This window comes from Typopeltis vanoorti, chromosome 18, assembly GCF_054136105.1.
Source record: "Typopeltis vanoorti isolate ZY-2024b chromosome 18, IOZ_Tvanoo_1.0, whole genome shotgun sequence".
NCBI lineage: Eukaryota > Metazoa > Arthropoda > Arachnida > Uropygi > Thelyphonidae > Typopeltis > Typopeltis vanoorti.
The window spans coordinates 28,895,507-29,105,864 of record NC_143566.1 but is presented as its reverse complement, the minus strand read 5'-3'; the positions used below and the strand labels follow the sequence as shown (position 1 = coordinate 29,105,864).

The 210,358-nt window shown below is 35.6% G+C and overlaps 1 protein-coding gene across 1 annotated transcript; it reads right to left on the bottom strand.

The window, feature by feature from the left end:
- Positions 1 to 14,956: 14,956 nt before the first annotated feature.
- On the bottom strand, positions 14,957 to 145,337 carry LOC150096575 (gamma-soluble NSF attachment protein-like). Its single transcript, XM_090407841.1, has 10 exons — positions 145,279 to 145,337; positions 113,731 to 113,798; positions 90,774 to 90,858; positions 84,067 to 84,084; positions 80,389 to 80,529; positions 75,267 to 75,333; positions 57,623 to 57,693; positions 42,617 to 42,775; positions 25,665 to 25,785; positions 14,957 to 15,684 (listed from the first exon to the last, which is right to left on the bottom strand). The coding sequence occupies exons 1-10, from the start codon at positions 145,335 to 145,337 to the stop codon at positions 15,487 to 15,489; spliced, it is 987 nt and encodes a 328-aa protein (XP_090263967.1). The 3' UTR covers positions 14,957 to 15,486.
- Positions 145,338 to 210,358: the final 65,021 nt, after the last annotated feature.

Here is a 210,358-nt window from a genome sequence, read left to right as displayed (position 1 = left end):
CTTTATCCAAGTGTGAGCAAACAAAGTTTGCACCTGAAAGTATCTTCAGGACTGGGGTAAGGTGGTACAACACCAGGCCAACTCGTTGCAAAGGTGGAGCAAGATACCAACACTCCTATCTCAGTATCTCCTATAATGCAAAACAGATCTCCTTGCAGATATGTCTAATGTTATGCATTAGGAGTGTTGGTATCTTGCTCCACCTTTGCAATGAGTTGCCCTAGTGTTGTACCACCCAGTCCTGAAGATACTTTCAGGCGCAAACTTTGTTTGCTCACACTTGGATAAAGGATTAAACTAAATTTATTATACTCTAACCAAGTGAAAAATAAACTTTCAACATCTTCATCAAAATTTAGCAAGGTGTCTATGATGATGTCACCTCCTTTGCATATCAGTTGCATTGTAACACCATCAATTCCCGGTGATTTTTCTATTTTTGAGGAGCTAGTTTAGAGGCAAATTTTCATTTGCCTTAGTCCCATAATGCAAAGAACACATCCTTTCATATAATTCAATGCATTATGGAAAGAGCCACTACCCAGACCAGTTTTGACCTTTGAGTTCTCATCACTGGAAGCCTGACCCAAAATAGATACCAAGGTCGAAGTAACCAGTTGAAATAACCAAGTGAAAAAACTTTCAACATCTGGCCCTAATCCAGAGTATTTTAATAATCGTGCGATACCTTTTGACTACTTGTATGTGGGTAATATATTACTTCTGCATTACTTCAACCTTGGTATCTCTTCTGGGTCTGGCTAATGCTGATGAGACCTCAAAGGTTGAAACCAGTCTAGGTAGTAACCATTTCCATTGCATTAAACACATCTGAAAGGATATGTACTTTGTATTATGTACTGAGGCAATTATGTGAAGTCATTAGCCTCTATATCAAGTAGCTCAGTCGTGAAGATATTTCACACGTAAACATCGTTTGCTTACTCTTGGATAAAGGATTAAATCAAGAATATAATTTCTTGGCATCTTTAATTTATACTATAACCAAGTGAAAAAACTTTCAACAAAACATGCTTGCAGAGTGGTGAATGAGTGGAATAAGCTGCCAGAGTCTGCTGTGGGTACCATGATTGTGAATGAGTTCAAAGCAAAGTATGATAGGACTCCTTGGAGTTGCCCGTAATAATAATACAAAGCAGAGTAGAATCTGGTTAATTTAGGTAGCCAGTAGTTGTGGTCTGGTGGAGATGACCCGAGTACCAAAATGTACGGTTGCACATTTGATGCAACAGCAAGATAAACTGTGAGCATGGACATGCCATGGAAACACGGAACATTCCAAAACTGGAAGCTTGAAGGTAAGGATCCCAATGTTGAAGATGTCCTAAATTAGTGGTTCTCCATCATATCTGGATGAAGTGTGCTTTATTGGTCTAATGTATAAGTCAGAGAAATTAGCTAAGAAACTAGGTCATGATGATTTTACAGCAACAGATGGTTGTCTTGATGGAAATGAAAAACATTATATTAAATTCAAGAAAACACATGGCGAAAAAGATAGCGCTGATGTTGCAGGTGCAATGGAAATCCAAGAAAGTATCTGAATTTCTTCAGAAATTTTGTGCAGATATTTACAATGCTAATGAAACAAGCTTGTTTAATTGTGCCATGCCAGATGGCTCTCTCTCTGCTACAATCATGTAAAATTCTCAGGTTCTAAGAAAGCAATGGATTGCACAACTGTGTTATGGCTGGTCAAACATGTTTGGTTTGTAATAAATTTAGTTTAATCCTTTATCCAAGTGAGAGCAAACAAAGTTTGCACCTGAAAATATCTTCAGGACTGAATGTGGTGTTGTACTATCTTACCTGGGTAAGTAGTACAACACCAGGCAACTCATAGCAAAGGTGGAGCAAGCTACCAACACTCCTATCCCAGTATCTCCCATAATGCAAAACACATCTCCTTGTGGATATGTATAATGTTATGCATTAAGGGATTGGCCACTACCCAGACTAGTTTCGACCTTTATTGAGGTCTCTTCAGTGGGAGCTAGGCCCAGAGTTGGAGATTTTCAGGCGCAAACTTTGTTTGCTCTCACTTGGATAAAGGATTAAACTAAATTTATTATATTCTAACCAAGTGAAAAATAAACTTTCAACATCTTTCTCTAAATCCAGAGTAATTTAATCAAAAAAAGGTGGCAAACCTTTTGGCAACTCTTATAAGTAAAGATGACCTTGCTATTGCTTCTGCCTGGTATCTCCAACTCTGGGCCTGGCTCCCACTGAAGAGACCTCAATAAAGGTTGAAACTAGTCTGGGTAGTGGCTAATCCCTTAATACATAACATTATACATATCCACAAGATGTGTTTTGCATTATGGGAGATACTGGGATAGGAGTGTTTGTAGCTTGCTCCACCTTTACTACGAGTTGCCTGGTGTTGTACTACTTACCAGGTAAGATAGTACAACACCATATTCAGTCCTGAAGATAATTCAGGTGCAAACTTTGTTTGCTCTCACTTGGATAAAGGATTAAACTAAATTTATTATAGTCTAACCAAGTGAAAAATAAACTTTCAACATGTTTGGTTTGGTTTAGTTTATAGTTTATTTGGCACAAAAACTACAAAGATCATACTGTGCCATACTAAAGGTTACAACATTAGCATTTACAGAAAATTGTAAACAATGTCTGTACAAGAATCTAGTTTCACAAAGCAGCATCTCTAGGTAAACAGAACTGCTGCAGAGGGCACAGCAACACACAAGGTCAGAGGTTATTACAGTAGTGTGAAAATAGTTAACAATATAAGTTAATACATAATATAAGAAACACTAAGCCAGGGAATGCAGTATATCTAAATATATGTAAAATTATAATAGATGCCTTTATAGCAGTACAAAAATAGGCAAAAAGGGATTATTATACAATATGCAGGATGAAAATTAAATTTAACAATGCAGTATAAAGAGAATTTAGCAATACATATAAACAGAATTACTAGAAAGTACACAAGTAGGTAAGATGTCCTACAGCACTACATGATTATTCGAAAAATAAAGTAGTAAATAAGATGCATACACAAAATGTATGTTAAGTGATGCAGTATCTACATATAAACAAAATTACTGCAGAGATTTCAGCAATACATAAATAGATAACTATAGGTTGACATATGTGTATACAAAACAAGTCAAGGAAAGCAGTGTCTACATCTAGTAAGGTTACAACAAACATTATTATACTAATATTTAAAGAGTCAGAAAGGAATTATTATACAGTATTGATGCATAAAATTTAAGTTTAGCATTATGGATTTACATATTAATAAAATTACAGCAGGGTGATAAAAATATATATACAAGATTAAGGCCCATGGTAATACATAATTGGTCAGATTTAACCTAATGAATAATATGTATGTATAAAAGTTAAGTTAAGCAAAAAAGTATTTACATATATAAACAAATTTATGGTCAAATGTGTTTGTGCAAATTAATTCTTATTAAAAAATTAAAAACATCATGCAATTTGCCTGAGTCTGCTAGCATTTCCCTGAATATATATGGCTTGGTTAGATAGGTGAAAATTTCATTCCTCTCTCGTGTAAATTTTTGACAATCTACCAGAATATGATGAATGTGTGTTGTATTTTTCACATATGGGAGGGTCATCAGCTCTCAGTAAACGAGAATGCAAAAAGTGACTGTGACCTATGTGGAGCCTAGCAAGGACAACCTCCTCCCTTCTCTTTGTACATTGACTAGAATGCCAGTGTTTAATTTCAGGTTTAATGTTATAATATTTGTTTGTTGATGCTTCTTGCCATGTTAACTCCCACTGAGCAATTAGCTTTGATCTTATAAGTTGTCTGTAGTCTGTATATGGAACTGTCAAACAGTATGTGGAGAAGGTATGAGCTGATTTAGCAGCTGCATCTGCAGCCTCATTTCCTTTGATTCCGATGTGGCTGGGAATCCAGCAGAACTGAACTTCGAAATTAAGGATTTTCATTTTGTGAAGCAGGTGTAGCACTTCATAAAGTACTGGATGTGGATTATACATAGGAGAGGAGATTGCCTGTAAAGAGCTCAATGAATCTGTATAAATTATACGCTTTTGGTAGCAGTTTTCTTTTATATGCACAAGTACAAGCTGAATGGCCTGTAACCCTGCTGTATAATTACTGCAGTATCTGATTTGAGATAATAATGTTAGGAAACACAGCAGCATAGCCAACAGAGGTGTTAGTTCTTGAACCATCAGTATAGGTGGGTAAGAAATCGGCATGTGCTGCTCTGTGTGCATTGAACAATTGCAGGTAAATGGATGATGGGGTATAAGGTTTCTGTAGCTGACAAAGTGACAGATTGCAGGATGGTGTGCAAACCTGCCATGGAGGAATGCTGTTATGTTTAGTGTAGCTGATGTTTTATTATTATTATTATTATTATTTAATACCTCCAGGGAGTCCAAAGACTCATCAAGGGAGAGTATGCCAACAGCATCGAACGATTGGTCCCCTTCCAACTACGAACTGCGCTCAAACTTACTTACCTGAGCCATTAGTAGCAGAGGCTCTACCAATCGACCAACCTTTGCCGGCTTAACAGCTTGCACAGTTTCTTTAATACGCATACCAAAAGGATGCATAGCTGTTTGATGTGTGTGATATTGAGCTTCCCAATGCAGAGGGAAGATACTATTCTATGTATGGTGATCTGGGAGAGATTTTATTTTTAGGGCATAATTAAGAGACAACTGTTTCCGTTGAAGTGATAGAGCCGGTTAATCTGCTTCAACATAGAGACTTTGAGTGGGTGAGGTGCGTATACCCAGTAGCTATCTGTATACCCTGATGATGGATGGAATCCAACCATCATAGGTTACTCTGTCTGGCCAAACTTGGGACATAATCCAGCTTCGAACGTATAAGTGCATGATAAAGATGGAGCAATGAAGCTCGATCAGCACCCCACTCAGTAGAGGATAGAGTGTGAAGGAGGTTCAAAGTTCTTTTGCACTTTTCTCTTAGTTGACGTATGTGTGCTAGAAATGTGAGTTTTCTGTCAACAGTATGTCCCATTCTTAGTTCAGGATCTGGGTGATGAGTGCATTTTCGACAGAAGTGTACACAGACACTTTTTTTTTTCTGTTGAAAACCTAAATCGATTGTTAAGAGCCCACAGAGAGACATGATCAATTGCTTGCTGAAGTTGCCTTTCAGTTACCCTCATGTTACGTGAGTGACAGTAAATTGTGAAGTCATCAACATATAGAGCATTGTCTACAGTGGGAAGAAGCTGTTCAATAATGGAGCTAATTTTAATAGCAAAAAGGGTTACACTTAAGACAGAGCCTTGGGTAACACCTTGTTCTTGATGATATGGTTGAGATAGTGTACTTCCCACTCTGACTTGGAAAGTTCGTGTGAACAGAAAGTTTTTAATAAATATAGGGAAGTGTCCTTTGAGACCTAGGTTACATCTTTTAATATGCCATATCTCCAGGTTGTGTTATAAGCTCTTTCGATGTCAAAAAACACGGAGACAAGATGTTCTCGCTTCAGAAATGCATCTCGTATACAAGTTTCTAACCAAACTAAATGGTCTAAAGTTGATTGTTGTCTACGGAAACCACGCTGTGTATTGAAGAGAAGGCTGTTGCCTTCTAAATACCAGAGAAGTCTGGCATTAACCATTTTCTCTAGTATCTTACAAAGACAGCTGGTCAGAGCAATGGATCGATAATTATTTGCTTGTGTTGGATCTTTTATTGATTTTGGGATAGCAATGACAATTGACTTATGCCAAGAATTTGGAAAATACCTCTGCAAATATTCTATTATATAATAACAGAAGGAGATCCACAGAAGATGATGGTAGATGTTTTATCATTTCATAATGGATGTCATCAGGTCCTACTGCACTAGGGTGAGATTGTAGGAGAGCTCTTTTCAGTTCCTCCTTGACAAATGGCTGAAGAATGTTGGTACAAAAATTAAGCCTTTGTTTCTCTTGTTGCTCTTTCAGTATTAAAAATTCCAGAGAATATGAAGCTGTAGCTGAGATTTTAGCAAACGTTTCTCCCAAAGTATCTGCAATAGCTTTGGGATTAGCAAGAACACCTCCATTATAGTCTTAAGGTGGACAAATAATGTGTACTATATCTGCCTTTCATTTTCCGGATTTTATCCCATACAATTTTTGGACTGGTCATTTGATTGATGTAATAAATTGGATCTATGATTGTTTTTGACTCTGACATCTTACATAACGTGCTTTGACTCGAGCATGCTTGAAAGTTATTAAATTTGATGTGGTGGGCTATCTATAAAATATGCTCCATGCTCTGTGTTGATCTTTTTTGGCTGCCTGACATTCTGGGTTCCACCAAGGCTTTGGATAGACTGGGAAGATTCCCATCCCAAAAACATTGAGATGATGTTTTTGGGATGGAGGCTGCCTGGACAATGCATTCTGTTATATATTTTACAGCTTCATTGATAGGTGTTTGACTGACGACATCGGCATTAAATTTTGCAAGATGAGAGAAAGTGTTCCAGTCAGCCTGGTCCATTTTCCATATAGGTATCCGTGTGGGTGAACATGGTTCCTGTGAAGACGTTGTACAAAGGACAGGCAAGTGATCACTTCCATATATGTTCTCTTCAATGTCCCACACAAGCAGTGGAAGAATGGAAGGGAAACAGATTGTAAGATCAATTGCAGAATATGAGCGGGTAAGCATATGGAAGAAAGTATTGAGTTTATTATTTAGAAAGGAAGGAAAGGTTATTATTATCAAGAATTTTTTCCATGATTCGACCTCGTCTATTAGTGTTGGCACTACCCCATAGAGTATTGTGACCATTAAAGTCACCCATCAAAAGTATGGATTCAGGTAGTTGCAAGATAAGGTTATCAATTTCATTTAGATCAGCATTTGGTGGTAAATAAATTGAACATACTGTAATAAGAAATCCCACAGAGAAGCAAATCACTAGTGCTTCCAGAGAAGTATTAATTTGGACCTGATGGAAAGGAATATGACTGCCCACTAGGATAGCTACTCATCCATGAGCAGGACCATCACCAGTTCTATCCTTACGTAGAACACTGAAATTCCTAAAGGCATGGTCCTCATTGGGTCTTAAGTAAGTTTCCTGTAGACAGAAACAGAAAGGTTTGTGTTTCTGCAACAACATCTTGATATCGTCAATATTCTGGCAGATCCCACAACAGTTCCATTGTAAAAATTTTCCTATTGTTTTGATTTTATTGACTTGTCTAGTTTTTGAGAGGTTGAAGGCTTGCCTTTGTCAGATTTATATTTATCCACTATTTTAGGGAAGTATGGACAGCCAGTGTCCATCTCTTCCTCTGGTAGAGTGTTCAAAACATCAAATGTGTTAGAGTCAGTTGGTATGTTTAGTTTGCTTTCAGTGGGTATCAAGGTATCCATTTTTTCTGTGTGAGTGTCTGGTGATTTATCTTTGGGTGAAGTCTCCATAATTTTTACGACATGTGAGTTTTCATCCAATGGGACCATTTTTGAAGTTTTATCTGGAGTAAGGCCATAGGTCTTGTGATTAATGCGCTCAACAGAGAAGCACTTGCAATCGTAAAGTTCAGGTATGGTGAAATTATCTAATGGCGGAATAGACATGTTTGAGTTGCTGTTGGCACTTTTTTAATTGTTAATTTTTCGGCATAAGAGGATCGTGGAACAGGTGTAATGGTGGCCAGCTTTCTTTTTGCATCCTGATAAGTTATGTTTTGTTCTGTTTTAATTTTTTGTATCTCTTTTTCATCTTTCCATTTCTGACATGCACGAGAGTATGCTGGATGATCTCCCTGACAGTTGTCACATTTAGCTTTTTTTTCAAAGCAATTTATTATCATGTTCTTTACTACCACATTGGGCACAGGTAGTAGAACCACAACAGGCAGTTTGGGCATGTCCATATCTTTGACATTTAAAACATCTCAGCAGGTTAGGAATGTACATTCTAACAGGACAGCTGAGATACCCTGCTTTTACAGATGTTGGATGCCTAGGTGTATCAAAAGATTGCTCTACCCAACTTTGCTGATGATGCAAAGTTGGGTAGAGCAATTGTGAGTGCACAGGATGATTTGGATAGTTTGGAGGACTGGGCTAAGGAAAATGGATGTCAATTTAATGTGGCAAAGTGTAAGGTTATGCATTTTGAAGTGAAAAGATTAGCAGCAGTATATCACATTGGTGGAACAGTACTCCAGGAGATTGATGAGGCCAGGGATTTGGGAGTGTTGGCAGATAGGGAATTGAAGTTTAGGGGGCACATTGCAAAAGTGGCTAAAACAGCTCATCAAATCACTTGGTTACTGAAAAATACTTTAACGAGCAGAGAGTTCTCGATATAGAGGAACATTGTTCCTCTATATCGAGCCCTGATAAGACCCCATCTGGACTACTGTGCCCAGATATGGGCGCCAGGGTTTCTTCTTGATGGGGAGGAGGTGGAGAGGATCCAGAGACGAGTGACCAAGATGGTGGCAGGTTTGTGGAATGAACCTTATGAGAGCAGATTGAAGATTTGTGGGTTGCAAAAATTGGTTGATAGGCGGAAAAGGGGTGATATGATTGAGACATTCGAATTACTGAAGGGTTTCTATAAGATTAATCCAGAAGATATTTTTGAGAATAGGGCTGGTGGTGGGAGGATTAGGGGCCATACATGGAAGCTGGGCAAAAATGTGATTAACAGGGGTGTTAGAGCTAGGTTCTTTACTTGGAGAGTGGTAAATGAGTGGAATAAGCTGCCAGTCTGATGTGGGTGCTATGACCGTGAATGAGTTTAAGGCGAGGTATGTTAGATACTGTGTGAATGTCGAATAGTTGTTCTTGACATGATGTTAGCGCCTCCCTTGATGAGTCTGTCGACTCCTTGGAGTTTCCCGTAATAATAATAATAAACAAAGTAAGGATGATGTTCTTGGTTGAGACCCGGTGAGCATCCCTGTGTATCATGATGCACCTCACACCCGTCACTCCTTGATCTTTAAGCTCTGAACATATCTCCTCATCAGGAACAAGGAGATCCCATTCTGATATCACTCCTCTACTGGAATTGAGTGTTCTGTGGTGTTACTGCAATTTGTATTCCACCAATTGTCGTTGCTCTCAGTAGTTTCTCAGAATGTTGTCTGCACATTGTTTCCACAAGGATATCACCAGATCACAATTTCTTGACAATTTTGGGAGGTCCTGCCAGTCCTAAACTTTTTTGGATAAAGAAGACTGAAATTTTTCCAATTGGTTTTTCACCTGTTGCATGAATGATTAAAAAGGTTGGTACATTTATGTTAGTATTTGATATCTTTTGTTTCTTACTTCTGTTTCCATATGCTGTGTCCATATTATCAGTACTTGGTTGGGACTTTGTTAGGGTCCCTGAAACATTTGAGAAGAATTCATATTTAAGGAATTTTTAGTTTGGTGCCAGAGCTCTCTACCCACCACGGAGCCACACATGGATGCCCACTACCTGGCAAGCAAAGACTGCGCTCAGGAGTGGAACATCAGGGCTACCCTGGACGCTATATCGGCACTGCAGCAGGTCTAGGATCCCGACCCCGGACCATGGGGTGAGAGACTTACTGCAACACCGTTGACCCTTGCAGGCAAGCCCACTAGCTTATTGATCCTGGCTGGGCCATCCAGGATCACCCGTTTTGCCAAAGCAGTTTAAGACTAACAGGATTCCCTTTTCCGGATGTCCACAGGTTGCACTGCACGGCGGCAGGGTGTTGGATCCCAGTGATGGTGGTCTGGAAAAAGGATAGTGAAAAAGACTCAGGAGAAGTAGAGCAAAGAATATGGAAAGAAAAGAAAAAGAGGAAGAACGAAAAGGGCCAGTACCATCAGTGAGGTCCTCTCCACCACGAACAGGTGCCCCACATGGACGAGCTCAAACATGTAAGATTGATGAAAAGAAGCTGTTGGTTATTAGGAAATGTGCTAAGTCTCATGCTTTAAGGAGCTAAGAATAGTTTACCTGTCATTGGATAGTTTACCTGTCAAGTAGTGTGCAATGAGAATGTAAGGATGACTCCTAAAAATTTTTAAGAAATGGTTAATGAGGTAGAATGCGAAGTTACATCAGAAATCAAGAAAAGTTCTGATTTTTGAATTGTGCAGCACATCCTCACTGTTCAGAGCGTGACAAACATCCAGCTGGAATTTCTGGCTGCCAAACACAACATCCTTGGTGCAGGCAATGGTTATAGTAATCATGCAATATTTGAGGATGTTGTACTGTACAAGGTTTGTTAAATATAGTTACATGATCTTCCACAGCCAAGGAAGTGATTTCAGAAGTTATTATTCTCCAGCATTAGTTTGTTGCTGATAGTTGGCGAGAAATGAGCAGCAAGACACAATTCAGAACTGTTTTTCTGACTGCAGTTTGAAACATTCAAACTTGAAGATGCCTGAAACAGCCAAAAGTGAAGATGAAGCCATTTCATAAGTGCAAAAAGTTAGGAACTATGAAGAATTTGATGGTATTAACAATTATGTTAGATGTTACAATAAAAATGAAGATTGCGAGAATGAAATTATTGAAAACATTCTATCAAAACAACAAAACGAGGAATTAGAAGACGAAGAAAATGATGAAGATAACAAATCTGAATTTGAACAAGTGTCTACACAGGATGCTAGGAAATTTATCGAATGGTTATGACAATACTTCACACAGGAAGGTAATGAAGGCAGTCCATTGTCTGTGTCGATTTTGTGCACTTACAGTCAATCAAAAGAACATGGCAAGGTACTCTGAATAAATTCTTCCAACAATAAGTATTAAGAACTAAAAGTATGTGCATATTTATTATATAAATTAAATGTTTAAATATCAAATATTTTCTAATGTATTGTGTATTTTGTTTTAATATGATCATTGTCTCTGTTGATAGTGACAATGAGGGAAGTATATGTTCATCACATATTCCACTTGGATAAGTGATTTGTTGCTGAGTGCAATGTCAGTTGAAACTTTGCATAACTGGGGCAACTGCTTAATTCAACCAAAATGTTCTAGCAACAATGTGTCCCAAATAAACACTACTCTGTTGCTAATTTTTTTTTCTTTTATATGATTCAACTTCTTTATCCGTCTATCATACAGTTTCCAAGATTTTTCTTATCTTAAGAAATTTACTACCCCCCCCCCTACCCTTTGACTTGCTCTTTATTTCAAGAATCTTTCATTTGAATAGTTTTTTCCAAAGAAATGTTAGTGCATTTCATTATTGCTTAATCAATTACTCTGTAGATTCAAGACAAAGCAAATTACAGACTAGTAATTTTTTATTTTTAAATTTTAATATTTTTTAAGTAGTAGTTTTGATTTTATAATTCATTCACCTCTTATTATAAAGTGACAGCTGAGATGGATGTGGTTATACAACAATGCGAGACTTCAGAAAAGCAGAACACAAAGAGTTATTATATATATATTGAAGTATATCAAAAAAGATATAACTAGATAAGACAGCAGTTGACAGATAAAACTCTATATTTCATAGAACTCCTATGTAAGAAAATTTCTAAGTTGAGATGGTGTATATACGAAATGCAATCAAAAGTATGGTATGATTCTTTATTGTTTATCCTTTGTCTTTCACAGGACAATGAGGTACTAGAAAGCATATGGAAAGGAGAGGTGAAAGGGATATAAAAAAAAAAGCATGAAAGTAAGGAAATAATAAGCTGGTGACATGGTGGATAGATAACCAGAGTAGCATATGGTGAGGTTGAATCAATTAGAAGATAACTGAAGAGTCCCATTATGATTTGATTATAATAACTGTGGTCTAAACAACTATAGCTATGGCAGTATATTATATTAATTGAAACCATTCCTGATGTGAATGGATCTGCAATATGAAAATTCTGAGTTTGAGAGAAAACAAGAGTTAACTGAAACTCACGTCCTAGGTAAGATTTGAGCCCAGGACTCTTCAACCAACAAAAAAGACAAATCTGTCTTCCTCAAATAAGAAAGCTTTATGTACATAAGAAGTTAAAGAAACTCATAAGATTTTGGAATACAGAAATGAATATATCAGGACAGTGAACAATATGTGCTGAATGCTACTGAAAGATTAGAAGCAGAAAAAAAGAGCAAAAAGAAATTTAAGAAAAAATTAAGTTAAAAAAAAAGAAGCTAATGCCTTTTTTCCTGATAGGGAATAAGCAAAGCCAATTTTAGCCCTAACTTTTGGACACTCAGTGGGCAATTTAATCTCCACCAGTAGCCAATCAGAGCTGGTTTAAGACTAGTGCTAATTCTAAGCAGCATCTGATGAAGACATGGCTGACACGTGCCACCATCTCATGGTACCTAATCCTAATGCAATATGTTATTATATGAAACAGTGTGGGTTCTATAGTTGATTTTCTAGTTTATGGGACAAAAACCCAGTTACTGGGGGGGGGGAACTCGCTTGCCTGTGCCAGAGAATGACTAATTCAGGAAGCAGTCAGAGAAAGGCTTAAAAAAAGTTTGTCTAGTCAATGACTAGACTAGAACTTAAGTCTTTCTTTGGGCAGTCTAGCTCAGAGTATGCAAAATCCCACTACGCTAAAGTACATAAACATATAAAGATGACTTACATTAAAAAAAATTATTAAATAAGGTAAATAGTAATAGAACAGTGGTGAGAAATGGGTCAAATCAGGTATGCAATACTGTAACAGAAAGAAAGAAAGAAAAAAAAAATGCTATCAGAAACCTAAATATGGAAAGGTAACTGGAGGATGATATCTGATGTGAAATGCTGAAACATGGAGATGATTGGAGTAGCACTCATTATTAACAATCTATAAATGTTTCTAGATTGTACCCTCCTCTTTTTCTGTTATCAGACAGAAAGCTGAATCTGTATATGAATATCCTTTTCTAGAAGTATTATTCTGTTCTTCCAGAATAAAGTTTTCAGAACATTCTTTTATATATATATATACAAGGTGGTATCAAAAAGTTTCGAGACTAGGTTTGTAACATGCCAACAGATGCACGCACAGTCACAGGGAGCACCTACCTTCATAAGTCAGTGTGCCAAAAGACATCATCCTGTGTACATCGGGAGCTGTGCAACTGATGCTATTCTGACCACCTCCGTTACCACATATGCGATTACGGACAGCAAGTTAGAACAAAGAACAAATGTGAAATTCTGCATGAAACTGGGCAAATCTGCCACGGAGACTTTTGACATGATTCGGCAAGTTTACAGCGATGCTGCAATGATTCATTTGAGGTGTTTTGAGTGGCAAGCGTGCTTCGAGAGCTTTAGAATATCACTGGAAGACGATAAGAAATCAGGAAGACCTTCAACTAGCTCATTCCCCAAAAATGTCAAAACCATTCGGCAACTTGTGCATGAGGATCGTCGGAGAACACTCCACAACATTGCTGCCATTGTCGGTGTGCCATACGGAACAGTCCAGGCAATTCTCACGTGTGATTTGAACATGTGCTGTGTTGCTGCCAAGTTTGTCCCCAGGCTGCTGACCCAGGAGCAGAAGGAACACCGCGTCGAAGTCTGCCAAGAACTCCGTCAGCATGCCGTGGATGACCCATCCTTCATGTCGAGGATCATTACTGGTGACGAAACTTAGGTTTATGGGTACGACCCTGAGATGAAGCAACAGTCTTCACAGTGGAAGAGCCCATCATCTCCATGACCGAAAAATGCGAGGCAGGTCCGCAACACGACCAAGTGCGTGCTCATCATCTTTTTCGACATTCGCGGCATTGTGCATCGAGAATTCATCCTCAGGGGCCAGACTGTCAATAGCAAGTTCTACTGCCAGGTTTTAAGGCGTCTGAGGGAGGACATTCGGCAAAAGTGACCAGATCTGTGGTGTGCGAAAAACTGGATGCTCCACGACGACAATGCACCCTGTCACCAAGCTCTCCTCAAACGTGAGTTTCTTGCCAGAAACACATGATCTCACTTCTGCACCCACCCTACTCGCCAGATTTGGCTCCTGCAGACTTCACCCTCTTCCCGAAGATGAAGATCCAGCTCAAAGGTCACCTTTTGATACCATTGTGGAGATCCAGCACGAATCGCAGAAGGTGCTTGACATGCTCCAAAAAGAAGACTTCCAGGACAATTCCAAAAGTGGCAAGAAAGGTGGGAGCGCTGTATTGATATGCAAGGGGACTATTTTAAAAGTGATAGTGTGTAAACGTAGATAAAGTAATTTCTCGTAAACAGAGCTAGTCTCGAAACGTTTTGAGACTAGCTCTCGTATGTATGTGTGTGAGTGTGTGTGTGTGTGTGTGTGTGTGTGTGTGTGTGTGTGTGTGTGTGTATACACACACACATACAAAAAAAAAAAAATATATATATATATATATATATTTTTTTTTTTTTCTCCTATATATTTTGTAACAAGAATTATATTGCTCGTTTATTCTTTGGTTGGGTTTCCTACTGAATAAAGCTTATTTGAGTTCTCAAATCATGATCTTAAATTATAACATGGATGCTATAAGAATGTACCAAAATTTGTTAGTAAATATTACATTCAAAACAGCAAATGCTACATGTTATTTTAATGATGTCTTAAACTTCATATAATTTATCAGTGTCAAAACATTTTAACCACATTCAGATGAGTGTGATTAAAATTTATAAACAGTGATGTGCACTAATTTTGTTAAAGAAACTGCATTTTAAGTAATGTGCACAACTTGCGAATTATGATTTTAAATTCCCACTTCTATATTCTCATGCAAATGGAAATTTTAAGTTAAATATCTATTTAATTTAAATGGCACTTGTGAATAAATATCAGACATAAATGAACCAGATGATATGTACAGTAATGCAAAATTATGTGAATGAGGTTATTGGGACATTGCTTTGCATCTTAACGTTCCAAGAAGAAGCAATTATTAAAATGAATGGACAACAAACTATTATCTAAGTTATTAATTTATTTTTTTTCATATCTACAAAGATCACATAATTCAGATCACAAACAATTTCATAAAATCGGTTTTTAAAACAATAACTCTCAACAATATTGATAATATAATTTAGAACCTGGAATTAAAAAAAAAAAAATGCAGTGATTGAATAACATTACACTTTAACAGAAATTAAACTGATATACACAGTTTCAATATTCCAAGAACTTTCTAGGAAATCATCTAAAATAACATGGAATGACTTTTGTAATCTTCATCCCCCCCCCTCTCTCTACACTAGTGCACACACATACGTATATATACATATACACACATACACGTAGAAGGTACAGTCAGGTAGTGCAAAAGATGAATACCAGACTTTAACAGATGCGTTCAGATTCTGGAACAGCCTTAAAGATGGAGTTAAGATTTAAATGATAATTCCTATACAATTTTACAAGTATGTAATTTTAGCTTATATATACATACATACATATGTTAGTCTAACATTTGGATTCACTATGAAAGAACAGTGTTTATAAAAGTCCACCTGCATATTCACTATCTGATTCTCCACCATGCTGTTCTGCAGATGCAGGCTGGGACACATTGTCTTTTGATGAACTTGACTCATTAGCTCTAGTGGATGCTTTGGAAGCTGAAGTCTGTGAGTATGTTTCTAGTCCAGTACCAGTGATATAATTATTCTGCAGACTGCGAGCTAATTTAGCATACTAAAAAATCAAAAAAAGCATCAGTGAAATTATATTAGTGAAATCATAAAATGTATACACTATATTATTATTATTGCACGGGCACATCGATGTAGTCCTAAGACTCATCATGGGACCAAAAACATCAACAATATCCATTATACCTCTCCTTGAAAAATTAACAAAGCACTCACAACTGACTCAGGAATCCCATTCCATTCATTCATCACTCTTCAAGTGAAAAATCTAGTCCTCATACCCATGCTAACTACACCCAACTTCCACACGGATGACCTCTGGTTCTGTCTGTTCTAGCCAAGTACTGAAAAATTTTCCCCTACATGAATCTTATAAAATTCTTTAAGTAATTTTAATGTTTCTATCATATTCCCCCCTTTTTTGCCTATTAACCAACTTCTGCAATCCACAAACCCTCAAGTCTATCCTCATACGGAGCATTCTATGGAGAGCACTCACCTCTGGATCCTCTCCAACACTTCCTCATCCCCAAGAAACCCAGGTGACCCTGGCGCATCGTAATCCAGATGTGGTCATATCAAGGCTTTATAAAGAGGAATGATAACTCCCTTATCTCTGCTTGTTAGCATATTCTTCAATAACCAGGGAACTCTGTGAGTTACCATGGCAACTTCAACAACACGCTCTCTAAACTTCAGCTATCTACTACCCCCCCCCCCCCCCGGCTTCAACAATTTCCTGGAGTACAGTTCCCCTCAGTGTGGCATAGCATGTAATTTTTGCATCCAAAAATGTATAACTTTACACTTTTCTACACTAAATTGACATCCATTATGTTTCGCCATTATGTACTGCCTTTCAATGCAGGAAAAGCAGAATGCATACTCTGTGCTCTTTATCCAGTGATACAGAGAAAAACCACAAACTATACATCAGTCAATTCAAAAGTGAAACAATATTTTTGAAAATGAATGCATTATAAGAACACTCCTAATCTGAAAGGATTTGGCTTCAAGAAACTGTTTCTAAGAGGTTGCTTGTCAAAACTGATCACCTCTGCTCGTCATTCTACTTCCTTACTTATTTCTTTGGATTTATGGATCACATCATGATTGCTCTACCTCAGGAATGACTCAGTAACTGCAAATGATTACTCTTAACCCTTACTTTATTAAAATGTACTGTGCTATGATAATCCATAATACAAAGTTATTTCTCTGCTAGTATACAATAATTCAGAGCACAACCTACCAATGTATCAAACTGTTTACAACATTATCAGCTACAAGATTCCCTACAGAGGCCAAAGAAATTCATACAACACTGGCCATTCAATTAGATTTCTTAGAATTACTAGTGAGTGTGTGTGTGTTCCCTGATTATGGAAACCTGATAAGAGGAGAGACAATGTGTGGATGAAATTCACGGAAGTGAGAGCTGTAGATGAATATCAATGCATTCAGAATCTGAAGAAAATGATGAAAATGAAATGATGCTTATATTTAGTGAAGATATATCACCAGATGGCAAAACCAAAATCCAAATTGATCATACTACAATCAAGAGTAATTTTAGGAGTTTGCTCTTAGATGTTAAAGTAAGACAAGGAGCTGATGCCAGATCTGATCACTGCTTAGTAACAGCCAAACTTAAAGCTGCATAGGAGTAAAAAAAAAAATTAAAAATTAAAATGGAAGGATATGTCTAAATTAAAAATAAAAAAAAAACTATTATGATAAAAAATCAATTTCAAATTCTGGAAAATGACAAGCTAGGAAATGAGGAAAAGACCAGAAAACATGATTGAAAAGCAGTGGAAAAAATTGTAAATGTTGTATAATGAGGTGGCAAGAGTGTCTGTCTGTCTGGGTGCTAAGAAGAGAAAAAAGAACAAAGACTGGTTCATTAGCAGACAAGACCCGAAAACTCACAGAAGAAACGTACAAAATTAAAATGTTTGAAAATGCATTTGGGCCATTATACAGAGAAAGACAAGTTGGTTAAAAAATCTGCAAGATCTAAAAGGAATTATGTGGACAGTTTGGAAGATGTATAAAAAGGCTGCAACTAATATTTGGACACATTGGAAAACTGTGCGAGGTGACAAGAAAATATACTCCGAAGAAAAGAAACAAGTAAATGCTATATGCCAGGGGTCAGCAACCTTTTCAGACTCGCAGGCCACATTCAACTTTTATTTTTAATAATCGGGCCGCAAGCATTTAATTAAGAAAAAATAGTAAGTGAAAAAAATATTTGAGTTATCGATTTTTATTATGAAAAATTATCACGTAAAAACAATGTAATATATATTATGCATCACAATACATCTCTCCCTGCTTTTTTGGCAAGCATTGATAAAATTTTTGGATATTCATCATCATCATCAAATTCCTGCCATGTACCCTCAAGGGGTATACAGAATATGATAGTACTACATGAAAAAAATTACATCATTATTAACTTCCTATCTACAATTTTCCTCCAAATCAATCTGTTACTTGTCAAGACTCCAACATTATCAGATCTTATATTTCTATTGTCTAAGGCACTTTGTACCGGATATTTTGGATATTTTCTAATGAAAATGCGTTCTTTAATGTGCGCCAAAATCTTGGTTGTCATCGGATGAAGTCGCCTTTGTTATCCTCACTCATGATGACTCACAAGGTTAACTCGCACCAAGTTGCATGGCGATATCAAGAAGTATAGCTATAAAATTATTTTTAATTTATTATTCATATTATAAAATGTATTATTTAAATAATTTAATATACGGGACACATGCCATGTAAGTATGGTCAACCTTTTATAGGCCGCATGTGGCTCGCCGGTTGCCGACCCCTGCTATAAGCAATAAAAATAGTCTGCTGCTAACTGAATAGGATAAGATTGTTAGAAGATGAAAAGAACACTGATGAAATTTTAAATGTAGAAAACGATATATGACATGATTAGAAGTTCAATAATGGAAGAACCTCCTATAAGCATAATTTAAATATTATACTAGAACCAATACCTAAAATGAAATAACAAATGTCACAGAGAAGATGAAAAGTGGAAAGGCATGTGGTGGCATAATATATCGATAATATAGCAAAAAGAAATACTTGAGACAACTAAGGAAACTACTACTGCTGATAAATTGCAACTGATCTTAAACTATGTACTAGAAACTGAAAAGATATTGCCAAAACAGTGGAAAGAAGCAATAATAACTGCTATAATCCCAAAGAAAGGAGATCTCACTAGATGAGAAAACTGAAAGAGAATTAAGTCTACTGTCAGTACTTGTAAACTTTTTTTTTTTGTAAAATATGATAAATAGGATTAAAAGTGAAATAGGAAAGATATTAAGGCATGAACAAGTGGCAGTAATGTGTCTCACATTTTACCTTAAGAAATACCACTAAACAAATTCAATTACTAAACAAAAAAAACCCACTAAACTTAGCTCATTATACCTAAATTTTATAAATTTTGACAAAGCATTTGAAAGTATTGCTAGAGAAAAAAAAAAAAAAAGGTAATTATTAGAAGCTATGGAATTCCTGACAAATATGTGAGAATAATCAAGGAAATATATCAAGGAAGTGAAAGTTGCATTATTGCACAGCAAATGACATCAGAAGGATTTGAGATAAGGACTGGTGTCAGACAAGATTGTGTAATGCTTAGTTTACCATTTAAAATAGTCACTGATTAGATTATGAGAAAAGTTACAGGTATAGGAAGAGGAATTAAATGGAATCCTATGTCACAGTTGATAGATTATGCAGATAAGTCTTGATATCATCAAAATACACTGATATATACCAGCAAAATTGGAAGCCTAATATATAACAGCCAAAGAAGGTTGGTCTTAAATATGACTAAAACAAAAGTTATTAAACAGCAAATGCCACAAAGAAATTAAAATCAATTGACATGCAGTAGAAGAATTTTACATACTTGGGAACAAGTGTAGATAAATACTAAAGGTGGAACTGACAGGGATATAAGGCAGATTGACAACAGCATATACTACTGCAGCAATATACTACTTTCGTGCTCAAGGGCTCACTTTAGTGAGTATGGGAGTGGTGAACCCCAGGTACCTGATACTGGACCATGCCTTATTTCATGTAATATACATCTGTTATATTATCTGTAGACTGGTCCCCACTCTTCTTTCTTTCTTGCTCCCCCTCCACCCACCAATCTTTCCTATTTTACTTCTTTTCATCTTTGGAATTTATTTAGCCTTACCTATTAGGCTAAACAAACACAAAAGAAGGCAATGGCAAACCACTTCTTATTTTGCCAAGAAAATCTTATGAAAGAGGTCTAAGTTCACAGGAATCACCAAGAGTCGAAAACGACTGGATCAAACATAACAACAACATACTACTTTCTGAAAATTAAATATATGGAAATTATCCAATATCATATAACCAAAATAAAGATCTTCAAAGCAATGTTAAGGGTATATTATATATACCCTTAACATATATAATTATATGGATCTGAGACATGGAAACTAAATCAAGTTCTCAAATAAAACGTCTCCATAAAATATTGAAAATAGTTTGGTGCTCCCCAATGTATAACAAATGATAGCATATAAACTGACTGAGCACAAAATGTCTTGCTGCAGACCTCTGCAATCAGCTAGCTAACCTTATGTTAAAGAGGCCTAGAAATCATTTCCCATATTCTTAGCAAGATTTGAATTCAGGTCTTTCCAATCAAACAGCACATCATTCCTCAATGTAACAAGAAGGTACTGATATATGTTGCTAGTGGTTTATATGGCAGTACTTATAAAGGAACAATGTATGTATGAGCAACAAAACAATATGATAGCAACATTCAGAACAAATCAAAAAATTCAGCAAAGCAAATTAATTTTATACAGTTTTAATTAGATCTTGAACTTTAACAGTGTGTTGTTCATATACACATTATTTGTAAAATCAGGTAATTATAAAATAAAGTCAGCTCTTACTACAGCAAACTCACAATTTGTTCTAATGAAAGCACTACTTGAGTGATTTTTTTTTTTTTGAATAGCATCAATACTATAAGGTTTAGGCCATATCCTTTTTGCAGTCAGTTATAGTGAAAGTTGATTATAAATAAATTTTCTAGTATTTACATACTAGAATGTAATTCCACATATGGCTTTCACATTTGGATGTCCTTAGCACAGCAATATTTAGAGGATCCCCTACTGGTAATGAGTTACAGTATTAAATGATGGATGCAAATGTTGTTATCTGACACTGATAAGAATTAAAATCAGTTAGAAATAATAAACAACTTAAAAAGCAGGCCATCCTAGCAAAGAATATCTGATTATTAAAAACTATATGTCAGAATGGCCAGTATAACATTAGAACATCCAGGAAATACCACCCAAATTGCTTTCTGCTATATTAGAAGTCTTTAGGAATGTCTCATAGAAAAACTATGGAATTAACATCAATGGAAAAAATCTTGATCATTTATCTTTTGCAGTTGGCATTGTTCTGTTAGCAAAAATAAAGCACCAGTTTAGGAGATGCTAAATGACTTAGACAAACAAAGCAGGAAAAAGGTTTAAAAATTAACCTAACTAAAACAAAACTGATGACAAATTCAGATCAAACTGAACTAAAATTAGCAGATAACCTAACTAAAACAAAACTGATGACAAATTCAGATCAAACTGAACTAAAATTAGCAGATAATTCTATTGAAATTGAATGATTGTTTACGTCAGACAGTTAGTTTTAAGGAAACACAAAATAAAGAAATAAACAGAAAAAAAATTGCACAATGAAACAAAGAATTTTAGCTGTATACAGATTATCAGCTGCTAGGAGATGGCATATAAACTGACAAATATATATATATTTGTGCAAATATTCCAGCGTTTACCTATGGAAGTGAGACATGGTTTTGTGTAGCCCAAAGACCCTTGAAGAGAGGAATGCTCCACATCACAAAAAGGGATAGAATTAGGAAGTTGATTGAGGATAATGAAGTACTATAAAGTAAGTAAATAGAAACAGGCTGGCCATATTAGCAGATAGGCAAAATCAAACCGAGTGGATACCAAGAGAATAAAAGGTTTGGTTAAAGAACAAGATGGAGAGATTATCTACAAAGGTTTGACATAAGATGGTGGATGCCAGCTAAAGAAGAAAAAACTGGAAAGGGAAGGCCCAGAATTACCGTCTACTTACTGTTACCTTCTCCTTAATTCTGAAACTATTTGATGCTTAAATCAACATGTTCATGCCAGGCACAACACAAATTATGTCATTTGGTATTCACACATGGGGCACGATGTAACTGCTACATGTGCTTTCTAGATAAACCAAAGTTATGTTAAAAGGAAAAAGACTTTTTGCTTTCCATTTGTTTAATTTGGCAATAATTAAGAGAAATTACATTAATGGTTGTATTTTTAAATTCTAAAAGCATAGGTACACCACAATGACAGTTCACAAATATCAGTTTTATATAAAAATTCTACTGAAAAAACTTGAAATTGGTGTGTCATATATATTGCCAAATATGTCTGCCTACATGAAAAGGACATATTACAAAATCAAACAAGCTACTGCTCAACATGCACAAAACATAACCTGGCTTGAAATGAAAAAATAACGAAGTGGGAGTTTGAGAGTGCTCAGCGAAGAGTTGTACATTTTTAGTTTCATGGAGTTAAGTTATTTTTTATTAAAATAAAATTTATGTTTAGAGTATTAGTCAAATTTAGTTTGAGTGCTTTAAATGCAAGCATAGATGAATGTATTTTTATATACTTTTTTTTATATTTCGTTATTGAAATAGTATGTGAAATGACATGACATTTCACACACTATTTCACATCACAATGGAGGGAGTTAGCCTTCTGTTTAAATATGAGTAGTTTTGTACAGTGCAGCAGCATGTATGATGTGGTAGAGTGTGAACTGGAAGAAGTAGAATACAAAGAGAGAGGAATGAGAGAAATCACACATCTTTATTTCTGTCATCTTTCTGCATAATACAAAATCGTACAAGCCACTTATTAAACATCAGAAAGGATACCCAATATGAGGACAAAAAAGGAAAATGTGAAAAAAACATTTATTCCATAATTTTTTTTTTCATTCATTTCAGCAAAATCACTAACGTCATAATCAAGATTTTCACATAATCTGCTATCTATTAAAATTAAAAGGCAAGATAAATTTAATTTATGAATTCAAATAATAGATGTGCCTACGTATTTCTAATGTGTAGAGCAGCCTAGGACTACTTAGGTCCATCATGACTCACATGAATGCATAGCTAGAAGAATTAGGTGCAGTCATACATTCTAGCTTTCATTCCTACATTCCATAATATGAGGTTATATTAACTTGGTTGCACATGACATTCTTAACAATTATTTTATGTGATTTGATTCCAAATTTCATTTTTTTGCTTTTTTATTTAATGAATTTATTTTTTGTGTTTGTGCTTTGCAGTCTGGAACAGGAACCTCTCTTGCCCAGGTCTAAGAACAGCACACCAAACAGAAAAAACTAATGCTACAGACCATTCAGTATCCCAATTGGATAAGGGGTATGAACATACAATACTTTTGGAGTTTGTCAAGGCACTGACAAATTCCACATCCAAGACTGCTCAACAAATTCAAAAGGATGAGTATGCAAAATAGGCTTGGCACATAGATAAGAGAGTGGCTGTTAAGTAGAATAATGTATGGAGGTGCCGAGTCTAAGAGCAAGAGGGCACGGTACCACAGGATTCTGTAATTGGACCATTGTTGTTTAACTTGTATATTAATTAATTAATAAAGAAACGTAAAAACCACAGTTGTATCTTTAATTAGTAAAAGGACAAATATTTCGTACTAAAATTAATAGTACATCTTCAATGCCTGTTACAGTAACAGGAATGGAATACAAGCAAAACGTTAGGTGGATCACCTATTAAAATACAACTGTTACTGCGTGCTAGGAAATAATAGAAAAATAACAAATTTAATCTATTAAGATAAATGGTTTTTTACATAAGATAAAAGTCTCCCAGATCTTGTAGAGAGATAGACAGTCATTTCTATTTAAATTCGGTCGGTATAAGATAGTTTCACAACTTTCTTTGAATAAGCGTTCATATTTGAATCTGCATCAATGGAGGAGAACAGCTTTATCCCACTGGACACTATGAGTAGAGTCAATACTGTGCTGTGCCAGACCAGACTTCAGAGGTTTGTTATAATCAATATAATATCGATGTTCTTTTATTCTTTTTTCCAAAGAACGGCCAATTTGTCTAAAATAAGAGACATCGCATTCGCAAGGTATTTGGTAAACGCCAGCCAAAGATAGAGAAAACAGTTTATCCTTTGTAGAAGGTAATAAAGAAGAAATTTTGTTGATAGGAATATATGTTGGAATCAATTGATACTTTTTTAGAATTCTACCTATAGGTTCTGAGATTCCTGGAATGTACGGAATAGGAACTCTGCGGACTGGTGAAGAAGCTGTAAGTATTGGAACATAAAAGTCAAGTATCTGTTGGATTTGATTGGAGTTGTAATCATTTGATTCCATTAACTTTTTAATGATGGAAAGTTCTTGTTGTAAGATTATCAGGGAAGAGCAAACTTTATGTGCTCTACGAATTAGAGATTTAAGAAAGATTTATTCTTTTAAGAATAAAAGAACATCAATATTATATTGATTATAACAAACCTCTGAAGTCTGGTCTGGCGCAGCATAGCATTGACTCTTACTCATAGTGTCCAGTGGGATAAAGCTGTTCTCTTCCACAGATGCAGATTCAAATATGAAAGCTTATTCAAAGAAAGTTGTGAAACTATCTTACACTGACCGAATTTAAATAGAAATGATTGTCTGTCTCTCTCCAAGATCTGGGAGACTTTTATCTTATGTAAAAAACCATTTATCTTAATAGATTAAATTTGTTATTTTTCTATTATTTCCTAGCATGCGATAACAATTGTATTTTAATCCACTGAACGTTTTGCTTGTATTCCATTCCTATTACTGTAACAGACACTGAATGTACTATTAATTTTAGTACGAAATATTTGTCCTTTTACTAATTAAAGATATTACTGTGGTTTTTACGTGTTTCTTAATTAATTTACCATGTCACAGGTTCCTCTTAAAATTGTATATTAATGATATTAGAATTAGTTTGATAATAATACCTGATGATGCAATGTAAATTATAAGAAGCATTTCCAATACAGAATACTGGCAGACAAATCTGAACATGAGCAAATGGCAATGAATGTCATTTCAATAATGATAAGTGCATTTTGGACTGATGATACTGTGATAATTTGCTGCAAGTGGTTAACGCAGCTAGAAACCTAGGAGTAATGTGGTCAGTGCTAAGGTGATTAAAGTCATCACATTTGACAACTGCAATGTTGAAGACAATGCTAATTTACATTAATAAGAAAGTTATCCTTCTTCCATTGTACACAATTTTAATAAGTCACATCATGAATAATGTGTTTGGGTTTGGTCACCTGAGTTCAAAGGAAATGAGAAGACTAGCGAGAAGTTCCAGCACAGGGTAACAAAGATGATATCTGGTCAATGGACTTGTGCATATGTGGAATGATTGCTAGAATTTGCTGTTCATAATTTCAGTAATAGACAGAAGAGAGCAAATATAACAAACACATAAGTTTGTAAGGGAATCTGTGAGATTTTATGGCTCACAGGAAGGTGTTATGTGGGGAAAAGAACTTGAATAGATGCTTTTCATGGTATGTGATACATGGAGTGGACTATCAATGGATGCCCTCCCTCAATGAGTCCTTAACTCCTTGTAGGAGCCTCAATAATAAGAATAATTATTCAAGGACTGACTGAAAAAAAAAATTGAAATAAAAGAATATTTAGTAAACAACTGGTTTTAATTTGATAATGCCTAACTTATAATTTATAATTACTGTAACAGAACAGAAGAAATATTCAAAATAGTTCAGATATTCTGAATATAAGAATCTAATACATTACCTCCACATCCATATGTTTGATGAATGGATGGTTGAGAGCTGTTACTATTAATTCTGCATCACCTTGATCATAGCCTTCAAGAATATTTATTAAAGTACCTGCTTCCTCTCTTTCAACATAACTGCAATAATTAAAATATGTTCTATTCATGCTCAGCTGTTGATTATTCTCTTTCCAAAAGTATTAAAACAGAAAACAATTACATAAATGACTACAACCATTTATACTATAGCAGGGGTGTTCAACCCGTCGATCGCGGAGAGATTTTTGGTCGATCTCTTGTGTATTCCTCCTTACAAATTTAATTAAAACTGAAAACATAATATTTTATTTATCATTATCTTGTATTATTTTTAATTCGCTTTAAGCGTATTGCTATTGTTTATTTATTTTTCATTAAAATTGTCAAATCAGTAATTTTCTTATAAGTCCAGCTAAATGAATTAATTTGGATCAGTGGAAGTCAAACAGCAAGCCGAGTGAATACAATTATAAGCAAAGTGCAAAAACTCAATTGTAGCTTAAATATTAAATATTCCAAAGCACATTACATCGATTTTTTACTTAGGTTAAGTCCCATGTAAATATTGTAAAAAAATAAACTTTGTTTGTCTCAGTATAGTTTGTATTAGATGTTTTTGTAAATAACTCTTTTGAAGCTTACTGTATATACTGCTTTAATAAGAATGTGCTAGTGTTAAAAAAAAAAAGGCAATGTTTTTGTGGCCAAAGCTGTACATGGCAGCATTAGAAAGATTTCTATTGAAACTTGTATGAGAAACACTTGCAGGCTCTAAGTATAAACATCTCTGAAGTCAGTCAGAAAGAGTTCAAACAACTTTCCGATGGCCGGCAACTTAAAATCAAAAGAAAGCGGAGGAGAACAAAAGGCGTGCCGAACTTGAAACTTAAGATGAAAGACTCATACCGATTCTTTGGGGGTTGCCAAACTTCATGCGGTCTCAGAGGAGGCCTAATAAAAAGGGACTAAAGCAAGCAGAAGGGGTCCCGGTTCCAGAATGGCTGTCAGAGAGGAGGCCACCCGGTCTAGAGGCGTCGTCAGAGAGACTGCTCGGATCAATGTTGCTTGAGAGAGGAGTTTCCCACTTCCAGAAAGGAGCTTCTCAGTTCAAGACTACTTCTAGGCCGCAGACAAGATTTCAAATTGCCAAAAGGAAGAGTTCCAATTGTCGGAGAAAAGTTTCCAGGCCAGGTTAATGTCAGACATTCACCAGGGTGTTGCATTTTCATTACAATTTGATGAATCAAACGACTTCACTGGCATTGCTCAGTTAATGGTATTTATTTGCATGGTATTTCAAGATTGTTCAAGTAAAGAAGAACTTATACCATTATTGGGAAGGACTAGGGGAAGACATTTTTTCGGCATTTGATGAATTTGTGAAACAACACAAACTTTCACTTTATAAACTTATGTTTATTACTACTGATGGCGCTCCTGCAATGATAGGTAATAAATCAGGCTTCATTTCATTATGTAAAAACGATGACAAATATCCAGATTTTTTAACGTACCACTGTATTATTCACCAACAAGTACTGTGTAGTAAAAGATTAAACACAAAAGATGTTTTGAATATTACATTTAAAATTATAAATTCTGTTTGAGGAAAAGCCCTGCAATGGCAGTTATTTAAATTACAGACAGATGATGATAGGGAACTTCTGTTGTACAATGATGTTCGCTGGCTCAGCAGAAGTCAATTTTTAGAAAGATTTCTTGTATTAATTAACGATATAAAAAATTTTCTTGAAGAAAAATTTATCCCCAATTGAGTGATAAAAGATGGTTGTTACACTTATCATTTTTAGTAGATTTCTGCACGAAATTAAGCAATTTTAATTTAGAGTTACAAGGTAGAGATAAAAATTTAATTGATATGTTAAGTTCAATAAAAACTTTCCAACAATACCTACTTTTATTAAAGAAAAATATAAATGATCGCAAATTTAGACATCTCCCATATTTATTAAAATTTTTTGAATAAAATAAAGAAATGCTTCGCTATGATTTAAAAGAATTTATTCGTGAAATAGAATTAGTTAAGGAAGAAATAAATTCAAGATTTAAAGATTTTAATAAAACTGAAATGACTATCTTTTATCAATAATCCATTTCAAGAAAACTTGAACATCACAGAAATTTCAAATAAAATTAGTGGGCTGTTTGATATAAACCAAGCTGAAGTAGAACTTGAGATAATAAACATTCAGAATAGTTTACATTTAAAATCAATAAACAATGAAGTCATCTGGAAGTATGCACATGAAAAATTCCCAATATTAACTGATATTGCACGAAAAATTCTGTCGTGTTTCTGATCTGTGCGTAATCAGATATCAGGTTGGGGGGAACGTGATCTATATAAGAGAGTAGATCGCCGAATAACTTTTTACAGAAAAGTAGCTCGCGTAGTAAAAAAGGTTGAACACCACTGTACTATAGTATTTAGCCTGCCTACATGATATTTTATATTTGTTACCATGTGGCTCAGAAGAAATAATCTACCAATCCACATGCAGAATATTCTTTAATGCAAAGATGGCTGCAATAGATGTAATATATTCTTCCACTCTTCTCAAAAATGTCCATGATAAAAGAGGGGGACTCTGGGCCAGGTGATTCTTATATTGTCTTCAAATTCATTATACACATAACTGAATTTGTTGTTACAAGGCAAGGGAGAAACTTCATCCTGCTGGAATGTGCAAAGCACTTTATAAAATTGCATAATGGCAAAATATCATAGTATGAAAGGCATCCCATATTAAATACATTTCCACAACTGTATTTCCATATTGTTCTAAGCATCCATAAGGTTGGTGCCAAATGCAGATTCTTCTATCAGATGTAAACAATACACAAGAGTCACTGCTCTATGGAATGCCTCTGAACTCCATCACAGTCCAGTTCCTGCAATGCTCTGCAAACAGTACGCACGACTATTCTTCTGTTCTGCATCCATCTAAATTGTAGGTGGCCAACAGCAGGCCCGCGGGCCGCATGCGGCTCGCAATGTGATTTTGTGTGGCCCGTGGCAGGATAAAAACTATATATTGAATTATATGTATTATCAATTTAGCTGTTAGTTTCGACCGCAGATTTTCTGATTGATATACTAGTTATATTCATTATTTCTGATGACAGAAATAATTTATATTCTCAACATGGAATCAAAATTGCTTTATAAAGGTTACACAATTTATAAAATCTATTGCTTCTCTGTGCGAGTTGTAGTAGTGGGAGTGGTAGATTTTTATGTGCCCAGGAGTAACGCAACACTGAAAGTCGCTTGAAAGAGTTGATGGAGGAGAGCCATGACACTGTCCTCAAGTTTTCGGTGCCAATGTTAGACCAACTTTTGGAGCAATTCAGTAAGCGATTTTCTGACTTCAGTGACATGCAGCCACAACTGACATTATTTAACAATCCAATGAAATGAGACATTTCAGAGCAGCATACCACTATCAATTGGAATTGTGTGACCTTCAAGTGACCCCTTTTTCCAGTCAAGGGTGGAGATGGGCACTGAATTTTGGAAACTGGTACTAAGAGAAAAATATCCAGGCGTGACCAACTTCATTCTATACGAGGGCCAATATATGATGAGTGGTAGCGTCACAGGCAGCACACTTTTAGACAGAACTTAAATAAAATTAAACTCTGCATATTTTCAAGGGAATATTATATGTGTTGAATTACTATATTTGTTAAATCATTTTACTATTGAGAGAACAATATAAAATAATTGATTTATTTAAATACAAGTTCATCATCATCAAATTCCTGCCATGTACCCTCAAAGGGTGTACAGGATATGATAGTACTACATGAAAAATTTACATCATTACTAACTTCCTATCTACAATTTTCCTCCAAATCAGTCTGTTACTTGTCAAGACTCCAACATTATCAGATATTATATTTCTATCATCTAAGGCACTTTGTGCCGTATCAATCCATCTATATCTTGGTCTTCCTCTGGGTCGTTTTGCTGCCAACCTGGCAGAGAACACTTGTTTTGCTAATCTTTCTTCGCCCATTCTGTTTAAGTGACCATACCACCTGAGACTAGCTCTGCTAATGCATTCCTGGATGCTGACAATGTCAAGTTCTTTCCTAATATCCTCGTTTTTAATATGATGATGCCATTGATGCCATCTGTTCACGCCTAAAATCTTTCTCAGGACTCTCATATCTATGGTCTCTAGTCTTAGAACAAGTGTTTTACTTCTGCCCCAGCTCTCAGATCCATAAGTTAAAACCGGTTTGAACACTGTCTTGTATACAGCTAATTTAGTGTTCCGACTAATTTCTCTCTTATTCCATATGAATTTATTCAATTGACTTCCCACCATACCAGCTTTGCTGATTCTGTTGTCTATTTCTATATTTAATTTACCAACTAAACTAAAAATCGTGCCTAAGTAGCTGAAATGTTTTACTTGTTCCACAGGTTCTCCATTCACAACACAGATGACATTTTCAACGATTCTGCCTATTTTCATTGTCTTTGTCTTTTTATTGCTGACCTTCATACCATATCTATTACAACAGCTATTAAGCCAGAGAATCTTGCAGACTTGTAGCGGATTTATTTAGAACTATAACATCATCCACATAAAACAAAAAGCTGACATTAACATCTCCAATTTTGATATCATGTTTAATACCACTTTCCTTCATAATGTGATCCATATAGATAATGAATAACAGAGAGGATAATGTACATCACTGTCTCACACCAGATTTAACATTAAATCATCTTCCTGTATTCCTTCAATTCTAACTGCTGACTTACAACTCAAATAAAGACTAAGTATTGCTTGATATAATTGATGAAATTGACACCATATAACTGTAGCGTATTGAATAGCCTCTCTCTCTTGGCACCTTGTCATATGCTTTTTCCAAATCGACAAAACTTAAATACAGATCTCTGTTATATTCCCATGCTTTCTCGACTATTTGTCGTAAAGTGAAGATCTGATCCTGACAGCCCCTATTTGGCCTCAATCCAGCTTGTTCTTCACCAAGCTTTTCTTCCACAATTCTTCTCAAAAATTTCTCAAGTATACTTGCATAGATCTTCCCAGGAACACTCAGTAGGGAAATACCTCTAATTCTCACATTCAGTTTTATTTCTCTTTTTATATATAGGTACTATGAGAGCTCTACTCCAATCATCAGGAATTCGTCCCTCTGTCCAGGCTTCTGAACTATGCAGTGCAGCCACTGTAAGATTCTTATACCACCATACTTCAGCATTTCTGGTCGAATATCATCTACTCCTGCTGCCTTTCCACATTTCAAGCCTTTGATGGCTTTTTCTACTTCAAGTACGGATATGTATTCCTGACATGCCTGGTCAGTGTTTTTTACCACAGTGCTGTCATCACTGCTTGTTTCTTTTAGCAGTTTTTCAAAGTAATTACTCCATACTTCAAGGATATCTTTTTTTCCCATTTTCATGTCACCTTTATCATCTCTAACTCCTTTTACAGCATTCTTTCCCCCATTCCTAAGCTTCTTCAACAACCTTCAGAATATTTTGCCACCTTCTTGATATTTATTTTCTATTCTTGCCAAAGTCCTCCCATGACTTTTGTTTAGCTAGTTGTACACAGTGTTTCGCATTCTTGCATTTGTCTCTGTATTCTCTAAGAGCACAAGCTGACTTATTTGACAGGAACTTTTGATATGCTTTCTTCTTTTCCTTCACTGCCTCTTTAACTTCCTGTGTCCACCAGGAAGTTCTGATTTTTTTATCCTTGCAGACAACCTCACCACATGCCTCTCTAGCAGAATCAATCAATGTTTTCTTCAGAGTTTGCCACTGAATCTCCAAGGTTTGATTCCTGTTCCCAAACTCTTTGATTTTTTCTTCAATAATCTTTGTGTATTTTAGTCTACAGTTCACATCTGAGAGCTGCTCAACTTTTATTCGCTTTAAAACTTCTTACATGTTTTTCTTTTCAATATGAAATTCAATTTTATCCTGCTCAAGACTAAATAGTGATCACTTCCAATTTCAAATCCTCTGTACACTCTTGGTCTCCTGCACCAGACAGAAAACATCACTATCAACAATAACATAGTCAGTCAATGAGACTTTTCTTATTCCTAGCCTCTTCTCTCCATGTGAATTTGTGCACATTTTTATGTTGCAACATGGTGTTAGTAATAACCAGTCCATGTCCTGAGCAGAAATCCAACAGGTATTTGCCATTATGATTAGCTTTGCTCTTTTCTCCAAATTTTCCCAAAATATTTTTGTATGTCTCACAATCATTTCCTACTCTGCTATTTAGATCCCCAACAAGGACCAACTTTTCCTTTTTCATTGTGTCAGTTGCTTTTTCTAAAGCCTCCAAAAATTCCTCCACTTCTACCTTAGTAGAACCATAGGCACAAATAAGTCTCATTGTCCAGTTCCCCATTCTCATATTTGCTCACATTACTCTACTTGAGACTGACTGCCATCCAAGAAGATTAGCCTCGTATTTTGTGTTGAATACCATGGCTACTCCTTCTTTTCCTTGATTGTCATTGCCTGAATATAATATTTTGTATTTATTGCTCAGAAAGATCTCACCAGTTTTTGTCTTTTTTGTTTCAGTCACCCCTATTTTGTCGATCTGGTACTTATCTAATTCCTCAGCTAGATCCATTTCTTTGCCATTCAGGCTTCTTATGTTGATAGTACCGATCTTTAACTCTGGTGATGTTGAGTTGGGGTTTGTTTTCAGATTTGTTCCAGTAGCTGACTTTTCGCTGTTCGCCTTGGTTCCCTTGCGAAAACAACGGCGGTCTTGTTTAACCGGGCGACGCCTCAGCCAGCATGAAATTTTGTCATGTCGTACCATCATTTTTTATTTTGGTTTAACCAATAAGAATACAATTTGGTCGGCTAAATCCAAAATTGCCAGCCCATCCTCGTTCGTTCAGTATCCAAGTAGATACCCAACAGGGTGCACCACAAGAAAGTGAGGACTGGACATTAGGTCAGAAGCCCTGGTCGGTTCTCCGCATTCCTTTAAATGCTATGTGGAGGTCTCCTCTTAGTTATACAGCTTTAAGTTGTTAAATTAAATTTAATTACATATTTCTGGTTTTTTACATTCATGTGCAGAACAAGTTCATCAAAGTCAATTTTCAACGATGATGATGATATTTGTAACAATTTAACTGCCCTTATAGTTGAGAAATGTGCATTCAGCTTGAGAATTGCATGTATGTTTAGAAGCACATACATATCTGAATGCACATTTCTCAACTATGAGGGCAGTTAAATTGTCACAAAGAAGCAGACTGACTGACCACTTTCAGGATTTGTTACTTATATCGTCATCATCGTTGAAAATCGACTTCGATAAACTTGTTGCTGCACATGAATGTAAAAAACCAGAAATATGTAATTAAATTTAATTTAAGAACTTATATTTAAATAAATCAAGTATTTTATATTGTTCTCTCAGTAGTAAAATGATTTAACAAATATAGTAATTCAATACATATAACTATTGCTTTGAAAAAATGCAGAGTTTAATTTTATTTAAGTTCTGTCTAAAAGTGTGTTGCCTATGACGCTACCACTCATCATATATTGGCCCTCATGTAGAATGAAGTTGGCCACACCTGATCTAAAATGACTTCACTGTTACTATACGTGCAATTTTATTTTTGTCAATGTGTGCATGCACTCTTTTCCTGTACAAATATATGACATATGATTCTTGGCTTAGCAGGAGTATATACTATACTTCTGTTTCCATTTGTGTGATATCAAAGTAGGCTTTGGAAAGTTTAGTCTTGGAAATCTGTCACTCAGACCTGCAATGTAACATCCAATCACTGCTCCAAGTTCAAACTTAATGATGTTTTATGTACCATTTTGATGCAAATCAACACAGTACATTGTTAATACATCAATACTGAAGCACATATTTGTATCTTCAGACCACATATCTTTATGTCTATGTGTTCCAGTATTTTTTTTCAAACAGGAGCATGCAGTTCATATTCATGATAGTTTAACAGTGTTAAACCATCATGAATATAAACTACCATGAATCTTTTCAATGACTTTGATACATCAGGACATCAATCCTGCAGGGATCTGGAAACACTCCACAGGCATCCTATCCCAGGAAAAAAAAAAAGAATTCTTCCAGTTCCATTAGATTTGCCAGTGAAGAATTGTTTCTTGACTATCTCAATTTTATTGCATCCCAAAAATGCTCAATGGGATTCATATCTAGCAACCAGAGGAAGGGAGAGCTGAAATCCATTTAAGTCACTAGCATTCTTGTAGCCATTCCTGGATGGGACTTGTCCCTGAGAAGCACCATGTCATCCTGCTAGTCAACATGAATAAGCATACTTGGTTATCAATGATATTCAGGCAGACCACACTATTTCGTTTCTTGCTCTACTGGTATCTAGGAGGTAAGTGTCTTTTATTGCCCAGTGAAATACCACTGCTCTATTTTTTGGAGGTGTGAAGTGGTTACTACCATGTGTCATCTCCAGAATAGGGTCTTCGGCTTCTGTTCCCCCTCCTTTCTTTCCACTGGTGATGAGCATACTCAATACACTGTTATTGTTGAATTAGAGAGCCAGTATCTGTTCTATTTGAATGTATAGCAGTAAAGCAGATTTACTGCAAGCTGGCTGCTAGATAGTGAAAAAGGCCAAATATGGTTGGATTGAGAAGCTTCCAATAGGTGCAGGATTATTTGCCGGCCCAATCAGCCGGAAAATAATCCTGCTGCTGCTTACTCTGTCATGCCTGACAGAGTAGGCAGCATGTTGATAACCTACTCGCTCACTTTCAAAAGTGATGACGAAGGTTATCAACAATCAGCTTCTTCACTATCTGGAGATCCATCAATTAATTAGCAATCACCAATATGGATTCACACATTCTTGTTCTACAGCAGACCTTACTAATCTTACCCACCTTTGGACATAGGCCATGGAGTGATTTGGAGAAACCCATGTAGTCACCTGATATTTCAAAGGCATTTGTTCATGCCTGGCAACAAGGCCTCCTGAACAAGTTACCATCTTATAGTCTCCTACTTGCATTTTATGAATGGCTTGCCAGCTTCCTCACTGATATTTTGTTGCATGTAATGATGGATGGCCTCCTCTCATCAGATTTCTTTATCAATGCTAGACACCCCCACAGTTCTGTAGTTGTTCTTCCTCCTTAACATCAATGACCTTCTCTCTATCCTTATGAAGCTATGATTTCTCTGATTTTTGCCACATTTTCATGTGCTCTTTCAATAATCATTTCAAACATATTTATCTTCAACATTGTCATTCTACTTTTACGCTTTGCAAATTAACCAAATACTTGAGTTTTGCTCCTGGGTTTCTTATCAAAATTCGCTCTTTAACCATGCCATAAATCAGATATCAGGAGGATATTTTTTTTGTATTTGTGTGTGTGTCAAGTTTTATACAAAATTTGGGACATATAACATTGCTTTTTTATTTTTCTGTATGAAGCATACTAGATGCTTGAATGGCAGCTTACTAATTCTACCATGCTCTATATGTGGTAACTCCTGATCCCACCTTATAAAAAATCTCTCTCTCTCTCTCTCTCACTCTAAAACTTATGTTGTTGTCAAGTCCTTGGAAGAGCTTCTTAGATATGACCGTGGATCTGTAGATCTGCTTTAGCAATCTGTTCAACTTTGATGGAGTAGAGCTTTTCTCCACGGTTATTGTCAATTTTCTGTAGAGCAACAGCAAATGCTGGACAAGAATAGATATGGGCTGGTGTTAGTTCACCTCTTGGACAGTTCTTGCATGTTTCATAGCTCCTACTACAGTCTGGCTGTATTTTCATGCCTTTAAAATGTTCCGTCTTTAGTCTGGTGATGATTGTGGTTATTTTTTCTCTATTTTCATTAATTTCACTAATTTCATTCTTCTTGATAGTTTGTTTTACCAATCTTATTTTGGTAACAGAATTAGCATCAGTTAGTGATAATGGGTGTAATTTTTGAGGTAAGTATCTTGCTTCTTTGGCTAATCTGTCTGCTCTTTCACTGCCTTCAATATTTACAAGGGCTGGTATCCATTGCGGTGTACAGTTCTTATTTTTCAAATTTAAAGTTGTTAGTAGTTCATGAATTTCCTGTGAGAGTTATGTTTTTAAATTTTTTAATGCCTCAAGTGCAGATTTTGAGTCATTATACATAGTTATTCCTTCTAATGTTTATTAATGATTTGAGAGATAGAAATTGAGAGCTGTTTGTATGGCTGTTAATTCACAAGTGAAGTGTGAAGCTATTTTGCCAGCTGCGGTTTGTGTAGCATCAAGTCCTTTTCTTTCATTTTCTTGCTGTGAATCCTTTTTTGAACAAGGTTCTAGGAGATTTAAGTTTATCATTGTGTTTTTTGGTAGAATAGTAGAAGAGAATGGCTGTTTGCTTATTTCAATGGACAGGTGCTCTAAGTTGATCTGTTTTCTAATTTCAAGAAGAGCATCTGTTCTAAAACTTATTTGATTAATATATTTCCATACACTTGATTTAATTTTGTTGTTTAACCAAATCGACATCAATATGGACGAAATATATCACTTCTCATGCTTCGTATCCATCATCTATTTCAATGTAATAGCAATAGTATTACAATTTCAATATGCATTTTGCATTCATGACAATTCTGACATGTATATACACATCAGTGTCAGTTGGGCAATTAATTTTATGAATGAATATTATATTGCATATATTATTTAAATATTTACAATAAAATAGTTCATTACTATGGCATCAATGATGGTCCTCAGGTCAAATAATTCTGGGTTCAAATAATGTTCTTAAGGACTTTTCAACTGAAGATGACTTGCTAAATTACCTTTAATTGCAAAGATCATATATGGTCTCATACAAAAGTGGCAATATTCTCTAGTGGAAACAGGTTTTTTTTGCCCTACAAAACATGAACTGATCAGAGAACAAACACATGCAATCAACCAGTTAACAGTCATAATATACTGATATTAATGGACAATACACACTCACAAATTTAAGTCACTTTTACTTTTTTTTAATAATTAACACAGTCCTGAAGTCTGAAGTATGATGGATGGTTTATTTCATTTATTTCGTACAGCATATCATAACTAAGTTCATTTTCTTATTAAAAACTATCTACAGGAGCAGTTTGAAATTCCTTATTAGGAATTTCAAACATAAATGTTAAGAAATATTGTTTCTACAGATTTTCAAATTTTGTAAAAAAAAATTTGCTAAGCTTTTTTTTTAAGCATATCTCACCCTTCTCTTAATGTGCTAGGCTCAACAGTCTCTCACATAAAGTAACTTGGCATCATATAAATCCAATTAATTCGGAATATAAATAATAGGGCAGTTAATCTTGTCTACACTGTATTTGATAGTATAGTATGCTTACTGTATTTTTATTTTAGATGGCTCCCATCCAATAAAGTTTGTAAACCTTCTTCTGCAGCTTGTCCAACTTAAGTGGGATCGCTGTTAATGATGAGTCTCCTCTACATCCTCCTGTCTTGACTGTCACTACATCCAAGTTCATCCTCAAGTCCTCTTCTACCAGCTCCCTCAATCTCTTCTTTGGCTGCCCACGCTTCCTCCTTCCTTGCACATCATATGCATGACCTTTCTTCCCACATATTCGTCCTCCTTCCTCATCACATGACCAAACCATTTCAACCTTGCTTCCTGTATCTTCACTCCTAAGTTCATAACTTTCACTGTTCCCTTCACATAGTCATTTCTCAGATGATCCTTTCTGGTCACATCGCACATCCACCTAAGCATTCTCATCTCTGCTACCTCCATCCTGCTAATGTTATTTTTCCTCAAGGCCACAGTTTCCGTAGCATATGTCATAGCTGGCCTCACTTCTATCCTATAGATTTTGCCTTTCAGATTGATCGGCACCCTCTTATCGCATAGCACTCCAGCCATCTCTCTCCAGTTCCTCCAATCCGCTTGCATCCTGCATCCTACTTCCTTCTCAGCCCCTAAATCTTCTTCTACTGTTGAACCTAAGTATCTAAAGTCCCTCACCTTCCTGATGACATTTCCTTCCAGCTCCAGATCTGTCTCATGGCCGCCATCCACTTTGCAACACATACTCTGTCTTGCTTCTGCTCAGTCTCATACCTCTCTCTTCCATTACTTTTCTCCATCTTTCCAGTTTAGTTCCCACTTCTTCTCTTGAATCTGCACAAAACATTGTCCAAGGCGTGTCTTCTCTCACCTCCTCCGTCACCACCTCCATCACAATATTAAACAGAAATGGACATAATGCTGCAAGCCAACTGTTACTTGAAAACTTTCTGTCTGTCCCAGACAGGTTCGAACTCTTGTCTTCACATTTCTGTACATCTCATGCACCAACCTGACATATTTCTCTGATACCTTCTTCTGTCTCAGACACCTCCAGACTTCTTGCCTTGGCACTTTATCGTATGCTTTCTCCAGATCAATAAATACCAGATGGAGCTCTCGTTGTTTCTCTCAAACTTTTCCATCATCTGCTGTAACCCAAAGATAGCATATGTCGATCTACCAGGCATGAAGCCAAATTGTTCCTTTGCAATCTCCACCTCCTTCCTCAATCTTCCATCAAGAACCCTTTTTAGGATTTTCATTATGTGGGGCATCAACTTTATTTCTCTAATTCTTACAGTCTTGTGCATCCCCTTTACCCTTGTAGATGAGGACAAGAGTACTTTCCCTCCATTCCTAGGGTATATTTTCCTGTTGGCAAACTTCCATAAACAGGTCCCACAGTAGGTCAATTCCCTCTTCCCCCAAGTGCCTTTCATGCCTCCACTGGAATCCTGTCTGGGCCCACCGATTTTCCATTCTTCATCCTCTTCATGGCCTCCTTCACTTCCACTCTACTGATGTTCTGCACCATCCCCTCAGAAGGCCGCCCATCTTCTCTGTGAGCCCACGCATTTTCCTCATTCAAAAGTCCCTCAAAGTATATTCTCCATCTGTTTCTTATGTCCACATCCCTCCAAAATACTCTTCCATCAGCATCTTTGATCTGCCTCACATGTAAGATGTCCTTTGCTGCTTTATTTCTACATTTGGTTAGTTGGTAAATTTTTCTCTGTCCTTCCTTTGTTTCTAATTGATCATACAGATCTTGATATGCCATGGCCTTCACCACAACTCTCTTGGCTTCTTGCTTTCTCTCTCTCTCTGTCCTCTTCCACTCATCCCACTTCTTTGCCTTCCTCTTGGCTGTCACTGCTTCTTGTACATTATTATTCCACCATCAACTCTCCTTCTGCTCTCTAATCTTTCCAGATGTCTCACCAAACAACTCGATTGCGCACTTCAGGATTACTTTTGAATTATATTTCCACCAATCTTGTACACTTTCCGCTCCATCCGAAATCCTCTCTAACATCCTCTCCTTAAAACAATTCCTCACACTCTCTTCTTTTAAGCGAAACCACTTAATTGTCTTCATCCCATGGCTTCCAGAGGTACTTATCTTCGATCTTATTTTAAAGTCTGTGCACAGCAGTCAGTGTTGCTGTGCCACTTGATCTGTTGGAATTACCTTACAATTTGTCACAACCTTAAGATGTTTTCTTCTAATCAAAATGTAGTCAATTTGTGAACTGTTGTTACTACCTCTAAATGTTATAAAATGTTCTTCCCTCTTGTAGAAAAACAAGTTCACAATTAGCAGATCAAATGCTACTGCAAAGGTCACAATCCTCTCTCCTTCCTGGTTCACCATTCCCACTCCATGGCCACCATGCACCCTTTAACAGTCTGTATTCTGTCTCCCTATGTGTCCATTGAAGTCTCCTCTGACAATCACCATCTCATTTTTTCCAGTTCCCTCATTTCTTCATCTAACATGTTCCAGAACTCATCTTTCTCTTCTGCTGTACAGCCAACTTGCATGGCATACACACATAAGACGACCACTTGCTCTTCTCTAAGACCCAATTTCATTCGCATGATCCCGTCGTTCCTTCTACCCACTTCCAGTACTTTGCCCTTCATTCTGCCACACACCACAATTCAGACACCATTTCTTCCCTCTTTATTCGCTCCAGAATAGAACAATTTATATCCATCTCCCAGTTCCTTCGCCTTTCCCCTCTTCCACCTTGTCTCCTGCACACATAAAATGTCCAACTTTCTCTTCCTCATCATGTCTGTCACCTCTCTTCCCCTTCCAGTCATGCTTCCAACATTCAGTGTTCCCACTCGCAACATCCTCTCCACCTGCTGGGCTCGCTTCTTTAACCGCATCCGCCCTTGATGCAGTAGCCCTCGTCCACTTCTCGCAGCTGTAGGGCAATGCGGCTGCACATCGCTAAGGGGTACGCACTAGCCCTTATATCACTTTCTCTTTGACTCATTAGATCATAGCTAGAGCTGGCAGTGGAGTTTTATGACCGGATGCCCTTCCTGACGTCAACCCTCGCCATTTATCCGGGCTTGGGACCAGCACCTACTGAGGCTAGCTTGCCTCCTTCGGTGGCTGCATAAGATGAAATGACTTAGCAAGATAGGAAAGATTCACCCCTAGCCCTCGAATACTCTAATAGCATTGGGGGTAAGGAGCAAGAAGGGGGGGGACGAGTCTACAGAAAATATAACAGATGTATATTACATGACGGCATGGTCCAGCATCAGGAACCTCGAGTTTGTCATGCCCGTACCAAAGTGAGCCCTTGAGGAAAGTTTGTAAACCTATGATACATTAATACTTGGGTGGGCTATAGTAATTTTAATTACTTTTTCATGATTTTTTTACATATATATAATCTGTAAGCACTGCTTTTGAGACCAAATATGGAACCTTTTCAATACATCATGCCTCCAGTAAGCAAAGCAGCGATCTCATACTTGAATCCAGGTCTTTCTTAAAAAAGTGCATCATCAATACTGACTGAGCTATGGAGGCTCTGTTTATTTTTTATTTTTTTTTCTGGAATAAGATTTTGAAATAAACAAAAAAATTTGTTCAACACTAATTTTTTAATTATTTCAAAACCTTGACAAATATGCTCACACGAGGCAAGCATATTTTGCATGCTGGTGAGTAGCTACAGGCTGGACAAAATATAATATTTTTATTTAATAAAAAAGACTTTCTCAACAAATCTTTTAATTTTAAGAAAACACAAAAGAAAGTAATCATATAAAGAGCCATACCAGTAACAGAAATCAATGCAATACATTATATTTTAGATAAGATTACTGTTGTTTTTACTCTTCTTCCTATTCTTATTATTTATCGACTTTTCTTTCTTCAAATGCCTCTCACAACACTAATTACGAGAGTGGTCTGAAAAGTTCTCGGCCTCAACCATAGATGGCAAACTATCGACAAGTTTTTTTTTCTTTTCTGAGTTGGTACATCCATCATAAGCATCCATGTGAAATTGCAAGTCATTCTATCAAGTAGTTTGTTTTATACAGCTGTCCTGTCCGAAACAAAAGTGTTGTCTGTATCCCTTGAAATGGATAAAATTGGGTATCATGTCGTTATAAAATTCTCTGTAAAAGAAGGTTTAACCAAAAGAAATTCATTCAAAGTTGATAAAAGTTTATTGGCACTCTTCTCTTTCATTTTCAACAATTAAGAAATGGGCTGCTGAGTTTAAACATGGCCGTACCAGCCTTGAAAACGATCCATGTGAAGGACGTCCAAAAAGTGTAACAACACCAGAAATCATTGATCAGTGCACGATATGGTATTGGATGACTGGGAGGCAACGCATACGAAATTGCTGAGACTATAGGCATTTCAAAAGAACGAGTAGGATATATTTTGCATGAAGAATTGCAAATGAAAAAGCTTTGCGCAAGATGAGTGCCATGCTTGCTCAAAGCAGATCAAAAACGAACTTACATGAAAATCTCTGAACAGTGCTTGGAGAGAGAGAATAGAACTGATTTTGTGCGTCGATTTATTACTATGGATGAGACTTGGATTCACCATTACACACCAGAATCCAAACAGTGGACAGCAGCCAGTTGTTTAGTGCCAAAGAAGACAAAGTTGGTTCCATCAGCAGGAAAGGTCATGGCATCGGTGTTTTGGGATGATAAAGGCATTTTGTTTATTAATTATCTTGAAAAGGGTAAAACAATAACTGGGGAATATTATTATTCCGAACTTTTAACCTGACTAAAAATCTTTCATCAGGACAATGCACCTGCCAACAAAGGTGTTTTGGCAATGGGAAAATTAAGGGATCTGCACTATGAATTCTTGGAATATCCACCCTATCCCTCAGATTTGGCTCCCTCTGACATCTATTTTTTTATCAAAACTAAAACTCTTCCTCGCTGGTCAGCATTTTTCTTCGGATCAAGAGGTGGTTGCAGCTGTAGATGGGTATTTTGCAGATCTTAATGAGAATCACTATAGGGATGGGATAATGGTGCTGAAGCATCACTGGAATAAATGTATTAGTCTTAAAGGAGATTATGTTGAAAAATAAAAATAATTTTGAAATCATAAATTCGTTTTTTCATTGTTAGGCCGAGAACTTTACGGACCACCCTCGTACTTTATGAAAGCTTATTTGCTTACTGGGGCGAATCATTAAAAATTGCCCGTGCGTGTGTGGGGGTTATGAGAATATATTTTTTGCATGGCAAGTAAGGATTTGCATAATTTGTCAATTCCCTTATTTCAATTCTTTATTCATTAATTTATCATATCAAAAAGTAAGAAATGGATTAAAAGCCACCACAGCACAAGGATTATAAGCCAAAGCCACATAAAATGATCATCCCATCAAAATTGGGAAAGTATGAAAAATTTGGTAGTGGCAGATCCAATAGAAAACTGTATACTGGACAGACAAACAAATGTACATTTATCTAAGATTTATATTCAGAATTAAATAAACAATACTAACCCAGAGCCTTCTTTGTAAGCTTTTGATGCAGCTACATAATCTTCACGAGTTAAATGAACTAGCACTTGGGCTATTACTAGTCTACCTGCTGCTCTTGGGTTTTCACCCTGAAGATGATACTGTAATTCTCTTTTCAGCATGTCAGCAGCCTCATCATAACTATAAAATCAGTCAAAAACATTATTTAATAGACCAAAAAATATATATCAACATCAGTCATCTCTTAAATTTTCTAACAGAATGCAATTTCATCCACTCATGGTAAAATGTTAATTTTCAAACTAACTACTAGTAATATGTGTGAGATCAAGAATACAATGTCTTAGAATCATTCACCATCTTTTATTTTTTTCAAGTTCTCCTCATTTTCTATTTGTTAGTGAAAGTAATAAATGAAAATACCACTTACTTGTGCATGTTCAACAAAAATAAATAATCATGCTACAACGATAACATCTAGTACTTGCTTGCTTTTATTTCAGCATTTATAAAAAGCAATCAAATTGTGGATATTCTTCCTGAGGCATAAAAGCATGTGTGTGTGCAACACCTTACTTCCCATCATAAATAAGTAATGGTGCTGAATAAAAATGATAATCTAACTTAAAAACTGTTGTAAAAATTTAAAAATCTAAGAACTGTGTGCACGTGTTCTAGTATTATTATTATTATTAATTAGATGGATTATGTCAAAATCTTTAAGAAATGCATATATACGTATTAATCAATTATCCTGGGTAATAATGTTTTTCTTAAAAATTTATTGGAAATAAATAAGTCATGTCTGCTGAATACTAAATATGTTTAGTTTCAAATAAAAGAATATTGAAATCCATTAATCTTTCATAGCCAAATAGATAAAACTTTAAGGGTTTTGAAATTGAGCAAAGAACTTATGTGAATGCCTTTTAGCATTAGAACTGCTTTCGTATTTCACTACTTAATTGGTGCATTTGATTAAGGCTTCACTGGCCTGAAAGCTTTTCAAACTGTTGGTTCTCATCAGGCAGAAACCTTATGAGGTAAAGTCCTCTTCTCAATACCCGAGCAATCCCATGTCAGAAAGTTGTCAGTGCATAAATTGTAACTGTTGAAGAAGAGTGTGAAACTTAAGTTTTCAATCTGTAAAATTTCCCCAAAAATATAGAGAAAAACACGAAATATCCCCCACCTCTCCTCAAATCCCTAATACGTAAAACCACAACAAAACTGTTACTATATCATACATTCAGGACACATCTGAAAAGACATCCAGAGTACTTAAGAACTTAATTAATACCAGCTCCATGTGTAAATCTTATATTAACCAGACAACTGTCATCCATTCACCTATGGTCAAGCTCTCCTTTTTCACATCCAGGAGTATAGGAAATGTCCTGTACCTGTGAGCTGGCTTACTAAAGACAGATAGGGAGACCTGCTGACATCTACCTAGAAGATGTCAATACCATAAGAAATGCATTTAGCAACACTGTTAAGGCAAGTCAAAACTAGCAGACCATGCCTTAGACCAGGGTTTCTCAAACTGTGTTCCACGGAACACTGGTGTTCCTCGGAAGGTTAATAGGTGTTCCGCGAGAAGTTCTGGAATTTGTCATTTTAGTTTTCTAAGCATTTTTCATGAATAAATATTTTATAGTGGAAATATTCTGAGGATAATAATATTCGTGAATATGTCAAACAGCACAGCCCCAGAATGCCTAATAGCATCTGTTTATCTGTATATGTTAATTTTCATACATCGAAACCATTCAACATTTGGGAAAGGGAATACCACTGTTTATGAGGGGTCATAAAAATTGCCTGCAAGCCCATTACAACAATGGGTGGCATATTCTCTCTTTTCTAAACTAATTTCTATAATACAAATTATATTATAGAAATTATATATACAGCAATTTTTCTATCCTTGCAAAAAAAATTCACCTTGCTAACTCAATATTTTCTTTAGGTTTAAGAATTGGAGCACTACAGTTAGATTCTATTTTTCAAACTCTTTCACGTTTTTGCTAATAATATTTGTCTATCTGAATCAATATTGTCTATATTTGTATATTTTGAATCAAGCAACTTTAAGTTAACCTTTGAAACCAGCTTGACTTTGATTCTTTTTAAAATTTTCTTAGGTATTTCTTTTCAGTTAATTCACTTTTATCCTATTTGAAACAAAATGGTGATCATTTTCTATGTAAAATCCCTATATATACTCTAGATGTTACTAGACTATAAAGTGTTACTAGACTATAACTTTTCTTATTTATTGTTATTTCCATGAGAATTCATGTATATCTTTAGGTTGGAAAATGACTTAACAACTAATAGGAATCCAGTAGTAAGTTGCCATTATTTGTTTTTACTCTTTTACAAATTGTCTGAAAACATTTGTGTCCGAGATTCATGTCTCACTTTCATATCCATTAGTTCTCTAATGGTCCTCTCTAATAATTCAGAATTCCTCTACTTTTTTTATTAGAATCTTGTATTGAGACTGTACTGTAGTCACAATTAAGTCTCTTTGTCCAATTACCTATTTTGAAACTTTCTTACATTGCTCTACTTGATTTCCATTGAAGAAGTTTAATTTCATGCCTTATTGTTGAATATTATTGATGTTCCTTTCATTTTACTTATCACTATTGCTCGAATATGACATAGTGTTATTTAGAAGATGGTATGTGATTTTTCGTATCAATAATACCATCTATGTTGACATGGTATTTCCATGAATCCTTTGCTTGCTTCACCACTTTCTCTTTGATGCTTCTACTGTTGATGACACTTGTCTTTAGTTCCATTGAATTTGAGGTTGTTCCAGTAGCTGACTATTCACCATTTGTCCTCATTTAGCGATGAAAATAGCAAGCCTTATTTAACTGGGCAGCGTCCCAGCCAATGTGATATTTCATCATGTTGCACCATCATGTTTGTCTGTGGTTTAAGCCAGTGCAGAATAGAATTTGATCAGCTAAGTTTCATCAAGTTCATTCACTGTTCAGGTGGATGCTTAATAGCATAGTGCATTACAAGAAGGTGACATTGGATCAAAACCATGAAGAATTTCTTAATAATTCAATAAACGTTTGTCCTAAATTATGTGACTTCAAGAAGACCATTAACTCACTACGAAGTTCAAAAAGCCTCAATAATACTTTTCCTCTGGATGGCCATCTCACTTCAGTATGTAATAAAAGTGTGTTATGTGCACTACCCATTTCATCGCACAAAAGTTTAAATAATCTGGATTGAAGTGTCGAGATTTAACATAGTTGATCATTTTTACGGCTTAATCCAAAATAGTTTTTAAATATGTAGGAATTCTCTTTTGTTACCAGTGCTTGTCTATGCAAAACACAATGACTTTTGGTGACTCTTATAGCTACTTGCAGGATACGTGTTACAACTCCCTTCATCTTTCCTACCATTGCTTGAGCACCATCTGTACAAATATCAATACACTTCTTCCAACCGATTTCCTGCTTTGTAATATAATTATTAATACAGTTGAATATATCTTCTCCGGTAGTTTTTTTTTTTTTTTGTAGATATTAGCACGAGTAAATCTTCTTCAATACTTTTATCAAATATGTAACGAACAACACTAGTAATACAGCAAGTCGATTCATCCATTTGCATTGAATATTCATTGCAAAGTCTAAGTCGATGAATTAGCTCTTTCTCTATGTCAGCAGAAAGATCTTTGATGCAGCGTGAAACAGTATCATTTGATAATTGTACTGCATCTATTTTTTTTAGCAACCTGCTCATTTAACATGCATGATACAGTGTCTTTCACACAAGGCTTAATGAGCGTCTCACCAATTGTATGAGCTTCACCATTAAGTGCAATGTGGTAGCTCACGCGAAAATATGCCTCTGTTGCATTTTCAGTTGTAGCAATTATAGCCATTTGAAGTTTAGATTTTTCTAGCAAGTCACGTCATCTCTTAAACAAAATTTATATCTTTTCCTTTGTACTCAGTGTGTTTCGTTTCGAAGTGCCTACGAAGTTTAGCTGGAGTCAAAGAACTGTTTATTAGTATTTTATTACATAAAACACACATTGCATCAGGAGCATATGTATTGCCAATACACATAAATCCATAATTTAAATAACTTTCATGGTACTTCTGTTTTGGTCTGTTCTTAGATGACAATTGTTTTTTAATATTAGCTTTTGAAGAAACCACAGTTTGCAATTCCATATCTTCTCCAATCATACGAGTAGATGTGTTAGCAGAAGTACTTGCTCCTCCTTGTGTTAAAGTTCCCGTCTTTAAACAAGAATCCATGGGTATTTTTTCAATAATATTCAAATTCCAATATTTGTCAGAGCTATAATAAAAACAAATAGAATTGTGTTGTAAAGGTAACTTTAGTATGAAAAACAATAAGATTATAAATAAGAAATGTTGAATAATATAAAAGTAAATAAATAATGCAAAAATAGTAAAAACAAGACTGCAACACACGAAAGTAAATATGAATTGTAACAATACTTGTAAGAAAAGTACTAAACCATGTCAAATAATTTAAAAGCAATTATAATAAGAATGATTTGATAAAATATTCAGTAACAAAAATTAAACAGATCGAAATAAATCAGATATTAATTATAAAATTAGTTAAAAGATTAAGAATTCTTTTTTAAAAGCTGCCACGCCTACTCTCCATATATGGGAATAAAAAGGTGTTAGCTGATTTTTTTTTTTCGAGGGCCCGGTCCAACAAATTTACTTGTAAATACCTTTCCAAAATTTTTTAAAGTTCATACATTAACATAATTATTAATAATTAATTGTGGCATAATCATAAAGAGTATTAGTACACTTATGTATTCGGTGTGGCATGTTGACAAATATAAAATTATATTTAAATTAGTTATCAATCACCGGGACTAATGAAATCTTGTAGCATGTTGTAGCTTCCTCAGGCAAACATAATTAAATTAATTTGTGCTTATTTTCATTGACATCCCATTCTGATCACCAAATATATTTATAATATTATAAGTACTTAGGAGTGAATGCAGACTTTTTCTCCTGTGTGCTGGTAGTTTTCCCCTCCTTTTGTACATCCTGGAGATCTTTGTAGGCTTGAGGTGGATGACTCACTATCTGTTCCGTCACAAACATCTTCAATAGGAGATTTCTTAATACCAAAATTAAACAAACCCCTTGTCTCTTATTCATATTAGATTTTACATCTCTATTCCTATTACTTTTTAAAAAAATCACAGCACTCCGGTTTCAGAACAAGCACTTACACACTCCAATGCGAACTTGCAAAGAAAGTATTCAGTATTAATAGATTTGAGAACTAGATACAGAGACTACTTTGATCTTCAATTTCAGTGGAAAAATTTTGTTTACACTTCCTTGCTGATTGGTTACTGACATTTTCAACGCAGATGTTATTTCGTTCAGTTTTGAGAACAGGCTGCCCATTGTTGTAATCAGCTTGCAGGCAATTTTTATGATCGGTCATAAAGGGCAGTATTCTCTTTCCCAATTGTTGAAAGATTCCGATGTGTGAAAATTAACGATAATTAATGAATATTTCCATGTTTAAAAAAATGCTGCTTGGTCACTGACATTTGCTACACAGATGTCATTTCCTTCAGTTTAGAAAATTTGTAGAAATTATATAATATAATATATAATTTCAAAATATAATTTGCTACACAGATGTCATTTCTAAACTGAAGGAAATGACATCTGTGTAGCAAATGTCAGTGACCAAGCAGCATTTTTTAAAACATGCAAAGACGACCCAAAAACATCGTAGTTATTAAGAACTTAATTTGCACTATACATTTATATACCCTAGTTTATTTCACTATTTTTATGTGTTTTGTTTTTAATAATTAACATTTGACAATAAATGTTTGTTTTTTTCTTAACGTTTAGATTTACTCATTTATTTTATTTATTATTTATATTTACCTACCCTACAAAACTATCACACAGGAGAAAAAGCCTGCATTCACTCGTAAGTACTGTACTTATAATATAAATTTTTGGTGATCAGAATAGGATATGTCAATGAAAATCAGCACAAATTAATTTAATGATGGTTTAATTGATGTTTAGTTATTAATTAATAAAAAGTAGCTAAGTTACCAATTATTTATTAATTAATATATTACAAAATAATCAAGGTGTTCCGTGAAATTTTCAGGATTTGTGAAGTGTTCTGTTGTAGAAAAAGTTTGAGAAACCCTGCCTTAGACATTGTTTTACGCAGGATTAAAAAAAAAAAAAAAGGGGCTATACAGAAGTCATTACAAGTCGCAGAAATTGTTTTTGGAATCCATTGTTTTGAAGTTGATTAGAGATTCTTGATTACTGATAATGTAACAATTCTTTCCTGATAACTTTACTTTTAATATGATTCTGCCACTTAAATTGTTAAAACTGTTTTGAATACTGTCTAGTATACTGCTAATTTGATGTATTTTTTATTTATTACCATCAAATTCATTACTTGTGTGTGTGACGAGCATAAAACTATCATTTTATTCTCTTTATTTGGCCTATATCATAATACAACTACTTGAAAGTGAAAGCTAGAGAATTGGGAGGAGACCATCATATAAATAAGGATAGATACAAAAATAAATACAAGATAAATAACCAAGGCTTTTGATCCTATGTCAGTCTTCACCTTCTTGTAGTGCACTATGCTATTAAGCATCCACCTGAACAGTGAATGAACTTGATGAAACTTAGCTGATCAAATTCTATTCTGCACTGGCTTAAACCACAGACAAACATGATGGTGCAACATGATGAAATATCACATTGGTTGGGAGGCTGCCCATTTAAATAAGGCTTGCTATTTTCATCGCCAAATGAGGACAAATGGTGAATAGTCAGCTACTGGAACAACCTCAAATTCAATGGAACTAAAGACAAGTGTCATCAACAGTAGAAGCATCAAAGAGAAAGTGGTGAAGCAAGCAAAGGATTCATGGAAATACCATGTCAACATAGATGGTATTATTGATACGAAAAATCACGTACCATCTTCTAAATAACACTATGTCATATTCGGGCAATAGTGATAAGTAAAATGAAAGGAACATCAATAATATTCAACAGTAAGGCATGAAATTAAACTTCTTCAATGGAAATCAAGTAGAGCAATATAAGAACGTTTCAAAATAGGTAATTGGACAAAGAGACTTAATTGTGACTACAGTACAGTCTCAATACAAGATTCTAATAAAAAAGTAGAGGAATTCTGAATTATTAGAGAGGACCATTAGAGAACTAATGGATATGAAAGTGAGACATGAATCTCGGACACAAAGAAATGTTTTCAGACAATTTGTAAAAGAGTAAAAACAAATAATGGCAACTTACTACTGGATTCCTATTAGTTGTTAAGTCATTTTCCAACCTAAAGATATACATGAATTCTCATGGAAATAACAATAAATAAGAAAAGTTATAGTCTAGTAACACTTTATAGTCTAGTAACATCTAGATTATATATAGGGATTTTACATAGAAAATTATCACAATTTTGTTTCGAATAGGATAAAAGTGAATTAACTGAAAAGAAATATCTAAGAAAATTTTAAAATGAATCAAAGTCAAGCTGGTTTCAAAGGTTAACTTAAAGTTGCTTGATTCAAAATATACAAATATAGACAATATTGATTTGGATAGACAAATATTATTAGCAAAAAAAGTGAAAGAGTTTGAAAAAAAGAATCTAACTGTAGTGCTCCAATTGTAAAGCTAAAGAAAATATTGAGTCAGCAAAGTGAATTAGAAAAATTGCTGTGTGTGTGTGTGTGTATATATATATATATATATATATAGAGAGAGAGAGAGAGAGAATATACTTAAGTTTAACTCAGCAGTTAAAACTGAAGATATGGAAAGATTGATGTAAGTCATCTTTTGATAGCACCTGTAACACAAGTGCATGCTATCTCCATTCTTATGCATGATCTATATAGATCACATTACGAAAAAAATGACATGTAACTTGATATCAAAATCAGATTAACGCGTTGTTTACTTTATGCATATAACATTATACTCCTAAATAAATCCCAATCAAGTCTATAAGATTTCAAATTGAACTGAATAATAACTTCTTTAAAAACTCAGCAATAAAAAGGCAGAATTTTCTTTTGAAATGCCTATAGTCTCAGCAATTTCATGCACTTTGACTCACTGATCATCCAATACCATATCATGCACTGATCAATGATTTCTGGTGTTGTTACACTTTTTGGACGTCCTTCATGTGGATCATCTTCAAGGCTGGTACGGCCACATTTAAACTCAGCAGCCCATTTCTTAATTGTTGAAAACGAAGGAGTGTCCATAAGCTTTTATGAACTTCAAATGAATTTCTTTTGGCAATAAACCTTCTTTTACAAAGAATTTTATAACTGCACGATACGCAATTTTATCCGTTTCAAGGGATACAGACAACACTTTTGCTTCAGACAGCTGTATAAAACAAACTAATTGAGAGAATGACTTGCAATTTTATCTGTTTCAAGGGATACAGACAACACTTTTGCTTCAGACAGCTGTATAAAACAAACTAATTGAGAGAATGACTTGCAATTTTACATGGATGCTTATGACAGATGTACCAACTTAGAAAAAAAAAATCTTGCTGATAGTGTTGCCACCTATGATCAAGGCCGAGAACCTTTTAGACTATCCTCATATTTCCACCAGCTTCAAAACTTGATATTAAGTTATCTGGAAAAATATTGTCTAGAATATATCCAAATTCTTGTATGGAAACAAATTCCGACGATGAATATATCAAAGAGAGATAAAATAATAATCAAGGCAATGCTCTAAAAGAAGCCACGGAAAAATCAATTCGTAGGTTTCTTGAGGAACCTGAAGAAATAATATCAAATCCGAAGACACTGAAGGCCGAATTTTCAGTATTTGAGGCAACCAATAAAAGAACAAAGAATTTAGATTTATTATTTGATACCCTGAAAATGATAAAACCAAGTTCAGTAGTCAGTGAGAGAGAGTGTTCTATTTCAGACAATCTTGTATATAGAATAAGAACAAGATTAAGTAATAGTTCAGTGGGTGTTTTATGTTTTTTGAAATCATATTTCCTGAAAAAAAATACTAAATGAAATAAAAATTTATAATTTGTATGGATTTTAATTATTTTAGTTTTTTTTTATTTATTTGGTTTTGTATAGAGTATATTTTATTGTTATATTTTTATAGTTCCATAAATATTAAATAAACTGAAACATTTTAAAAGTATACATTTTTTTACTGTTTTAATTATAATTTTTAATGATATTTTAATTATAATTATATATATTTTTTTGTAAAAATTCGAAAACTGATTTTTTTCAAAAGTCCGTTTTTGTATAAACCCTACTTGACATGACTGGCATTCAAAAATTTGCAAAAAGTTAATCTAAAGGTGACGTGATCACTATGGGAAGGGATAACAAAACAGATATTTAATGCAAGGATTGCAGGAAAGAGATCCAGAGAAAAGACTAAGATCTATATGTCAATGCAGTCAGAGGAGGAGTTCATTAAACATTTCATTGTCATGAAATTCCTGATAACCTTGGCAGGTATAAAAGATGATAGTAATACATGAAAGTTTACATCATTACTAACTTTCTGTCAACCATTTTCCTGCAAATTAATTTGTCAGGAGTCCAATATTGTCAAATCTTATATTTCAATCTTCTAAGACACTTTTATCAATCCACGAAGAGTTAGTATTTCTCTGGATCATTTTCCTGCTATCCTGGCAAAGAAACACTCGTTTTGCTAACCTTTCTGTTTAAGTGAACATACCACTGCAGATTAGCTCTGCTCACACATTCCCCAATGCTAACAATGGCAAGTACCTTCCTAATATCTTCATTTCTAATGATGCTTCCCCTGATGCCGACTGTTCACTCCTCTAATAGTTTTCATGAATCCCACATCTTTGATCAAATATTTTATTTCTAGCACAACTCTCAAATCCATAAGCTACAACTGGTTTGAATGTAGCTAGTTTAGTGTTTGACTTCATTTCCTAATAATACCAGCTTTGCCAATTCTGTTGTTTATTTCCATATTTAATTTGCCACCTTCACTAAAAATTGTGCCTAAATAAGACATTAGTTGTTCCATAAGTTCTCCATTCAGGAGATGCAACAAATGTTTTCAATGTTTCTAGCTAATTTGGTTTACTGAGAAATAACTGTGCATTATTCATCATTCTGTACAAGTTACACATATACACAGTTGAAAAATTATTTAATTAAGATAAAGAATTTTTTACTTGTTTACGTGTAACTTATACAGAATCTGCCTATTTTCATCTTCTATGTCTTTTTATTGCTGATTCTTAGATCATATTTATTACAGACTTTATTCAGTTTAGTTACAGACTTATACTGGTTTATTTAACATAATAGCATCATGTGCATAAAGTAAAGAGCCGAGCTAAATATCTCCAATCAGGTTTAATACCACTTTCCTTCATAATGTGATTCATACAGATAATGAATAACAGTGGAGATAATGTACATCCTTGTCTCACACTTGTTTTAACATCAAATAATCTTCCTGTACTTCCTTTGATTCTAACTGTAACCTACAACTCAAATATAGACTATTTTGTTTGATGTAATGTCCTCCTTATACAACATAACTAATGTTTTGAATGGCTTGGCATCTTGTCATATGCTTTTTCCAACTCTACAAACCATAAGGATCAGTGACACATTTCCAGGATTTTTCAACCATAAGCTGCATAACTGAGAGGAGACCTCTACATAGCTTTTAAAGGAATGCAGAGAACAGACCAGGGCTTCTGACCTAATATCCAATTCTCGCCTTCTCGTGGTGCACCCTGTTGGGTATCTACCTGGATACCCAACGAACGAGGATGGGCTGGCAATTTGGGATTTAGCCGACCAAACTGTATTCTTATTGGCCAAAACCAATATACAAAATGATGGTACAGCATGACAAAATTTCATGCTGGCTGGGGTGTCGCCCAGGTCAACAAGGTCCCCCATTGTTTTTGCCACGAAAACAGGGTGAACAGTTAAAAGTCAGCTACTGGAACAAATCCTAAAACACACTCCAACTCAACATCCCAGAGATGAAGATCGGTACTATCAACATAAGCGTGAATGGCAAAGAAATGGAGCTAGCTGAAGAATTAGATAAGTACCAGATCGACATAATAGGGGTGACTGAAACAAACAAAAAAAAAAAAAAAAAACTGGTGAGATCTTTCTGAGCAATAAATACAAAATGTTATATTCAGACAATGACAATCAAGGAAAAGAAGGAGTAGCCACAGTATTCAACACAAAATGTGAGGCTAATCTTCTTGAATGGCAGTCAGTCTCAAGTAGAGTAATGTGGGCAAATATGAGAATGGGGAACTGGATAATGAGACTTATTTGTGCCTATGGATCTACTAAAGTAGAAGTGGAGGAATTTTTTGAGGCTTTAGAAAAAGCAACTGACACAATGAAAAAGGAAAATTTGGTCCTTGTTGGGGATCTAAATAGCAGAGTAGAAAATGATTGTCAGATATACAAAAATATTTTGGGAAAATTTGGAGAAAAGAGCAAAGCTAATAATAATGGCAAATATCTGTGAATTTCTGCTCAGGACATGGACTGGTTATTACTAACACCATGTTCCAACATAAAAATGTGCACAAATTCACATGGAGAGAAGATGCAAGGAATAAGAAAAGTCTAATTGACTATATTATTGCTGACAGTGGGGTTTTCTCCCTGGTGCAGGACACCAGAGTGTACAGAGGATTTGAAATTGAAAGTGATCACTATTTAGTCTTGAGCAGGATAAAATTGAATATCAGATTGAAAAGAATAACATTTAAAAAAAGTTTTAAAGCAAATAAAAGTTGAGCAGCTCTCAGATGTGAACTGTAGACTAAAATACACAAAGATTATTGAAAAAAAATCAAAGAGTTTGAGAACAGGAATCAAACTTTGGAGATTCAGTGGCAAACTCTGAAGAAAACATTGATTGATTCTGCCAGAGAGGAATGTGGTGAGGTTGTCTGCAAGGATAGAAAAATCAGAACTACATGGTAGACACAGAAAGTTAAAGAAGAAAGCATATCAAAAGTTCCTAGCAAGTAAGTCAGCTTGTGCTCTTAGAGAATACAGAGACAAATGTAAGAAAACTAAACACTGTGTAAAACTAGCTAAACAAAAGTCATGGGAGGACTTTGGCAAGAACATAGAAAATAAATATCAAGGTGGTAAAATATTCTGGAGGATGTTGAAGAAGCTTAGAAATGGAGGAAAGATATCCTTGAAATATGGAGTAATTACTTCGAAAAATTGCTAAATGAAACAGTGATAGCAATGGTAAACACTCAACAGTCAGGAATACATATCCATACTTGAAGTAGAAAAAGCCATCAAAGGCTTGAAATGTGGAAAGGCAGCAGGAGTAGATGAATATTCGACCAGAAATACTGCAGTATGGTGGTATAAGTCTTACAGTGGCTGCACTGCATAGCCCAGAAGGATAGACAGAGGGACGAATTCCTGATGATTAGAGTAGAGCTCTAATAGTACCCATATATAAAAAAGGGAAATAAAACTGAATGTGAGAATTACAGAGGCATTTCCCTGTGTGTTCCTGGCAAGATTTATGCAAGTATTCTTGAGAAACGGTTGAGAAGAATTGTGGAAGAAAAGCTTAGTGGAGAACAAGCTGGACAAATAGAGGGCAAATACAAAGATCTGTATTTAAGTTCTGGAAAAGACATATGACAAGGTGCCAAGAGAGAGGCTATTCAATACGCTACAGTTATATGTTGTCAATGGGGCATTATATCAAGCAATACTTAGTCTTTATTTGAGTTGTAAGTCAGCAGTTAGAATTGAAAGAAGTACTGGAAGATGGTTTAATCTGTTGTGAGACAAGGATGTACATTATCCCCCCCCCCCCCCCGTTATTCATTATATATATGGATCGCATTATGAAGGAAAGTGGTATTAAACATGATATCAGAATTGGAGATATTAATGTCAGCTCTTCTCTTTATGCAGATGATGTTATACTTCTAAATAAATTCACTACTACAAGTTTGCGAGATTCCGACTAAATTGAATAATTGTTGTAATAGATATGGTATGAAGGTCAGCAATAAAAAGACAAAGACAATGAAAATACGTAGAATTGTTGAAAATATCAACTGCATTTTGAACGGAGAACCTGTGAAACAAGTAAAACATTTCAGCTACTTAGGCACGATTTTTAGTGAAGATGGTAAATTAAATATGGAAATAGACAACAGAATCAATAAAGCTGGCATGGCAGGAAGTCAACTGAATAAATTCATATGGAATAAGAGAGAAATTAGTCGGGACACTAAATTAGCTGTATACAAGACAGTGTTCAAACCAATTTTAACTTATGGATCTGAGAGCTGGGTCAGAAGTAAAACACTTGACCAAAGACTAGAGACCACAGATATGAGAGTCCTGAGAATGATTAGAGGGGTGAACAGATAGCATCAATGGCAATGTCATATTAAAAATGAGGATATTAGGAAAGAACTTGACATTGTCAACATCCAGAAATGCGTTAGCAGAGCTAATCTCAGGTGGTATGGTCACTTAAATAGAATGGGAGAGGAAAGATTAGCAAAACAAGTGTTCTCTGCCAGGTTGGCAGGAAAACGACCCAGTGGAAGACCAAGATATAGGTGGATTGATACGGTACAAAGTGCCTTAGACGATAAAAATATAAGATCTGATAATGTTGGAGTCTTGACAAGTAACAGACTGATTTGGAGGAAAATTGTAGATAGGACGTTAGTAATGATGTAAATTTTTCATGTAGTACTATCATATCCTGTACACCCCTTGAGGATACATGTCAGGAATTTGATGATGATGATTGTTTTAAAGTGAAAATCTGATCCCGACCACCTCTATTTGGCCTAAACTCAGTTGCTCTTTACAAAGTCCAACCCCGTTACAAAATTTTTCTTGGTCTTTTCTCAAGTATGCTTGCACAAATCTTACCACAATCTGTTAGAAAATTCCTCTCTAATTCTCACATTGTTATATTTCCTTTTTTTTATAGATGGTACCACAAGAGCCAATCTGGAATTTGACATGCTGACCAGGCCTTCTGAATTATGCAGTGTAGCTGCTGTAATTTCTGTAAAAACTATTGTACTTCTGTATTTGAGCAGTTCTGCTGAAAAGTGATGTATTCCAGCTACCTATCAACATTTCAGATTTTTGACAGCCTCTTTCTACTTCAGGTATTGATATGTACCCATGAAAGCTTTTCTCATGAACATTGTCGTAGTGCCATGCTGTCATTGCTCGTTTCATTTAACAATCTTTCAAAGTAATTACTCCAAACATCCATAATATCCTTATATTCAGTTTTTACATCCCCTTTATCATCTGATTCCTTTTACAGTACTCTTTCCCCCATTTCTAAGCTTTTTCAAAAGACTCCATAACTTCATGATAATTATCTTCTCTGTTTTTACTAGTCTTTCCAAACTTTTGTTTAGCCACTTTTATACAGTGCTTCACTTTCTTATATTTTTCCCTCTATTCTCTGATATGTCAGAGAAGAGAGAGATACTTTTCAATCTGTTTTCTTTTTTTCCTTGACTTCCTCTCTAAATTCCTGAATCCACCATGCCATTCTGATTTTTCTATACTGCATCATGTGATTCTCTGGCTAAATCAGTCAATGTTTTCTTCAGGATCCGCCAATGAGGCTAGGGAGATCTTGGAGAGCTTCATCAGGACCCACATGCTATTGAAGTATGTGCAATTTAGGTTACTCTGATATACAGTGTGTTGCCTAATACTTATTTCAAGTGTATATATAAATAAGTGTATTCAGAAAACATTCTTCAATTTATACTTCTAAAAATAGGTGGATTCTGTTTATGTAAAAAAAAAAACAAAAAAAAAAAAACATTACATTAACAAGCAAATGTATACTGATTTACCGTTTTAATTTTACCATCAGTCTTGAAACTCTGCCCATATATTCAGCAGCTTGCTTTGGGCGATCTTCTATCTTAAGAAAGAAGAGCAATTATCACTACAGAATATTTGTGTATGAAGTACATTTATTAAATATGCATCTTGCTTCAATGGAATAGTTTTTCGAATTTCAATGTTTAATAAGTTAGTGAACTTTGAACTTAAAGCTAATGAGCAAGACAGCAATTTAAGAAAAACATTTACATCTTTGTTTTTATTACAGAGCACAATAACTCATCTAATTATGGTTGAAAAAAATTTGGTAGTTCAGTGTTCACATTTCTAATATGCTTTCTATTGAAAATATGTATGCATTATCTCTCCTCCTCATCCACCCACTCTCCAAAATTATCCAAATTTAATTGCTGCCTGGTTTGTGGACAATTTTCAAACTTATTTTTTTTTAGCTACCAGCAGTCTGGGAACATCACTGGCATGTTTTATTTATTCCATTTCTAAATGCAGGTCTTCTCACACCAGCTTATATCTTTTGTAAGAGGAATACGACTAATGCTGACTAACTTAGCTCTACATGAAAAATGTCTTATCCCTACTGCATTGTGAGATGAGATCTCTTTACATGGAGATGTAACAGAAACTGCTCAGCCAGAATTAAATCAAACACATATCTATGAAACTCATTTTATCATCAAAATTAATAGCATCAAGTAATTACTGAAAATATCACTGGACTTTTTTTGAACAAACAAAGAAAAAAAAATTGCAGAGCAAAGTAATCATATATGAAATTCAAACTTAAATTCTGTTATTACTCTGGTCTGGAATTTCATACCATAATATTTAATAATTAGTAACTTATTTTATAATATGCTGTATAGTGCAGTGATCAGCGATAGCTCTAATAACCATCTCTGCTTAGAGGTCTGAGCAGTCTCCTAAGATTGAACATTATATTTACAGAACAATTCTTGAATGCAAATCTCTCAGGGCAATCTCAAGCAGATGCAGCATCCACCCACTGAATTAGAAACTTTGCAGAAATCAGTCCAATCCTCTTCACAATTCTGTGAGATATGGGTCAGGAATAGCCTTTATTAAATGCTTTGGTCAATTGCTGCATACAGGAAGTTTTGTTTGTCCGTACAAGCCTTCTTAGATGATGGCTGATCTTGTTGCTGACAGACTGTCTTAGGAACCACAGCTACATCTCTTAAACAAACGACATGGGTCATTTTTCCAGATTAAACATCCGAGATATCTCACCTTTGGAGAAGCCAGTCGGCTCTGCTGTTTTAAAAATTGTGGCTCCAGCCAGATGGGCATTCACTCTGAAAAATCCTTTGTTTCTCCCATTGAGATCAACATTATTGATGATTACTGACCAGCAGCATTCTCAAGTAGTTGCCTAGAACATGTAGTGATGCATAGGTATGTTTAAGTATATCTGAATAAAGATTTCTAATTCAGTGGCCAGTATGTGTATATAATAATTTCAAACTCAAACCAGCTTCCAGGTCACTTCCAAAACAAGGTACTTTCATTTCATCATTCCTTTATATGTCAGGCTCAACAGACATTTAGGCCAAATAACCTAGTTTCTCATCATCATCATCAAATTCCTGACATGTACCCTCAAGGGGTGTACAGGATATGATAGTACTACATGAAAAATTTACATCATTACTAACCCTATCTACAATTTTTCTCCAAATCACTCTGTTACTTGTCAAGACTCCAACATCATCAGATCTTATATTTCTATCGTCTAAGCCACTTTGTACCGTATCGATCCACCTATATCTTGGCCTTCCTGTTGATTGTTTTCCTTCCAACCTGGCAGAGAACACTTGTTTTGCTAATCTTTCCTCACCCATTCTGTTTAAGTGATCATACCACCCGAGATTAGCTCTGCTAATGCATTCCTGGATGCTGACAATGTCAAGTTCTTTCCTAATATTCTCGTTTTTAATATGAGATTGCCATTGTTGCCATCTTTTAATGCCTCTAATCTTTCTCAGGACTCTCTCATATCTGCGGTCTCTAGTCTTTGGTCAAATGTTTTACTTCTGACCCAGCTCTCAGAACCATAAGTTAAAACTGGTTTAAACACTGTTTTGTATACAGCTAATTTAGTGTTCCCACTAATTTCTGTCTTATTCCATATTAATTTATTCAATTGACTGCCTACCATACCAGCTTTATTCATTCTGTTGTCTATTTCCATATTTAATTTACCATCTTCAGTAAAAATCGTGCCAAAGTAGCTGAAATGTTTTATTTGTTCTACAGGTTCCCCGTTCACAACACCGTTGACATTTTCAACAATTCTACCTATTTTCATTGCCTTTGTCTTTTTAATGCTGACCTTCATACCATATCTATTACAACAGTCATTCAATTTAGTCAGGGAATCTTGCAAACTTGTAGCGGATTTATTTAGAAGTATAACATCTTCCGCATAAAGCAAAGGGCTGACATTAATATCTCCAATTCTGATATCATGTTTAATACCACTTTCCTTCATAATGTGATCCATATAGATAATGAATAACAGAAGGGATAATGTACATCCTTGTCTCACACAAGATTTAACATTAAACCATCTTCCTGTACTTCCTTCAATTCTAACTGCTTACTAATAACTCAAATAAAGACTAAGTATTGCTTGATATAATGCCCCATTGATTTGTTACAGTTATATGAGCTATTCAATACGCTACATATAACTGTAGTGTATTGAATAGTTTCTCTTGGCACCTTGTCATATGCCTTTTCCAGATCAACAAAACTTAAATACATCTCTTTGTTATATCCCATGCTCTCTTAACTATTTGTCGTGAAGTGAAGATCTGATCCTGACAGCCTCTATTTGGCCTGAATCCAGCTTGTTCTTCACCAAGCTCTTCTGCCATAATTCTTCTCAACCATTTCTCAAGTATACTTGCATAGATCTTGCCAGGAACACTCAGTAGGGAAATACCTCTGTAATTCTCACATTCAGTTTTATTTCCCTTTTTATATATGGGTACTATTAGAGCTCTACTCCAATCATCAGGAATTCGTCCCTCTTGTCCAGGCTTTCTGAAAAGACTCTTATACCACCATACTTCAGCATTTCTGGTCGAATATCATCTACTCCTGCTTTCTTTCCACATTTCAAATCTTTGATGGCTTTTTCTACTTCAAGTATGAATATGTATTCCTGACTGTATGCCTGGTGAGTGTTTTTTACCACTGTGCTGTCATCACTGCTTGTTTCATTTAGCAATTTTTCGAAGTAATTACTTCATTCTTCAAGGATATCTTTTTCTCCTGTTTTCATTTTACCTTTATCATCTCTAACTCCTTTTACAGCACTCTTTCCTCCATTTCTAAGCTTCTTCAACGATCCCCAGAATATCTTTCTGACTTATTAGCCAGGAACTTTTGATTTGTTTTTCGTCTTTTCCTTCACTGTCTCTTTAACTTCCTGTGTTCTGATTTTTCTATCCTTGCAGACAACCTCATCACATGCCTCTCTGGCTGAATCAATCTGGGTTTTCTTCAAGGGTTGCCACTGTATCTCCAAGGTTTGGTTCCTTTTCTCAAACTCTTTCATTTTTTATTCATAATCTTTGTGTATTTTAGTCTACAGTTCACATCTGAGAGCTGCTCAACTTTTATTCGCTTTAAAACTTGCTTACATGTTTTTCTTTTCAATATGAAATTCAATTTTATCCTGCTCATTACTAAATAGTGATCACTTCCAATTTCAATGTACACTCTGGTGTCCTGCACCAAGGAGAAAACATCACTATCAATAATAACATAGTCAATGAGACTTTTCTCATTCCTTGCCTCTTCTCTCCATGTGAATTTGTGCACATTTTTATGCTGGAACATGGTGTTAGTAATAACCAGTACATGTCCTGAGCAGAAATCCAACAGGTATTTCCCATTATTATTAGTTTTGCTCTTTTCTCCAAATTTTCCCAAAATATTTTTGTATGTCTCACAATCATTTCCTACTCTGCTATTTAGATCCCCAACAAGGACCAACTTTTCCTTTTTCATTGTGTCAGTTGCCTTCTCTAAAGCATCAAAAAATTCCTCCACTTCTACCTTAGTAGAATCTTCTGTGTGACCATAGGCACAAATATGTCTCACTGTCCAATTCCCCATTCTGATATTTGCCCCCCACATCACTCTACTTGAGACTGCCTGCCATTCAAGAAGATTAGCTTCGTATTTTGTGTTGACTACTATGGCTATTCCTTCTTTTCCTTGATTGTCATTTCCTGAATATAACATTTTGTATTTATTGCTCAGAAAGATCTCACCGGTTTTTGTCTTTTTTTGTTTCAGTCACCCCTATTATGTCAATCTGGTACTTATCTAATTCATCAGTTAGCTCCATTTCTTTGCCATTCAGGCTTCTTATGTTGATAGTACCGATCTTTAACTCTGGTGATGTTGAGTTGGGGTTTGTTTCCAGATTTGTTCCAGTAGCTCACTTTTCGCTGTTAGCCCTGGTTCCTGTCGAAAACAACAGGGGCCTTGTTTAACCGGGCGACGCCCCAGCCGGCATGAAATTTTGTCATGTTGTACCATCATTTTCTATATTGGTTTAAGCCAATAAGAATACAATTTGGTCGGCTAAATCCAAAATTGCCAGCCCATCCTCGTTTGTTCAATATCCAGGTAGATACCCAACATGGTGCACCACGAGAAGGTGAGGAATGGACATTAGGTCAGAAGCTCTGGTCGGTTCTCCGCATTCCTTTATAGGCTATGTGGAGGTCTCCTCTCAGTTATACAGTTTGACCCTTAAACACCTCTAGAAACTTAATTTTCACTCATGCTTTTATAGAGTGGTTAATCCTATACAATTAGTGTACTATGTTTACATATTATGTCTGTAAACTGTGTATTCTCTGGCTGGCTTGTCTGCCTTATTGGATGAAAAAAACTGAGTTCCTAGGAGGAAATATCCTGCAACTGCCACATAAGACTTGCCAATTCCCTTCAGTTTTAAAACCATTAAAAAGGTTCTTGTGTCCTAGATAGGATTTTTCAAGATTCAGATTTTTTGAACCAAAGAGTACTGTTGGTACTAAATGAGATACAGAGGCTCTCATTCAGTATGTTTCAACCAGTTTACAAAAATAATTAAGTTCAAAAATAAAAATATATTAATTTCAAATTAATTTAAAAAGATGAACTTCATTCTGTGCTGCGTGTGTATATGTAAATACATACATACACACACACGCGCACACACACAGTGAGAGAGAGAGATATCAGTTTTGATAAAATTAAAGGTGTGTAATATACCTTCATAATATTGTTTGTATTGATTTATAGATTACATTGGTCAGAGTAAAGTCTAAAACATAATATGCATGCCACAAGTCAGACAAGATGACAAATTAAAGTTATATAGTTATATACAGGCAAAAGTACATATCACAAGATAAGCTAGTTAGTTAAAGTATATTTATTTATTTATTTGTTTATTGTATATTTTTTAGTGAAAGATTAGAGATAAATTGTTAATCCATATTCTGTCTGAATATAGGTTAACAAATTGGATTTGATCTTAAACATAACTAGTTTACACAAATTCATTCATACTTTTCCTCCCCATATCATTCTTAACGAATGAGTTGCTAAAAAGGATATGGAGAGGTATAAGTACAAGAAGAAAGCCATCATTTGGACTATTCTTTCTATAGTTTATGCTATAAAAAGGCAAAAGTACAAAACCCAATCAAATCCTGGTATGTGTGAGATACTTTGACACTGATAAAAAATTAAATGACACTGATAAAAAATTCATAACAACTTCATTAAAAGAATGTCCCAAAGCAGTGAAAGTTTTAATGCAATTAAAGAAGAGTTAAAAAGTGTTACAGTATTTCTGCAAATAATTTAAGTGCTGTAATTGCTGCTGATGCAAAAGTAATGAAAAGAGAAAGAAATAGTGTGCTAAGTTTGTTTAATAAAAACTGTCCCAATGAAATTTTTCACTTACATTGTATTGTTCATGAAGCTGTGCATTAACAAAACTGCAATCAAGTGTATGGATGATGCAGAATTGACAATTTGAACAGTTCTAAATGCAGTTAACAAACAGTAAGTTACTAAACAAATTTGGTGCATTATGTCAGAACGACAAAAAAGCATAATGTATTAATTATAGTGTCACATAAGCATGGTTAAGTTTTGATGCTAATGTCTAACATCTTTATGAACTATATGAAAATATTTTAAGTGGGTTGGAAACTAATCATAAAGATTTAGTGGGAAAATTGCAAAACAATGTTGTGCATGTGGCTCAGTATTATTTTTAAAAGCCTTTTTATGGTTGAGTTCCACAAATAAGCAACTGCAAGCAAGTAATTTGACAATTATCGATGCAACGTTTATATTTGATAAAATTAAAAATATCTCAAATGATCATATACACTGAGCTGAAAGAGTGATGATTTTTCCTTCTTTACATAGTTTTATAAATAGAATATCTAACAAAAGTTTGAAATTTTTGTCATGTTGTACCATCATTTTTTTTATTTTGGTTTAACCAATAAGAATACAATTTGGTCGGCTAAATCCCAAATTGCCAGCCCATCCTCGTTCGTTCAGTATCAAAGTATATACCCAACAGGGTGCACCACGAGAAGGTGAGGATTGGACATTAGGTCAGAAGCCCTGGTCGGTCTGAAATCTGAAAACAAACCCCAACTCAACATCACCAGAGTTAAAGATCGGTACTATCAACGTAAGAAGCCTGAATGGCAAAGAAATGGAGCTAGCTGAGGAATTAGATAAGTACCAGATCGACATAATAGGGGTGACTGAAACAAAAAAGACCAAAACTGGTGAGATCTTTCTGAGCAATAAATACAAAATGTTATATTCAGGCAATAACAATCAAGGAAAAGAAGGAGTAGCCATAGTATTCAACACAAAATATGAGGCTAATCTTCTTGAATGGCAGTCAGTCTCAAGTAGAGTAATGTGGGCAAATATGAGAATGGGGAACTGGACAATGAGACTTATTTGTGCCTATGGTCCCACAGAAGGTTCTACTAAGGTAGAAGTGGAGGAATTTTTTGAGGCTTTAGAAAAAGCAACTGACACAATGAAAAAGGAAAAGTTGGTCCTTGTTGGGGATCTAAATAGTAGAGTAGGAAATGATTGTGAGACATACAAAAATATTTTGGGAAAATTTGGAGAAAAGAGCAAAGCTAATAATAATGGCAAATATCTGTTGGATTTCTGCTCAGGACATGGACTGGTTATTACTAACACCATGTTCCAACATAAAAATGTGCACAAATTCACATGGAGAGAAGAGGCTAGGAATAAGAAAAGTCTCATTGACTATGTTATTGTTGATAGTGATGTTTTCTCCCTGGTGCAGGACACCAGAGTGTACAGAGGATTTGAAATTGGAAGTGATCACTATTTAGTCTTGAGCAGAATAAAATTGAATTTCATATTGAAAAGAATAACATGTAAGAAAGTTTTAAAGCGAATAAAAGTTGAGCAGCTCTCAGATGTAAACTGTAGACTAAAATACAGAAATATTATTGAAAAGAAAATGAAAGAGTTTGAGAACAGGAATCAAACCTTGGAGATTCAGTGGCAAACTCTGAAGGAAACATTGATTGATTCTGCCAGAGAGGCATGTGGTGAGGTTGTGTGCAAAGATAAAAAAAATCAGAACTCCCTGGTGGACACAGGAAGTTAAAGAGGCAGTGAAGGAAAAGAAGAAAGCATATCAAAAGTTCCTGGCAAATAAGTCAGCTTTTACTCTTACAGAATACAGAGACAAATGTAAGAAAGCTAAACAGTGTGTAAAACTAGCTAAACAAAAGTCCTGGGAGGACTTTGGCAAGAATATAGAAAATAAATATCAAGAAGGTGGCAAAATATTCTGGAGGTTGTTGAAGAAGCTTAGGAATGGAGGAAAGAGTACTGTAAAAGGAATTAGAGATGATAAAGGTGAAATGAAAACAGGAGAAAAAGATATCCTTGAAGTATGGAGTAATTACTTTGAAAAACTGCTAAATGAAACAAGCAGTGATGACAGCACAGTGATAAAAAACACTGACCAGGCATGCAATCAGGAATACATATCTATACTTGAAGTAGAAAAAGCCATCAAAGGCTTGAAATGTGGAAAGGCAGCAGGAGTAGATGATATTCGACCAGAAATGCTGAAGTATGGTGGTATAAGAGTCTTACAGTGGTTGCACTGCATAGTTCAGAAAGCCTGGACAGAGGGACGAATTCCCGATGATTGGAGTAGAGCTCTCATAGTACCCATATATAAAAAGGGAAATAAAACTGAATGTGAGAATTACAGAGGTATTTCCCTACTGAGTGTTCCTGGCAAGATCTATGCAAGTATACTTGAGAAACGGTTGAGAAGAATTGTGGAAGAAAAGCTTGGTGAAGAACAAGCTGGATTCAGGCCAAATAGAGGCTGTCAGGATCAGATCTTCACTTTGCGACAAATAGTCGAGAAAGCATGGGAATATAACATAGATCTGTATTTAAGTTTTGTCGATTTGGAAAAGGCATATGACAAGGTGCCAAGAGAGAATCTATTCAATACGCTGCAGTTATATGGTGTCAATGGGGCATTATATCAAGCAATACTTAGTCTTTATTTGAGTTGTGAGTCAGCAGTTAGAATTGAAGGAAGTACAGGAAGATGGTTTAATGTTAAATCTGGTGTGAGACAAGGATGTACATTATCCCCTCTGTTATTCATTATCTATATGGATCACATTATGAAGGAATGTGGTATTAAACCTGATATCAAAATTGGAGATGTTAATGTCAGCTCTTTGCTTTATGCGGATGATGTTATACTTCTAAATAAATCCGCTACAAGTCTGCAAGATTCTCTGACTAAATTGAATAGCTGTTGTAATAGATATGGTATGAAGGTCAGCAATAAAAAGACAAAGACAATGAAAATAGGCAGAATCATTGAAAATGTCAACTGTGTTGTGAATGGAGAACCTGTGGAACAAGTAAAACATTTCAGCTACTTAGGCACAATTTTTACTGAAGATGGTAAACTAAATATAGAAATAGACAACAGAATCAGCAAAGCTGGTATCGTGGGAAGTCAATTGAATAAATTCATATGGAATAAGAAAGAAATTAGTCGGAACACTAAATTAGCTGTATACAAGACTGTGTTCAAACCAATTTTAACTTATGGATCTGAGAGCTGGGTTAGAAGTAAAACACTTGACCAAAGACTAGAGACCGCAGATATGAGAGTCCTGAGAAAGATTAGAGGCGTGAACAGATGGCATCAATGGCAATATCATATTAAAAATGAGGATATTAGGAAAGAACTTGACATTGTCAGCATCCAGGAATGCGTTAGCAGAGCTAATCTCAGATGGTATGGTCACTTAAATAGAATGGGAGAGGAAAGATTAGCAAAACAAGTGTTCTCTGCCAGGTTGGCAGGAAAACGACCCAGAGGTAGACCAAGATATAGGTGGATTGATACGGTACAAAGTGCCTTAGACGATAGAAATATAAGATCTGATAATGTTGGAGTCTTGACAAGTAACAGACTGATTTGGAGGAAAATTGTAGATAGGAAGTTAGTAATGATGTAATTTTTTCATGTAGTACTGTCATATCCTGTACACCCCTTGAGGGTACATGGCAGGAATTTGATGATGATGATGATGATGAACAAAAGTTTGAAAAAATATTAAAAATAAAATTAAAGATTGTCTGAAATTTTTAAACACTGAACTGAATGCAAGATTTTATGAACTTTTTTTTTTTAATTTATTTCTTTCATAACATCTTTTCAAGAAATTAATATGGAAAGTTTGGAATTTTTACACAACAGACTACGCCCATTTTCTGCTATTTCAGTAAGTAGCTGGACAAAAGTAAAATTTTCCTTAATGGAAATTAAATGATGGCAGGATACGACAGTACTACATGAAAAATTTACATCATTACTAACTCCCTATCTACAATTTTCCTCCAAATCAGTCTGTTACATGTCAAGACTCCAACATTATTAGATCTTATATTTCTATCGTCTAAGGCACTTTGTACCGTATCAAGCCACCTATATCTTGGTCTTCCTCTGGGTCGTTTTCCTGCCAACCTGGCAGAGAACACTTGCTTTTGCTGGTACAACATGACTTTCCATTTTTAACCTTTTTCAATAGCCTCCAAAATATTTTGCCATCTTTCTAATATTTACTTTCTATGTTCTTACCAATCTTTCCATGACTTGTTTAGCAGGTTTTAACCGTTCATCACTTTCTTACATTTTCTTTGTATTCTCTAAGAGAATAAGCAGACTTACCTGCCAGGAATTTTTAATATGCTTTTATTTTCCTTGACTGCCTCTTTAAATTTCTTAGTTCACCATGACATTCTGATTTTTCTATCCTTGCAGACAACCTCGCAACATACCTCTCTGGCTGAATCAAGATTTGGTTCTTGTTTTTAAACTTTCATTTTTTTTTTTTTATTTAAATAATATCTGTGTATTTGAGTCTACAGTTCACCTCTGAAAGCTGCTCCAATTTGATTTGGTTTTATACTTTCTTATACACTTGTCTTTCAAATATGATATTCAATTTTATTCTGTTCAAAACTAAATGGTGATCAGTTCCTATTTCAAATTCTCTATATACTCTTTGTCCTGAATCGGGGTGATGATGATATTGCTATCAACAATAATAAAGTGAGTTTTTTTTTAAATTCATTATGTCTCATCTTCATGTGAATTTGTGTACATATTTTTTGTAACATTGTGTTATTAATAACTAGTCCATGTTCTGAACATAAATTCAGCAGATGCTTATCATTAGTTTTAATCTTTTATCTAATTTTCCTAACACATTTGTTGTGAAATGTAAAACAATCCAATAACAGAATGAGTCCGTGCATGAATTATTATCCTCTAAAGATAACAGGTATCAAAATTTGAGTTTTATTTAAAAGGCCTTGGATTCAATTACTTTCATAGTTATTAATTTTAAATATTTACCTTGTATATAGATTTTTTTATTAAATATATATTTCTTAATTTCATTTTGAGTCCATTATTATTATTTATTATTTTCTTGACCTCCATAGTCAAGACTCATTGTGGGAGGTCAACACTAGCCAATATGAAGTATGGCACTCCTTAAACTCATTAACATGGCCCACATGGCACTCCTTACTTATTCACTGTTTGCACTTTCACCATCCTCTCAGGAAATGCATTCCATGCTCCTACCACTCTCCGTGCAAAAAACTTATTTCTTATCCTTTTACTCACTACTTCCTTTTGCTACTTCCAGGGATGGCCTCTAGTCCTTGTTCATTCTTGTTCTATCATATGAAAAATCTCCCCAGTGTTAATCCAATAATAACCCTTCAACAATTTAAATGTTTCAATCATATCCCCCCCCCCTCTTTGTCTTCTGTCCACCAAACTGCAGTCTGCATGCCCTCATTCTATCCTCATAATCAACACTGTCCAGTCCTTCTATCATTTTTATTATCTGTCTCTGTACCCTCTCCATGGTTACTTGATCCCCCTTTAAATAGTGGGGACCAGATCTGAGCACAGAAATCCAGATGTTGTCTGATGAAGCTTTATACAATGGAACCACCACCTTTTATCACCCGTGGCCAATGTCTTCCTCAAATATTGCAGCAATTATCTGAGATGTCTTCCGAACCTTTGCAATATGTCCTTTGAACTTCAAATTTCTATTTTCACTCCAAGATCCCTTGCTTTCTCCACTTCTTCCAGTGGACTGCTTCATAATCAAATGATTATGAAGCAGCCCATCTGGGGGATCCCAAATTTCAAAATCATAATATTTCATTGCATTAAACTTACAGCCCAGTCATTTACCAACCTTTTCAGCTTACTAAAGAACTATTACTAATAACCCTACCAAGCTTCACATCATTTTAGCTATGTAAGGTTGCATGCTGAACTACAAAGCTGGAAATTATGGGAAACTCAGAAGAATACTATGTTTGGTCGCTATTAGTAATAACAGTTACCAAATAGGAAGAATATCAGAGTGCATGGGAAGCTTTGAAAGGATGCTTAAGTGATGCAATATCTGAATGTGCCCCTGGAGTTTGAAAAACAAATAAGATGAGATTGAAATGAATGTGCAACCTTATTAAACAAACAATCCATAAGAAGATGATTGGGAAAGAATATTGTGATAATAAGAGTGAGAGGAGTTAATATATAAACTCATGAATACTATATGGAAAGATAAGTCAAAGTATGAAAAGAAACTGGCTGTGCAAGCTAAAGGAACCTAAAAGAATTTTATTGCTAAAAAGTAAAAGAAAGAATCAAAGAAACCTTGACATGTTTGTATAATTTGAGTTTCAGCTCAAGAAGGATCACATAAAAATGGAAAAAACATAGGATAGTTCTGTTGTACAAGGGTGGTGCAAAAAAAAAAAAAAAACCAATGTGTCTTCTAACTATTGACCTATCGATATCTCTGCAGTAGTGGTGAAGATTTTAGCCAAATTTGTAATAACTTTCATATAGAAATGGATTGACAGACAAGCTACACTTTGCAAAGAGTAGCATGGGTTTACTGAAGGGAGGTCATGTTTTAGCAATCTGCTTATATTTTATAATAATGTTACGGCTGAGTTGAAACTGTTAGACTACTTTGTTAAGGCATTTGATCCAAATGAAAGGCTGCTGCATAAACTGCAGAATATGGGATTAGAATCTAAACTATTGACTTGAATAAGTTTGGTGGCTGATAGGTAGTATCAGAAAGTGATATATGGAGAATATGAATCTGTCAGATTTAAGGTACCTCAGGGATCAGTCCTTTTATCATTGTTCAATCAAAACATTAATAATACTGGACGGACCTAACAGGAGATATGTTCACCTGTGTGCTGTGATGCAAAGATAACCAGAGCAATCAGGGTTGCTACAGATATTCAGCACTTAGAATGACTTTAACAGGTTGGAACTGTGAGTAAATGACTAGCAATTCAAATATTAGTAAGTGTAAAGTTATGCACTTTGGCATGATGAGATTTTCAGTAGTATATCACACTGGTGAAATTATGCTTGCAGAAACTTGTAAGACTAGGGAATTCTTGGAATTAGGTTATGGTGGACAGGACTTTGAAGTTCAAAGGTCATATAGCAAACACCACAAAGACAACTCAGAGTAATTGTAATGCTGAAAAGAACTTAGGCATGTAAGAATAAAGAAGTTATTTTGGATCTTCACAAAGCCTTGATATGACTAAACCCAGATTACTGGGAGAAGTCTTAGTCTCCTGGGTTCGAGAGGATGAAAAAGCTGTGGCAAGGGTGCAAAATAAGAGTTACAAAGACTTATTTGTATGGTCTGTGAACACTGGTAAACAGAAGAAAGAGGAGACTGTATGACAGATGCCTATAAATTTCTAAAAGGATATTATAGGATATTTCTTGATGAAATTCTTCATTATTTCTCTCATAAAGCAATTGCTTTATGAGAGAAAAATTCAACTTCAACAGTAAAACCTGTTGAAGTAGTGAGTACATCTAGAGTAGGGCTTCCCAAAGTGGGCAGTGGGATTACCTGGGGGGGGGCTAAGAGGCAAGGGAGCAGTGGGGGTGGCTGAAGGGGTGCTGCAAAATGCTAAAATGTGCAATAATTAATTGCTGCTGTTTATTATTATTATTGTTGTTGTTTCCAAGACATTTTTCGAGTTTTTTGTTGGTAATTTCTGAAGTGGTCCATTTTTACATTAATAGTATTGAATGTGTTATAATGTATTTTCCCATATTCTTGTTTACTAAACAAAAATGTGAAGCTTTTAGCTATGTAAGTGTTGTGTCACAACTTGGCAAATTATAGGTTATGTTTTATTGTGAGGATATAAAGATAAAGATTATTATTTACAAAAATTGCTTTCAAATATGTATGTATGCTTATTTCTGCATGTTTCAGAATAGAAATGGCAGATGCAGATACATCAAAGAAGAAATGTAGGCAATATAGCATTGAATACCTAAAATATGGATGCATACCAGCACCAACAAACCAGCAGCTGCCAATGTGCCTGTTATGTGAAAGGGTCTTCTCTAATGAGGCCATGGAGAATAAGTGAACATTCGAAGAAGGTACATCCTGATAAAGTAAATAAGAATTTAACTTTCTTTCAATCTCTCTGAGACAAATTTCAAAAGCGACCAACAATTTCAAGCATGTTTTGAAATGCTTCACAACAAAACACCAATGGTTTGCGTGCATCGTACAACATTTCATTGTTGATTGCAAAGTCTGGAAAACCACATATGATTGGTGAGGAACTCATCCTGCAGGCTGTTAGTGAGGTTCTGAGTACTGTTTTACATAAGTCACCATAGGACATAATTAAGATGATTCCTCTCAGCAACAATTCTGTGCAAAGGCGAGTAGATGAAATGGCTGCTAATGTTGAAGAAACATTATGCTGCATATTAAGGACAACATAGTTTGCATTACAACTGGACGAGTCAACTTTACCAGGCAATGAATTTTTGCTTTTAGCTTATATGTGCTTTGTAAAGAAAGAACGTTTTGTTTTATTTAATATTCAAAATAATTAATTTCAACTGTTAATTCAGTGTTATTACTCATTTCTGGACAAAAATTATAGAAGAGTCTGTAGAAATTTGTGATTTATTGTGATATCTCTTAAGACAATTGATCAGATGTGGCCCTGCAATTCAGTATTGAAGAGTACAAAATTAAGTTGATTAATCACTTCTTTCATCAATTCATTGCAAACTCTTTCAAAAAGATGTTCAGTTGTTGATCCTTGGACATTTTAGATATTTCCGTCATGTTCACTTTCATTAGAATTGGCATCAACAATTCCCCTACACTCGTCTAAATCTGTCAACACATGTAGCAACTATTCAACCCTTGTTCACTGTTCAATTCCAAACCAAGAGTAATTTTTCCTCTTCATTCACTACTTCCATCAGTGTTCTTTGGAACAGCCTCACTTCTTATGTATCCCCCCCCCCATCCCAAAAGTATAATCTACAGGTTTTTAAATCCACTGTTAACAAGTTTCTTCTTTCTCCTTTTTCTTTCTTTTTGTAATTTTATCTATAATTACTCAGAGTATTTCATAAATATGAGTTCAGCTGTTTGTCTGTCAAAGTTCAGTATACTTTATCTTAATTATATTCATTTGCAAAAATGCTGCTTCACACAAACACATTGAAAAACAGCAGGCATACAGATTTTCTGCACATTTTCTTAAATTGGGATACTTTGTCACTTTGCAAATATTTCCAAAAATTATCTTCCAATGCCCTTGCTTTGACAAAAACATAATTTCATAAGGTTATTATTTTTGCTATATATATATATATATATATATATATATATATACACTGCTATATATGAACTATAGTTAAAAGATTTTCCACAGATGTTTCAACCTTTATGTTAGAATCAAATGGAAAACTCATAAATGAAACTATTCTATCAAGTTTTTTAAAATTTTGGAAACAATTATCAAATATGCAATAAGATTCCTAATTTACTGATGTACTTAAGTCTGTCAAAATTGGCATTAGTAGAACTTGATTATTAGTAATGATTATAAGCAATTTTGGAAGATGATACTTGGTTATTACATTTAATGTTTTTGACAGATGTTAAGGCGAACATAAAAAAGTTGTATCATCATGTTTGGAAAAGAAGACAAGTTATTACATTCAAGTTTGGACATGAACAGATGTAATTTCTTCTTAAAGTGTTTACAAACTTGTCATATGAATAATCGTTTTATCCTGAATTTGTAGTTCCAAATTTAATTCATTTAGTTTGGCCATAACATCTGTCAAAAATGTTAAATCTAATAACCAAGTATCATCTTCCAAAATTGCTTATAATCATTGCCCTTTGAGGCAAAGGTCATAATTACATGAAGTTGCTTAATATCACAAGTTAAATCTCTAAATCACAGCAGAAACTGGCCTCGACTTAACCACCTAACATCAGTATGCATAAGCAATTCAAAATTCCCTTCATTATTATTTTCTTCTACTTGCAACCTAAAAAACTGCCTTTGCAGACTTTTTTGCTCAAATTGAATTTGCAATCTTAAAAGCTATTATCCATAATTTCTTTCATGTTTAATACTTGAACACAAAAACAATGTATCAATAATACACATAAAAATTCAGGAAAAATCCTAATCACTCTTATGCAGTATAACAAAACCATTGCAACAAGCTGTCATAGTGACAGCTTGACATGAGCTTGTAAATAAGTAACTGAATTATCTCAATAAAGTTTATTAAAACTGCCAAATAAATCTTCAATCTCTCATTCTATCTTTGAGGAATTATTGTAAGTAATTCTTCCATAAGAGAAAAGTCTTCCAAAGCCATTCTAATAAAAAGGATCATTTGGAATGCATCAATTATGTCAGCAAATTCACCCAAATGAATTAAAAATGGCTAACAATCATTGATGCCTTGCAATAATTGCTCACTTAAATTAGAAGCTATTTCATCCACTATACTGCAAGATTACTGCATGTCATTGATGGCAAAAAGTATTTCTGACATATTTTTGAAGTTGCAAAACAAGGACTCAACTGCTTCAAAAATGTTTTTTTTTTTTAAACTGTCTTATCTAAACAGTTTCTTATTTTTAACAAGAACATGACATACTTTCAAGGATCTAACTGTAGTCACTTTTGACTTCATTGTTTCTTTAATAAAATCTGATTGTTGTGCTAAAAGTGTTTTTTCTGTTCTTTAAAGTTTAGTATTGAATAGTGGTAGTGGAATACGGTTGCAAACAACATGCATCATATTACATGGATAGATGAATTGTGAATTCATCAAGTGGAATCATTCAGGCAAAGTCATTTCTAAGAAGGGATGTAACTTTTGGTAATGTTATTACAACATGAGCAGCATATTGCTTTGAGCTCTACCACACAAATTTTAAATAAAGGCATTCCTGATAATTGCTGCCCTAAGAGGAATATATTCTTGACAATCAACTAAAAAAGAGGGGACAAAAGTTTTCTTGTCTGTTCATTTCTGTATTACTGAATTAATCAAATTCAGTAATACAGAAATGAATTTGACCAATTTTTAATTCCTTTACTTACTAGGGAATGGAAAATCGCCTGTAACAAGTAGCTGTTATAGCAACAATATTCTAGCGCTGACAAATTTCACTATTAGATAGACGATCAGATTTTATAAATTTATCTTCACTTCAATTTCAATAATTAAATTCTGGTGAACTACCTAGGAAATGGATTATAAACAATTTGAATGATTAAATAACTGTATAGATTCATTCATGCACACAACTCTGTAGTGATGGCATTCTGTGATTAGCAGGGGTTCAAATTTCATCTAACATTCAGAATTATTATTAAAATTTGTCATGATGTTTTAGTTTTGATTTATAATCAGCAATCTGAATATCAGAATTATGATAATTTAAACCATTAATCATTTCGAGAATAATTCAATACACCACTGTATTTGTAATAAAAAACATCAACTTGAAATGCCATCATTTAATTTAAAATGATGAAATTAAACAATTCAACTAATGAATAAAAACTAAAAAAAGGGGAAATTACCATTACTACTTCAGCTGCTTGGGCAAACAGGTCTGCAGCAATTTCTGGATATTTGCTTTCTACCATCCTGAAAAATAGCATTCAAAAACAATCGTTACCGAAATTATGTCTGTGACTATTGTCTTTCTTTCTTTCTCTCTCACACACACACACATACACAGAAAACTTACATAAAATACAGTCATAATTTTCATATTCCTATGGCAAGTCAAAGCTTGCAGACCATGCCTTGATATTTCTCCATACAGGATTAGACAGAAGAAATAAAAAACTAGAGTTCAACACATAAGTTGGAAAGACTAGTTTAGTCAACAGCAATGAAGCACTTCCCCAATCTCGACAAGTATGGCTGCATTAATTTACCAAAACTTTGGGAGACAGTCATTTTTAAGATCGACTGCAACCCAACAGCTGTAAACTTCTGTTTATATCCAATATTAAAAGGCACCAAAATAGGAGTTCTTTCATCCATTACAATTTAAATTGTTTCCAACACACTAAGTGTTGGTGAGGACAATGAGGTTGTTTATATTATCAAGATGCTGCTTTGAAATCCAGTGAAATACTAGCAACTTAATATTTTATTTTAATGGTGTTATTTAATACAGTTAAAAATTAGAATGAATAACTGCTAGCACTTATGCCCATTTACAAGTTTCCTGATCCTCCACAAGTTGACCACATGTAATGTCCAACTGTGAGCAGTTCACTGGATCATGATGACAGTTCAATAGGTCAGCAAATACAATTCCTAATTGTGTAAAATTCAAGCAAAAGTTTCAATCAGCTCAAGTTCATCACATTTACATTTGGGAGTTTAGTGCTATTATAAGAGCAAACTGACGACATACTCATACAGTTGAAGTATGAAATTTTAAATCCTGAAATGGAGTAAAATAGAGTTTACTCCATTTCAGGATTTAAAATCAGTTCAGTTAAAATTGCTCTAAACCTGCACTTAAAATTTTTTTTTTTTAAATTTAAAAAATAAATAAAAAATTGAAAACAGTTAAAAGCCATAAAAATGTCATCCAGTACATGATGGTAGAACCCCAACACAAGAAAATCTTAATATAAGAGTAGTTCCACTATAAAATTCCATTTTTAGTTATTTATATTTTTTTATCATCTGTATGTTATTATATTTATATGTATAAAAAATTTATTTTATTTTGTTAATTAATTTATGTTACAATTTTTATTATTATTATTTTTTCCGTCAGAGGTCAGGCTAGGATAAACAATTAATGAAACATTTAGATTTATCTTGCTTTTGTGTAATCTCATGTGTATGCTCTCTTGATGATGACCTCAATACAGAGGTCAAAACGTCGAGTGTTATTTTCATAAGCGCCTCTGTAGTGCAATTGGAAGAATGATGGTACATTGCACCCTTCAATTGGAAAAGGCCTAAGTTCAATTCTCGTCATGATGAGGAATCTTTACATGTTTTTTTTTTTTTTTTTTTTTTTTTTTTTTTTTTTTTTTTTTTTAAATCAATTGAAGACGGTTAGCCAACCTCATATGTAAGTAGCAGGGTTTTTCCAGCCTGGAAACTCTGGTTTTTATCACACATACAGAAAAATTGGCCTTGAGAACACACGCAATTTACAGACAAAAAATACTAGTGGTGGTGTTAGTGGGAAGTAGATGGCATTGGTGTAGGTCAGTGGTTCTCAAACTGTGGGGCGCGACCCCAGGGGGGGGGTAGCTTGAAAGGGGAGAGGCACGGCATACTTTCCTACAGATAAAAATTAAAACTGCCCTAAATTAGTTTTAAAAATAATAACAAATAAAAATACAGAAAGAAAAACTTTTGATGATACAGGTTTTAATTATCATGAATTTCAAAATAACTAATAATTATTTTCTTCACTCGCACTTATAAAATGCATGTGCCAGAGGCAGTGTTGATAGTTCGGCAGCAGCCGCATCCTCTTCCAGGCAGCACTATACACGTGCAGCTGAAAGCAGCAACTTAATTGGGGCAGTTTGTTGCCAGAGTCAATGGTGATCAGCAGTTATACCTGTTTGAGGTTGTGTTCTTATGTATTCAAAGTTTCAGTGCAATTGTGCTGATTTGTTTACCTCTTAAAGTTGACTTGATTATGAACAACTGATCATCAAGTGTTTCCTGAATAGTGATAGAAATGAAGATACCTTCAACTAGTGGTGGGAAAGAAGCTACTCGGAGTGTGAAAACAAGAAGGTATGATGAGAACTATTTATCACTAGGCTTTACGAAAACTGTAATCAAAGATGAAAAACGTCCGCAATGTGTAATCTGTTTAAGTATTTTAGCTGCAGATAGTATGAAACCTAACAAATTACAGAGACATCTTAAAACTAAACATCCTGAGTTTACAAATAAACCAAAAGATTTTTTTGTTAGAAAGCTTAGTGGCTTAAAGTCCACCCAACAGAACTTTGCTAAAACTACAAATGTGACTTCCAAGGCCCTTTTAGCCTCTTATCAGGTTTCTCATAGAATTGCTAAATGTAAGAAACCACACACAATTGCAGAAACACTGATTTTACCAGCAGCGACTGACATGGTATCAACAATGTTGGTTGACTCTTCTGCTCAACAAGTGAAAAAAATCCCCCTCTCTAATGACACAGTTTGTAGAAGAATTTCAGATATTTCTGATGATGTACATCAGCAGTTAATTTAGAAGTTGCAAAACAACTACTTTGCACTTCAAGTGGATGAAGCGACTGATATTAATAAAGATGCTCATTTGATTGCGTACATTCGTTTTGTTGATGAGTGTAATATACAAGAGGAATTGCTCTTCTGTGAGTCTATCTTGAAAACAACAACAGCTGAAAATCTTTTTGACATGATTAATGCTTTCTTTAATGTAAATGATATATTATGGGATAAGTGCACTGGTATATGTACAGATGGAGCTCGTTCAATATCTGGAGTCCGTGCTGGATTACAAGCAAAAATTAAAGCTGTTGCTCCCGAAGCACTATGGATATATTGGGAGGCTCTGGCAGCTAAAGAACTCAGTCCACCTCTTCATGAAGTGCTGCAGATGATTATAAAAACCGTCAATGTCATCAAGACAAATCCTCTGGTCTAGACTTTTTAAAATGCTGTGTGAGGAAATGGGTGCCGAACACACTGCTTTGTTGTTTTTTAACAATGCTCTATGGTTTTCAAGAGGCAAGATATTAAAGAGAATGTTTGAGTTGAGACATGAGGTGCTTTGTATTTTAAATGGGGAAAACCACTCACTGGGAGACAGTTTCAGCAATAAGGATTTTTTTTATTGAAAATGGCATATCTCACAGATATATTTGAAAAACTGAATATTCTCAACACTTCAAGGGAATGAGGCAACTGTACTTTCTTGGAATGACAAAGTTAAGGCATTAATGAGAAATTTATGCCTGGAAAGCGACACGCTAGATATGTTCCCTACTCTAGTGTCAATGGTACAAGACACTGATAATCCAGTGCTTCCAATGGTGATAAAAAGCTGCCTACTTGATCATCTCATAATGTTGAAAGTTCATTTCAAAAAATACTTTTGTGATGATTTTGATGAATTCTATTGGATTAAAAACCCATTCGAAAATGCACCTGGGTCATCATCTCTGAATGTAAATGAGTAAGAACAACTCATCGATCTCACTAGTGATACTTCACTGAAAAGTAAATTTAAGGAATTGTCTTTGTCAGAGTTCTGGATACATATTGGCAAGGAATTCCCAACTTTGAGCCAAAAAACATTGAAGATCCTTATTCCTTTCGCAACACTTATTTATGCGAGAAAGGCTTTTCTGCTTTGGCAGCTATGAAGTCAAAGTATCGTTCAAAACTAAATATTGCCAAAGAACTTAGAGTGGCCATTTCTGATATTACACCAAGTTTTGATAAACTTTGTTCTCAAAAGCAGGCCCATCCATCACATTAGACTTTGACATTTAAATGTTTGATTATTTTTACAGAGAAAAATTTACTACTTGTTAATTAAATATTGTTTCATTTCAATACATATTTTGCAAGTGATACTTCAATTGCAAGTGTTAAAACTAATTTTTATTGTAGGTCTAATATTGTGATACTTTATTTTGTGTCAAAAACTTAAATAGTATGTAGAAAACACAAAATAAACTGAATAAAATGTCAAACTCAGTATGACTTCTATTTTGATAAATAAAACCAAAAAAAAAAAGGGGGGGGGAGGGGCAAACAGTGTTTTCTCTTTTGTCAGGTGGGACTCAGGGGTAAAAAGTTTAAGAACCACTGGTGCAGGTAATGATAGTAATGGTAGTTCACCGTAGTTGTTGGATTAAGTGGTGGAGATGGATGGTTGTAGAGTAGGTGCCCTCCCTCAATGAGTCTTTGGACTCTTTGGAGGTGTTATATAATGATATTAGAAGTAATTACTCTAACACTTGTGTTATTATTTCCAGAAATCCTTCATAATGAATGCTGACCACCTTAAAACAAGGGTATGAAATTTGTTCAGATAATGCAAATTAGCATTATCCGAAACACATATTGCTTAATGATTCTCCTATAATGAGTCTATGGGCTTCATGGAGATGCCCATATAATAATAATACCTGTAGTGGGTATAAATACCCATGAACTCTACTTTTCTTGAGTGATTTATAAAGTGCAGCAATTAATTCCTTCATTCTGCATGCCTCCTTCCTAGTAATTATCTGCTATTTTTCATTGAGAAGGTGGATACCAATACACATGATTCTGAGATGTTTAAGCATGTGATTGAAGCTTAATGAAAGATCGTTGATGTTTGGGTTTACAGCCAAAACAACCAAAGTTATGAGGCCAACATAATTATATCTGTAAACTAATTGTGTTCTAGCATTTGACTGTTTTGCAAAAAAAAAGACTGGGAGGAAAAAAGCCTGCTACATCATAATGAGACATGATGTGAAGTACTTAAGTATGCTCTTTTAGTATAAAAATAGTCTATTTAGCTTGATTCATAATTATTTCTCTCTCTCTCTCTCTTTATTTTTTGCTGATTTCATCAAAGACCATATCAACCTTCAGTTAAACTAATCCCAATATAAACTTACACAGAAATCTATATATAGATATATATATATATATACATAGTGTACATATACTTACTTGGCACCTTTTTCTAATGACAGAGCAGCTGTATCTGGTGTACCATGTTCTCGAAACAGCTGGCTTGCTCTTTCAATTAACTTTACCACCACTGAAAACTCGTTCATTTCTTTACATACCAAGGCTGCTTGTTCATAATTCCTAATAAAAACATTTTTCAAATATGTTCACTGTTCTGATGCATAAATATGTGATAGTATGTCTATCATTATCCTTTTGGCACTTATTAGAGTACAGTAAAACCCATAAATTTATTTTATTCAAATAAAATCTAGTTTTAAGTTATTATTCATTGCAAACTGGTAAATGAAAAAAAAAAAAAAATATTGCAATTGGAATCTTCAAACTTGTTTTGAATCTGTTTCATTTGCTTTGCAATGACAAGGTGCTTAACTTGTTAAGGAATACAAAAAATACAAATATAAAAGAAATCTGAATAATCCCATTTGATATTCTGTGGCTCAAAATTTCTTTGCCACATTATAACTACTCTAATCTCTTTGATAACCAATCCATGCAGCTTCATTTTCTGTAATCCAAATAATGTTAATCTTCATTGCAGACTTTAATGTTCACAACTCGCATCAGCTTTCTTCTCTAATTCCATTGATCAAGCTGGATGATTTAAACATGAATAACAGAATACCAGATAATCTTCACTCTCCTGACAACATCCTAGGCCTTTTCTTAATTAGCTTTCTTTTTGGTAACTCAGAACATGAACACATCCAGGTTTCATTTTCTATGGGATCATCATTCAGCCATTCTCAGTCTCATATCCTTTGGCATCATAATGTTTAAAGCATATTTCAAGTGGACTGAAATATAAAAAAAAAAAAAAAAAAAACTCCAGCTTACACTCAGCCTAAACTATAGACCCACAACTTGAATAAAACCATCAACCTCAATTCTTACATCTATCTGGATGTGAGAGATGGAGTGATGTTGTCATTGTAACATTATTGTAATGTCATTGTAACAAGTGTTCTGGATTAACAACATAGTCCTCCTAACTGTGCTCTAAATTTTTACTCCAAAAGTTAACCCATGTTATATCATCTTTACAATATTTCATATGTCTGGCTTTATCCAAATAGAATGCCTTATATTCAAGCTTATCCTGAAAAGGAAGATATACATTAGTTATCAGGCTAATGTCACCATCTCAAATCTATCAAATAGTCAGTTTCATCACCATATGGAGGATCAATTAATTAGTGATTAAAATATGGATTTTACACTTCTCACCCCACAGATTTCTTATCCAAGAGTACGTACCACAAGATACAGTCAATGGAAATGTTTACAGAAACTCGTATGGATGCTTCTGACATTTCTAGGGCATCTGACTGAGTGTGGCAAATGTATTCACCAAGCTACTATATGTGGTATACCTTCCACATTTTGTAACTAGATCAGCAGTTTCCTCTCCAATCATTCACCATATCATGATTTATTCATTTATTTATTCTTATGGCAAAAGGAATACAGAACAGCTACAGGTCAATGTCCAGTCTGGAAAACCAATCCAAGGCCTCATCTGTCACCTTGTGAATGTCCTGTAGTCCACCACCGTGAAATTGGAGGCTTGGGCAGTCATTCACAATATGAGTAAACTTCTGAGCCATGGGAGAACAATCACAATAAGGGTGATCTAACAGCCTCATTTATGTAGTAGGCAGCTACATCTGCCCTGGTTAGTTCTGATCCTGTTCCGAAATCTTCCTAGGAAGAGCAAAACCAGGTTGCAGAGCACAGGGCTCTTCTACCAGGAAGCCGTTTGTTGGACCAGTATCCTCTCCACATGTCAGGTGTTGATGGCAGGACAGCTGAAGGGAGTTCGTCCATGGACCAGAAAGGCTTTCTAGATTTTAGGCGAAGACTAGGTGTATTTACGAGAGTCTGGTGCAGGGGTGGGTTGCTCATTGCTTTATTAAATTCTTTAATCGAGGCTTGTCTTCTCCGTATGTTTGATGGAGCAATGTTAGATAGGCAGCCAGGAGTGCTTCTCAATGTCCCACAAATTGTGTGCATGGTAGAGTTTAGCTGGTGTCTATAATGTTAGTGTATGCATTTCATAATGAATAGTGTCCTCTTTTCAGATTTCTACAGTGTAGAAATCTGAAAAGAGGACTTATTTTCTTATTTTCCAGGACTTATTTTCTATGCTCCTCCTTGTATACATAATTAATGATGTTCTCCCACATCTCAACTCCTATCAATAGTTTTGTGGATGACAATACACTTCATTCCACCCCTTCTGCATTTGATAAAGCTTAATGCAGCACTCAGATGTTCCAGGTTTCATTATTTTCCATAATGAATGCTTTAAAAAAAATAACCTTGTCATTCTTCAGCTGGGGTGAGGAAGTAAATTAGTGTCAAAACACAGTCTGTTTTATTTCTTATAACAAAGATTCACTTACCTTGACCTTTGATATTGCTCAAATCTGCAGGCAAAATCAAATTTCCCTTATTTGGCTGACTTATATCCTCTATTTTTTCCTCATACAAATGTATCATTAGCTTCTTCAGACTTCAAGAAACTTGGTATCCTTCTGCTAATGGCACTCTCACTTAAACAACTGCTAATACTACAGAAACCTCAAATTTGGTCAATTTTTTTTATATTGCTTTCACGTTTGGTGTAGTGCATTAATGACTTCCATAAAAATTTTTGATACCATCCAGTAGAAGGCAATCTATTCAACAGATGATCCATCTTTCTCACATATCCACTCCAGTACTTTCTGATTAAATTAATTTTCTGTTTCTATTGTAGGTCTTTTCCATACTTTTTTTTTTTTTTTGGATGCTGCTCCATTTTCCTCTTTGCATATAAAACAAAGTTACTAATCAACATCCATACAGCAGCCACCTTCAAACTCAGTGAATTAACTTCTCATCCTCCTCCGCTTTCATTTCCATTAAAAATGAAAAAATTCTAATCGCAACAAGTATAGTGATATATGAAGAATTATGTGAAGTAAAACAAATCACTTTCCAAATTAAATGAAAGAGGCACAAGCATTTAATGAAAAAAAAAAAAAAAAGCTTGTTTTCACAATATAAGTCCAAGTTTTAAGATGACAGTATTTTGTGATACGAGGTTAGTTATAATATATAGTTATAATATATAGTTATAAATAGAATATAAAAATAGAATATAAAAATGAAGTTTACCTTGACATATGGGAGTAACAATAATCATTTGGAGAAATGTTTTTCACTTGGTTATAAATTAAATTAAAAATGCCCATAAATTATATTCTTTTTTATCCTTTATCCATGCATACATAGTTTGCATGTAAAGTTTCTTCACGAGTAGGCTATTTGTATATAGAGGCATACAAGCAGCCTAGTCATGAAGAAACTTCATGCACAACTTCTGTCTGCTTGCAACTGGATCAAGGATTAAACAAGAATATAATTTCTCGTTATTTTTAATTTAAATATTTGCAATTCAGAAATTATATGACTGATGATATTCCTATATGTCAAAGCAAGAAATGTTCTGCAGTACTTAATGCATCTATTCTGTTAATCAAACTGACAGTTAGTGGTATTTCTAGGGTTCTTGTCAGAATACCAATATTGATATATTTAGTTATATGTTTAACTTAAGAGAAAGGAATTTTCTAATGTTTCATGAATATGATAGAAAAAATAGTAACTTACTTTGCTGCTGAGAAGTATCTGAACAAAATTAAGGATATTGAGATTTATTTCAATGAACAATCACATTCAATAAAAGATACTGCTAACTATAACACTTTTTTTGAATGTTAGTCAAGTGAGTTTTAATTTATCGTCCTACATGTTTCACCGATTTTTGCTATCGGCATCTTCAGGGAATACAATTGGTAAGCTACATGAAGGTAACAGACTAGGTTTTAACTGACAGTTCTAATTCATACAAAATTAGTATTGTGCGAGACATAATGTAACTGGCGTGAAAGTTCATTTCTTTGATGTTTAGTGATCTAATTAAAGCTTTCCAAATTTCCGGTAGGATTAGACCTTGATTCTTATTTAGGTTTCCTGTTGAACGGCCGACTGTAGCAGTCTCCTTGAAGGTTCTGGAATGGTAGTTCTCTTCTATATAGGGCATATGACTCTTATCCCACTCATTGAGATGGTTGGTAGAGGCAAAGTGGCAAGAAAGGCCTGAAATATCTTGTCTGTTGTTTCTGACATATCCTATGTGCTCCTTCTGTCTCGTTTCGAAGCTTCTAGAGGTCTGACCAACGTAACTAACACCACAGGAGCAAGGTATATTATATACTCCAGAGTACTTGTAGAATGGATGAGGGTCTTTCGGTGATCTTAAAAATTTCCGAATAGTATTGACCGGCTTGAATGCTACTCTAATATTGTGTGGTTTTAGAAGGATAGCCAATTTTTTGGAAATGCTGCTGACAAATGGAATAGTTATAGTACTGATGTATTGGGTGTCATCACATTGTCTTTGTGGTATATCCGAAAGGAGAATCTTGTTGCAGAGTCTTTTTGGATAACCATTTAAGGATAGCTCTCTGGATATTGTAGTTAAGAAAAGAGCTATACATTACACAACAGACCAAGATGACTTACAAAAAGAATTAACTACAATATCCAGAGAGCTATCCTTAAATTCGTTAATGCTTTCCTTCTTCTCATTTACCCAAACAGCCCACAAATCTTTCACATTTTTCAGTGCAATTTTTGGCAATGCATCTGCTGCAAAAATTGCAAGGCAGAGCTAGACCAAGTACCAAAGCCTTACGTGCTGCTAATGTGCATTTCTTTATGGACACCATTTTCAGAAGTAGTACAAACAAACAAGTAGCAAAACACAATATAAACAACAAAAAATTCCAACAACACTCTTTCACTTGTAAACAAACTGAAAAAAATACAACACAATTTGCAAAAAAAAGCCACACTATACACTAATTAAAAACATTTTTTAGCACAGTTTTACTCTACTGCTGCTACTTTCACTTGCAACACTAGCAATACTTGCATTATGGAATATCACACCACACTTTGGCAACTCCTTTACACAGGATTAGATGGAAGAGAGCAACAATACTATACTAAAGCAATTACAAATCTGAGAGGTTAATTCTGTAGTCAGTATGGCAATGATAAACTACCATAATATCTAAAAGTATGACCACATTAATTTACCAAAAAAATTGGGAGATTAAGACCACATTCAGTCCAACAGTTAATAATGTTAATACATCAAATCCCTGATTGCAAGATAGGACTTCAGAAGTCACTTTTACCATTATAATTAGAATACAAACATGAAAGCATAACTAACCTGTTATTTCAAAAAGAACTTCAACAACTACTATCTATCTCAGCTATCTGAACTTCATTTTCCTACAGCATTCCTTTTGTCACAAAAACAGTGACATGTGCATTCACCTGATCAGACATCCCAAGTAAGAGAGAGTGTCAAATTCTTTTATATGGGAATTCCTTCCTTTTGATCTGCCTGGGATTAACATTTCCTTATTGTATTTTGTAGCATTTATTTTCTGTCTTTATTGCTCTTTAGATTCTAATAACTATCCTGACTTAAATCATTTATCTCTAAAACTTGATTTTCAGCAATCCAAAACAAATACCCATACAGATTTTCTTCCTTGGGAACTTTAATGTTCACACAAAGGGACTTTCTTTTCTGATTACAATAATCAAGTAAGAAGGGATGCCGCCTATCATACGTGCTGTTACCAATAGCTTAAAACAAACTATCTATCCCTGAAGACCAGACAGTCATCTTCCTAATACTTTTTACCTTTTCTTACACAGTTTCCTTTCCAAACATGCTGTAGATGTCAGTTACGCTCTTGTTAACTCGCACCATAACTTTTCAATTTCCTTTAATAAAGAACATATTCTTTTGTATTACTATGTTGACAAATGGGATCACCTGTGACCTCTGCTCCTCCTTCCCATTAGTGATATGATTACAGTTGTTTTTCCAAATGAATAATAGCACTAATTTTAACTGAATTTAGGCTTTCTCCCCCATTTCATTCAAAAATCTCCAACCACTATCCAAGCACTGGTTCTTCAACAAGTATGCCAAGGAAGCAAAAAAAAAAAATAATAATCTCAAGTGGCTTGAGACTAATGTTTAAACTTCACAATCAGTGAACACAAGCTGGAAAAACACCAATCCTCAAGCCCTTTGGTATTAACCAGGGATACTAGGTTCCACTTCTTTCATTCCATGTTATCACCTTTCTCTCTCTCACCCGGATATTATATCAGTTATACCATTATCTATAACATCATTTGTCTTCCAACTCCAAGTAGATGACCAGGTCTTGGATACTAAGTCTAATATTTCTGATTGTATCCACCCAGTTGTACTCTAGAATTAACACCCCCATATTACAAAAACTTCCATTTTTTCCCCCTATTTATCCAGCAATCTACCCTATAGCAGAGAAAATTCAGTCCATTGTAAATATAAGTTGATAACAGTCAGCCATCAACATACACCCTCTGTCCAAAAAGGAACTGAACTTTTGATAGAAAATAAAACACAGGCCAATTATAATTATTCAAATCATTTATTTCAATCAATATACTCTCCCTCAGCTTCGACACAGCATTTGGCATGGTCAATTAATTCGTTAAATGAGTTTTTTTATATTGGTTTTTGGGATACTGTTGAGGGTCGTGGTTACTGCCGCTTGAACATTTTCGATGGTGTCATATCACTTTCCTTTCATCGGCAAATGAAGTCAGGGGGAGAGAAAGAAGGGCACAGGGTGCTAAATCAGGTGAATACGGCGAGTGATCCAACACACAAACTTGGTTTTTGCTCAAAAATTGTCTCACAATGTTCGAATGATGAGATGGTGCATTATCATGCAAAAGCGACCAACTGCTTGTATCACGATATTCATGCCATATGCGACGAATTCTCACTATCAATCGCCTCAAAATTTCGAGATAAAACTCACCACTGACCGTTTGGCCAGGTGAAATGAATTCTTTGTGGATAATGCCCTTGGAATAGTAGAAACAAATCAGCGTTGTCTTTACTTTTGACTTCTCCAAGCGACTTTTTTTTTTTCAGATGCCCCTCTTCTGGTGGTCTCCACTCAGCACTCTGGCATTTGTTTAGTGCTCATACTCAAAACACCAGTTTCAATACCAGTAATGATCGTTTCAAGGAAGTTTAAGTCCTTATGAGAGGCTTTAATGAAGTCCTTGCAGTGTTCAATTCAATACGTTTTTTTTTGGTCGTCAGTCAACGTGTGGGGAACAAATCGCGAATTTAATTTATAAAAGTCCAAACTCTCAGTCAAAATGTGGTGCCCAGTTGATTTTGAAATCCCCAATTCATCTTCAATCATTCTCACGGACAATTTCGTGTTTTCTTTGATGAAATCACGCCTTTTGGATGTTAACTTTGCTCAGTCCAGTTTTTGGACAGCCCGGATTTTCGTAGACCTCAAGCATCTCATGACCACTTTAAAATTGCTTAAACCACTCGTAAACTTGAGTACGGGATAAGCATTCATCACCGTATGCTTTTTGAAGCATTTGATACGTTTCGGTAAAACGTTTACCGAGTTTAACACAAAAGTCAATCGCAGTTCTCTGTTTGAAACTAATTTCCCGACTGTTCGTCAAAACACAGTCATTCTTGGCACTATAACTCGGCTTCTAATGAAACAAATGTCATAAACAGTTGACACAAAAGTAATGAAGGTTGCCACTTTCGACAACAAAAAAAAAGATACAAGTGGTGCCACTAATTTCTTCTATTTTCGAAAAGTTCGGTTTCTTTTTGGACAGACAGCCTGCACTTCAATTCTCTAAAAAATCATAGTGAAGTTCATTAACAGCCAAGTTCTCTATCATGGATGCCCATCAACTAATTAGCAATACGGATTCTGTCAGACTCAGTCCACAGCTGTTATTCAAACCATCACCACTCAATCTTCAGATACAAACCACAGGAAGGTTGCGAAAGCTAATGTTGATGGTCTTGACATTTCCAGCGCATCAGATGGTCTGGCACAGAGGTTTGCTCATTAAACTATTTTATGGTCTTCTACCCTTTGCAAATGGGTCAGTTTCCTTTCTGGTCATTCACTATGTGTCATGATGATATCTTCAGATTTCCCAATGCTGAAGTATCCTAGTGATCACTGACTACAAATCCTATCCATTACTTTCTGATGACAATACACTATTCCTCTTCTTCATTTAACAAATTCTGTAGTGCACAATCTATGCTTAGAGATCTTCTATAACCAGTGGTGAGCTATGGAAATTTTAACAACGGGCTGGCATCGTCGAGCAAAAAAAAAGCCATATTTCACACAAAAACTTTTATTAATATAGCTTGTGTACAAATGCCAATCAAAAAGTATGAGGGGACAATCAACCTGTAAAGGCTATCATTTTTAAACAAATATTTCATGATCTAAACATATTTGCACACAATCATCTGTGTTAATTTATCTTACACAAGAAAAACATTTTTTAACTATCAAAATACAGTCATACCCCGAAGTTACACGATAGGTGGGACCAACAAAAAGCGCGTAAGTCGAATTTGCATGACTCGGGTATAATTTTGCATACAAACATACAAAATATTAGTTAATTGGGACAAAGTTTACAAAAACACCTATATTTTTTAAGAAATATAATCATAATTGTAGGTTTTTGTACATAAAAAAAAAAGAAAGTTATTTCGATGTCAATGGTTTCATAAAATCTAACAGATTCGACTGACGGCATAATGTCTTTTTCTTGTCACGCAAAATTTCTTCGTAGCAAGCTGATGATTTTTTTTTATTCCTTACCTTGTGGCTAAAATTCTTTCCTCGTTAGAATCTATGTCCTCCAAAATCTGTAAACCTTTCTTTCATGATTGTTCGAAAACCACATGTACATAATTTTTATAGTTTGTGGATTCCTGTAGATCAAACTTCTTTGATCAAATTTTCATTCTGCCTTCAAAATCATTAATAATGTTGAGTTTTGTTTCCAAAGTCAATGTTTTTCTTTTCTTGCTAGCTGTAGAGGAATCTGACTTGCTTCCTTTGGACAACATTATTATTTTTTATGTGATAAAATTTTTATCAAGAACATAACATTAAATAATCGCAAGGTTTGTAAACTATAAAAATTGTGTATGAATGGAGACTGCACCAAATACGTCAGTGCTTGTTCACAGCATGTGCAACACTGGCGAATGCAGCTGGGGCCAGAAAGAGACGACTAGGGGTGAGGCATGAAGCGGGACGGGAATACGTACATATATGAAATCACGTAATTACGGATTCGCGTAAGTCGGGGTATGACTGTATAATAAGAATAAAATCTTTTATAATCGGACATATGCAATAGTTCACATTTTTTATAAACAAAATAAATTTGTTTTGTTTGCAATAGAAGTTTTTACGACAAACAATCTATAAATAATAAATAAATATTATATAAACACAATAATATTGAAATACATTATACTGTATTTCTCTTTTGTTTTTATACTTCAAGTTATAATCAACGGTTTTACCATATGATTGGCTACCAGAAGGGTTAAGATAGCGCATGCGCTTATTTTATTTTCAAACTTGGGCGCATTCGTTATAGAAGAGTTGAAACAATAATTCCAAATAATCTATACACTGCGAATAGACTAATGTTTGTTAGGCTGCCGTATGAGTTTGTCAATTAATATATTTCAAAAAATTATGTTTGTTTTTATCTTTTGAAAAAATAAAAAAGTAAACAAGAAGAACAAGGGGTTCTCAAATTTGAGAAAAATTTAACAAAGGGCTTGCACGAGCCCCTTATAGCTCACCACTGTCTATAACCAATGTAAACTTATTTACATTGGCCAGCTATTGCTGATTGCCTACCAATGGAGACTGAACTTCCCCCTCAGTCTCCAAAAAATTATATAGCCTAAAACAGTCTTGCCTAATCCCTGTATGGAAATAGAGGCATCAGTTATTTTTTCTTTAATTTATTTCTGTCATTATAAGTCAATTTACAATGGAATAAGGGGCACAGTACTATAAGATACTACTAATGGTAAGAAGTTTTAAGGTGATTAAGACCACCAGCTGAATATCAATAGGTCATTGGCTATTGAGAGCATATGACAACTATGAAATACGATTTCATATAGACAAATGATGCAGTTAAAAAGCCATTATAAAAATTTATTGAGCTTTTGACAATTTTTGTGACAAAGTGGTAATTAAAGCTGAAATTCGTATGGACCACATTAAAGAAAAAAAAATTCGCTTCAATCAATCTCCACATGTAAAGATTTATACTAATATATAGATGAATATTTAAGTAAGAGTAATTTAACTTCATAAAAACAAATATTAACAGGATACGAATGATTCTTTGCGTAACATTCAGCAGCCTTCAGAAAACAATCTTTACATTGATCTAGTATTTTGGCTGTTCGAAAGCAAGTGGCTAAAAATAAAAAAATGATACAATTAATGTTAATATATTTATATATGTATATATATAAAAAATACAATTCTATGAAATTATTATTATTACATGACGCCTACAGGAAGTCCAGACTCATCGTCGAGGGAGGGCACCAACCTCTATAACTCCATCTCTACCAACTACAGCAAACCTCATCTTCTACACCAACGCCATCTACTGCCCACCACCACTAGTATTTTCACAGACAATAAAAACATCCATGTCCATGGCAGGATTCGAACCCACAGCCTTTTGGTAGGAGAGCGGATACACTAACCACTCGGCCAACCAGGTCAGCAAATTAACCCTTAAGCAAACTGCACCTGTTTGTCACGTGATGTCTCCAAATGTTCTACGCTACAGAGTAGAACATTTGGAGACATCACACGTGACATCTCTGTATTTTTCACAGTTGCATTCATTACCTTTTTAACATACTGGAATGATAAGTGCCTTATTCCAACTTTCTTGAATTTTTCCTTGCTGCCAGATATTGTTAAATAAAAGTTGTTTGCATAGGATGCCCGCATATTTAATAAGTTCTATATTTATTCCATCTTCTCCAGGGGATTTTCCTGATTTGCTTTCCTGTATTACTTGTAATGTTATTTCTTCCACTGTATAGTTAGTAGTTATATTATCTGGTATTCTGATAGTAAGTGAATGATTCGTAACAGCAAACAGTTCAACTTCCCTTCCAGGTTAATGTCACTGTGTTGTTAAAGAATGACTTCTGTTTCCACTACTATTAACAGTAAATTCTTAAACTATAGGTTGCTGATGTGCACTGAAGAAACGACAGAATATTATTATTTATTTCGTGACATCTCCAAAAGAAAGAATTCCCTTCCAGTTTGGTTTGTGAAGTTAGAAAACAAAAACCAGTCAGAATTAGAAATGTTGAAGTCTCCAAGAAAGATTATCTCACTGTTTGTTTATGATCAGCTTTCAGAAATAAATAATCAGTGGTAGCAAATGAAGGCAGTGAAGTGTAAGGCAAGGAAATCCTGAGCCAGAGTAGATCATGGAGGAGAAATTTCGGGTTTGGTAATCTTTTGCATGATATGTAAAACCTGATAAAAGCAAATGCTCTGTTTTCTTGTGAAGGAGTCGTGTGTGTGTGTGTACTTAGGAAAGCTGAGGATGTCAGTAAAGGGTCAGTAAAGAATAATATATTAGTTGTTGTTTTTTTTAATTTAATTTAATCAATTTTTTTTTTTACTACTTTTCACCCACAAGTTCATGTCACTTCCTTCAGTGAGAGAAGATATGCTTATAATGTAGCAATATTGTCACTATCTCTAGTAGAGGAGGAAACAGGTTAATGTTACTGTGTTGTTAAAGAATGATTTCTGTTTCCACTACTATTAACAGTAAATTCCTAAATTATAGGTTGCTGATGTGCACTGAAGAAACTACACATTATTATTATTTATTTTGTGACATCTCCAAGGACTCGAGGGGAAAAAAAAATTGACCTTTTTTGTTGCTAAAGGAATGTATAATTGCTGTTACCTATTACTTAAACTAACGAATTTATTTAATTAAATAAATTTGTTTATTTTTTTTGTTTTGACATAATTAATTTCAGTTATTTTATGGTATCTAGTTGGCAAGCTTAGATGTTGGTATTATTCATAACTCATTTTAATTTTTAATGGTATTCAATACCAAACAAAAACTAAATTATAAAAGGATGTTTATTAACTGGGTTATATTTTCAGCATAATCAGAGCAAAACACCATGTTACAGTTTACATGTAACAATGAGCAAGTGAAACAATTCAAATTGTAACAGATAAAGATATCTGAAGTCATAATTTGACACTCTCTAATGCTGATTAAAAGAAGTATTACAGATGAGTTGAAGTTGATCTTAAAATGACAGTCTCCCAAATTTTTGGCAGATTAATGCAACCATAATTATTCAAGTTAGAATACTTCATAGCCATTGTCAATTATTAAAAGCCTTTCTGACCTGTAATGACTTCTATATAGCATATTGGTTTTCTTCCATCTAATTCTGTGTGAAGAGAACTAAAGCATAGTCTGCTGGTCCTAACAGGCAGACTATGACACGGAACCAAACCAGGTAGTAACGAACCTGGAGGCTTCCCGATCAGCTAGCAAAAAATCCTGCAATCACATATATCGGCAGTTCATGAGTGAAGGGACACCAAATACTGTGGCTGCAGAGGAAATTGTCGAGGCCATGTAGGGAGACAGGAGACTGACACCCCTCTGTGTGGACAGTATGTTTGTGAGTTTGTCAACTCTCACTGCATGCCTCACTTCCTGTTTATCTCTTCCTCACCAAACACCATGAACTATAACTGAAAGAAATGTTTTACTGCATATCTCAAAAATTCTCCCACACAAAATAGTTCAAAAAACCAACCAAAAAAAATCATAAAAGGCAACAGAAATCCAACCAAACAACCCACCTACACTAATTCTTACAAAAAAAAGATTTCCACATCCACTTCAACATTTGTGGCCTAAAGAGCAATATAAATGATGTGCACTACCACCTACAGTCATCTAAAACTAGAACTACTATTCCTTTCCAATCTCCAACTGGCAACCTCAACAGCCACTGTATACTGCAACTGCCCAAACTACACTTACACAACTCTTTCTGCCACAAAGCTGCCACTTGTGAATTCGTGAGAACTGACATACCATGCCAGACTGCAAATCCTTGAATCCCTCACTATTTGATATGCTTTGGCTCAAAATTTCTCTACTAAATCAACCTGCCCTTTTCATATGCTCCCTCTATCACTCTCCAAACTCTGTCACCACTCTGATTTCTTCGACTTAATCTCTCTCTAAAGCGCTACTTTCTGCAGTTTAAGTACTCCCATAGTGAGGTCATCCTTCTTGGAGACTTCAATGTCCACAACTCATATTGGCTCCCCTTCTCCAGTTTCACCAATCGAGCAAGTAGGGATGCTGAAGTGTTTGCCATCAATAATGATCTATCTCGGATCATCAGTCTTCCCACCAGAATACCAGACAACCCCCTCCAATCTGTCAGCACACTTGACCTCTTCCTAACAAGCTCCACTTACTGGTATACCATGGTTGTGGGTTCTCCTCTTGGAAACTCAGACAACAACCTCACATAAGTCTCTTTCGCTGTGGAATAACCTACACCCACCAGTTCACAGTCCCGTGTCCTTTGGCACTACAAGGGTGCCAACTGGGAGGACCTCCACGACTTTTATTCCTCCTTTCCATGATCCGACTACTGCTTCAGTTCTTCTGATCCAAACACCTGCTCAGACCAAATAACAGAAATCATCAACACAAGAATGAAGGCTTTCATCCCCTATTCCAGTCTAAACTCTCAGCCACCATCCAAGCCTTGGTTCACAATGCTGCAAAAGAAAAAAAAAAAAAAAACTCTGCTTACCACAACTGGCTCAAGACCAAAACTCCAGCTGCCCTCTCTGTCTATAAATGCAACCCACAACAGTTGTAAAAGAATCATCACCAAGTCCAAGTCAGACTTTGAAGGGCCAAATGCTGCAAACTTGCTTCCTGGCAGTCACTCCTCCTTCTGGTCCCTTGCCAAGGGCACAACTTGTCCACCCAGGTTTCCACCACTCTCACCAAAAAACAAGGTCAACTTACCTGCATCACTCTTCTCTCCAATTCCTGCACTGATGACCTAGGCAAAGTTGCCTCCACTCCACAAATGGATCCCTTCATGTCTTCTATAGTCTTCCGACAGAAGGAAATCCAAAGAATCCTTAACAACCTGAATACAAACAAGGCATCTGGTCCTGATGGTATCCCACCTATTGTGTTAACAATTTGTGCTCCAGATCTAACACCTATCCTGTATTGCCTCTTCAATTCTATCCTACAACATGAAAACGGATTCACATCCAGCCCATCCCAAAGAAAGGTGATAAAAGTCAACCAACGAACTACTATTCAATTGCCCTCACTTCTCTCAAAAATTATGGAGAAGGTACCAACAGAGACATACCAACTAATCAGTGACCAGCAGTATGGATTTTGCCACTCATGATAGCTGATCTTGCTTTCACCACCCACCTATGGACTCAAGCCATGGATAAATTTGGAGAAACTGGCACGGTTGTCCTCGACATTTCAAAAGCATTTGATTGGGTTTGGCAGAGGGGACTAATCACCAAACTACCATCTTATGGTCTGCCTTCCCGACTCTGCAACTAGATAGCCAACTTTCTCACTGGTTGTTTACTATGTGTCATGATAGACGGCTTACTCTCCTCAGATTTCCCCACCAATGCAGGAGTACTCCAGGACTCTGTTCTTTCACCCACTCTTCCACTTGTATATAAATGACCTGCTCTCACAGACTCCCAATCCTATCCATGGCTTTGCTGATAACAGTACATTCCATTCCTCCTTTTCATTCGATAAACCTGTTAGTGCTCAAGTATTAAAGTCAAGATCTACCACAGCCAGGGACCTGAACTCAGATCTCCTAGCTATATCCCAGCAGGATAAGGACAACAATCTTGTAAACTTCAATGCCACCAAAACTCAGTTCTGTCTGATCGCTCTCACATCCCTCCCCCTTACTTTTAGTAATACTGAGATATCCAAAAAAGATCAGATTTCTCTTCTTGGACTGATTTGCACCTCCAATCTTTCCTGGCACAACCACATTTCAACAGCTTCTGCAGCTGCCAATGTTCAAATATGAAGAATTGGAAGATTTACAGTGGAATGCATAATTCAGAAGGTCAAATAACAACTACAGCAGAATTGTCATAGTGTCCATTTTTTAAAAAAGGAAAATAAAACAATGTGAGAAGAACTATAGAGTAAAGATTTATGCAAGCCCACTTGAAAATACACCAAAAAAATTATGAGCAAGAAAACTCATTAAAAACTGCTAAATTCAGGCCAAACTGGGGTTGTCAAGATGAATGTTTTAAGACAAACAATTAAGAAGTCATGAAATAAATCTATATTTGAGTTTTGTAGATCTGAACATGTCACATGACAAGGTTCTATCATGTCATAAAATGATGAAGAAAATAGAAAACCCCACCATCTGTGAGATATGATCAGTGATAAAATTTCTGAATGCCAAAAATGTTTGCCCAGCTGAAATTTATTGGCAAGTTAGTAAAGTGTAAGGAAATAAACTGTGAGTGAAAGAATGGTGAGAAGATGGTGTATGATGTTTACTGAAAGGAAGATGAATGTGCACGACAAAGAATGAACTGACAACCTGCTATTAAATTAGAAGATTTAAGAAAATAGAAGATTCAGCATTTCTGAATAGAGCGCACATTTCTCATTTTTTATTACATGAAACTCTCATGGAACACTTCTCACAACATCAAAATTACTTGCAAGATGAGTCCCAAAAATATTGACTGATGATCACAAATTAAAACATATGGTGGAAATGAACTTTTCGAAATGATATAAAAAGCATAACAAATGTTTTAACCATGTTGAGACCTGAATTTCTCAAGTGACACCAGACAGTAAGCATCAATCAATGGTGGCATAGTGGATTGCAAAGAAATTTAAGCAAATGCTTTCTTCCAGGAAGATCATGTATACAGTGTTGTGAGACAGATGCAGTAATTTTGCTGATTGATTGTATGCCTCAAGGAGCAACAATAAATGCAGGTGTAAATTTACCATAAGACTAAAAAAAATTGTGAAGGTCTACTCAAAACAAAAAGACCTCAGAACTGGAGTTGTTTTGATTCATGACAACATGGTACCCTACATTGCTGCTTAAACAATTAAACTGGGAAGCCTTCAACATTAATCTAGCCTCAAACTTCATCCCAACGACCTCCATTTTTTCACCTCTTGAAGAAACTTAACAGCTCAACAATTCAACAGCAATGAAGGCATGAAATATATAAAGGATTGGGAAAAAACACTAGGAGCAGACTAATTCGATGAAGAAATGGCAAAAACTTAGGTCCCAACATAACAATTCTTACGGTGTATGGGCAAATATGTAGTGAAGTAGCAGACAGTACATATAAACTTGTGAAAACAGGAGGGTGGTCTGAAAAGTTCTCGGCCTTGACCATAGATGGCAACACTATAGCAAGATTTTTTTTAATTTTTTTTTTTAAGTTGGCATATCTGTCATAAACATGCATGTGAAATTGCAAGTCATTCTATCAAGTAGTTTGTTTTATACAGCTGTCTGAAGCAAAAGTGTGTCTGTATCCCTTGAAATTGATAAAATTGAGTATCATGTGGGGGGAGGGGTGCTTAAGGGTCAAAGCTGTATACCTGAGAGGAGACCTCCACACAGCCTTTAAAGGAATGCAGAGAACCAACCAGGGCTTCTGACCTAATGTCCAATCCTCACCTTCTCGTGGTGTACCATGTTGGATATCTACCTGGATACTGAAGGAACGAGGATGGGCTAATAGTTTGGGATTTAGCCGACCAAATTGTATTCTTATTAGCTTAAACCAATATAGAAAATGATGGTACAATATGACAAAATTTCATGCCCCAGTTGTTTTCGACAGGAACCAGGGCGAACAGCGAAAAGTGAGCTACTGGAACAAATCTGGAAACAAACCCCAACTCAACATCACCAGAGTTAAAGATCGGTACTATCAATATAAGAAGCCTGAATGGCAAAGAAATGGAGCTAATAAATGAATTAGATAAGTAACAGTTCGACATAATAGGGGTGACTGAAACAAAAAAGACAAAAACTAGTGAGATCTTTCTGAGCAATAAATACAAAATGTTATATTCAGACAATGACAATCAAGGAAAAGAAGGAGTAGCCACAGTATTCAACACAAAATGTGAGGCTAATCTTCTTGAATGGCAGTCAGTCTCAAGTAGAGTAATGTGGGCAGATATGAGAATGGGGAACTGGACAATGAGACTTATTTGTACCTATGGTTCTACTAAGGTAGAAGTGGAGGAATTTTTTGAGGCTTTAGAAAAAGCAACTAACACAATGAAAAAGGAAAAGTTGGTCCTTGTTGGGGATCTAAATAGCAGAGTAGAAAATGATTGTCAGATATACAAAAATATTTTGGGAAAATTTGGAGAAAAGAGCAAAGCTAATAATAATGGCAAATTCCTGTTGAATTGCTGCTCAGGACATGGACTGGTTATTACTAACACCATGTTCCAACATAAAAATGTGCACAAATTCACATGGTGAGAAGAGGCAAGGAATAAGAAAAGTCTCGTTGACTATGTTATTGTTGATAGTGATGTTTTCTCCTTGGTGCAGGACACCAGAGTGTACATAGGATTTGAAATTGGAAACGATCACTATTTAGTATTGAGCAGGATAAAATTGAATTTCATATTGAAAAGAAAAACATGTAAGCAAGTTTTAAAGCGAATAAAAGTTGAGCAGCTCTCAGATGTGAACTGTAGACAAAATTAGACAAAGATTATTGAAGAAAAAATGAAAGAGTTTGAGAACAGGAACCAAACCTTGGAGATACAGTGGCAAGCCTTGAAGAAAACCCTGATTGATTCAGACAGAGAGGCATGTGGTGAGGTTGTCTGCAAGGATAGAAAAATTAGAACTCCATGGTGGACACAGGAAGTTAAAGAGGCAATGAAGGAAAGAAGAAAGCATATCAAAAGTTCCTGTCAAATAAGTCAGCTTTTGCTCTCTTAAAGAATACAGAGACAAATGTAAGAAAGCGAAACACTGTGTAAAACTAGCTAAACAAAAGTCATGGGAGAACTTGGGAAAGAACATAGAAAATAAATATCAAGAAGGTGGTAAGATATTCTGGAGGTTGTTGAAGCTTAGGAATGGAGGAAAGAGTTCTGTTAAAGGAGTCATCATCAAATTCCTGCCATGTACCCTCAAGGGGTGTACAGGATATGACAGATCTACATGAAAAAAGTTACATCATTACTAACTTCCTATCTACAATTTTCCTCCAAATCAGTCTGTTACTTGTCAAGACTCCAATATTATTAGATCTTATATTTCTATCATCTAAGGCACTTTGTACCGTATCAATCCACCTACATCTTGGTCTTCCTCTGGATCGTTTTGCTAATCTTTCTTCGCCCATTCTGTTTAAGTGATCATACCACCTGAGATTAGCTCTGCTAACGCATTCCTGGATGTTGACAATGTCAAGTTCTTTCCTAATATCCTCATTTTTAATATGATATTGCCATTGATGCCATCTGTTCACGCCTCTAATCTTTCTCAGGACTCTCATATCTGCAGTCTCTAGTCTTTGGGCAAGTGTTTTACTTCTGACCCAGCTCTCCGATCCATCAGTTAAAACTGGTTTGAACACTGTCTTGTATACAGCTAACTTAGTGTTCCGACTAATTTCTCTCTTATTCCATATGAATTTATTCAATTGACTTCCTACCATACCAGCTTTGCTGATTCTGTTGTCTATTTCCATATTTAATTTACCATCTTCACTAAAAATCATGCCTAAGTAGCTGAAATGTTTCACTTATTCCACAGGTTCTCCATTCACAACACAGTTGACATTATCAATGATTCTGCCTATTTTCATTGTCTTTGTCTTTTTATTGCTGACCTTCATACCATATCTATTACAACAGTTACTCAATTTAGTCAGAGAATCTTGCAGACTTGTAGCGGATTTATTTAGAAGTATAACATCATCCGCATAAAGCAAAGAACTGACATTAACATCTTCAATTTTGATATCACGTTTAATACCACTTTCCTTCATAATGTCATCCATATAGATAATAAATAAAAGAGGTATTAATGTACATCCTTGTCTCACACCAGATTTAACATTAAACCATCTTCCTGTACTTCCTTCAATTCTAACTGCTGACTTACAACTCAAATAAAGACTAAGTATTGCTTGATATAATGCCCCACTGACACCATATAACTGTAGCGTATTGAATAGCTTCTCTCTTGGCACCTTGTCATATGCCTTTTCCAAATCGACAAAACTTAAATACAGATCTTTGTTATATTCCCATGCTTTCTCGACTATTTGTCGTAAAGTGAAGATCTGATCCTGACAGCCTCCATTTGGCCTATCCACGTGGACAATTGAGTAGTTGGCGAGAAATATCAGGCAGTAATTTATTCAGGAGTAGTCCAAAATAAAACTTGTGACTAGTGGTGTGTCACCAGATTCTGTGCTTGGACCACTACTGTTTAATTTGTATATTAACGATATACGAAAGGATCTGAGAGGAACTGTTGTTTACCGATGATGCAAAGTTCCATAGACAAATAGTTAATACAGATGACGTTAAAATTTTACAGGATGATTTGAATAGACTTTCAGTCTGGGCAAAAGAGAATGGATGTTAGTTTAATGTGGCAAAGTGTAAGGTTATGTATGCATTTTGGAGTGAAAAGATTACTAGCTGTATACCACATTAGTGGAATTGTACTCCAGGAAATTGATGAAGCCAGAGATTTGGGAGTGTTAGTGGATCATCACCATCAAATTCCTGATATATACCCTCAAGGGGTGTACAGCATATGATAGTACTACATGAAAAATTACATCATTACTAACTTCCTATCTACAATTTTCCTCCAAATCAGTCTGTTACCTGTCAAGAGTTCAACATTATCAGTTCTTATATTTCCATCTTCTAAGGCACTTTTTACTGAATCAATCCACCTATATCTTGGTCTTCCTCTGGGTCTTTTTCCTACCAACCTGGCAAAGAACATGTGTTTTGCTAATCTTTCCTCTCCCATTCTGTTTAAGTGACCATACCACCTGAGATTAGCTGAAATGTTTCACTTGTTCCACAGGTTCTCCATTCACAACACAGTTGACATTTTCAATGATTCTGCCTATTTTCATTGTCTTTGTCTCTTTATTGCTGACCTTCATACCATATCTATTACAACGGCTATTCAATTTAGTCAGAGAATCTTGCAGCCTTGTAGCGGATTTATTTAGAAGTATAACATCATCCGCATAAAGCAAAGATCTGACATTAACATCTCCAATTTTGATATCAGGTTTAATACCACTTTCCTTCATAATGTGATCCATATATCATGAATAGCAGAGGGTATAAAGTACATCCTTGTCTGACAACAGCTTTAACATTAAACCACTTTCCTGTACATCCTTCAATTCTAACTGCTGACTTACATCTCAAATAAAGACTAAGTATTGCTTGATGTAATGCCTCATTCACAATATATAACCTTAGCATTTCGAATAGCTCCTCCACCTTGCCATATGCCTTTTGCAGGGATACAAAACTTAAATTCAGATCTTTGTTATATTCCCATGATTTCTCAACTAGCTGTCGTAAAATGAAAATTTGATCCTGAGATCCTCTATTTGGCCTGAATCCAGCTTGTTCTTCGCCAAGCTTCTCTTCCACAATTCTTCTCAACCGTTTCTCAAGTATACTTGCATAGATCTTCCCAGAAACACTCAGTAGGGAAATACCTCTGTAATTCTCGCATTCAGTTTTATTTCCCTTTTTATATATGGGTACTATGAGAGCTCTACTCCAATCATCGGGAATTCGTCCCTCTGTTGGCTTTCTGAACTATGCAGTGCAGCCACTGTAAGACTTTTATACCTCCATACTTGAGCATTTCTGGTCAAATATCATCTACTCCTCTGCCTTTCCACATTTCAGGCTTTTGATGGCTTTCTCTACTTCAAGTACGGGTATGCATTCCTGAATGCATGCCTGGGCAGTGTTTTTTACCACTGTGCTGTCATCACTGCTTATTTCACCAAGCAATTTTTCAAAGTAATTACTCCATACTTCAAGGATATCTTTACCTCCTGTTTTCATGTTACCTTTATCATCTCTAATTCCTTATACAGCACTCTTTCCTCCATTTCTGAGCTTCTTCAACAACCTCCAGAATGTCTTGCCACCTTCTTGATATTTATTTTCTATGTTCTTACCAAAGTCCTCCCATGACTTTTGTTTAGCTAGTTTTACACAGTGTTTCGCATTCTTGCATTTGTCTCTGTATTCTCTAAGAGCACAAGCTGACTTATTTGACAGGAACTTTTGATATGCTTTTTTCTTTTCTTTCACTGCCTCTTTAACTTCCTGTGTCCACCAGTGAGTTGATTTTTCTATCTTTACAGACAACCTCACCACATGCCTCTCTGGCTGAACCAATCAAGTTTTTTTTCAAGGCTTGCCACTGAATCTCCAAGGTTTGGTTTCTGTTCTCAAACTCTTTCATTTGTTCTCCAATTATGTTTGTGTATTTTAGTCTACAGTTCACATCTAAGAACTGCTCAACTTTTACTCACTTTAAAACTTTCTTACATGTTCTTCTTTTCAGTATGAAATTCAATTTTATCCTGCTCAAGACTAAATAGTGATCACTTCCAATTTCAAATCCTCTGTACACTCTGGTGTCCTGCACCAAGGAGAAAACATCACTATCAATAACAACATAGTCAATGAGATTTTTCTTATTCCTTGCCTCTTCTCTCCATGTGAATTTGTGCACATTTTTATGTTGGAACATGGTGTTAGTAATAATCAATCCATGTCCTGAACAGAAACCCAACAAGTATTTGCCATTATTATTAGCTTTGCTCTTTACTCCAAATTCTCCCAAAATATTTTTGTATGTCTGACAATCATTTTCTACTCTGTTATTTAGATCTCGGATAAACTTTTTCATTGTGTCAGTTGCTTTCTTTAAAGCCTCAAAAAATTCCTTTACTTTTACCTTAGTAGAAGCTTCTGTGGGACCATAGGCACAAAGTCCAGTTCCCCATTCTGATATTTGCCCACTACACTTTACTTCAGACTGCCTGCCATTCAAGAAGATTAGGATCATATTTAGTGTTGAATACTACGGCTACGCCTTCTTTTCCTTGATTGTCATTACCTGAATATAACAACATTTTATTTATTGCTCAGAAAGATCTCACCAGTTTTTGTCTTTTTTGTTTCAGTTACCCCTATTATGTCGATCTGGTACTTATCCAATTCCTCAGCTGGCTCCATTTCTTTGCAATTCAGGCTTCTTCTGTTAGTGGACATACAAAAATATTTTGGGAAAATTTGGAGAAAAGAGCAAAGCTAATAATAATGGCAAATATCTGTTGGATTTCTGCTCAGGACATGGACTGGTTATTACTAACACCATGTTCCAACATAAAAATGTGCACAAATTCACATGGAGAGAAGAGGCTAGGAATAAGAAAAGTCTCATTGACTGACTATGTTATTGTTGATAGTGATGTTTTCTCCCTGGTGCAGGACACCAGAGTGTACAGAGGATTTGAAATTGGAAGTGATCACTATTTAGTCTTGAGCAGGATAAAATTGAATTTCATATTGAAAAGAATAACATGTAAGAAAGTTTTAAAGCGAATAAAAGTTGAGCAGCTCTCAAATGTGAACTGTAGACTAAAATACAGAAATATTATTGAAAAGAAAATGAAAGACTTTGAGAACAGGAATCAAACATTGGAGATTCAGTGGCAAACTCTGAAGAAAACATTGATTGATTCTGCCAGAGAGGCATGTGGTGAGGTTGTGTGCAAGGATAAAAAAATTAGAACTCCCTGGTGGACACAGGAAGTTAAAGAGGCAGTGAAGGAAAAGAAGAAAGCATATCAAAAGTTCCTGGCAAATAAGTCAGCTTTTACTCTTACAGAATACAGAGACAAATGTAAGAAAACTAAACAGTGTGTAAAACTAGCTAAACAAAAGTCATGGGAGGACTTTGGCAAGAATATAGAAAATAAATATCAAGAAGGTGGCAAAATATTCTGGAGGTTGTTGAAGAAGCTTAGGAATGGAGGAAAGAGTGCTGTAAAAGGAGTTAGAGATGATAAAGGTGACATGAAAACAGGAGAAAAAGATATCCTTGAAGTATGGAGTAATTACTTTGAAAGACTGCTAAATGAAACAAGCAGTGATGACAGCACAGTGATAAAAAACACTGACCAGGCATGCAGTCAGGAATACATATCCATACTTGAAGTAGAAAAAGCCATCAAAGGCTTGAAATGTGGAAAGGCAGCAGGAGTAGATGATATTCGACCAGAAATGCTGAAGTATGGTGGTATAAAAGTCTTATAGTGGCTGCTCTGCATAGTTCAGAAAGCCTGGACAGAGGGACGAATTCCCGATGATTGGAGTAGAGCTCTCATAGTACCCATATATAAAAAGGGAAATAAAACTGAATGTGAGAATTACAGAGGTATTTCCCTACTGAGTGTTCCTGGCAAGATCTATGCATGTATACTTGAGAAACGGTTGAGAAGAATTGTGGAAGAAAAGCTTGGTGAAGAACAAGCTGGATTCAGGCCAAATAGAGGCTGTTAGGATCAGATCTTCACTTTACGACAAATAGTCGAGAAAGCATGGGAATACAACAAAGATCTGTATTTAAGTTTTGTCGATTTGGAAAAGGCATATGACAAGATGCCAAGAGAGAAGCTATTCAATACACTGCAGTTATATGGTGTCAATGGGGCATTATATCAAGCAATACTTAGTCTTTATTTGAGTTGTAAGTCAGCAGTTAGAATTGAAGGAAGTACAGGAAGATGGTTTAATGTTAAATCTGGTGTGAGACAAGGATGTACATTATCCCCTCTGTCATTCATTATCTATATGGATCACATTATGAAGGAATGTGGTATTAAACCTGATATCAAAATTGGAGATGTTAATGTCAGCTTTTTGCTTTATGCGGATGATGTTATACTTCTAAATAAATCCGCTACAAGTCTGCAAGATTCTCTGACTAAATTGAATAGCTGTTGTAATAGATATGGTATGAAGGTCAGCAATAAAAAGACAAAGACAATGAAAATAGGCAGAATCATTGAAAATGTCAACTGTGTTGTGAATGGAGAACCTGTGGAACAAGTAAAACATTTCAGCTACTTAGGCATGATTTTTAGTGTAGATGGTAAATTAAATATAGAAATAGACAACAGAATCAGCAAAGCTGGTATTGTGGGAAGTCAATTGAATAAATTCATACGGAATAAGAAAGAAATTAGTTGGAACACTAAATTAGCTGTATATAAGATAGTGTTCAAACCAGTTTTAACTTATGGATCTGAGAGCTGGGTCAGAAGTAAAACACTTGACCAAAGACTAGAGACCGCAGATATGAGAGTCCTGAGAAAGATTAGAGGCGTGAACAGATGGCATCAATGGCAATATCATATTAAAAATGAGGATATTACGAAAGAACTTGACATTGTCAGCATCCAGGAATGCGTTAGCAGAGCTAATCTCAGGTGGTATGGTCACTTAAATAGAATGGGAGAGGAAAGATTAGCAAAACAAGTGTTCTCTGCCAGGTTGGCAGGAAAACGACCCAGAGGAAGACCAAGATATAGGTGGATTGATATGGTACAAAGTGCCTTAGACGATAGAAATATAAGATCTGAAAATGTTGGAGTCTTGACAAGTAACAGACTGATTTGGAGGAAAATTGTAGATAGGAAGTTAGTAATGATGTAATTTTTTTCATGTAGTACTGTCATATCCTGTACACCCCTTGAGGGTACATGGCAGGAATTTGATAATGATGATGATATGTTAGTGGATAGGGAGTTAAAATTTATGGGATACATAGCAAAAGTGGCTAAGCAGCTCATCAGATTAACTGATTAGTAAAGAATACTTTCATGAGCAGAGACAAGCAGGTTATTGTTCCTCTTTATTGAGACTTGATAAGAGCCCTTCTTGACTACTGTGCGCAGATCTGGATGCTATGGTTTATTGGTGATGAGGAAGAGGTAGAGAGGATTCAGAGGCGAGTGACCAAGATGGTAGTGACTCTCGAGAACAGGTTGAAGATTTGTGGGTTACAGAAACTGTTTGATAGGTGGAAAAGAGGTGATATGATTGAGACATACAAATTACTGAAGGGTTTTTACAAGATTAATTCAGAGGAAATTTTTCAGAACAGGTGTGTTGGTGGAAGAACTAGGGGGCCATCCATGGAAACTGAGTAAGAGTGTGGTTAGCAAGGGTATTAGAACTAGTTTATTTGCTTGGAGAGTAGTGAATGAGTGGAATAGGTTGCTAGAGTTTGTCGTGTTTGCCATGACTGTGAATGAGCTCAAAGCAAAGCATGATAGATACTGCACAAATGTTGGATAATCCTTGACATGATGTTTAGGGCCTCCCTTGATGAGTCTAAGGACTCCTTGGTGTAGCCCATAATAATAATAATATCTATAAAGATTCTTCTTCTATCTTTCTCACCACAGGAGACATAAGGAGCACTGTTCCTGATATAGTAGATGATTTACTTTAGTCATTATGAAAGAGTTGAAGGAGAATAATGATGACAAGACGTCACTAAGAGGTCACTTAAGGGTCAAATCTGGATAAATGGGAAGAAACCTCCACACAGCCATTTAAGAAATGTGTGGAACTAGCAGGGGCTTCGAAACTAATACCAGCCTTAGTTTCTAAAGTTCCTAGCATTAGTTTCTTGAAACTAATGCTAGCCTTCAAAACTTATCCTAGCCTTTTTGTGTTGCACTCCATTAGACGGTATCTCATTATCATCAAATTCCTGCCATGTACCCTCAAGGAGTGTACAGGATATGATAGTACTACATGAAAAAAATTACATCATTACTACCTTCCTATCTACAATTTTCCTCCAAATCAGTCTGTTACTTGTCAAGACTCCAACGTTATTAGATCTTATATTTCTATCGTCTAAGACACTTTGTACTGTATCAATCCACCTATATCTTGGTCTTCCTCTGGGTCGTTTTGCTGCCAACCTGGCAGAGAACACTTGTTTTGCTAATCTTTCCTGGATAATAACAAATAAGGATGGGCAGGCAATTTGAGATTTGTTTTATCCTCACATTTGTGTGTTGCACCTCCCCCCCCCCCATTAGAAAGTATCTATCCAGATATAACAAATAAGGATGGGCTGACAATTTGGGATTTAGCCAACCAAATTCTATCCTTAAAGGCTTAGACCAAAATAAAATCATTTTATTTTGGTGCGTATGTTTTTTTCAGGTAGCCAGAGAGAACAATGAGAAGCCAGATACCGGAACAAACTCCAACTTGACATCAGCAGAGTTCAAGCTTGAAAACATCAACATAATAAGTATTGAACTAAAATACATTGAACTAACAGAAGAACTCAAAATAAGAAGATACATATGCTACTGAAGCAAAGAAGTCAAAAACAGACAAGATTCTTCCAAGCAAGATATATAATGTTATATTCAGGCAATAATATTCAGGGAAAGTAAAGGGAAGCTATAGTATTCAACACTAAATATGAGAAATATTCTTGATCGTCAGGCAATAACGTGGAGTAACGTGGGCAAATAACAGCTGACACAAAAAAAGTTGGTCATTGCTGGAGATCTGTACAGCAGAGTTGAAATGATTACTAGACAAATAGAAATGCTTCGGAAAAATTGAATGAAAGAGTAAAGCTAATAATAGTCATAAGCACCTGCTGAATTCATGTTCAGGACATGGACTAGTTATTAATAACACAAAGTTCCAACAAAAATGTGCAAAAATTCACATGAAGGAAAGACATGATAAATAAAATCTCAATGACTGTTATTGTTGATAGCAATATCATCATCACAGTGGTTCAGATAAAAGGTATATAAAGGACCTGAAAAAGTGATTATATTTAGCTTTTAAAAGAATAAAATTGAATATCATACTGAAAATAAAAGTGTGTAAGAAAGTTTTAAAAAGAATTAACGTTGCTTTCAGAGGTAAACTATAGACTCAAATACACAAATATTATACAAGAAAAAATAAAAACGTGGAAAGAACCAAACCTTGGAGATTCAATGGTAGATCCTCAAGAAAACATTAAATGACAGCTAGACAGCCATGCAGTGAAATTTTGTGCAAGGATAGAAAAATCAGAATTTCATAGTGGACTCAGGAAGTTAGAGAGGAAATGAAGGGAAAGAAAAAAACATACTGAAAGTTCTGGCCAGAAAGTCAGCTGAGAGAATACAAAGAAAAATGTAAGTGAAGAGATATGCAAGACTAGACAAACAAGTCATGAGAAGACTTTGGTAAGAACAAAATAGAAATATCAGGAAGGTAACAAAATATTCTCAAAGCTATTGAAAGAGTATATAAAAGGAATCAGTGATCACAAAAGTCATAAAAGCTGAAGATAAAGATGTTCTAGATGCCTGGGGTAATTATTTTGAAAGATTGCTAAATGAAATAAGCAGTAACAACATTGTGACAAAAAACACTCAAGAACAATACAATCAGGAGTACATACCAATACATGGGGTAGAAAAAGCCATCAAAAGCCTGAAATGCATAGTAGATGATATCTGACTATATATATATATATATATATATATACTAGGGTGTTCAACCCCAACGCCTATGGTGGCCACCCCCCCCCCCAAGTTGCGGATGGGTAGCCCAGTTCTCCTTGAATTCTGATGACTTGAATTTTGAAAACTCGAAAGGGGGGTCCACCCCCTGCAGCCCAATCCCCCGAGTTCCAGACTGGTAGGCCGGTTCTCCTTGAATTCTGATGACTCGAATTTTGAAAACTCGAAAGAGTTTCCACCCTTGGCGCATGTGGCATCCCCCCCCCCACGAGTCCCGGAATGGTAGGCTGGTTCTCCTTGAATTCTGATGACTCAAATTTTAACGACTCGAAAGGGGTGGGGTTTCCCTGGTGCCTACTCCTTGAATTCTGATGACTCGAATTTTGAAAAGTCGAAAGAGGGTGTCCGCCCTTGGCGCCTACAGCACCCCCCCCCCCGAGTTCCAGACTGGTAGGCCAGTTCTCCTTGAATTCTGATTAATCGAAATGGGGGTTCCACCCCTGGCGCATACGGCACCCCCCCCGAGTCCTGGACTGGTAGGCCGGTTCTCCTTGAATTCAGATCACTCGAAAGGGGGGGTTCCATCCCCACACACACACGCCACGGCGCCCAACCCCCCTGAGTTCCAGACTGGTAGGCCTTCTCCTTGAATTCTGATGACTCGACACTCAGGGTAGCCCTGAGTTTCAAAATGTTTCAAATAACTTGACAAAAAACGTTACAAAAAAGCTTATCATTTTATATTATAGAGTAGATTATTATTATTATTATTCCTGATACCTCCAAGGAGTCCAAAGACTCATCGCAGGAGGACACCTACAACTGTCTCAACCACTACACCGAACCTCTACTACGAATCATCTTCATCAATGCCATCTACCGTCCACCTCCACCACCACCACAACTAGTATTTTTTGTCTGTAAATTGCATATGTTCATATCAGAGCATAGATATATGCTCTAATATGAAGGTATAAATTAGAGAAATTATAAGTTGCATAGCTGATGTAAATTCCCTTCAGGAAGATTTGAATAGACTTTTGACTTGGACAAATGAGTGGAGTTGTAGTTTTAATATTAATAAGTGCAAGGTGTTGCATTTTGAAGTACAGAAATATAAGGCTCTATACTATATTGACAGTGCTATGCTGCAGGAAGTGAATGAAATTTGAGATCTGGAAGTGATGATTGACAGGAGACTGAAGTTTAGAGAGCATATTGCAAGTGTTGCAAAGACTGCACATAGTAATGCTGCTATAAGAAGTGTTCTAACATGTAGGGATAAGGAAGTGGTTGTGCCACTGTATAAAGCACAGGTCAGACCACACATGGACTATTGTGTTCAAATTTGGTCACCTGGTTTTCAATGTGATGTGGAAACATTGGAGAGGGTTCAGAGCTGAGTGACTAAGACAATATCAGGACTTTAGAATGCTGACTATGGAAAGTGGTTGAAGAAATGTGGATTGCAGAGTTTGGTAGAAAGGAGAAAAAGAGGTGACTTGATAGAAACATTTAAGTTGGTGAGAGGGTTTATCAGATTAATTCAGAGGGGATTATAAGAAGAGTAGAAGGCAAGAGGGAAAGTCCAGGCCAGAGAGGGATCATGGTTGACAGTTGGCGACAATTACAGTTTCTTAGAGGCAGGAGCAGTGGCGGCTTGAAATCGTGGGGGTGCTGCAACTTTTGAAACATACATAGACACTGTAAGTATAGTGAATACGTGTTGGGATAAAATATCAAAATTATGAAAAAAATTTAAAAAAATAATAAACATGAAAAAATATTGTTTATTTTCGATAAAATTATACAGTTTAGTATAATTCAAAATTACTTAAAAATTATTATAACAAATATTATCTCTTTAATTGTAATGTCTAAATATTTAAAAAGATGGAGTAAACACGATAAGCACTATGAACACTCTACTATTGGTGCAAGCAGCATATAAACAATAGTGGAATGCGCGGCGGACAGTGCTGCATTATGCTAATAGCTTGCATCTCACTATAACGTGCATATGCTTGCGCGCGTAGCAATATGACACTGTGGTAAACACAGTGCTGCTAGCGTCCTTCGCCCTCCTAAGTGCTACAAGATGGATTTTTATTATTTTTTATACAAAATAAGAGAAGTGCATAGGATTGTTGATGATAAAATTAAATATTACAAGCAAATATAAATAAATTAATAAATATATTTATATATCAAGAAAAATTGGGGGTGCTGCAGTTCCACAGTGCCCATGCACGAGCCACCCCTGGGCAGGAGTTCAAGCTACTTGAGATGGCAGTCGTCCAGGCATTTTCGGTGAGCCAAAGCAGAGGAGAAAAGGCGATGCAAATTACCCAAAGCAGTTTTGCTCTGAAGTTTTTTCTTTTCGCTGTGGGAGAACAACATTTTGCCAGAGCAGTATGAGTACCAAAGGTCGCTGTTTACCGTCCACTATTTTCCGAAGAGACACCACTGAAGCCAAATTTTCTGAAGGAAGCTCAAGATCTAAGTTGAAAGAAATGCCATATGACTGTAGTGAAAGACTTTTGACTGAATGTGCGATGCAGAGTCTTTTGTAAGTTAAAACATTTTGTATTTTCCCTCTCATAGTAGGTTGCAGATAGACTTTTAAGAGATTATTCAATAGTAGTAAGAATTGTCATTAAGAGAATCGATTGGCATATTGGAAGTTGATATAAAATGATAACTTAACTCTCTATTAAGTTATCATTAAAGATAACTTAACAGAGAGTTAGCTAACCTCTTTGCAAGTAAACTAGAATTTTAATAAGTTGAATTTGTAAGCGGAGAGTACATAAGATTGTGAGTTAAAGAAGTTAGTGTTAAAGTAAAAAAGTTCTAATTTATGCTAAAGATTTTATAGATGGATAGAGAAAGCAATCTCCCTATTGTTTAATTCATGTATATTTCATAGTAATGTAAATAAAAATGTGTTTTGATTTTTTTGTTAAAAGAGTGCTGCCTGTTTGTTTATTTACAAGTACACTGTTTCTAAATAAATCGGACTTGTGAGTGGGAAATTAAGTGAGATAGCTGAAGCGTAAAGTTACGTAAAAGTATAGACCACGACTGTTTGTGTAAAGTTTTACTGAAGGAAATTGTGTTAGAGAAAGAGACAGAGAAATCTATTATTGAGTTTTATGCTAATTAAATGATATAAGTGGCGCAGTCTAAATTAAATAAATTTTCTAGTATTTTAAGCATAAGACTTGTAGTGCGAAGGGTAGATAAACATAGTATGTAATAATATAAGCAAGAAAGATTCAGAGAGAGAAAGCGCGCACAGCTAAATTAGAATAACAGCATATAAAGATATAGATAATATAGAAAGTATAGAGCAAAATACATTACAAGTAATAAATAAATAATAACATATGATTACAATGGCGCAGCATTCGTTTACACCATCCCTGGAGCATGGTGAAAAGAGATGTGAGGAATAAATTTTTTTACATAAGGAATTGTCAGTGAATGGAACTCGTGATTATCAGAACATGTTGTTAATGCAAGAAATGTTAAGGATTTTTAAGATTTGGTATGATAAATATGTTGTCAGTTGAATGAACCTCCTATAATGAGTCAGCCGACTCCATGAAAGATGCAATAATAATAATAAAGTTTTAGTGACTACACACCATAATTCAGAAGGCCTAGTCAGAGGGTGAAAAAGAGAAAAAGAACAATTCAGAATTACAGAGAAATATTTCTATTAAGTATTCCAGGTAAGATTTATGCATGCATGCATGCATTTTTTAAAAGAGGCTGAGAAAAATTGTGGAAGGGAAACTTGGAGAAGAACAAGCTAGATTCAGGCCAAAGAGATATTGTCAGGTTGAGTTTTTAAATTATAATTAAGTCACATCAATAACGATTTGCAGGAAAGCTTTTGTAACTTTAGCAACATCTTCTCTAGTTTTGTTTTTAGCTTTTGAGTCACTTAACATGTATACACTTCAATTCTCATATAACTCCAAAGAAATAAATTGAAGAATGTAATGCTGAGACTAAAAGGTGGCTAAGGAAAAACATCTTTTTCTATCTAACCCCTATTTGAGAAAAGTACAGTACATAATGCTTCAAAATATGGGAGAATGGAGAGTTGTCCCAATGTAACTGGAAAATAATGTCAGTACATTCCTCAAATTAAACAGCATAGTATAAAAAAAAAATACTGTTCTGTCTAAAAAGAAAAACAGGATTAATATTCGTATGCATATTAAGTTTATACTACACAATCATTTTGGAGAGATCTCTAGTGATCCAAATATTCAATGCCAAGGGGATGAACAACTATTTTAGTTTAAGAAAACTATTAGTATGGATGGAAAAATACAGGCATTTAAAATACTAATATTCTTTCATGAAAATGTTGTATAATAGATATGAAGACACAGCAAAACAATGGACTCCAAATAAGGTAATAAATTGAACTCTGCAAAGGCATTTGACAGAATATTGCACAGAAAACTATTGCATAAGTTGGAGCAAATGGGAATTGATTTGAAGCTGGGCACAGATGTGTGGGTAGGGGAGAGCAGATGACAAACAGACACTGGAGAACAGCATATGGAGTAGAATCTAGAAGAATAAGTGACTACTAAAGTGCTTCAGGGCCCCATACTAGGGCCACTACTGTTCAATTTGTATATTAATAATAGAAGGAATAATTTAAGGGAAGGAGGAGATATTCAGCTGTCTACTGATGATGAAAAACTGAGGACAATAACAGTTGATGAAGATGAAGCAGACATCCTGCAGGATGATTTTAATAAATCGGCAGTGTGGGAAAAGGATAATGTTATCAATTTAATGTTGAAAAATATAACTTATGCACTTCAAGATAAAAAGATTACATACTATACTGAACTGCAGGAAATTGACAAGGTTAGGGATGTGAGAGGTAATGTGGACAAGGAGTAGTTTTGAGGGAATACTGCAAAAGGTAGCAAAACAGCTCAAAGGATTATTTAGATGTTGAGGAACACATTGACAAGTAGACATGGAGAGGTTATTATCCCTCTTTATAAAGCTATGATATATGGCCATATTTTGACTGCTGATGGACCAATTTGGTCACCTGGGTTTATAGATATAGTTTCTGGAATGTTCCTCCCTATATGATAGGGAGGAACATTCCAGACTATTCCAGTTCCTCCCTATTATGATAGGATTGAAGGTGCAAAGGTTGCAAAGTCTAGCTGAAAGGCAGAAAAGAAATAGCATAATAGAAACAAGTTACTAAAGGGGATCTAAAAGATTAATAACAGTTTTGCAATATATGGTGAGCAGAGAGATAACTGGGAGTGAAGGGTCACTGCTGGAAGCTATGACAGCATGGTTTAAGTAAGGGTATGGAGGTTATATTTTTTGCTTGGAGAATGATGAATGACTGGAATGGATTGCAGAAGGTAGTTGAGAGTGCCCTAACAATGAATGAGTTTAAGAAGAGATATGATATTCTGTGAATAATGGTTAGTGTGATTCTCCTCTAACTCCATGGAGAAATTGTATAATAATAATGAATACTGAAAATGGCAAATACCTGCTTTTGAATACTCAGTGGCTGCACCATCAAAATCTGGCTTCCATTTGAGAAGTGATGTCTTCAAGCTAAAAAAAATAAATAAAATAAAAAATTCACATATATAATATGAAAAAAGTTCCACCTAATAATGAAATCTTATTAAATAAAAAAAAAGATCAAGAATTAAGTCATGTAGACAATCTTATTTTGACCTCTTGTATCGACCATTGTCTTCATGCACCCAATTGTTACCGAATTAAACTATTTGCAATTTTTTTGAATGTTTCACATCTCATATCATGCTGCTTTTTACTGAATTTCATAAAAATTCATCATACAGCTTGAGTTAGTTATGATTATTCTCTTTGCTCCTTAATTTATGGACACCAGTGTAGATTTGAAATCTGGGATAATAACTGACAGCAGACTGAAGTTCAGCTGGCACACTCAAATTGCCGTAAAGACTACAATGTGACCTCTAAACGTCAGTCTACAGTCAAATCACCCCAGCTCTCAAATTGCACGTTGTATTACTAATATGCTAAGGAGTAAGTAATGTGAAATCATTGGAGAATGTCAAAAAATGAGTGACCAAAGCAATCAGAAATCTGGAAATTTGGTTATGGGAAGAAAATGAGATTTGAGGAATGTAAATTGCAAAGTTTGGTGGATAGACAGGAAACGGGTGATATAATAGAGATGAAGTTAGTGCTGGGATTTTATTAGATTAATACAAAGGAGATTACAAAGAGAGTGGAAAGTGAGAAGAACAAGAAGTCATCACTAAAAGTTGTTTCAAGGTGCAGTGTGTACACGGGTGTGATGAGCAGATTTTTTGTATGATGAGCGAGATGCACTGTGAATGCTAGTGCATTAAGGAGTTTAAGGTTCAACATAAATATATTGCTAGTTAAGTGACACATGAATCTACTTATTACATGGAGGTTGTTGTAATAATAATAACATTATTATTATGTTATTGGCCTACAAATTAAAAGCTGCAGTCAAACAAAGTCCAGTGTCACAGCACTGGGTTAGCTGCCTTCTCCTTCATTAGAATTCCACCAAGTGATCAAATGCTTACCTGAAAAGTTCACCTCATGGTGTAACCATTATCCTTTATCCAATTCAGCTAATACTTTATTAGAGAATGCAAGTGAATTATTATGTCAAACCTATCCCAAAGGATGTTCTTGATGGATAATTCTTACCCATCCATTTCTCAACCAAGTTTTCCAATATCTTAACTACACCACACTTGAGATAGAGATTGGTAAATTATTTGCTACATCTATCCCAGGGCCTCCTTCATTTGACTTAAACAGTTTGGTTAGGGACACTGTCATTTCTGTTCAACTTTCTTGTAAAACACAAAGGCTAATATCCCACAATTCCAGTTGTATTCACAATGAATGCACTTAATATCCTAAACACCTTCAGTTCCTCTATCCTCTTATCCCTCTTTACATGGTTTTGCATTGCTGCACTATCTCCGCCAATTGGGTGATGATCACTTAGTAAGTTATCTATTTCTGTGACCTGCATGCATTTAAAGTTATTATTATTATTGTACGGGTACCTTCATGGAGTACTAAGAGGGGGACCCAAATTATCCACACAATCTATCATACCTCTTCTTGAACCCATTAACAGACAAAGCACTTAGAGCTGATTCTGGCAACCCATTCCACTCATTCACAACTCTTCAAGCAAAAAAACCTAGTCCTCACACCCCTACTAACCACACCTTTATTCAACTTTCACAGATAACACTTTGTTCTGGCCCCTCTAGGTAAGTGCTGAAACATTTACTCTTCATTGATCCTATAAAACTCTTTAAGCAACTTAAAATGTTTCTATCATATTCCCTCTTTTACTCCTATCAATCAACTTCTGCAATCCACACACCCTCAATCTATCCTAATAGGGAACATTCCACAGACCACTCATCATTTTGGTCGCTCATCTCTGAATCTTCTCCACTAGACTAGATCAGATGTGGTCATATCAAGGAAAAAAGAGAAATAATAACTTCCTTATCTCTGCTTGTTAATGTATTCTTCAATAAACAAGTAATCTTATGGGCTATCTTAGCAACATATCACATATATTATGACATGTGGAAAAATACTCAAGGAAATAGATGAAGCTGGAGATTTAGGCATGGTGATAGAGATAATGCTTAAAGGACATGTTTCTAATCCTTTCCTTCATGCTTACATGGTGATCAGAATCCATTATGCAAATTATGGAAACAACCACCATGCTAGAGTAAAACTTTAATATAAACCAAAATAAACACTCGATGTTTCGACCTTCACATTAAGGTCATCACATATGGAGTATACAAATACAGTGGTATCTCGCTAATCCGAACTAATAAAATCTGTGCTCGTTCAGATTAGCGAATTTTCTCCCCAAGAGGCAACAATAACTAGCGTTTAAGACAAAAATAATCAGATTCTAATGGTACATCAATTTAATTCTAAATAAATGAATTAACTGATAGAAAAAATGCTACTGTACTGTAATATAAAACTTAAAAAAATAATACAGTACGCAAGTTTATTTTAATAAAATATTTAGTTTGTATTTACCTGTATTGTTGAGGATTCTGATTTAATAAAATTGCATAGTTCAGTACATAACTTAATTTGCATAAAAAATATCACTTTCTTGTACTACACAACACACAAAAAAAATTTCCACAAAATAACACAAAAAAGTTTTTTTTTTTAATTTCTTTTGCTTCTTGGAAGCTAAACTTTTTTCGAATGCTTCTTCTCAGAGCTGCATTAGCAATAAAATTTTGTGGAATGGCGTATCATTCTGCTTAGCCCGTTCTATACACACATTAAAACTGTCAGCTGCTTCTTCGTGTTTTACTTTTTCTTAGAGTTCTTTATCGTCATCATCGTCTGCTAATTCATTCTGTAGCATCATATTTATAATTTAAGCATCTGATTTAATTTCGAATTCACTTTCGGTTCTGCCTGTAATCCATTCCGTACAATCTGTTTGTGAAATTTCAACATCTGGATTTATATTTTTAACCAAATTATGCCCGTTTTGAATATCTGCTTTCTGTGTATCACTCTAGTTATCTTCGTAAATTCTAGAGGGCCACAGTTTTTTCCATGACGCCTGACAGCGGTGATTCATGCCAACAATATAGTACGTACTGTATAGTATAAAAAAGCAAACGTGAACACACAATAAATCAAAATAGGCCTACAGTGTAACCATACAATCAAGGGGTATTAAAAAATATATATACTGTACTGTAATAATAATAAAATAAATAATAATAGTTAAAATAATAATTATTAAGTAAAATTAATAGCACACAAAATAATAATACGTAATAAATAAAACTTTTTTTTTCTTTCAAACCGCAGTTCGGATTACTGGAGGGTTCGGACTAAAGCGGTTCAGATTAGCAAGATACTACTGTATATACAAGCTGCACTACAATCTACATGGCATGCTCAAGTTACTGACCAACTGTTAAAACTATTGGCATGACCTCTGGTGGAAAAAAGAACTTACATCAAAGCAAGAGTCCTATTAGTATTATTATCCATTACGTTACAAAATTAAATTAAGCTGGGGAGCAACATGTTTACAAAAAGGAAAAAATTAATAAATAATAATAATAAAAAAATTATTACTTATATAAGTATACATATAAATTACAGCCAACTGGTATGGATAGGGACTAGCATAAGCCAACCTCCAGTCGCACCTGCTATCCTGATTTTTGCTTGCGTTTGGCTGTTTATATCTTTCAGAACACCTAATTTACTGACAAAAATACTACTTGTGGTGGTGGTGGTGGTGTCGGGCAGTAGATGGCGTTGATGGAGATAATTCCTAGTAGAGGTTCGGTGTAGTGGTTGAGACAGTTGTAGGTGTCCTCCCGCGATGAGTCTTCGGACTCCTTGGAGGTGTCAGGAATAATAATAATAATAGTGGCCAATAAAAGCTGAAAAACTGCTTAAAGTCCTAAAGTCAGGGTTTGCTGGAAACTAAGTGGGCAGAATGTGTGCCATCCAAATTCTTGGGATTTTTATTCCACCATTATCGTTAAGTTGGGGTGGTAATAAAATTTCACAGGCTTCTTTAAATTCTTGAAATGAGGAAATCTGTAGATTTCCTCATTTCACTTTTTGGATCCAGCTTATTCTCAAGATCTTTCTATAGAACTTCCTCTCAAATGCTAATATCCTCCTTTCAGATTCTCTCAGGAGTACCCAGGCCTCACATCCATAGAGCATGCTGCTGAAGATACAGGTTTCTACAATGTGCAGTTTAGTTTGCATCTTTATAGCTCAGCTCTTCCATATTTTGTCCATGTCTTTTAAAATAGTCGTTGCTCTGGCTATTCTAATTTTTATCTCTTTATTGGGGTCCAAGTCATGCATCATGTGGCATCCAAAATATGTGAAGTGTTCCACATTATCCAGTTGAAATCTGTCTATCGTGACTCTGTTCAGTAACTCTTGTTGTCCAAATATCAGTTTTAGTTTTTTCAAAGTTGACATTTAGTCCATATCTTTTTCCTTTTGTGTATAGTGTTTGTAACATCTGTTCCAGCCTTGCTGCGTCTTCTTCAATCAGGATGATGTCATCTGCAAAGCAGAGGTAGTTTATTCTCATGCTATTTATTGAAATGCCTCCACCTTCTTTAATCTTATCTAGTATTCTTCCCAGATGTGTGATGAAGATGATTGGTGATATTAGGTCCCCTTGTCTTGTTCCTTTACTAGTGGCAAGCCAACCTCCAGTCGCACCTGCTATCCTGATTTTTGCTTGTGCTTGGCTGTTTATATCTTTCAGCAGGTGGATCAATTTATTGTCCACACCATAGGATTCCAAGACAGCCCATGTTATATTTTGGTCAATATTATCAAATGCTTTTTGGAAGTCCACGAAACAGCAGTATATCTTTTCGTTCTTTCTTCAAGCTTTCTCTGCTATTAGTTTTAGTGTGAGTATTTGTTGCACTGTACTTCGATCTTTTCGAAATCCGGCTTGCTCATCAGGAAGATGTGCCTCCATATGACCCTTCAGGCATTCTATTAGTATTTTCATCAGCACTTTGCCAAGATGACTCATTAATGCAACAGTTCTGTAATTGGTGCATTCTAAAGCACTGCCTTTCTTATGAAGAACAACCAAGACCGATTTTTTTCCACTCTTCGGGGGCATACTCTGATCTCCATATTTCATTACACAGCTTATGCATTTCTTTTACAACTGATTCTCCCCCATATTTTAGAGCTCGCCTATTATGTTGTCATCTCCAGGACTCTTGTTGTTCTTGAGATGTTTTATAGCCTTATTCACCTCCTCTTCCAAAATGTCATTTTCAAAGATCTCTGCTGGTGGAGAGATTGCTTTTAGTTCTTTGATTACTTCTGTTTCAATAGTATTTAGTTGATTTTTATATAGTTTGCTGCAATATCTTGTCCATCTGTGTATGATTTCTGTCTTGTCCATCAATACTTTACCATCTTCATCTTTGACTGTTACTGATCTTGTTTGCCACTTCCTATTGACGTTTCTTATAAGTTTGTAGACCTCTCTAGTTTTGTGTTCTCCATAGTACTGTTCAATGTCTTTGCACTGGTCCTCAAACCATTTGGCTTTATCAGATCTTGCTGCTTTCCGTACTTCATTGCATTTTTGACGGTATAACTCATCTGCTGCCTCTGAATTATCTCTTTTAAGTTTCAGTTCTCTTTTCTCTTGTACCAATTTTAGGGTTTCCTGAGTTATCCATTTCTTGTTGATCTTTTCTCTTTCAGGAATTACTTCCTCTACTGCTTTTTTCAGCACTGTAGTAAGTCATACTGCCCTTGTATTTATAGTTTGTTTTTCACTTGGGGTCTTAAGCTTAGTTTCCAATATGTTCTGATATGCTGCAATAGATGCAATAAACTGCAGGATGTGCCAATGGGGGAGAAGATCCTTAGAAGAGTTGAAAGTTTAATTTTTTTAAATTAAAAAATTTTAAAGGTGGTTTAAAAGTGGCATTAAGATTGTAACGGTATAGGATTCTATTAATTTTTTCTGATAACCCTTTAATGTACTTTAATGTAGTAAGTTTTTTTTCCCACCAGAGGTGAGGCCAATAGTTGTAATGGTTGGTCAGTAACCTTAGCATGCCATGTAGATTGTAGTGCAACCTGTTTCTTTGTATATATGTGTATACTCCAGCTGATGACCTTAATGTGAAGGTTGAAAAATCGAGTGTTTATTTTGGTTTATATTAAAGTTTTACTCTAACATGATAGTTGTTTCCATAATTTGCATAATGTATATGCCTAAATCTCTAGCTTCATCTATTTCCTGGAGTATTTTTCCCGTCAATATGGTATACAGCTTATAATCTATTTATCCCAAAATGCATAGCTTTACATTTCTGCTCATTAAACTAACCCCCATAATCCTTTGCCCATACCGACAGCCTATTTAACTCATCCTGCAAGCTCTCCACTTCACCTTGATTAACTATTACTCTGCCTAATTTCGCATCATCAGCAAACAAATTAATATATTCTTTCAGGTTATTTCCTATATCATTTATGTACAAATTAAACAGCAATGGCCCCGACACTGAACCTTGTGATATACCACTAGTCACCAGTTTTCACCTCAATTCTGCTCCTCCATATACTACTTTTTGATATCTGTCCAGCAGCCACCTCTTATCTATTTAACCAACATCATATCCACCCCCATTTGTTCTAACAGAGTTACAGGTGGTATTCTGTCAAATGCCTTTACAAAATCCAGCAGAATCATCGTGTAGCCATTTCCTTTATCCAACTCAGCTCTTACTCTATTATAAAAAAAGTTAGTAAATTACTCAGGCACAGCCGACCTTTCACAAAGCAGTGTTGCCACTCATACAGTATCATATTTTTATCTACCTATTCTTGAATTCTCTTTTATCAATTTTTCCAGTACTTTTAACAACCATGCCTGAGTTACTGAATGGGCTATAATTTGCTACTGCAGTCTTAGAACCTCACTTATGCAGGCGAATTATTTTGTCCTCTTTCCACTCCTCTGGAACTCTACCAGAGCTGAGATTTAAATTAAAGAGCCTAATCAGAGGCATTTGCATTCTCTTGCACATTCTTGCAAAACCCAAGCTGATATCCCATCTAAACCTACAGCTGTATTTACATTGAGATTCTGCAATACCCTATGAACCTCCAATTCGTTCATTTCTGTTCCCACATTAGTGTGTCACTTATGTTAAAGCAGTAACCACACTAGGATGATATACCCTTGCAAAGTAGTAACTCAGTAACTCAACTAGTTTATCAACTTCTGTCTCCACGTGACCAGCATGGCTCATTAAGGATAATCTTCCATAGTCATTCTTCCTCTTGCCCATATAACAAAAGAACTCTTGAGGATTTCCTTTGGCCTGCTCAGCTAGATTCTTCTCATGGTCTGATTTTGCCTTCCTTGCAATGCTGGTCATCTCTCTTGCCTGAGGCTTGTACTGTTCATGAGTTTACTGGTCACCTTTCTCTTTATATTACTCTCCACAGCATTTTCTCCTTCTGCAGCTTATGTGTAATGATATCATCCATCCATCTAACTCCTACCCAATTAACCCTCCATACCGTAAGTATAAAATTTAATATTGCTTCCTTTAAGTTTTTTCCTAGGCATGTTTTAATCATCTGCCTTGTAGCTACAAATACCTCTTCTTGATAGAATATTCCTCATGTTTTATAATCTTCCAAGACAGCATGGTCACTTTCATCAATTGGAAGCAATGTTGTCACCTTGGTTATGGATAGCTCTTCTGATCCTATGACAGATCTAATACTCTCTCTTAGCAGGTGAATAAATTCTATTTCCTCCCTATCATGTGATCTTTCTTCCTTCCAGTCTATATCTCCATAGTTGAATTCCCAAATAATAATCACTCAACCTGTACTCATCTGTGCTAATTTGGCAATGCATGTCTTTCAAATAATCTGTGGAACTCTCCCTAGGCTAAAGCAACAACCAACTATATATTTTGCCTTACTGACCTTAATCTCAACACCAGATTGCTTCACATGAACAGCCACCATCCCACCTGTCTCCTATTCTTTTTGGCTGCAATTCATCTGCTATCATCAGCAGTACTCCTCCCCACCCATCTAATCTTCTCTATCTTCCCTGAAAATACTAAACCCTTCACATTCAATTCTTGTAACTACCTCATCTACTGTTAGCCAAGTCTCACTAATGCCTATAACGTTCGGTGAGGTTGCACTAACCAATGCCTAAAGCTCCTCCCTCTTATTCCTGATACTTCTGATCTCTTCCCTCCCCACCTTTACTTTGGGATTTCCTTTGGCCTGCTTGGCTAGATTCTTCTCATAATCTAATTTGCCTTACTTGTCATGCTGGTCGCCTTTCATCATCATCATTATTATTATAGGCAACTCCAAGGAGTCCTTAGACTCATCGAGGGAGGCCCTAAACATCATGTTCAGCATTTGCACAGTATCTATCATAATTTGCTTTGAACTCATTTGCAGTCATAGCATCCACAACAGACGCTGGCAACCTATTCCACTCATTCACCACTTTCCAAGTAAAAAACCTAATTTTAACACCCTTACTAACTACACTCTTGCTCAGTTTCCGTGGATGGCCCACCACTACACCACACCTGTTCTGAAAAATTTCTTGTATTAATCTTGTAAAAACCCCTCAGTAATTTGATTGTCTCAATCAAATTGACTCTTTTCCACCTATCGACCAGTTTCTGTAACCCACAAAACTATAACATGATCTCGTAAGGTTCATTGCATAGACCTGCTACTATCTTGGTCACTTGTCTCTGGATCCTCTCTAACACCTCCCCATTACTTAGAAACTCTGGCATCCAGATCTGTGCACATTAGTCAAGATGAGGTCTTATCAAGACTCGATAAGGAGCAGCAATAACCTGCTTGTCTCTGCTCATCAAAGTATTCTTCAGTAACCAAGTGATATCTGATGAGTTGCTTTTGCTAATGTGCACCCCCCTAAACTTTAACTCCCTATCCACTAACACTCCCAAGTCTCTAGCTTCATCAAGTTCATCAAGAGTACAGTTCCACCAATGTGGTATACAACTGGTAATCTTTTCACCCCAAAATGCATAATCTTACACTTTGCTACATTAAACTGACATCCATTCTCCTTTATCCAGTCTGGCAAAACATCCAAACCATCCTGCAAAATTTTGACGTCATCATGTGTATTAACCATTGCTCTACCTAACTATGCATCATCAGCAAATAACTGAAAACTTCCTCTCGGATCCTTCCTTATATCATTAATGAACAAATTAAACAGCAGTGGTCCAAAAACAGAATGCTAAATCACACCACTAGTCACAGGTCTTCTTTTGGACTCTACTCCTGAATAAGCTTTTCTCTGATATCTCTCCATCAACCACCCTCCTATCCATCTCACCAACCCTATATCCATCCCCATGTGTTGCAGTTTACTGATTAGAATTACATGTGGAATCCTGCCAAAGGCCTTTGCAAAGTCCAGCAGGTGAATAAAGCTGACACTGATTTATAAAACGTAAGTTACTGAGCCTTGACCTACACTTTATGAAACCATGCTGTCCCCCCTTGCCCAAACAGTATCCCATTTCCATCCATCCATTCCTGTATTTTTCTCTTGACCAACTTCTCCAATACTTTGACGACTCCTGATATGCTGATTGGTCGGTAATTTGCTAGAGCAGTCTTGGAGCCTCCTTTATACAATATAACTGTTTTCCCCTCTTTCCACCCCCCTCCCCCTCAGGACTAACCCAGAGCTGAAACTTAGATTAAACAATAATCAAAAGCAAAAGCAAAACAATAAGCAAAAGAATTGTCAGTGTCAAGGACACTGACAATTCTTTTGCCTCTTCATGTAAGACTCAAGGTGGTTAACCGTCTAATCCCAATGATGTATTCACATTAAGGTTCTATAATATGCTATTCACCTCAGTTCCCATAGCCATCAGTTCCCTCATTCCTGCAATATCACAACCTGGATGATATACTCTTGCAAAGTGTTCACTTAGTAATTCTACTATTTCAACTGATTCAGTTACCTTCCTATCATCGGCATTCCTTAAATCATTCTGCTGTATACATTTTTTCTTTTACTTGCAGCATATTGAAAGAACTGTTTAGGATTCTCTTTAGTCTACGTTTCTAACTTCCTTTCATAATCTGTTTTTGCCTTTCTTACCACACTAGTTACCATCTGGCCTGTCATGTGCCTGCAGGTCACCTTTCTCCTTAAATTCCCTCCACAATGATTTCTTTTTTGCAGCTCCAGCTTGGTGTTATTCATCCATTTAACTCCCACTTGATTTACTCACCTGACTCTAGGTATGCAGTCACCCATTACCTTCCTCAAACACTCCTTTACCACTTTCCTTGCACTACCGATATCCAGCCCTTGCCATTTTACATGCCATGACACTGATCCAAGCAATCATATTTACCAGCCCGATAATTTCACATATAACCTGTCTTGACTGAAAATTTCACACATTTAGCCACATCCCAGGTCAAGACGTTCATTCTCACACTCACTCGCTTAATGGGTGCCTTCACAAAAAATCACTTGCTTCCACCCTAACTGCTTAAATTTCCCTGAATTTGCACTTCAACATGCCTGGTAAACAAAACTCCTTTGTTCACCGAGCACCAAAACCAGTTATATGCAGTCCATTAGCATTGTACAAATCCTTCTTTCTGTCAAACAGAGACCACAGATCCACAAATTCTACATCATTCCTTTTGCGCAATCTATGTATAGACTCATTGGCTTTCAATGCCCTCCTCAGTTCACCTCTATCATAGCATGGTAGGAGACTTATAATCTTCACTTCTTGCTCTTAAGTTTTACCTCTTCTAACAACTCCTTTCCACTCCCTTGAAACCCTACCAGAGATGAAACTTAGGTTTAACAGCTTCATCAGAGACAATGCCAATTCTCTTGCACATTCACACAGGACGATATGCCATCCAGTCTCAATGCTATGTTCACATTCATATTGTTGTCCTCAGTTTTGTATCATCAGCAAACAACTGAATATTCTTAAATCTTTCTCTATGTCATTAATATACAAATTAAAGAGTAGTGGTCCTACAGGACCTGCCCTTAACATAGCCATGCTGACTATAGCGTATGGTATCCCTATCCAGCCACTATTGTATTTTATTTTCACCAACTTCTCCAATACTTTAACAACCACTTCCAATATATTAATTGGTTTGTAGTTTGCTACCTCTGTCTTGGAGCCACCTTCATGCAACAGTACTATCTTATCCTCTTTCCATTCCCTCGGAACCCTGCCAGACATGAGACTTATGTTGAACAACTCTGTCAGAGGCAATGCCAATTCTCTTGGATATTCACACAGTACACGGGATATGTCATCCAGTCTCACTGCTGTGTTCACATTCATATTTTTTAACATGCTAAACACATCCTGTTCATCTACCTTAATGTTGATATGCATCTCTGTAACATCAATAACTGTAAAATTATCAACTGGATGATACACCTTTGCAAAATGATCACCTAGCAACTCAACTATTTCTTTTGATTCAGTCATCTTCCTGCTATGAGCATTGTTTAAAATCATTCTATCATAGTCATTTTTCCTCTTGCTTGCTACATAACGAAAAACTCTTTTGGGTTTACTTTGACCTGTTTGGCTAATTTTCTCTCATAGTCTGATTTTGCTTTCCTCACTATACTAGTCACCCTTCTTGCTTGCACTTTGTACTACTCATGAGCATGCTGATCACTATTTTTTCCCTATATTTCCTCTACAATTTTTTCTTTTTTTTGTAGCTCTTGCTTTATATCCTCATTGATCCACTCAATTCTAACTTGGTTTATCCTCCTAATCTTTGGTATAGTCTGATACTGCTACCTTCAAGTGATCTCTGAGCACCTGACACGCACTACTGACATTCTTTCCTTGTAGCGTCTCAAGCCATGGCACTGTTCAAAGATGACTCCTTAGTTTCTCATAATCATTAGCTTTATAAGTGAACACAAACCCCCTTCTTGACAGAGAACTCCATGTTTAGCCACTTCCCAGAACAAGGCCACATGGTCACTCTCCCAAATTGGAGGCAGAGTGTCTACCTTGGTTATGGATACATCTTTTGATGCTATTATCAGATCCAACACCCTCATGTACTGCTCATGAGTATTGCTGATCATGTAATTATCCCTTAGCAAGTGTATAAATCCCACTTCCATCTTTCTATGTCCCCTTTTCTCCCTCCAATTGATGTCCCCATAGTTAAAGTCTCCCACAATAACTGTTTTGCCTATACTCATTGTAGATGCCATGTATCCTCAAATCAGCACATCTTCCTGTGGATCCCGTGGTCTATAGCAGCACCCAACAACGTATTTTGCCCTATTTGCCTCTATCTCACACCAGACAGCCTCAAATGAAACATCTCCCTCAGACCAAATATCCTCTTGAACTTCTAATTTTGTTGGTTGTAATTCTGCAGCTATCATCAGCAATACCCCACCTCCTGTCTTGTTCCTTCTATCCTCCCTGAAAATACAATAGTCTTTACATTATATCCCTGTAACTATATCATTTTCAGTCATCCTGGAATCAATGATGCCTATAATTTTTGGCCAAAAATAAATTAAAGATGCCAAGAAATTATATTCTTGGTTTAATCCTTTATCCAAGTGTAAGCAAACAAAGTTTGCACCTGAAGTAATTTCAGGACAGGGCAACTCATAAACAGAAGATAATGTCTTCACATCACTTACCTTAGTATCCCATAATGCAAAGCACATATCCTTACTCGTATGGACCATAATGGTCCATACGAGTTGCCCAGTCCTGAAATTACTTCAGACGCAAACTTTGTTTGCTTACACTTGGATAAAGGATTAAACCAAGAATATAATTTCTAGACATCTTTAATTTATGGTATAACCAAGTGGGAAAACTTCCAACATCTATCTCTAATCCAGAGTATTTTAATAATAAGGTGCAACACCTTTTGGCTACTTGCATATGGAAATATGACTTCTGCATTACTTCAAACTTGTTATCACTTCTGGGTTTGGCTCCCACTGATAAGACCTCAATAAAAGTCAAAACCGGTCTGGGTAGTGACCCCTCCATAATGCATAGCATTATACATGTGTACATTATACAAGCACATATCATTACTGTAATGATATGTGCTTTGCATTATGGGATACTAAGGCATATGACACAAAGTCATTAGCTTCTATATACCAGTTGTCAAGTCTTGAAATTACTTCAGGTGCAAACTTTGTTTGCTTACGCTTGGATAAAGGATTAAACCAAGAATATAATTTCTTGGCATCTTTAATTTATAGTGTAACGAAATGGAAAAAATTTCCAACAATTTTTGGCCAAGTTGAGCTTACCAATAATGATAAAGCCCATCCATACGTGTGTTGAGGCTTAAGTGCTGTGAAGAATTCATGTTAGAGGTTTAATGGAATATTAACAGCACTGAAAGGATTAAAACTAATTTTAATACTTCCAATATTTCGTCTCCATCACAGTGACATCTTCGGGGATTGCAAAAACTTTTTTGTAACAACACAGACACAAATACAATACAGAGTGAAACTAAAGTCCTATCTAAGTGGTGTGCCCTCTATGGGCATTTGCAGGATGGCCTGGGATGTAAAGAGGGATCCCTGATAATTAAAGTTTCTCTAAACTTCCCAAAATTTGGGAAACTTTAATTATCAGAGATCCCTTTTTACATCCCAGGCCACCTGCAAATGCCCATAGAGGGCGCACCACCTAGATAGGACTTTAGTTTCACTCTGTATTGTATTTGTGTTGTCTCTGTGACAGAGACGAATTAGTGGAAGCATTAAAATGAGTTTTAGTCCTTTCTCAGTGCTGCTAATATTCCATTAAACCTCTAACATGAAAGCCCATCCACTAACACACACACTCACACGGTTTTCATTAGGTAGTATTTTTCCCCATTTAGAGAGGAATTTTTTCAGAAAATACATTTAATACAAGTTATAAATATCTGTATGCTCAGGGAAACTTCTATTCCATGATGCAACTGTTCAGTCATTTTCTTTTGAAAGTCCATCTATGTTTCCTCTTTGTGATGCTCTTGCCTAAAGAAATTACTAAGTTAACTCCTACTTACTTTTAGTGTAAAGAAGAATCATATGAAGAATTAGTTAAGCATAAAGAAAATAAGTATCCTAAAAGAGAGGTGTTCTAGAAGTCACTGAAACTATTTCTTTATTCCTAATACTACTAGCATTTATGTAACAATCCAGTTAAGTGTCAGTACAAAAATGGAGGAAAGATTATTGTAAACAAATAAGTAATAATAAAAATGACATACACTGAAGTTAAAGATATTCTGGATGTCTACAGTAAATGGTTTGATAATTTGTTAAATGAGATAACTAGTAATAAAATAGTGCTACAAAAGAGAGGTACAGTTAGGAGTACATATCAATACTTGACAACAGAAAATGGCATAAGAAACCTGAAATATGGGTAGGCAGCTGCAGTAGATGATATTCAACTAGAAATGCTCAATATCGAGTTACTATATTAAAATCTTTAAGTGACTACTCTAAAATTTGAATGTATATGAAGGAAAATGTAAGAATCTGAGAGTCTAATGTGAGAGTATAAGAGGAATTTTCCTGAAGTGTCCCAAATAGTTTTAAGATTTACTAAGCATTTCTTATAAGCATATTCAGTAGTAGAAAAAAAAAATTGCAAACTTGGGAAACAATAAGCTAAATTCAGGCTGAATAAGGGTTGTCATTACCAGATTTTTTCCCTTAAATAAATATAAAAAAAAACGACAAGAATTTAAGGTTTATAGATCTGGAAAAGAAATATGACAATTTGCCTTTTCCAGTGAGAGAAAACAAGTGAAGTTTAAGAGACACTTGTGCCATAATGATGAGTACAGATCACAAGTATATACAAGAATAAATGAAACCATTAAAGTAAAAAATATTTCAACCAGAAATTTACAGCTGATGGGGGGAAGGGATATGTCTGATGAGAATGAGACGTTCCAGATTTTTTTTTTTCGTCAATTACTACATCCCAATTACATTGCGTTGTTCGTTTATAGCATCATACAGCTCTTACACTTTTAAATAATCCATTCTTAATGTTCTACCTTATACTTAATAGCTTGTCTGCCAATTATGACCTGTAAATTTCAAGTTGAAATATTTGCCAATAAAAGTTTTATTTTAATGGTTTCATTTATCCCTGAATCTATTCTCATCTTAGAACAATGTTTATAGAAAAGATGTTGCAAAAAACAGTGTGGAATGGTTACAATTACATGGCATAAATGATACAGAACAGCTTATATTTAAGCTGTACAGCTTTAATATATCCCCTACTGTTATATTAAAGTTACATGGCATACATGGTACAGAACAATATGCACAGCTTATAATTAAGCTGTAAATCAAACTATCTTCCACTGTTATATAACATCCACATGGATCATATGAAATAAAGTGGCACAAAACTTATCAAAATTATTTATCTTCCACGTTAAGTCTTAGATATGTTACACCTGTAATCCATTTTTCCAGTACTTTGTGTCATTTTTCCATTAATCTAATTATTCTATCATTTTGCATTCTGAAAACATGCTTTTACCATTACTTTTTTCTGTCTGTGATTCATTCATTTACTGAAATTATTAAAACAAAATTTGATAAGAAATAAAGAAACCTTTTGTATGTTTCTTTATTTCTGATCTTATCAAATTTTGTTTTTCCCATAATTTTCCTAAGTTTTCATTTCTGTAGTACTGTTTAATTGTTTGATCTTAAATGTTTCAGCTCGTTTCAGATACATTATTATATTACCTTATTATACATTTATTATCTGTATAAACATCTCTGATAAGTTTATTTTTCACTTGGTTAGACTATAATAAATTTAGTTTAATCCTTTATCCAAATGTGAGCAAACAAAGTTTGTGCCTGAAAATATCTTCAGGACTGGGGTAAGGTAGTACAACACCGGGCAACTCGTAGCAAAGGTGGACCAAGCTAACATCATTCCTATCTCAGCATCTCCCATAATGCAAAACACATCTCCTTGCGGATATGTATAATGTTATGCATTAAGGGAAGGGCCACTATCCAGACTAGTTTCGACCTTTATTGAGGTCTCTTCAGTGGGAGCCAGGCCCTGAAGTGGAGATACCAGGCAGAAGCAATGGCGAGGTCATCTTTACCTATAGGAGTTGCCAAAAGCTGTGCCACCTTTTTATTAAATTACTCTGGATTTGCTACGAGTTGTCCGGTGTTGTACTACCTTACCCAAGTCCTGAAGATATTTTCAGGCGCAAACTTTGTTTGCTCACACTTGGATAAAGGATTAAACTAAATTTATTATTCTCTGATAAGATTTACTATCTGTGTTTTTATTTTTATTTTCAATATACTTAAAATATCTCATGGTCTTGCGGTCAATCCTAAACTGTTCAACATAAGAATCAGATCATTTTATTATTTTTGCTACATAAATTAACAGTGGAAAACATGCTGTTATGTGGTAGAAACCTGTCATTAAGTGTGATTTTCTGTAGTAATGTGTTGCCTAAGTTGTGAGGGGGAGGAGGAAGATGTTATCTCCTATCTAGTTCAGTTCAGAATGTTATGCTATCTGACTCTTTTCCTCCCACCCCATCATTCAATAGCAGTTAATTTGAACTACCATCTAAAAATGTTCACAAACATTTTTAGGTGGTGGTTCAAATTATACACAACATACTCAAACATCATACACAAATAACTCAAACCAGCAATATGTTAGTTACTAAGTAGAAGCTCAGACAAACACAATATGATATTAAATAATTAAGAATTTTTTTATATTTATTTTATCAATATAATATCATTCTGATTTGTTTAATGGAGAAGTAACTGCCTTCTAGATACAATGCTGATCTATGAAACAATAATAAGTCTTGAATTTTTTTGAGATTCAAGAAGATAATATAAAAACAATTTTATTAACATCAGATAATGTTTCATCCATGTTGATGACATTATTTGAGAAAAAAAAAAAAAAACTGAACTTAACATGTCATAGTCACCATTAAGTGCAAACATATCAATTTAACATACTATAATCTAAAGCACAGTTTCCCAAACTTTTCCAATGATGGAACACCTTGGTTATTTTGTAATGTATTAATTAACTGTTAATTTAACTGATTTTATTATTAATTAACAACTGACCATTAATTATTAATTAATAATTAATTGAACATCAATTAAACATGAACATCAAATTAATTTGTGCTGATTTCATTGACATATCCCTTTCTGATCACCAAAAATTTATAATCTACCCTATATATATAAAATGATAAGCCTTTTTATGTCACGTTTTGAAACTCAGGGGCTACCCTAAGTGTCGAGTCTTCAAAATTCAGAATTCAAGGAGAACCGGCCTATCAGTCTGGAACTCAGAGGTTGGATGGCATAGGCGCCACAGCCCCCCTTTTGAAGACTCGACACTCAGGGGCTACCCTAGGTGCCGGGGGGGGGGGAAGAACCCCCTTTCAAGTCATCAGAATTCAAGGAGAACCGGCCTACCAGTACTCAATGTGTCCAGGAAGGGCAGGCAGTCAAAGTATAGTGCATCTAAATAGCCAGCACCCTAAAATCCACTTTACAATGGAACTAGAAGCCAATGACTGCCTGCCCTTCCTGGACACACTTCTTCCAGAAGGTTCCTTATCATTTTCGGTTTATAGAAAATCCACACATACAGGGAAATATTTACACAAACAATCACACCATCACCCTTCTCAACAATATGGTATCTTAAAATCACTAACCCATAGAGCTAGGGCAATCTGTTCCAATGACATTGCTCTCACTGCTTAATTTTTCACACCTGCATCACACCTTCCTAACCAATGGCTATAATCCCCATAAGATAGATAAAATACTAAATGCTACCCAGAAATCCCCCCCCCCACTATCTACCACAGAAGATAACAAAACTATCACTATCTAATTCATTAAAGATATCTGAAAAGATATCTAGGGTGCTTAACAAACACCAACTGTGCACCGTATTTAAACCTTCTGTGAAATTGGCAACTCTCATCCGTTCACCTAAGAACAGATTCACTCCTTTATCACATCCAGGAGTCTACGAAGTGCCCTGTTCTTGTCTTCGAGCCTACTATGGACAGACAGGAAGTACTGTGGACATCTGCCTCAGTGAACACAAAAAATATATCCGACACTTTCGCTACGGTAAGTCGGGTCTGGCAGACCACGCTTTGGATACCACAGCACACAGGATCAATTGGAAAAAAAACAAAAGTACTACACAGAAGCTTCCAGAGTCAGAGAGGTTGTTCCTGGAATCAACAGAAACCTTAAAACATACTCCAAACCTTAACAAGTATGGTATAAATCTACCAAAGATTTGGGAGACAGTCATCCTAAGACGAAATTAATATTTATTTTAATTTTTTTTTTCCAAAACTTTGGACTACTGTTTTTTTCGTTTTCTTTTCTTTAATTTAGATGGCACTGTATTAGGACTTTAGTCTTGTGTTGGATATAATACCAGTGAAATATTAGCTTTTAAGTTAATAAATAGTTATTTTCTTATTAATCTGTGTTCACATCAATACCGTTTAAATCCCTTGTCTCTTATTCATATTAAAATTTAAATTTATAGGCCTATTATTTTTAAAAAATCACGGCACTACGGTTTTGAAACAAGCACTTTCACCCTACAATACGAACTTGTGAAGAAAATATTCAGTATTACTAGATCTGAGAACTGGATACAGACTACCTTGATCTTCAATTTCAGTGGAAAAATTTTTTTTATATACTTCCTTGCTGATTGGTCACTAACATTTGCAACATAGATGTTATTTCATTCAGTTTTGAGAACAGAGGATACGCCATCCATTGTTATAATCTGCTTGCAGGCAATTTTTATGACCGGTTATAAACAGTGGTATTCCCTTTCCCAAATGTTGAAAGGTTTCAATGTGTGAAAATTAACGATACACAGATGTCATTAGGTGTTCTGGGTCTGAGCTTTTCAACATATTCATGAATATTATTCTCCACAGAATATTTCCACTATAAAATATTTATTCATGAAAAAGGCTTAGAAAACTAAAATGACAAATTCTAGGAGAACTTCTCTTGGAACACTAGTGTTCCGCAGAACACAGTTTGGGAAACCCTGATCTAAAGAATAGCATTAGTAGTTCAAGCCTTTTGTGTTACTAAATTTGCAGAGAAAATATTAAGGATCTCCACGGAGTCATAACACCAGGTTTCACAAACCTCCACAATGTTAGTAAAGGCAACTTTAGAAGATTGCTGCAATCCTATTGAACATTGCAGCAATTTTTCTAGGTTATCTTCACAAATCTTTGCAATATGCCTCCTGAAGTTGAAATTTCTGTTTTTCTGAAACTATTTTTGATGTTTACAAAAAATGAGAATCTCATCCCATCCTCATCAATCTTTTTTTTTTGCCGGCCTGGCTGGCCGAGTGGTTAGCATATCTGCTCTCCAGTCAAAAGGCTGCGGGTTCGAATCCCGCTTGGGAATGGATGTTTGTGATTGTCTGTGAAAAAACTAGTGGTGGTAGTCGGCAGTAGATGGCGTTGGTGAATTGAGTTGTTTAGACAGAGCTGAAGAGTAGGTGCCCTCCCTTGATGAGTCTTTGGACTCCCTGGAGGTGTCAAATAATAAAAATAAAAAATCTCCCAAACTTCTGGGGGAGAGAGAGAATTATTCCGATTCAGGTTAGACCAATGTAAAAGGGCTTCATAACTTTCTTTGAAAGGGCATTCATATTTAAAATTGCTTCTATGGAAAAGATGAGCTTCATCTCACTGTATTGAGTGTCAATACTATGCTGTGCCAGACCAGATTTTTGAGGTTTCACATATTCAATGTAGTATTGATGTTCATTCACTTTTTTTTTTTTTTGAAACACAGAATGGCCTGTCTGCCCAAAGTATGTCAAATTACATTCATAAAGAATCTGGTAAATGTATCCCAGCTAAAGATAGAGGCAAAGTTTGTCTTTTGTAGATGGTAACAGATGAGAAATTTGGTTGATAGGAAAATATATGGGAATAAGGTGATACTTCTTCAAATACTACCGATAGGTTCAGAGATATCTTGGAACCCTGCAGTGTGTTGAAGAACCCTTAGGTGTTGGAACATGGGAGTTAATTATCTGCTGGATTTGATAAGGGTCAAAACCATTCAATTCCATTAAAGTTTTGATAATGAGAAGTTCTTGTTGTAAGCTTGAGGTAGAGAAGCACACAACATTGTGTGCTCTATTAATTAAAACTTGAAAACACCAATTTGTTTGAAAGATGTCATGAGTAGACTTTTGATGAATGTATCTGCCAGTAAAGATAAAAATAGGTTTTGATGAACAATGGCCATTTTCTTTTTCCATGTGCGGGTTAAGACTAATGATCAAATGTAGGTAAGTGGTAAGTTCATTTTTAGAATGATACCAAACAGCAAAAACATCATGAACGTAACGAAACCAAAGAGAGGGTTGGGGATGAATGGATGAGAACGAGCTATCTTCCCATTCTTTGTAGACCTTTCCAGCTTATTTAAATCCTCCACATCAGCACTATTACTAATAACCCTCCCAAACTATCATTTGCAAACAATTGACTATGTCCCTATAATCCAGTGACAATATCACTGAAACAGGGAAGAACAGGATAGACCCAGTGCTGTGCTTGCAGAAATTCACTAGTAACCTTCCTTATGCTCAATACTGCAAGCTCTATACACAACTGACATCTAGCAGAATTCTATCTAAATCTATACCACTCATCATGTAGCACCTCATGAAATGTCTATGCAAAATCCAGAAAAATGACAGGGCTTTCCACTCAAGTGTGCCTTCTTAACAAATACATGAAGCTCTTCATAAATATTATGATCATCATCAGAGATCTTCAGAGTCTAGGATTCCTTGAGAAAATATATCACTCATACAACCTGTCACACCTTCTCTTAAACTCATTCACAACAGATGCACTCACTGCTCTGAGAGAGCAATCTAGCTCACTTCTTTAACTGAACACAAACTTCCATAGATACTCCACTGTCCTCTACCCCACCTTCCACATAACAAAAAATTTCATCAACAAATATCCTATAACATCCTTTCAGAAGTTCATAAATTCTATCACATCAATCCCTCTTTCTTTCTTCTCTGCAGTCCACACTCTCAATGTCCCCATAATTCCAATATCAGTTTTGTAACTCTTCTTGGACTACTCTCCACAATTTCTTTATTCCTTCAAGAACTCAGGAGACAAAATCTGTAAACAGTAATCCAAGTCAGTCATATCAAGGCCTTGTCAAGAAGCAAAATGACTTCCTTATACATCCTTATACATTAATTACCCTCAGAATTATATTCAACATCCTACATAGCAGTGGTGTTCAATCTCTTTTACTATGCGAGCTACTTTTAGATAAAAAGTTATTCGGCGATCTACTCTCGTATATAGAGCACGTTCCCCCAACCTGATATCTGATTATGCACAAATACACAACTAAAAACTTTATTTGTGTATTTAAAAATTTATTTATCACTTTTAATTATTTTAATACAACAAAAAAAAAAATATATATTGGAATAAAATATTTATTTCTGTATTTTGGAAAACCAAAGTTAGAAAAAACAACACATTGATTACAAACTCACAAGTTACAGGAAATGCTGGTTGATTAAAAAAAAAAAAAAGAAGCTAATGTGAAATTTGGCATTGTTTGGACCTCGCAATATTTTCTTAGTCAAGTTGATATGAAGAAGTGGCCAATCGCAGACAATCATCCAAATGATCATTTGTAATTTGGTTTCTTAATTGACGTTTTATGATGGTCATATTTGAAAAAGCGGATTCTGACAAGTATGTCGATCCGAAACACGACAGAATTTTTTGCGCAATATCAGTTAATATTTTGAATTTTTCATGTGCATGCTTCCAAATGACCTCATTGTTTATTGATTTTAAATGTCAACTATTCTGAATGTTTATTATCTCAAGTTCTACTTCAGCTTGGTTTATATCAAACAGCCCACTAATTTTATTTGAAATTTCTGTGATGTTCAAGTTTTCTTGAAATGGATTATTGATAAAAGATAGTCATTTCAGTTTTATTAAAATCTTTAAATCTTGAATTTATTTCTTTCTCAACTAATTCTATTTCACGAATAAATTCTTTTAAATCATAGCGAAGCATTTCTTGATTTTGTGCAAAAAATTTTAATAAATATGGGAGATGTCTAAATTTGCGGTTATTTATATTTTTCTTTAATAAAAGTAAGTATTGTTGGAAAGTTTTTATTGAACTTAACATGTCAATTAAATTTTTATCTCTACCTTGTAACTCTAAATTAAAATTGCTTAATTTCGTGCAGAAATCTACTAAAAATGATAAGTGTAACAACCATCTTTTATCACTCAATTGGGGATAAATTTTTCTTCAAGAAAATTTTTTATATCGTTAATTAATACAAGAAATCTTTCTAAAAATTGACTTCTGCTGAGCCAGCGAACATCATTGTACAACAGAAGTTCCCTATCATCATCTGTCTGTAATTTAAATAACTGCCATTGCAGGGCTTTTCCTCAAACAGAATTTATAATTTTAAATGTAATATCCAAAACATCTTTTGTGTTTAATCTTTTATTACACAGTACTTGTTGGTGAATAATATAGTGGTATGTTAAAAAAATCTGGATATTTGTCATCGTTTTTACATAATGAAATTACTATTATTATTACTATTATTACCTATCATTGCAGGAGCACCATCAGTAGTAATAGACACAAGTTTAAAAAGCAGAAGTTTGTGTTGTTTCACAAATTCATCAAATGCCAAAAAAATGTCTTCTCCCCTAGTCCTTCCCAATAATGGTATAATTTTCAAAAGTTCTTCTTTACTTGAATAATCTTGAAATACCATGCGAATAAATACCATTAACTGAGCAATATCAGTGAAGTTGTTTGATTCATCAAATTGTAATGAAAACGCAACACACTGGTGAATGTCTGACATTAACCTGGCCTGGAAACTTTTCTCCGGCAATTGGAACTCTTCCTTTCGGCAATTTGAAATCTTGTCTGCAGCCTAGAAGTAGTCTCTCTCTCTAGCAACGTCTCGAACTGAGAAGCTCCTTTCTGGAAGCGGGAAACTCCTCTCTCAAGCAACATGGATCCAAGCAGTCTCTCTGACGGCGACTCTTGACCGGGTGGCCTCCTCTCTGACAGCAATTCTGAAACTGGGACCCTTCTACTTGCTTCAGTCCCTTTTTATTAGGCCTCCTCTGAGACCTCACATGAAGTTTGGCAATCCCCCAAAGAATCAGTATGAGTCTTTCATCTTAAGTTTCAAGTTCGGCACACCTTTCATTCTCCTCCGCTTTCTTTTGACTGTAAGTTGCCGGTCATCGGAAAGTTGTTTGAACTCTTTCTGACTGACTTCGGAGATGTTTACACTTAGAGCCTGCAAGCCTTTCTCATACATACACGTTTCAATAACAATCTTTCTAATGATGCCGTGTACAGCTTCGGCGACAAAAACATTGCCTTTGTTTTTAACACACCAACATATTCTTATTGAAGCAGTATATACAGTTAGTTTCAAAAGAGTTATTTACAAAAACATCTAATACAAACTATACCGAGAAAAACAAAGTTTATTTTTTTTACAATATTCACATGGGACTTAATCGAAGTAAAAAATCGATGTAATGTGCTTTGGAATATTTAATAATTAAGCTACAATCGAGTTTTTACACTTTGCTTATAATCGTATTCACTCGGCTCGCTGTTTGACTTCCACTGATTAAAATTAATTCATTTACCCGGACTTATAAGAAAATTACTGATTTGACAATTTTAACGAAAGAAACAATGAGTTAATAGCCATTATCATTTCTAATAGTTCCAGCCAATTCAATTCAGTCTATAAGTACTGCATATCATCATCATTAGCATCCCTAACTATTTTTTTGCATTGTGCAAACAACTGAACATTTCCTGTCAGGTCCTTCTCATTATCATTAATAATATATAAATTGAACAACAATGGTCCAAAGACTGATCCTTGGGATCAACCACTGGTCACCTTAAATTTGGCAGATTCCCCCTCCCCTATATACAACTTTCTAATGCCTGTCTGTCTACAACCCACTTTATCCATGTCAACATTTTATATTCCAATCCCATTATTCTCCAATTTATGCAAAAGCCTTTCTTGTATGTTCAGGTATTTCTTCCAAAATTACCTGAACAACGTTCAACAGTATCAGAGTGACCTTATCCAACTCAGCTGTAACATTATACAAGTGGCCTTGCTACATGGAAATGTGAAAAATGCATATTACTTAGACTCCTAACTAGTCCCAAAAACTATAGACCTTTCTTCCTCAAATTCTTCAGTTCATCATACTGCCCGAAGTTGGTCTCTAAGTCTATTATAATCACTGCCTTTATAATTCTGCATAAATTTCTTCCTCCTTGATACTCAAGCATGTCTAAAATTGTTCTACAAGTCAAGGCAACATGATCATATTCACTAACTAGGGCAAAGTAATTTTTCAGTCTCAATTAGCTTCTCTGGTACTATGACCAAATCAGAAACTTGTTTCATGTGTTCCTCCTAACACATACTGCTTAAGATATTTTAAGAATTCCCTCAAGAATTCCAGAAATTCAGTGCCCAGTTTATACTACTACAGTTAAAACCCACCATAATGATAATCTGTTTTGCACTTGACAAACTATTTTGCATAAATATTTCCTGCTCATCACTCTTTACATTCCCAAGCCTACAGCAATATTCCTCTAAATATCAGTGGTAATTTCACTTGATTCTCTGTCTGGAGATAACTCATTCACTTACAATAAACAATAATCCATTTGCCCTCCTCAGCCTTATACAATATGCCTAATTAAGTTGAAGGCTACCCTATCTTTCAACTATTCCTATTAACCACATTTTGCTAATACCAATTAACTTTACATAACTTGAGTCTATCAATACAACAACCTCATTCCCTTTATACCCTCTAGCATTTGTACACAGAAAATCGGTGTGCTGTGCATACTTTCAAAACTATCGCTATTGTTAATTAAGAGGGAGATGTTAAATCCCGTTTTATTTTATAGCCGGGTACGAAACTCGGGTCGAAATTCATCTACATCTGTAGAGTTTCAATGCCGAATAAACTATTGGCTGGAACAAAGTGTAAATGATCACTTGGATAGCACAACACCAGGGCAACTCCATGTAAAGGTGGAGCAAGCCTCCTCACTAACTTTAATATTCTTTCATAATGTAAAACCCAGCTCCTAAGAGATGTAACTATATTGTTTTACATTATGAGAAATAGGTCACTACCCAGACCAGTTTCAACCTTTTTTGAGGTCTCATCAGTGAGTAGGTAGACCTGGAATATCAAGGTTTTAAGTGAACAGAAACTTACATACCTCTACTATTGACTCTACATTTTTTTTTTTTTCAGCATTGAAACTCTACGGATGTCGATGGATTTCGACCCGAGGTTCGTACTCGGCTATAAAATAAAATGGGATTTAACATCTCCCTCTTAATTAACAAATTCGCCGGTAAAATAGCCTTTCGGCTTAATATCTTTGTAGTTTACAATATTTAACAATATATAGTACACCACTTCGGCAATTCGATAGTAGAGGTATGCAAGTTTCTGTTCACTTAAAACCTTGATATTCCAGGTCTACCTACTCACTGATGAGACCTCAAAAAAGGTTGAAACCGGTCTGGGTAGTGACCTATTTCTCATAATGTAAAACAATATAGTTACATCTCTTAGGAGCTGGGTTTTACATTATGAAAGAATATTAAAGTTAGTTAGGGAGCTTGCTCCACATGGAGTTGCCCTGGTGTTGTACTATCCAAGTGATCATTTATACTTGGTTCCAGCCGATAGTTTTTTCGGCATTGAAACTCTATGGATGTCGATGGATTTCGACCAGAGTTTCGTACCCGGCTATAAAATAAAATGGGATTTAACATCTCCCTCTTAATTAACAAATTCGCCAGTAAAATAGCCTTTCGGCTTATTATCTTTGTATCACTATTGTTCTTTCCAGATTCCATTCATTCTGCAATATACTCATCATCAAGTCATACAGCATGTGTATAATATCACGTGTCTTGGTCACAGCTGTACAGTAGCAGGAAACACTATTAGAGTTTAGAGACATAAGAAAATATGTATAATTAATTCATTCATTTAAAAATAATAAAAAATATAAACAATTAACAGTAATCACCTCCTGAAACTTACCAATAGGCACATAATCTGTCTGATTAAGATCAGGACATTGGCATAGGGCTTCACACAATTCAAAAAAACAGATGATGAAATTTGAACCTACTGTAGTGTAGCATCTTGGTATGGTTCCGGTGAACGATGGCATGAGAAGCAAGGCCTAAACCTTCAGAATCCAAAAATCTTATATAATCTTGTTCTTCAATTCTAACAGTAACATATCCTATCTTAAAGGAGTATCTGAACAAATAACAGACATTTTGCAGATATAATTTGCACATCAACTTCAACCCAGCCCAGAAGTTGTCATCTTTCTTACCACATATCAAAATTACATTATCACCTTTATCCTTGCCTGGTGTTTTATCAAATACCCTCTTCTTGTCATCTTTACTCTTTAGACAGACTGGTCATTCTGCTACTATTAGAATCCAAGAACATCAAGATTATATAAGATTTTTGGATTCTGAAGGTTCAGGTCTTGCTTCTCCTTCCATCGATACTAGGCACAGAGTTCAATGGAACTGAAGCAAGATGCTACACTGCAGTAGGTTTCTGATCGTATATTTTTTGACTTGTGTGCAGCCGACATCCTAATCTTAATCGGACAGACTGTAAGCTTATTTGTAAGTTTTGGGAAAGTGATTGCTGTTAATTGTTTATAATTTTTTATATTTTTATTTACTATTTTTAAATTAAGTTAATTATACAGCTATTCCCATCTCTCTGAATTCTAATAGTGTTTCCTCTCACTGGATAGCTGCAACTGAGACACAATATATACTATACGCCCACAGATGTGAGACCCTTCGACACTTCTGTACATGTCAGAAGGGGAATCAATCCATAGTGTGGGATGAGTTGTTTATTATTACACATTGTAAAATTAACTTCTCTATTATGAACACTGTAGCTTTTAAAGTGGTATATTATGCTTGCATAATAGTTGGAAATTTTACGTATAAAGCACGTGATTTTGTGTGTTGGTGACTAATTCGTACATCACCTTATTTCTTTCTCCACTTCAACATGAACTGACGCTTCTTGGCACATTGCCAACTGAGGTTATTCATGTATTCAGAATTTAAATTTGTTACCAGTTTTTCTGTCTTCTCCCTGAAAGAAGCTTATGACATACTGAGCAAAATATATAGGAGTAATAAATTATATTTAGTTTTCTCTTACATGTGAATGGCTTTACATATAATAACTGATAACTATCATATCCTGTACACTAGGGGGTCTTCAATGTATGGCCTGCAAGCCACCTGTGGCCTGCCAGCCATTTTGAAAAAATAACTACTTAACATTAAAACGTGATTAAATAAAAAATAATTTCAATGAAGCCCACGGGCCACTAAGCTATACTGCAGTATTTAGAATTGTAAGATGCTTTCCAGATTCACAAGGAACACTGTACATTTGATACTTTACATAAAATCCTATAAAAATAAATATTAAATAGACATGTTTCTACAGCCAGTGCCAAGCGGTACTTAAGTACTAGTACTAACGTCGCAGGTAGATGGCTGAGGCAGTTCATTCGAGTGCCTTCCAGATACATCTCGAAGGTTCTTGATACTTCATTATTTTCACATAAATACAAGAGGATCTCATCCACAGTCAGTCAGTCAGTCGTGAACAGTGTGATATTCGTGTATAAGCGCATGCAGATTCGTCATGTCAGCCATAGCTTATTTGTGGTTTTATATTGTCAGGCATTTTTTCATTAGTGTGAGACATATTCAGTGGATAATAACCGTTACGGGCATCTTGGATCATTTTTTGGGATCACCTTCCATCACTATGGCGTCTACGAATAAAAAGCGTAAATCAAGTGATTCTTGTCAGGTTTTTAATGAAAAGTGGACCAATTTGTACTTTTTTGTGTCAATCGATGATAAGTCAGTGTGTTTAATTTGTCGTGAGTCAGTATCAAAGGAATACAATATAAATCGACACAATGAGACAAAGCATGCGTCCAATTTCAATCACCTTCAAGGACAGCGACGTGTGGACAAAGTGAACCATCTCCAAATTGATTTAAAATGCCAGCATGGTACGTTTAAAAGGCAGAGGGAAGAGAGCGAAGCGTGTGTCAAAGTAAGTTATGTAATAGCTGAAAAAATTGCTAAAAAATCAAAAGTGTTCTTGGACGGCAAGTTTGTGAAAGGGTGTCTCATCACTGCTGGGGAAATTCTGTGCCCAAATAATAAGGAAGTGTTTAAAAAACTGAGTTTGTCTGAAGTAACTGTAGCATGACGTGTCGAAGGACTTGCCAATGACATTGAAGGAACTTTAAAAAAACAGACGTCTGAATTTACGTCATATTCACTTGCTTTAGATGAGAGCACAGATGTGAAGGATACAACACAACTGGCTATCTTTGTCCATGGCATTGATCAACAATTCACTGTGACAGAACTGCTAGCGCTCGTACCTATGAAAACAACAAAAGGCACTGATATTCTTGAAGCTGCCAAGAAAACGTTTCAACCTCAGCTTAACCAACCTCGAGGATGTGGTAACTGATGATGCCCCTGCTATGGTGGGAAAGAACAAAGGGTTTGTTGTGCTGCTACGGAAAGAACTGAAACTAGAAGGAAAAGATTTCGTTCATTACCACTGTTTAATCCACCAGGAGAATTTGTGCGTGAAAACTATTGGATTTGAGAATGTCATGAAAGTTATTGTGACTGTCGTCAACATTATTAGGGCAAGAAGATTGAATCATTTTCAATCCCAAGAGTGCAAAGCGGATGTCGTTTATTATAGTGATGTACGTTGGATGAGCAGAGGGAAGGTTCTTAAAAGAGTCTTCGACTTAGGGAGCGAAACACAGCAGTTCATGCAAACCAAAGGAAACCGAATGCGGAATTTCAACGATCCAAAGTGGATGACAGACTTTGCCTTTGTGACCGACATCTCGTGAATGACCTAAATATGCAGCTACAATCGAAAGATCAACTGATGCACACTCTGTTGATCACATCAAAGCTTTTGTGGCCAAGCTCAAACTTTGGGAAGCACAACTCGCAAAAAAAGACTTAACTCATTTTCAGCTTCTCGCTGAGTCCAACTGTTCATCTCTTGATGAATATGCTACAAAATTAGCTGTGTTGTGAAGTGAGTTCGAAGAGAGATTTAGTGATTTTCGTAACCAACAGTTTTCTTTAGATTTATTTTCAATGCCATTCAGTGTCAATGCTGCCAAAATGCCAGGCTCAGTACAAATGGAGCTGCTTGAACTCCAAAACAATTCTTCTTTGAGAGAAAAATTATTTAATATGCCCTTGCTTACATTTTACAAAGACTATATTTCTGAGGATGCATTCCCTAATCTTTGCCAGCATGCTTTGAAGATGTGTGCTTTGTTAGGAAGCACATACTTATGTGAGCAGATTTTCTCCAGAATGAAGCATGTTAAGTCCAAGACTTGATGTCAACATTGACAAGCTGGTCAAGGAAAAGCATTGCCAAGTTTCCCATTGACTCTGTAAAAAATGAACGTTTTCTTCATTAAATTATCTTTTTTTCAAGTATTGATTGTATTTACTTATCATGAACCTGACTCCTACCTACATTCTTAGAGCTGAGTGTTTATGTTTATAGAATTTTATAAACAGTATCAAATGCACAGCATTCCTTGTGAATCTGGAAAGCATCTTACGATTCTAAATATCGCAGTATAGCTTAGTGGCCTGCGAGCTTCCTTGAAATTTTTAATGCTGCCCACACTGTCTGAAAGGTTGAAGACACCTGCTGTACACCTTCTGAGGATACATAGGAATTTGATGATATATTATACAAAATATAACATAATATTAAAACAATTTGTAGCAACTAATACATTTTTTTTTTGATATTGTCCAATGAATACATCATTGAAGAATGTAGTTTCTGCACTCACTAATTAACTAGAAGTGGTTATCTGATGCTAATTGTTGAAGTTTATTCACTATTGTATTGATCTTTTGTATACTTTTTTTTCATAAATTTCTTAAATTTTCTTAAATATATTAATACATGCATTCAGAACTTATATGTTGTTGTTCTTAGGATCAGTCTATTAAGTGTAGTACTTTTGTTACTCCTGATAACACTATCAACATGAACGATGAAACGTGTAATATAGTTAATAAGTCTTTGTTTCAGTAACTCAAAAACTAAAAAAAAATATATATATATATCAAAAAGAATTATGACTGTTCAACACTCAACCAGAGCTAGTCGTAAGATACTGGTCACATATAAAGAAAATAATCAAATTCACGGTCTCATGCATGAATATCAACTATTTCTCTCACAGAAATCCTAGACAGATAAAGCTAAACCTAATTTGGTATTGTCAATGAGCTATATAATCTTGCAACCATGCTAAAATATTCAAACTGAACTCTCAAGCAACTTAAGGTCTCCAGAAAGCAGGGTAGCAGTCTCGTATGAGTTCATTTACCACCTGAAGACATTCTAGCTGTGCCACACTAGAAATCAAAACCCATAGTCTAGAAGCTGGAAAACACTGTCACAGCTAGATTGCATGTCAACCAGGAATTTTCCCAGAAACCTATAATAATATCCAATATTTCTATATAACTTATAACTCTTGAAATTTATCAATACAGGTAATACTCCTAAAAGTTGCAAAGTATCAGTCTTAAAACACGCTGTTATGAGTGAAATTTTGAAACATTTTAACAGTTACCAGTTGTACTGGTTTTCATCTATTTGTTGTTGTTATATTTATAAACAGACAGATATATTTGTGCTATTTCTTGTGAAGTAAAGTGTCAGGTATACGTTGTGCTTGAAGAATAACGAGTCAATACGGCGACCGATGCGTTGTAGTTACCAAAAATATGCTGAACGTGTTCCAAGTATGTCAGTTACATGTAGTAATACTGTATATATGTTAGTCAAAAGCTTTAACTTCAACACCTACTTGATTTGGTGCCATACATTTCACATCACTGGAACCTCTCAATAAAACTGAACAAGAACAAAGCGTTAAGGATTAAAAATATCGTAATTTATCTTCCAAATTTCCAAGCTCGGACAGTATATGTTAAATCACAAAAAAAAAGATTACAAAACGTGAAGTTATGAAATCTTAATATACCATTTCTCGGCTTGTCGAATACACTCATTCCCCTCCGATATCTTTCTTTCAGACGCCATACTGTTTATCTGATTACGAAATCCCAAAACCCCAACGGGTAAATTTTGCACTTGAAGGATACTATAAAATGTGTAGACTGCTTTAAAAAAAAAAAAAAAAAAAAAAAAAAAAAAAAAAAAAATCAGAACAATAAATTGTGAAACATATAGAAACTTATCACCGCATACAAAAAATGCGCTAAACATAGTATGGAAAATTACCATTCAATATTTAAAGAAAGTATAATAAATATCCAATTTTTTTTCTTTATAGCCAAGTACCAAAATATTCTTCTGCTATTGTCATTATTCGAAACTGAGTCCGTAGTGACAATAACCTTAGAAAGCCGGGATTCGAATCCCATCTAGAACGCGAACAGCTTTTATCGGGGCTCTTCAGGTGAAGTTAAGCTAGACGGACCTCATAGAGGTGGAAATTTATTTCTTCTTTATTAAGGCCTTTCCTTTATAAAGGCCTTTTAACTGAAGATAAATATCTTATAGGGAGTTTGAAGGCCAGGGGAAGTTAAGGAAGTTAGGGTTCTTTCTGACATCTTTAACTTCTCCATGAAACTTGATTACATATAATCCAAATTCTCTAACACCGAAGACAACTTACTCGGTGACGATAATGACTACAATTCTAAATGGCTCAATTTTTAGATTTCCACCGATCAAAAGAAAGAAAAGCAGATATTAATTTGTATAGCAATGAATATCAGTGATATAGAACTGTGAAGCTCAGTGGAAGTGACTTCTGTATCTACTGAGACGCTGCCAGAAAAAAAAGACTTAAGGTCTAGTCTGGTCGCCGACTAGAGGAACTTTTTCTAAGCCTTACTTCAACCAGTTCCCGAGTTAGTCGATCATTGGCACAGGCAAGTGGGTTTTGTCTCTGGGAAACACGGATTTTTCTTTCCATAACCTCAAGAAAATCGACCGTAGAACCCACAGTATTTCAGACAATGACATATTGTTTTGAGGTCAGAGACTACGATATTGCGACATCTCAGTCGTCTCTTCATCGATGCAGCTTATGATTAGTGATGGTCTTGACACAGCTATTTCTGATTGGCTACTGGTGGAGATGGAACTTCTCACTCACTCCCGAAAAGTTAGATAAGGCTAAAACGGCCTCCCCTACTCCCTATAAGGGAATAAAAGAAATTAGGTGATTTTTTTGATAGAAGAAAGGATTTGCCAGAAATATTCAGTTATTTGCTGATGATGGAAAACTGGGAAGGGTAACAATAAATTAAAGTGATATAGAGATTCTGCAGGAAAAATTAAATGGACTAGCCATATAGGAAAAGGTAAATGTCTGCCAGTTTAATTCAATCAAGTATAAAGTCAAGCACTATGGGAACAGATCATAAGGTATGTATTATATTGATAGAGCTGACCTACAGAAAATTGATCAGACCAAGAACTTGTGGGTGAGTATTGACACAGCCTTCAAGTTATCAGAAAAAAAATCAGCTAATTCTCTTCCTGTATAGGGAGTAGGCAAGGCCGTTTTTAAGCCCTATCTAACTTTTGGAGACTGAGTGGGCAGTTCAATCTCTACTGGTAGACAATCAGAGATAGCTGGCCCAAGGCTATCACTAATTAATCGGCACTCGGTGAAGAAAGCGGCTAGTATGTGCCGCCATCTGGTTGTCCCTAACCCTAATACAATATATTTAATGTCTGAAAATAGTGTGGGTTCGACGGCCGATTTTCTCGAGTTTACGGGACAAAAACCCGAGTTTCCGGGAGGAAAAACCCGCTAGCCAGTGTCAGAGATCGACTAACTCTGGAACCGGTAGAGAAAAGGCTTAGAAAAGTTCCTCTAGTCGGTGACCAGATTCGAACGTTTTTCGTCGTGCGGTCAAGCGCTGTAGCGTGCAAACGCCACTTTTACTGTGCTACACCACACAGCTCTGCATTCAAGTTATTATTATTATTATTATTATTATTATTATTATTATTATTATTATTATTATTATTATTATTATTATTATTATTATTATTATACTCAAGATAACTATTGTATATATCAAAAAAAAATCAACTAACGTCTTTTATTCCCTAACAGGGAGTAGGCGAGGTCTTTATACCCTATCTAGCTTTTGGAGACTGAGTGGGCAGTTCAATCTCCACCGGTAGCCAATCAGAGATAGCTGGCCCATGTCTATCTATCACTAATTATAGCAGCCACCGATGAAGAGGCTGGCAAACAAGTGCTGCCATCTCTTGGTACCTAACCCTAACAAGATATGTCACTATCTGAAATAATGTGGGTACTACGGTCGATTTTCTTGAGTTTACGGGACGAAAAACCCGAGTTTCCGGGAGAAAAAACCAGCTTGCCTGTGCCAGAGATCGACTAACTCGGGAACCAGTCGAAGATAGGTTAGAAAAAGTTCCTCCAGTCAGCGCGGCCAAGCGCAGAGGACGCAAGCGCCACTTCCACTGAGCTACACAAGCCTTCTATTGTATATATATATATGTGTAAATATTTTAGCAGTGAACAAAAATATTATTTATTTAAAAAAATTATTATTATTTGAAAATATTAATAACTCGCCAGTATCTGTTATTCACAATTGTAATGTATTATAAATTTTATGTATATATATATATATATATATATATATATATATATACGTGTATATAAAACTATTGTTGTATCTATGTATGTAATTTATCTGAGACAATAAAATGTTTAAAAAATTCTTCTTCTTCTTCTTCTTCTTCTTCTTCTTCTTCTTATTATTATTATTATTATTATTATTATTATTATTATTATTAAAAGCTGCCACTGTGAAGAAAAAAACCTCCTAAATAGTTCAAAAAGAAGCCCACAATAAAAAAAAGAACATGAACCATCAAGACAGATGCAATAACACAGGATATATCGGCAATTTCACTTTGATCCGACCTTTCAGATCATTCATTTGACCTCCCAAAGATCTGCCTACTTCCAACACAGCAACCAAATCAATAACAAATATACGTATATATAACCAGTATCACCCTCAGATAAGCTAATTACAAAGCTTCGAGGGTGCAGTTGAGTTACATCCCAGTAGTAGTATTTATCTAACATTATTCACTTAACATTCTGTAATGAATTCTAGTAGTAAACAGAAAATATGATAGTAATACTTCAGTTACATATTTAAGTTTAAAATTATATATTTAATTTACAATTTAAATTTAAAAAAAAATATATTATTATATAAACTGCAACATAAGTAATATTGTTTAACTTGTGAGTCATTAACAATAAACACGATTACTGATTATTATTAATGTAACAATACACACTTTTTACTCTTGTGTCAATGAGAAATTCTGCAAATGATAATGATATTAAGAGTAATTATAATTCTTATTGAACCATTTTGCAAGAAAAAGATGCATTGTTGCCTAAATGTTAGTATATTCATGTAATTATTTGAGAGATAATAAACTAAAAAAAAAATTATTATTATTATTATTATTGTTGTTGTTGTTATTATTATTATTATTATTATTATACAACAAAAAAAAGAAGAAAAAAAAAGTTAAACTGTAATAACAGTTGAAGTCTTCAAAGCACGTACCAACAAAGAGTAAAATCGATACCTGGCTTGTGACAATTACAGGAACATAACCATGAAACTACCACTATCTATCATCTATTATCTTCCTCAGATAAGCTCTGCTAAGCTTCGAGGAAGAAAATTATTAACTTACAAGTATCTGTTAATCACAATTGTCACATGTTATAAATATTATATATATATGTAATTATTACAGCATCTATGTATGCAATTTATCTGAGACATAAAAAAAAATAATAATTATTATTATTATTAATAAATAAACAAATTATTATTGTTATTGTTATTATTAATATGTATATTCTATATTCAAAAATTCTGTATAATCTTATTGTAAATAAAGTCACTCAATATGATAAAAAAAATTGCGATAATATCATTAATATAACATTACTATTTAACATGAAAAAATAATGCAATAAATTATTCTTATTATTAAAAAATTATGTAAATAATTAATTACATTGTATGTTTATGAGAATTAGGAATATAATATTTTAATTGCATATGTGTAAATACTGTTGTAAAATCACGCTTTCTCAAACCTCGAAAAAAATAAGTAAACTACAACATGTAATATAATATAACTTGTGTAACTCTGAACCATATAATTGTAAATTATTACTGCAAACAAACTATGTTATCATCATTATTATTGAAATCTCATTATATGTAGCACTTAGTGCTGAACCTGTAAAATAATATACTGAATGTTACTCAAGATGATAATTGCATATATGTAAATATTTGAGAGATCAATAAAAATAAATAAAAAATTTAAAAAAAAATAAAAAATTATTATTATTATTATTATTAATAGGCATAGGGTTAAGAGGGCATCTTGTGAAGGCAATCAAAACAGCACATCAGATTACATGTTTGTTGAAGAACACACTAACAAGCAAGGATAGAATGGTTATTGTTCCCCTTAGTGAAGAAGTGGTGCAGAGGATCCAGAGGCAGGTGATGAATATTGTGGCAGGTCTATGGAATGCTCTATGATAATAGATTGCTGGTCTGTGGGCTTCAAAAACTAGCTGATGGACAAAGCAAAAGCATATTAGTTGCTAACCACCCAATCAGCGACACGGATAGCATATAACAATACGCTTCATATCCACATTATTACTATTATATCAAAAACTTATACTGATCAATGGATCCTTCACATGCATGAAATTAGAAACGTATATACATAATCACGATCTGTACGATGGTTAAAAGGGTTTTATAGGATTGACACGGAAAGCTTTTTTAGGTCCATGACGGAAAGGAAGAGAGAAGAAGGGATCACCAGCGGAAATTGTGAAAGAGTTATTTATTTATCCTCTTCATGTCCATGGCACAAAAGGCAGAGATTCGTTTCTTCCCAATACCTCTCTGTTGAGTCAGCATCTCTTTAGGTCTTCCAGGCAGCCATTCTTCTTTCCTTTTCTATAATTCTCCAACCTTTTCCGTTTTCTTTCTGGGATCCACAACAAAACCACTATAGGAATCTCTCTGCTGTCCGTTCTCAGTATGTGACCAATCCTTTTCCATCTGCGTTTTTTTTTTATTTCATCGGTATGCATTTTTTTCGCAGTTAGCTTATATAAGTCATCGTTTGTTATACGTTGGGACCAAATTATTTTTAATATTTTACGAAGATCGTTTGTTTTTAAACTATTTAATTTAGCTTCCTGTTTTTTGTTCAGCTTCCATGTCTCTAATTATATAATATAATAATAATACTTCCTTAACACTGCTATTGAAGATCTTTAGTTTGGTTTTATTATGATAATAATAATAATCGTATGATTATACACTGCCGTGAGTCCCCTTTATGGGGAGGTACGGTACCATCTCAGTCCCCCCCCAAATTTTATCCGGGCTCTGGAACCGGCATAGCTAATGAATCAGACCTATGGCTGGGTCAGTATTCTTGTCTGTAATCCGTGTATGGTCACTGGACTGGTTTGCCTGCTTGCGGGATAAAAAACCCCAGATAAACTGGTGGAAAAAACACTGCTGTCCACGCCCAAGACAGGCTAACTTGGTTATAACTGAGGAAGATCCTCAAGCTCCTCGCATCGTCGACGGGAATCGAACCTAGGGCACTCCTTCCCCAGGCATATGGTTGCAAAGCGCATAGTCACTAGGCTAACCACGCGGACTTTATTATGATATGTTAAAGATTTCAATAATTTAATTTTCAGGAAGCAGTATTAACTTTTATCAGTCTTTGCATTATATCCATGTCAGTTTCACCTTCAGTATCTACATTTGCAAAGTATGTAAAATTCTTAACTACTTAGCATGTCGATTGGTTTTGATCTCTTTGTGGCGTTTGGTGATTAGTTTAAGCACTTCTGTTTAAGTCACTTCTTTTAAGTCACATTTCAGTTGTGTTGTACAACTGTTCTAAAACTAATTATTTTCATGCCTTAATATCTCCTTTACTTCAGTTATAATCCTATTTATTAATATTTTTCAGAAAATTTTTGCAGTTACTGGCAGTGGACTAATTTGCCACCAACTCTCACATCAGGTGAGATCTCGTTTCTTAGAAATTAGAATTATCATTGCTTCTTTTCGCTCTTTAGGTAGCTTTTGAGTTTATATCAATTCGTTAAAGATCAGTTGCACTTTATCAGCAGCAGTTTCTTTAGTTGTCTTAAGCATTTCTATTGATTCATTATCATTCCAACATGCCTTTCCGCTTTTCATTTTTTATTAGGTTCTTTCTTTCATTCTTATATATAGGTTCTGATGTAATATTTAAATTTATGCTCACAGAAAGCTTTTCTATTATTGAACTTCTAATTGCATCAGTTGTGTTGTTTTCAACATTAGAAATATCATCAAAGCGTTCTTTCCTCCTTCTAACAACCTTATGTTCTTGAGTTAGCAACCAACCATCTTAATCTCTTATGGCATTTACGCTCCTTTTCTTGAGCATATTTTCCTTGTCTTCTCATACCGTATTCGACTGTGCCCTGATCACTGAATGAGTTTAAAGCGAGATATAAATAAATAAATAATAAGCTAACGACTTTTTCCTTGTAGGGAGTAAACGAGGCCTTTAAACCCTATCTAGCTTTTTGGAGAATGAGTGGGAAGTTCAGTCTCCACTGCTGGCAAATCAAAGATTGCTGGGCCATTACTATCACTAATTATAGGCAGCCACTGTTGAAGAGATCGGCAAACAAATGCTTCCATCTCTTCGTACCTAACCCTAACAGGATATGTTACTATCGATACTCTTGAGTTTACGGGATAAAAACCCGAGTTTTGGGAGAAAAATCTCGCTTGGCCGTGCGAGAGATCGACTAACTAAGAAACCGGTCGAAGGAAGGCTTAGAAAAAGTTCCTCGAGTCGGCACCTAGACTAGAACTATAAGTCTATCTTCGGGCGACCAAGCGCAAAGGATGCAAGGGTCACTTCCAATGAGCTACACAGGCCTAAGAAAAATATTATTATTATTATTATTATTATTATTATTATTATTATTATTATTATTATTATTATTATTATTATTAATTTTTTTTATTATTATTATTATTTTATTCACATAATTGATACACAGTCAAAACAAGATATCATATATAAATCAAAATTTGACTGGTGATTCAGAACAATTTAGATTCTACCCAAGAATCTAAGAATAATCCGTCAGGTAGCGTCGTAAAATATGGACTGTTCCAAGTAATGCTGTTTTTGTAGGTCATATGGGGTCACTTCATTGATTTTTAATTGCTGTAAATAGTTGGATAGCTTCTTTGAAGTTGCTCCAAGTGCACAGATAACTAATGGGATGACTTTGGTGTGTTTAAGCCGCAGTCGGCCAACTTGGATTGCCATATCTCGATATTTAGTAATTTTTTCCAGTTCTTTGTTGTTAATGTTGTTATCACTGGGTGCTGCGATATGAATAATGCAAACCTGTCGATGTTCGATAATTGTGATGTCAGATCTATTGTGATCAAATGCCGATCAGTTTGTACTCTAAAGTCCCAGAGAATTTTTGCTGTTTCGTTTTTCAATGCAGTCTCTATTTTATGCTGCCACCAGTTATCAGAAGTAGGAAAGCCATATTTTTTGCATGCATGCCAATGAACTATTTTGTTCCACTTGATCATGGCGGTATTTACAGTCAGTTTGAGCTATTTTGCTATAGGCACTTATTAGATGTTCTACAGTCCCATCTTTCTGATCGCATGATCTGCATTTGCTGTTATTATTGATGTTGAAAATTTTTGCTTTGATTGCATTAGTTTGTAATGCCTGTTTCTGAGCTGTTAGAATAAATTCTTCTGTTTCTTTTTTGATGTATCTGTGTTGAAGCCATTGCCATGTCTTGTTCACGTCAATTTTGTCCTCAGTATCTCCAAGAAATTAGCCATGCAGGGGTTTACTTTTCCAGCGCACATATCGGATATTTTGTTGTTCGTTTTCGTAATTGGATTTCTTTCCTGTTGCTCTTAAAAGGCCCTCCTGTGTAATTGCTTGAAGCATTGACCCAGAGCTATTGTCGATGTAATTTCTGAAACCAATTTCTTCTTCTTCCGCAGTCTGTCTCACTTGCAGCAGATCCCGTCCACCTATTTCCTCAGTAGGTACAACTAGTCCACATCACTTCGTGGATGTAATGCATGATGCATAGTCATTAGTTTTCTAGTTTTGCGGTCTAGTTTGTTCAGGTCTTCTTTTGTCCAATTTATTATGCCAGCTCTGTGCCATAATAAATTGGATCACTGGTATAAATTGCATCACTGGTATAGCCCAAGAATTCATTGCTCTAATTGTGTTTAATCCATTTCGTTTTGTTTTCAGAATATTTCTAACTCTTTTAATATATTCTGATGTTGCCTGTTGTTTAATGTTCGAGTGGAGAATATCACTGGCTTCTAATATTTCTAGAAGGTATTTATAGTGTTCGTTAGCTGAAATTGCTTTTATATATTTCTCTTGATCAAAATTAAAATTGCTAGTGTCATTAATTTTTCCTCGTTTAAGTGATAAAATTGCGCATTTATCTAAACTAAATTCCATTTTGATGTCCTGACTGAAAATACGAACTGTGTTCAATAAAGAATCTATTTGCTAGGCCGATTTTCCATATGGCTTCAAGTCATCCATATACAACAGACGGGAAATTTTAATATTGCATTTAGGAATTTCATATCTAAGTTTTGTTTTCTTCAGAATCATAGACAAAGGTATCAAAGAAATGTTGAAGAGCAATGGTAAAAAGGAATCACCTTGGAAAATTCCACGTTTAATGCTGATATCTCCAAATCGTTCATTATTCACTATATTAAGGTTGTTTTCCATGATTTCATAGCAGTAGCCAGAAACGAACATATGTTTTTGCTAATTCCAAATATTTTTAGTGATTGTAGGATCCAGGAGTGTGGAAGGGAATCGAATGCTTTCTTGTAGTCTATCCATGCCATGTTTAAATTATTTTTTCGTCTTTTTGAGTTTTTGAGAATCATTTTATTAATAAGGATCTGGTCTTTTGTTCCTCTAGATTTTTGAAAATTGCCTTTTTGTTTAATCGGATAAATCTGATTATCTGATAAATAGTGGTATTTGGAATTTGTTATGATTGCAGTGAACAGCTTAAGCAGAGTTGGTAGGCATGTTATTGGACGATAGTTAATTGGGTGAGCACTCTTATCCTTATCTTTCATGAAGAGAAAAGTGCACCCAGATATCATCCAGTCTTCCACTGAGCCTGACTGCAACAAATAATTAAATTGTTCTGCCATTCGATCATGTAGACTGGTTAGATGTTTTAACCAAAATCCATGTAGTTCGTCTTTGCCAGGTGCACTCCAGTTTTTTAATTTTCTAGCTTTAGCACTGACCATTTCTTTAGTGATAATGATATTTTGCATTTGTTTTCGTTTCATTTCTGATTCTATTTCCTTAATACATGAAGCATCTTTGTTGTGTTCAATAGGATTATCCTAGATTGACTTCCAAAAATTGAGTGTTTCTTCTTTTCCCGGTGAATAATGGTTTGCATTTGTGTTTCTCTGGAGAGAATGAAAGAACTGATGTTGGGTCTGTAGAAATTGGATATTTTGTACATATTGGTTTATTCTTGCTTGATATCTTTTTATTTTCTGTGCAGTCGCTGTAATTCTTTGTTTTAGTTCGTAACTTCAGCAATTGTTTTGTTGGCCAAATTATATGTGTTAATCAGTTTGTTTTTGATGTTATTATTTTTCGCCCGTCCTTCTTTAAAACTCTTTAAGTTGCTTAGATTAGCTCGAAGCATGTTGACATTTCAGTCTAATCGGATTTTCCATGGTGCAGAGTGTTTAATCCTCTTTTGGTTTGCAACCAAGCTTCACTGAAATGGTATAGGTTGTACTGTATAGGAGCTGATTTGTTTCCTTTATACCCGTGATGTCGAACATTTTTACCCAGGTGTGTAAAACATCTTCTTTTTTTAAATATTGACGTTGTTGATGTGCCACTTGTATACATACATTATAATTTTAACTACTTAATCATAGATGCTGACTTATTAGTCAGCATCTATGATTAAGTAAATAGCCTGATCATATTGGGCTATTTATTTAATAGGACATTGATATACAATCTATGAATTCATATTATACAATTAATTTAATAAACTGAAATTACTGAAATTAGCTTTTTCATCAGAATACCAATATTTTTCAACATCCAAGGTGTGTCACCTGAAACCCTGAAGTGTGTCAGTGCTGACACACGTGTCATAGGTTCGCCATCACTGCTTCATACTGTTGGATGTGATGGTTTCAATTACAGCATTTGCGTTCATTTATACGGTCATTTATGGATTTAATATGTTCCAATAATGTTTACTGAGTTGAATTCCAAAGTTTGATATAGCTACCTCCTGATGATTTTCTGTTACTGGAGTTGTTGGTTTATTATGTAACTCTTGCAGCTCAAATTCAGTAAATATTTTGTTACGGAAAATGAAATTCTTTGGTCCATAAGTCTTTGTTCTGTTATTGCAGATTCTGGGAATTTTTGTTTACAAATTAAATGCATGCAATTTCTGAAACCTCGTTTTTCTGGTGTTGATCTGTAAAAACATTTCATAACTTCTCTGTTTTCTTCTATAGTCCATTTTTTATGTTTGGTTGTTTCTTCCAGTCGCTTTTCAGATTCCTGCCCTGATTGCCCTGCAACTAGAGCTGGGTCCTGTAGCCCACTTGCCGCCTGATGTCCAGGATCCCCAACATCGGACGCAGTCCTTGATGACCCAGGCATCGACTTGTTATTATTATTATTATTATGGGCAAATCCAAGGAGTCAATACTGACTCATTAGAGGGGAGTTCGCCTTGATCTCATTCACAGTCATGGCACCCACTCTGATAGCTTACTCCACTCATTCCCCACTCTCCAAGTAAAAAACCTAGTTCTAATAATCTTGCTAACCACACTCTTGCCCAGTTTCCATGAATGGTTTCCAGTCCTACCACCACCAGTCCTGTTCTGAAAAATATCCTCTGAATTAATCTCATAGAAACCCTTCAGTAATTTCAATGTCTCAATCATATCAACTCTTTTCCTCTATCAACCAATTTCTGAAACCCACAAATCTTCAACCAGTTCTCATAAGGTTCAGTCCATAGACCTGCTATCATCTTGGCCACAAGCCTCTGGATCCTCTCCACCTGCTCCCTATCAAGAAGAAACCCACTGGCCCAGATTTGGGCACAGTAGTCAAGATGGGGTCTTATCAAGGCTCGATATAAAGGAACAATAACTTGCTTGTCTCTGCTCGTCAAAGTATTCTTCAGTAACCAAGTAATTTGAGGAGCTGATTTAGCCACTTTTGCAATGTGTTCCCTCAACTTCCTATCCACCAACACTTCCAAATCCCTGGCCGCATCAATCTGCTGAAGTACAGTTCCACCAATGCGGTATACTGCGGCTAATCTTTTCACCCCAAATTGCATAACCTTACACTTTGCCACATTAAATTGACATCCATTCTCCTTACCCCAGTCTTCCAATCTATCCAAATTATCCTGCAAAATTTTGACATCATGTGCATTCACTATTGCTCTCCCCAGCGCCGGCGCCTAGTATTTTTCTTGTGTGTGTGATTAATGTTCGGCGCTTTTCAAAAAACCTTTTTTTTTTTTAATAAAGTGTGAATAAAACGAACAGGAAATGAAAAACATATGAAAACCGCTTTACAGTATAATGCTACCTACGGATTAGTCCTGATTACACAATTTTTTTTACACAGAACTCAACAATTAATCATAAGTTGATTTATGATACATCAAAAAATAAAGAATAACTATTTTAGGTATATATTCGTAAATTTTAATAAAAAATTACAGTGATATAATCGGATCCAGGATACGATTTCAGAATTTATTTGTTCGTTTCCAGGAAAATCTGAAGGGGCGCGAACGGAAGTCGGCGTACTTCATAATTATATGTGCCGTTCTGTACCATACGTTGTTCGTTTAAACTCTTATCTCATATTTTTTGACATCTTTTAGGTGCCTTTTCTTCTGCGACGCTTGTGTATATTGCACACGCCACCAGCCGGGCCTGGCTCTACCTAACTTTGCGTCATCAGCAAATAAATGAACAGTTCCTCTCAGATCGTTTCCTATATCGTTAATGAACAAATTAAATAGTAGTCGTCCAAGAACAGAACCCTGCGGCACACCACTAGTCACAGGGCATCTTTTGGACTCTACTCTTGAATAAACTACTCTCTGATATCTCTCCATCAACCACCCTCCTATCCATCCCCATGTACTGAAGTTTGCTGATTAGAATTCCATGTGGTATCCTGTCAAAGGCCTTAGCAAGGTCCAGCAGTATCTCTGTAAACCCATTACCCTTATCCAGTTCAGCCATTACTGTTTTATAAAACGTGAGCAAGTTACTGAGGCATGAACTAACCTTCACAAAACCATACTGTCCTCCATACAGTATCCCATTTTTATCTATCCATTCCTGTATTTAAGGATTCAAGGTTTTGGAGGCTAATATCTCCAAAACCTTGACAACGATTCCTGATATGCTGATCGGTCGGTAATTTGCAACAGGTATCCATTATAGCATTTCCAAATATATAAGTATATAGCATATTCAAAAGATATCTATTTAGTTTATCGATTAGCCTAAAAAAAGAAAAAAAGACCGTTTGCCCAGTCTTCCTCCCGTCATAGTTCGACTCGTAAACAGCCGAAAAAAAGGGAACTACATAAAAGCCAGCAGGATAAAATAAATAAATAAATAAATAAAACCTGTGAATCCTGTTGCCAAGGCTGAACAGGATTCACGACCACTCTCTAGTATTTAACACCATATTACCAAAAACTATTCCTCCATACGAGAAAAATAAAACAGGAAAAAAACTAATAGTAGCCATAGGTAAGAGACTGGAATATATTCCTTTGAATCCAGTCCAAATAAAATCCGTAGACGATCTGGATAGGTCGCAACATAAAATGAACTCTAATGAGTTTTAAAAACGGAACGACACAGAGATCAATCCACATGAACACTGACTAACATGCAGATTTTACCACCCTGGAACACAACAGCTGTCACATTCTAAACTCGATAACTGAATGGAAACAAGAACCTAGCGATAGAAAAGGACTGTTCATTTTCCATGTCTGCATCAGACCATTCAGATTTCTGAATGTTCCTGATGCAGGTTAACCCTTCAAGCTTATCTGAAGGAAGGTATATACAACATATATATTTTAGTATTAACAGAAATATCCGTAACAAAAGAAGAAACAACCAGTAATCACTTCTCTGTAGACAAACTAAACAAGACGGGGAAATAATATTTATAAAGAAAAAATTAGAAGTAAAAGAAATAAACTATAAATTACAATGTGGTAAAAATATATGCATTAAAATAAAAATTTAAAAAATAGTAAACAAGAGTACTTCTCGATATTAAATGCTATCCGTAAACCACCCAATTTACACACCATACAATATCTTGATGAATTAAACAGATGGCTATCTACCACAGACTAAGGCGCTTCAAAATACCTCCTAATAACGAATGATATAAATATAAATATTTTGAACATAAATGAACAGAAATAACAATACACAATACCTAGATCTCCTATCTGCATATAACTTAACCCTATCCATTTGGTTGCTCAGAAGAGAAAAGATAATTGAAAACTCAATTACATCATCCTGTATTGACTACATAAACATATGCGGCAGTCCAAAGAGCTGTAGTGCAGCCATCATAATGTGCAAACTAGTAGACCATAAGGGGCTGTACTATAGCTGAATACATAGTAAACCAGAAGCCTTAAAATTCACTGAGACTAAAAAACAGTATAATAGCACCATAAATGAAAATATTGTAAACAATGAAACCGAAAAATAGGCTGGATACAAATAGCATCTTCAGACTGCTGATACTATATATCAGGCCTGCACAACTTGATTGTCTTTGAGGGCCAAATCCAACTTGGACCACCTGACCAAGGGCCAGGTCACTTCGGACCTAGAATCTTAGACTAGTCCACTGAAGCTAAATGTAAGTAAATTTGTCCGTAGGTCTATGCATATTTAAATTTTTTAGAGTTACAATTAAAATTATAATCAAAATTATTTACAAACAGTTATAGTTCTAAAATTTCTCAATAAAAATCACTCAAATATGAACACGAAGTTTACTAATAATTTCACTGAGAATATCACACTTATTCTCAGTGAAATATCAGTGACTGAATGTCACATTGCATTTCTTTGTTGCCAATATTTTATCAAAGTTTGTTGTCTTGTTTGAAGTGGCCGTTCTTAATATGGCCTCTAAATTGATATCACTTAGAGATGAAAGCTATTTGGTTTTGTTCAAGTTCATGACCGAAAATGTTTGTTCACAAGTATATGTCCTCCCAAACATTCAAAATATCTGGTAGGCAGTATCCAACAAACTTTTAAATTTATCCTGATCGAGAATAGAATAAAACTCTTGTAAAGTACTCTCCATATGCTTGACCCGATAGTTTTCAGAACACTAGAGATCAATAACTTCCATCTGGAGTTCGACAGGTAGATTTTCTGCTTCGATAGAAAATGGATCCTCAATCACTTTTATGCGGACTTCGTCATTACTCAATGGCATTCTTTTCTAAAATTCCTCACTTACAAGGGATATGTGTTTCTTATATTTTCCACCCACGATTGAATGATATTCTGATGGAATATTCTGTCGACAAGTTAAGAAATGTGACATATCCTCCTTAGCAAGTTGATTTCAAACATTTAATTTCATTTCGAATGCCTTTATAAGAGATATTAACTGAAAAACAAACTTATTTTTTTCATGAAGCCGTAAGTTAAGGTCATTCAAGTGACCCAAAATGTCACACAAGAAAAACAAATCTTGATTCCATTCTTCATCCATTATTTCTAGTAGTTTTTCCATATCTTCTTGAGATTCCAAAAATTCAACTAGTTCATTTTTTTAGAGTGACAAAGCGTGACAAAACTTTACCGCGGCTCAACCAACGTACATTAGTGCAGTATGGTAGATCCCCGTACTCCACATCATTTTCTTCTAGGAAACGCCTGAAACATTTCGCGTTTCAAACCCCGAGCTCAAATATAGTTGACCAGAGCAAATACTACTTTAATCACATGATCAAACTGCAAAACCTTTGAACATAACACCTGATGAAGAATAAGGCAGTGATATTTTGTCAATGGTTTACCTGCATACTGTTCAATAAATGTTACAGCACCAACATTTTTTTTACACATAGATGAGGCACCATCAGTGAAAACTGCTACTAAATTGTTGAAATTTAAGGATAGTTTTCGGTTACACGCATCTTTACATTTTCTGCGATCTCCTTTCCTTTTGTCCTTCCTTTCATTGAACACAAACCAGCAAGCTCCTCTGTCACCTCAAAATTCTTATTAACACCTCTTACATGTATTAAAAGCTGTGCAGTATCTTTCAGGTCAGTACTTTCATCCATAGCAAGCAAATAATAGACAAATGCACTAAACTATTTTTGCAGGTTATTTTGAAGATCCTTGGCAACATCAGCCACCCTGCGCTGAACAGTCATATGCGACAAACTGATATTTTCAAAATTATTTTTCTTATCAGGACACAATTCGGAAACGGCAATCATCAGACACTTTTTTTTTATCAACCCTCCCTCATTAAATGATTTTCCAGCACAACTATTTCTTGTGATATTTTTAAGCTAACCATTATGGCAACTTCATTTGCAGATGTCACTTTTTTAAAGGTTTGTTGCTCACCGCTTAGGATTTTCAATATCTTTGCTGCTTTTACTTGCTTTTCATTTGCATCCAACTTGCCAAGGTTAGGATGTATCGATTCAAAATTACGTCAGATTGTACTCTTTCGGCACAGCGATAGATTCCCTGCAAACAATACACGCTATTTTGTCCTTAAACAACGTAAAAAAATGTGTTTGTCCACTCAGGGTTAAATGCTAGATATTCCGAATCTATTTTACGCTTTTTACTTAAGCTCATTGTGTCGAGATTGATATTATTAATTACAAAAAAAACTAAAGATGAAAAACTCACAATAATGCAGGTTATGATAACATTCATGTAATGTATTGCTCCAGGTATAACGTCATCACGGAGATGTCACTTTGAATTTCCCCGCAGCGACATTAGCGCTAAGATAACCTCGAAGCGATTGTAATAATTTGTTATTAAATACGACAGTGGGAATAACTCCAAATGCAATTTATTGTCGAGTTTAAAGAAACATTATTGTGACATTAATCGCATGAAGGAACATGCAGAGTCTTAGTAAAAATTTAATTTCAACGCTAGGAAAAAATCGTCTAATTTCATATTCCCCCGTATGATTAAATAATTCAATCAGGCAGACGGGCCAAAATAAATAGCATTGCGGGCCGTATGCGGCCCGCAATGCTATTTATTTGTTGTGCAGGCCTGCTATATATACTAACTTTAAACATGCATTTAATATATAACTAGGCGGTTACAAAAATAAAAAGAAGCACCCAAGCCACACAAAATCCACGGATAACAGAAAACATTAAAAGCGAATCAAATCAAAAGAAAACATATTTATATTATACAAAAAAAAGATGTCCTGTGGAAGCAAGAGGTCTCCTAAAAATAGAGTATTATAAATGAATATAAAAGAAAATGGAAAACCTTATACTATAGATTAGAACCTCAAAAATGAACTATAATACAAACAAATTAACAACAGCTGAAAGCGACATAAAGGAAACCTGGCACCTGATCAGTGAAATGCTAGACAATATACATTCGTGCCTCTGAAACAATAAAGCACAGCTATGCTTGTGAGCCGAAGCCTCTCAAACAATTGGCAGACAATTTTAATCAGTACTTTATGAGCTCTGTCCGAAAACTCAGAATCAAAAAGAAATATTCTGCACTAGAACCACGTGCAATCCCTTCAATGGGTTCTCAACAGTAATAAAGGGAGAACTGGAACTTGCATTTCACCAAATTAGCCCTGGCAAATGATAGATATAGATTGAATCAGACCGAAAAGCATCAAAAAACACTCCACTGTAGATTCTGACTGTATTAAGGATTGAATGAATTTCTCTGGATGATTTTATGTATAGCTTAATGTCATCCATGTGTAGCAGATGTGATATTTTTCCTGCTTGCTTTGATATTTGATATCAGCAGATAGCGCTGGGATGAACAATAGAGGATCAAGGAGCATTTACAGTTGGTTATGGCTGATTGTATACCTAGGGTCCGAATAGTAAAACAACTAGGGGTTAAATGGATGAATAACACCATTAAGCTTGAGCTGCAAAAAAAGAAACAACTGTGGGGGTAATTTAAAGAAAGAGGTGACCTGCAGGCACACGAACGGTATAAAGTGCAGGCCAGAAGGGTAACGAGTGTGGTAAAAAAACAAAAGCGGGTTATGAAAGGAAACTAGCTATGCAAGCAAAAGAGAATCACAAACAGTTCTTTCAATATGCTGCAAGCAAGAAAAAACTGTACACGGCAAAATGATTTTAAGGAATGACAATGCTAAGGAGGTCGCTGAATCAGTCGTTATAGTGGAGTTACTGAGCGCGCATTTTGCAAAAGTATATCCAGGTGGTGACATTGAAGAAATGAAGGAACCATGAGTTTATACGGGAATCGTGATGAATGAAGTGGAGGTGAATAGTCTATTACAGAACCTTAATGTGAATACATCTGTGGGATTGGATGGTATACTGGCACGAGTCTTACGTGAAGCGGCTAAGGAATTATCAGTGCCCTTGACCATGTTGTTTATTCTGAGTCTCGGGTCTGGTTTAGTCCCGAAGGTGTGGAAAGAGGGGAAAATAGTTTCACTGCATAAAGGAGGATCCAAGACTACGGTTGCAAATTACCGACCAATCAGCATATCAGGAGTCGTTGTCAAAGTCTTGGAGAAAGTAGTCAAGGGGAAAATACAGGAATGGATTGATAAAAATGAGATACCGTACGGGGAACAGCATGGCTCTGTGAAGGATTGATCATGCCTCAGTAACTTGCTCAAGTTTTATAACAAGTTTTATAACCTCTGCTCGACCTGGCAAAGGCGTTTGACAGGATACCACATGGAATTCTCATCCGTAAACTGCAACATATGGGAATGGATATAGGGTTGGTGAGATGGATAGGAGGATGGTTGATGGAGAGAGAGAGAGATATCAAAGAGTAGTTTATTCAGCAGTAGAGTCCAAAAGACGGCCTGTGACTAATGGTGTTCCACAGGGTTCTGTTCTTGGACCACTGCTGTTTAATCTGTTCATTAACGATATAGGGAAGGATCTAAGTGGAACAATTCATTTGTTCGCTGATGATGCAAAGTTGGGTAGGGCGATAGTGAATGCAGAAGATGTCAAAATCTTGCAGGATGACTTAGATAGATTGGAGTTCTGGGCTAAGGAGAATGGATGTCAATTTAATGTGACAAAATGTAAGGTTATGCATTTTGGGGTGAAAAGATTAGCAGTAGTATATCACATTGGTGGGACTGTACTCCAGGAGATTGCTGAGGCGTGGGACTTGAGAGTGTTGGTGGATAGGGAGATGAAGTTTTGGGGGCACATTGCAAAAGTAGCTAAATCAGTTCATCAACTTACTTGGTTGTTGAAAAATACCTTGACAAGCAGAGACAAGCAAGTTATTGTACCTCTGTACTGAGCCTTGATAAGACCTCATCTTGACTACTGTGCCCAGATTTGGTCACCTAGGTTCCTTGTTGATGGGGAGGAGGTGGAGAGGATCCAGAAGCGAGTGACTAAGATGATAGCAGGTCTATGGAATGAACCATATGAGAACAGGTTGAAGATTTGTGGGTTGCAGAAACTAGTTGATAAATGGAAAAGGGGAGATATGATTGAGACATTCAAATTGCTAAAGGGATTCTATAGGATTAATTCAGAGGATATTTTTGAGATCAGGACTGGTGGTGGGAGAACTATGGGACACCTAAGGAAGCTGGGCAAGAGTGTGGTTTGCAGGGGTGTTAGAGCTGGGTTCTTTACTTTTAGAGTGGTAAATGAGTGGGATAAGCTGCCAGAATCTGTTGTGGGTGCTATGACGGTGAGCGAGTTCAAGGCAAGGTATGATGGATACTGTGAGAATGTCGAATAGTTGTGTGGACATGATGTTTAAGGCCTCCCTCGATGAGTCTAAGGACTTCCCTGGATTCGCGCGAAATAATAATAATAATAATAATAATAATAATAATAATAATAATAATAATAATAATAATAATAATAATAATAATAATAATAATAATAATATTCACTATCTCCATTGTCTCCATTAACTGAGTTTTACACGTGGTCGTGATAGCTGTTAGGAACTTTCTGATGTTTGTTATCACTGAAAGCATTTCTAGATATTTCCTAACCTAAGAATGTGGCAAGGAGTCGAATGATTTATTTTTATTTTTATTTTATTTTTTTCTTAATCAATCCATGTCATATATAAGTTGACTCTTTGTCTTTTCGATTTTTCAAAATCATTTTGTCAATTAACAACTGGTCATTTGTTTCTCTGTAGTTTCCACAACACCCCTTTCGTTCAATACACAGAAGTTGGTGTGGTTGTATATATTGACTAATGGAAGTTGCTAGAATCCCAATGAATAATTTAATGTTGTTGGCATGCAGTTATTGGGCAGTAATTACTTGGAACTGCTTCTTTTTCTTTGTTGTTCAAAATCAGAATTGTTCTTTCGGTGTTATCCACTCTTCAGTTGAGTCTGTTTGTAGCTGGTTGTTAAATTGCAGAGCTAGTCGAGCGTGTGTACTTGATAATGGCTCAACAATTACTCAAAAACATTCAAATCATCTTTGTCTGCATTGCTCCCGTATTTTCTTTGCTTGTCTTTGGATCATTTCTATGTTTATGACAAGGTCTTTCCATCTGAATGTTTTTAATTGTTTGTCAGCATATTTTATGAAGTTAGAATTTTTAGGATATTGATTAGCGATTTATAGTGTTTTTACATGCTTAGAGGAATTAAAGGAACTTGGAGAATGGTAGGGGAAGCCATTTGAACAGAACAGAACACATGGATCTGTTTCTTCGAAGCTCGTATAGCATCTGCATGGAAGCTTAATAATCTCATTAACTGTTATCGTTGAATACTTTCTTTACTAATCAAATCATATTATATTGATTCTTGTGACATTTCATTCATAAACGTGACAATGATTGCTCATGTCATTTCTCAGGAATGCTGCATGTTTTCTGTTCGGGTTTGATATTGAGACAGCAGGGTTTCTCATTTCACAAAACAGACAAACTAACCGGAAGAACACATGCAATTAAAAAAAAAACAGCGCACTGGTCTCGTAGGCATAGTTTCTTCAGTTATAATTACAACCAAAAACGAAACGAACCTGGTTGACTAGACCAGGGTTTGAATCCTGTCTAGGAGACGAAGAACCTTTATAAGAGCTTTAAAACTGAAAGCCACTTATTTTTTGAAAGATTTTTTCCATCCCTAAACACAGATCACACGTGTCTCATGGCAGCCTCAGCATTAAATTTAAAATCCACACTGTTTCAGACATTAAATATATTGTGCTAGAGTTTGGGACCACGAGATGGCGGCACTTGTTGAGTCGTTTCTTCACTGCGAGCTGCTTAAATTACTGATTCTTTCGGCCAGTTATCTCTGATTGGCTACCAGTGGAGATTGAACTGCCCATTCAGTCTCCAAAAGTTAGATATGGCTAAAACGGCCCGTGCGTAGGCACTGCGGAACTGCAGCACCCGCAATTTTTCTCGATATATAAATATATTTATTAATTTATTTATATTTGTTTATAATATTTAATTTTATCATCAACAATTCTATACAATTCTTTTATTTTGTATAAAAAATAATAATAATTCATCTTGTAGCACTTAAAAGGGCGAAGGTCGTTAGCAGCACTGTGTTTACCACGGTATCATATTGCTACGCGCGCAAGCATATCACGTCATAGTGAGATGCGAGCTATTAGCGTAATGCGGCACTGTCCGTCGTTCAGTTCTACTTTGTTTATATGCAGTTTGTACCAGTAGTAGAGTGTTCGTAGTGCTTATCGTATTTACTCCATAAACACAATATATCCCATGATCAACAAAGAAAAACTTGAAACTGAACTTCGAGTATTCTCTAGTGGATCCGATATGCATGATTATTGTAAATGAATTGACTTTTTAAAATTTATAACAGAAAATAATTTAGATTGTGTTCTTAGTGAAATTGCTGTATTGATAAAAATTTTCTTGACATTCCTATGACTACATCAGAGCCTGAACGCCGTTTTTCAACATTAAAGAGAATAAAAACATTTCTGAGAAGCACTATGAATCAGGATAGGTTAAATGCACTTGCGATGATTTCAACGGAGAAAAAATTCTTCAACAGTCACACAAACATCAAGGAAAAAGTTATTGACCTTTAAGCTCGAAACTAAACAAGAAGAATGGATTTTATTTTTAAGTAATTTTGAATTATACCAAACTGTATAATTTTATCGATGAGCCGTCACTGCTTCCTATACGGGAATAAAAGCCGTTAGCTGAGTTTTATTTATTTATTTATTTGAAAATTTGGTTATAGATTTTGTTTGAAGATTGTCTTGCTTTACTAAACTGCTCATGATTTTTCCTGTTTATATTTTCCTTGTTTTAAAATAATATAAATGATCGAAATTTGTTTATTTTTGATTCTGTATGTAATTTCCATTTTAGGATGCCTCTCTTTTGGTTCATTTACTTGTTTTATTGCATAGCCAAATTGTTTTTACCGACAAATTATAGCATAGTATAATATATGATATTTTCTTCAAATGTTTTAGTATGAATTGTTTCTATTACCAAGTCGGTATTGCTCAATATTGTAATTTCATCTTGTCCTCTGGCCTTTTTTTTTTTTTTTTTGGTTGGAGGACTAAGATAGGATACCACTGTCTACCATCGTTCACTGCATGATTATAAGCAATGATGGTCAGGAGTCAGCTATCTCTGATTGGCTACCAGTAACCAAAACTGCACCCCAGGCTCCAAAATGTTAGGTAGAGGTAAACATCCTTGCCTGTTCACAAGGGAATAAAAGACGTTGAGGGATTTAACACTAATTATATTTTATTCATCGACATTTTTTTTTCTAGCTTTCTTCGACCCGTTTCGATTTAGTCGAGCTGCTGCTCAGCATGTAGGGTTTGCCCTAACGGAAATTGTTTTTTTTTTTATTGTAACTCAAGACTTATGATCACACACTATTTGAGACAATTATATAGTGTTAGAGTTAGAAGCGACGAAATGACGGTAGTAGTGGTGCATGCTTTCCTACCAGAATGCCTATTAAAATCCTATACATAACTTCGGTCGATTATTTCTGGTTTTCTAAGGTTGACATTGCATGCCTGCCAGTCTTTACAAAGTTAAGGCTCAACTCCTCGCCTTCTCCTTTTGAAGACTAAAAGAACGTTAGAGGGTTTTTGATTTTTCTTGTTATTATTACAGTACCCTTTTCAATGGACACAAGGCCATTATAAACTGGTCCGATATAAACCAATATAAAATATAAATGTTCTGGTTGTTCTATTAATGATTCGTGACACATATCGATACATCTGGCTCCTTTTCTTCCTCTTGATCTTTTTCTGCTGCACTAATATGAAATATCTGGTTTGGTAACGTTTCCGTCGCATTTTAAACTGGCATGTTTAAATGAGCATTCCAGGTTAGATTAAGTCAGCAAAAACATTTTTGTGTGCTAATACTCTAATGTAAAGTTTCTTTTAATATCATAATGTCTAGTATGAATAGACCACTGATACCATCAATTCATGCAGTTAACTTTGTCTCAGAGCTGATTGGTTTTGTCTTTCATCCAACCTTATATTTGCTAGTTGCTAGTTGACCCCACATTCAAACATAAAGAAAATTTTTATTATACTACGCCACTCTATGTTTGAAATCACACAATTATTGTGAAGGAGTCAAGCATCAAATAGCACAACAGCAACGTGAACTTACTACAGGCCGAAATTTTCTTACTTATACATAGGATTTCCCGCAAGATTCTTATTTTAATGAGTGGTGCAATGAAACTGAAATTAGGCAAGCACAAGAATAAAGTTAAACAATATATTTAATTCTCTTACAAAATTATTTTTACATAAAAAACGAGAATTCTATTAATATCAGTACAATTAGAAAATAATTTGTGCATTCTATAAAGTATTTAGATTCTACTCAGCTGAGTGCATCATTTACTGCTAGAACATATATGGAAACTTATAAGCAAACTTAGCTCAGGAAATGCAATCCATGTTAAATCATGAATGAAGTATTAATATTCATAAAATTCTTCATTCACAATTTAACACCATCAATTCATGCAGCTAACTTTGTCTCAGAGCTGATATTCTTATTTTCTAACCAAATTCTTAGAGTCTTCCAGATGTACAAAACTAAAACACACATTTCCGTGAATGACGCCTGAAGATAACAGTTCTTGTGATATTTAAACTCAATATTTTAACTAATTTTTCATATGACTGTGCTTTAGTTATTCTTAGTAGGAAAAGAAAATCATACGAAGAATTAGGTAAAGTCACTTACTTGCCTATGACTATCAAGTGGATTTTTTTTCTAAACTACCAATTTTCATTTTTGAATTCACTATGAAATGCTGATTTTTCAATCCTTATATGTGCTGAAAAATCCGTTAACGTTTTTTATTTTCTACAAGGAGAAGGTGAGACCATTTCAGTCCTAACTTTTTGGAACCGAAAAGACAATTTAATCTAAACTGGCAGCCAATCAAATATAATTGGCCCAAATCTATTTCTAATTAAAAACTAACCCAGTGAAGAGAGGCAGACAAGTACCATATTCTCATTGTCCCTACCTCAAACGCAGTATCCTGTCTGAAATAGTGTTGGATGCTGAGGTCCATTTTCTTGAGTTTACTGGGCGAAAACAGAAAAAAAGAAAAAGAAAAGAAAAGATTGCCAATGCAAGAGATCGAAGAACGATTTATGAATCGGAGACTATAACAAAATTTAGAACGGTCTTTCTTCTGGTAGTCCAGCGCTATGCAAACTCCATTTCTGTAACGCTACACATGCCTTCTTCTCTCTTCACTATTTAAATTTATAAAATAATATTAATTCTGTTCCCGAGTTAGGGGATCTTTAGCAAAAGCGCATTTTTGTAGCATGGAAACTCGGAAAATATTTTCATGTAGTGCTGATATCTTGCATGCATTGCTGGCCAGAACACTAACGAATATTGTGTTGAAAAATGGGGTATTAAAAGAAATTGACTCTGCGGGTTTGCAGCAATCGAAAAGAATTTTATCATTATATCAGAACTAAAAGAAAGAATGAATGAATGTGGAAGAAGTTCTTCCTTACTGAATAGATGGTACTCTTCTGTCAGAATTGTTGCTCAATGTAACATGATGCACTTTTATTGCATCATGTTACATGTTATTGCACATCTATTTCTTCATCCAATGCACTGCATTGCATAAAGTTGCAAGTGTTCTAAGTCCGATTCTACTTGACAAAAAGAACTTTTTCTGAGCCTGTCTTCGACTGTTGTCTAAGTGTTACTCGATCTCTGGCACAAGCAAGCAGGTTTCTTTTTTCATTCAGGAAACTAAGGTTTTTCATTCCGTAAACAGAAGACGTCGTCCGTTGAATTCGCACTATTTCCGACAATAACGTACAGTGTTTGTAACCATGGGGTTACAGCAGTTATACTCTCATCCACGGTGCGAATAAAAAGCGCACTTATTGTTGGAGCAGCTATTTGGCTAGGTATTGGCTAGCCACTCACTTGTCTTCAAAAGTTAGTGCTACTTCCTTTGGGAAATAAAAAGTGTAAGCGAATTTATTTATTTTTAACTTTAATTCCATGTTCGATGCCATTGATACAAATAAAAAACAATAAGAAGAAGAAACAAAAAGAACAAGAATAGCAGTTTAGGATATGTACTATTTTTTTTTTACTCTTTCAAATTTTGGTTTAAATTGACATCTTTCGGAACCTAATTATAGTACCTATTATATCAATTATATCACCTTATAATCTTCATTGCGATGTCATATTATAGTCGTAGCAATTTTGTTCTTTATTGCCATTCAAACAAAGTCATAAAGTATTTAATAAATGACCGCTTCTCGTTTTTTTTCTTTCTTTCTTTCTTTGTAACGATTCCTCCATCATTCCTGATTTACGCTTACCCATAGATCCCCACTTCACAGTGCAGGGATTCGAAATCAAGCCTGACGGAATAGGCTGGTTAATTTTTATTCTCCAATGTATCCTATGTCTATATATTGCATGTGTTCTTTCCGCTGGTTTACCTATTTTAAGGTACAAAAACCTCGAGTTTCCGGGCGTGAAAAACCCCCGCCACAAGATTAGACCGGCTACTCACCATTTGATTGAAAACACTTCATAAAGCTTTTCACATGTCATAAATGGGATTCAAACCAGTGCCATTTCAACCAGAGGGCTCGTCTAAATCAACTGAGCTATGGAGGCTCATACGTAACTATACTTGTTCTTAATTAAATGATAATACGCAAGAAATCATATTTTTATTTTAATTCTTCACCAAAGGTAAGCAAACAAAGTCTTCAAGTGAAGTATCTTCACAGCTAGAAATTGTATAGAGACTACTGACTTCACGTTAGTGGCCTCGGTATACCATAATGCAAAGTATATGTACTTCCTTTTAGACGAGTGTATTGCCATGCATTATGGTAAAGGTAACTACCCAGACTTTAATGAGATCTCAATAAAACAGCAATAATTTCGTCTGAAAGGAGGCGTACTTTGCATTATGGGATGCTGAGGTAGTGACCTAGGTCACTACTGTATCTGGGTAGTTACCCTTCCCATAATGCATAACAAAAAAAAAAAATATATATATACATACATGTCTGAAAGGAAGTATGCTTTGTATCGTTGGATGCTAAGGGAAGTGGTGTGAAGTCAATAGACTATATACAAGTAAAGTGATCATACTTCATTTGTCTATAGTGTGAAATTTGTTTGCGAAAACTTTGATTGCTTACACTTGAGTAAATGCAGAGGTGGATTAAGCGGGTGTCGGACCTGGCGGCCGCCAAGGGCCCCCGATAGTTTAAAAACTGAAAACTATTATTATAACTTTGTCCGACCGAAGAAATTATATCTGCAAATTATTGCAATGTTTTGAAATAAAAGTATTAAATCACATATTACGTGTGTTTATTTATTGTTATAGTGAAGCCCTAGTTCTCTTTGCAGCATATACATATATAAATACTTTTTAGGGGGGGTCAATAAATTTTACCAGGGGCACCCAATTGGCTTAATCCACCCCTGGGTAAATGATTAAAACAAAAATATAATTTCTTGTCTGTTATCATTTACTTAGCCAAGTTAAAAAAAAAAAATCTATATTTTTATTCTTTCTTTAAATTAACAAACAACTCGAAACAAAATTTCAAGATGTTCCTTGAGAGATTTAGATGGAGGCATTTTTAGTTTTGTAGTGAGAGTGTGAGTATTTTAATTGTATATTAATCCCCTGGCCAAATTCTTAAGTTTCGGTATCAATAGTTACACTACTGGTTAAAAATCTTGCATTTACAATCAGTAATGGCTAAAATAATACTCATAGATATAAACTATGTGCGATTTTCAGATAATTTCCACCTGTTTATGTGAAAGGATGCATTAGTTATAATTGTGCATTACTGTGGCGTTTTCCTATACAGCTGTGAATTTCGACGTACTGTATTTATTTCAGTTAAGAAACGAAGTACAGGAATTGCTACAATGCGCATGCGCAAATGATGGAGGACATCGGTGAGAACCTTGTGCTCACTGTGTTATATGCAGCTTAATGCGACGCAAGCATGACTACTCTTATGTGCGTGACTTGTCTTGCAGTGAAGTCTTGCGTTTTGTCCCGTAGTCCCATCTACAAAAGTTGACCATCGCATTCAATATCATGCAAAGCCTCATTATGCCATAACATATAGTCTTATTCATTCATTAGGACTGTGCTTCCATCTGGCGTCGAGACTTTCTTCTTACATTAGACAAGACAATTATAGATGTTGCAGATGTGTAAAAGAAGTTTCCATTGCGGCCTGCGGCATTGTTAGGAGGTGAAGTTTAATAGAACAGTTGTGGCTACATTGGCATCGAAATCCTGGTAACTCATTGAAAGTTATAAAACACTGCTGTATATAAAATTGTTATATTTTTAAAGTAGATTTTAGGAGTATCTGTGCTAATCTGATTGTGACATTCACGTAATTTTTTAAAGAAATTTATGAATTATTACTAGCATATCACCATAGAAATTAATTGTTATCAAGATTTGATTCATGCGAGTTGTGACTGACAAGAGTTTAAAATGTCTATATATTATTCTTGATTTTGCTTGTATCTTCCATCCGTCAAAAATGAGTGGAACATGTGTAGTGCCTCCGTAGCGCAATTGGAAGAACGACGGGATATTGCGCTCTTGGACCGGAAAGAAAAGTTTGATTCTCGTCTTGACGAGAGTAATCTCTTACTGAGCTTTTTGAATTGAAGGTGAGTTAGCCATTTCAAGGGCACAATATCCCGACAGAAAAAAGAAAAACTATTGGTGCGGTGAAGGTGGATGGTGCCGTCATGTACATAGTGAGGATTAAGCAGTGGAGACGGTGGGTTCCTCCGAGTGGAGTAATATCCTCCCACGATGAGACCATGGGCACGTTGGAGGTGTCTCGTAATAATAGAGTTCTTTAAGCTTCGCCAAAACAGTAGATTGTGTTACACCACGAAGCAAAGCGGAAGCCGCGCGCTGTTGAAAATACAATTATCTGATGAGTTCGCTTCGGGAATGTTATTTTTATCTAAATAACAACAAAGGTCTTCTGCAGTTGATACTATACATGTCTGGCTAACCTCTCAAACCATCAGAAATTGCACTAAAAAGTTCATTGTTTGAATAAATACAACTATTTTCAAATTAACCTTTCCAAAATATACAGTTTTCCTTATATTTTTTCTTTATTTTATCCTTATTTAAAACATTTGAATAGATGTAAAATTGTTATATTTCTCAACTTCTGTTTGTTTTTATTATTTATTTATTTATTTGAAAGATTAGACATGTATACACTATTTTCTGCAATTTACATATGGTTATCAAATATAAAAAAAAGTCAACAAAGACAAAAATAAAGAACATGATGTAGCAAATTGAGAGTTATAAAATTTTGCCTGTATGTTAAAAGATCATACAAAATTTATGTCATACTGAAAATTTCAAATTTAAACAACTGGTAAGAGGAGTCAGCAAGTTGGTTTCTCATCTATTAACCATGGCATATGACTGCTCAGACTTGAATTTTTTTTAAAATTTACTTTATAGAGCATAATGATTTAGTATCGTCTGTTCTCATATAATCTTCTGTGTATGCCATTGTACTTATATTCATACCTAAGCAATACTACCTCTTGACTTAAGAAAACACACTTTTAGGGATAATAATAATTAATTAACTAAATTCATTCAGTTGTTAAATTGTTAGACCTTTTATTTTGTCTTGGTCACCAAGGCATGGGCAGAAAGAAATACACTGAGCACATTAAGTCCACCAGCAAGAAAGCAAAAATAGATTGATAATAACAAGGTGGATCCTATGGTCCATCACATTGTAGGTCACTGCAATATTCTCCATATTTAAACAAGTTTGGCTGCCCATCATCATCATCAGCCAGCCATAGAATTTGCCATTTTGCCTTCCTGCTGGTGTGTCTACATGCACAGTGCATTTCTTTGTGCCCATTATTATTATTACCACCAGACCTCTAAGGAGTCAGAGGCTCATTGAGTGATATCACCCAGATGTCATACCTTTTCTTGTATTCATTCACACTACCTGTGCTCATCACTAACAAAGGCAATCCATTCCAGTCATGCACCACTCTATGAGGGAAAAATCTAGCACTCACACCTTTCTTTACTGCATTCATTTTCCACTTTCATGAATGCCCTCTCATATTCTTTCCACTCTCCATAAAATTTAAAAAAAAAAAAAAAATGACAATCCATTCTAATCATGCACCAGTCTATGAGAAAAAATCTAGCATGCATCTCTTTCTTGATTGCATTCATTCTCAACTTTCATTCTCAACTTATCCTCTTCTCACCCTCCATAAAATTAAAAATTATATTTACTGGTTTTGTATATGACTCTTTCAAAATAATAAATTATATCTGCTAAGAAATTAAATTCTTGATTAATCATTTATCTAAGTGCAAGCAAACAAAGTTTGCATGTGAAGTATCTTCACAACTATGCTACTTGTATATAGAGGGTGATGACTTCACATCATTTGCCTTAGTATCCCATAATGCAAAGCATACTTCCTTTTGGAAGTCCATAATGCTGTGCATTAAGGGAGGGCCAATATCCACACCAGTTTTGACCTTTATTGAGGTATGGTTAAAATGTGTACCTCTCCAAAAACTATGAGTGATCTTCAAGATCACTCTAAATCTCACTGAGCAACCCAACTGGTTCACTCAACTCATTACTTCTAACTTGATTCACTATAAGACAGGAGACTTGACAATGGCTCCACTCAGTGACAGGCAAAAATCTACCACCAAGCAGAACTCTCTATTCAGCTCTGTTCAATGGGAGCTGGACCAATGTCAAATTAATGCAGAAGACATATATTTATTATTATTATTATTATGTGACACCTCCAAGGACTCATCAAGGGAGGACACACTACTCTACAACTCTCTGTTTCCACTATTTAATCCATCAACAATGCCGAATGTCACTGCCATCTACTCTCCACCACCACAACATTTTTTTTGTCTGTGAATTACACATGTTCTCATGGCTGATTTGTCTACATTCAGGATGAAACTTGAATATCTGTGAGGAAAAAACCCTGCTACCTCCATACGAGATTGGCTAATTCACCTTCAATTAAACAAATCCATATAAAGAATTTGATCATGACAAGAATTCGATTCTTGTCATGACGAGAATCGAATTTAGGCCTTTTCCAGTCGAAGGGCATAATGTACTGTCATTCTTCCAATTGCACTACAGAACTGCTTTTACACACTTTTTGCACACTAGCTAAAAAGGTGTATCGTCTCATTATTAAAATATTCCAGATGAGGGATAGTTGTAGAAAGTTTTTTCACTTTAGAAAATAAATTATACTTGCAAAGATGAGACCTCAATAAAGGTTGAAACTGGTCTGGATTCTTTGCATTATGGGATTCTAAGGCAAATGACGTGAAGTCATCAGACAATATTTTCAAGCTACTTCAGGACTCCAGTAAGTGGGGTGGTGGTCTCACACTGGGTGATAAAATTCATCTCTAACTAATATACAAATGTATAAATAATATAAATATAGAGTATAAATAATATTAAATATAAAGCATAAAAATATACAAATACAAATAGCCTAGTCATGATGATATTTAATGTGCAAGCTTTGTTTGCTTACACTTGGATAAAGAATTAATGAAGAATATAATTTCTTGCCAAGTATGATTTACTTTCTAACCAAGTGAAAAACTTTCTACTCTTTCAGAAGTTTGTAGGTCTCTATCATATCACCCCCCTCTTTCTTCTATTTGCTAATGTCTGCAGTCCACAAATTCCCAATCTGTCCTCATATTCTACATTTTACAGTTCCAATATCATCTTTGCCACTTACTTTTGCATTTTCTTTACTGTATCTGTATCACCACAGAAACCAGGAGCAGTACCATCGACAGGGTGTAGCACAGAGGCAGTCTGCCTCACGGCACAGCTTAATAAGGGCACTCATTCAGCCATATTGCGGTAGGCACCGTCACTACGCTAACAATTCCTGTTCACATGTTTCACTTACTTAGTTTTTGTGTGTATGTTCCAAGTCTCATATTGTACTCCCTGACAATGTCTCAGTGACTGAGATGAAATATTGGAAGAATTAAATGACATTTTTAATCCTTTCTCAGTGCTGTTGCATAACATGAGTTCCTATGTACTAAAACTCCAAGATATTCTTCAAGCATAGAAGAAATTGATGTTATCCTTAGGTGCGTTTTCTCCTCTAAACATTAGCTTGAGTGATAATTAATGTGTCTAAGCATCTATACCAGATTTTCGAGTTAAAAGGGTAGATTAGTAAGCAGGCTTACAGGATGTGCATTATTGACCAGCAGATGCTTGTCTGTGGTATTATGCTCATTACCATAAATACAGAGGACTTCTTTAGGCAGTAATATGGATGATGGTATCAGTGTGGCATGGTGATTCTGGGTGTGAAGTATTGACTATTGCATTGAAATGCATACGTTTGATGTTCTCACTTCAAGTTGCATGTTATGTTATCATAAGTACAAAGGGTTCCTTTGAATAAGTATCAGTTAACAGTGGTATGACCTGGCTTTAAACCATTTTAGCTCATTTGTTGTTTTCAGCAACAAAACAGCAAACCACAAAAGGTACCTTCAATTCTAAACTATATCGAATAGTTTTGTAACTCACAGAAGAACATGTGTTTATAGAACATTCATGCCAAAGTAAAAGAGAATTTATATGCTCGAAGTTTACTGAGCATTGAGGCTGTTATGTCTGTAACAAGAAAAGCAGAAAATTATTATTATTAATAGTAAGTAGTATTATTATTATTATGAATGCCCCTTCAGGGAGTCCAGGGACTCATTGAAGAATGGCTCAGTTAGACACTTTTACTTAGATACCTAAATTAACTCCTTACAAAAGATATACTTATAAAATCTAACAGTAGTCTATTCCATGAGAATAATCTGGACCTTACGTACTTCCTTACATCCCCAATCAACTTCCAGGGATGATCATGAGTTCTGCCTCCATAGAAAAGTTAACAAGAGAAAGAAAAATGGAACAGACAACTTATACTACAGTAAATTTTATATAAATCTCCCTTTATTGATATCCCATGATTTCGTTCTGCAGAAAACTTTACATAAGCACTTGTAATTATAATTATTATAAGTTTGCATGCTAACAATCTTAACAACATATGCCACTTGCGCATAGAGGCTCTTAATTTCACATCGGTGACCTCAGTACTGTATTATTATTATTATTATTATATGGGTGCCTCCATGGAATCTGAAGACATTGCAGGAGACCCAAACTATCCACACAATCTGTCATACCTTTCCTTGAACCCACTAACAGATAAAGTACTCACAACTGACTCTGGCAACCCATTCCACTCATTCACAACTCTCCAAGCAAAAAATCTAGTCCTTACATCCCTACCAACCGCATCTTTATTCAGCTTCCAGGGATGACCCCTTGTTCTGGCCCCTCCAGCCAAGTGCTGAAACATTTCCCCTGCATCAATCCTATAAAACCATTCAAGCAACTTGAATGTTTTTATCATATTCCCTCTTTTTCTCCTATCAACCATCTTCTGCAATCCACACACCCTCAATCTATCTTCATAGAAAATATCCATCAATCACTCACCATCTTGGTCATCTCGCTTCTGAATCTTCTCCACCACTTCCTCATACCCAAGAAACCCAGGAGACCAGACTTGAGCACAGCAATCCAGATGTAGATGTATCAAGGCCTTATAAAGTGGAATAACAACTTCCTTAAAATTAATAAAAATGAGACACAAATAACCCTATTTTATCAACCTATAAATATAGATATAAACAGAGGGGTCCACCAACGATGTGATCTCTCCCAAATCTATTTACCAGCACTTTAGAATACATTCTGAAAAAAATAGGCCTAAACGGAGGAATAAGCATAGATGATGAAAAACTACAAATCCTTATAGTATTGATATCCTACACCCCAACCCAAAACATCTAAGAAGAAATGGGTGAAAAAATATACACAAACAAAAAAACTAGCAAAAAGAAAGAAATCTTCATGGCTATCATTCAACAGACTAAAAGAAACACTTACTGATCCAAATCTTGACATCTCTACGAAGGCATAACTATTTAATAGTGATTTTTTTCCATCACCCACATATGGATCAGAAACATGGGACATGACAAGAAAAGAAGAAGAGACTCTCAGAATAACTCAGCATGCAATAGAACATAGGATTTGTAACATCATCAAAATGGAACATGTTAGAAACATGGAACTAAGAAAGAGATCAGGCATAAAAGATGTGGTAACTTCAGTATACGAAAGCAAGATGAGATGGGCAGGTCACATAGCCAGACTCAGGGATAATAGATGGACATATAGAATACTCAACTGGCAACCAAGAATAAAGAGAAACCAGGAAGACCACCTACAAGATTTTAAGATCCATTAGTAAAATCTGTGGGTATAACATGGAAGAGAGAGGCTCAAGATCGAGATCGTTGGAGGCATCTTTGTGACCTGCACTCATGGAGAAATCCTGAGTATAGCACAGGTCCATCAAAGTAATCAAGGTAAACAACTTCCTTATCTCTACTTGTTGATGTGTTCTTCAATAGCCAAGTCTTAGCAATATGTCCTCTAAACTTTAACTCTCTATCTACCACAATATACAATATACATAGATTGTATATTGTATAATCTCAAAATATGTAACTCTGCATTCTCCAGATTAAACTCATTATCTTTTGCCCATACTGACAGCCTATTTAAATCATCCTGCAAATTCTCCACATGGCCTTGATTAACTATTACTCTATCTAAGTTCGTATCATCAGCAAACAAACATTTCCTTTCACTTATATCATTTATGTACAAATTAAACAGCGATGCTTCCTAGTGTGTACCTTGGTGTACAGGTGACTAGTGGTGTACCTTGCAGTACACCACTAGTCACCTCTTTTTACCTCAATTCTGCCACTCCATATACCATTTTTTGATATCTGTCCAGCAGCCAACCTCTTATCCACTTTATCAGCATCATATCCATCCTCATTTGTTCTAATTTGCATAACAGAGTTTCATGTGGTATTCTGTCAAATGTGCCTTTGCAAAATCATCATGTAGCCATATCCTTTATCCAACTCTACTGTTACTCTATTATAAAAAAAAGACAATAAATTACTAAGGCATGACTGACCCATCGCAAAGCATGTTGCTCCTCATCCACATTTTATTTTATATTTTATTCTTGAATTCTCTTTTTGACCAATTTTTCCTGTACTTTTACCACAATGCCTAAGATACTGATTGGTCTATAATTTGCTACTGCAGTCTTAGAACCTCCCTTATGCAAGGGAATTATTTTGCCCTCTAAGACTTAAATTAAACAGCATAGTCAGAAGAGGCATTGCCAATGTCAAAAGTATGTCTGAGAAGAGCAACAGTAGGCAGAGTGATTGAGACTGTGGAAAGTAGAGAAAATGCAGATCTTCCTTCCAAAAACAAATGATTTGGAAGGAGGTATGAATGAGATAGTGTAGGATTTGCAAGTGTTATTACATACTGAGATGACAACAGGAACAATACAAGGAGATTGCACAAGGAATAATCCAAGTCAGTATTACCATATTATAGGCAGAATATATGTTAAAAGTGTAGTGGTGAAGGTGTTAAAGAGGCTAGTTAGAGACAGAATACAAACCTGTATTGATGAGAATGGAAATTTTTGAGAGAGCATCATGGGTTTGTTAAAGGGAAATTATGCTTTAGTTACATTTTATAATGGGGTTACTTATGTATTGACTTTAGCAACATTGCTAAAGCATTTGAATGAGTACCACATAATAAATTACTGTTGAAATCGAGCAGGATGGGGATGGATAGTCATTTGGTAGCTTGGTTACAGCAATGGTTGACTGATAGGAGCCAATGAGCCGTGCAGAATTGCAGAGTCCCAAAAAAGGAAGAGCAATGTTAGGAAGTTGGTGGATTGGGAACTGAAGTTCATGGAATAATCACAAATGTTATTATTATCATTATTATACAGTATCTCCACGGAGTTCGGAAACTCATCAAACACAAAGCCTAACATACCTCTCCTTAAATTCATTCACTGTCATGGAACTTACAACCAATTTAGGCAATCTATTCTGCTCATTCACCACTCTCCATGCAAAAAGTCTTGTCTGCCCACCCCTGCCTACTAACCACACTCTTACACAACTTTCGTTGGGTAAGGTTTTAGCAATCTGCTTATGTTTTATGATAAGGTAATGAATGTGTTGGATAAGGGAAAATCATATACAATTATATTCTTGGACTTTGCAAAGCATTCATTAGATTACCACATGTTAAGTTGGTGCACAAACTGCAGAGGATAGGCATAGATTGTATATTGGCTAGATGGATTGGAGATTGTTTCTCTGAACAATATCATCTAGTTTTCTATGATCTCAAAAAAAGAAAGTGACCAGTGGCATGCTTCAGGGTTTTGTTCTTGGGCCCCTACTGTTTAACTTGTTTGTTAATGATATTTCATGTGGATTTCTTCAACTGTCTGCCGATGATGCAAAGTTAAGTAGAATTATCAGGAGTAGTGCTGATGTCAATTCCCTACAGGAAGATTGAATAGACTTTTAGCTTGGACAAATGACTGGGGTTGCAATTTTAATGTTAATAAATGCAAGGTGTTACACTTTGGGATACAGAGATATAAAGCTACATGCTGTATTGGGACAGCTGTACTTCAGGAAGTGGATGAGATTTGGGATCTTGGAGTGATGGTGGACTGAAGTTCCAAGGGCACATCGCACGTTGTATTGTTGCTGCTATGATAAAAAGTACATTGACATGTAGGGATAAGGAAGTGGTGCATCTATACAGGGCCGCTGCCAGATTAGATCGTGTCCTGAGGCAAACAATTAAATATCGCCCCTGATGGATTATAAGACAAAAATATAAGAAAATCTCCAATTGCTATTTTGTTTTTATTACAAGAGACACATTAATGCAAAACGATTACATAATAATATTAATCAAATGTTTGCTCTATGGGGATATCGCACAATAAAACTGTTTATAAGCTTTTCTGAATTTAAATTATATGCTATGTCTGCCTCTATCGATATAGTTGCTAGACCAACCAATCTTTCTTGGGTCATTGCTGTTCGCAAATTATTTTGAATCAATTTATAAGCTTGGAAAAACTACTTTCCACACTTGCTACGCTAACAGGAATTTTTAATAGCGACTGCGACTACGCAATATGGCTGAACGAGTGCCCTTATTAAGTTGTGCCGTGAGGCAGGCTGCCTCTATGCTACACTCTGTCGACGGTACTGCATCTATATAAGGCAGGCATGGGCAACCTTTCCTAGTGAAGACTGAGACTGATTTTGATGTGAACGGATGTATTATTTTAGACTGAGCCTGATTAGTTTGTTTACAGGGTTTTTCACAAAACGCCTATTGCACTGGCGCAGACACAGTTTGTTTCCTATTGTCTCCCCCTCTGCATGAAACATGCAAGAGGTCTAATGGCTGGCAGGTCCCACCTGCAATGAGGACCAGTGGTGGATTTATGGTTGTATTTAGGGAGGTAGGATTTCAATTTGTGGCCAAGTGATTTCGTGACACTCCTTTTCCCTATCATAGGACAGCTAGTTGTATTTTATTGCTGGTAGACACCTGAGGGTGTCTACGGAATTTACTAGTGGACCCTCAAAAGTCCACAGGATTATCTTTAACCTGCTCGGGACACCTGAGCAATCTCTAGTCTTTCTCCATCTGTGTCTTAACACATTTCTAAATTATTGTCATGGCAAAACTTCTGAATGAGGCCAAATTCGAGTAAGTATTATGGAATTCCGCTGACTAGGAAAGCTGCTGAGTGATAATTGGCCAGGAAAAGTCAAGCTCTTTGACACATCCCCCCCCCCCCCCGACAGCAATCACAGAGGACAATATGGATGACATAAGTGAAGAACCCATAACTCTGATGCAATCAGATTTTGCACACTCCCCAAGTATGGAAGATGCTATATGCCCAAGACAGCAATTATCATACCTTGGAAACAGATACAGAGTTCCAAATGATCAAAAAGAAGAGGAAAATCTCCACCAATGTGGAAGAACCCAAAACAATATGGATAGAAGCACTCAATGGTCCTAAAGAAAAGATACCACTAGTCATATTAAGAGATAGAGAAAAATGGATCCCTGTCTCATCAGCCCTCAGAGAACAAAGCATCTTATTCTCATGGGCCAAAAACTTAGATGAGGGAGTTAAAATACAACCCACTACTGTCATGGATTACAGACAGATGACCAGATTTATGGACAATGCTAACATTCCATATCACACCTTCACTTTACCCAGCGAAAAGAAACTGAAGGTAGTTCTACGTGGGATAGCTGAAGGTACTTCTGAAGATGTGAGCACTGATCTCTCCAGACAGGGCCTGTCCCCAGTAAAAGTGAGCAGGGTGCTCAGATCTGATAAAAGACCAATGCCTTTGATGCTGGTGGAAATAAGCAACACACAAAAGCAGATCTATGACCTGACAGTAGTATGCGGACTCAAGATTTCAACTGAGCCTCTTAGGAAAAGAGCATCTGCAGGTCAGTGTCATAGATGCCAAAGGTTTGGACATGCCCAAAAATTATGTAAGGCAGCCTTCAGGTGCTTGAAGTGTGGCGAGGGACACCAGACCATCACATGCACCAAGCCATGCACAACTCCAGCATACTGTGCAAACTGCAGAGGACCTCACCCCACCAACTTACAAGGGATGCCTTTCCAATCCAAAAAATCGAGGATCAACAAAAGTCAATCTTGCTCCTCCACGTAACGTTTTAAGCAACCAAACAGATCGTCCTCCAGTCCGAAACGCCTTGCCTTCAACCTCACAGGAAGGAACAGCCATGACCAAAACATATGCTGAGGCTGCAAGAACTAAGCCTCCTACATCCCTCTTGATCTAGAAAGCTCCAACATAACATCCATTTTAACAGCCTCACTTGCCACCATGCTGCAGGAATTCAGCAAGACATGCCCTCAACATCTTCCAGAAAGAGATTCCTGCAAGGCACTCAAAACATAACAGCCATCTGTCATGAGTAATAAATGCAAACCAGAAGCTCTTAAGATAATCGCATGGAATGCAAATGGATTGATGAACAAGGTTTTGGAACTTCAAGAATTTGCAACTCATCTCAGTGCTGATATCATCTTGATTGGTGAAACACACCTAAGACCAGCTAATAACCCAAAAATCCATGGATACACTATGTACAGAAATGACAGAATTGGCACAACAGGTGGAGGCACAGCCATATATATTAAGAGTTATTTGAATCATAATACAATAGACAAGCCCCAAACAGTAAACCTGGAGGTGACCGGTGTGGAGGTACATACCTGCAATGCTGGGAGTCTCAAGATCTATGCTGCTTATAACCCTCCAAGCATTCCTCTGCTGACAACAGATCTGGACTCCATACTTGGTCCAAATGACTCCATAATAATAGCAGGAGATCTCAACTCAAAACACAGCTTGGTACAGCTCATCAACTAACACCAAAGGTCACACACTTTTCAACTTTGCAATGCTCAACTCTGTTGTTGTGGCCGGCCCTACCAAGCGCACCCACTTCAGCCCTTCAGGTAGCTCGGATGTACTAGGCGTCATATTTAAAAATTTAAGATACCAATTCAAATTGGAATCAGTCAATGAATTATCTTCTGACCACAGTCCCATAGTGCTTAATCTAGGTTCATCAGATCAAGTCTCTCCTCTGCACACATTCATACCATGGGACAAGTTAGCCAAGGTTCTTCCCGATTATAGGTCTAGCACCTCTCCTGTTCTCAATCTATGTAGCAGACATCCCTCTGAACCCAAGAACAACATTCACTGCATTATATGCAGATGATACTGCAGTGATGGCAACATCACTGAGCCCAAAACGGGCAACTAAAAGACTCCAAACCAGCATACACATTTTAGAAAAGTGGATGGCAGACTGGAGGATTCAAGTTAACCCCCAGAAAAGCTCAGCTATATTGTTTACTAGAAAGAAAATCCATACCATGGAGGATATTTATTTATTGGGAATAAAGATTCCATGGCTGACTGAAGTTAAATATCTTGGAGTGATTCTTGATAGTAAACTCCTATTCAGCAAACATATTAGTTACATTACCTCAGACATCCAAAGTCTTAGCACAGCTCTGCCCTGTGATCAACAGACAAAGTAAACGGGACACGCAAACAAAATTAACAATTTACAAGATGGTACTTCGACTGGTCATCACTTACGCATCCCCAGCGTGGAGCCACACCGCGAATTCAAACATTCTAAAACTTCAGAGATTACAGAATAAGTGCCTGAGGATGATTCTGGATGCCCCTTGGTTTATAAGAAACACCCAGATCCATAGAGAAGTTAATATCCCTTATATCTCTTCCCTTCTCATAAATCTAGCTGAGAAGTTCTTTACCAAGACAAGTAACCACCCAAACCAGTTAATCAAGGAAGCCTCGGAATATAATGAAGCAGAAAATTACAAATATAAAAGACCAAAGTCTAGCTTAAGTTCAGCTGAACATAGCTAAATTCACTGCCCTCAATGGGCGAGCATATAGCTCACAAACACTCCATTCAAAGTTCTTTCATTACAAGACAAAGGGGAATATGAAAAGCAATTTTGCTTCCCCCCCATCTAGTCAGAAATGTTAATCCTTTCCTAGTTCGGGGGCCAAATTATCATTCTGTGTCCGAGTCAAGGGCCAGACCAAATTATTAAATAAAATAAATTAATATTAAATGAATTAAAACAAGTTGCTACTTCATATTTCATTTATTTATAATATAATGCTTTGGTATAGCCGGCAAAGGTTGGTCGATTGGTAGAGCCTCTGCTACTAATGGCTCAGTTAAGTAAGTTTGAGCACGGTTAGTAGTTGAAAGGGGGACAATCGTTCGATGCTGTTGGCACACTCTCCCTCGATGAGTCTTTGGACTCCCTGGAGGTGTCAAATAATAATAATAATAAAGCTCTACATAAATTTTATAATATAATGAACAACATAACAATTTAATGTGAAGATTGGCCTTGTACTTCAACTACGAGACTGTTAATATTACTTAAGGATAATCGCATAGAATTTTCGAGGTTCTTATCCGCATTTTTGATTTATTGTATTTCATCCTCAAAAAAAAAAAAAAAAACTGTTCACACATATATGTGCTGCCGAAAAGACAAATGATTTTTCTTGAAAAGGCGCGTAAATTTGTATATTTTTCTTCCACCAAATAAAATTTATAAAAATCCGTCAAAGCAATGTTATTAATTTGTGATTTTAGCACTAAATCCGCCTGAAGCTCAATAAGTTCCATCTGTAAGTTTTCTGGCACATTATTTACATCAGCATCCATCGGACGAGCAAACATAGCGAATGTGGAGTCTTTGTTTTTGAAGTCGGCAAACCTTGTATCAAATTGCTCTATTAGTGCCTTCAGTTCATCTCCATAAGGAATATTTTTATGAGTTGCTAGAGTAGGAAAATGATAACAATTTTTAGCTCTTATATGACTTTCCAACAATCTTAATTTATTACAAAAAAGCTTTGATATGTCCATGCAGTTCATGAACCAATTGTCCTTGTTTTTGCAATTTAAGATTCAGTTCGTTTAGGTATCCGGTGAAATCTACAAGGAATGCTAAATCACACACCCACTCATCATCTGTTACTTGGTTAATTGTGTTTCCTTTTATGTCCATAAAATCTGCAATGTCTTGTCTCAGATCATAAAATCATTTTAACATTTTACCTTTCTCAACCACCTCACTTCACAATAATAAGACACATCTTTATAATCCGAAAATAGGTCTGCCAAATACTCCTTAAATTAGCGGTGATTAAGTGCATGTGACTTAATAAAGTTAATACTGGCTACTACAACTTCCATAACATTTGTGAATTTAATCGATTATGCACACAGGTTTTATTGGTGGATAATGCAGTGAAAATTTGTTAAATTTTCCGGATGGATCTGTTGTTCTATTGCTTTTTCATGAACTATTCCAATAAATCCCTTCTGTGCACCAACCATTGCAGGGGCTCCATCAGTGCATATGCCAGATAGTGAACTCCATTTAAGCCCAAATCTCTCGAAGACTGTGTTGACTGTTTCAAATATATCTCCACCAGTAGTTGTTCCTTTTAACGGCCGAAGCGCCAATAATTATTCTGTGATGTTGAAATCCGCATCAACTCCTCGAATAAATATTGCTAGTTTTGCTGTATCGGAGCTGTCATCCAATGCTTCCAATCTAGCAATCTTCTCTTTTCAACTTTTTTTGATATCATCAGCCATAATTTCTATCTGTCGGACAACAGTACGTCTCGACAAACGAATATTCTCGAAGTCTTTTTTCCTTTCAGGACATATTATACTTACAGCAGACATTCTTTGATAAATTCTTCTTCAGAATGCTTAGCGATTTTTTCGCTTACCACAAAGCTGGCTTTGATAATGCTGTAGTGCTGCGTTCTTTGCTTGTTGAACATTTGCTGCTGAGTATCCAAGTTCTTCTTCAACTTCTGTATTTCATCTTTTCGTAGTTGTCCATCAATTTTTGGGTGATCCGCATGTCTCGAAGTAAAGTGTCTCTTCATGTTGTATTCTTTGTTGATGCATACGGATTCGTTGCACAGCAAACATACAGGCAAACTTTTATTCAGAATAAAATAATAATTCTCCGTCCATTTGTCTTGAAATTGATGATTCTCTGCATCTACTTTTCTTTTTTTTTTTTTGCAATAACCCCTGACATTGTCCCAGATTTATAAGCGATATTCAAAACTGTCTTCTACACCGAACAGAACACAACATCAACGCAGGAACCAAACAGAAAATAACATCAATGCAGGCACTGAACAAAGCACAACACCAACGCAAGTACCGAACTGACACGTTGTAACACGTTCATACACGCCGCTAGTCAAAGTGAGAAAGAGACCTTGGTTAGAGAAAACATAGTGTGTTTTGCGTAAGTCATATGACCTCAGCTTAATGTGAGTTAGTAGAACACACCATGTTTTCTCCCACCATGAATCAGACAAATTTCGCTGAAATAGATTAAGACCAGATCAAAAGAAGTAGGGGACCGGATGCTGGCCGAGGGTTGCCCATATGTGATGCATTGGTCAGACTATATATGGACTGTTGTGCTCCGATTTGGTCACCTAGTTTTCATTGCGATGTGGAAACACTAGAGAGGGTCCAAAGACAACCGCAGTGATATCACCAGGAGTTTTAAGGGAATGTGCTATGGAACTAATTGTGCCATCAACTTGGCTGTTTAATGAAAGTCTTGTTATTGGACAGGTTCCTGGAGAGTGGAAGAAGGGTAAGATAGTGCCTTTGTATGAGGGTGGTGGTAGAATGGAGGTATCAAACTACACCTATACGCCTGTTTGTATTTCTTCTGTAGTTGTTAAAATTTTGGAGAAATTGGTATGAACTTGTATACTAAATTGGGCAGATATGATGAGAATAATATTTTTAATGCAGACCAGCATGGATTTGTTAAAGTAATCTGGTTACCTTTTACAATAAAGTAACAAGAGCAGTGGATGAGGGTAAGGCATACACTTGCTATGTTTAGCCTGCTTCTAATGGAAAGCCATTGTTTTCTCATTTTTTGTTCTCAAGCCATTGTTTTCCTAAACGGTTTATAACTTACTTCCTTTTAATCAAAAGGAAAATTCTAATTCCCCTTCCATACAATAAATAAAATTATAGTAAGGAACAGTGGCGGCCGGTGAAATTTTAAGTGTGGGTGATGCTATACAAAAAAAATTTTTTTTTCCCTAATGGGTAATCAATTTATTAATAAATAAATCTATAGATTTATTTATTAATAAATTGGTTACTGATTAGGAAAAAAAAAGAATTATTATTTTATTTTATTTATTTTATTATTTTTTTTTGTACAGGCAGCACTCCAACTTAAAATTTCACCAGCCGCCACCGGTAAGGAGATAATGGTGTCCAGTCTGCTATGAAAATTTCACCAAACTCAACTGTTAGCTTATAAAGAGTTAGGACAAAATAATAAAATATTGCCGATAATTTCAAAGGTAACTAAAATAAATTATAGTCAGTGAATCGCAGGAGTATCTGCAAGTTGTTAGATTAGATCTCCCTGACTTCTTGTTCACTTTATTTTTCTGGTATTATCTTGTTTTTACTATCATATCATGCAGTTAGTTGTGGTTTTATCTCTCCTCTCCAAGCTCTAAATATAAACAAACATAAACACAAAAACTTATTCTGATTATAAGACCATCGGTTTAATACACATATGTACAAGAACGTCGATTTCACTAGCATACTGTCTAGCTTTGTCAAGACTAAAAAGGTGAAAGAAAATATAAATATATAAACAAACATGTTTTTTGTTGAGCATACCACTTTTATAAAGCCACCTCAAATATGAAAACCCAACTTCCTTCAAACTAGTTATTCATTTCGCTATAATGTATTTATCATGCTGATTTAAAGCAATACTATTTGCTGATTTCTTTTCTTTTTTTTCTTCAAACGGTGCTAGTTTGACAACAATAATACAACACTATTAATTGTGTAGTGCACAATTTAACTGTGTGTGCTTGTATACAGGGTGACCACCACTAGTACTTTCTACTAGATCTAGTACGTTTTATAAATTTTTAGTGTTCTAGTACGTTCACCAACAGATCTATTATTTTTTTTTTCCCTTCTGAATAATAATAATAATAGTAACAACAACAACATGAGAGTTAGACATATGAGTTTAATATTTTTATCCTCTCCCACCTCCCCATATGTCACATTCAGTGAGACAAGAATATGATTTCTCTTTTTTCCTACTCCTCTCACTGTTCGTTAGGCTTCCCCTCCCCCCGATCTCGTACTCACGCAATCCGATTGGCATTAGCCAATGAAAATATATTCTTCGCTATTCAAAACTTCTCATTATAAGAAGTTTAGTGTTTTTATTAATTTTATTAATAAAAACTTGTTTAATTCTTCATCAAAAATATTATTATTTTGATTTTTCTTTTAAACATGGACAAGTGGCAAGAAAAACTTTCTACATTTAAATTTGATTCTAAATCTCAGGGGAAAATGGGTAGTGCATCAGTCAACGATGCACTATCATAAACGAGCCATTGAAAGTGAAGATCTCAATGCCACCAGCTCTTCCCACTCACAAGAAACCAATACAGGTATAATAACTGAATACAGGTAATTCAGATAAAAGAGAAAGTGATAATAGTTATGATTCAGGTTTACAAGGTTCATCTAAAAAGATGAAAAAATCAAAGAAGAATAGTTGGAGGATCACATTCTTAAATCCTGGATCAGTTCAGGTAAAAGGAAAGGACACTGCTTTTGGTAAATTTTGTGATATAAGCATTAATGGTGGCAAATATCTATTGATTTATTATGCAAACACTCCAAAACACTAGCAGAATGTAGAATCTAAAAGAAGCACACCATGTATAATGTCGTTGTTTAAACCCAGTTCCAAATACCAGTCGGAAAAAACAAATTAAAGAGGCAGAATTAAGATTATGTGCATATGATGTAGACAGGCCCCTCCTTACCGGGGTGCAATGAACCCGGGCGTCACAATTTAGGGGCGGTGTAATTGAACACGTTCATAAAAAAATAGGGAGGGAATAAATAATACACTTAGGTTTTTGTTCATATTTGTCACCTTCGAATGTGAGAGATTTCAGTGAGGGGATGAGTCGCTGGGTAGTTAAATAAATGGTACAAGCTTCAACACAACTTACTTTAATCACTGCTCTCAGCACACTGAACAAACATTCTAGGAGTTTCTTGAGTTTTCTTCTTGATGGACCTGTGTTTCACTCAGGATTTCTCCATGAGTGCAGGTCACAAAGATGCCTCCAACGATCTCGATCTTGAGCCTCTCTCTTTGTTTTACCCATATATTTCGCTAGTGGATCTTCTCATCTTGTAGGTGGTCTTCCCTTCCTGGTTTTCTTTTTATTCTTGTTGCCAGTTGAATATTCTATATGTCCATCTGTTATCCCTGAGTCTGGCTATGTGACCTGCCCATCTCATCCTACTTTCATATACTGCAGTTACCATATCTTTTATGCCTGATCTCTTTCTTAGTTCCGTGTTTCTAACATGTTCCATTTTGCTGATGTTACAAATCCTACGTTCTATTGACTGGGTTATTCTGAGAGTCTCTTCTTCTTTTCTTGTCGTGTTCCATGTTATATTATAGGAGTATGTTTGTTTATTATATAAAAATAAGGTTTTTTACTATTTGTATTTTTTTCTTTATTTTAATATGCATTCGTCTTAAAGTGCAGTATAATAAAATGATTCGTAACGTGTTATTGTACTTCGTTTATAAACCTCAAGGCTTCAAAAGCATTTTTAACTGAAAATAGGGATGAAGTAGTTAACAATTCAGTAGCTTACGACAAAGAAATTTGTGATGATCTAGGGATAGTCATGGATCGTCGGCGTAGAAAGAAGAAACTGATGGCAGGTGAAGAATCACGAGATGCTGAATTATCATACGAAACTGAGTTGAGGAGAAAAATGTTTTTTTCACTGGACAGAGTGATCCAAGAAATCACCACGTCATTTCAACAGCTTCATGTTCTTGCTGAAAAATATGTCTTCCTTACGCCATCGAATCTTTTGAATGATAAATACGAATGTCAACTAAATCATGATCACGATGACATTAATAAGGAAAAGTTCCTCTTTGAGAGAAAAATACTTCAGAGTTTTATTTCTGTTTACTGCTACGGAGACGTGGAAGGACGGTCCCTTTGAACTTTTGCAGTTTATTCTAAAATTCAGTCTCAAGACTCAGTTCCAAATATTGTAATACTACTGCGAATTTTCCTCACAATTTCTCACAAATTCCTAGTTGTGAGAGGAATTTTTCTGAATTAAAATTGATTAAGAATTACCTAAGATCTACAACGAGTAACTTGCGTTTAAGAAATCTTGCCATACTTGCTAAATTACTGCAATACACATAAGAAGTAATTTAAAAGTAAATTACTGCAATTTAGCAATTTTATTGCTAAATTACTCATTAAGAAACACCAAAAATTAGTGTTTCTTAATGAGTAGAATATTCTGCATTACTATTTTAATTAATGAAATGAAAATATTTGTCATAGTATGCAAAGGATATCAAATAGAAAGATTTCTAAATTATTTTACGTCTATATAAATTTGTATTGAAATATTGTGCAACTAATGTTTATTTTTGTTTTTCAGACAGTAATGGTGTCAGTTGGGGAGGGTTAATAAGTGTAAACAGAATTAAAGGAACTCATTCCTTATGTTTTAAAAGTTGAACATTTCACTTTCCCTCATTTATATATCGTACTTAAACATCATTTATTAAATGAAAGTGAGAATTTCAACCCAGATGTTATTGCTGACAAGAAAGGTACTAGAACACTGTCATGAGTTAAGCAGTGGCGCACTCAGGATTTAATCTTGGAGGGGGGCCGGGCGCTCAGGATTTAACCTTGGGGAGTTGCGTAGACGATTTGCGAATACACACTACGCATCGCATACGACCTATGACTGAGCATCTGCAGTGATCGCTAATTCATAATTAGTATAGAAATAGAAGACACGACACAACATAAATAAAAAAAAAAAAAAGAATTTTAATTAGGAAAAGATTTTTGGAAAATTTTCTAGTGTTTTTTCCTTTTCTTTGGGGGTGCCCGGGCCCCTTGGTGGAAATCCTCCGATTCTGTGTAAATTTCTAAACATTCACACTAATGCATCTCGAATGCTTTAATGAACAGTTTTATTTCTCTAAAAACAAACAGTTTTAATTTGATTGTTACAGAGGCAGAAATGTACACTAAAAATCTGCATGTTATAACGTCGTATTTGTGAAAACGGACGCCTCTCTTCTGTGTAGTTCGTATTTCTTCAATATTATTATTATCATCATTATTATGAAGAGAGACCTCCAAGGAGTCAGGGACTCATCGAGGGAGGCTGCATACTACACACACCAGCTATCATACTTAATCTTGAATTCATTCACACTGGTTGCACTCACAACATCCAATGGCAATGCCTTCCAACCTAATTAAAACCTAATATATATTATTCAGCTATTAAGTAAAATTGCATAATTCTGATAAACGATCGTCCATGTTAGAATTATTATAAATAATATACTAATTCTTAAATGAAATAATTTTAATGTAGAAATCTTTATGACATATTTTATTCTAATCGTATACAGTATATTATTATTATTTGATATAGTGACTCTATATCAAAACTCTATATAAAACATGCTATTGATGGGTGAGTTATAACTTCGAGTTTTCCTGGCACGAAAATTAAGAATATGAAGGAAGCAATTCAAAAACAGAAAAAAAAAAGTAAACGAGATCGTAATTGTATTAGGTACTAAACGACTTAACCGGCAATATGTTCAGTATGAGAGAGGGCATGAAAGCGTTGTTGGAAGAGGCAAGAGTGAGAAAGTGAAAATTGTCAGTATTTACCTTGCTATGATGGAAGATGATATAGTTAGTGGGATAGAATGTGTAGGTTATAGTGTGTTTAGGAGGGACAGAGAGAATAAAATGGGGGGTGTGTTACTGATGATAGCTGATGAACTGCAGCCAAGGAGAATTGAAGTTGTATTGCAGGATAGTGAAAGCTCATTTGTGGCTATTTGGCGTGAGATTGAGACTGGCAGAATAAAATATACAGTTGGATGCTGCTATAGACCAGGTGATGGAATAGATGGTGGGGATAGTATGCATAAACAAATTGATGAAATGAGTGGTAGGAGGGTAATTATTATGGGGGATTTCAACTTGGTAACATTGATTGGAAGGAGGAGAGGACACATGTGAGGAAGGAAATGGATTTTATTCAATTATTAAGGGATAACTATCTGAGACAGCATGTAATTGAAAATACTAGGGGTGTGAGAGTGCTTGACCTGGTAATAGCATCTCACAATTTGACTGTAATGAATATGACCATGTTGCCACCTATTGGTGAGAGAGATCATAAGGTCTTGACCTGGGAGGTGGCTAAAGGTGTGGAATTTTTGATTAAGACAGGGTATATGTGGAATTACCGTGCTGGCAAGTTTGACAAGCTTAGGAGATTGCTTGAATCAGTGCCATGGCATGTACAACTGCAAGGGCTGGACGTCGATAGAGAATGGGAAGTGGTCAAGGAGCATTTACAGGCGGTTATGGCTGATTGTATACCTAGGGTGCAAATAGTAAAACAAGTAGGGGTTAAATGGATGAATAACACCATTAAGCTTGAGCTTCAAAAAAAGAAACAACTGTGGAGGGAATTTAAAGAAAGGGGTGACCTGCAGGCACACGAACGGTATAAAGTGCAGGCCAGAAGGGTAATGAGTGTGGTAAAAACAGCAAAAACGGATTATGAAAGAAAACTAGCTATGCAAACAAAAGAGAATCCCAAACAGTTCTTTCAATATGCTGCAAGCAAGAAAAAAACTGTACATGGCAAAATGATTTTAAGGAATGACGATGGTAAGGAGGTCACTGAACCAGTCGATATATTGGAGTTACTGAGCGCGCACTTTGCAAAAGTATATCATCCAGGTGGTGACATTGAAAAAATGAAGGAACCATTAGTTTATACAGGAATTGTGATGAATGAAGTGGAGGTGAATAGTCTATTACAGAACCTTAATGTGAATACATCTGTGGGATTGCATGGTATACCGGCACGGGTCTTGCGTGAAGTGGCTAAGGAATTATCAGTGCCCTTGACCATGTTGTTTAATCTGAGTCTTGGGTCTGGTTTAGTCCCGAAGGCGTGGAAAGAGGGGAAATTAGTTTCACTGCATAAAGGAGGATCCAAGACTATGGTGGCAAATTACCGACCGATCAGCATATCAGGAGTCATTGTCAAGGTCTTGGAGAAAGTAGTCAAGGGAAAAATACAGGAATGGATTAATGAAAATGAGATACTGTACAGGGGACAGCATGGCTTTGTGAAGCAAAAGCCATGTGATTAGGTGTTTGAAAGGAATGAGATTCTGAGAGCTATATTTGTAAACATGTATGTTGTATTTTGTTGTATTGTAAACATGTATGTTGGTAGATCATGCCTCAGTAACTTGCTCAAGTTTTATAACAAGGTGCCGGCAGAACTGGATAAGGGAAATGGGTTTACAGTGATACTGCTAGGCCTGGCAAAAGCTTTTGACAGGATACCGCATGGAATTCTAATTCATAAACTACAATATATGGGAATGGATATAGGGTTGGTGAGATGGATAGGTGGGTGGTTGATGGAGAGATATCAAAGAGCAGTTTATTCAGGAGTAGAGTCTAAAAGACGGCCTGTGACTAGTGGTCTGCTGCAGGGTTCTGTTCGTGGACCACTGCTGTTTAATCTATTCATTAATGATATAGGGAAGGATCTAAGTGGAACAATTCATTTGTTCGCTGATGATGCAAAGTTGGGTAGGGCAATAGTGAATGCAGAAGATGTCAAAGTCTTGCAGGATGACTTAGATAGATTGGAGTTCTGGGCTAAGGAGAATGGATGTCAATTTAATGTGACAAAATGTAAAGTTACACATTTTGGGGTGAAAAGATTGGCAGCAGTATACCACATTGGTGGAACTGTACTCCAGGATATTGATGAGGCCAGGGACTTGGGAGTGTTGGTGGATAGGGAGATGAAGTTTAGGGGCACATTGCAAAAGTAGCTAAATCAGCTCATCAACTCACTTGGTTGTTGAAAAATACCTTGATGAGTAGAGACAAGTTATTGTACCTCTGTACCGAGCCTTGATAAGACCTCATCTCGACTACTGTGCCCAGATTTGGTCACCTAGGTTCCTTCTTGATGGGGAGGAGGTGGAGAGGATCCAGAGGCAAGTGACTAAGATGATAGCAGGTCTATGGAATGAACCATATGAGAACAGGTTGAAGATTTGTGGGTTGCAGAAATTGGTTGATAGGCGGAAGAGGGGAGATATGATTGAGACATTCAAATTGCTAAAGGGTTTCTATAGGATTAATTCAGAGGATATTTTTGAGATCTGGACTGGTGGTGGGAGAACGGACACCTATGGAAGCTGGGCAAGAGTGTGGTTAGCAGGGGTGTTAGAGCTGGGGTTGTTTACTTTTAGAGTGGTAAATGAGTGGAATAAGCTGCCAGAGTCTGTTGTGGGTGCTATGACAGTGAGCGAGTTCAAGGCAAGGTATGATAGAGAATGTCGAATAGTTGTGTGGACATGATGTTTAGGGCCTCCCTCGATGAGTCTAAGGAGTAGCCTTAGACTCATCGAGACTACTCCCTGGAGTAGCCTGAAATAATAATAATAATGATAAAAATTAATTAAGAAGGCCTATGATGGCAAATGATTTCGATGCATAGGCTGTATAGAAGGAATGGATGCGCGTTTTTGGATGTGTGGAGTGAGTTTTAGGGAAGATTGGATTTGTATAAGAAGGATGGCCTACACCTAAATGCATTTGGTATCAGGAGTCTAGAAAAACTAATAACTGGTATGTGACCTAGTGTAAAATTTCGATGTTGCTAAAATAAATTATCTAAAAACATTGACCTTTTACAGTAGGAATTCACCTGAATTTTCTTGTACAAATGTATATTTTAGTTCTTTATGTAAAGCCATCTGTATAAAGAGCAAAATAAGCCCAAAGGGAATTAACTCGCTCATTGTTTAAGAAGGGAGGATATAGAAGTATTGAAACCAAGAGCATTGCCCGAAATTCGGCATGTCTTTTGAAGATTGTTTACAAGACCCGTCATAGGTGACTTTCAAGGTCAATATTGAAATGGCGTGGCACGAATCAAAAAGAAAGGCCTGTAGGCAAGATTAAGGCAGTAAAGGAAGGAAGGAAGATTGTCGGCGAATTTTCGAGAAACATTATACAGGGTTCTCCAAACAACTAGCAAGACTTGCATGGGGACACTAGGGGACCCAAAAACTAAATTAAAAGTGCAGGGACTCTGGTGTATAAAACGGTTGGTTTGGAGATGTGGAGGGCTTCCTTTTCTTCATCCTGAGTGAACCATCCATGAGAGATCGATTATCCGAGAGGTGTAAGTTCTGGAGGGGGGGGGGTGGAGAGACTCGTCCACTGATGTCATTCCAGTCACAGCCGAAGATATCCGGAGGCAATAGTTAAGGAGAAATTTTGCCATGAAGGTCCAGTAGTCGAATAAGTGCGACCAGGCGTATGCAGAAATCCTTTACCGCACAGTTCAAGACGCCAGTATGCCTACCCTATATCCCGCATGCTGCTACGACTATTCATCGGTGTCCCGATGTCGTTTTGAGGAGAATTCCAAAACACGGAAGAGGAGAGAAACTCCACTAAAGCACCAGAATCAAAAACCAGAAGGATGGAAGACATGCAAGATAGGAAGAGATCCATGTGAGTCTACATTCATTTATTGTTTGTGAATTAAGAAAGAATTCCCTATCGAACTGCTAAATTGTCTAATATAAGGAGATAGTATTTGGAATGTTAATATTTCTCGTAAATGTGTATAATCACAAATGAGTGAAACATGGGCGCAGTTAATTTCCATTGGAGAAAATGTTGAGCTGTTGAAATTTCCTTAATGAATTATAGGTGTACTTACGATTGAATTACACATGCAAGATAGGAAGAGACCCATGTGAGTCTACATATTCATTTATCATCATCATCATCATCATCAAATTCCTGCCATGTACCCTCAAGGGGTGTACAGGATATAATAGTACTACATGAAAAAAATTACATCATTATTAATTTCCTATCTACAATTTTCCTCCAAATCAGTCTGTTACTTGTCAAGACTCAAACATAATCAGATCTTATATTTCTATCATCTAAAGCACTTTGTACCGTATCGATCCACCTATATCTTGGTCTTCCTCTGGGTCGTTTTCCTGCCAACCTGGCAGAGAACACTTGTTTTGCTAATCTTTCCTCGCCCATAAAATAAATTTCCTATTCATTTATTGTTTGTGAATTAAGAAAGAATTCCCTATCGCACTTAGTTAGACTTTCAAACAGCATACTTAATATTAAAATATCAGCAAGTTCTACACATAACATGAAATTGTTAGTTGCGCTTGACATTCCTAATTTAGCATCAATCAAAATACAACATACATGTTTACAAATATATCTCTCAGAATCTCATTCCTTTCAATCACTTAATCACAATCCAATTTCTCACACTTACTTAGTTAGACCTTCAACAAGCATACTCTATATTACAAATATCAGCAAGTTATGCCTATAACATGAAATCGTTAGTTGCGCTTGACATTCCTAATTTAGTATCTATCAAAATATGGCATACATGTATACAATTATGTCTCTCAGAATCTTATCCCCTTCAAATACTTAATCACAATCTAGGCAAATATATTTATACAATCCACCTCATTGAGTCTCAAACATTCCATTGGTATGATATCAAGAACATACTTTATCATAAGATTCAATCATAAGTACACATATAATCAATCAAAGAAATTTCAATAGCTCAATATTTTCTCCCAGGGAAATTAACTGTGCTCATGCTTCACTCATTTGCAATTACCCACGTTTACGAGAAATATTAACAATCAAAATACTATCTCCTTAAACTGAACAATTTAACAGTGCAGCTAGATAAGGTATAGAGGTCTCGCCTGCTCCCTGTTAGGGAGTAAAAAGGCGTTAGTTGATTTTTTTTTTTTTTGATAGGGAATTCTTTCTTAATTCACAAACAATAAATGAATATGTAGACTCACATAGGTCTCTTCCTATCTTGCATGTGTAATTCAATCGTAAGTACACCTATAATTCATTATAGGAAATTTCAACAGCTCAACATTTTCTCCAATGGAAATTAACTGCGCTCATGCTTCACTCATTTGCGATTATACACATTTACGAGAAATATTAACAATCCAAATATTATCTCCTTATATTAGACAATTTAGCAGTTCGATAGGGAATTCTTTCTTAATTCACAAACAATAAATGAATGTAGACTCACATGGATCTCTTCCTATCTTGCATGTCTTCCGTCCTTCTGGTTTCTCATTCCGGCGCTTGAGTGGGGTTTCTCTCCTCCGTTCCGTGTTTTAGAATTCTCCTCAAAGCGACATCGGGGCACCGATGAATAGTCGTAGCAGCATGCAGGATATAGGGTAGGGTACCGGCGTCTTGAACTGCATGGCAAAGGATTTCTGCATAGGCCTGGTCGCACTTATTCGACTACTGGACCTTTATGGCAAAATTTCTCCTTAACTATCGCCTCCGGATATCTTCGGCTGTGACTGGAACGACATCAGTGGATGGGTCTTTCCACCCTCCCCTCCGGAACTTACACCTCTCGGATCCTCGATCTCTCATGGATGGTTCACTCAGGATGAAGAAAAGGAAACCCTTCGCATCTCCCAACCATCCCTTTTTTGCACCAGAGTCCCTGCACCTTTGATTTAGTTTTTTGGGACCCCCTAGCGTCCTCGTGCAAGTCTTGCTAGTAGTGTGGAGAACCCTGTATAATGTTTCTCGAAAATTCGCCAACAATCTTACTTCCTCCCTTTACTGCCTTAATCTTGCCTATAGGCCTTTCTTTTTGATTCGCGCCGCACCCTTTCAATATTGACCTTGAAGGTCACCTATGATGGGTCTTGTAAACAATCTTCAAAAGACATGCCGAATTTCGGGCGATGCTCTTGGTTTCAATACTTCTATATCCCTTCTTAAACAATGAGCGAGTTAATTCCCTTTGGGCTCATTTTGCTCTTTATACAGATGACTTTACATAGAAAACTAAAATATACATTTGTACAAGAAAATGCAATTCAGGTGAATTCCTACTGTAAAAGATCAATGTTTTTAGATAATTTATTTTAGCAACATAGAAATTTTACACTAGCAGAGAGAGAATCAGGGAAACTAAATTATAAAGGGGGGGAGGGAATGGTGAGCATGAGTGTAATAGCAATAATGTTATCTAACTGTGTTAATGATGGGAATGGGCTTTGTAGTGGAAATGTTGATGATGAGAGAATGACTTCGACTTTGTGTTTGTCTGGTTCACACGAACACAAAGTCAAACCCATCAAACGTTTGCAAATATGTCCAAATGTATAAGGACACTAGAGAAGAATAGAGATCTGCAAGTTTTCCAACTGTGTCATGCAGACTTCAGCCTAGAGTATACAAAAGCATGCAGGTAGATTATTATGTCTATATACGAATGCTAGGAGTATCAGAAACAAAGGGGTAGAGTTTGTTGTCATAGTCAATATGTTGGGACCTCAGATTATAGTCGTCATTGAGACCTGGCTATCAGAATCAGACATACTAACTGGTATCGAGTGTAAAGGGTACAGTATTTTTAGGAAGGATAGACATGATAGGAGAAGAAGGGGGATCGGCTGCTGATTATATCGGATGACTTAAATCCAGTTAGAATTGATACTAACAGTATTTCATGTGGCATTGAGTTTTAAGCCATTTGCTGTGAGGTGGAATCTAACAAAATCAATTACATAGTGGGGGTGTTGTTACAGACCTGTCATCAGTGGATCGGTTGCTAATGATGAAGAAATGCATCACCAAATAGAAAAGATGAGCGTGAAAAGAATAATCATAATAGGAGACTTTAATTATCCAAATATTGATTGGGTTGAGTAGAATCTCATGAGAAGAATGAAAATGCATTTATTGAGCTGTTGTGGGACAACTTCCTCAAGCAGCATGTGACAGAAGGAACACAAGGTCACAGAGTGTCAGAGGGCATTTTAGTTAATGACGTAACTATTCTGCCTCCAGTTGATGACAGTAATCATCCGGTACTCATTTGGGAAGTGACTAAGTTTATGAATGTTCCATTCAGAAAATGTTACATACTGAACTATAAAGCAGGAAATTATGACCAACTGAGGAGTATACCGAGTTCAGTGGAATGGGATTGGTTGCTGGATGGGAAGAATATATGACAGTGCAAGGCAAGAATTTAAACAATACTTAAATGATGCAATATCAGAATGTATCCCGAGAGTTTGAAGAATAAATAGGGTAGGAATCAAATGGATGTGTAATCTTATTAAGCAAGAGATTTGTAAGAGAAGGATGATATGGAAGGAATACCATGTGCATAAGGATGATGTCTGTTATGAAAATTATAAGCAGCAGGCTAGAATAGTCACAACTGTTGTACAGAAAGCAAAGCCTGAGTATGAAAAGAAAAACTGGCTCTGCATGCTAATGACAACCCACAAGAATTCTGTTGATATTCTGCAAGTAAAAGAAAGAATGAATATGAAAGAATAACTCTTCAAAACCATCAAACACAGAATCAATAATGGATGGATAACAATGGGCAGACTACAAAAAATATGGAACAATAAAAGATTAAGCAAAGAACTCAAAGATATGGTTGCACTAATTGCGTCTGTTCACCCAAAGATTGTCGGAATAAGTGAGACATGGTTGGAAGAGGATGACATCCTGACAGGAATAGAGATGGAAGGGTATGATGTGTTTCGTGAGGATAGAAGGGTAAAAAGGGTGGGGGAGTGCTATTGATGATAGAGAAAGAGTTATGTCCATACAAAGTAGAGATACAAGATGGAAATAGTGCCAGTGGTTTTGAGGCAGTATGGTGTGAGATAGAGGTGAATGGAATCAAATACTTGGTGGGATGTTGTTATAGACCAGGTAATGTGGATGGTGGTGATAGTGAAATGTATAGTCAAATTAGCCAAGCAAATAAGAAAAGGGTGATCGTGATTTTAATTATGGAAATATAGACTGGAATGAAGAGATAGTAACTGGAAGTAAAGAAAATGAGTTTCTTGAGTTTTTGAGGGATAACTATCTCAGACAGTACGTAACAGAGGCCACACGAGGATTAAGGGTATTGGATTTGGTCATCTCATCAAAGGATGTAATTATAAATGAGGTGTCAAATCACCCACCAATTGGTGAGAGTGACCATGAGGTGATTACCTGGGTGGTTGCCAGCAGTGCGAGGACCCCTGTGAGAAAAGGGTATATGTGGAACTACAAGGGTGGTGATTATGAAGAGCTCAGGAGACAGCTTGCAGGTGTAGTGTGTAATGAGGAGTTAGCTGGAAAAGAGATCAATGCAGCTTGGGGGATTTTCAAAAACTCTCTAGTAGATGCAATGTCTAAATGTATTCCAAGGTGAGAAGGTTAAATAAGGTAGGTGTGAGATGGGTGACTAAAGAGATTAAGCATGCGATACAGAGAAAAAGGGCATTGTGGAGGCAGCATAAGAGAAGTGGAATTAACCAATTCCATGAGATCTACAAAGACTAGGCAAGGAGGGTGACTTGGCTGGTGACGGTAGCTAAAGAGAGGTATGAACAGCAGTTAGCTAATGAAGCCAAAAAGAATCCTAGGGAGTTCTTTCGATATGGTGCCAGCAAAAGAAAGAATGATTATGGAAGGATGACATTGATCGGAGAAAATGGCATAAAGACAGCTGTTGCAGAACGTGTGGTGGAGATACTTAATGAGCAGTTCATGAAGATCTTTCAATCTTGTGAATGTGACTTCATGGAGAGATTGAGAGCAGTTGATGATGGGGAGGAGGGACTGACTGTAAGTGAGCAAGAGATGTTTGGGGAGTTGAGTAAACTAGATGTAATTAAGGCTGTGGGACTTGATAATATATCACCGTGTATTCTGAAGGAATGTGCCAGAGAGTTGACACCTGCCTTGACATATTTTTTTAATATGAGTCTTGCACTTGGTCAAGTTCCTAAGGAGTGGAAGGAGGGCAAGATTGTGCCACTTCATAAAGGAGGTGATTGAACTCAAGCATCAAACCATAGGCCTATCTGTGTGTCAGGTGTTGTGGTTAAGTTGTTGGAGAAGCCTGTGAGAACTAGGATCCAGAGTTGGGTTGACAACAATGGTATTATCTTTGATGGACAGCATGGATTTGCTAAAGGGAGGTCATATTTTAGTAATCTACTTACTTATTACAATAAAGTGACTGCTTCAAGCAGTCAAGTAGGAGACTTGAATAAATTGAGTGATTGGGCACGGAAATGGGTATGTGGGTTCAATGTTGCAAAATGTAAGGTTTTAAAATTTGGAAAACAAAGATGGGATGCAGAATTTATGCTTGGTGAAAATATATTGTTGGAGGTAGAGGAAATAAGAGATCTGGGGGTGATAGTGGATAAGGATCTAAAATTTAGGGTTCACATCGCCAAAATTGTGAAGACAACACAAAGGCTTCTGGGAATGATGCGGAGGACACTGACGTGTAGAAGTAGGGAGATTCTTGTTCTGTTGTATAAGGCTTTGATTAGGCCACACATGCACTATTGTGCCCAGATTTGGTCACTGGGTTTTCAGAAGGATGAAGAGATGTTGGAAAGGGTCCAAAGGCAACTGACTAAGGTAGTTTCTGACCTCTGGAATGTCAAGTATGAGGAAAGATTGAGAAGATGCAACTTGCAGAGTCTGGTAGACAGGAGGAAGAGGAGAGATATGATAGAGACCTACAAGTTGGTAAGGGGTTGTTATGGGATCAATGGTGGAGAAGTTCTACAGAGAATAGTGGGAGATCAGGGTAGAACCAGAGGTCATTCCTGGAAACACTATAAAGAGGGTGTGAGTGGGGAATGAGAAGCAGGCTTTTTTCATGCAGAGTTGTGAATGATTGGAATGCCTTGCCTGAGAGTGTGGTGTCTGCAGAGAATTTGAGTGTGTTTAAAGCATGGTATGATGAACTGTGTGTATGATAAAAGGACCTTCCAGATGAGTCTTTGACTCCATGAGATCAATAATAATAATAATAATAATATATAAACCAATGATAATTCCCTCAGTACTCTATGGCTCAGAATGCTGGATATTAAGAAAAAAAAAGAAATGGATAAATTCAATGCTTTTGAAATGAAATGCCTTAGAAAAATCAATAGAACAAACTGGACAGAAAGAAAAACAAATGAAAAAATCAGAGAAGAACTTAACTTTATCGAAAGTTAAGTTCTTTCAATAAAGTTAAGTTAAGATAAGTTAAGTTTAAAAAAACAATAATTACAACACTAAAAAAGAGCCAACTAAGCTGGTTTGGACATGTTTCAAGAATTAACCCAGAAAGACTACCAAACATATTATTAAATGGCAGAATTCAAGGACAGCCCAGCAGAGGAAGACCAAGAAAGAAATGGATTGATGACATTAAAAAAAAACATCCACTTAATTCCATAATAGAACTTCATAAAAAAAAAGATAGCTGACAGAAAGAAATGACAAAAACGCATCTTTGAGGAACTCAACCCGCCATGAGCAGACGAGAAGAAGAGAGAAATCTTCTAAATGCAGATGACATGAGAGTTACAGATGCAGAAGAGATTGTCCATTTTATTAAAAGCTATCAACCTGGTGTACATGACATTGAGCTCACTGCTACCTCTTCACTGGATGAAGAAGTTCAGGTGTATGAGGACGAGGTATTAGAGCTTTTGCACAAACTGAATAAGAATTCAGCAATAGGCACTGATGGGATATTAGCATGTGTGCTAAAAGAGTGTTCAACTGAACTCGCTATTCCTTTGGCCAGGCTGTTTAATATGAGTCTCAGAACAGGGAAGATTCCACAGGAATGGAAAGAATGTATTGTAATTCCATTGCACAGTGGTAGTGGTGGTGCAAAGACCAATGTATCTAACTATTGACCAATTAGTATCTCAGGAGTGGTGGTAAAGATTTTGGAAAACTTAATTAGGGTTCGCATTCAGAAATGGGTTGACAGTGAATCTCTACTTTGCAATGAGCAACATGGGTTTACGAAGAGAAGGTCATGCTTTGGCAATTTGCTCACATTTTGTAATAATGTTACCATTTAACTAGACAAGTAGGAATGGATACACCATGATACTTTTGGATTTTGCTAAGGCTTTTGACAGAATACCAGGCTGTATTCTATTGCATTAAATTGGAGAATATGGGTTTGGGTTATAGAATATTAGTGTGGATAAGAGGATGGCTGGCTGACAGATATCAAAAAGTGGTATATGGGGGGATGTGAGTCTACAAGATTTAAGGTAACCAGTGGTGTGCCATAAGGATCAGTGCTTGGTCCACTGTTATTCAATCTGTACATGAATGATATTGGGAAGGATTTGACAAGCAACATACAGCTATTTGCTGATGATGCAAAGATAGGTGGGGTAATCAGGAATGCTGCTGATATGAGTACTTGCAGAATGATTTGAATAGGCTGGAATTGTGGGGGATGGGAAGATGGATGTCAGTTCTATCACAATAAATGTAAAGCCATTCAATTCGGCATGATTAGTAAATACAACTCAAAAGATAATTGCAATGCTGAAACGAACGTTCATATGTAAAGATAAGGATGTCATTTTGCCTCTTTACAAGGATTTGATAAGACCTCACTTGAACTATTGCAGAGGTCACTGACTTGTAGAAGTAGGGAGATTCTTGTTCCATTGTATAAGGCTTTGATTATGCCACACATGGACTATTGTGCCACCTGGTTTTCAGAAGGATGAAGAGATGTTGGAAAGGGTCCAGAGGCGACTGACTAAGGTAGTTTTTAACCTCTGGAATGTCGAGTATGAGGAAAGATTGAGAAGATGCAACTTGCAGAGTCTGGTAGACAGGCGGAAGAGGGGAGATATGATAGAGACCTACAAGTTGGTAAGGGGTTGTTATAGGATCAATAGTGGAGAAGTTCTACAGAGAATAGTGGGAGATCAGGGGAGAACCAGAGGTCATTCCTGGAAACACTATAAAGAGGGTGTGAGTAGGGAAATGAGAAGAAGGTTTTTTTCATGCAGAGTTGTGAATGATTGGAATGCCTTGCCTGAGAGTGTGGTGTCTGCAGAGAATTTGAGTGTGTTTAAAGCATGGTATGATGAACTGTGTGTATGATAAAAGGACCTTCCAGATGAGTCTTTGACTCCATGAGGTCTTGGGTAATAATAATAATAATAATTTCTATTCTTGTTATGATATCATTTTCATTCAACCATATTTCACTTACTCCAATGATTTTGGGGCGAATAAACTCAGTCACTGAAACCATTTCATCCCCTTTATTTCTGATACTTCTGGCATTTGTAAACAAACACAGCAGTTCATTTTTAGGTCTATTACCAGTCCTATTTTGGTTGTGATTAGCTCACCACACCTCTCCAATCACCTTTATCACCACTTACCACATATATCTGCTCAATCTCTTCTCCCCACCCATTTTGCAATATACTTCATCTTCGTACACATATTCACTGCCACTTACAATATTCATTCTCCCCTATGCCATGTCTCCCTGTACACCCCCGTTTCCCTGTTCCTCTTGTTTCCTGTTTTCTCTTCATCTCTCTTTCACACTACTGCTGTTTCCACCGCCATGCACTTCTGTCTCTTCAATATTCAAGCATTACTTACAAAGTATAATTTCACATAATGGGCAACAAGAGGAAAAGCTGGCAACCCATTTGCAAAAATGTTAGAAGATAATATCTGATAAATGTCTTAGTACTTATATGAATCATTTCAGTGATTTCAATTATGCATTTAGTAGTGCAGATATTTGGATGAGAAGACAGGAATTCATAATTCAGCTAAAAAAGTAAATCATAAAAATCACAAAGGTCATTCCATTCAGCATTCTTATAATTCCAGATGTCTCATGGATGAGAATGGTTGTGTGAATGTTACTCATTGAGAGATGACATCACTACTAAGTAATGCTCTTAACATCTAGAAAACAAAACACCTTCCACAGTATCATCAGTGTGTCTTTAGGAGGATCATCAGTAAGGAATAAATCAAGGGCATATGAAGAGTGATTTATATATTCTGGTATTCTGGTAGGTATGTGAATAATTTGTATAAGATCATTAATGATAGTTAATGCATTGAACATACCATCCCTACTTGCTGTATCATGCAGTTGGAAAAGGAAGCCAGTGCATTGCATTATGAGATACTAAGACAATTTATGTGTAGTCATTAGCTTCTATATATGAGTGGCCCAGTTGTGAAATTTCTTCATGCACAAACTTTGTTTGCTTATATTTGGAATAAGGATGAAACCAAGAATATAATTTCTTGGCATCTTCACTTTGCCAGTTAAAGTTGTGATCATTAAAATCACAGAGGGAGATGACTCACTGTTAGGAAAGTTGGACCAGAGAAAATCAAAATTTAAAAAAAGGAAATCAGAAAGACCAAATGACTGGTAGCATTAGAACGTTGGGGACAACAAATTTGTTAGACTAATATAAAGAGATTTTTAGCCAAATAAAAGGATCAAGAAATAGGAAATTCCAAGTTTGATTCTCTTTCACATGAGATAAAATATGCCACCTTAGCAAGAGTGAGTGAGTGAGAGAGAGACAGAGAGTCAAAGCCTGTGTAATTTGGGAAAATGAGATGAGTTGTGATTAAACAAACAGAAGATTGAATTTCTGTTGTAAAAAGTTGATATATGTGGTTTGGCAGATTTGAGAAGGGAATGATGACAACATTGCAGTTGTTGAAGAGTACATATATTTTTGAAGTGGATCTTATTTTATCTTATTATTATTATTATTATTATTTTGGTAACCTCTGTGTAGTCAACAGACTCATCATGGAAGGCCCACTCAACTAGAACATGTCTATCATAATGAACTTTAAAGTTATTTACACTACCTGCATTCACAATGCACTCCGACAGTATGTTTCACTCAATAACAATTCTCCACATAAAAATTCTACTCCTCATATACTCTTCTTCACTACATCTTTATACAACTTCCAGGAATGGCCTCTTGTTCTTCCCTTCCTAACATCTACTCTTTTTATAATTCCTTCTGTATTAATCTGATAGAATCCCTTAACTAACTTGAAGGTCTCTATCATATCTCCTCTTTTTTCCTATCCACCAACCTCTGTAATCTACATTCCCTCAATGGCTCTGCATAACCAGCACTCCAGAGTCCTGATATTGCTTTGGTCATTCATCTTTGGATTCTCTCATCTTTCCACATCACATTGAAAACTAGGTGACCAAATGTGAACACAACAGTCCATATGGGGTATGACAATGCCTTATACAGAGGCACCACCACCATCTTCTTATCCCTACTTTTTATCATAACAGCAATACAATGTGCAGTCTTTGCAACATAGAGGGCAATGTGCCCTCTATGAATCATGGCTTCAGCTGCATCCTCCCACTACCACTATATAGACTGCATCTAGGTATGACTGATTACTTTCCATAACAGTCTCCTCAATAACCATTTTAAAGCCTCCCACTCAAAAGAAGAAATGTAGGGTCCTCCATGATGCCCAATATTATTCTAAAAACATCGCTCATGATGAAAGAATGGGGGGGGGGTGAAATAAATTGGAACTTTTTTTCTGAACATGATTCACAGTTGTTTCAAACCTTCATTAAGCAAAATGGTGATATTCCGTGGGTGATGAAACTTGTATACCATATAGTGATGAATGTCACTACACAGTACATGGTAAGAAGAAAGAAGAAATTTGTTGACATGTTTTTGAATAGTTGAAGATTGTAATAGTCTTTGAGAAAGCAGAATGAAGATGGGCTGTTAGATGTACTGAAGATTGAGTGAAAGTTGAGGAGGAAGAGGTTTGATGAGTTTGATGGTGGGTGGTAAATGGATGTTGACCTTTAGCTGCTCTTATTATTACAGGGTTGAAGAAAGCGGAGGAATGATAGTGTCGATTTGTAGAGCATTGACCATGAAAGTACATGTAGAAAAGCATAAGGCAGAAAATAAATGTCTGTGATAGAGGGTTCATGGATTAATCTGATTGCTCTCTTCTGATTAGCTTCAAGCAATGCAAATGAGGCATTGAGTTCCTCCCAAATGTATGAGTAGTATTCCTTGTTTAGTAAATGTAAATGGGATGTAAATGATATTAGTAGGTATATATATGGAAAGTAGTTCCTTATGTGGAAAGGTACACTGAGTTTCTTGTGAGCTGTAGGTTAGTCCAAGAAGAGAAATCTGATCATATTTGATATCTGTGTATGTTATTATTGAAAAGAAGTGATGTGAGATCTTTCTTGCATGAAATTATACAGGATTGTGTTTTAGGCAGTTCATCGCTTAAAACACAATTCTGTGAAGGATTGTGTTTTAGATAAGATTATAAGAACCTTGTGAATTTCAGTTCACAAGATTCTTCACTGGGGTGAAGATAAGTGAAGGGATAAGAGTTTAAGGTATTTGTTATGAAAGATCTTCAGGATTATAATGATTGGCATTACAAGGCTTGACAACTGAGAGGGAAGAGTGGAGTATATTGTCATCAGCAGTGGCACACCCAGAGGGGTAGACAAGGAGCCCTGACCCCCCCCCCCCCCAAAGAAAAAGAAAAAAACACTAGAAAATTTTCCAAAAATCTTTTCCTAATTAAAATTCTTTTTTTTTTTAATTTATGTTGTGTCATGTCTTCTATTTCTATACCCCTTATGAATTAGCGATCATTGCAAATGCTCAGTCATAAGTCGTATGCAGTGGTGAGCTATAAGGGGCTCGCGTTAGCCCTTTGTCAAATTTTTCTCAAATTTGTGAGCCCCTTGTTCTTCTTGTTTAATAATCTTGTAGAACTAGAAAATACCACCATGGAATGTATATATGCTACTATAATTGCTACTTTAAATCCAATGGATTTTCTGATAACTATATAAAAAATTATTTCATTGCATTTTGTTCTGATGGAGCTAGTGTAATGTTAAGAAACAAATCAGGTGTTGCAATCAAGTGTGGAGAAATTGCCTTGCTTTATGCAAGCATTTTGCATTGAACAATAAATATAAGGGCTTTTTAAACCATCTTCTCAATTCGGAATTTTTAAAAGATATAGCATTAATGATTGATATCCTACAGGAATTATCATATCTGTCAGAAGCTCTACAAAGTTGCAATATATTGCAATTATAAGGGCTAAGTTAGGCCTTATTTTTTTTTACTCGACGATGCCCTTTGTTAAAATTTCCATAGCTCACCACTGGTTATATGCAATGTGTAGTGTGTATTCTCAAATCGTCTACTCAACTCAGGCCCCTCAAAATTAAATCCTGAGTTTGCTACTGGTCATCTGTATGGATAGGATTTGAAATCAGTGAGAGCAAGTTATTTATATACAGGAGGAAGAGTGAGTGAGAGTACATAGTCCCAAGGCACTCCTGCACTGGTGGAGAAATCTGAAGAGAGGAACCATCTACCATTACATGTAGCAAGCAACCTGAGAGAAAGCTACCAGTGCAGTTGCAAAAGTTTTTAGGATGTTGGTTTGCCGTTCAGACTTCATTTTAACTTCATTTGCCTTATGACCTGATTTAACTTAATTTACAGCTCACAACATAATGTTATGATGTTATACCAGTATTTCAAGTTCTTATGTCTTAGAGTATTAGTGATCAAATATGTCATATGAATGTGGGTTCAATTCGTAAGATGTGTGAAGCTATGGATATTTCAAATATGACATACATATCCATACATGAACATATTCATTTGCTAGCTATAGTACTAATGGCTCTCCAGAAAACAAACAGTGTAGGCAGGCAGGTTGCATGAGAGGTTGAAAAACCTATAGCACAATAGAACTTGTGCAGGCAAGTAGTAACAGAAGTGGTTAAGGAGAAAGAAGGAACCTGTTGTTGTGTTTCATGAACAGCTGGAAGTTATAGGCTTTGGTGAACTTCTGTATTCCTCCAAAGCCTATAACTCCCAGCCTATTGATCTTGCCATTTGTCAGTGGCAAGGGGAATTTAATGAACATCAATGCTACGAAAACAATGTCCTGACTTCCCTTCATTTACATTGACTTTGATAACACACAAATCTCCAGGCAAGATCAGGCTCCCTTTCTGGACTGAAACGTATAGTTTATCCTGGCAC

Excerpts from the sequence above, each read along its gene's own strand:
- LOC150096575 (XM_090407841.1), bottom strand. The coding sequence starts at position 145,337 with ATGGCGTCTGAAAGAAAGATATCGGAGGGGAATGAGTGTATTCGACAA. Across the intron at positions 75,334-80,388 it reads TCATTAGAAAAAGGTGCCAA|GATGGTAGAAAGCAAATATC; the intron begins GTAAGTATATGT and ends GCTATTTTTCAG. Across the intron at positions 25,786-42,616 it reads GCTTACAAAGAAGGCTCTGG|TTATGTTGAAAGAGAGGAAG; the intron begins GTTAGTATTGTT and ends TAATTATTGCAG.